The sequence below is a fragment of the Scatophagus argus genome, chromosome 3 (assembly GCF_020382885.2).
Source record: "Scatophagus argus isolate fScaArg1 chromosome 3, fScaArg1.pri, whole genome shotgun sequence".
Lineage (NCBI taxonomy): Eukaryota > Metazoa > Chordata > Actinopteri > Scatophagidae > Scatophagus > Scatophagus argus.
Window position 1 is genome coordinate 10734205 of NC_058495.1, and position 224430 is coordinate 10958634.

Below are 224430 nucleotides of genomic sequence, written 5' to 3' on the forward strand. Positions count from 1 at the left end.
CCAATACGTAAGCCATGCAATTATTCCACAGTCTTCTGATATGATGATTATTGATTCAGTTATTAGAAAGGAATCCCTAAATGCTCCTATGCCAAATTATTGTCAAGCTACTTTTGCATTGTTAACATACTGCCTCTCTGAAAAATAATATAGGCTTCACAAAATACTATAGGCTGCATTGTTGGTTTAATAAGATAACACTGAGTTTGGTGTGACATAATAGTTGGATTGTGAGTCAAAAGAATCTATGACAGGGAAAGGCAAATGTGGCTTGAGGTCTTTTCTCGCTATGAATAATAAAAATATGCATTCAGTTTGGTAACTGACCTCAGTCAGCCACCTAAATCAAGAATAAAACTCCTGTTCCAAAATGTGTTGTTAACAACCAAATATATCTCAAAATACCTCCGTGGTCTGTTCAATGAGACATCCACTTCTGTTAGAATACTACTCTGTGAGGCATTTGAACTTAAACTTGGATCACTACACATTCTCCTTGCGTAGATCTTCTTGACTGTTACATAATGAGCTGTCATTACATTTACTGCCATTTTCAGAGTTTTAGGGTACTGTGGGGTTTCCTTTATGGAAAACTTCTAGACACAATGAAATACTTAACAGCAGATCTTTCAGATTACAATTAGCTTTTAAGTTTAAACTAATGTGATGCTAAAGTCAACCCTGCTGGTTGTAAATATATAAAGCGGACCTACACATATGATGTATAAAAATATATGAATGAATAAGTGAATGTTGAATAGTTAAATTCTCAGTTTTATTGTTTTGATGTTCATTAAATTTATAAAAATAAATACTTAATGTTAATATTTATTAAATCAAGTGTTATGTAAATAAGGGTTCCCTTGTTAACTCAAAGAACAAACCAAATGGATTCACTGTTGATGCACTGGAGAACAAGTTCCAGTTGTTGCTGAATCTCTAACTTCAGTTGCAGCTGCTGAAGTCACGGAAGAACCAGTTCTAGAGAAACCTGCACAAGAAACTGAAAACCACAGTCATGTTATTGAGAATAAAAAGAAACTCATTCCAGATGTTGCAACTCAATCTCCTGGGGAATCACCTGCTGAAGAAGACATTCCGGTAATGGTGAAAGAACCGGATCCAGTTTTCATCAGAGATCAGGTCTCTGACAACAGCGATGAAGCTGCATTTCAGGAATTAGCTCCGCAGGAACCTTGTGCTCTCCAGAGGAGAACACTGCACCTGTAGATGGTGCCTTTGCAGAGGTGTCTCCAGATGAAACTACAGAAGAAATTGTTGCTGTTGCTGGGGAAAGTAAGTCTCCACAACAGTATTATGTGGAGAATCCAGCTGCAGAGGCACCAAACTCTGTCAACTATTTTGAAGCCGCAGAAGATGAAGCTCCAGAGGAAAATGCAGGAGAAGCTCCCCAAGAAGAACCTTTATTTACAGTGCCCAGTGATAGTACTGAAACAGAGGGCAAGCATCTTTCTTTAACACCAGAAGAAGAGAAACGTGTCATCTTCAACGCTGCAGAACTTGAGACTGAGGAGTCTGCTGCATGGGAAACAGCACCAGTGGAGTCAGCCCCAGAATAATCTGTTATTGTACCTGTGGAACATGCTGAACAGGAACTGGAAGAAGAGGAAACAGTCCCTGTCATTTTGTCAGAAACAAAAGAAGAGGAAGCCTCCCAAGGAACCTGCAATAGAAGAAGCAGTTGCCCCAGTAATAATAGTGGAAATTTCTGAAGAACCTCTTTCCATGATATTAGAGGAAAAATCTGTCACCCTCTTTCCTGTAGAGCTTAAAAGTCAAGTTGACACTGCTGCAACACCACATGAGTCATCCCAAAAAGGCCTAGGTGTTATTGCTCCTTTGGACCCCGCTGAAGAGAAGCAGGAGCTGGAGGAACAAGTTAAAGAATCAATCCCCACAGTTTCCCCAGAAGCCTCAGATGAAGAAAATCCAGAGGAATATACAGAAATAAAGGTTGCAGGGTTGCCTGTTCCAACACTCCCAGAAGAAAATGATGAACAGGATCGAGAACCTCTTCATAGTACACTAGTAAAAGAGGAATTTGATGTCCTTGTCCAAAAAGAACGTGATATAGAGGAGGAGAGTCCAGAGGAAATAGCCCCAGAAAAACCTGCTGCCATTGTGCTTTTGGAATCTACCAGTGAGGAACGAGAAGACCCAATCCTCATAATTCCCCCAGAAGATCTAGAAGAAGGTCTTCCAGAGGACAACACAGAAGAAGTTGTGGTCCAATCAGATCCTCTCCCAATGGAAACAGAACTGGAAGAGGAGACAGTAGGTGACAATGATGCAGAGATACATGTCACATCTGAGACTCAGATCATAGAGAAAATGCTGAATCCAGATGAGGAAATCCCTACAGTTGTAGCACAGGTTCATGTTGCAACACTTGAATATGTCACAGCTCTTGGCCCAGCTGTCACTGATGCAGAGGCAGAAAGTGTTTCCGCCCCTGCGGAAGGCACCAGCATGAAGACATACAGCGAAGATTTTTATACTGATAGAAGAAGTGCCTGAAGGTAAGAAAACAACACTGAGCTACTTCTAAACCCTTTGCTTCAATTAATACTACAATGTAAATGTGTTTCTTTGCCATGTTTCAATTATTGTCTGCGTATTGTATTCAAAAATTCCACTACACAGGTATTAGCAGATATGTTGAAATTCAAAGAAGTAAGTGGGAAAAAGTCTCCACTAATCTCTGAGGCACAAACAGTGCTGTGGGGACATGTTCCTGTCTGCTTAAGAGCTCACAGTGTGAAAACTTTTATGTCACTGCATGTAGCAATTATGTGTGTGTTGATTTCACTAATGACAGTTTTGGTCTCCCATCTCTGATGAACAGAGGGCCAGCACTTGGAGCAGCATTCTTCACACTGATGTCTTTTATCACTATTGGATTTGTTTGGATGTCTGTATCCAAGAAGCTGCGCTGAATACAAGTGAGTACAAGAGTTTCACAAAATGTGATTTCCTTGAATCTATAATTAACTATTAAATGGTTCTGTTGCTGTCCATGCATTTGCACTTATAATTACCTGTCCTGTTTTAGGACACGAAAGTAAAGATTAGTTGACAAATGGAATATCTGTTTGATGACGAATGGAAAAACTGAACCACTGAGCAGAATGAGTTTCTCTGCACAAAGTCCTATTTATATTTTACTTAAGTATTGTGTTAAAGGAGCATTATCAGTAAAATATACTTTAAGCATCAAAGGTAAAAATATTCATTCAGCAGTGTGGTTCCTGATTGATGCATGTGTTGTTCGGTGGATTAAAGGTGCCCTGTGGAGTTTTCTTGGTTTTGTTCGTATTTAGAATGTATTGTGTGTACCACTGAGCTCTAACAAACCTTTTTAGTGCATTTTATCCTCATACAACATTTGCAAAGTTGATTTTATAAATAACTTAATTCTTGCACACTTTCCGTGTTTTTTAATGTCAGCGGTCATCTTCTTCACTGCCTTTGCGGGTACATTTCTTTTCTTTTTTGAAACCAGTGGCAGGCGTTCTCCGTTACAAAGGCAATAGCAACAAAATGAAGAGCCCACGTATAAAAACATTGCTCCATGGTGCTAGTGGTGAAAAGCTTCACACGGTACCTTCAGTCTCTGCCACTGCATCATATTTTACAGGCTGATCGTAGGTTTTGTATGGAAAATCAATATGGTGCAGTATAAAATATAGTGTCATAGTCTTGACCTAATGCAAGTTGTTGATTGGCTGTTATAAGTAGATTATTATTTACTCGTGGTAATGCTCTAGTACAAATGGTATGGCAGTGGTTCATGATGAATGTGAGAATAGCACCAACTTTACTAAAGATGGTAGTAATTCTCTATGAAATGTGCGTTTGATAGTAAGTGTTTATGAATGTTGTGATTCAAATTTCTATACAATTAAATTTATGATGAACTTGTAACTTATTTTGTTGAGCTTTTTGATTGTGCATCATTAAAGTGATGTCAGTGCAGGAATGGTGAATATTTGTGGTTATTCAAACAAACTGTGTCCAGTGTTTAATCACAAAATGTTCTTCATGTACAATACGTACACGTCCATTGGCCACATGGCTCATACGTGCATGCAGTACAGTCGACCACATGCATGAAGAAGCACACGCCTCCTACATGCTGCGTAAGAGCCGAGTAGGATTATCAGTTTTCCTGCTGTGTCATGCTGCACACAGCCCTCCTATCAATCACACTTTGGCAGGTTGCAGTACCGGCTGTACTGCATGGTCATGATTCATCCTACACACAGCAAATATTTTAGGATAGTGAAGGGGGCATCCTGCTCCAAGTGAAAGCTTTGAACTTGTATACCGGAACTTCACCAAGTACAGCAAACATAACCCACTGTAACTGTTGCATGCTTCGAATTGCATTTGTTTTAAAAAGCCTGAGTGAAATGAATACAGATTTACACATGGGAGTAAAGATCGTAAAAGAATAATTCATTTTTAGAACAAATTTACAATGGGTGCAAAGGCCTTTGCATTGCTTAGAAGCCTCAGGCATTCACCCGTTAGTTAAGCTTTTAATTACTTAGGAGATGCCTGTGAGATCAAGAATCTATGAACAAATACAGTACTGCATATACATATAGAGTCTTGTGTCCAGCCTTTTCTTGCTCTGATTCCTCCTGTTCATAGGCCTATACGCCATCAAAAGATCCCCACCTAATGCATTTACTAAAAGTTTATCTGAAGCCATACAGGGCTTCTGCCATCAAAGTTAGACAAATCGATCTTCCAAAATTAATCTTTTCAGCACAAATGTCTCTTTTTTTTACTATTCCTCTACTCCAACTCTTCGTGAAAAGACTGGAAAAACAAAAAGGTTTGTAACAAAAAAAAATGTGCCAAAAAAATGTCTACTGTGGCAGATATCCACTTGTTCCCTCTGCTCATATTAGCTTCAGATTATATATTTTTGTACAAAATCAAGCTTTTGTGGATCTTTTAATGGCCAGGATGAACAGCAGGCAGATCAGATCAGGCAAAACTTGTTCATACGTTTATATAGGCAAATTAAAAAAAACTGAATTTACCATTTAAGGGAAACCAAGTATGATTCATCCAGTAACACAAGTTTAGTTTATGTAGATCCTCATGTGGGAGATGAGGAGTTACAGCTCTCATAAAAAAAAACAGCAGAACCTGTGACATCTGTCAGCCTGATGGACATAGGTCAGGAGACTGCAGAAAGGGTGGAGGAATTTGGTTTTGCTTGAGCAGTGAGGGTGAAAGCTTGTGAAAATGGGGGCAGGATTCAGCACATCTGGTTGAGATGCTTTGAACACTGAAGGTACAGACATTAAAGAAGCAGATGAGGTACATGACTCGTCCACAATGTGATTCTCTCTGTCTATCTCAGCGCATTACTGGGATATTATTGGAATGAATATAGATGAAAGTCTCAACAACATGAAGCTCATATAAGAACCCTGAATACTGTGAATTCAGGCTTTCATATTTTAATGTGGTTTGAGGTCACATTTTCAGACATAACACTGATCCTTTAATAATCATTAACTGGAGGTTACCTTCAATTCTTGTAGAAGTTATGCAAGAAAGCACAACTCAAGTCAATAAAGAGGCACTTTATTGCATTATTGCCACCATGCAAAGAGGGTTATGTGTTGTCACAGAAAGATGCAGTCAAACACATAGATCACATATCTCCTCACAGGTGTTGCAGCCACTATTTTCCTGGTAGCTGTAGTGCTGCTCTGACATTCATAGAGCCATGGCATCTATTATCAGTCCTGTGCTGCCTAGTTTCACAAATGATCATGACTGGAACAGGGCACGACCTGTTTATGGTAGCACAGCAGCCTCTAGTGGTCACACATGTTACCTGTAAGTGGTGATAACAGTCATGATTACCTGCCGTGCCCTTTGAGAGCCGGTATGACTAATGCATGTGGGAACTTATGCAACAACATATCCAAACATGAGCTGTATTCTGCTGAAGCTTGTTTAGATTTCAACACGAGGACAGAGGCCACATACACATCTGTACCCACGAGGACACCTGAGAAGAAGGCTTATGGCTTATTTTCTTGTTTTCTTGTTTTGTTGGGGCTCTTTTCATGTTCCATGTAATTATGGAAATTATCTTTAATTAAATTATAATTAATCTTGTTTCTCTCTGTTGTAGTTATGTTTGACCATAGGACAATAAATACTGTATAAAAGATAATAATTTATTGTTTGTATCATAGAAGCTACAGTGTGTGTCCCTTTAACATATCTGATTCTATGAGGCCATTGTGAACATTTTGTAGGACTGTTTTATGACATTACTAGACTTTCATATAAATGTGATAAAGCATTTTAATTTTTAATTTATTTTTTTTTAAATTACTAATAAAAATCCTGCAATAAATATATTCATGAAGCCTGTAATTTTCACAGAAGTGCTGACTCGACTGTATAATCTTTTTGGAGGATGTAAATAAGGTAGGCTAAATAACAGAATAACACTTCACAAAAACTGAATATGACTGCCTTCATAAAAGTAGACTGTTGTATTACTGCACTTAATAAACCGGCAACTGAATGACATTTGTAATAACTTAACTTACTTCACATTTTAAAGAAACAATTCATCCCAAAATCATTTTCCCCATCTCTCCTGTAGTGCTATACATCATCCATCAGCCATCAGGGTTCTGCAGCCACTGGCTGTAGAGATGTCTGCCTTCTCTCAGATATAAAGCAACTAAAGGGCAATCGCTTGTGGTGCTCAATGTGAAGAAAGAAAGAAAGAAAAATAAAAACATTTCTCTTTCCTCTGAGCTGTAGCTAGCTCAGTTAGCTCAGTTAGCTCGGCTCCATCCCGTGAGTAGTGTGCGGTTATATGGAAAGAAAATATTTCCTACCCCTAAAACTCAGAAACTCACACCAAAGGGAGAAGGAAGAAAAAATATGTATTTCGGATTTTTGATTTATGGATTAAATGTTCCTTTACAACCTTACTTTTATGAAAGCAATTTTTCATAGCTTTTTCTGTTGTCGCCACATGTCAGGGACTGAATGCACAGCAGGACGCTTGGTAAACAGAAAGTACCAACTGTTGGATGTGTTTAACTATCTTATGGTTTGTTTTTAATCATAGTATTTATGCTGCATTTTCCACATTATTATTCATTCTGTACTCACATAGCCAAAATTACTCACATTTAGTCAGCAGCTGGAAGATATTATATTAGAATAAGTATATTAAAGAATGTGAGACAAAAAGAAAACAATATCACAGCAACAGCTGCCACAGGTTGAGCCTTTAATCTAAAATTATTAAAGTTGAGAACGTTTCCCCACCAAGTAACACATTTCAGGCTGCATCTGCCTGCTTTTACTGAGTTCCTCTTAGCTATTCACGGATGCACAGATGGTACCAGCCTACAGGCCCATTGTGCTCACAGATAAATCTAAGCAAGGTACTTAATTGGCATGGTTTCATGTTAGGCTGCAATGTGGACAGGACTTGAGCCACTGCCTGCAGGAGAGGAGACCAGGGAGCCTTGGCGTCTACAAAAACCTCCTCTCTGAACATTGTTGTTCCCTCGCTGTGTGTGTGTGTGTGTGTGTGTGCACGGGTCTGACAGGCTGCCTCTCCCAACTACACTACACCACGATCCGAGTTACAGAAGAGGCTTTCGACTCAAGCCTCCATCCGCCATTTTCAGCAGATTGAAAGCAGGTAGAGCACTAAAATCACAAGTCCCCGGTCAAATAAAGCAGGTAAGTGCGCGTATGAGTAGCCTAAACCCATGAACAAACCTACGGTAGGCAACATTGAAGGAGAAAAAGGCTCCAGCCACCTTACGCCGGCCAACATCGGGAAGAATAAGGAGAGCGGACGGTTTGCCTGCAAGGGTAACAATAAACTGCATCCTTCAGGCGCTGCACGGTTTACATATCCGTTCATTATTTGTCTTTGTCAACTTTTTGGTGATGAACGGGGGCAAAACGCTTTAAAATCCGCTTTACGCACACACACACCCACACTGAAATCTCTCCATTTGTTGCTTGAACTTCAGCTAGAAGGGGTTTAAAGATGTCTGATCACAACTCCAGCACCAGCGGATTATAGTGAAGGGAAAACAAAAATCAATAACAAAAACAAATGAACCTAAATGAACTGTCCATTTAAAAACAAACAAACAAAAAAAAAAGTTGATGCATTTTATCCTATGTTTGAAGGGCACGTTAAAGCTTTAGCACCACACATCTGCAGACAATAAGGTTTATTGTCTTAGCGTTGTGAATTATCCGCCTCTCAGATGATGCAGCATCATCATTAAGTCAAGCAAGAGTCTTTAATGTCAGAGGATCTGCTGCTGAACTTTGTGGAATATTTTTTTAATAATGAATTCATCGTGATGAGTGAGTTCATCTTCACGAAACTCATGGGTCAGAACAACTGGCTTTTTCTGCCAACTGGGACAAAAAGCCTGTTACTAAAGCTTAGGCTGTGGTGGAAACAACTGAAGTTTTCATTGTTTCCATTAATGTGAGAAAGTCAATTAACTGATTAGTTGAAAAAGAGGAAATGTATTGACTTTTATGGTAATTCATTATCTACATCAACATCCACAGCTTCCAGGTTCTCAAATGGGAGGATTTGCTGCTTTTCTGTTTTGTGCTGTTGAGAATTAAAAGTATTATATAGGATATACATTTTAATAACTTGGCTTAAAAAATTCCGCCTTCGTGCGCTGTAGCAATTATGACAGACATTTTGTCCAGAATTTCAGATCTCTCACTGTAAATTACACAACATGCATTTACACAAAAAATATGAAAGAAACGCTTATTTTAGGATCTCTAGCTGCACCTGAAGCTTTGCTCATCTCAACTCACCGCAAATACTCGCCATGAATACATCACATTGGGCTGAGCGCTGTGTATTGTCTTATATTTTATAGGTAAATCTTTTTGTAATGACTGATCATGAAAATTATCTGCAAACTAATCTGCAATAAAGCGAATTACTAGTTGCAGGACAGACAGCCTGCATTGATTCATAGACTACACTACTGGCTTTTATCATAGGCTAATTAGGGAGATGAATATCTTGAATATTCTATGGTATGCCTACGGTTAAATTTGCATGTCACAACTTTCCTGAAGTCCATATTTTGGCATAGACATAGCTCTCTCTTGTCCTGAGCTTGGACAAGCCAGGACCACTATGGAAATAAGTCACTGAAAATTTGTTTTTATCTGGTGTCATGTTTCAACTTTGTGCGAATAACCTCAACACTAGACAGTTCCATTAGACAGTTTGTGTGTTGCCTTCACTAAGATGCGGTTTGTAATGAATTCACTTTGAGGGCATTCATTCAAGTGTGCGGCTGCTTTTCTGATCACTTGCTTTATATTTACAGTCCATGTGGTAACCCTCATTAAGACTCAGCACCCACTATCTTGTGGAAAACGACCTGAGCAGGTAAAATATCCACTTCTTAAAATCTGTATATATTTGACACTATCACAGAGCTTTTATGATAGAAAATGTGATTTTTCATGTATTGTAGATCATGGCCATTACTGGAGGGACAGTGGAAAGTCTAGAAGAAATTCCAGCTCATGTGTGGAAGGGTTTGCCTGACTGTTTGACTCTTGGACCTTCTGCTGTAAATGAAAGCCGTGTCGGTGAGTACAGAAGTGTAACGTCTTGATGTTCTATGTGCATTTCACTGATGTACCACTTTGAAAATGACTTCCAGCAGCCAGTGATGGCGGACCACAATGAAACCAGGCTGTGTTAGAACACAGAGAACATTAGAGCTTAAATTAACTTTGAACTCATTTAAGGATGACAGAAACAGAAACTATTTAGAATGTTAGTTATGTCAAAATACTGCAAGTATTTTTTCACCATGCCTCAGATTCAGATATTACATGTAAGCCTGGCAAGCCTGTCTTTATTCAACAATTGCCCCTGAGGAGGTTTATGGACATACACTTTTTTCCCAGCATCTTAAAACTCTAATATAAAAATAAATAAAGTGATACATATTTCAGCATATTTAACACTTAAAAATATAATCCCAAATGTAACAGGTATGAGATGTTTCTCCTTATTGTTATTTTCAGGTGTTTGGGCCACTCGGCTCATTCCTAAAGGCAAGAGGTTCGGCCCATTTGTCGGAGAAAAGAAGAAAAGGTCCCAGGTGACGAGTAATGTGTACATGTGGGAGGTATGTTACAGGCTTCTTTCCCTGAAATGCTCACCAAGACACTTTTGGTAGTCACTGCATACGTCAAAGTAAAACGAGCCTGGCTACATTCTGCATCGAGTGCAGCACTCACAGTTTCAGTGCTTATGTAACTATGACATTTAATAGTGACCTATAGAAGTATATGATAAATTAAGACTTTGAACATCTCTCGGCAAAGCTGCAGTTTAGGAGGAAAATTAACAAGCCTTTGTTATTACATTGCAATGATAAATAGTGCTGATTGTGTTTTAGCTTCCAGTTGGACAAAGGTGACCCCTATTGCATGGTCACGTCCAGGTGTTCTCGAGCTATATACATTTTTATAACATCTTCTTTGTACCTGTGCCCTAAAGGTTTATTTCCCAGCTCGGGGCTGGATGTGTGTTGACGCCACAGACCCCATGAAGGGAAACTGGCTGCGATATGTGAACTGGGCACACTCCAGCGAAGAGCAGAATCTTTTCCCTCTGGAGATTAACAGAACCATTTACTACAAAGTTTTAAGGGTAAGTCAAACACACATTCATGAACCCTGTGGGTCCTTCGAATAAGGGAACATGTTCCGAAATATAATAAGTGGATGAATGAAACTTATTCTTTTAGGATTAAGGCACTTAGGAATGTTATTCTGAGCAGAGAAATACAATTAGATGTGCACATATTAAAGTGTTTTCAAAAATAGGTATGCATGTAAAATGTTTCAGATCAACGCACCCCCCCCCCCCCCCCCCCCCCCCCCGCCCATGTTTGTAAATCAGTAGAAACACCTCAGTGTGATGTAGCCCAGTTCTACACCACTGCAAAGTAACAGCTTCAGTAATACTGAACTGAACTAAAGTGAACATGATTATCTTCATAAAGGTAGAATTCATGGCTGAGCTATTGTATTAGATTGCATTAAGTTGTGGAAGTGTACCTGTTAAAGTGGTGAGGCATTTTATATTAATGATGCATCATGACACATTTGTCTCCCCTACATGTTACATTAGCTGGTTTTATTTATTTAAAAGTATCAGCACCGCTGTGGGTGGCTTTGACCCTGATATGACTTCATCAGATCGTCATCAGATAGTGCAGCCCAGCCCCAATTCTGAATGAATGCCTTTAACTTGTAACAATGCATTTTCATAATGTTGTATTGTTACTTTCACCCTAACTGAAGGCTCTGTATACTTCCTCTGCCACTGGTTGAAAGTGTCAAACATGGAGCGTACATGCATCAGTTTGAAATGACTAGCTGTGATGTGTTGTGTGTAAGCTCACAGCCCATTTAAGATTCATGCAAATGTATGAAAGGGGTCAAACTGACAACAACAAATTATCACCACTTGAGAATATTCTCCAGACTATGGTGTGAAAACAATGTCGAATTCCATACACCCCCCCACCCCCAGACAGATAAGATGCACAGTGGCCCAAATATCCCCCCTTTGCCTGTCAGCAAGCCGTGCTGTGATTGGTGGCCGACCTCATCTCTCATTGTTGCAGCCTATCCGGCCGGGAGAGGAGCTGCTGGTGTGGTACACTGTGGAAGACAACCCTGAGATAACAGCTGCACTGGAGGAAGAAAGAGCCAGCAGTCTGAACAGGAAAAATTCACCCAGGGCGAAGCGAGGTGAGGCCTAACTTACAACGAAAGATGACACATCTGCTCTATTTTGATTAACGGTGTATGAGCTGCACTCATGTCACGCTAAATTAGCCACGAATCGATTTCTTTGCAGTTCAGTCGAAGTTGTAACTGGCGAGCTAGCTAGCTACAAATGAAGGAAGGCTAGTGGTAGCTAACGTTAACGGTTGCGATGTGTGGGGCTTTTCTCTACTTTCATACCCGACCTACAACTCGTTGCTGCGGGTAGATTTGGCTCAAAATTACAACCACTGATCTAACCAGTTGCAGGTAAACAGCCCATTCGGCTGTTAATCGGGCATCTTAGCAACTTTTTGCAGCTTTTCCTCCTCTGGGTCCTGACGTTGTCGAGGATGTGACCTTCCTTGAGTTCCTAAAGCATGAAAGCCATCCATCGGCCAGCCTCTCCACTTGATGATGGCCTAGCAGGTTAGCTCACTAGCCAGCTTCTTTATCCGATTGAAGGCTAACTAGAGCGCAAGTATTAATTAACAACCTAAAATATGGCTATATCTGGTGGAGAGCGTTTGAAATTGCCTTTTCACGTCCTTCTGGGTCCAGAATAACCAGTTCATCGAGTTGTCAGACTTGGTGTTACATGCTAGCATGAGGCTAAACGGCTAGGTCCGAACGCACGGACATCTCGGTGTACAGAAACAGATGGCAAAGTGCCTGGAGTAAATTCATACTTAAAAACTGATCATATCCATATGGTGGAAAGACTATTATCACGGGTGTAGTCATTATAGTAACCCGGCTGGTGTTGTAGCCTGCTTTGAAAGTATTAACACTCGTGACATCAGAACAAAACCTGTTAAACTAAAATGTCAGAGACGTCATTTAGTTAATTATTTCCCCAACAAACAAATGATAGCTGAAAGATCAAAAATATAGAGGCAAGGGACCAATCATTTATTTGTAAGAAACAGTCGTTTTGCTGCTTTATGTAATTACATTTGTGAGTGTGGACTTTGCATACAGTGTCTCCATATTTTGGATCATGTGGATAATTCATTGCGGGACCACGCAGAAGAAAGCAAATTGATAACAATGTTCAGTGTCTGCTATCTGATTTTATCTCTCGTCTTGTTTCACATATTTATCTTAAATCATCATGGGAATAAGCGAGATTGTGTACTGTGTTGTAATATAAGTTAAAAACAAAAAATCCTGTAAAAATATTAGAATGCAACACCACAAGAGTACAAGTAATAGCCCAGTGTAGATAGTAACATAATTTAGATGTTTGTAAATGTAATTTTGAGACTCTCACTGTCACTATTTATATGTAATCAAATCAACACATAAACATAGACAAAATACAGAAAGTCACATCTGTCCCCCTGACTTCTGTAATGCCTCTGAAATGAGGTAGAAAGGGTTGTGAGCCATGTGTCCTGAACATTTATCCTTTAAACATTTGTGATCCTTAATTGTGCAGCTCTGTTTTTAAGTGGGTTGTTTGTCATTTCTTGTGAGAAGAGACTGTTAAATTTTCTCTGTGACCCTATGGACAGTAGCCTCCATCACAACTTCTCTTTATATTGTTGTGTGGTGTCTTTTGGCAGCCCTGTATTTTACAGCAGTTCAACCTTGAAGAGGTCAGCTTACTTATCCTGCTAGCTTCATCTTAATATCAAACATTATGCATGTTACCTCACTGATTTATGACAGAGTTGGTGTCCTTGCACAGTGACCGCTGGATTTGAAAAAAGGAAATCCTAGGGCTATTAAATGCTAGTGCCCTTAAATTATACAAATGTTTTGGTAGCTGTGCTCCTGCTGTAGATTTAGTAGAATGACGCTGACCGTGCTGGTCAGATGACTGACCTGCAGCATGTGTTTCTCTGGTATGAATTAGGCTTTGTAGGCCAGGTCAGGTGACCTTGTTGACACACTCAAATGATGATGAGGAGGTGCCAGGGAAGCCTCTTGAGGCAGATAAGGCTTGGAAATTCAAAATAGTGTCATATGAAGCATTGCATCCTTATTTAAATAACTAATGCAAGACTGTCCATAACTATGAATGCAACGTGAAGCTGCTTTAGGATGGGCAGCAAGGTTGACTTTGCTGTGTTTTTAAGTAGTATCATATGGGGTACTGAATCAGATTTTGGTTTAGTAATTTGTGATTAAGAAAAACTATACCACTTTGCTTACCTCCAGAAGACTATTTGTTGACTTGAACTTATTTTCCAAATAATAACCAAAGACTGCTTTTTAGCCCAAAATGTATGTGATTCTTCTTCTTCTTAGTAATATTGTTATTGTTCTTATTATTGATGTTGTTTGGGGGAGAATAATAATACTAATTGTTATCCTAATATTGATTTTCTACACTTCTCACTTTTAAACCTGTGTTTGCTTTTGATTAAGCTTGGTAAAAAACGATGTGTATGTTTGTACTTGCAGCCAGAAGAAAGCTGCTGGAGAGAGCCAGACAGGCTGGTTCGGGTGGATTCAAGAAAACCAGTGTAACCAAACCTACTTTCAAGGAGATGTGGGATGGGGAAGAAGGTAAGTTGACTTATTGTTATGGATGATTAGCATATTTAGATTTCCACCTATTCTTTCACTGAACATTTAAGTATTTATCTGTTACATGCTTACTGTTAACTGAAATTCCTCAAATGGTTTGATGAAAAGCCTCTACTTAACACCCATGATAAACTGTTCACAGGTCTGAAGGAGGAGGATGAGAGGCCATCAACCTTAGGGCCCTCACAGGAACTCCAGAAAACCCATTCCCTGGGGAGCACTGGCCATATAAATGTGGAGGCCAAGTCATCAGTGATGACAGACACAGGAAATGGGCAGGAGGAGGAGGACGAAGAAGAAGAAGAGGAAGAGGAGGAGGAAGAAGAGGACGCTGGTGATTTGGGGGAACCAAGTGACGTGCAGCAACAAACTGCTCAGCATTCACCTCTGGCTGATTCTGTGCAGAAGAAGCAGCCTGTACCATCACTGACCTGTGATGACGAAAGCCATAAGGATTCACAGGGAAAGTTGGAGTCTTCCTCATTCGCAGGGCAAGAACCTGAGGTTGATCCTGATCTTGACCTTGACCCTGATCCCGATGGTGACCTTGAGGGTGATCCCCACGGAGAGTCATATCCCTGTCAGCACTGTGAGCGCCACTTCTCCACCAGACAAGGTCTGGAACGTCACAATCACATTCATGCAATCACTAACCAGCAAACACAACTGTTCAAGTGCCGGTACTGCAGTAAATCCTTTGGTTCACAGGTGGGGCGGCGGCGGCATGAAAGAAGGCATGAGAGTGGGCCTAAGAAAAGGCCTGGCTCCCTGGCTGGGAATGCCAGTCTGCTCAGTCCGATGGTGCAGACTGACAGTTCTAGTCCTGACTGCACCAGCCCAAGTGGTCACTATATAGCCATAGGGTCCCAGTTTACAGGAGGACCTCTGCACAGCTCTGAGATGCAGAGAAAGGAGATGGGGCCTCATACTGACCGTCCCTTTATTTTGGATGAAAATGGGGAATCCAAGGAACTCCATCCCTGTAAATACTGTAATAAGGCATTTGGTACACACACCAACATGCGCAGACACCAACGCAGGATACACGAGCGTCACTTGTTACCAAAGGGAGTTCGCAGGAAAGGCATGCTACTGCAAGAACCATCGGTGCAGCAGCAGCAGCCTGATGAGTCCCCCAGCACCAGCCCTCCTCCTGTCTATGTGCCCAGTGCGGACACAGAAGATGAGGCAGATAGGGACGATTATGCAGTTGACATTTCCAAAAACATCTCTGAAAATTTGAGCTTTTACATTGATGGCAAGATTGTGTCCACCAGTTCGGTGAGCACCTGTGAAGTGATAGAGGTGGACTCTAGATCTGCTGCTCTGTTTGGTCTGGACACAGTCATCATCAGCCCAAATCAGATCAGTCAGGCGCTAAAGGTGGAGAGTAGAATGAGCGCTGCAAAGCAAGCCTCCAACATTGGTCAGCCAGCAGCAAAAAGAAGAACATCTACACCCCCACTTGTTCCCAGCCTTAAAGTGGAGACGGACACAGCATCTTTCACAGCCTCTACATCATCTTCATCATCGTCTACATCATCCTCATCCAACTTGTTAGTGCGAGGGCTGTTCCAGCAAGCAGCAGATTCATCAGCATTTCAACGGGAGAAAACTGTTTATCTCTCACCAAAGCTCAAACAGCTCCTTCAGACTCAAGACATTCAGAAATCAACCATTGCTGTATTAACAGAAAGCCATAGACTCGCCTCACCGCTGTCAGTGACGTCGCTGCCAGGGGCCTCAGGCAGGTTTAAAAGAAGAACAGCCTCTCCCCCGTCATCTCCACAGCTCAGTCCTGCATGTAAAACAGAGAGCTGCAAAGTTGAAGCAGTGAGCTCATACACCCTTAAGGTGCCAAAGCTGGAAGGTCACAGCTTGTCACCTAGTGGAAGCCTACAGGACAAGGAAGACAACCTGAGCCTTTCTGGAAATAACATGCATGGCCAAACTTCTTCTAATAGTGGTGGACACTCCTGTAATCAACAACCCTTGGATCTGTCATACGCTGTCAGTAGGAAGAGTGAAACTCAGAACAAGGTGCTTGGGGATTCAGCCCTTGATTTAAGCTTGCATCGAAAGAGCAGTGCCGAGCCAGAATTAAAAGGAAGTCCAGCACCACAACCACTGATAAAAAAGAGGAAGCCTAACACCAGCATGCTTGAAAAGGTGCTGATGAATGAGTATGTAGGTTTGCCTTTGCCTGGAGAAGAAGGCCCTGCGACGTTGGCAAACCTAAATTGTTTTCATTCTCGGGCTCCAACTGCTGCATCAGAGTCTGCCCACCCTTCTCCGCCCTCTTTGACCCCTGTCACCATGAACCCCTCTTCTCCTGGCACCTCCAGTGTGACATCACCAACACCACCTCCTCCTGTACTACCTACCATACCCTCTCCTCCGATTATGCCTAACTCTCCTCTTTCGCAGCCTTCAGACTCCTCTGCACTGAGACCTCTTCCTGTTCTCTCGCCAAAAATGTCTCCTAGATCAGTTGACCACAAGTCCCTGTCAGACTCAGAGGAGATTTTGTCAGCTGAAGAACACAACGACGAAGAAGAGAACCATATCCCTACACCACTTGAATCCCCGAAGTCTCAACCTCAAGATTCACTTAATTTTTCAGTGTCATCAAGCCCTCCTGAGCCAGCATTAGTAGATCTTTCCACTACAGAAGACGTTCCTCTGACTACAACTTGTAACAGTTTGCAGAATGGCAAAGTGAACCAAAACCTTGACTTGGTCAAAGACAAAACCGTTGCTGCTCTCTCAGCCCAGCCAGAATCCTCCTCATCTCCTCCTCTTGCATCACATGATTCACCTTCTATGCTCGTTTCACAATCCCTCACTCAGACTAAGATAAAAGAAGAACCTCAGCACTGCGTCGATGAGCTGTCAGTCATGAATCTTACACCTCAGGATGGTGTTGAGCCTTCACCTCTCCCTGCTGCTCCTGATAAACCATCTGATAAAACCTCTGAGGTGGAGGAAGCCGACTCCATGTACTGCAAGACTTTTGTGTGTAATGTCTGTGAACAGCCGTTCAACTCCATCAAAGAGCTCAGTGGGCATATCACAGAACATGCCGCGGATTGGCCCTTCAAGTGCGAGTTCTGTGTGCAGCTGTTTGGTGATGCCCCAGCCCTACTGGCTCACCGAACAGCACTACACGGAGTGGGCAGGACCTTTCTGTGCTCTGTTTGTTCTAAGGAGTTTGCATTTCTCTGTAACCTCCAGCAGCACCAAAAGGATCTGCATCCAAACGAGACATGTTCACATACCACTGTGGAGAGTGGCAAGCTCAGACCACAAAACTACACAGATCCATCCAGAGCCGAAGAGGAAAGCTGTCCCTCATCACCAGCACCACAGAAAACTGATGAAACTGCTCCACACAGTGACTCTGACTTGGCCAAAGAAGAGCCTGATGTTAATGGTAATCATGCAGAGGACCCCAATGAGGAGCTGTACACTACAATTAAGATCATGGCCTCAGAGGGATCGAAGCCTAAAGGCCCAGATGTCCGCCTTGGCATTAATCAACACTACCCCAGTTATAAACCACCCCCTTTTCCTTATCATAGCCGCTCACATGCTGGCTCTGTGGCCTCAGCTACTAACTTCACCACCCACAACATACCACAAACGTTCAGCACTGCCATTCGCTGCACCAAGTGTGGCAACAGCTTTGACAACATGCCCGAGCTGCACCAGCACATTTTGGCCTGTGCCAATGCTAGTGATAAGAAGCGTTACACTCCCAAGAAAAACCCCATCCCCCTGAAGCAAATCGTGAAGACTCAGAATGGAGTGGTGTCACCTTCAGCAGCTGCTGCAGGCCAGAGTGCTTTCCGTAGAATGGGTCAGCCAAAGAGACTTAACTTTAGTCAAGATACTGGTAAAACAAAAATGAGTGCCCTCAGTAAGAAGAAAAACCAGCTGGTTCAGAGGGCAATTTCTCGGAAAAATAAAGCTGCCACTTTTGCAAAGAAGGCTACCATTAAAGTTGAGGAAGAGCAGCCCTCCAACGTCTGCCCCCACTGCAGTCGGGAGTTTACTTATCCCGCAAGTCTCAGTAAACACATGGCAGTCAGCTGTCCCATGAAGCCTGTTGTTAAAAAGGGCAAAAAAGGTCTTGCAGAGGTGAAAAAAGAGGCGGTGTTTGTTGTAGATAAAAACATGAGTCTTAGGAAAAAAGGTTCAGATTCTGAAATACCACGGACCGAGAGGGAGCGTAAACCCCTGGGAAAGACCAGAGCTCGTAGCTCTGGTGCAGCAGACCCTGAACCCTCCCAGCCAAGTAAAGGAAAAACTGCCATGTTGGGACGACTAAAGAGGCCTGCCTCATTCCCTGCGCCAGTTCCTGTTAGCAAAAAAACTAAGAAGGGCCAAGTTCAGTCTCTACCTCCCACCCCGTCATCCCTGGACACTCCCAGTGACACCGCACAACAGCGGCCAGCCATGAAAATGCAGCGTATGGGCAAAGAGGCAGTACCCAAGAGATTAGCAGAGGCCAAATCACCACCACAACAGCTGAAGAAAGAGGAGCGGTTCTCGCTTCGAACAAGAGATAGAGTGGGTGGTCCAGTCACCAGGAGCTTACAAATGGCTAACACAACCCCTTCAGCTGAGGTAAAAACTGAAGACCCACCGGTTCAAGAGCCAAAAGAGACTCAGGTGAGACATTGTCCTCTTTGTCCTTTATCGGGCCTAGATCAGTAACTTGGCCAGGTCTGTGTGTGCAACACAATCGTGTCACTGGTTGTACCAGCCAATGGGTGACAAGAATTCAGCACAAGACTGCCAAAGATATGTTTGACACAAGTATCACCATGACGCATGTGTGAGTTTTTTTATGAAGCTCTCAAATGATATCAGCCTCAAAAATGTAGTTTTGATCAGGCTGGAATCTTAACATCCTGCTTAGTAAAATTGCTGTTGGACATCTGCGATATTACTTCATCTCTTACAGCTCTAATAATAAGTAATTATAAGTCATTAACAAGTTATTTTCATTTGTTCATGGCCTTTTCTTTCAAGCATTGTGTCAATTAATAGTTTAAAAACAATGAGAAATGCCTGTTTCCTAGAGTTCGAGGTGGCGTCATTAAAATGTCTTGTTTAGTCCGATCTACTATTGAAAACCCAGAGATATTTAATTTACAATGTTAAGATGATAAAAATCAGCAGATTTTCTCATTTAAATATCTCTGTCAAATGTGTTATATTTTTTGTTGCACATTCATTATCTGATTCATTTTCTGTCTGGCCGTTAATCCATTAATTGACTAATCGTTGAAGGTCCATTTGTCTGATCTTTGTGTATGTTGTGTGTTGCAGGAGGTGCTGATGAAGTGAGCCATGTGGACATTGTTGAGCTCTTCTTCCTGTGAATACATGCTCACCTCTCAGGCAATGTTCTGGACTTAATAAGGCACTGATTACACTGAATTTGATCTTTTGTGGTGGCTCATTCACTCAACTCAAGTTTGATTATCTCAACTGCCTTTTGCTGGATTCAAGGAGGGAACTCTTTATCTTCCATCTATGTTATGAACTGAACTGAGCCTCGATTTTTAGCCAGCCTTGCAAAAAAAAAAAAGAAGAAAAAAAAAAAGAGGAAACTGTAAATGACAATGAGTTAATATATATACACAAAATGAGTCATTACTTGACCCAAAACAGTAACATTAGGGCTCTGTTATTTTGGGAAGCTGATATATTGCAAATGGCAATCATGTATCAGTTAGGGTTAGGGAAACTTGTTTATTCTTTTGTTCCGTTCCTTCCGCCCCCCCATTTGGTTGTTTAGATTTTTGGATGTTTCCAGATTCTCTTAATGCATGTGCTGAATAGAGTATAAACTAGATTATGCCAAGTTCCATGTCTCCCCCAATGGGCACCTACTTCAGTTTATACCTGATTTGAGAAAATATGTATGTTTGATTTAAATTTCTGTAGTCAGTATATTATAGAATATATCTTATTGGCATATTTTTGTTTGGGAAACAAAAATGAACATAGCAGTTGTTTACTGCAACAATTGGTCCTCAGGAACACTGTATATGTGTGTGGTAAGTATGAGTATGCTTATGATTGGATATGCAGCCTGACAGCTATTCCTTTGGTCTAAATCTCAAGTATGTCTCATGTTTTTACTTGCTTTTTCAGACTCTTTTTGTTTATCTGACATTAGCAGGTAATTCCAGTTGTAAACTAATGGGAATTATGTTGAAGTCTCCTTAAACTAATGTCTTGAAATATCTTTTTTAAATATCACTCATTCATCCCAGTGTTTTTACAGCACTTTAAAACAAACTGCCAAAATTTCTACCTGGATCAGATCAGTGGATTGGCTTAATTACTCAGTGAATAATTGAATGTATTCAGGTCTGTTGCACTTTGCAGACACTGGTAGATTAAAGCAAATCTTTGATTTGTAGCCTTTCTGCCAACAGATCTCTAAATTGGTTGTCTCCGTTAAGTATTTTGCAACCTAAATGATACACAAACCAACTTTTATATGCCAAAATACAATGTAGAAATTCACATATTGAATACAGCCTTGTTTTGCATTTTATTGTCCATTTCAAATGGACGTGTGAAAAGTTGGTCCACAGATTTTCCCATCAAGAGCCACAGTAACATAACCGAAAGAGCTTTCTTCTAAGGACAAAGTTGTCCTTTCTGTGAGTATATAGATGTAATAAGACTACCAATGAAAAGTCCCCCTACCTTTTCACTTTTGACCATATCCACGTGTATGACAGAGATAGCAGGCAGCACTTCAACATTTTGTAGCATGTTATGGGAAAGTAAATTGAACAATATGATTTGAAGCTAATTTATATTTCCACAAGAAATCTTCATGGTTTGCCTTTCAGCATCAAGATTATGTATTTAAGGATGAACAAAGACAAAAGTCCCAAATGACCTCAAGTAAAACATTGCTGTAATTGACAAAATAAAAAAAAAAACATTTTTCAGTTTGTGTCAAGCGCTTATTGTTTTTGCTGCGGTTCACAATTATTACTATATCTTACTCAGCAAGATGAATAAAGCTAGAAAGCATTACCTCACCTGAGAACATTCACATTGGGTAGATTTTTCTTGAAAGTAGAGGTTGTTCAACATTAAAGACATCAACTCCCATGATCCCACAATGCTTACCAGTTTTGTTTTTATTGGGAGACCCCTAGTGGCAGAAACTACGTAGTGTGTGTTTAATAGATAGTTAAATCAGGAACTCCTTCCTGATTTAATGTGTAATGTGCATTATTTTAGTCTGATGGTAATGTAAACGTCATTGGGGATGTAGTGAGTGAATATGTGGCTGCAGTGTGTCCGCCACTTTGCAGGCTGTTTTATTCACTGAGCTCTTTATGTTTCTTTTAACGGCTGTCCTGCCATTGCAGTTGTAATAAATAAGTTTCCCACACAGTATTTTCTGATTGAAATCTGCACTTAGAGCCTGTCAGGGAACTGGCTGATTGTGAAAAATGAAATTTTAATTTCCTTTTGACTTTGAATTTGTTAGAAGGCAATACTTGACATGAATCAGAATTTAAGTTGCTGCCTCCCCTCTGCAGGTCAGCAAGCTGCTACCAGGCAGCCATGGCCATTGCTGGCTTGCGAGTTACTGCGAGATCTGTATCTATTTTGGGAGCAGTTCACTTGTCGGTGAGGTTGATATGTGAGTCACACAGCACCTTAAATTCTTATCTCGGCCACGTAGCTTCACTTTGTGTAGTTCAGCATGGAAAAATGAGCAAAGTGTGTAAGACTAGTTTGTGATTCCAATTTTTGATATATCATCATGTCAAAAGGGACAGATTGTTTTTTTCTTTAGTTTCTTTAATTATCAAATGTAAGTCAAGTATCAAAAGTATAAATCAATTATACTTTGAACAACTTAATCATGTAATATCAGCTTAGCTATCTCCCACCTTTGTGTTCATCATGTATTTGTATCTATGAGCACCATATTGTAGTGCAAACTGCTTGTCTTTAGTTTGTTGTTTTCACTCTGCTGTGGATGAGGTCACTCTTATATTACAATCATAAATCACTGTAGGATGAATGCCACTGAGGCAGTTTTTTCTGTATTGTGTGCACATAATGATTCCTAATAGTTCAGTGTTCTATATTTTTGTGATACTTTGTGCCACCACATAAAATAATGTACAGAAAAGCACCATCAAAAAACACAGACAAAACATAAAAGCAAACCCATACGAACCCAACAAAAGCATCTAATTTATCACCAGAATGAACAAAATAAACAGACGTTTATAAATAAATGAGCAACAGAATACTGAATCCTAATTAGTATATGCAAAATGATGACATTATTATGCGGACAACTGGAAAGTTACTACTGTATCAGGAAAAGTATGAACAAATGTATTAATAAAATACAAACTCAGCTTTACTGAGCTTCCAAGTTTCAAGAACTATTTAGTATAATTTATGTTTGTTATAAATCCTTCCAAATAAAGTAATATTTGAGGAAACCTCTAATTAGATTAATATTATGGGAGCCTTAAAAGTTCAAGCTCACAAAATAGTAAGTTTAATAATAAAACTGTTTCTGGAACAGCAAGCAGTACTGAAGAGAGAAAAGTGGTTTATTAAGCTGAAATGTGTTTTTGTGTGTGTGTTTGTTTGTTGTCATTAATCAAGGTCTGATCTGGCCTGTGTTCATCTGCTCAGATTATTTTTGTCCAGACCCCATCCATCACACTCGCATACATTAATGAGCTATCAAGCCCTCTGGACAGACAGTGTGTAACAGAAACGAGCCCCTGGCAGTGGAAAAAAAGTCAAAGAACTGTGATGGACCCTCACCTGACACGTGGGGTTATCATGTTGATGGATGGGGTTATGAATTAAATGCAATCTGTATGTTGGATGTGATCCACAGGCCAGTTTTTTCTTTATTCAGTGAGGTGGGGAGATGTGTTTATTTGCTCCAGTGCCACGACGGTATAGTTTATGGCTGGATGTAGTTTATGGGTGCTTAGCTGTGTGTGTGTGTGTGTGTGTGTGTGTGTGTGTTTAAGGGTGGGCACTTGGAAGAGGAGTGCACCATACTCATGCTGTCAGTGTGAAATATCACTGCACTCTCTCTTGATTGCTGTGTACGGTGCTTCAGCCCTTTTCATAAAAATGCAATTCCATGCAGCTCTGTGCTGGGCTTCACAAAATAAACTACAGCACACCAGAGAGGCAGATTTAAGACGGAAAAGAGCACTGAGACAGCCTTGGTATATTGGCACTCAATTACCACATGCAGAAGTTTCAGGACAAGCGTTTGTGATAAGACTCAACTTGTGGCTGGTATGCACAAACAAAACAAAAATCATGGCAGCAATGTAACCGTATTTAGAGGATGACGTGTATCTAGTTTAGAAAGATGTCTCTGCTCAGCGAACACCTCAGTGTATCTCCAAAGAGTTCCTTCACTTCTTGAAGAGTGGCTTCAGAAGAGTCCTGTGTTGAGCCTGTAGCCAAGCTGATGTCCCCAGGTCTTACAGTACACATGTGCTTCAGTACAGCAAGATGAAGTTAAACCAGTGGAGTTGAGCAAAGGCAAGAATTTCAGGAGCTGTTACTTTAAGCTGTTAATTTAAGCACTAACTGAATTACCTGAAGAAGACAGTCTGCATGCAATCAGACAGTCTGCATGCAACCCAAACCAAAACTCCAACATGCAACGACAATAAGACAGAGAAATTATTTAAATGATGAACTGATTTATTGAAATTGTTGCCAGTTAATTTTCTTTCATTCAACAGATCAGGTTGATTGACCAGCTGCTTCAGCTCTCTTGTCTCTTGTCAGTTTTGTTCACACTTTATTGTGTGAACTAATGTTTTCCTTTGCTCACTGGCAAAAGATCTGGTTAAATGTAAGGAATCTGCTGCTGATTAAACTATGTGATTATTTTGTCTCCCAGGGAGCGACAGTGATGGAAGACACAGTGGGAAGAAACGTCAGCCGCTCGTACATGACAACATACAGCCTCCTAAAAAATACTCTGTCTTCCCCTACTTCCTGTTCAAAGAGAATCGCATTAAAGCTGATGAAGGCAGAGGAGATATTTATTCTGCTGGGCATTTGTCTCCCAAACATAAAAGTAAACTTGTTTCTTGTTCTCATTGTTTGTGAAATGCCAGCATTCAGCGTGACCTTAGCGTTTTGCAGATTTTAGTAGCATTTGCATGCAGCCACATGCTGTTTGATACTGCATCTGACTTTGTCATTTGAATCGAATAGCTACTTAACCTTCTCTTAGGCAAACATACTTAATGTCACAGTTATTTGCTTTTGAGCTTCCAGTGCAAGGCTTGGTTTTCACGTCTTGCCATTATCTTTTCACCTGCAGAACCACCTGCTTAAGTCAGCCCACTAGTCGATCCTTTCCCCTCAGCTCCCGCTGTGGCCCACTGAGCGTCCTGCCATTTCCTTTCAAAACAGGAGGATGTGATGCGAGGATGTGAGTGCTGTGGTCAGGTCCCCGGTGAGCTCGCCTTGCAAAGCAGTGGCGTGAGAGATGGCTTCATGACAATAGGCTTCCTGGCAAGTTTTTTTTTTTTTTTTTTTGCTGGGGAGGAAATCAGTTGTTTAAGGAAGGTCTACACACTGCAGGGAGTTAAGTGCAGAGACGGCCTGTGTGTGATAATATGTTGGGGTAACCGTGTCTAGTCTGTGTTGGAGGTCTCCATGCCAACGGCTGCACAGAGGGTACAATACAGCCAACTGTGCCTGCAAGGCCTAAGAGGGATATTTTAAGATCTTGTAACATGTACTCATTTGATCTCATTGTTAATTTTTTATTGCGACACCTTCGCACACCTTTGTGCCACAGTGTGCAATGGTGTCTTTCGACACATTCCAGTAAGTCTCACTTTTCGCAGTGCGCTGCTTCACCGCAGCTGTTGCAGTACATAGCAAGGCAAGAAGCAGTTTATAGTAGTTATTTTTTAGTACTCAGCAGCTTTCTACAATTCCTTTTCAAGATGAAGCCTCTGGAAACCACTAGCTGTACCAGCCCTACTTTTCACTTTTTATAGAGCCCTTCCACTTTCTCATCCTCTTTTCTTTTTTTTTTTTAACCCTCAGCACTGGGGGAAGATGAAGCGCTGGAGTTTGCTAGAATCTGCTTCCCGGCAGTGGCCCGAGCTTTAAGATGGATCGGGGGGATTTGCATGGGGTGGGGTGGAGAGAGTAAGAGATGTGAGGGAGAGCAGGAGAGAGAGCGGGGAAGAGAGATGTTACTGCTGCTACAGCAAATGAGGACTGTAGGGAGGGGATGAGGGAGAGGGAGGAGAGAAAAGGGGGTATAGTCACACAAATCAGAAAACAGCAGTCCTGTCCTGAGCCCAGAGGACAGTCACTAGTCACTGCTGTCTACTCACACTGAGAGTGAGACGGGAGGAGCAAGGACTGACTTTTACCTTCCTCAGAAGCCACAGCTCAACCCTCGCCTTCCCTCTTCTTTGCATCTTCCCTTCAACCCAGCCTGTCTGAAGGAGCCGCAGAGGACTGTCAGCCTGTACAGACGAAGCACAAGATCAGAGCGCTGGCAGAGCAACTGTGCCTACAGCTCTGCTACCTGCTCTACCACCCTGTATTACTCTCCCTCACACATGCACACCAAAATGCTCTCGCAGGCACACATTCAGAGAACTTTCTCTTGCGCAAACACACTTATATGCTGACGAGCTGGCAGTCAGGCAAGCACACCCCCCTCCCATTATCTGTGCAGGGAGCAGTTCTGCTCATATTGGTGTGAGCAGCAAGGGGTTGTGTTTTGCTCCTCAGCAGCAGCAGTAGCAGCAGCAGCAGGACGGGTCCAGAGGAGAGAGCAGTGATCACCAGAGATCACACATCAGCTTCTGCAGCTGAAGGCAAGCCCCCACCCCCCCACCCCTTCTCTCTCTTCTTTTTTCTCTCTTTTTTCCTCCCTCCTATTTTTCCATCTTGATATGACGCAGTGTGGCCGACCTTCCCTCATTCCCCTCCTCTCTCTTTTCTCCTCACCGTGTTCCAGTGGGACAGCCATGGAGGACACCCTCACCTGCAGCCATGCCACCTTCTCCCAGGTGTTTGGACGCCAGGGACAGCTCATGCAAGCCAGTGAGTTGCCACAATTACACCTCCCACCCCCTGACAAATCATTAGCCAGCTGCATGTCCCGCGTGTCAGCATAACTGATCTCCATCCTCAGCATTTCTTTCCGATCCCATCCTCAATCTTATTGCTATTTAAATTTAGATGATGCTAAGAGGTGCAACAAACCTGTTTTTAAGCTCTATAAAGATTACAATGTCACAGCTAAAATCTTCTTAGGCTGCTGCTGTTACAAAGCATGGAGTTTTTAGGCTGTTTTTTGGAGGGATGTCAGAGATGTGTGTGTGTACATGTAAATGGCAGGAAGATATAATCATTTCATGGGTTTTTGTTTCCCATCATAAAAACATATTGTGATTGTGATCATATATGATGTTTCTATTAGTGCAGCAAGTTCTTTAGGAGCAGGTGGGATGTTTTAACTTGAGTAGTGTTGTATTTTCAGCTACAAAAGCACATGTTTATTCGGGTCGAACTTGGGGCTGTGTCTCAGCTGTGCTGGAGGTCATATTCTGGCAAAAGGCATGCTTTAAGGGGACTTGAATACAGAAAGATAAATTGTCATCATCATTTAAACCATTGTGTTTTGTTCATGAAACAGTTATAGAGCTTTCTTAGCACTGAACGTTTCTGCATGTCTTCAGTAATTTGAATTCTGAAGTAGCAGCTCTAGATATTGTTTTGCAGTCAAATCTTGAAGCAATGACACAGATTCTAACTGAATTGTATGTATAATGCAGGTGCACAGTAATAGTGAGGTTGCGTCTGACCGGCATAGACACTATCATGGATGCTCTAAGACTGGTAGCTAAATTATTCAAAACTGAATCTATCAAGATTTTCAGGGGCGCAGAGACATTGAAGACAACCTTGGAGCGTTGCAAATGCAACATACTTCTGTGATATGTTATTATGTAATGCACATGGTCAGAATACATATTTCCCTTGGGAGGAAGAAAAAGGGGAGACTGACTTGCCTCCAGAATTAAAGTGTCTGTTGCATCCTCCCTCATCTGGCCTGTTAGTCAATGCCTTTGATGCCTCCACTCAGCCATAAATGCAAAGTGATTCTTCACACAGTGTTATGATGGATAATGAGGAGAACCCAGACCAGATATCAAAATAAAGCTGCCTTTAGAGTTGCATCCCACAAATTGATTTTGCCACATCAGTTTTAAAATCCTGTGTTTCCCCTTCATCACCACCTGGAGAGAGACAGAAGTATCTGAGTTTCAGAGCAACCGTCATTAACAACGAGCCTGCTAAGACAGCGCTATGTGTAGCTAATAATGGAAACGCATCAGTCATTTTCCTGAGCTGGAGAAGTCATGCCTCTGTACCCGTGTTTCTTAATAAGCTGCGTTACAGGATTTCACCTGTTGGGATTTACTTCTCTTGAGTGATATGTGGAGTTGTTTGAGTAGATAAACATGAAAATCCATTGTTGCTGTCTTTGCTGATGTTCTTTGCCCCCTCTTTGCACAAGAACACTCTTTTATAAATAATGCACTTTGAATGAATGTATCTGTGGACTCAGTACTGTGCTGATAAAAGCACATTACTGTCAAAGGGTTGCTTGGCTGTGATTAATATTCTGCTTCAGACAGGCAGAAAGCAGGAAACATCTTTAGTGAATGAGTGGTTTGGAGTGCTGCTGATCTGCTGTTTGTCTCTCTGGTTTTGTGTTTTTGTGGAGGTCCTCTCAGGGTTTATATGCAAATAATCCAAACAGAAAAACGGAAAAACATATAATCCAAGGTGTAAGTGCTCAAGTGGACAGAATTTTTCACATATGCTGGTCTTGTGTTAATCTGTGTTATTTTTCCACTATATGCGTGACTGGGTCAGCTTGTCTGGAGGACATCACCCCTTAAAAGGGAGGTAAAAGAAGAAGAAAAGGGTGAGACAGTTAGGAGCGTCGTTTTACATCATGGCTGACAAAAAGTGTGAAACCTTTAACATCTAAAAATGTATCAGTATACATAGAAGGATAGTTAGATTATCAACAGTGTGAGTAGAGACAACAGATGTTAAACACAACATGCACTCTGTTTATTTGGTGCACCTAGCTAAAACTAATGCAGTACAATGCAGCACTCCTCCCAAAAAAATCCTATCTTCATAGAGGTTATAACGTAATTTTCCTGTGGAAGCTAGAAATTGATTTAATATTATGATATCGCTGGATGCTGCAGTTTGTAGTACTGTTGAAATATATTGCATCTACAATGCAGTACAGTTTAATAGCACCATCAGTTACATCCTCCAGAATACATCAGTATTTAGTATTTCACAATAAATAAAAGCAAAGATTATTACCACTGGTGTATCGTACTTGTTGATGAATTAAAACTCAAATAATAAGTTTAAATGAAGTCCTGCACAGCCTCTCAGATTCTGCTATTTCTCTTAGCACATGTGACAAAGTATTTTCTAGAAATCTTTGTCTGAATCTGCTGTTTCTATTTGTTTTATTATGAATGTGCGGCGTGATGTGTGTACATCAAGTGCCTCATGGAAATTCAGTTTGACTGTTCCACAATGAGCAGGTTAGTTTGTCAGTGTGGATGCACAAGCAAGACGAGCAAATCTAACAGATATGCAAATCACAGTTCCAGTTAGGCTGCTCTTCTGTTTTGATGTATTTGGCAGAAATTGGGGTTTATGCTAAGTGACTGACATATTTTCACAGAAAAAAAGTAAAAAAAAAACAAAACCAGAACAAAAACACATCATTGTGAGTAAGTGAAGTAATGAGGAGAACAAGATCTGTCAGTACACAAGTGCAGCATCTTAAAATTATAGATGTTTTCCATAATTTGCAGCTCTTCAGCAACAGAGGTGTGAAGTACATATATGAACAACATACAGTATATTAGGCAGAACTGTAGCAACAGTGTCCTCTTGTCCTAACAGCATTTTCGTTATGCCTATGATTTTGCCTCAGGCAAAAAAGCAAGTGAAACCGCTGTTTCTGAGAACTACATGCATTATTCACTACATCTTTCTTTGTGTTGCCTCCTCATTGCTGCTCAAATTCCCTCCTCTTTATCTTTGCTTTTAACTTTACAAACATTTTGTCCTACTTTTGTCCTCACTCTTCTTGTGGCAACATAAAGTTCATAAGGGCTCACAGTTAGACAGAAATAAAGGCCTCCTGTGCTGCATTTGCACAGATTTACTGCAAGTTCAGGCTCTTGTCCTTCTCGCCCAGGTGACCATGATCCTGACAGTGCAGTCGTCTCAGTCACATTTCTGCTCCACTGGACCAAAGTGATGTGAGAATAGGCACTGTGTAAGGTTGTCTGCAGTGTAGTTCAGGATGTCCACAGAGGGCTGCATGTAACTCTGAGTATCTTCATTCTCCCACATGTGTGGAGCCATCCTCATGTCTCTGCTCAGGGAGGTCAAGGTGCTGGCTTATGGCCAATGTTTTCATCCCTATTAGACTCCTGGGCTGCTGGCCATCAAACCTAATAGTAATATAATTCAGAAAGAGAGAAAGGCTCTTAAAAGCGCTTCTTTAATTGAGTCATTTTCAGTGGAGGTGTGTACCAAAACGAATCCCATAAGAGCTGACAGAATTTATGATGAAAACCATCCTCCTCCCTGTTTTGGTAAAGGCCAAATCAGATATATTAAATATGCAAGAAATATCTGTGACCACTGCTGAACTGGCCTAAGATGTCCCTCACACTGTTTATATATACTCACTTTATTGATCCTAGTCCCTGGGTGTTCCCCAGCAGCCCTGAAGATCACTCTGCCGGAGTAGATACAGACCTAATTTAGATCCCCCTCTCTCTTCTAATTCCCATATTGGATTTAAGAACCACAGCTGAGGTGAGAGTGACGGACCTCGCCTGCCTGTTAGCCAGTACATCCTGACTCACAGAAACAGCCTCAGGCCAGTAAGACCAATCCCATTATTCTGCATAAACTGTGTAAATATCTGGTTTTGGTTTAAGGCAAATAATTTGCTGGTAAAATATGAATTGTGTTTAGCAGTGTGGTGACAGCTGCATACACTCCTCTAGTCCTTTGTGGCGATGGGCGTTCACTGACTGCCTCATTTCGGTGTTTTCTGTCAAACTCAACGTGTCTGCTCTTTGACAGGAGATCAACATCTTCTCCTTGACTGACATCAGTCTCACTGACAGGAGATGCTGTGTTGAGGAGGTGCTGAGCTTCACAATCTCCTAAGTAGTTAATGCACAGCATGACAAGACAAATACTTGACTAGAGTTCTATGATACAACCTGAGGTCCTCACAGTCTGTGGGTTTATGGTAGGACAAGAACACAGTGCACGGCGCAGAAGGCAGTGACTCCCAAGAATGGACTGCTACCCCATCAGTCCTTCATAGAACAATATTTCTTTATTTTACAATTAGTTTTTCAATTATCTTTCAGTCAGTCAGAGAAAGACGGGACAGCGGGGGAGAAAGCAAAAGGTTGGCCATGCTGCAGAAGCCTCTAGCTGGAATCAAATTGTTTCATGGTAGATGTCTTACACGGCTTGGTCATGGGGACGCTTTGATGTTCTGCGGTTAAAATGTTTAACAATGTTTGCCATATTTAATGTGTCATCACGCAATTGTTGGCTAATTAGCACTAAACACAGTAGTGTATCGCTGAGGCTGATGAGCGGTATTTTGTCATCAGCTTAAGTATTTGACCTGCTAGTGGTGCTAGAGGAAAAGTTACTACAATCCAGTAATTGTTGAGATGTTATCTGGGCCAAAGTGGTCAAAGTGGTCCTAATGTGACAACAATTCATCACACATCATGAAGTAAATGTAAATAAAATCATCATGCGTATTCATTATGTACACACCATGGCATGGCATACTAGCTGTTTCAAGTTTTATGAAACAGGTCATGTGTTCAGCTATTACAAGAGGGACTTTGAGAATTAAATTACAAAAAGATGATGTGAGAGAAATTGGAGACAACACCTTTATTTGACAAAACAATCTCACCTCGGGGTTCATTTAATGGCTGTGTTGGAACTTTATCACATGATCTTCCCCAGAAGATGGACTTGGCAGAACATAATCCTTCACTTAGTCTTAAAAACTAATTTTGACCTGACGGTTGCAGCATCCCTCCCTGTCCCACCAAAGATTTGTTGCCGTACCACCAAGCTAAAGTGTGTTTTATTGTATTTCCTGGATTTATTGTAGAAGTGATTTGCTGTTTCTTAGGCCTATATTGCTGTATTGTTTCAAGGGATTGCAGTAATTTCTCGCACTCCGAACTATTGTGCCTCCTCTCTTTCTTAATCTCCCCCTGCTCTATCCGTCTCTCTATGTGCAAACTCATGGAAAAGTAGAGTTATTGCAAAAATTTGAAGTGGATGCACATAAGTTGAAGACTGTGTGCTGGGCGAACACATCTCCAGGATTTAACAGTCGCTCATCACCACCACTTTAAAGCAGCTGAATTTGTCCCTGCTAGACTTGCTGTGCACACGCCGAGCTGCTGGGAGAGAGTTTAAGGTACGAACACGACAGCTTTCACAGAGAAGGCTAATCCTGCTCATCTTGGCATCTCAATGATTACGTGTGTGTATCTGTGGGTTTTTGTGTGACGGGGTGCGGATGTTCAGCTTCCTATCGGAGTAAAAACACACACATTCTTATCCCAATCGTGTGCACGACTAAAAGACAAAACACACTCAAAGCTGCTCAGAATGAAAATGTTCTTAGTGAATTCACACAACTCCAGGGCAGCTTGCAGTGCGCTGCTCACGTCCCCGCCGTGTTTTCTGCGTCATTGAACCCCTCTTGCCTGAGTGTTTGCTGACTCTGCATATCTGTCTCAGCATACCCAGTGCTGCTGGCCTCTTTTCCCCTCTCTGTCTGCCATAAACCCCTTAGTTACACTGTGCAGCCTTCTGCAGACACATGCTGTGAGCTGCTTCCCAAAACACCAGTGTTCATCTTACAATACACCACAAAGCAGACGGAGACAGGGGGAGAAGGACAGGGAACCTGGGACTAGATGACAGTCAACACACAAATCGAAAACTTGAATCCAACTTTGTCCTGGGGTTTCATTTATAAAACAGACTTAGGATCAGTTTTGATTTTAAGTGGGACTTAGGCAGAGAACCACATCAAAGTAGATATACAGAGTCAGCCAAAATAATGTATACACACATCAGGGAAAGAAAAACATGCATAAATATTTAATTTGTATAAGTTCTTCTGTACATATAGATACCTCTTTCAAAGTTTGATCAAATTACGATAACACTGTGTACTGTTGTATGATGTTTTCCCAACAGATGGCATTGCCCTTTTTTCCTGATGTGTGTGTACATTAGTTTGGCTGACTCTGTATAAAAAAACATATTTTGATGTGGAAGTGATCTTATCTGTAAGCAAAGTTTAGACTTGATGTTAAGTGATTTTCTTGCTGGTTCTGTAGAGGTGTAACAGTTTGGGACACACATGCATCCAACCCTGCGGTGGACTGTGCATGAGCTTTACAAGCAATTAATTGGCAGACATACAGTCCTAATTTTTGGACACACCGGATCACTGAATATCTTTATATGAAAAAAAAAAAAAAAACCTAAGCAAGACTATTTCTTTTTAATTTCAGTCACTGTTTAGCATTTCCGTCCCACCTTGTTCACTTCAGCAGCAACACACTGCCAAGCTGCCTGTTTGGACTGTTTGTCCGCTGAACAATACGTGTTGCCTGGTTTCAGTCTCCTTTAATATTTGACTGCAACTCGTCTTTCAAAAAGTTTATTTTCTCTTTTGACTAATCCTAATTAAACCTTGACTTGTGCTAGCATTATACTTGGAAGAATCGCAAGGTTTTTACAATCAGCATCTTTTATGAATCAAACATAGGCACACTATTAGGTGATCTTAAGACTAATTTCTAGTATAAATCCGACAGCATTTTTAGAAATGAGACCCCTGCTCTGCCAAACTTACAGCTCTCATCACGTCCCTGAGCTGAAAAAGTGTTTAAACCTTGTCATGCAGCTGTGCATGACTTTGAATACTATCCTATTCCATCAGAACTTCTTTTCGCTCTCTGCACTGTGATGCAAAAAGCAATCCTAAGGAGATGTGCTGGTGTGCTGTGAGTCTGTATAAATTTGCATCAGTAGTTAGAGCAGGCGCTCCTGTGGTGATGAAATATGGCAAATTCTCCTGGGTGTTTCTTCTTAACATGCAGGGCGCGCTGTGCACGGATGGGAGTGACATTACACACTGTGTGTACATCAGTGTTACAATGACAGAACAAGAGTTTCACTTGGGTTGACACCCTGCATGTGACCAGAAAATATTAACACTGTTAGTTCAAATGGTGTTCATGGAGTTCATTTGCTTCCATTACAAATGTCTCTGTTTATTTCAGTTTATCTTTGTAAATTATAGCAAAGAAAGAGCAAGACTCACTTTTTTTAGTGCATAAAATTCAGTGATGTAAAAGCTAATGAGCTCTAAATCAAATAAACTCGCAAGCTGAGAAGCTCGACTGTGTGAGTGCTGCTACCAGTTTATACCACAAAGGGAGGAATATATTTGAATGCCAAGAGTTTCTTAAGATGTGTACAGAGTGTGGATGTCGGAGAGGGATGAGCTGAGTTTAATTCAAGGTCCTGCGCCACACGAGCACTGGATTAACCAGAGCTAATGCATCATTCTTTATGAAAGAGTTTACAGAAAGTTGTGAAGCAAGTGTGTGTCACAACAGATGACTGATCACATGTAAACATGTGTGAAACAACCCGCCAGCCACCACCACGATGTCAGACTCAATGTCTGCTTTGTACTCATGCCCCCTAAGGTGTCTTTAAAAGGGTATGCAGTCACTAGTTTGTCACATTACGTTAGCTGTTAGTTTGTTTGAGGATTTGTTACTGACGGCAAACTCACCAGAGCAAACGGCTCGCTGAAGTCCCACATCTAATACTTAATGCTCTTATGAATTCTGCAAACGTCTGCAGCGCTGTGAGGATGCTTCTTTCAACACAGACTGAAGCAAAGCATTCAGAATGACAGACTGTACACGTTTTCACTGTGGTTCTCCTCCTAATGCACCGCAGCACCTGTCGGCCACAGCAGCACTGCTCCCCTTTGAGCCAGCAGAGTACAACCACAGGGAAAAACATCCTCCACTTATCAACATAAACAAACATTTTAGTACAGAAACAGATGCCTCCCTCATTACTGGGGATATGAACTGCACTAGACCTTAGGACTGGCTAATTTGACTTCATTTTTAAAATATTTACCAAATGAATCCAGCCTACATGGGCCACAGTGTAAACATAAAGCAAAGTACTGGCAGTGCATTAAGGCTTTACTTGGTGAGAAGATAAAATTGGGTAAACATTTCATGGAAAAGGACTTTAATGGTTAATTAATTAACATCAGGCCAGGCAATTTAGCATCTTGATTCAAGTGTTTTTAGAAGCCACATAAGTTTGCTAAAGCTTCATGTGTTCCTTAATTGCTGATGCATCAGTCATAAAGAAAACATGAAGATTAGAAAGTTCCTGCTTGCTCTTCTGATTAATTTACATTTTCTAGCAACTGTGAGCCATTCATCTAGTTGGCATGAAACTTTGAAAAATGTCATTTTGTCCTACTTTTTTTTTTTTTTTTATTAGTCAAACAGCAGAAAGACAGAAAATATGACAACATACACAAATATGAAACTCAAGTAACATGAAATTGTATGAATTGATCACAAAATATAAACTCACTGGCTTCAAAACCAGTCATAGAGGAGGCTAAATAAATGAATGAATAAATAATACAACAAACAAACAAATAAATGGAACAGCTCTGATCTTGGACGGCACAGTGGTGCAGTGGTTAGCACTATTGCCTCATAGCAAGAGGGCTCCAGGTTCGAATCCCGGTCTGGGCCCTTCTATGTGGAGTATGCATGTTCTCCCTGTGCCTGCGTGGGTTTTCTCCGGGTACTCCGGCTTCCTCCCACAATACCAAAAACATGCACATTAGGTTAATTGGCTACTCTACATTGCCCCTAGGTGTGAATGTGTGCGTGAGTGGCTGTCTGTCTTTGTGTGTCGGCCCTGCGATTGACTGGCGACCAGTCCAGGGTGAACCCCGCCTCTCGCCCGTAGTCAGCTGGGATAGGCTCCAGCTCCCCCGCGACCCTGACGGATAAGCGGTATAGAAAATGGATGGATGGGTGGAACTCCAATCTTTAATTAGACTCGTTCACTTCACCTGCCACTCAGTGACTGACTACGTCACACATCTCTTCAGCTTTCCCTGTTATTCACACACCATGTCAACTATACGACTGTAGCATTATTTCTCTTGATGAAAATGATCTCATGTGCCATAGGGGAAAATATTCAAAACAAGCTGCAGTCACAGACTCAAAATATCCAACAAGTATATCCACTGTGCTGTATATGACAATGATTGTAAGCTGCCATGACTGTGACCCCTGATCCCTATAGTACAGTTAGCTTCATTAATCTGAGAAGTCGTGAATTTTTTAATGTTGTTTTAAAGATGTGGACACAGCTGAAACCTTGAAGGCTACAGATGAGAGGCACAGGCTCAGTCCTGGTTCACGACCACATCGGGCCAGCAATCACGTTGAGTGGTTTTAGCATCACAGCTCTGATGTCATCTTGCTTGAAGCTGTCTTCTCCACAGACGTGTACCGTGGAGAGGAGACATGCTCAGCATCGTTAAACAGCGCTCAGCTCTCTCCTCTCCAGTGGTGGAGCGTTTGATGTGAGAGGGAAGTGGAAAAGCCCACGAAATACGGCTGCAACGCTTTTCTCCGCACAGGAATGTCTCATTTGTTAATGTGTTTATTCGATATGCCTTTGAACTTCACAGACGTGTTTACCTGCACAGAAACGTGTTAATGAATGATAGTGGTAATAGCTGCAGTCTGAACTCTGAAGAGTGGCTCATCTGCTCTTAGAAACCTGCTCCGAAATTGAATTTTTGAGCATCAAAGTGGCTGATAATGATAATGGATTCAGAAGCGTCACCCTGTATTAGAGCAAATTTGAAATCTCAGCTGTTTAATTCACATCTGTCTCATTTCAAGTTTGTGAGTTGTGTGCTAACTGCCGTTGTGCTCTGAGTGGTGCACAGATACGTTGACCCACTTTCATCCACCCTGAAAGACAGGCACAGACACTTGCTCACAAACAGTTCTAATTGGGCTGCGGTCTCGTCACCGGTGCCGCCCGTGGGCCCCAGCTCTCGAAATGCGCTCCAGCGTGCAGCCGCTGGATTTCCGAAATGTCATGTTTGAGCTCACAGGTCTGCTCTAACAAGCAGTGTTTACACCGACTCTGTGGAAATACGAGAGGATCTTTATTTCGCCCTCCTCATCACAGCTCATGCAGAGAGATTTCTTGCCTTTGTCTGACAGTTGTTTCATCAAAGTTTCTCCTTAGGCTCATTCGCATGCTTTGTGGTTGCTCTTGAAAACAACTATTAGCGAGGCATCTTGTCTTCCTGGGTCCATTTCGCTTTGGAATATATTTTGTGTTCCTGTATCTAATCAGCCAGATGTTCACACTGTGACATTGTGTTGAGATTTGTGCAGCAGTTTTTATAGCTAAAGCGGTGAACTTCAGGTTGAGCATTACTAAGTCAGAAGAAGGTGTATTGGTTTCTCCAGCAATGCTCTAAACAAGTGAATTTTCCCCGCTGTGGGATCAATAAAGTTCATCTTAAAAGAACACAAAGCAAACACAGAGTGATGTTTTGTTTGAAGTAAGCTTTTTGCTCTCTCTGCTGCTGTCGCTGTCACTAACGCTGTTTTTCTCCACCTAAACCCACAGCTCAGTGCGTCACGTTCAAAACCTGTTCTTATCAGAGTAATTTGGGGAAATATAAGAAGTTACTAACTGATTTACGTAGGAGTATATTTGCAGTAAGAGGTGTACACCAGTGTAATATATTAAAACACTGACTCCTACAGAGCACCGAACAACAGCAAAGGGTTGTTATGTAAGAAGACCCTAAGGTGAATTTCTTTTTCATTATATATGTCAGCTAAAGGATTTGATTGCTTTTTGTGCTTTTAACTGATTACTTTACCTGTAACTGAATTACAAGGAACATTAGTTAACCTTTAACACTTTGGTCATTGCAACAATCCATCCTGTGATCTCCGATGTTTCTGTAAAAGCAGACTGTCTACCTGCCCTTTCTGCTGTGACACACACCTTTGTGCACGATGAGAGCTACTCTTTAAGGTAAATTTATTACCAGCGTGAGTCTTGGCTAGTGGAGGAATTTTAGCAAGAGTCACAATCCTCTCCAAGTGGTTTCATTAGGTGTTAAAGAGGAGGCCTCAGGCGGATTATCAAAGGGCCACCGGAGGCAGTTATGTTCAGCTGATGGCTCAGCGTTCCCCCCCTGAGGTTTGTCTTGACTCAGAGGAAGAAAGAGAAATCTGGATGGCTCTGTGCTGATCGCTTGTACTTCTCACTAGGTGGCACACTGATCAAAGTAATGCAAAAAAATCTGTGAAAGCCACTTTACCCTGGCTTTCTCTGGACTTGTGAAGGACCATATTTTAATTATGCATGACTAACAGGTTTTGGAGAGATCAGAAATGAGGCCTTTTTTGTCATAAATCCTGTTATTCCCTAGAAATTACTACATTTTTAGAGTTCCATGTGTAATTTGTAGAGTTGTTACTTTGATGAAAGGTTAGTATGAATGAATCACAGTTTTTTCATGGACTATTACAAATTATTTAACACAATTTACCTTTAATATGTGTCACGTTCTGGATTTCTGTGAGTCATACAGAGGAGGCAGTGGCAGTTGTGAAGGGTCAAACACACGTGTGCACACGTGTTTGTCACGACTTCACTTGCAGCTGTTACAGGATGCTGTCAGTGAGGCGGTTAAGACAGATGCATATTCGTTGCATGCGGTTGCAGTACGTATCGAAGCTACCAGGCGGTGGCAATGTTGCTGTAGGCAGAAATGAAATGCCTCCTGCAGTTTCAGCCTCCACACTTGCACTTCATGCTCTAACGTAGAGCTGACTGACACTGTGAGATGCACCACCCAGTGGGTCTGAAAGTGTTTGACCTCAGTTGACTACCCATAACATGATCTTTTGAAGGCCAAAAGAGAAACATGAACTGTAAAGTGGACATTTGCATGTTGAGGATTGTGCAAGATGTTTTGAAAGATAATGTGCCAAGCTGATATAAGTTTTTGATCTGTTACCTGCTATTTTGTGATATGTGAATCAAAATCATAATTTAAGGATTTGAGATTTGTGTGAGATGTAGTCGTACTGATCTTCACTATATGAACAAACATATGTGTATAAGTAAGCGTAACTAAGAACAATGTGAGCATGCTTACATACTTTGAGTCTGGGGCTCTTTTGCATGGCTTGGCACAGACCTCTTAGTTCCAAGTGCAAAGTTATCATTTGTGATTATTTTTGTTAACTGCTCCTGCTGACCATCTTAAAAAGTTGTGACAGTGTACTGCATACTGTACGTGGTGTACTGCGTCACCTGAGTAAAGACATTTTGCACTGAAATGATAGGAGTTGGAATTCTCGTGTCTGTCTTGCTTGTAATTAGTATGCTCATTCATTATCATTACCAGGAGGAAGGTTTTACTCTTCCTGCTCTATTCTAAATTTTGATTTGTTGTTTCCTACTGAAACTGCAGACGAGAATCTGTGGGGAGAGCTGAAGAGTTTTTTTCTGCGATGGTCACCTCATTGTGGAGCTGTTTTCCTCCAGGCCGCCCTCGAGATCTTAAGTGTTTCACCTTCAACAGCTTTCGCTTGTTAAATAGACTGAATGGGAGACACGGAAAATGAAGGGCCAAATGAATGTCTGAGGCCAAATGAAATGATTTAGTTTGCATCTGAATTGAAGTCCACACACTCTTACAAAACAGTATGACAATACAGTGTTAACCATTTCATAGCTTGAAACTGTGTCACAAACTGTTCAGAGATGAATAATGTTTGGTTTTCGGCAGCTCACAAAACAGAATAATTTTCTAAGCAGTGGAGAGAGATGGAGACCAACATTTGTCTGTCTTAGCTCCGGCTCATCAGAGGGTTGTTTGATTAATGCTCACCGTCCTTGTGATTCATGTATCATATTAAATGATACTGAGAAATCTTCTACAGTTTGAAGTATTTCAGAATAATTGTGTTGTTGTCAACTGGATTTTTAAGTATATTTTTCTTGCAGCCGTGCCAGTAGCTTTACTCCAAAGATCATAATGTCTGTCTGTTGGCTGGTTGGTCTACCACTTTTGTTCAAACTGAAAAAAGGTCAACCAACCCATCCTTCTGAATCATTATGACTTTGATGATCCTTTGACTTCTCCTGTTGTGCCACAGTAAAGTTGACACGTGTGGTTTAGAGTGAAATTTCTCAACAACCGTTGAATAGACTGACAAGAAACTTTCGATTAACATACTAGTAACACAGATGCAATTGAAAGCCTATTGCACACAAAGCAGTTTGTCATAAATACTTCACATAAGTTTTCTTTGTCAACCACTAAGGTGATGCTTGCTTATAGGCAGCAAAGCAGGATGCAGATTATGCACAATAGAACTGGCTGAATTGAGTGTTTGGATGATCAAATGAGATACAGTTTAGTATCTAAACAAGCCAAAACATGCCCGTTGCGTCATGGGAACTGTGGAAATGAGAGTGAAATTCAGACTCGAGGGATCCTCTCACTCAGTGTGCACAGAGAAGAGACGTCTGGCAGTCTGTCCTCAGATCCTGTCTGCCGGATTGTTTCGGGGTAGATTCTCTGATTTTGGCTTGAGTTCTGTGAGAACGCAATGACACAAAGAAATGCAGAACTAATTTAGTATGTCTTCCACAGAGGTCAGACACACAAGTCCACTGTCACAATTATGCACTCCATGTTCACATATTCCCTGACAAAACTCATACTCACAAAAGCCTCCATCTGCTCCCAGTCAGACATTAGCGGACGCTAGCCGGAGGGAAAGGATGAAATGCTTATTGAGGAAGTGTGGAAGCGTGACATTGGGGTGAAATGTAAAGTATCTGCCATTTATGGAAAGTGTGCCAGCTATAAAGATAAAAGATTTGGAGAGCACGCTGTAACATGCTTGCAACACACAGCAGATGAATAAATCCATATGCTGCTACCCAATGCTGTTCTGATCTGTCTACGCTTCAGAGACGATTTAACCTCACGCAAGATGTTTTCAGAGTATTCCTTTGGGGAGAAGTGTCCAATTTCTCAGGGGAATTGCAACATGGCAGACTATCAGCAGGTGAACTGGACGAACCTGCAAATAGTAAAGCAGAACAATGAAGCAGACAACAAAATTACAGGCCTGTGTTGATACTGTCAAATACAGGAGGGGGGGGGGGGGGTTTCAGTTATTTCAATGCAAAGCAAACTTTGCGAAGCTGTAATTGATCTGTCCAAATCCCTGTATTTGAACAAACTTGTAGCTAGCTTTACAGTGGCATGTTTTCCCAAAGCCTCAAATTGAACATCGGCTAGCTTCCACCCTGACTGCGGGAGCCGGTGTTATACCCCTGGTTTACGCTCAATACACGCTTTCTTCCCCCAACAAGATTGTGTTGTGATCCGGCACTAGTGTAATTGAAATGTAGCCGAGCTCTCTCTTTTGGGATTGCCTCCGATTTTCACACACTTCCCCCATCATTTCATCCAACTCTGTGGGTCTTTTGGGGCCTCGAAGAGTGAAGTTCTTGGAACTTCTTCAAATTGCCTTGGCAGAGGCTGATTGGCTAGTGTGAATCTAAGTGTTGGCCCCAAAGTGAGCAGAAGCAAAGGAGTCGTTTTAATATTTTTCTCATCACACTTCCCGGTGGGACAGCTGACTGAAGTCATTTGAATATATTTTACTGTATTCCACACATCAGCATTAAAACCAGCCCTCAGTCGTTTTTTGTGCGATTTCACAGATTAACAACCATCGCGTACAGAAACTGGAACTGGTATTTTTTCCTGGAGGAGGAATTACATTTTACATCAATTCATATGCACATTATATCCTCCTTTCACAAGGACTGAGCACACTGACTAAACACCAGCATGCCTCATTAGAGTTCATTGTTGATGTTGTTTTGCTCCTGTGGGTGGCTACAAAGATTGTAATGAGCTGTCCACATCTCACAGTCACTGGCAGCGCTGGGGCACCTGTGTGTGGGAGGGTGCTTCACAAGAAAATACAATGCCCCTCTGATTTATATGATTGTACATATTCTATCAAAAATACAGACATAAAATACGGGGGGGTTACATTTAAGAAAAAGCTCCAGAATAATGAATTTAACCACAAAATGGGGATGATAAACAAATTAAGTAACATTTTCTACAGTTATACATTATTTTGAGTTTAGTTCTGTTCATTTCTTAGTTAAATGTAGTAACATCACTGTAACTAAGAGAAACCAAGGAAAGCAGTCGCATGTGCTGATGTGGGGCTTTCACACTGCGTCTCATTTATGTCTGTGGGCCATAAAATACATTTTTTGAAAAATAATTTCAAGTGAATTCTTATTTCAAATGACTTTTTCATACATACAGTGATTTACAGGCATACAAAGCCCTTGAAATGAGAAAGACACCAAAACAAGATGGGGTAAATACACTGTATTATAGTTTTATTTCTTATATGTTTCTGCTGTATTTATGTGTAGAGATAGTGAAATGCTATTTTTTTACAACCATAAACATTTCTAGAATAATATGTAGAACACTTATCACTAAAGATTTGTAAGTTTTTATAATTGCAGATATCATTTTTTTCTGTTCTATTTTGTTCTTTGTTTGTTTGTTTAAGGACAGTTTCAAAGGTGCTGAAGACGAGAAAAATTAATGCATAGAAGCCACCACTCCACAATAGCCCTGTCAATGTCCAGAAAGGACCCAAATACTAAGAAACGTCAACGAAGTGAGCTGAAAAAGCAGAAGGTGAGCTTAGCACACAGGAGAGCAGGGACCAATGAAACCAGCTGGGTCAATCGCTAAGGCGGGAAGAGATGGGAAGTGTAAGTTAAAACATGGCACATACTGTATGAGGAGGTGAACTACAAAATAAAACAGGAAACGACCGAACTAACCCCAAACCATGACAGGCTCTTCCTCATGAGTTTTTTCTCATTAAGATTCCTCTGACACCTTCTCTGTAGTATTAAAATGCTCGAGTTCACAGACGGTCAGCCTCCCCAGGCCGTCTTGAATCTTCACACTATTGTGTCTGATCAGTTGTGAAAACACGTTTTGACATTTCTCCACTTACATATTCTCAGCATAGGACTGGTGCTGTGTGATCGTCTCCATGCTGCTGCCTCATCTGATCGTCTCCATGCGGGGATACTAAGCTTGCAGGTGGTGGTGGAGGTCTGCACACCCTCACAGCCTTCAGATGTTTATCAGCGACGTCAGCAGCTGACAGTATCAGCATTTGTTGTCATTTTCATGAGCGAGAAATAAGCACTTATCACAACAAATTCAAAAATTCACCGTGTGTTGTCCTTCATATTTTTCTGATGCTTTATGGAACCCTGTGGCATTTAGATTGTGATATGGTATGTTGACATATTTGAGATGGTCAGTGCGATAGTGCTTTTTTAGAAAGCCACCTGTCCTCCCGTCATGTATCACAGGGTGTGACAGAACACGTTGAATGAAAACTGAAAGTGGAGCAGAGAGGAGAAGAGGGTGTGTCTGTTCTCGGGAAGCTGACAGCATGTCATTTTCTGCAGTAGCGTGCCATTACCCAGCCGTGTTTGGACATCTATGATGCAGAGAGATACACCTTGTAAATGTTGACTGTGAAATTAGAGCCCAATCGTCAGCCTCTGTCGTAAACATTTTATTTCTCTCCCTCCATCCACCCTGATTTGATTCAGGCAGGCCAGGCAGCTGTGTGCTCATAAACATGCCTTTTTTGCCCGTGCTTTTGCGGTTCAAGAAAAGGCGGCCATAAATCTTTGATTATTCTGCTGAAAAGCAGACCTTGGCTGCCATCAGTAAGTCACACGCTGCCTCACTCGCTCCAGACTGACCTCTTGGTCTGCTTTTAGGTGTGTAGGAAAGTGATGCTTGACTTGGAGCAAGTGTCCTGACCTCCATCAGACGTGGTTTCTCATGGTGACTAAAGATAACACATTTGATCCACTGACAAAAAATTAATCATTGCTGATTTTGATGACTGAATAATTAGGTTATTTATCAGGCAAAAATGGAAAACATTTGCTGGTTCGTTCTTCTCAAATGGGAGGACTTGCTATTTTTTTTTCTTTTTGTGTGGGTTTTGTGCATTGGCTGGAGAAAAGACATCATTTCAAGATGTGATCTGTCTCTGTGAAACTGACACTGACAGCTGAATAGCCTAAACAATTAAACGTTTTACTCTTCTTTGAGTAGCTTTAAAGTTGGAAAAAATCATTGTAGTCCAGACTGTCTGACTGGCAGCATCTTATATATTGTGTATCTGCTTGTTCCAAATCTTCATCATCTTTTTGCCTTTTTCATATTGTTTTGTTAAGTCTCAGAGAGTTTCCCCTGTATAAATAAAGGGTTCGATCAATCCATCAATCAAGTACAAACTTGAACCAAAATTTAAAATTCATCTCTGATTGGGTTGCTACTCGGCTTGTGTTTTGAACACATTGTCAACAGGTTGACCATGAAATAGCCCTATGAATAAAGGCTGTTATACTTTTCCCAGAAGAGTACCTTGGATTTCTCTTCTTCCCAGCTGACTTGGTGTGAAACTTATTGAGTGAAACGTTTCGGTATTGATGAGGTATTTTTACCACCCACAGGCTCTGACCAAAAAGCTTAATGGAAACCTCTGGGCAAACACAAGCTCACAAAACTAAGACGTTTCCAAACTCCTTATTGGGTTGATGGAGAGTCTGACTAAAATGAAAGCATTACAGACAGAACAGACATTGTTACTGCGACTGTCTCCATAAAAAATTGATTACATTATGGGTTAACTGTCAGTGTAATGGTAATGGATTTAGCCTAATGATTCCCCTCTTGTCCAAAAGAGGGATTATTCTGAAGAGGAGAACAATGGATTTGACTACGGCTGTGGATGAAGGAAATCACACGAGTCTGATCCAGAAAATCCCACTAGAGAGGGAGGAAACAAACTCCGAAGCTCCATGGATGCTTGTGTTTGTGTTTTTACACATTTTTTTCACTGACCCAACTCTGTTTTGCCTCCTTTGCAGCGGTTCAGTCTCTCAACAGCCTGAACGACCAGATTGCTCAGTTCATAGTGACCCGACCTTGTAGCCTGGCTGATGAGGACGAAGCCTTCATCCCGGGAGAGAGGGACACTTTGCGGAAGTCCATGACCCTGATGAGACATCTGCTCGTGGATGCTCAGGTATAGCCTCTGCTTTCTCAACAAGGTCACACTGGGAAGGCTTGCCCCTCCTCACTCAAGATCATTTTTAGAGAGAAAGCTACACTGTTCAGACCAGAGGAGAGATACTACTGGAACGCCACTGGTACTCACACACAGACAGCCCACTGATTGCTCAGTGTGGCCTGGTGATGCTTCAGGAAGCTTTGGGGTTTTGATTCAAGCCATTTAAAAGAACTTTCTTAGATCATCATAATTTGTACAGTCCAAAAGAAACTGGGTCCTCAGATGACTGATAAATTATCTCCTGCGCAAAACAAATGTGCCACTATCTTCACATTTTTAAAACACAAAAACAAAAAACATCAAATTTTATGTGCAATGTAAACAATCACCTGAAATCACTTTCTAAATCAATTTGATTTCCTATGTCAAAATAGCATATTTCTCCTTAGCTTTGACACGTGTACATAACAAATATATGACAAGAAATACTTTTTGTTTTAACAATGCATCACTTCTATCTTGTTATATCATAAAACCTTCCAGTTATTATACAAAATTAATATATTCCTTTAAAGCACAAAACAAATGTAATATAAAACGAAACCTTTCAGATTAAAACATGAAGAACGGATATATTGTATATATTGTTGAAATTCAAAAAAGCCATACACAAAATTGTGTGTGTTTTAGACTCAGTCTGATAAAATTCCAGCAATTTTACAGCAGGTTTTCATTATATATATACATTTCAAACTTTCCAGCGACGTGATAAGCAGATAAATACTGAACGTCTCTTTTCCCCTCGACGTATCAGTGTGACTTCTGCTCAACACTGTGAAAACTTTTAGAACTTCAGCACTATTATGAACACCTGACAGTTGAACTGAGGTTGTTTCCTGTTAATGCCCTGGATCCATGGAAGGGAAATACTTCTTTCTGCAGTCTGTTAGGGTAGAACAAAAGATGCGTTTTAACATGTTTTACTTTAAAAAAAAAAAAAAAAAAAGGACACATGCCAAAGTAACAAAAACTTTTCCTCTTCCTGCTCTGCCTCAGATGACATAATTCATCCTTTTCATGCTGCTGCTGTTTGTCCTCTTATTTATACTCCCTCTACATGTTGATGAATGTCTGATGAATCTTGACACAGTGATGCATTTGGGTCATCCATTAGCAGCATCATGATGGATACTGAGCCTACCCGCCATTCTCCTGGAGATATTTTCTCCGACACACTCTCATTGATTAAAGGGAAGGTAATTCAACAAAAGGCCATTTCTTTCACCTCAGATCAGTGGTATGCAAGCTGGAGTGAAAGATTGTTAGCCTGCAGTCAGTTTTTTTCTGTTACTCAGGAATATAGCATTGGGAGGTGATGGATGAGTAGGAGCCACAGCCACGGAAGGAGTGCCGATTATCTGCCCAAGAAATTGTACTTGAAAAAAAAAAGTTTTGCTGGTAGTTCAATGTTAAGTGAAGCACTCAGACAGCAGTCAGCATGACAGATTTCTCTGCCTGTCGGCACTGTCACACCCACAGCCTTTACATGCAGGTTTTTTCCTCAGAGGAATGTCAAATGGAGGCCTCTGTCAGCTGGGAGTTGTCAGAGGACAAAACAGATCAGCAGCGGATGCAGACATTTGACTGATAGCTGATATGGCGATATGTCTGTTTACTCTGAGGATACAACCAATTCTGAAATTGAGATGCTTTGTTCTACAATGCGAACCTCTTTCAGGGTTGGGTTCTCCTGGTGTTTTTCATATTGTTAAGTTAAGATGCTAACAAATCTTGAGAATGGAGAATGGTGGCGAATGAGCGTGATGTGCTGGGTAGGACAGCAGGAGATATTATATTTTGGAACAATTGTTGTGTGAGGTAAGGAAACAAAGAGATGCATTACTGGAAAATACACCCAAAAAATATCTCGACCAAACTGTGTTGTGAATGTGCAGCAACTGGCCTCGGCTGATGGCTGACAAACGTGAATTATAATCCCAGCAGGACCTCATTCAAAGATTGTTTATGAGGGAAAAAAAAACTTTGTAACACTGCTCCAATTATTTTTTCAACAAGCACATATGTCAATGTTTCAAGATGAACAGCTTAATAGTTCTGAATCAGGACTTGCATTGTGTGAAAGTAAGTAGGCTACACCTGTTATTTCGGTGTTGCAGACAATTTCAGGGATTCAAGTTTAATGAACATTTTAGTTCTGATTCTCATCTCATTTCCTGGTTGTAGCTACAGGTTATGATCATTAAGAAAGACTGTCACAAAAACCTGTTTGTGCAATGACTGTCCTTCCAAGAGGAATGGCAGTGCCCCAAAACAACAAATTCCTCAAACACCTCAAAACATCTGACTTTAACACGACGGGCCTCCGTTTGTTTTCTGCTGCAAGTCAAAATTGTTTTTCAGCCATGACCATGATTGTTCCCTGTCCTCCACCATATGGTTATTACTGATGATAAAAGAGGTCGCCCTCATCTTGATAAAGTAACAATTTTAACACAAACCATGATTTCCTGAAACCTTACCAAACCCTTGTTGTGCATAAACTTACCGATAACCGATAACACCATAAAACAGAAGAAACATGGACAAACAACACATTTAGGATTTTATGTTCCTGCCCTCTCACACAACAAAAGCTGATTAGCGGCCTCTGAGTTTTAGTTATAACTTTAGCAACGTGTAAATGTTGAATCTAATCAGATTCAGTAAGTGATTTGAAAAGATTCTAATTCAGTACCTGGATTTGATACTGGTGGGCGCCACTGCGGTCCGGTGGTTAGCACCATCGCCTCACAGCAAGAGGGCTCCAGGTTCAAGTTAGGGTCTGGGTCCTTCTGTGCGCAGTTTGCATGTTTGCATGCCCCTAGGTGTGAGTGTGTGTTTGTCTGTCTTCGTGCGTCAGCCCTGCGATTGACTGGCGACCAGTCCAGGGTGTACCCCGCCTCTCGCCCGTAGTCAGCTGGGACAGGCCCCAGACCCTGCATGGACAGAGCAGTATAGAAGATGGATGGAAGAATTTGATACTGGATTCAAATTTGATGTTCCAACCCTAGTTTCTGTACTTAATTCACCTTATCTGAGCAGCAGGATTGAGCTTTCAGGTTCCTTATCATCACTCAGGCTGCAACAGACGGGCAAAATAATTATGTCCAGATAATGTATCAGATTTCTTTGTTCTCCGTGTCTCAGAGGTCAAAGTCAAGTGTGAGCTCATCCCACATGGAGGAGCTCAGCTCATCCAGAGGGTTTTGCATTCATGGAGAGCACTATTTCCGCTGTCAGATGGAATATGAAATTAGTCCTTCTCTTCTGCTCTTTTAATGTCTGGTCTCCCATTTCAAAGTGCCTGCTATTCTCTGTGTGGTTCAGGCAAAGCAACCAAGACGCTCTGGTGTCCAGTATTTAGTGCTGCCAGTGGTTAGACTTTTACTGCTGATCTGAAAGAATAAACTCCTCAAAGCTTAGTGTCGATCAAAAATACTTGATGTTTTTTATATTATGTATGTCTTTTGAAAACATTTTCTGACATCAAATCTTTTAGTTTGTAAAAGTCAGAGTAAAAACATCATCTGATGAATTCAGCATTAAAATTTCAAGTCCAGGGCCACTAAAAGGCAGAAAATTAATTTAGAGGGAATTTGAATAGTTTCTCTTTGAATGCTGTCCCAGAATTGATTGCCTCATTTGTCACTTGCACAGATGAATTATTTATGTCCCCGTTGCCATGCTGGGGTGACTAATCAAATGCATTTCAGTGGGTGTGGAAGCTGTGAATTGATGTAGTGGAACGTTGCACTGCATTAGCTACTTTGGTTGAGCAGTCAGCGGGGCTACAATATGTAGCCTGATGATGGCGTGACAGAGGAGACTTTGCGCAATATAATTCTCCAAAAATGCACAGAAGCGACTGCTGTATTTATTAAATATCTTAGACCTCTTCGCTCCCAGGGAGAGTGGATCAGTTCAGGGCAAATACTCAGCAGTGCAGGTCAGTCACCACAAACAGAGCAGCACCTCAGTCTGCGTAAATCTGTACAAATGGAAGTACTTAATCAACAGCCTTAGTGGAGAAAAAACTAACTGACTGACTGACCATTTAGGACCAGATGTTATCTCCAGTTAGAGTTAAGTAAGTGATTATAGTATTTATTAAAAATGAAGCAATCTGCAGACCGTGTTCACCTCTCGTCTTCCACTTTATACCAGTGTTTGCTGTCCAAATCAAGTGAGAATCTAGTGTCCCAGCCTTGCTAGCAGCGTCGCTCTAGGAATGACAGTGACAGTGGGTCAACCTTTTGGATCTTGACCAAGTGCAAACATACCTTAATGTCACCCAGTGTATGGACTATTTTGAAGCCTCAAGTCTGGCATTGTAGCTGTTACTGTGTTGACTTTCTTGGAGCCAAACTTGGCCAGAAGTGACAAAAAGATGGGGCTGGGGAGGATATGCACTGCCACACTTCTATCCTGATAGAATCTGGCTGCGGACCTGAGGACACACTGTGGTATAGAACTTATCAGCATTGTCCTTTTAGAACATGTTAGCATGCTCATATTAGCATTTAGTTCAAAGCACTGCTGTGTTTAACTGCAGCTTCACAGAGCTGCTGCCACAGTCTGGTTATCATGTTTTCCTGGAAACTTTCTTTTCCATGGTCTAAAAGCAAGTGAAATTCTACCTTTGGTTATTTGTTTTTATAAGATTTATAATTTATACAGCATACTCCATGCTGAGCACTGCAATGAGCATTTCAGCTGACAGTTTATCTTTTTCTTCTTCTTTGCAGCCTCACAGTCTCAGAGAGGCATTAGCCTTATCTTTATGCTGAGTCACTGGGTTCAAAAGGAAATTTCAGAACCTATGAGGTAAAATGAAACTGAAAAAGTTTCATATTAGCCAGAAATCATAAGTGATTGTGGCACAGCAGTAAGGTGCCAGTTTAATCATTTCAATTACATTGTTGGCAGATCTGCCTTAATTCATTATTGACCACCGACGAATTAAAGGAGCAATACGAGCCTGAGCTCAACGTATAATAGATTGGGAGGCTAGATTAATGATCCAGTAAGGATCTGATTGTCATGCAGTAGTTGGTAAGAAAATAGATAAGTTCAGATCTTGCATATAATGAACTAATACACTATTTGACACAGAGATAGAGAAACAGAGAGTGAGCTATAATCAGGGAAAAATAAGACAAAGGTGGTCCGGGGATTGAGGCAAAAATGTAGCCCTACTGATGAAGGATGAAATCGATCCTTAATTTCTGTTATTTCTTTTGAGCCATTTTGAGTCTCAGTGCCTGCAGGAAAGGTTGGTTATCTTGTATAAGATCCTCTTTATGTGCAGCTGTCTTTGTTCTCTAAGTATCTTTGGGTGTTTGAACACGAAGGAACCGTTATTACCTGATCATGTAGGGGAAAAGCACAGCTTTCATCTCAGGCCTCATTTTGATTTTTTTTTGTTCTTACCCTATTGTATGGAAATCATTCCACCCCTAATCCTTTGCATCTATTCCAGTGTTACATCCTTTGTGTTACAGTGCGAGCTGAAGTGGGCTGGACTACAAAGAGCTGGAGTTGCTCTTTTTTAACAACTGCACTTTCAACCAGTAGTCGTCTCTCGCCAGTTTCCACATTTTTACCCACTCAGAAACACCAAGAGAACAAAAAAGATTAATGAACACATGTAAAAATGTCCATATCGCAACTGACTGCAGAGAAGATTTTAAAGCACATCTGTCACAGCTGATGATTAGGCAAACCTGAGTGCAGCAATAAAATGGCAGTGCAGATTTATATTTCCTGATATGGCATGAGAGATGAGATTGTTTTTCAGATGCCATGAGGGAGACACATTCATTTTTGTGTTTTCCTCAGACTCCATCACATTATTATACACACACAGTAATCTCATTCTCTCTCATTCAATCAAACAGTGCCATTTTTTGTTAATAAAAGAGGTATCACTCACTGTAGATATTTTTAACATGACAGTACGGCCTCCATCACATGAAATGATGCATGCCAGATTCTGAGACTTTATCATCCTTCAGCCTCTACCCTAACCATCTGTTGATGCAGTTCAGGATGTTTAAGTCTGGTGTTTGGGAGGTGGGGCGGGGGAGCAGGTTTCTATGGAAACCCCTGAGCACTGTCACAAAGCTGATCTGGTTCAGTACATGCATCTTCCTGCAGATCAAAGGTGTTCACCTCAATTTCAGTGGGAGTTTGGGTGATATGAAAGGGCCGCTCTCCCTGTCAATCTCCTCTTGAGTGACAGTGTTTGTACTCTTTGCAGCCTTTTTGTTGTGGGGTTGTTTGTGTCTGGCTGATGTGGATAACTGTCTAGGATTGGCTTGCTTACGCAGGAGTCTGGGAGTCAATGCAGTGTGGCTACATGTCCTCCAGTGACTTTCTGTCAACTGAAGACAGCTTAGTTCCTGGAACGATTTTCCACAGTGTATATGTGAGCCCACCTTCCACTTAAACCTGTTTTGACTCATTTGGAGAAAAGAAAGTGCGAACTGATCTATTAGTCTATTATTTAGTATTCAGCCATAGGTGAGATTCCTTGTGGTGTGACTGCTGGAGGCGTCTCCACAGGACTGAAACCTGAATAATTCATGAGAAAAAAAATAGCTTCTGTGTACATGGCAGACATGAGTGGCAACATTAATGTGACGTGGAGTGACATTGGTATGCCTTTTCTTTCCCTTATCTCAACTTTTGTCAGCTCAGCCTCCTAACCACACTTATTCACAGTCATCCACCCTATCTTGTTTACTTTAAAACCTTCTTGCACAACCCCTCATCAAAGGCAGAATTTCTGCAGAGGCGAGAAGAGTGTGGAATCAAAGATGGGATACTTGTTATCAAAGCCATTGAGTTCGCTGTTGACCTTAGACGAGATTTAAATGCTCCCTGCCTCCGCTGCTTGCGGGGTGGTGCTGGAAATATAAATGATTCTCCCATCTATCTGATTCCTTGCCAGAAGCAATTGCTCTGAGGGGTCGGACCAGACGGGCTTCTCGCCCAGAGCCTCTTCACACACTTTAACACACACACACACTTCCAGGTTTTTTGATCTGACCACGACCTTTAGTTGGCCACTGATAATTTGATTGTTTGGGAGGATTTCTCATGTTTCTTTAACAACACTTTTACTGTTGTGAAATGTTTCTAACTTCCATTTACCTCAAGTTACCTCCATGTTCTTATTCTATTGTATGAGATTTTCACATTATTTGTTTCTGAAAATGTATTTCATCATTCCAAAAATGTAGTGATGTGATGAAATGATCTTGTGACTGATGTGTTTATAGCTCTTAATTCTGTATTAATGGGTTTTCTGAGAATTTTAATAATAATATGATAATTATCTAACTAAATATCTTAATCTATAGTCTGCCTTCCTCTTGTCTTTGCTTTCACAATAAAATAAAATCAGAATCATTTTTACATGGATTAGCTATCTTTGTATTTTCTCACAATACATTTTGAACATAAACAAATCCAGAAACAGAAGAAGTAAAATGATCAGAATAAGAATTTTGGGGAAAGGGAAATTTAAAGAGGTAGTGTGAAGCAGTAATATGCAATCATAACAAATAATCAAAAATCATTTTAAGAGATGAGACTGTACAGTACTGTATGTACTTGGATCTGTTTGACATGTTAGCCTTAGTGGTACAGCAGTTAGTGTCTTACAACACTGGAAGACTGAATTACATTTTTTCTCTGTTTAAGAGTTTACTAAATTTTCTAATTTCTCTCTTTGAGATTTTTACTGTTTTATTGATGATTACAAAACAACACCCATTGCATCATATGGTTCATGAAGTTTGTTGCCTCTGATAGTAAATCAAGCAGTGTTCATGTTACCCGCCACGTACTCTTGTCATCGGGGGAGTCATGTGATGAGTTGAACAAAGAGGGCATCTTGTAAATCAAGCTCAGGAGGTTCATGGTGGGGTTGGTACAGACCACTAGACCTCAGCACTGGTCTGCAGAATTAGCCCTTTTATCCATCATTGTACATGTCTCGTGAGTCCACACACACGGATTCACTGTTCTCCTGCACTGTGAAGATTACGCCATCAGGTGGTCGATACAAAAAACAGCTCTTCTTCAGATTAGGGATGTCTGATGTTTTGCGTTGTAGAGGAAATGTGGGTAATGTTCTTCTTTAGCATGCAAGAAAAATAAGTCTCATCTGCTGTATATTCTCACTGCAGCAATATTATTAGTTCATATCACAAAGTCAACATGAGAGTGAGTGAGGATAATGAAGTGACCTCAGGTAAACAATGACATCAGTGCTGTAACAGCCAGCTAGCAAAGCCTGCACATAATTGTCTACAGTTCATTCTGCTTGGAGACTCAACAGTAACAAACCCAGCAGTTAAATCTTTTGGAATTCTCTTTCAGTCTCTCATATTTAGTTCATTTAAATTTGTTCACTTGCTCTGGATGCATGATACTGCATATGTCATGTTTCACTCTGCCCTAATCCATATGAGTCTCACTCAGTTGGCCATAATCATATATATTAACACTCCTCTGCATCATGTCATCACCTCCTGGGAACAATAGGGAGTGCTAAATGCATAAATATTAAAATGGAAAGATTTATTGTGTAAATGCAGGAAATTGGATCATAAATGCCAAACACAAATGCTCATAATGAAAACCCCATTTCAGTACATTCCTATAAGCCTCTCAAAAAGAGGCTGCATGTGCTGGGTACATCTTCTTGTATAATGAATCATGTTATTAATGTGCTACTATGTTCTATCCCAACCTTGTTAGTATTCATGGGTATGATTACTATTGCTGTAGTCGACTTCCACTCTGAATCCTCTTATGCTCTTCTGCGGTTCTCCACGTATGAATTTATTAGTGTGTGGCACTGGCTAGTTGCAGCACTTTGCTCTGCCTGGATGCTCCATTTATTGCAGTTTGGCTGCTTCAGTGTGAACATGTTTCCAGGGATCTCAACTGAAAGTCTATCAGCATGCGTAATCATGCATTGTCTAATACTGCTGTTGCCAGATCGCCAAATCTTAATTTTTTTTACAATTCTCTGGAGAGCAGTTCTGCTCTGACATGAATCTTTGTGATTTTTTTTGGTGAGCAGATGGTATTTTAATGAACTCTGCAGAAGATACTTTAATGTGATGCTTGTCCTCTTGCAACCCTGACATAAACTGCCAGACAGATGCTAGTGAGAAGAGCTATAATTGTTATACTTTGGAGGCAACTTGAGGCTTAATATATCTGTTATGTACTGTAAATCACACACTGAGTCACATTTTAGGTTTAAGTTTCCTTAATTTCATCATTTAAAGATGAATGAAAATGTCACAAACAACATTAGGATCTACACTGTGAGAAATGTTTCCTTGTCTGTGTAGCAGCAAACAAGGACAGTCATAAAAATTTTTTTTTTATTTTTGCTTATTGTTATTTAATGTACTGTACAAGTAATTTTTCAATGTCGACATTTACACTTTTATTACAGCATTTCATGTTTCAGAAACCTCTCCAGGTTTCTGCAAAATGAAGCTCTGCAGGTTTCCTGTTAGGCTGGGACCAGTCCAATTCTGTCTGCTTATTATGCAAGGTGACATGATAAAGAAATGTTTGAATTGCAGCGTAACTTTCAAAATGGTCCTCCAGATGAACAAAACTTGCTGCTTTTCTATTTCTTTAATAGTTGTGTTTCTTTTAGTTTAAGATCAAACTGTGTCAAACACAACACAAATGATGGAATAAGACAAGTGAAATGAATGCATGGGAGTACATTTTATAGCACAGATATGTAAACTTTACAGTATATAAGCAAAGAATTTGGGTCAATTTGTGTAATGCTTTTAGAATATTGTTTTAGTTTTTGATTTTGTAAGTTGAGAGATTAAAAAAATCAACTCATAAAAAAGCCTGTTATAATTTTCCACAGTCCAAAGCAATGTCTTTTCATGTTTCGTGTTTTTAATGCTAATTGGCAAATGTAAGCTTGCTAACATGCTAATCTATGAGGGATGATCAGTCAAAACATTATACCTGCTACCTGTTAGCATACTGACATTAGCATTTAGCTCATTGCACTGCTGTGTCTATGTAGCCTGTTGGCATGACTACACTCCTGTTATCAACATCCTCTCCTAACTATGTATGCACGGTTAACATTTTTATGGTTTTGTTTAGGCACTGAAAGCACTTTGTTGATGTTAGCATTAACATTATTACTCTGTTGCTCTTCATACACCCACCATTAATGCTGACAACATCCCTACGGTCTGTGCGATGAAAGAAAAAGAAAAGAAAAAGATAATATACAGTAGAAAATATTACAGTGGAGAATGGACCTCAACCTCAACAGCAGCTCAACAATTCTATAAATATAATTCTACAAATATACATTAAGTGACCTATTACAGTAAGAAATAGACTAATGCAGAACATTGTTTAGATGAAAAGCAACATTAGAATATGAGTTTACTCATTTTGGCACGGTAAGGGGTGGAGAACATTTTGTATATTTATTCAAAGTGCAGATGCAAACAGAGGGTAGCAAATGTGCGCCGTGCGTATTTAAATGTAAAACCTCTTCACTTTATTCTCCATCATCTCCAACTCATCTGTGTTTAAACATGGGATGACTCTTTGGGGAGAGGCAGGGTGACCATTAAGCTTTCAAAGGCTTGGGTAATGAAAAGCGAATTTTAGGTCTTGAAGAATTGCAATCCAACCTGATTGTTATCCTTGGTAAACAAACTGCCTTTTGATTGTGGCTTTAAGCTACATACTATTTTTGTCCTCCACCTTCACTCCCTATTTACTTTATCTAAATGTGTGTTTGTCTCCTGTCCCTGACAGAATCACACATACAAATAGCAGGACAACAGAAAGATTTACCGGTACTCAGATACATACAAAACGCTCAAACAAAGTCTTATTAGATGCACAAACAAATTACATCTAGAAACACTTTAAACCACTTTAAACACCAAGGACAATAAACACACAGGGGCATGTCTGCAAGGACATTGCTTGGGTACACACTCTGGAGCATATTTCATCTATTCAGCATGACTGTAGAATGATAATTAGTTTGCCCACATGGAGCATTTTTAGAAACAGGGAGGAACATTACATTGTTTTGCTTTCCATGGATCTTAGTATTAATACCCTGTTATAATCCCTTACAAGAGCTCAACTCCCTGAGCCAGACAAGTTTTGAATTCAGACAAACTAATTTAGCATGCAGATTAATGCAACTCCGAGCTCCTGCAGGAGCCAGCCTATTAAACTAATTTTAAACACATACATTTACAATTAGAATAAGTTAGAGCCATTAAATAAAAGACATAATACAAAAGTATCTCATCAGCACAGTTTGTCTCTCTAAACATATTTACATAAGTGCTTTGCCCTTTTCCACTAAAGCATATGTAAAGTAGTCGTACCCTCTAACAGTAGTCACAGTCTAAAACAGGTTTTCAGTCTGGAAAATGAACCTCCTTTTCCTTCAGTTACATTCGTGGATGAGTCAGACATATTGCTCTAATTAAAATAATCAAAGTCCTACTGTCAGGTTGGCACTTGCTCAGCACTGTTGTAGCTTGCATTTAATTGCTTTTGCATTTTAATGTTTGAGCTATCTGTGTGTGTGTGTGTGTGTGTGTGTGCGTGTGTGGTGCATACATGTGCATGAAAGGCTTTCCATGCAGAAAAGAATATGTTAAGCCTTGAATACTGAGAGAGTTTGTGTCGGTGTGGTCGTCAGTGTTCCTTTTAGTGGCTCTCTATTGCACGCTTGAATGTCTTTCAATTTAGTCCTTCTGATAACTCGTCTCTCTCTCTCTCTCTCTCTCTCTCTCTTTCTCTCTCTCTCTCTCTCTCTCGCAGAGATAAATGTTGAAATATAATAAATGACTTCACAACTTCACATGTGTATGGCTCCAACTTTGTTTCTGTTTCTCTCACACTGTCTCACTGCCCTTTCATTTTTCTGCCTTATTTATCTTTCTCTCCGCTTCCCTTGTTGCTCATTTCTCAACATGTTCCTACAAGTTATATATCTTGTAGTATTAGCTTTAGCAAACAAAGTAATTTCCAGAACATAGGGGCTTGTGGGTCTTGGGAACAATTTTAAATTCCCTTGGTGCCACAGGACTGCTATTGTATGTTTAACAATGGAACAGGAATTTCACTCTATTATGTTATCATTTTCATTTAACGTACTTTTATTCTTTATGTGATTCTTCTCTGGTTCAAAAGGTTAAAGCTTAAAGATATTACTGAGACAATAACAGGACAAATGCCAGTGCTTGCAATATGCATTTTTGATATTAAGTGGAGTGAGGCTGTCACTTGAACGTGAAGAAATTGGAAAAAGTGAACAGTATACTGGTTTGCATACAAAGTAGCTGCATGGCGACAGCGATAAAGTGGTGAGGGAGTGATTATTGTCTTCAGTTTTAACTATTCATTGGAACTGTCCTCTAGAGTGGGAACACATGATAGTCGGATGAGTCTCTTAATCAATAGCCTCTGTATATGTGCCTTACACACTCTGACAAGAGGATAAGCTCCTTATCAATACACTGTACCGAAACAGCTCTGTCAGATATGGATTAATCTGTTCTCAGTACAGCACAGCTTTTTTCCCCCACTAAACCTGTCAGTTATTTGCCCGCAGTGCTACAGTGTACCTGGGAGTGGTCTTCTCTGGTGCAGAAAATTCCTATTTGGTCTCAGCTGAAATGCGGAATTTTTCTCTGTAGACTTTAGTGCAGATGGTCTGTATGGCATATGTTACTGTATGCTCTTCAACAGCTTTGATCACTTGTACTTTGGTGTAATGTGGCATAAATACGCTTTGTTGACAACAATTTGATGTTACTGTAATGTTACTGTACTACAGAGGTGGAAGAAGTACTTTAATCTTTTATTTAAGTAAAGGTAGCAATAAAGCAGTGTAGAAATACTCAGTTACAAGTAAAAGTCAAAATCTCAGTCAAGCTGAAGCACAACAGTATGGATGTCAAAATATATTTAATGTCCCAAAGTAAAAGTACTCATAATGCAAAATGCCCAATTTAGAATAACACAATTGCAGCAAAATTATTGATGCGTTCACGTGTTTGTCATTTCATGTTTAATGACGTCTGGTAAAGGTGGCGCTAATTTCTGCTACTTTATATACTTTCTAGTGAGCTAGTATCCTCTGGGTCGCTAAATTTTATCTTAATGTATAATATTGTATAATCATTTATTTTTGATCATATTTTGTATTATTAATCAGAATCTGTAAGGTAACTAGTAACTAAAGTTTAAATAAACATTGAGAGTAAAAAGCACAGTATTTGACTCCCACTTGTAGTGGAACAGAAATACGAAAATAAAAAATGGAAATACTCCAGTAAAGTACCTAAAAATTGTGCTTAGTTACTTTCCTCCTTTGCTGTACTGTTAGTATGAACAGCGTTACTGGTAGTGTTAGACAGAGCCAGGCTAGATGGCATGTTTCTCTGTGCTAAGCTAAGCTCACAGGTTGCTGGCTGTAGCTTTATATTTGCCATCCAAACATGAGACTAGTATCAATCTCCTCCTTTAACTCTCAGCAAGACAGCAAATAAGCGTGTTTGCCAAGATGTCAGACTATGCTTTTAAACAATCTTTCATACTTTAGCTGTGAAACAAGCATCTCCCAGTCTCTGTTTTTCACAGAAAAAGCCAAACAACAGCCCAGGCCCTTCATCTCTTTTTCTGAGGCTTGCCTGGTTATCTTGGGAGGTGTACTCTAACCTGCTCTCAGAAGTCCACCGTAATTAGCCAATAAATAACTAAACGTATATCATAAATCAAGAGGGAGCGCTCTGTCAGGGTGATTTCCACTGCAGCTGCCCTGTGAAAATCACCCTGCTGCTCTGAGAAAAGAAAGAGAGAGAGATGGATTAAGGAAGGGTCGGCAATTAATGAGGTTCCCCGTATGTTGTTGAAAATGTTTTACCTTGAGAGATATCGTCTTGCAGCATTAGACAGCTCCTTTGCTCGACTGAACAGCTGGTCAATAGTTATAACCTGCAGTTTTTTACAGGATCAGGACTTTGATCAAGCTGCCACTGGCTGCTTCAATGATTCCATGTTACTTACTGATTCAAATGACACTTTAATTATGCTGATCATTATAAAAGTGTCACCTATCTTTCTCATCATAATCATGTGCTTCTTCTAGGCACATCTCATTGTCTCAACATCACCAAGTAATTGTGCCTTCTGTGGAAGAAGGAATGATGACAGGGGTGAGGAGCTCTATTAAACAGCAGCACAGGAGCTGAGTGTAAAATGTTACGTGCAAAACATACACCTTTTGTATCTATGCCTGCTCCATTTGTGATCTCAGCGTGATCTGTATGTCATTAGAGATAACTCAGCTCTGCATGTCTACATGTTTGAGCCTGAAGACAGAATTATAACTGGGACATAGTGGGATTGAGCATACATAATGGGCTGAGGCCTGGCAATAGATTCTGGGGACCATTGGGAGAAGAGGCGATGACAAAGACAGCCAGCAGGGAGCAGAAGTGAGGTCGAGGGGAAATGAGGCAAGAAGCAAAAATGGGTCTTGGTGGAAGGAAGACATGTGAAACCATGGAGGAATGTCATTTTTTGCAGTTTTATTCTCTATCATCAGACACATATTTCCCATCCTGCAGGTCTCAAAGTTCATCATAGCCAAACCCCCCTCCTCCTTCCTCATCCCTGCATCATTTCTGCCTTCAATTCCCCCAGAGTCTTGCAGACAAGCCTTTATCTTGATACTCATCAAGGCACCTAGTACCGTGTTTCATGCACAACCCTGTCGGCTGTTTTCTCCAAGTGGAGAGGCTGTCAAACTGTTTATTATTACCAGGCTATCAGAGATGAGAGAAGGACATGGCTGCAAGGCTTTGAGTGGAACTTGGGGAGGAATTGGGGGCGGTGACAGACGTGCTGAGTTTGACAACAGATAATAGATGCTACTTTCCAGTCTTATCTCAGCCTCTATAGGCCAGCTTATGGGATGGGAGATTAGTCCTTGGCCAGAGTTCAAGCTGCAGTGAAGCTGCTGCTTTCTGCTGTTCAGCAGCCTGTTGACTGCACAATGCTGAAGGTTTCAGTGAGCATTCAGTCATTAAAGACCACAGCGCATATAACAACTTCAGATAGCTTGGCTTCAGGATGACAAGTACTCCTTAGATGTTGTGTCTTGTTTCAGATGTTGTGACTCAATGCTTGTTAAAGTCAGTTTCTTCAACTTTGAGGCCCCACATGCAACTAAGTGAGAATGATTTAACTGCAAAGACAAAAGCTATTCGTATCATAAGTGATAATGGTTATAGTGGTGGACTGTGGCTTATACAGCTAGCGAACACACAATGGCATAGCACAGCATAGCAAAAGAAGGAAAAGAGGAAACACACAAAGAGAAAGAGTTGAGTTTCCGCTCCCTGCCATTCACTGTTTACTTCATCAATGACCCTCTGTCCCTGTGAGTCACCACCAAGGCTTTGTCTTGCCGTCACTTGGACTTGACATAAATACCAAACTTTTCCCTCCAACTGTGACATTTGCATTTTATAAATTTGCATTCTGTACAGACATTTAGAGCATCTAAAGCAGCTTTCCACACTTTTTAACTCTTTTTTTGCTTGTGCTTTCTGTTACATGAACACATGCTCGTTCCTTTAGTTAACAAAATCAACCATAAGCACATGTATGAATGTGTCAGGCAAGTTGTGCTATATTCATCACTAAGAAATTAAACTGGACAGTTCTGTAGTGTCTTGTTTTTTACAACTGTTGATGAAAGAAAGCAAGAGGTAGTGTTGTGCCGCAGAAAACACTTGTTCTAATTTGTAACTTTGATATGGAGTTTCAAACTTTTCCTGTCATCTTTTCCATGCACACACACACAAACTACTCTGATAGTGAGCAGACAAAAGTAAAATAGCAGGGCCAATTAACCTGCCTACAAGTAAAGAATCCAAACTCTTGCACTGTTTGATGTGGGCAGACAGTTTGCTGTATACCCAGACAGCCTTTATTTCCAGAATAAAACACCTTGGAACCTGCAGTTTCATTTCAGTCCCCAGCAGACTGAACATTTTGACTTACAGGGATTTAGAAATTCAGAACTGCTTGTGAAGGTTGAGACTGAGAACCCCAAGTATTTCAATTTCATATCAGGCTTGATCACAAACAAGGAGGTTTCATTTGGAAAACTAAAAACATTTAATTCACAAAACCAGTTACAGAAAAGAATATGTTTTTGCAAGATCTTTTTTGACATGCAAAGCTTCACGACCACATTGTGGCTTTGTAACGTGGTTATATAAGGTGGTGTTTACAGCTTGCTGGACTACCTCCAAGTGGCTAGAAAAAAAATCATTTCTGCAGGTGCATCTGCATAAACAGCATAAATCTAATCTGATGGTTTGACATATAGATATTGTCTGATTGCATGTTGATAAATGTCCAGCATTTGTCAATAATTATAACTTGTTCTATGAAGACATAAGATAAAGTGTTAATTTAAAGAGCTGATGTGATACTGTGTAATCATGATGAAGGGGACATGCAGATGGTAAATGTAAGGTTAATATTTACTGTACATCTTGTACATGTGTTGGAGTGCAGCTATGACATCCTGACTTCAGGAACATGTGGCTAAGTTTGTTATTATCCAGCAGCTCATGCTTCAAGGGACAGGTGCAGCCTGAGATGCCACTCTGCAGTATGCTCACTTCGCCTTGAGTCCACCTTCAAACTAGTTGCACCACGTGTCTCGGTTTCAACGATTCCTTCTCTTTTAAAGTATCGTATCTCACCAAATGTATCCCTGTGGATGTGAAAACCTTAAGACCTCGGCCAACACATTACTGAGGTCTGAGATCTTCCTGGCTGCTCCTGTTCACACATAAACACATCCCACACTCACACACCTGATGAGCATTACAGCTTCTTTCTCTCATGGCATTTGATGGACTTTAGTAAGTCTAGTAGAGTGGAGTGGATATTTTCCCCAGGCCCCTGATAAGACCTGTATAAATAGTTGAGCAGGGCATTATATCACTTTGCTATTGGGAAAAAATGGAAAGCATTCTGGTGTGCGGAGGATTAGTCGATATTCAATTAACCCAGGCAGACAGTCATGGTGACTGTTTATCAATACCTCTTTTTAACTGCACACCCCCGGCACACTTAATTAAACTTCCCATTAATAACATCAAACAAGTGAGCAAACTAACACCACAAACACTTGGCCAAGTTCGGAAAAGTGGACCAAATCCATAGCAGCACTGGTGGGAGAAGTGGTTATTTAAGGGGGTCAGCCAAGTTCTTGCACACGTCTAAGGTCTTTGCCATTGCCATACTGCACATTCTTACAGTCTAATTGTGGAGACAGAGGAGGACTTTGTGTGTTTTGGACACACACACATAATTATCAAAGTACTTGTCGGTTTATTGATGTGTATCTGGGACACATCTTGACCCTTGACCCTTAAAATCATTAATTTACTCACATTCCACAGATGAGAGTATGAAAGCCCTGCTTCACATAGCTCAAAGCAGACTGTGGTTCTGATTTCATATGAAGGAAGTTATCTCGTTGTTAAAGAAAACCAGTTGGAATAACAGGACCCCTCTGTGTCAAACAAGAAGTGGAGGTGGCCCTCATTCCCGGCCCTTGGCTACAGGCTGGGCAACATTTGTCTTCGGCTAAACAGCTACAAATCAGGGCCAGTGCACCAATCTGGGACAGTACGGTGACTGTCTAGACACTGATAACGATCTGCTAACATGTGATGTGATGAAACATGCCATTACTGCAGTAGAGGTCTTCTCAATAACTGTAATAATTGTCATGTTTGTGTATTACTGGTTGTTGACTGGAGTTGAACCTCAAAGATGATGATATACTGTACTGTATGTTACAGATAGATTATATAATAAAGAGAGGCTAGGAAGTTTATAGAGACAGAAAGAGGACAGTTTTTCAGAAAGCAGGAGAAGCAAACAGAAGTATGCAACAAAAGAAGCAGTGTTATGATACTGTGCTGCACAATAAGATAAACCTATCATCTGCAGCTGCAACTGTAACATGCCAACATGCAGCTCTGGGGACGGTGGGTCAGTCCACCACTTTTATCCTGACTGAAATATCTGGACAATATTTGGATGAAGCGCAAGTGCAAGAAATTTCATACAGACATTTACAGTCTCCAGAGGACGAATCCTACAGCACCACCGACAGGCTAAACATTTTGGCTTTTAGTGAAATATCTCAACAGTTAATGGAAGTATTGCTATTAAATTTGGTAAGGGTGATTCTTTGATGATCCTCGACTTTTCATTTGGCGCCATCATCACATGAATTATTAATTTGTCCAATACTTAAATTTATAAATGCCAAATCTGACTAATGCTAACATGCTAAACACGTGATCAACATGCAGTGAACGTGGCAATCATTACATATATAAGCATCACCATGTTAGCATTGTCATTGTTTGCATGTTAGCATAATGTTTTTAATGTGTTTTCCAACCAACATTGCAACCTCTACCTTCAGTACCACCACCACTACTCAGTCTCTACAGTAGTTTCTGTGTCCTAAAATACCTCAATGCTCTGCATTGCTAACTGCCACTCACATCTTGATCCCATTCCCTTTAAAATATCAGCAAGTTGTAAAAATTGCATAACAGTCACAATTTCCCAAAGAACAAGGTGACATCTTCAAAATTTATGTTTTGGCTGATGTATCGTCCAAAACCCGATCATGTTCAAGTTACAAGAACAACAACTATTGGATTAGTTTGTCGGACTAATTAATGGACTGAATGATAATTTTAGAATCACTTTGATCATAGTATAATGTTAATAAGTTTAGGAAAAGCTGAGGTAGTGCATACCTGTGCAAATTGTTGCAGAGGCATTCATTCATATACTGACTGTTTCAAAAAATCCATAAGTTTTCTTTTGTTTTCATTACTATTATCTCTCAGCTGACATTAAAGTAAAGATGCCGGTATTGTAATATTCTCCACAAGGCCTCCCTGATAATCATAAACATGATCTGATCTGTCACACATATTTGGACTTCCTTATAAAGCAGAGGGCAGTAAACTAACTACCAGGGTGACCAACAAGTGGTGTATCTCACTTGCCCGTCAGTCTTGCGCACTCGCAGTCCCCTCTTTGTTTGTCTCTCTCTGCCATTGTGTGAATACCAATGAGCCCTGAGCCGTTATCACCAGGGCCTCAGATGACAGCGTCTGAGTGATGTATCGCTCATCTGCCTCAGTTTCTTGCTAGAGACAGGATGTGTTCTCTTACTTGGGAAATGAAATGCCAAATGCAGATTCAAAGTTGTGATGGCTCAGCAATATCCAGGATTGTAATAAGTTAAGATGAACGGTCTACCTCTCGTCTCTAACCCTTTGTGTGTGTGATGGAATTTTACAGCTGTACAGATAAGAATTGATGGTGGTGGCATTTGTTTTCTCAGCCCACGGATAAGCAGAAATATAATCCTTCCGACTGTTTTTGATCAAAGAAGTAAAGCTCCACGATGTTCTCTCCACAGCTCGATTGTAATTCTCCGGGCCTCTCCTCTTTGTATTTAGCCTATTAGAGGTCTGTGCCTCTGTCCTCTGCTAAGTTTGCACTCAGAGTTGAAATGTTTTCCCCTTGGGTGCCTTGAGCCAGCCCCCCTTCTCCTTCCACCAATGTGGGGGTGAGCTTTCCCAGGACAAAGAGATGAATATATAATGGAAGGAAAAAAGAGGGGGTGGGAAAGACAAAGAGACAGCGGGTGTGTGAATAAGAGGGAGGAAGGGAATGTGGGAGCAGGAGGGAAAAGATATAGAGAGCTTGACAAGTGCTTGTCGAGGGGTTTAATACTGCTGCCAAGCTCTGAGTGCAGTGAGAGGAAGAAGCAAAGTGAAACAATCTGTACTTTCCCCATATTATAGACCCGATTGCTAGCTCATTACGGACTCCATAGGGTGCGAGATACACAACATACTCAGTAGTTAGAGAGTTGCAGGCGAGCAGCTCAGTCCAACTGCGTCACCCCCTCTCCCCTAGTCCTCCTGCACATGGTACAATCCATTTAAAAGGCTGCATGTCATCTCAGTGTGTGCTGGGTCCTCTCTGAGAGCAGCTGCTCACAGCACATTCTCCTCCTCGGCGGGAGCACTCACTCACTTTCCCCTCCGCCTGCTGAGCTGCATCTCTTTTTCTCCTCTGTCTTTTTTTCTCTCTCTCACCCTCTCTTTGCTCTCTTTGCATTCTCCCTTCCTCTCTCTCTCTCTCTCCTGCGCTCGCTCTCTTTCTCCTTTGCCCTGCGCTCACACACACACACACACACACACACTTTACTGGACTGTAGTGCTTGGCCACACAGACGTTATTCTAAGGCAGTAACAGGTAGACAACATCTCCGGGCTGTTCACCGGAGAACAGAAGAAGGACCAGCGTGTTTTTTTTTTTGTTTGTTTGTTTGTTTGTTTTTATGTGTGGACTAAACTGTGAGAGAAGAAGCACAGGTGGAAGAGGAGGAGAAGAGGAGGATAAGAGGAGAAAGAGGAAAGGGTCTTTGGTTCACCTCCTGTAATGCTCCACTTGACATCATGCTGCTCTGTGTGGATTTGGTCCTCAGGGGAAAATCCTTAAAATGATGGAAGACAACAAACAGCTGGCACATAGGATTGATGGGGCCATCCAGTCTGCCAGTCAAGAAGTGACCAACCTCCGCTCCGAGCTCTCTGCCACCAGCCGCAGACTGGCAGAGCTGGGTGCCAGCAGCCCCCCTGCCTTGGAGAACCACCACCAGCACAACCACCATGATGACAGCCTCCACTACCGGGGTGAGTGTCACAGCATGTGCGTGTGTGTGAGAATGTGTGTGCGCTCACGCCTAATCGTGTGAGAGTGAGAACATGAACATGTGTGATTGTTTTGAAATCGGCAGAGGGAAGTATTCAGGGAATGTGCAGACGGTTGACTAATGTCGTTCCACCATTACTCCACTGACTTATTTTTCCTCAAACTCAACACTACACTGACACCGGAAAAGAGAACAGATTGGGAAGAGAACAAGAGACACACTGATGGTTGTTATTTGATGGGATGTGTTGGGGTTAGGGAGCACGGGCCAGAGCCGGTGCGAGTTTAGTTTCCCAGGCAGCAGCTGGAATCCTGTGAGGCTGCGCTTCCTCCAACTCTCCCTCCTGAATCTGGCAAGGAGACTCAAACTGAGCTTTAGGCTCAAGAGCAGCATGCCAACATCTCTGACGGGGCCTGGCGACACCATGGCACCATCGCTTAGCTGGGAAAAAGATGTGATGAATGAGGAATGAGCTTTAAACTGAAGTTTTCATGGGGCTGCTCAAGCAGTCACATTCTGCATTCTGGCTTCATTAGCTAAAAATGCTGAAGTTTTGGCTTCATATCATGAAATCAAATGCTTACTAATATCACTTTTTTCTGTAAGTGATAAAGACTATAAATAATAATAACTGTTTTATATTTAGTTGTTGCATGGTTAAATACAATTGTTTGCAATTTCTTTTTTATAGCAAGTTTATGTGAGCTTCAGCTTGTGTAAGAGGATGGCCTGTGTCTAATTAAACCTTCTTACTACTTCTACATGGCAGACATCTTGGATTCATTAATGATGGGATTTATTTTGTAATGACTGGAACAACTGGGTAGAAGTCCCTGTGATCTTGTTTGCCTGTTGTTGTGATGTGCAAACTGAACAGCAAATACCACTGTTCATGATCAATTCAAGCAAATAATTAGCCATCGCAAACTTAAAGCTTACCACAGAATATATGATGACATGACAGATTAACCATTTCATCGCCTGCAAGTGCAGAAAGTTTCCTGAAATAGTGAAAACGCTGCTGAAAAAAAGAGACTTCATGTCCCGGGTCTTTGGCCGCGAGGGTCTCTGGGTTCTGTTTTTGACTTGTTTAGAAGCTTGAGGGTCACTGAGGTTATACCCTAACAAGCTGCTTGCTGTCAGTGTGCATTAGATGGCTTTCTGTGTTGCGCATATGTAGATCAGCAGCAGGTGATTCCTCACATCTGCTGCTGGCCTTAAAGGCTGATTTAAGTGAAATGTGATTTTTGAAAGCTGATGTTCTTGTTTTCAGCTGTGTGAATCACACCTTCCAGACTTACTCTGCTTTCCCTCAGAGCCTTGTGTGTTTTCAGGAATTAATGCATTACATTTAAAGGGGCACTGCACTGACTTCACTTGATGAATATATAAGGTCAAGTTTCTTATTATATAAGGTATAAGGTCTTCTAAAAATGTGGCACTGATGTTATAATGATCTCCAGTTACATTATGGGGTTCATGTCTTGCAAGTCCCTCAATTGTATGGATGTGAAATTACCACTTAAAGCACATGAATAGTGGGAGCAGTTAATAAGAATATAACGTAAGCTGAGAATCAGTGAACAAATCACAACAGCAATGCGTGAAAACTTGCTGAGTTATTGAGATTGTCATTTCCGCTGCTGCTGCCAGTGCTGCTTTTTCTCCCATGCTCTACAATAAAGTGACCTCCAGGAACATAATTTTTATGTTTTTTGTTTATTTGGTGCAAATTGGAAGTTCTCATGGAAAGTATTGAGCAGGGTGGCTCTGACTCTCAACTGCTGTTCAGTACATATACTTTTTAATCCTTCTGGTGCCCACGAAGTACATGGGAGAAGTTGGGGGGTTAGGTGCCTTGCACTGTTTATTCACTCCATCCCTCACCCAAGTTTTTTCCTGCCAGTTTTGAACCGACAACTCTCTGGTCACAAACCACTTTGACTCTCCAACCTCTAGGCCACAGCTGCCCCCGTAAATTCCAAGCTGCACTTGATCTGTGAGACTGATACTGTTAAGTAACCCCAGCATCTGAATGGGGACAGTATTGCAGATGAGTCAGGTTCTCCACTCCACAGAGCGTGTTCAGAACAAAAAACGGCCAAGTTTCCAAAAATGCAGTGGTTGTTGGGGGCGTGTTGTTTTTGGTAACAGCGAGACAACAAAATATGCTTCAGGAAGTTCAATTTGAGTTAGAGTTGCCCAGCTGTCTGTATGTGAAGGTTTTTCAGATCGGTTATAATAATCAGCCATCATTTAATCTTTTGTTGTTTGCAGACTGACCCTAAATCTGTGGCCTTCTTCTAATGGGTGGTAGTGTTTTTTGTTCCCCCCACTGGGCTGAAGTTGATTAGTGTTTTGTCTTTATTTGTGGAAAAACAGCTGCAGCGAGTTATGTGTTGTGTCCATCCTGCTTGGTCTGTTTCATTCCAGCAGTGTGAACAAGCAGCCTGACATTCCCACATTCCTGAATGTCAGAGCAGTGATGTCATACTTCCTGTTCCCAGAGGCCAGGCCAACAGTCAGGTGACCGATCAAATCAGGCACACGCAGACACACAGCCCTCTACCACACTATTTTCCCTCAAACTATCATACTAACACAGCAGAACCCTCACCTCGCCTGCATAAAGAGGGATCAGCCTGAGAATGGCTTAGCTCAAGGATGTTTTTTTAAGATCTTAAGTTTAAGATGATTTGTCTGAGAGATCTCTCGGGCAGGCAGTTTGGTGTGTGGTGAGCCCTCGTCCAGTGGGAGATTAAATGTACTTTAGGAGCGTATCCTGCTCAAGGCCAAGCTGTTTGTTAGTTCATTTGTTGGCTCTGCCCTGTGCAGGATCAAAGCAGCAACACAGATGAGGTTTTTAATATGCATGAACTGACTTCCTGTAAATATATTGCGTTGTGCCAAAATGTCAGAATTTGTGCCATTTCCCTGTGGAGCCTCAGTAGCATCTCAGACAGATGTCCAATAAGGCTATAAACACAACACTTCAGCCTGCCGTTCCTGTTGGCCTTGGACTCTGCCCTTCTTAGTGAACTAATCACGAGGAGCAAGCGATTGAATCACTCGAAAACTTGTGATCTCTGCATCATACATCAGGAGTAACTTCATTTTGCTTTTGCTTTCTATAGAAATTATTTTATTGTGTCTTATCTTTGTTTTAGAGTATGACAGACTGTTTACAAGCAACCTGCCACCATTTATTCAAGCCCCCGACAGTAGTAGATTCATTGCTGAGGTGATGACACTCCTCTATTAATGGCATTTACTCTTAATCCATCACAATAACGTCAAGGCCTTGTTTAACATTCCTAAATGAAGCTGACCCGCCGACTGCATTGCTGCCACACTTACCGTCTGACTTGGGAGAAAAAAAAAACCACATATCCAGCTTTCGCTCAATTTGTCTCAGGGAACAGAGTCTGTATGGAAATATTTTGACCTTTAAAATCAATGTTAGGCAACCACATGAGACATATTATTTATTTTCTTAGATTAGTGCCAGTGCCTAGGTGAGGCAGTGAACAATGTGCTGAACAAATAAAGAGAGAAAGCAGTGATGTGTGTATGAGTTTGCACTTATCTGAGATGTTAAGTAAAAGTCATTTTTTGCAATGGTCGGTGGCTTGCAATTGGAGCAGTTCCAGGTCGTGGATGCGGATGAAGTTTTCCAGGTTGAACAAAAGATGAGCAACTGTGTTTTAAAATTTCTGGTTCAATCATAGAGAGATTAAAGTACAAGACTTAAAAGCAAATAAGAGGTACAATGTAGCTTTCAAAGAGAAAGACAACTTGGAGCTTAAATTTCTTTTCTGTGCTCAGAAGCCAAAGATTACGCTTTGTGACCAGATGAAAAATTCAGCAGTTTAAGAAGAAGAACTACTTCATTTATCCCCTTAGGACTGTAATCATTCACTTGTGGATTAGTGGTCAATTCTGTATAAATTTGGCAACTATAGCTGCACGTTTGGTTCCCAATTAAATTGCTCCAAATTAGCTAAAGCTCTGATTCTCGCCTATATATAGGTTCTTCACCATAGTGACAGTGGCAGAGGCTCATTGGTATTCCACAGAAACAACATGATTTCTACTAAACAAATTTACACAGCTTTACACTAATGGGCATTATGGTATTGTCAGATTTTTTTCTTAGACTTTGGTATTTCAAGCATTGGTGCAAGCTATTAAATATTAAAGACTTAATGCTATGCTCAGGCCCAAGAGCAAGTTGAATGTTTCCTTTTTGTTTGCAATTGTGACTCCAAAGAAGAATTGTATTTAAGTGTGCCAAGAAAGCCAAAAGTATGCTGATGAACACTGAAAATATCTTAAAGTAAACTTTAAAATAGATTGGTTAAAAAACAAACAAACTTTAAGATTCAGCAACACTGGATTCATATTATAGGTGCTGGAGAGACATGGCAGTATAGTAGGGAACTGTATTCAGGGGTGGAGGAGGATATAACAGCTGCAGTATTTAAAGACATCCTCCAAACTGTACAGTGTGCCATTAAAGAGTGTTGATTAAGTATTCTCCTTCAAAACCCAGTGATTATCTTTTTTCTGTAGAGGAGAAGCTGCATTGGTTCAAATGCTCTGTGCTGCACAGTAATTGTGGGGAAGAATTTTCTCCCCATCTGGCCTGAGTTTGTCAGAGGCCCCGGGTCTCTTATTACTTCATCGTGCACATGAGCAGGACTGGGAACAGAGCGCCAAACTACAGGGGCAAAATCCCACCCACTCCAACCCCCTCTCTCTCTGGAGCGCTCTCCAGAGACCACCTGCCTTCCTGTATGCATGCAGAGAAAGTATGCAATGTCCTCTAACCTTCTCTCTGGATCCATCACCACCCAGAACCCCCCCCCCCCCCCCACACACACACACACACACACACATACACATTCCCTGCCTGGCCTCCCTCTGCCACGCCCTGTCTGTGGTCAATGCAGCGTGAGAGGAACTGTGTCCAAACAATAGCCACAGAGAGACAGCCCCTCACTCCCCTTACATTTCTCCCTCTCTCTTCCTCTTCCTCACTGGGCTTCCTCCAGTAAAAGAACTAATCATGGCATAGCAAGGACTCCTGGGGTTCCAGAACCAGATGAAAATACCAGTGCCTGGGGCTTGGGAGGATTTGCTCTTACATTTGGGGAAGATATAGACTACAGTGGTGTTTCCAAAGAGGCAGGCACTCTCACAGTTCCTTATTCTCCTCTTTAGTGATAATAAATAAATGGCCTGTAGTGCTCACTTTCAGGAATCAGGAATTCACAACATTTTCATTGCGTTGCTCTCTTGGAACACAGCTGACCTGTAATATAAAATATTATCTATAATATTTAATTATTAAATTGATTGTATACTGAGAAAACAAGTGCCACTAAATGGCTTGCAACCTAAAGCATCTTTAGTGCAGGTTTGCAGTTTAGTTACTTCACAGTTAAGCTTCTTTTTCAGTGTTTAATTTATTTTGTCTTCCATGTTTTGTCAGTATTAGTTAAGTGTATTTCCACTTAATAACTGAAAAAAGCTTAGAAGTGTTTACTGGCACATTGGTGGCCTTTGTTCTACAGTGGTTTATAATGGCCATAAATAAATGAAGGCTGTCTGGTTATTTGTTTTGCTTTGTAATCACATACAAGCTCCAGAACTGAGCTGCAAAGGCTGTCAGGGGGAGCAGAAACCTGATGGACTTTGACTTGTGAAAGAGTTTCCACTTCTGAATTTGGCTGCACAGAGAGGACTGCTGGGCGGCACGTATCCACTTTCATGTCCATACAGGGGCAGAGGAAGCTTCCCTGTATTGTTTAAATCACTCTGAAATCTTTCCAAGTTTGTGGTTCACCAGGAGGGCATTGTGGCGTGCTTCTGACTTCATGTTGCAGCATTCTTTAAGAGCCACAGTTGACAGATGAGAGCTGACCCCTGTGTGTCTTGAGTCTATTGGCAGAGGTGACAGAAGTGCTGCCCTGGATGCCAGCTGGTGATGGCACTCCTTCAGTTTGGGTGGCAGATGGCTGCAGTGCCATCACCATGCGGCCCCTGATGCAAATGGCCACCTAAGAGAGAACGAGCCCCACAAAAGGCGGGTAGGAGGGCAGCAGTCAGTCAGTGGAGCAGAACTGGGAAAGGGAGCTGCAACAACGATGCCAACTTGAAGACAGGATACATCTCAAACAGACATTCCTCTGCACTTAAATTTTCCAGGCGGGCTTTATCTGAATGAAACTTCACAGTGCAAGTCAGACAGTGAAAGACAATTCAAGGAGAACTGAGGAGTATTTTAACCGTGACACTAAGCACTGAATTGCTTCCTGGTATGACACTGTGTCTCTGTATGCTCATTAGATTCATGGAAACCAAAATGTTTGTTTAACCATTTCCTTCCCACTCCTTCAAAACGAGTCTTTGCTTCCCTGATTATTTTCGATGAAGATGGCATTTAAATATGGATTTCCTGTGTCTAGGTCATGGCTCGGGTTAAAGCACATTATGAGACTGGCTTTTATTGACTGAGAGTAGAGAGGAGAATTGACTAATGACGATGTTCCTCACTGTTATTGCTCCTTCTCAAAAGTCCTTTCTCCCCCATTTCCTTCACATGGGCCCCTCATCATAACTTTGCACGCAGCAAAGTACTCTATTGTTTTTTTCCCATCAGAAAAGGAAATGGACTGCAGGGAACTCTGCATTTCTTCGGTGGGTATCTTGTGTTTATCGTCACCATATGGAGGGTTAATGTTATGAATTGTGTGAAGGATTGCTTCCTGGTTGTGTTTTATGGACACATTGGAGGTTCTGTCTGCATCATTTGCATCTGGAGAGGATCAGACTGTTGGTCCAGGAGTGGGAAACCTACACCAAGCAGCACACTTTGGAGGATTTCCTTGTGGAGGTCTGATGATAGGGTGTCTGACTGAAGCCTGAAACAGCAGACTCGTGTGAGGAAGATATATGTCTCCATTAATGACACACTGGGCTCTTGTGTGAAAAAAAAAAAAAATCTCTGTAAGTCGGTGGTGAGACAAAAGAATGAGCTCTGACAGAGTGTATAATACAATTCTCCCAAGTGGAGTGTGCCTTGGCTGTTACCTGGGTGTTGTGGTGCCTGCTTCACAACAGGAGGTGCCGATAATGATCAGACTTTTAAAGGCCCAACTCCACCGCCTCCCCGGTGCCTACACTCTACACATCTAATCCTTCATTTTCACTTTAAATCATTCAAATCTCCATTGAGTCCAAACTTCAAACAATTGCGATGCTCAGAAAGCGAGTCAGAGAGACAGACAGTGAGGAAGAGGGAGCCTGGTTGCTTCCTCAACAGTCCTCAGCTCATCCTATTAAAATGCCTCATTGCTTTAGCAGCGGAGACTTTTTTATTGCTGCTGGTACATATTGTTGCCTTGGCTGCAGTTTAAATCCATTCCCAGAAGAGAATGGACTAGGCATGGAGGAAAATGAGTTTTGAGGAAGTGCAGACCCCCCCGAGCTCCGTATGCAGAGGACGCAAAGCATGACATTCCAGCAGAGCGGAGGATAAGCAGAACACTTTGCCTCTTCCACGAATCATCTGCTTCACGCAGGTCTCTTACAAGACTGACGAGCTGAAGACATCCCGAACATCCGGATATTCTTTCAGAAGTACTTTACTGTTTCATTTTTCAGGACATACTGGAGGACTTGGAGGTCAAACTTTCACACAAGTCCTCTGCAGACAACAATTTGTAATTGAATCCAAACACAGTAGATGCATACACAGTACAGTAAGTCAGGATGTTGTTTTATACGCCTGCTAATTCATTTGCCAGCCTTTGATTCGTCACACAAATCTAGGTCGGATTTAGAGTCAAAATGCTGAGCAAATGACAAATTAATGAGCAACTGACTGTTTAAGTTATGTTTCAAAACAAAAAAGGCCCAAATTAGAGTTTATAGCATCTGTGAATGTAAACCTTCAACTGGGTTTTGGGTTTGGACTGATGGTTGGACAAAACATGCAATTTAAATGTGTCACCTGGGATTTTGTAACATCATGATGGGTATTTTTACTGTTTTCTTAACCCACAAACGAGTTATTGAAAAAATAATGGGCAGATTAAAACGATTGTTAAATGCGGCATGTGTTGTTGCTTACAACTATTGAATAATGATGTGACTGCCAAACAACAATGTAAAACAAAGTTTTCAGCGTCCTTATCCTTCATTAGCCGTACTAAATAAGCAATTTCAAGGCACCACTTTGTGCTTTGGGAAAATGTTTTACTTTTTTTGGAAATTTTGGAGAGTAAACAATTACAGATTGCAACAGCAACAACAGCAAAATAGATTAATTAATAACAATAAGTTGCTACTCTTGTCAGAATATTTCGTCTGCGTGTTGCAGTGGTGGTTGACTTTCCGCCTCCACTCTGCCTCTCCCAGAGAACGACAGATGGCTTCACTGCAGCACACCTCGCTGTTTACCTTCCAGTAGCATTCCACTGAGCACCGCTGCTCGGGTTATTTCCAATTACTCTAAAATGAATCAATTCAGCGTTTGAATTCGTCATTAGGGAGAACATGAACTTCACAAATGAGATTACACACTCCTTACAAAGCATGGCATTAAGGTTGGACAGGATGTGACTAAACTTGAGCCGGTTCTGTCTGTCTGTTAAAGCTAGTTCAACCAAAAACCAAAGGCAGTAGCACCAACTTCTTTATTATTTGCATTCATTTGTTGTCATTTTTTTATGTTTTACTTTATCCTGTTCTTTTGTGGTACAAGCCCTTAATTAGTTTTTACAAAGCAGCAACACTATTTTTTAATGTTTCTGCTGATCGTCACTCTCCAGCCCCCATGAAATGTTGATGTTAGAGCATGTTAGTGGGCTCTTTCCCTGCATTATTTTTGGTCTGCAGGCTGAAGGCATTAGTGCTGAAAGCATGCCGCTCTGTTTTCTCCTGCTGAGGAGGTTCTTCACAAATATTTATCAGGTCACCAATTACTGTGCCCTGTGTGCTCAGGCATTTAGACGCACAGACACACTGTGGCTCTGTTTAGAAGGCTGAGTATATGCATTCCTGTAAATTTATTTGTTGTCAGGCAGTATGTGCGACATCAGTATCCCCAGAGATGGGGTGACTTTTTTCAAAGCTTATGTACGTGTATTGTTAGAAGCATGTTTGTGCATTTCTGTTGGAGAGGAGTCAGTTTAAAGACGCATCTTTATCACTGGGCCTCTTAAATTTGCTCGCAGCTTGCATGCTGTCAGATCAATGGTCAGAGAGATTGCTTTCTCTTTATATAAAAACAACTATTTTCAACCTCAGTTTTCCACGTAAAAGGATCTGATTATGTACCACATGTTAATCAGACAGTACGCACAGATTAATTACTCTCATTGTGTCTTTGTGTGAAATTAGGGTGCATCTGCTTCCTCAATAAAAACAAACGCACCAAAAATAAAGTCAATTTAAGCCAATGGAACTATAATTCTAAATTGACTATACATCTATGCATAGGCTATCAATGAATTACCATGGGTCATTTGATACAGAATTATGCAGATGGAAATGAGAATGCCTTTTATTCTATTCAGCATTTCTCTCTAGCTTTATGGTATTTGCTTCCAATTATGACTAATAGATTAAACCAACAATATAGAAAAACTGCGTTCACATTCCCAGCAGGCTTCTGCAGGGTTAGGCTCATCATTTGTATTTACATTATTTCAGTTTTCATGCATAGCAATAAGACAAATTAATCTGTGTGGCTCCACACTGCAGTGATTCACTTTATTGATTCTCATGTGATGGCTCACTCCTAATGTTTGATATTTTGAGTCTGAAGTTCTTTTCCTTTTCATTTCGTCTTTTATTCAAAAATATGTGTTTTGTCATCAGAGTAGCGAAAGTGTGCATTTGCAGTGCAGACAGATGATCATTTTTATAGTGTATGTTTTGGCCAGTTGGCTTTGTAAATTGATATGCTTTCTTCTCTCTGACACTGTTCTGTATTTCAGGCTGTGTTGCTACTTTTCACTGCTCACAATGTGAACATCATCAACACTTAAAAACAGATTTTTAAATAGTTCATGTTTGGACACAGCGATTGGTGCATGATACTTTGACTTGTTAGTATAGAAAAAGCTCTGGATGCCTGGTAAATATGTATGTAAAACTGGATTACTAACTGGGCAAAGCAGGCAACACACACTTCATGGGTGTTTTTTTGAAATAACTCATAACTCATTGTCAAAGCGATTGCTCATGCTTTGGTAATACTGACACAGTAAATGATGAAATGATGAATGTCTAATGTCAAGAAACACTTCTTGTTGACTACATCAAATCAGTTTTTAAGATTTCGTCTTCTTCTTAATTATATTTATTTATTATTTTCTGTCGATGTTATTTTACTTATTTCTCAATAAATTTGTGTTTAATAAAATTAGAGTGAAACAACTTAGGCTGGAATTTTAGCAGGTTAGTCCAGCCCTGCACATATGTCCTAAGCATGTGGTCCCAGTTTGTAACGAAGGTCTTTCATAAAAAAGTTAGTTAGTGAGACCAAGCTGAGATTACCTGAGTATTTGTTGTGCCTAGTTTGACATGTAAAACTGGTGGGTTTAACCTCTGTCATCCATGCACTTTTGTCTGGTATTATTACCTCTGGTACTGGCCCTCTCATAGTTAGGATGACAACTCAGACGACTGGATGTAAGTGATGGAATCTTCCGTTCTGGCCGCCAAACAATGAATTCCATTCAACATGGCCGCCATTACTTGAAGTGGTGTGGTTTTTTGGAGGGGGTTTCACATTCAGGGGTTTCCCACAGACTCCCTTAATTAACCTCAGCAAGAGACTTGGCTACTCTCGCTGTCCAGGAATGTGCTCCCAAACCCCCAAGTATTCCTCTGTTCCATCCCTGCAACAAACCATTTTTATTTCCAAATCATATGCACGAGACGCCAATCAGAGCAAAACCAAAGCAGCTTATTTCACAGTATTACATAGTTGAACCATCAAATGTATCTGCTGTGGGAGAGTAGAAGGCACCTGTCATACCTGTGAGTTTTACTGAGTCAAGTTTACCTATGGGTCTAGTGTAAGCGAGGCACTGAATATTTTGTGTCACCTGAGACAGGCTCTGTTGCTTTCTCTATATGAGGTTAATGTGTGCCACAGGGCTGCAGAACATCCACTGCTCTTTCAAAAGGCTGGTCTGATTAAGAAGAACTGGGTGTGTGTAATTTACTGTCCACGGTAAAGCAACAACTTGAAGAGGTGAAGCAAGGAGATAAACATTTGGGGTCATGAGGAGAGGAGAGGAGAGGAGAGGAGAGGAGAGGAGAGGAGAAGTTTCAGACCTAGCTCCATTAATAGACCCTGTGTGAATAGACCCTCTGCTGAATTGATTTTGAGGTCAGTCCATAAAGCAGCACTGTACCAACAGTGGCATCATTATGGTGTTATTAGTGCAGAGGGGGAGGAATGGCAGAAAGGGGAGGCTGACTGGGCTGCGGGTGTAATTTACAGGTGTGTTGAACACAAGTGCTGCTCTAGAGAGGGACAGAAAGGAGCCGAGGTGGTGGTCAGACCCCTGCTGTTATTAGTTTCAGAGAGTGCGGTCTCGGTGTTCATTTTCTACATGCATACACTGTCACATGAGCCCCAGTCAAGGGATTATACATGTAGAACTATACATACTATATACTATGCAGCTTCATGTACTTTTGGGTACTTTAATCCATAACATGATCTTAAGTTTTGTATGTAACATTTCAAACTAATTAGTAACTACTGGTGTTGAAACAATCACCATGGAGTAAAAGGTACAACATTTTCACTCTAGAATGTTGTGGAGTACAAGTATTACGTAGCAGAAAAAAAAGTACGTACCTCAATATTGTAATTTGTGACTTTCCACCACCATTCACTAGGTGAGAAATATTCACACAGTTGTCAAAAAGCAGACTTTTCACAGGGTGAATCCATCCCTGAGTAGGGAAAGGGAAAGGACCCTGACAAAATAGTTGTAACTGTATCTGCTGCAGGCTCACAGCTCATGGTTACACTATGATGTTAACAGTTGAGCAAGATAAATTAAATAAGTTAAAATTCAGGACCAGCAGGACCAGTGGGGCCCTCTACAGGCTCTCTCTCTCCCTGTTCTGCTGAACGGACTCACCGACTGGTCCATCTGGACTCAATTAGAGGTCCTGGTATGCACTGTTTAGCTCGAGTGACCATTAATTCCTGTTAATCGATGCAACTTTTCCTTATTAGTCGTGTTGTGACCTTTCAACAAGTTAACACGAGCCCAGTAGGGATTTCAATGGGTTCCACTTACAGCGCTGCGCTACCTTTATGAATAAATGAAAAGGTATGCGAGTACCTGGAGCTGGAGAGCTGTGCAATAATTATGAAGGCCAATTTCCCTTTATAGACTTACAGCAATATGTAGGTGATTATGACTTCTCCTGAATGGGAAATGTTCATAAGGTGCTCTTCTAAAAGTGAAACTGTTCTCCTTAAGCTGTTGCAGTGGAATAATTGCTCTTTTTTTGCTTTGCCCAGCACCACTACAGTCATGTGGGGAAATCCAACCATCCCTCTGCTGAGTCAAAATGTGCTCTGAAGTTACTGCTCATTTCTGAGAGGTTTATGGTTACACGGTTTTGTAGGGTGTTTTGCAAGAGTGAATGTGGGAATTTGAATCGTTCCAGATATGTCATCCATCTCACATGGATAAACTGTTTGAACAACAGGACCATATACACACTCTGCCTGTGACATGAGTTCAGCCCTTTGTACTTCAACATCAGACTGTTTGGTTTGATTGTTCTGTGTGCCAGCAGAGTGGGGAAATGTTGCGAAGCGAACCATTTGTCAGTGCTCGTGCGTTTATGGATATTTTGACGTCTCTGTGTTGTTTTCATTTGGCCCTGTAGGGCATTTTCATATTTCTAATTTTCATGGGCTCATGAACACGCTTGTCTTTAATTTCTCTCGTCTTTGCGCTCACTATAACTTAAACTCTAACATATGCCCACTCTGATTAATGATCATTCACAGGCACAGATGCTATTCTCTGTGGGTCTGCTGATGGGAGGATATTTTTGGTCATAATTCACTCTGTAGCTAAGAGAGAAAAAGAAGGGGACAAATAAAGAGAGGGAAGCGTAAGGCACCTGTAAATGGAGATGATACAGAACAGACAAGATGATATGAAAGTGTAAAACTGTGACTTTCAACAGGCCAATGAGCTGCAATGTGAATAGCACCAAAGCACTGTGAGAGACAGGTAATGAGTGTGTGGTAATACACCTCCAGACCCTAATTAGTTTGAATGAGAGGCTGGAGAGGCTCTTCCATCAGGCCGTGGATGAGCAGACTGTCAGGTGACAAGCCATTGAAAAGGAGAGAAAGAGAGAGAGAGAGGACTAATTGGTTCTCTCTTCCAGACGGGGCTCCTGTCCTTCCTCATGTAGCTGACAGGAACTGTGGTTACGTGGTTGTCTAAGTGGCTTGCTACAAACCTAGAGCCTCATTGTTTGGATCTCTGTCTGCTTGTTTCAAAAATGTGTTTACATTCGTAGATAACCAAGTTTTTTGCATGCTCAAGTGTCGCTTGTTTTTCTTATTTGAACCCACGTGTATAATAACTTCAAAAGGCTACATTTTACAAATGACACATTGTAAAAATACTGACAGAAGTTAAAGTTGAATTGACAATTCGAATAAAATTAGTGGAAGAAGTTGACATGGCACATGTTGCAGGTGAAAGAAGCTGGAGAGTTAATTTAAGTGTTAGTGCTGAGTGAAGCAACAAATTAAAACAATAAAGAAGGTCGTTTGTCCATACCCTCTAGAAAAAAGCAAAACTGTTTTCTGATCTGATGATGTCAGTCCATGACAAATCACTGCTGAAAACTGCTGTTTCGTAACAACATTTTGGTTTAGGCTTTACTAGGTTGAGGGAAAAATCATGATTAAGGGAATGGTCTTGGTTTAAAAAAACAATTCAACATTAACTGTCGTTTGAAACAGTGGAACAAACAACAGTCCCTTGTTTGATGGTTTGTTGACCATCCATTCATCTCATTCACACATAGACTCGCTGTAACATCCTCACCTGACATATTCCTTTGCTCTTATCATAATTAATACAGCCTCAGGAGGGCTTCAGCATTTCAATGCAAAGTGATGTCATTTTGGGGCACTTGCAGAAACAACTGATGCTGTCATGCTTGGGAGCACAGACTTGAAGTACCACTTGAAGCGAAATTGCTGCAAGGAGCTGAAACGTTAGTTGGAGCGAACCTGATAGAGCGAGTTGGAAGTGTCAGGTGAAGTAGAGTGCCATTCCAGGTGTATGAACTAAAAGAAGGTGTCGCTGAAGTGTCAACTGAACTGTAAGCCTCGAAAGCAGTTTGAGTAATTTGTGAACAAACAGTGGAAGTTGTGGGCTGAGAAATTTTTTGTTGTTGTTGCTGTTCAAAGGTGGAGGCAGTGAAAAGAGTAGACGCATGACATCAAAAGAAAGAGATGAATGCCGCTGAAATGCCAGTTAATGTGTAAGTGGTGAAAGCAGTTGAATTGTCATTTTAAAAGGAAAAAAAATATCCACCTAAGATATACAGAACAAAACAATAATTATTACAACTGCAAAGTGTGTCTGTGCTGTAAACACAGACAGTGTCTGCAGTGTTTCAGCACATCTTGTGTCAACTTATCTGATTTCTGCACTTGGTGCTGGTTAAGGACTCTCAAGGGAGACAGCATATTGACGTCATTTGATTTCTCTGACTGTAACTGCAAGAATGTCTCATTTTCATGCTCAGATGTTCTCATGGCATTAGAGACAGTGGAGACATTGTTGCTGCCATACTGTATGCATCCAAGTGGAGTGGATGCAATCCTTTAATACTGCTGATATCAAAGGATTACACCAAGATTGTCTCGGGTCTTACATATGTCTCTGTGTCACTGTAAGGTATTAGTTTTCTAATACAGTCTACTTTAACTGTCTGATTACACAGCTGGAGGGTGAAGGTCCCGGTTTAGGAATGACTGTAAGCCAGCAGTTATCAGTGTCTCTGGCATGTACAGGAATGTCCCATCTGTCCTACTGGCATTGCTGGTAGAGCAGGAAAGGGGTTGGGCATCACTGGGTAAGCTTTACAATAGTTGATAAAGAGGGTAGGTGGGGGATGGAAATAAAGTGAGGGTGCGGACTGATCCTGGTGGTAATCTGTGTTTGATCCCTCATCTGGGATTTTCAAAACAGTAAGTGGATGCTGCAGCAACAGTGGGAACGTACAGAAAGAGAGAATGCAAAGGACCAAAGACAAATATGGATTTTTCCTTCATGTTGAGGGCTGAGAAGATGCTGCGGCCCAGTTGTATTCCATGGGAACTGCACTGCCCAGAGAGGAATGAAGGTACGGCAGCAATGTATTACTCTTTATACCAGGATCAGAAATGCAGCAACGCCCAACATGCACCAGCTGCTGTCCACCTCTGACCTCTCTGAGTGTCAGCTGCAGTGCAGTAACTTTTGATTGATGAGGTTGTGTCTCTACAGCCTTGTAATGAGATATGCATTTATATAGACATACTATGTTAAAATTTAACCTTGTGATCAGCAATATATGGACATCTGATACCAAAGGCCTCTCTTCCATTCTAAGGGACAATGCCTTTGTGTGTGTGTGTGTGTGCGTGTGTGTGTGAATGGGCAAATGCACGTTATTGGACAATATGTTTTAAATTAATTAGGTTTGAGTCACAGGGCTCACACCCATCCTCATGTAGGAGGGTGGGTGTGAGTCCTTCTGTGGTTGTGCTCAGTGTACTAATACAACACTCTGACACAATGAATGAGGAGGCTTTTGAGGCTTTGGTTCCCTCGTTTTGCCTCGTACTTCTGTGGATCCATCAGCTTCTTGATAGTGAAAACCAGCAATTAGCTAAACTTACACTATCTATTGTTTGGATTCTGTCAGCACTGTTGCCCTGTTATAATTAGCTTGCTAAATCTGTTTAAATATTAGTCTTGTATGGATTTTCTGGCTTTTCCATTTCATGACATTCTTAAGCACTAAATTAGCCTTTTTAGCTCAAGTGTTGATCCAACAGCAGCCAGCCGCTCTGACATTTCTAGGCCAGGACCATGAAGATGAAGGATGGTTAATTTAAGAAAGGCCAACCGCCCACTGAGTTCGTTATTTCAGAGCACGTAGGTGTTGGAGAGACTCGCTTGAGGACCTTAAGCAGAATCGGTTTTACCTTTTTTAAATTAGTCCAGATCATCTGTAGAAGTGGTTGTATATGTATTAATGATGCCCTGTTTTATCTTGGTATTCTATTAAACAGTCTAGAGATCTATAAGATGTACCAGAGTTCCACTGAAAGATGAAGTTATTTACTTATATTGTTGTGCCTGCAACCCAAACAGACAGGCAAACCTCTCACTTGATACTTACGTTTTCAGTGTTCCACTCTGTCTTCAACAATGGTTTATATTTATGTTAATAGCTGTGTAAGCACATTTTACTTTTATTACAGGTAGGTACACTGCTTACTGCCAATACGATGAGCTGCCTTGATCCTGACAGGTATAGTGATCAGTGCAGTTAGTTATTAAGCGGTGCTTTGTTTGTACATGTGGAGGTCCTGCAACACAGAGAGGGCTCAGTCCTGGCAAGCTGAGGGGGGAGAAGTAGGCAGGGTGAGGCACAGTTTGTAGCTCTCTCTCTCTGTCTCTCTTTCTCGTTGATTGTCCTTTTGCTGTCATTTCCCTTCTGCTGGTGGATTGTCACCCTGGAGGGGTGAGGGAGCCGGGACGGGGTGTGGTGGTGGGGTGATCCCAATGCAAATTGCACACAAAACTCAGCATTCACTCAGTGGCCACTCTGTTGTTGACAGAAAGTTGAAACTGACAGAGAGACATGAAGAAACAAAATCAGAAAATTGACATTGACAAACATACAACACATAAATACACAAAAAATTAATATAAGGAAAATGAAATATTTTTTAAATGTCTTTGCCTTTTCAACGCCATATATTTTCAACAGTGCCAACACAACTCAAATACAAATGTTTCAATGCCAGTGATTCACTTCATTCATTTCATGTTTTCAATGCCAAAATTTACAGTTATAGTCCTTATCCCACATGGAGCCCAGACTGCTCTCTCTTTCTCTTTCTTAAAATCTAAAAAATTTGAATTTTAATGCGTCCAAAATCGGCACACAAGCTATTAAAATGTAACTTCATTGGGAGTTAAAAGAATGACATTACAAATGGCAGAAAATATTACACAAAACGTATTTAGGCCTAAAGATTTTGATGGTGACAAAAGTGTTGCCAGTTCCAATCTAAGGTCCTGGATCCTGTTTCGACACAAATTAAGCCCTGATATTAAGACTTAGGTCTGTTAAGGCCACGTCCACAGTGAAACACAACAGGAAACTCTGCGGTTGTCCATTTTTAAAAAATATTCTCAACAGTGTTATCTCTTGGCCAGCTTGTTATGAGTCTATTCCTTGCAAAAGGCGGAAAGCAAAGTAAATATTACAAAAGCTACGTGTGATCTGTGAAAGTTTCAGTTTAGCAACCAGGGCAGCAGTTGAGGGCTCCGGCTGGAGTGTGTTGAGAGCTGTGTTTGGCGACTGTGAGATATCTGGGAGACTTTTCATACCTCACATCAATCATTTGGTGAATTCCCTTACACACTGTTCATCAACTGCAATAATCACAATGTATTATTCAGAGCCTCTACTTCCTCTGATGTTCCTCAAAAATTTCTTTATAAAGAGAGGATTAAAGTTTAAGCCAGAGGTTGTCGGCACAACTGTTACTTAGCAACCCTGATGGGAAGGAATGCTAAGCAACAACAATGGATGTTATTTTCTCTCCAGTTGCTTGTTCTGAAGATTCCAGTTGCTGTCAGTCAAGAAACTGTTTTATGCAATTATTTTTGATGCTCTTCACATTAAATCGTGACCTGTTAAATGAGCATCAGTACAACTGTACCCGATGAAACTGACTCTACGTGGCATAAAAGAATTTCATCATCTTCCATAATTTGGGGTTACACATAGAAGAGCTGAAACTATTAATTAATTAACAGAAAATTAACATGCACATTAATTAATCACTTAAGTTTTGTAATGTAGCAAAAATGCCAAACATGAGGATTTGCTTATTTTGTCTCTTTTTTCTTTCCCTCTCAACAGTTTTTCAACTGTTGGCCAGACAAAACCGGATATTTATGTCAAATGTTAATTTCTTAAATAAAACAATCATTTGATAATAACATTTAATTAACAGAATCAATGAGAGTGAAAATATTTGTTAGTTGCAGCTTCAGTACATACTTAGCTTCTATAGATCTTGCCTTGTTTATTGACAAAGGTCTTCCATAGAAAACATTTTAATTATCTTTACGTTTCACAAGCACACTTGGAGCTTATAAAGCCATTCTGTTGACCAGTTTCAGCTACAGGTTCCCACAGTAAATAAGGGGTTTGCTTTCAGATATGCTGCTCCATCTCCCTCAATAATTTGCAGTCAGGGCCATAGCTATCATTGAGATCACAAAGGACATGTCCTTGGTGTTGTCTCTTAGGGGCTTTAATGACCTGAAGAGAAGGTTACATTCCGCAATTACACACAAGTTGGTGATTTGGTTGGTTAAACTCTGGTAGTTTGAAAGTCAATACTGAGGAATGTGGTGCCATTTAAGTCAAATGCCTGTTAAGATAAAGTCAATTCTTTTTCAATTTGTATTTTTTTGGCCATTTAATTTAGAGAAAATCAAATCTAACATTTAGATGAATGTAACATGTAAGAAGAATAGTAAGAACAATATACTGTTATGTATTTCTTGGTCTCATGACTGTGAGTTTTTCTAAAATCTTGGCTGTGACCCAGTTTGGAGCAGATGACTTGTCTTCAGGCAGTTTCATTGAAGTCATTGACAGCATGATGAGCTTTACTATAGTTGTATATGTTTTAGTGATGATGATTTTGGCTGACTCTTTTCTCACATTCTAATACTTTCATGCACTTTTTTTTTACTGTCTCTTTTTGTGTTTGTGTAAATGTGAGTTTTTCTGGTGATTTTATTTTTAAATTTTTTTTGGCATACTTGTAAAGGAGGGCTCTTGTTTTTGAATGTTTCTTTTTTGAGCATAAAGTAAAGGCTAAATCGAGCGGCTTCCAGTGTACAGAAACTTGTCGGTAAAATGTTATCATACCATAGCGAATTAATGGTTAAAAACTCCAAAATACAACCCAGACTGCAACAAAACCAGGACTGTCCTCAACCAGTGATACACTAACTTGTGCTGAGACAGAGGCAGCACTGACCCATAAAATTACATTTCATATTTTCAGTGAGATATAAGTTTCGCCATTGCCTTTAGGCAGTTCAGAAAACATTTTCCTGTCTGTAAATTCTAAAGTAATCTTCTGCTCCACACAAGAGTAAGCATACTTTGCCCCACACAAATCTCACACTGTAACTTTCATGGTAAATTGATCTTGGGTGTTGAAATAGCAACTTTCCTTGGCTCTTCAAAGTGAAATAATGGTTATTGTACAAGATTGGCCAGATGCTCAGGAGTGTCTTGGGAGGTCTGCCTGCAGAAATACGGTGCAAACAGGAAACAAAATGGTGCCTCAAGTATCTGAGCTGACTGTTCTTTAATTAACCAGACAACAGTGCAGAGAAAGAGGGAATTAGTGAAGGTCTCCAGTCAAACCAGCTCTGTCCATTGAGAGTGCAGTGTCTCAAGGAGACACAAGAGCAGAAAACCTTGTTTTTCAGTGATTCTGATTTGACAATCATGACTCTGCCATGCTGATACTCTGCAGTCTCAGTGAACAGTCACTGGTGTCTCCTGATCTAAAATGTTTCGTTTTTTTTTTTTTTTTTTTTTCTCTTATAGGTTTTCTTACTTTCTTTCTGCTCCCACTGTTTGACAATTTTTAAGTCTTCCTGACTTTATGGCTATCTGTTGTAAGCTGGCCTGCAGAATGCTCCACTCTTATTGCTGCAGTTACTCTCCTAGGACGAAGCCTCGGTGGATCGAACGAATGGTGATCAGTGACGCAGAACTGGTGGGGTGGGGGTTGGCGAAGGGGCATTTAAGACGGAGAGAGAAACAGTGGGAGACAGAGGAAGCAAGGGAGAATATCTATCACTGCAGGAGTTACAGTACAGGGACCGGAGAAGAATCTTAACAATCATGAGGAAAAAAAAATCATAAGAGAGTACGAAGTAGATGAGTTGAGGGATTTGGGGGTTTTAAACTTGGAGAAGTGGTTGATTGATGAAGGGTTATGCAAGAGAAGAGGACAGTGAGGGAAGAAGATTAGCTACTGGGCTCTCATCACAACTGCAGTGTTGGTGGCAGCATATGAAGAGGCAGGGCGGATAAAGAGTGTACACACTGACATATGGAGAAAAAGTGCACCTGTGTTGCTGTCAGCAGGTTCAGCTCCGACAGTTAATGAGACAACATCAATCACACAGTGGACCACGAAGCCAGGAGGCATCTGTATGTACTGTATATCCAGAATCAGACACAAGGTCAGCTTCCTGGACAGGTGGAGGAGCTTTTTGGACTGTTGCCTACTTCTCCTGCTTCCTACCAGCAAATACCATTGCAGCCGACAGCAGGAGTGCAGGGAAGCAAACAGTGTGAGTGAGGATGAAGAATTTGTTTGTAAACTCATCATACTAAGACATGAGGATGATACAACACCACAATGACTCTTACAGACCATATTCCTAATCTTACAAGTGTTAAAAAATGTACATTTTTCCTGCTGCCCCATTTGCCCTGCCAAAGAAAAAAACAAAAAGATTTATCTGGTTTTTGAGAAGAAATCTTCAACACCAGCTTACATCAGATCGTTGTCCTGACAGCTGCCAGGGAAACTATGTTGTCCTCCACTGAGACATAGTTTCATCAGACAAAAGTACTTTCAACTTGGACATAAAAGTTTCACATTAAGCTACTTCAGTTTATTTATTTATTTTTTTTTTCACATTTTATCTTTCATGAATGGCCTATGCTGAGTATGTATATTGCTTTTCTCCTCAAATTCTACTGCTGCTGGCGAAGGTCAGCTTAATTTTCCAAACTGGCTGCTCTCCCTAATGAGATTTCTGTTTCCACAATGTTATCAGCTAAATTATATGAGCTAACATGAAACACATGTTCCCTTGTAGATGCCATTTGATCCTACTGATGATGTGGTCAGTACTTTGTAAGAGACCCACAGTTTTCTGAATATTTACTGTGGGATGTGTAAGAAAGAAACCAGCTGCTGTATAATGTGTAGCTCATGGGTATCTCTTAAACTCTGAATCTAGGACAGTAAAACGTAATGATAAGGTGCTCAAGAATAAGACTGCTAGCATGCTAAGGACTCTATTCAGTACTTTGATAATAATAAATCTATATTGTTTTGGCCAGTACAGTTGGCTGAGGAAATACTGTGAGAATGCCAACAACAAACTTTGTACCATTCAGTTACAGTAAATAAAAGGATGACAGCAGATATAAAGGCCTTGCACATCCCCACAGATGTTTTCGCTTATTCTGGTTGATGAGACTTCTGTCCAGGCTAAATGTAGGCAGAGGTATTTTGGGAATTACTTGAAAGTGCAAGTTATCTGGCCCAACAGGTGTGATAAACATCCCAACATAAACACATGTGAAACCATAAAAAAAGAAAGCCGCTGAAGATGGAGGGACCGATGTTAGGATTATTTCAAATGTTGTCATCCCAGTGAGCTCTACATCCTTGTTTTTGTCATGGTGCTTTCTGTATAGAGAGAGATAAATAGGGAAGTAGGCCGATACAGCAAGACATTTTAGTAGGTTTTATTCCAAATTGTGTGTCACAATAAATAAATAGCAAAACACATGCAAATCCGGGCCAGCAAACAAACCCACCATATAAGCCGAACAGAAAATGTAGCATTAAAAAATCTACATTTAACAATGGTAAAAGAGGCTGAAGAGGGTGGGGGTATGAAGATGATGAAGAAGACATCCAGTGAAAATGTCAATACTCTCCTGTCCTGCAGCTGCCTTTTTTCATCTTGAATCCACATATCATTCCTCCATTTCTGCTAGACAACAAAGTTGGTAATACTGAAAAAACTAGCTGGATTAGGATTGATATGGGATGATGGTCACAGAGTAGAAAGCTGAGCCATTTACAGGTAATCAGTACACATAAAGTCTCTTATAAAGTGCTCATGAGGGTAGGTGAACTTCTTTGTGAGAATGTACATCAGCGGACAGGTGGACTGGGTTAACAGATGACGTGACAAAAGCTGATGTAGGAAGAATAAATTTCATCCTCCTTAGCTGTTCATTGATAAGTGCTATAAAAGCTTATAGTACACTGAAAAGAAGTAGGTTCAGGTTTAGATTCACTATGAAGTCTTCTCTAGTGAATCACTAATGTATGACATGGTTGCTTCAGCCTCAGCTGTAAAAGAGTGTTAATGTATGCGTGAGGATAGTCATTGTGTGATAACTGAGCTTTACAATTTAAAATTTTGTCCCACAGATTAGTCGCAGTCAGCATTTTGAATCAGGTACTTCAGTCTCAAAAGAAAGCAGAACATCTGACATACTACAGTTTTTCTAAAAATGAAGGGGGCAATGTTAGCAGAGGAAATAACTTAAACATTATTTATTTCAGCATAATCTATGACCCTGAATTGAGGCCACCGTTATAAATAGCGTTAATATTGCAGCTGCGTTTATGAAAATCTGAAGTAATTGGTAGATGCATGAAGTGCGCATTGTGAGAAGAGAGACCCAGTTTGTGGTATATGACGTGCATGAAGTGCTGTGGTTAAGTAATAACTTAACTGAGATGCTAATTGGCACTTCCACTGCTATTCCACTAATTACAGTCTCATGTAAGCTGAAGCATTGACAGAACACATCTCTTTACTGCTCTCCGGTGCGGTAGGAGAGCAGTAAGTGGTCAGCTCCCGTCTCCTGATTGGACTTGTGCTGAGACGTGAGACGTGGTGCACACTGCTGAGCAAAAAGCTGATTCAGGTGCTTATACAACTGCAAGGTATTGCAAGAGGAAGGCAATGACCTTAAAGACTTTAGAATATACTGTAACACTAGCTGTGAGTAGAAGTCATGGATAGCTTACTGGATCATTTTTCATTCGCTGAATTTCTCTCCATTACTGTAAAACTCGCCACCACAATGGGTAATTCATCACTTCAGCAGAGGGATGTAATTCTGTGTGATATTTCTTCCTCTGAGGATAACATAGTGACTTTACTATTTGTATTTTTCACACTCAAACGTACTTTCTCTATCAAAGCGTATTACATAATTCTAGTGAGGTCACATGAGTAACCACCGGTGGTGGCAAGGATTTCTGCTCTAATCTCAGTTTTTCTAAAAGTGACCTTGTTTCTGACCAGGTTCAATTCACTGCAGTGCTAAACTGAACTCTAACAAGAGACAAATCATTCCAAAGACACTATGACACTGGTGTAGTTTGCAAATACAAGTGATATATTTTCTCCATCCGTTGCTTATCATGGATATGCAGCATGTTGTCATCAATTAACTAACTAAGAAGCCTTTAAAGAGTTTTTTTTTTTAATGATCCTATGAAAGTCTAGAGCACATGTGTCAAACCGGTCCACAGGAGGGCCAGTGTGGCTGCAGGTTTTTGTGCCAACCAACCAAGAGCACACCGTTTGACCAATCAACTGTCTGAAGACGGAGATCAGTTGATTAAATGAGTCAAGTCTGGTGTGCTGCTACTTGGTTGGAAAGAAAACCTGCAGCCACACCTCCTGTGGACCGGTTTGACATGCCTGGTCTAGAGGCAGTTTGGGTCTCGCCCTGCAGATCAGCCTTCACACTCAGGATACTGTCCCTCCTCTTGCAAAAAGGAAGAGGTGGTGCACAGAATTAAGAGTAGAAAAGTGAATAACTAGGATGGTACAGTCTTCATCTGAATGTGAGTAATGTATTTGTTCTGACCTGCTGTACTCGTCCTTTCTGACTAAACCATCGGAGAGTAGAGCTACGTTTCACAGATGCACAAAATTAACCCTTGTTTTCTCCACAGTAAAACTGTGGTCTTGTTAACTTTCAGAACTTCATAATCTCTCTAGATGCACTTTGTGGAGGTCAGTGTATCTTAGGGTCAGCTGTTCAATTCAGTTGAATTCAGGCAAATATGTGGACAGCTATGGCTTGTGCAGTTATTTTATGCTTTCATTTTTGAAGGTATTTACTTGATTAATTCTTTTTTTCATAGGAAAATGTGCGTGTCTCAGAGATTGCAGATCGATTAGTAAATTTGTCTATTGCAAATTAATTTTTCCACATTTCTCGACTCCCAGGATCGTTGTGTGGCTGCCAGTCTGTGGAACATTAAAGCAGGAGAACAGATTTTGACTAAAAGCTGTATACTTTGTTTTTGGCTCCAAGAAAGCAGGAGAGCATTTGTTACTTTTTTCATATTATGCTGGATGCCAGGAGCACAGCATGGCTTTTGTGTTCTCTCTGCTTTTCTCCTGCAATTAGGAACCATAATGGACAGTAGTGGGAACTCCAACAGGCAAGCGCTATTTGTAACAAGAGCAAGATGTGTCCCACTGCAACATCACCTTTTTAAAATCAAACTACTTTTATACGAGATATATAGTTGCTAGGTTTGAGTTGTTGCTGTATTGAGTTGTTGTACATTGCAGATGATGTTCAAGTCTGTCTGAAGCCAGTGTGTTAGCTGGTAGAAGAGCTAACAGTGAGGGTTCCTGCATGGCTGATTCCCATCCTTCCATTGGTAGCTGGCTTGTCTGGGCCCAGTGAACATGATAGTCTTAGTTCTATTATTCACACATTGACCCAGCTTCTCTGTTGGTCAGCATTTCAAACTATGGCTCACATACTGCTATAGCTATTACACTGTAGCAGCCCCAATAGAAAATCTATGTACGCCCACCACTGACTCCAAGGGCTGCGGTACTGTGTTGTATTATTCGGCTTGATGAGTAGCGACAGTTTCCCCTGGAGAAGAGGTCCTGCTGTCCCTCTGGAACCCTTCAATCTTTCATTTAGGTGATGTTTTTGGAGCTATTATTCCTCTTCCCTCACAAGCTCTTGTTTACATCAGAAACAAACTCTTAATTCAGCTTTTGGTTGTGAAGACAGAAGAGGGTAATGATTGGCCAGTTTTAAATACCTAAGCAGAGCTATGTCTTCTCAACCATTTGCAGCCAGGACTCAGTTCTAACCCTGAGGACTCCCCCTCTAGCTGTCTTTTAGAGTCAGACAAATGATGTCCAGCCCATCCTCTGTCCCAGTCTTGCTGTCCAGAGAGAATAGGGTCCCTCTTGTATCTTGCAGAGGCAGCGATGGGTGAGGCAGGACTGGCATGTATGTCAAGAGCATAAACTGATTCCCAACCACATAAGGGGATTGAGGTCAGCAAAACATCTCAAATTTTCCAAATGTCCCTACACACTTGGACAATATTAAAGAGCCCAGCCTGGCATGCTTGTACAAAAGGTAGGAAAGGCACTGGCACAAGAAGCTGGAGGAATGTTTTGTTGTTGCTGTGTCAGTGCTGGATTTCTTCCAGGCAGATTTTTCTGCTTAATCTTCACTTTAAATCCGCCCTCATCTAGCTTTCCTGGTCCAGCAAAGCCCCTGGGTTATGACAGGGCAGATGATGGCCTGCAATGACCAACTGTGACCCACAGTATCAACCAGAGAGGGATTTTGTCTGTATCTCAGGGCACATGCAAATACAGTACTCGGAAATCTGTGTCCATTGGGCACAAATTACAATAGAATTTAAGACATTTTAGACATAGCATATAAAAACTTCATCTCCTTTAGATTCTTCCCTTTCATTTATTGTAATGTTAATCTAACTTTCCTGTGACCTCTCTGCTTATGCATTTGAAAATATCTTATTTAAGTGCTATATTATGAAAACATCTTGTATTATACTCAAACAGTTTGATGTCTCAGTTACATTGTGTCGGTCGACAAAACCAAATCTAGAGGCTTATATAATAACGTGAAGTTATGAATCTCCAGGACTGTGGCAGGACAGGCACATTTCAGACTCTGGCTGCTCCACTTTCACCTTGAGTCCACTATGGCGCTCTTCAAAGAGGCTGTGTTGGATTAACAAGTGAATCACTGTCAGTAGCTAATCCTCCAGGGTTACAGAAACATTTATTATCTAGGCCATAATGGAGTGCACATTTTTCACTGGTTGAGCTACAGTCATAATGATTATAAATGCTTGATCTGCTGTCCTACATCTGTCCAATGTCTACATCTATAAGGTAGCCAGCATAAAGGATGATGCGATGTTTTTATAGTTGTACACAGATTGCTTATCGCTAAGCTCTAGTCCCTCACTATTCCAGTTTGGCGAGTCAGCCCCAATGTGGTTATTCATCAGCCGGCATGGATCACTGTACCAGTCAAATGGGATGATGTGCAACTACATCAACCCATTGTGACTCCAAGGTTAGGCATCATCCCATAACCTTGTTTTCCTGATGGTATTGTTATGAATAATCAGCCAAGGTAGTTTCTGCCCTCCTGAGCCCTTCAGCTGTTTTGGTTGCAGCATAACAACATTGCTCAGTGTAATCACAGGGCTGAACACTGCAATGTTGATATTGTTTTGGGCAGGTGTGGCATGCAATACTGAATTAGTGATTCAAATGATATTCATTCAGTGTGTGTTCCTGTCTACTTACACTGAATACCGAGCAAAAATTATATGCCTTCGTAGCAGTGCTCTCTTTCAGTTCACATGTCAGAGTGAAGTTTTGTTCTATTCATCATTAAATTTTTTTTCTCAGTCAGAATTTAATTTCAATGGAACTTAATTAGGGTCTATGATGTGGATTAAAGCCTCTGTTATTGTATATGTAATCACTGTGGATAAAAGGCGGCTGATATCTGAACATCACACTGAGCTGAGCTCGTTGTCCACTCTAAACTCCCACTCCCTTCACACTTCACACTCCCTTCTGTTGCAGCAATAAAAAAGACACAAACTGATTTGTGGCAAAATTGGCATCCTATGACAGCACCACAAAGTCACTGCGATATTTAAGGTTCAATCCAAATTCTAAATGTGTGTCTGTGGAGAATTCATGGCTATGTGCTGGATTTTGTGCACCTGTTGGCAATGGAGGTGACTGAAACACCTAATCTAAATAACTAGTGGGGTGTCCACTGACTTTAGGCCATATAGTGTATATTGTGATATGTTTTTCAAACTCAACTGAGGGTCTGTTAAGGGACTTCATAAAAGAGCAGAAGGTAGTGTAGTCTGAGCAGTTGTTTAAATTGATGATTTATGTCAGGCATTATAATAGTTAATAGTTCCATAACACATAATAACACCAGAAAGACAACTTTTATTTGTTCCACTGTTTATAAAGGTGCACTTTGCCATATGTAGGTCTGTGTCTGTAGCAGGGTTTTATTAATATTTATTAATATTGGTGACTCACATTAGATGTTCCATTCAGATATTAAGGGGAGGCTGTTCAAGTTTTGGACTCAAAAAGAAAGTTAAAAAATAACCCTCAGAGAGGCCTTTCTTTATTTGGACAAGATCATCTGCAAAATGTTTAATTGTAAATAGAAATAAAGTTCAGTCCCTTATCACCTCAATCATTTTCTTACAGTTCCTTATAAATAAAGTAATCGGATGAAAAAGCTTAATTAAATAACCAACAAATCACTAAACCTCATCGAATTAATGAAAAAAATCCAGAATTGCCATCAAACTGTACTTTAAAAAAACTTTGCAACATTAACCATAAAACTGCAAATACATCCTGGGATAATAAGAGGATAGCAAACTCTTGTAAATGGCATGGAAAAATGTACATCATCACAGAATGTATTTTCCAACCATGAGCAGAACTTCCCCGGCTCTGTGAGTGCCTCTCAGCATAAACCACTATTTTGTTTTTAAAATCCTCCCTTCGTTTTGTCCTTTTCCCATCATTAGAGCAAGAGAGATTCAACAAAACTAAAGACTGCTCTGCTGAACAGCACCAAACACAACACTAGTAACCCTGGACACTCATCTTCTCCAAGCAATTCCTCCTCATCTATGTAATGGATGTGTCCCTGAAGAGACTTTTTTTGCTCATGTTTCCTCAGGGCAGGCTGCTGTTGTGCTCTTAAAGGGAGCCCACAGACAGCATCCAGAGGCAGTGGATCACAGCAGCCTTGAAGCAGCCTTTCAGGCCTAATGTTCTGTGAGCACTGGGAATATTGATTCACTGTGTCACATATGATTATAAACACAGATTAATAGATAGTAAATTTTCAGCCCCAGGCAAAGTAAAATATTAGAGGAATGACATTTTGCTGCAGTGTTTTGGCTCCATGTTTGGGTTGTATAATAGAGATGTGACAGCTCGACCTTCGATATATAGCATATAGTTTCATTTTGAGCCTGCGCCCGAGGACAAATTTATCTGCTGCTTTCCTTATGGTGTGAAGAGTGTGTTGAATACTAAGTCAACTTTCCCCCAAAGTATTTCACCTCTGTTGTTAAATTATTATTTGACACATTTACAGCCTGTGCTTATGGAGACTACAATTTGTCATTTTCTGGTTTCACACAACAACATGGAAAAACAGTTTTTTTTTCTGATTTCATATCTAGCTCCATCATGAAGGCGATTTTATTCCAAACTCTTTCCATATGTGTCATATCAGTGATAGCAGAAGAATGCAAAGTGCTGTGGCAGTGCCTCGTCAGCGTTCTGTATGCTTGGATTTGAATGAGCCCCATGTGTCTGTGCCTGATAATACCAGAAGCAACCTTTGAGCATTAGGGTCACAGATGAGCAGTTTCCCTTTGTGAAATATTCAAACTCCATCTCAACCAAACTCCAATTCCCATTGTCTTATGTAACCAGACGAGGCTCTCGGGCTTCGACTTGTGCTAAAGGTTAGAAACCCAAAAGGCATCGCATCCCTTTGCTTTGTTAATTCATTCACTGTTGGCACTGCTGTGAAATTCCAATTAGATAGCATCTCAGTTTTTCTCACATTAGGTTGTGTCGATTTAAATGCATGAGAGGAAATAATAGAAATTTGAACATTATAGTTATCATAATCCCTATGGGAATAATTATTGTGTACCCCAGAAAATTCTTCAGGGCCTTATATTTAGGATTATGACTTTTTATCTATCAAATATTCTCTTTTTTAACATCTCTCTCTGCTGAGTACACAAAATGAGCAATTGACTAAAAAAGAAAGAAATTAAAAAAGAAATAATAATAAAAAAAAACCCAGTAGTTCCCTTCCCCTTTTTTAGTAGTTGAGGATATGTGGATACAACACTACAGTGACCTTCTCTTCTGTAAGGACTTCTCTGAGAGGGCAATCACCTCTCGAAACTAGCCTGCTCTTTCATGCACAATTCATGGTCTGATAATAACAGCATGTTTTTAGCCACTGTAAATGAAATTAAATTTGGACCTATACAGACTGAATGATCAACAGGACTACGTGCTGTGACTCCACAGTAGCATGGTGAAGTTCCTGTCCGGTGTGATGACTGATACTGGAATGAATGTTCTGCCTGCATGATGGACTGAATGCCAGTGTAATTAAAGGTTGGCTGAGGGTGGGCACTGATGAGCTGTCTGCACACCAACGATAGTTGCCTCTTTTTTTCCTTGCATACCCTCTCTGACTCCCACTGAGTGTTTGCCTCCTCTGTCTATCATGCCCCATACATGTCATCCCTCAGCTGGGAGTTGATGAGGAAGGGAGGTTGTGTCAGATGTTTGAATAGCCTCTCAGACTTCCTACGACACCTGGGGCTGTTTTCCCGCTCAGCATATCCTCACTAATAACTGTTGGGTGCTTTCCCTTTTGATGCCCTCATGGCTGTGCTTTCCCACCATCTTTTGCAAAGAAGTCTCTAAAATGATTAATAACACTTCCAAGTCCAAACAAAATGAAGATTAATTGTTATTGCTAAAGTAATAGAGATCTGAAATATTTTGTTTTTTTGGAGGAAAATAATAACAAACAACAGCGAAAAATTTTCATTCATTTTCATCTTACAAAACATCCCCATATCCATAAGGTGTGCCTCTAGGAATCCATCTCTGTAGATGGAAATCTTTTTTGCATGTAGCCAATGAAAATGTTTTTTGTTTTTTTTTTTTCATCAAAGAACTAGTGGTGTGAAATGTGAGAAATGAGTGTTGTGTCTGAACTAAAAAGTTGCACTTGAACACACCAAAACTACCAAGCTACGTTCTTGGCCTGCATGAGAGGAGGTAATTCTCCCTGCCAGCAGGGGGCAGTAGTCTGTATTTATCATTATAAAATTGAATCCAGGAAGAGTTAGATTGCAAAGATACAGACTGCTGTTAACAACTGTTGCTGATAAAGCAGCATTTGATTACCATTTTTACACCATTCTCACTCACCACTCTGGCAATTTCAGTGAAAATATTCTTGTATTGGACTGATCAGTAAAAAGGCGAAAGAGAGAATTCTGTGTGTGCCCTCGTGATTTCTTTGAGTCGTTTGCCTGATTTCCTCGCTCCCACATCGCTTCTTGTGCACTGAGCTGAATAGTAATAGTAATAGTCAATGACAGTGATTTCTTTCTGCTTTCGATTCAGTACTCTCAACCAGTTGGAAAGCCACAAAGAAGTGCAGACTAGTGCAGGGCTACTAGTGCAGGAACGTTCACCGATGACCTGATGCTGTCCGACAGCCGAACATTGACGTAATATGTCAAGGTCCTTAGAACTGTGACCTTAGGCTGTGCTTGACTGACATCTGTCTGAATGCTAGTGTGTTACACCTTTATCATTCTTAACACTACCTTACTAATTAGCTAGACCTAATAAAAAAAAATGTGTGGGTGTACAGGGTGTTTAAATAGATCTTTTTCACAGCAGACATTTTTACTTACAGCAAGAAAAGCACAGGTGGAATTAATAAGGCACTTTATTAATCCCTCTGCGGGAAATTCAAATTTGTTAATTAATAACACTAATGATTTCATTAAGCCTTTTCAGTTAGCTGGAATGCACAATACCAGGACCTCCCCTAAGCAGTCATCATGCTGTTCAGTGTAGCTGCACTTTCTCTGTTATGTCGAAATGTCTGCAGTGAAGAAGCACCGGTTAAAGCTGGAGTTGGTGAAGCAAGCTAGATTTTGAAAGTATACAACTGAGAAATCCCCCTCCCTCCAAAGCCACTCCTCCAAACACGTGAACGTTCACTGCCTGACTTTGACTGGCCCACGATGCTTATTGGCCAGCTTTCCACAAGCTCTTTAAGGTTTTTTTTTTCAGTCAAACAAATACATGGGTTACCTCAAGGGTCAATTTCGCGAACATGAAAGGCAGTGCAATTTTATTCTCATTGTATATGTTCCTGTACGGTAAAATTACATGTAGACATGTTGTTTTCTTCCACTGTTATGCTTGCAACACACAGATTTCTGTCCCTGTAAAGCATACCAACCTCAGTGCATGGGTTCTTTGAAAGAGCATCTTGTAGATGTAAGAAGCTGCATGTCAAAAAAATTTCTTCAGTTGAACTCAAAGAAAACAAAGACAGAAATTCTTGTTATTTGCTCCAGCAACTAAATTGTTCAAATTCTGCCACCTACTGGATACCTGTCTGAATACAATACTTCTGTCACTAGAAATCTTGGCATCTTGTTTGACTGTAACTTAAGCTTTAAGCAGCACCTTACTTACCCAACTTGTACAAGCATGCTTTTTTCAACTGAGGACTATTGCCAGAATTCAACCCTCATTAAGTTTCAAAGATACAGAAATGATTTTACTATCTTTAATCTCATCATGCCTGGATTACTACGACAGCCTTTTTACATTCCTAAATAAAAATAAACTGTAGAACATTTACACACAGTACAGGATTCAGCTGCCAAGTTTTTATTCAGAGTAAACAGGTTTGAACACATCACCCTGGTTTTAGCGTCATTACACTGGCTTCCAGTATGTTTTAGAAGCGACCTAATTGCTTACAAAGCACCAAATGGTATGACTCCACACTATATTTCAGATCTTTTATCCCATTACAACCTCCTTGCGCTTTGAGATCCTCTGGCAGGAGTTTTGTTTCTGTTCCAGACTGTTGGCTGAAAACTAAGAGGGACAGAGCTTTTGAAATAATGGCCCTGAGGCTCAGGACCCCTCTGGCTGAGGAAACACTGAGTCAGTGACCTCTTTTAAATCTAAGCTTAAAACATACTTTTATCACCCCACCTTCCATGTTTTCATCTGATTTCAGTTTGATTCTGTTTAGGCTGTGGGTTTTACCATTTTACTGTATGCTTAGCACTTTAATTCTTTTATTGCTGTGTTTTAATGTGTTTTGTGTGATGTTTCATGTGTTTTGCTTGCTACATGAAGTAACTTTAGTTTCCTATATTTAGCTGGTTATTATCAAATTATAAAGATTATTATAAATTCACAACTCGGTTAAATGACATAGTCACAGACATATAAACATAAGCAAAATGGCTGTCACGAACATTGCTCACCTACCCAGGCTATCCGGCCCACCAATTCCTGCTCACTGCTATGAGTGTGTGCTTTGTGCCAACGTTGCGTCGTTAGCCACTGAAGGGCGTCTGTCACAGCAGCGACTCGTTCTTTGGGGTGCTGTGTACTGTGAGCGCATCGCTGTCATCGCTAACAGTATCCAGCTAGCCCATGTCACATTCACATCTAATAAAAGACCTAACACTGTCACTGAACAACAAGGAACATGCCTATTGTTAGTTACTAGCCTGCTAGTATTGGGAAATTTTGCCTGTGTTTTCCAGAGTGCACACGGGTAGGCACGTTTTTTGGAAAATATGAGATATCTGATTGTTTGTCACTGCTTGGGATCACAGTTAATAGCCTGTTGTTTTAGTGCTGCCTGGTTTGGAGAGTTAAGCTACAGAGAGACCTGCACAGCTTGGCCTCATCATTTCCATAAACTTTAACCTCTCACAGCGGTGATGCAGTTCAGTCATGCAGAAATGAGGAGGCAGATATACAGCCTGCTCCTCAGGATATGTCTCTCTAGAGCATATTCACAAATGTCACATACCTAACTGCTTTGACACACACACAGACACAGTGACAAGGTGTTTTCCCCTTGAAATACAATGGACCCTGGCTAATCAAACCCCCATGGGAATGGGAAGTCATTTAAACCAATGAAAAATTTAGATAGCTGCAGTAAGGTGAACTATGATTGTTTTATGAAGCATACATACAGAGAAGGTGCTCATATCCAAATACATTAAAATAATAAATGTACATTGTTCTTTTTTTCTCATTTGACAGGCTGCTCATTTGAAGAGGGACAACACTTTTTAAACAATGGCTCCTAAAGCTGTTCACAGACATAAATTTATGTGTTGAGATCTTTATTTTGTGTGTACAACGTGCAGACAGCATTCGACTAAGTGCTGGAGTAGATTGTCTTTGAATTTGTTTCACTGCCAGCAGCCTCATCCCTCGTGTGTCTCTCTCACTCTCATTATTGTTGGTGCTAAGTAAAGCAGCCTTAGAGCCCGCTGTCAAATCTCCATAGTAAAGACAGAAGAAAAGGTCAGCTTCACAACACCTAAACAGTTATCGACAGGCCAGGAGGACGGAGGAGGGGAGAAGGGTGGAGAAGGTCAGTGATCTAGATAAATACCATACGGTCATGAAATTAAAACCGTCAAAATATGCAGATTAAGAGGCAATCTGAGATCGTTGTTGAGGAAGAGTGGCTGTGCAGATGGTACCACTCAGAAGGCACCTGAGGGTAGATGCCATTTGTTGTACTCATGCATGAGGATAATGGCTAAACTAGAAAACACAGTCAGTCTAACCACTGCATTTGCACATACAGAGGAGGCATGGAATCCAACACTTATGGCCTCAGAAGGATGTATGAGATTAGCAGAATTACTTTCAGTCTGAAGATTTCAGATCAGCAGCAGGATCTGAAGCCCTCGTCAAGAGGAAATCCTTTCTGTTGTAATTCTGTGGTACGTCCCCTACGAAACCTCTCCCTGGCTCAGCAAGGATATTCCTGCCTCCAATGATCACTGTCATTTCTTACAGCATTTTCATGGAGGTGGAGGAGAGGCAGTGGACAGGGGAACCTTGATGATTGTAAGATAGATATATGCCCCCTCACTCCATTTTCTTCTTGAACTCTGCAAAGAAATTACTAAGTCAGAGCAGAGACAATGTTTAGTAGATGAGCCTCAGTCCCCATAGCTCACAGAAGTCCTTGATCAGTGTCATCAGATTAAGGGTACCAAGGGTCTGTGTATAGTTTAATGAATTCATAGAATTGGGCAGATTTTATTTGTGGAGAGAAGCAACAAAGAAAAAAAATGTCAAAGGTTTAAAAAACAAACAGCTGGCTTAAAAGGAGGGGAAAATGAAAAATTAGCCAAGCATTATAAAATATCGGAACAAGCACACATCATTAGTAATACAGCAGCAGCCAAGTAAAACTGCAGTGATTTGTAGGAGAGATTGGTGTTTGCATTGTGCCAGAAACTGAATTGATATCATGTCAGAAAGAATCAACCAATTTAATAGGGCTGCTACGCACACGTTAATATGAGCCCAACGTACCAGGGGCAGTCGTGGATCAGCGGTTAGGGTGTCGGACCCGTAACCGGTGGATCGCTGGTTCGATTCCCCGTCCCGGTGTCCATGGCTGAGGTACCCTTGAGCAAGGTACCTAACCCCCACTGCTCCCCGGGCGCTGCACGCGGTCGCCCACTGCCCCGGGTTTGCTGTGTGTGTGTGCACGTCACTTGGGTGGGTTAAATGCAGAGAACAAATTTCGTTGGAGTGAGTTCCCTCCAATGACAAAATATGTCACTTTCACTTTCACTTTCATCAGAAAAAACTGTGCAAATAGAAATAAGACGTTTTGATGAAAGAATAACATTTTATTCATTTGATGCTGTAAAGTGACATTTATTGTCATTTATTTCTTTCCCCTGCAGATCCATCGGTGCATCACAGACAGAAGACAGTGGTGACAGACATGTGCTACCCGACAGAGATATCCAGCCTGATGGACTTTGGCACTCCTGACTGCTCGCTAGGCAAAGGTACCTTTGCTCAGAAAATACAAAGCGTTGCCTTGGTGACAGCAGGAAGTGTGCACAGTGATTTATCCTGGCAGTTAAAAGACACAGGGCTGTCAGCTTGACTGGGAGGTTAACAGTGGAGCAAAGGCCTGGGCAGGCTAAGAGTGTGAGAAAAATCAGATAACAGCTCTTGGTACCTGGCCACAAGGGCCTTACAGTTCAGTGCAGGCTTTGATTTACCGCAACTAAATAACGTGTTTTGTCACCCAGTACTTAGTGCAGAGGGGATGGCATAAGACTGTGAGGACTGACTGACTTCTTGCCAGAGAAAAGCATTTTACTTTGTAAACTGCCTTAATCAGAATGAAGCTTTATTGAAGTTTATTGCACTAGAGTTGTATAGCAACGTGCAATTATTGCATCGCAGGAAGGCTTATTTTTCTCAAATCACTGTCATCAGTCTGCGAAATAAAATGTTTGATAGAGCCGCTTGTGTGGCTCAGGATAATAGTCTTTCCATCTCTGGTGTGTGGTAATCAGACTGACCAGTAATACACACCAAGAGAGGTAGATGGAAAAGTCTATTGATCGCATGGATATTGTTGCTTGATCTATAAACCTTCTGTCCATCTCTTTTTCTCACCATAATGACTGCTATTATTCTCTATTGTTCTCAGACTGATACCAAACCAAAGACTCTGCGGCGTAATTGTAATTCCAATCTTTTTACCCAATCTAGCTCATTGAAGCGGGCAGCACGAGCTCAGCAGCTATTAGACAAGCCTCATGCCATTTCCATCAACAATACGCCGCGACAGTGGTGACCTCAGTCACTCATTCTCCTTCTTCTTTGCCCATTACTGCTTTCAGTCTCCCTCCTCCTTCCCACCTCCTCTTCTCTCTCAAGGCTAGCTAATATTTTAATGCTGCTCCGTCCCGGCTCTCTATCAGCACTCCCCAGCACTGATAATGCAGACTGACAGGTCAAACCGTGTGCAGCTGAGAGAAGAGAGAGGAGGAGAGTAGAGGGTAGAAAGAGAAGACTTTTTAGGATTTCTTCTGGCTTTAAAGTGAGCAAAGCAAATGAATGACATAGTGACACAGGGAGTTAAGCTGAAGAATAAGGACACTGAGCAGTGGAAAATTTCAGACTGAAGGACTGTCAGGATAAAAGCAATAAGATTCAGTGTAGCTGAGAGGCAGGCTACAGTATGACCTTGGAATTAGATTATGAAGTTATACATTTGGTCAGAATTTTCCTAATCGCATAAAATGCTGTAAAATGTCAGACAATTAAAAAGCAGCTATATTCAGACAGGTTCAGATTTAAATCTATAATCTAATATAATGGTTAGAAATCACATGTGTAAAAGTTTGAATAATTTGAGATTTGAGAGCTGTAACATGACAGCAAAGGCCCATCCATCCATTTTCTACACCGCTTTTCCATCAGGGTCGCGGAGGGACTAGAGTCTATCCAAGCTGACTACGGGCAAGGGGTGGGGTTCACCCTGGACTGGCCACCAGTCAATCACAGGGCCAGCACAAAGACAGACAACCACACATACTCACATTCACACCTAGGAACAATGTCGAGTAGCCAATTAACCTAATGTGCATGTTTTTGGGATTGTGAGAGGAAACACAGTGACGCAGGCACAGGGAGAACATGCAAACTCCACACAGAAGGGCCCAGACCGGGATTCAAACTAGGAACCCTCTTGCTGTGAGGTGACAGTGCTAACCACTGCACCACCGTGCCGCCCACAGTGAAGGCCAGTGCAGAAAAACAGTTATGCATTACCTCTTAATGGTGTGTTAATTCTACGCTCTATAGAAGACTTATCATTGGAATCTTTTTTTCTCATCTCCTATCAGTGCGGGAGGAATGAGTCTGGCAGTAATCCTTGAGGTGTCAGAGTGACTGACAGATCCATTGCCTCATGTGACAAGTATCTGGTTAGACCACATCTGCTCTTTTAAAAGAGCTAAAACACTGAGCGTCAGTCTCTGACAGGCAGGACAAATGCCATGCTTTCTCTAAACTGCTGTCATGTCTTCAATATCCAAGAGGTTTTAACTCGTCTTTCTCTTGCACACAAACCCACACACACATTATGCTTACACTTGCGCTTTAATATGCTAGTTATGTTACAATGCCAGTGCTCATAAACCAACAATTCCATAATAAGTTTATATCCATCCAGGCTCTGCAGGTTTAATTAATAGAGCCCTGTCTGTTCTCCTCATACCACCTGCACTTGCCTCAGGGTTTCAGTCCTAAAGACAAAGTGGACCAGCTTTACCCTTATTTACACCGCAAATGATCTGATTTCCCATCTCATTGAGACACAGCTTGCCCTTACTCAGCACCACGCAGAAGAGAAGTCTATTTTTAAAAAAATCCCTGAAGGGTCAAAGATAACATGGGAGAGCTCTTATTAATAAGTCAATCTCACAGTGCAGAGCAGTTTGGTTCAAAGCATGAACTTCATATCACTTCACTGCACCATCATGAGCCATTTTTTGAGGCGTTTAAAGTGAAGTTTACATTCGTAGCCTTTTTATTCAGAGTTTACATTCCTATCTCCTCTGGCCAGAAACACACTTTCACATTCAGGAGGTGAGTAATATAAACTCAAGTAGGCTACAAAGGCATTGTAGGCTCAGAGGGTGTGCGTAGCTCCCATACACAAGGGTGTATTGTTCTCTATTCAGTCAGTGAACAAAATTGCGTACGCTGTCCTCTGCTAGCTCTCAGCCGTCAGGTGGAGCGAGAGTTCCACTGACTCACCTGATTCATTACCTGAGGCCGGAGGTGCAGTTTGTACTCCCCTCCCCCTCCAACTTGTCTGTACACGGGGGGGCAGGGGGGTGGGGGGGGTGTTAGCATGAAAAGCAGGAGTGGGTGTGGGGTGAAAGTTCTCTGAACTGCCCACAGGGTGTGTCACTGAACAGGTACATAGAAAGTGGGATAGAAAGAGAAGCACACACAGAAGAAAGGACGAAAGACAAGGAGCAGGAAATGTGGTTGAGTGGCTCTCAGGGGACGACTTTCTAACAACCTGTGTGGGTGGAGCCTCAGCGAGCAGGGCTGGGAGCGGCCAGCTGTGGTGCTGCACAGTGTGTGTTGGTTTGAATGGCTTGACTGTCTGTGTACAGGTCCATAACGCCTGGGCTACGTATCTGTGTGCGTTTTCTTTTTTTTTTTCACCTGCTATGAGAGCTCACACCACAGTTGACAGTGGAGCCGAGCGGAGCCTGTGCCGAGGAGGACATGAAGTCCGAGAAGGAGGAGGAGGAGGGGAAGGCCGGTGAGTGACAGTCAGAAAGGGAGACAGCGGAGGTGGAAAGACGTTGCTTGTGTGTGCTGGAAGAGCAGTGTAGGCCATAAATGTGGCCTGAGTCAGTGTGTGCGTGTGTGTGTGTGTGTGTGTGAGGAGGATCAAGTGCATGCGTGTGTATGTGTGTTTATACCTGCACTGATTGTATGAGAGGAATTTTAATGTCATAACCAAACTCCTTCATCACTGAAACTCCTCATGTTTGTCATGGAAATAATTTGTGATGCATATAATATTATTACAACTGCGTTTACTATGCACAAAATTTTAGTGCGTTCATATTTACTGCACGCTACTTTCAGAGAAGAGTTTATGAAGTATAATTTGTTGTTATATAGGTTGAAATAACCAACAGTATGTGAACTGGGGTTACAACATTATTTATTAATATAACTGTTATTTTCTCAAACAATAATGAATTGTGTATAATAATCAGAATGGTATTTGTATGGTCTATACTAAGTCAGCAAACAATGAAAATGTTCAGTTCACAGAGTCCGTGCTAATGCTATTAAACTGTTTTTTTCTTGGACAGTCAGACCACAACCCAGGTATTCAGTTAAATTATTCATAGACTAAGAAACCAGGAACTTTTGAGGAGCTGGGAACCAGATGATTTTGCCATTTTGCTTAAAAAGTAAAAAAAAACTAAAACAAAAAAAGGCTAAGTATCAAAACAACTTACTATACGTGTCTGGTGATCAAAAAGTGCGTTAATGGCTGATTAATTCAGACAATCAACTAATTGTTTTGGCCTTAATATGAAGTAGTCAAAAGCCAGCCTCAATAATAATGTAAATATCTTTCATGAATACTGTTTGAGTATCGAGTATGAAGGACCTTTATTACTTTTGTTTAATATGGTGATATTCTCACTTTTCATCAGATACAAACTTGTTTACAACAACATAGTGTGATTTTACTGAGAGATTTTCACACATTTTATTTTTTATAAATCAATTCTTTGACACATCCCTTCTCTGTAAGCTGCTGATTTATTTAAATTTATCCCAATATTATTATTGTCTTGCTAAAAACCAAAACTAAATGCTGACCCAGATATGACATGTTCCTATGCATAACATGTTAATCTGTTCCTTGTCTAGGAGCCCTGTAAATGAATGGAGTGATATTTGGTCAGACGCTGTTTAGTATTACAGACTTTAGAAGCTCAGCAGAAATACAAAAGCTCGAATAATCTGAAAGAAACTATCACTGAGGGAAAACAACATCCACTTCGGCTCTTCTGTTTGGATTAATGTGGGAAGCAGACATATTATCCAGATTGTGAGGATGCTTTATGGTTCACTGAAGATGTTATGAAAAGCTATTGCTATTTGAAGTTTATTGAATCCCACGGGAGAGATAACAGTCTTTGAGAAGTTGTCTTTATTTTCTGCTTGGATGTCATGAACAGGTTTTTTGACGATTTATTTCTGTGTGTGTATCTACACATTCATGTACACTCATGTGTGTCGCAGTGGTTTTTGAATGAACAGAGATGAGTTTGATCTGCAGCTGATGGACCCCCAGGTCACTAACCAGAATTTCAGAAGATAATGAGTTTGACAGATTGCACTGCAATAGACACATGTTCCCATCACTATACGCTTCACACTCTGAATTTAGTTGTCAGGTGATGACCGTAAGAGACAACATGTGGCACATCTCCATCATTTTGTTTTGCTTGTAGTATAATTTCTCTTTAGTCTTTTACGAGAGTTGTAGCTACTCTGAGCTAATCAAAGGCTGTTATTACCTTTATCACCTCAGCAAGTGGGAGACTAAGAATATTAATGAAGCCATTTCATTATCTGTATTTATCACCATGTTTCACAAGATTTAAACTCCTCAGTGAGGCTTTTAAAGTTTCCTACACAAGCTTCAGTAGCAGCTATCAGGCAGCTCATGCAGCTTTTGGGATTATTCTGCCTTTGCTCTGGACTGAGGGAGGTCATGTGTTAAATCATGTAGATTTCCAGCTCTCCACTGACCAGATCCTGCTGACAGATGTTTATTACCCTCTACAGATTCAAAACAGGGACAAAAGGTCCTGTGGCTTTTTTGTAAGTGGCTTATACAAGTTGATTGACATCATGGACTGTGTACCCTTTGCTGATTGCTCTGATCAGTGAGTGTTATGTAGACCCTCAGGCCCAGTTCCAGTGTTCAGCCTTCTGGACTTACAGACTTTGGACAGACAGATGGACTGTCCCACTGTGAAATCAGTGAGAGTTTGAGGGCACTGATTAGCTTTTAGAGCCATTTATCCACACTTAAATGACAAGCAAGATGATGGCTTCCAAATATGCTGATTTAGTCAAACTTCTACTGTGGTTATTTAAAGAGTAGTTTGAAATCCTGGGAATATGTGCTCTCTTTCCAGAGTTAGATGAGATGATTGATAGGATTCTCATGTATGTACAGTAGCTACAGGCAGCAGCCAGTCAGCTTATAGCATAAAGTCTGGAAACAAGGGGAACAGCTTGCCTGGCTCTGTCCAAAAAAAGAAGAAAAAAATCTGCCTATGAGCACCTTTAAATATCACTAAATGACACATTATATCTCTTTTGTTTAACTGAATTCGTAAGCAGAGACTTTAGAAAGTTACTGCTCCTCACCAAGAAATACTCCAGTAACCACAACTACCTACCAAGCTAAGCTTACTTGGCTCTAGCTACATATTTACCATACAGATGACAGTCATATTGGTCTTCTCATCTGATTTTTGGCAAGACAGCACATTTTTCAAAATGTTGAACTATTCCGTTAAACTCCATACAGTATGAAATATCAGCCTCATATCTTAATGCCATCAAGGTAACATAAAGTCCGTCATATATAAATTGGTCTCAAAGAGTGTGGATTCCTCATACACCCAGACCCTGTGTGAGGGTTCAGTGCTTAGAGCTCGGGGGGGGGGGGGGGGGATGCTGGAACTGAGCCAGTGTTTGAGTCAAAACAGCTTGAGAATATTGACTTGCTGCTCAGACTTGTCACTGAAATGAGAGGGTGGAGCTTTGGAGACAAGGCTCATCATGACTGACTGAACTGAAAACTAGGATATCCAATGCTCTTAAATACAACAATTACTGTACAAAATCACCTCATTATCATGGATTTGCTGACATGAGTCAAAGGGCTCTCTGTTTTCTGTTCAGAGCCACCATGTCAGTCAGGTTAATTTGCTTAATCACTGCCTAATTCACTTCATGTAAACCAAACCCAGTGAATGATACCAGTGTCATGTGACAGTGAGGGTATGTTTTTATATTTGTGAAATGCAACTCTTGACAGCAGTTTTTAGAAATCTAAATGGCCATGTCCAAGTTCTCAGTGTTTTGCCAGTGGCACATCCTTGGCAGCTTGCCTAATCTGCACATAATAAACGTGTGAATCAATTACAGCTATCTGCACTTAGCATCCTTGCACTGACCTCAGCTGTAATGTAAACTCGTTGGCAATTAATTTATGGAAGCTGCTCACAACTGATACTGTATACAGATGAACTGTACACTGAGCACAAGCACACACAGATGAAGCATAGAGATGCATCAACAAAAGTGTACATACTTAACAAAAAATATTTAGGAACGCATGGACTTCATCCATATGCATATTGTGCAGGAGAAAAATTATGAGATGATCAACATATATAGTTAAATTTTGTAGATGTATTAAATAAAAAAGTGAGGTTTCATCTGCAGACCATGTTGAATTACCATTAAGACTCTTGTCAGGTATGTTTTGAGAGTCAGCAAGATGCATTATTTATGCTTGTATGTATTATAGAGAGGTAGTGTAATACCATGGGTAGGGTAGGAAATCGACCTGACCTCTACACACAGGACCTCTCAGAGTGCTCAGAGTCTCAGTGTGTCGAGGCTTTAAGAATTAGGTGTTTGCTCTAGATGTTCTTTTCAGGCTCTTGATGTGTGAGACGGGAGCTTGTCCCTGCTTTTAGCCACTTTTAAGCCTGTCAAATCTGAATCCATACAGCCCACATAGGCCTATACAACCTCTGTATCATTACCGCACAAGTTCCCTGTCTCACTAGAGTACAAACTAACAATATGGATGCTAAATATATTCGTGCCGATGATTAAAAAAAAGCCCCTTATCACCGCAGCACCACCTCTGCCACCCACCCACCCAACCTCCCTGTGAATTGAAACGCAGCAGGGAACCACTGACAGAATGAATGTGTTTATTTGTGAAGGCTCTGAGTCTTCTCTTCTCTCTTTCCCTCCTTTCTGTCTTTCTGTCAGCTTGGTGCTGATTTTATGCTATTCTTTCATAAATCCTTAAAGAGTATTTGGGCTGTCCTTTTGTCTTGAGTTATATACAGAGTGCTCCAGCATCACAGCATGATGTTTCTTTTAGGAGTTGCTCCAACCAGACAATTTTTTTTTTAAATGGGGTCTTGCAGGGAAAAAAACCATCAGTTTCATAATTGTTGTATATTTTTACTTCCTCCCATTGTAGAAAAAATTAAGTCAAACTATTCGAGATATGAACGCTGCCATCTTGCACTGGAGTGTGGCTGCAGTATTGACTTCTCGCCCATACACCTACCTGACTCAATCACGGGCATGACTCAGCTGTCAATGATGACATTTCATCACTTTTTTATAGCAAAAAAGATCTAATCAAAACCAATCTTATCAGAAAAATTAACAAATAATATGCTCATATCAAAATGCCTTGAGCTAATTTCTTATGCTAATAAATTCTCACAATTTTTGCACTAAACATCAAGTAAAGCTGAGGTACTTCAGTGACACTGAAAATGAACCGTTCAGACTGAACTGTTTCATCCTGAATGGGACCATGATCGTGTAAGGCTCATGATAGGATCATCAAAGTCATTCTCTGAGTGCCATGAACATCTGTACAAAGTTTATTGCCAGTCCTACAATGTTAAGATGTTTTAGATTGGTGGACCGCACATTCAACATTGCATCTCCATCAGCCGCATCACTAGCATGGCTGAAAACAAAAGCTGACGTGTGGAACATAAGTTTGTATCTTGAAATAGGTGGTTTGTGTTGAGAAGTGCCATCGGTGCTATAATAAACATATTCTCTCCTGTGCAGCCTATCTCTCTTGAGACAGACAAAGTGTCATATGAGGAGGCACTCATCGACTTGTCGTCTATAGATAACTTCCAGGGTTTATTTCAGTCCATCCACAAGGCTGCCTGTCAAGGCTACATTGTTACCTACGTGATGAGTTTAATCAAGAGAAGCAGACTGCCGTCTTCTCCCAGAGCAATCTCAACTGGTCTTTATACTGTAATTAGTGGAGGCCAGAGCTCAGCAGACATATGCTCCACTCATAATGCAGAGCAAAGTATATATATATAGCCAGGTGTGAGCAAACACACACTCACAAAATAAAACAAACACACACATACCCATGCACACCCACGCAAACACAAATCAAGTGGCGACAGGGGAAGGCATTTTGCTGTACTCACTAATATAATGATATGTTCCTAACTGATGAGATAATAGTACATATATGGTGCTAAAGCGCCTTGTTGCTTCTGGTGTTCATTTTCCAAACTGCACAGTAATACAATGTAGTGTAGCTTTTCACCTCTGCATCATCCACAAAATGTAAAAGTGTGTTTATGATGAAGTATAAAATATTTGATCTTGTTTAGTTTTATCACTTGATTAGTTGATAGACATTTAACCCACTGGATAAAAATGTGATATACCTGCAGATGTGATTGCAGAGCAATCTAACATGAAATGTATAATTTATGTTAACCTTCTAGATAAAAGATGTACGTTTTCTTGGTCTATGGATCCTCCGGTGCTTACAATCATTCAACCAATATGCTATTCTATTAGCAATAAGTGTGTGTTATTTGTAAAGCTTATAAAGGAATTTAGAGCATATCATGCAGCTTGCTTTTCTTGTAGTAGCTGGCATATTTTTATTAGTGTTGTTCTGTTTTGCCAACTTCTAAAGTTATATATATATAAAAAACATATGGTTTTGATAGCAAGAAAGATTCTGGTTATGACTTGATACTTCATCTTACTGTAGAAGAGGAATGTCAGGAACAATCATGCTCAAGAAGAAACTAATCACTGAGGTAGAAAGTTAGGCAGTTGTGACTTAACGGGTCATTGAGGCACACATGAGCAGCCGCTAAGTTGGTCCAGCGGTCATCATATCATTTAGCTTACAAAGACACGGTGCTGGCCCCCTCCCCCCTCAGGGAGGCTCCCAGTCTGAGTCAACATAATCAGCTGCATTGCAGGTACGCACTAATTTAATGTTTTCCCTTTCACAGGCCACCTCTGAGCAGGACACACGTTTTTGATGTTTTTATTGGTTCATTCTAGGTAAAGTTTATCAGAATACAGAGCCTATGAAATAATAGCTTAATAGCAGTCTTTGACAAAGTATTTTGTTGTTTTACAGCTCTGCTCATATCAGCAAGTTACAGAAAAGCTTTTGTTGTTTTGCTGCTTTTTCCCCAGTGAGCATTTGTCATAATGCTCATAATTTTCTTTCAAGAAATGTTTACTGATCTAATTATTTGCCGAGTAATTTGTTGGAGAAATGTGCCAGTAAATGGCATTGCTTTGATGTTCTACTGTATTAGCAGCACAGCACAGCAAACCCCCCCATAATGCTACAGCAGAAAATCTCTCAGCCTTTTCTGTAGAGAGCCATCACTGTTTTCATCCTTTAGCTCCAACTCCCCTGAACAGCCCCCTCACATACACACAACTCCTCTCAACCTTAGAGCGTAACATATTATAGCTCTGCGCCAAACACAAGTCTCAACAGGGAAGAAGGAAACAACAAAAAGTCAGCTGCAGTGTATGCAAAGGGTTATGTTTTATAGTTATTTACAAGGTCAGCAGTGATGCAAGAGGAAACAGCACTGTACATGAGCATACAGAAAGAAGTAGAAGCTTTCTGTATGTGGCCATCCAGCTATCACTTACTTTACCTGAGAGATTAGAGGAGAGGCAAAGCACCATCATCGCCTCTGGCTTTGTCTCGAACAGAACTACTGCATCATAACTAAAACTGTGAAGATTTGACTTGTCAGGAAGACTGAGGTGGAAAAGTGACAGTCATGCACATCCTAACTCCTCCGGGCAGAACAGTCAGTTGCTGTCACTGCAGAGATTTTTGAAACCCTTGCCAATCATCCTATATTATTGTCATGGTTTTTACTTTCAAATGGTCCACTATCCAGAGTAACCAGGACATTGTTAGTGAAATTCTTTAGAGGAACCATATAGGGCTTATACAATAATCAGTTAGTTAGTCAACAGAAAATCTATTGAAAACAGTTCATCTTCTAAGTTATTTTCGAGCAAATATTCCGAAATGTTCATAGGTCATAGCTTCTTAATTGTAAACATGTTACTGCTTTACTTACTTATATCTCATTGCAAACTGAGTATCTTTTGGTTTTAAACAGTGCCAGATATTTAGACTTTGGAAAAAAGTGGAAAAATCTAATAAACATTTGTGACATTTTATGGACTAAGCAAATAATTCATTAAAAGAGACAAACACTCAGCAATAAATATAATCACTGGGTGTAGCCTTGTGCATACACCTAAAACCATCTCTATGAATGACTAGATGATAGCAGTTTATTTGGCTGAATTGAGCCTTTGAGCCCTTCAGTGCTGAATTAATACAAGACTGAAGGCATCTGTGCTGTCAGGTTCAGATGAGGCAAGCCTACTGATTGAAGCTGTGCATGGGTTAGTCAGTTCACTTGCAGTTAAGTTCAAAAGTGATTCTTTAATGGTAAGAGTCAATCAGGACTCCAAATTGTATACACTGAGAATATTCTGAAACTGCTTTTAAAACAAAATCGGTTTTGGCAACAAGAGCAATAACGTTAACCTCTTAGTATTCCAATGCAGCTCACTTTAAGCATCTTTGATCATTCATGTATATAAATGGGGTCCACTCTAATCCTGTATGTGGTTCATAGGAGACTAGTTAAAGTCTTTGATCACCAATCCACACATTTCCAGCCTCCACTTCACCTTTCTAAGCAGAGAACGATGCCTCTGCTTTCTTTCAAGCCTAATCATGAGGCAACAGCCACTGCACACACATCCCTCGCTCTGTGTGTGTGTGTGTGTGTGTGTGTGTGTGTGTGACAGCTCTGCTATGCAAGGGAAAAGGAACCAGGAGTGATGGCCTGGTCCTGGCTGGCTTTGATGGACACTCTAATGGGAGACTTGGATGAGAAGTTAATTGAATGGGCCACAGCTGAATACGAAGAAGAAGAGTGGGCTTCTCTGCTTCTAATAGCTTGGCCAGGCTCACTGCACAACCACTCAAGAGCTGAGAGAGCCCACATGGTAACAGCACATAGAGTGCAATGTATATGGTCTATATGACCCCTGTCAATTTTAAATTGCTTTTTAGGTTGCATGAAAAAGTATGTGTGGATGTAAATTACCCACAGGTAGATGGTATGTGTCTATCAGTGTCACAGATGCAGCTGTAACTGCAGTCAGTGTGCAGTAAAGCAGCCTTGTTCCTTCACACATTTCTCAGACATATTCAGAAAAGACTGGAAGATCTCAGGAAGTTTTCTTTGCCTTGATTTCACTCCCATTTTTGAAACCTTAAAGAAACCTGATAATGGAAAAAGTGTGAAAGTGCATTTGTGTATACTTCAGCCAGTGTGTTTGCATGTGTGTGTGTGTGTGTGTGTGTGGGTCTGTGTGAGGGGATAATAGCTAAATTGGATTTGTGAGAATTATGTTACTTCTCTGTGAATTATAGACGTCTCACTAAATCTGCTGTAAATACGGGACAAGACACAATTCTCACACCATTTTTAAATGTCTTATTTGTAGAGAAGACAAATATAGCTCTGTGTTGAATGTGTGATCCTACAACATACTAAACTGCTAAAATATTTATAGATTCCCGTGAAAAAGAAAAAGGTTCAAACTGGCTCACTTGACATGTGCTGTACATACCAAATTCTCCGCTAAGTTGACCACTAGCAGCAAGAGAAGATGAACCTCAACATCCCAGGAAGAGCAGCTGATAAATTAAACAGCCTGTTCAGAGTTGGAGATTAAGCTGAGCTTAAGAAAGCACCTCAAAAATGCACAAGTCTGTGCAGTGGCATTAAGCACTGCAGCTGGGCTCCCCGTGACAAATATAGGAGAGCCTGTAGGTAAACAGATGAATAAGCAGATTTAGGCTGCAAGAGGGCTGTGAAAGATTGCTCTCTCAGGGAAACAAACTGTTTTTGTCACATGCAGCACAGAGCTGCCCAGTTTGTTTCCATAGTCCTGAGTCGACAGAGACCGATGGACTGTTCCTCCGTCTCTTATCGGGGCTGCTGCAGCCCCGCAACATCTGGCTGCAGGCCTGCAGAGACCTCCTCTCTTTTTCTCTCTGAGTCACGCACATGCACACAACACACACAGACTTCATATTTGGTTGCATTGGTAGCTTTTGAATTTTTTACTTTTTATATTTTTCATCCATGCTAGCAGCCTGGTTTAGGGATGGTAATGTTTGTTTGTTGGTTTATCAGTCCACCAATTTGGTCCCGACTGAAATATCGCAGTAGCTGTTGGGCAGATTGCCATGAAATCTTGTGTAGACTTTAAATGGTCCCCAGAGGAGGAACCTTAATCATTCCAGTGATCCCATTTTCATTTTCAAAATTAAATGTCTAAACAACAACTGGATTGATTTTGTAATGTAGTGCAAACATTCATTATATTTGTGAACTTTAGTGATCCCACAAGAGTTTTCTATAGCACCATCATTAGGTCAGTTTGTCCAGGGGTTTGATTGCAAAACTAACGACGTTCCCATCGGCCGCTTTGTCTTTGGTGCCACTTTGCTTGTTTGCAAATGCTTACATGTTACAATGCTAAACTTAATACTTAATACTAAATTGAATAATGATGAATTGAATAATACAGTAACTATATTATATTTCTCAAGTAATACCTTTAAGTATATAAGGATTCTCTGTCTTTAAAGACTAAAAAAGCAATGTCTGAGTGATGTCTGCGGGCAGCAAAGCATTTGCTGTCATTTACTAATTATTTATACTGTATGTGACTTTAAAAATATTATTAATTTACCACAACTTCTAAAGATAACACAAAATATTGGACCTCAACTTTTATCTGTGTAAAACTTAATTCCTCTTTAAAATGAGAATTACAGCCAGCCAAGCTGTAGCCTTCTAATTTTGTTCCTTTTTTGTGTGTTTTTATAGATTCATTTTATAGATTGTTTTCATTATTGATTCATTTGTTGACTATTTTTTAAATTGACTCATTACTTGGTTCATCTATAAAATACTAGAATGCAGACAAAATCCTAATGAGAAGTTCCCAGATGTCAAATTGCTTATTTTGTCAAAAAAGAATTCAAAACACAAAGACAAAATCATAAAGTGAATCATATCTGCATATTTGAGAAGCCGATAAATGACTTAAATAATTGTTTGTTGATTAATTTTCTGTTGATCCACTTCTTGATTAGTTACCTGATCTTTCTCGCATTACCCATGTTGACGCTTTGTTTTGCTCTTCCATCATAAATAGTACTGTGGTATCATAAAGCTTTTTGCTGTCGAATTGCAAATTTCTTGTCACGGGCATCAGATTTTCTAGTACAGCTGAATGCTTTGGCTGCTTCTATGTGACCTGTCTCTGTTCAGGTCTTCTACCCTTATGTGTGCAATGTAAATCATTATGACATATTGTTCCTCTGTTGCTTGTTTGGATTCCTCTTGCTGGACAACTTCAAAGCATGAAGGACCTCTTGTAGTCTGTTTCTTATATTATGTTCTCTTCGTGTCCGTTTGTTCACTGCTCAGTTCACTGTGTCCTCTCCTGTGTTTCCTGCTCCTGTTTGCTTGCCTGTTTTCCCTGAGGGTTGGGAGGCGTTTCACAGCAGATGGAAAACACGACACTGAGGAGCAAAGCTCAAGCTCGTTTCGCTGATATTTTATTAAGTGTTATCAGTGTGCTGTCTCTCACTTAGCCACTACCCTCACAAGAGTCTGTCACTCAGCATTTATCTGAATTCCTTTAACACCTGCGACCACGGCTGAGGGGAGTAATGAGTCTTGATGGTTGTTTGATGTGTTGATTTCAGGCAATATTTTGCCATGTGCTGCATAATCACGCTTCATTTCCTGCGTCATATTTTTTACACTATTTTGGTTTATCATATGGGGTTTTTTTTCGTGTTTACTTCAATTTTCTCTTTTTTCCTGTTTCTGACTCTGTCTCCCCTAATTTCATATTCTCCCTCAGGTTCCTCATTCCTCTTCTGCATACTCTAAATTCCACAATATTTCTCTTCCTCTCTCTGTCCCCCACAGTGTTGTTGCGTGAGGAGGTGGCTCAGCTTCAAGAGGAGGTCCACCTGCTCAGGCAAATGAAGGACATGTTGACTAAGGACCTGGAGGAGACCCAGGGAGGCTGCTCTGCCAATCTGCTCTCGGCCACTGAGCTCCGTGTGCAGTTGGGTGACAAGGAGCAGGAGCTGGACCGTGCCAAGGAGGCCTTACAAGGTCAGGAGTCAACACAGGGGGTTTGTCATCTCACCTAATCCTCCAGAGCTCCTTATTTCCAACAGCTACACACAATATACAGCAAATACAGCAGTCTGAGATTTTAGTGAGAAGTTTCACCCTCTCGCTTTCATTTTATCTCACCAAAGAAAATATCAGTCAGCTAGTTTGTAATTCTGTGTTGTCATGCTAAACATTTCCCACTTCAGACTGAGCACTTCTCGAAACATAAAGTCTCCAGTATATAATCAGATGGGAAACATCAGTTATGACCTTATATGTACTTCTATATGAATTTTCAAACAATTTAAAAGCAGAATAGTTAAAGAAATAAAAGAAATGCGACAAGCCTAAAGTTTGTCCTGACATTCTGGCTCCATACAAGTAAATAGTTTATGTAAATGTTTCATACTGACTTCTATACTTTCTCAAAATTATGTAAGCATTTAGTACCCTTCATATCAACAGTTAGATCCAAATTCATTCATTCAAATTCAATATTTAGTTGAGTTGTGCAGTTACATTACGTCAAATATTTCCAACAATATTCAGGCTAAAGGAGTTTGTTATCTTACTCACAGGAATGATGTGTTTTATTCAGTTGCCTTTCGCTCTAACGAGGAAGCGTCAGATGGTATGTCAGAGAGTGTGGAAAGAAGTTTACTTCTGCACTTTTAAAGAGGTTAAAAATGTATGTACTTAAAACAAGCCCATGACTGAGGCTGGTTCAAACACTGCAGTGCACAACATCCACACAGTAACTACAGAAAATGATTTAATAGTGACAAGGACTGAGCTACACTGTTCATTTTTCACAACTATATACCTGCTATGCCTTCCTGTCACAGCAGAGGGAGAGGAGCCCGTATGTAGGCTGTCACTGATGAAGATCTATGAGCATAGCTACCCTACAACAACCCAGTAGATGAATGGCTCTGAAGTTAAGTCTACAATCAAAGTTATGCAGTGACCATTTAAATCCGTGAGCCTGTGATCCTACCAGAAACCCTCAGTCAACATGTGTGACATTTCATATACCAGATAATTTATTATCTTCATTACGACTGAAAGAGAGAGAGAGTTAAATGTGTGCACACAAACTGTAACTTTCAGAGAGAAGATATGCGCACATGTTACAACATTATTCGGCTCAGAAATGGGTGTTGGCCCTGATGAGCGGCCAAGTAGACTCCAGGTTCATCTCATGTTAATTAACATCCATCAGTCATGGCATACAAGCTTAACTGTGCAAGATTAATATGATATGGATATAGACTGGAATGCATTGCTGATTATGTATTGCACTGCTAACATTTCTTGTATGAAAGCAAATCCAGCATTATGCAGCCAAACAGGTCCCATCTTTGGCAAAGAAGTAAAACCACGAAAAGTCTGTCCCGCATAACTGCTTACAACAAAAACAAGATGGAAAGCCAAAAAGGCAATTCTGCATTTAGTATAATTAAACACGACTGTTTTGCATGGTTCTCTGCTCTGCCCCGAGAGTTGCAGGTGACAAACTGCAAGCTCAGAGACTGTGTTGAGTAACTGCTGAAAAACAGGTTTGAGTGCCGAGTGTAAAATGTGAAGAGGCTGAACGTTAACAGAAAGAATGCTGATATATGTGTGCAGTTATGAAAAGTATAGGTTCCAGTCTGGCCTCTGTGTTGAGTACAGTCTCTCAGGAAAAGCACTGCTGTTGTTTATGCTTGCAAAGAGCCGAGAATGAGATTGAAAGGAATCACATCCAAATGGTCTTCTCAGGGATGAGCCAACAGATTTTCCACATGCCAGTCAAAACAGTCTCATGTATGAATGCGTAAGTGTCACTGTGCCACTTATCTTTTGAGTTGATTACATCATTTTCTTTGAAAATCCCCCCCGCCCAAAAAAAACCCCTCCAGCTGCAGCGCCTCTTCAACAGAAGACACAGTGTCACCTAGTGGCTCCCTGCTGCAATGGCAAAGCTTTGGTTCTAAATTGGAGGCAGCCAGATCTTGTTTTACACATGTATGTGCTGCACCGAGTGTGAATGTGTCTGTCTGTGTGTTGCAGCTATGAAAGCAGACCGTAAGCGTCTAAAGGTGGAGAAGGCAGACTTGGTGAGTCAGATGCAGCAGCTGTACACGACACTGGACAGCAGAGAAGATCAGCTCAGAGAATTCATACGCAACTACGACCAGCACCGAAAGGTAACAACAGCCCAGCCGATTGGTCAGTATTACCTTTACTGCAGATATCTTAACTGGTCTATATCTTGGCCTATAAGCACAGAGAAGGCAAAGACATGTTTTAAAAATTTAGAATCTGTAAATTTTGTTGTTGTAAGATGATAATATTAAGTATTTGCCAACAACTATAGCTGATCCTGCAGGCACTCATATGTGGACACTGTTGTATAATAGTGTGTTAGAAACATTTTATCAAATGTTTATACTTATACTACTGAAATGCTGAATAGAAAGACAACAGAGGGAAACCATGCGGCCATGTACAGTACCTTGGTTACAAATCTTGAAAAAAAAAAAAAAAAAAATCAGGTTTTGGTCAGGTTATACGCTCAAATTTAGGTCCGGTACTGATGCAAGAGTTTCTTACTGCCCTTAGTAAGATCACTTGTCTTATAAGTGGCATCCAGCCATTTAAAACAACAACTTTTGAAAAAGATTAGAACAGAATGCAACTGTGAAATGTTCCTCGACTCAAATGCGGAGCCTCTCAATTCATTATTCAATATGACATTAGGTGGGGATTAAGTATGTCTTTGTGCACGTGTTCTTCAGGAGAGCGAGGATGCAGTGAAAGCCCTGGCAAAGGAGAAGGACATGTTGGAGAGGGAGAAGTGGGACTTGAGGAGGCAGACCAAAGAAGCCACAGAACAGGCCAACATCCTGCGATCTCAGATGGACATGAAGGAGAACAGGGTCAAAGAACTGGAGGCGGAGCTCACCATGGTGAGACACCCTACACACAGACACAGTTGCAACTTGGCTGAATTAACAGCTCGAGTACACTGGTGTCACCGTAGCATCATTATCTGGTGTGTAAGATGTAAATTCAAACCAGGTGTGGGTTTGCAATCCTGTTGCTGCATTCATATCAGTTCAAACACATGCAGTAAGCCGCTCTGCCATATATCCTCTTCCCTTCCCTCTCGCAAAGCATTAATTCTTTCTTCAGGCTGAGGAAGAAATTCATGCCTTTTTCCTGTGTTGCTGTATCGGTCCCTCGGAGGTACAGTTGTCAGTCTGTGTGTCATTAATCTTGCTCCCTCGGCAAGTCGCAACCACCCACGGATCCTCACATCAAGCTGCATCACAGATCAGATTTGTTGGTACATCAGTGCCAGAGCTGCATCGCTGTCAGGCAACCGAGCCACAAAATATATTTCAGCCTTCTCTTCTCTTCTCTTCTCTTCTCTTCTCTTCTCTTCTCTTCTCTGCTTTAAAATTTTGCTGTTTCCAATTGTTTCCTTTACCACTAAATGTATGTCTGTTGAATGCCCTCTCAAAGGCTTCCAATAATAAAATCCTGTGGAAAACATCAAATATGTATAATTTTGGCACTGAAATGGACAGGTCTTTTGATGCTGAATAAAAATATTGGCTTCAAAGGGTAGAGCTGTTTCCATTCAATATATTTTTTTTGTTTGTTTTTCTCAGCAGTCTCATGAAAAGACCAATACGAATAATGCGTTATTATTTCTCTTACTCTGTGGCGGAGTGAAATAAAGTATACGGTTTCATAAATACTATATACTAATACTATACTATTTTTGGTGCTCTGGTGGTGCTCTTCTTGACAACAACAAAAAAAATAGAATAGTCCTATCTTATCCTTCAGATATAAAGATCCTGTATTTAGTTATGTAGTGTGCATTTGTGTGTGTGCAAATGCACACATATTCATGCATGCATAGAGTGTTTATATGAGTTTATGTGAGGCACATTTTGTTATATGGCACTTTTCATGCACACATGAAATGAAAAATGTTTTTTTCGATAATGCATGACAGACACTAAGACACCGAGAAGAAAACACAAATTAAAAGCTTGGAAAAAATTACAAAGATGAAAAGGTATATGTTGGTGTGTACTTTCAGCTCACAGTCATCCTCTGTTTCTTTTGTTTTCCCAGGCAAAGCAGTCCCTGGCCACCTTGACAAAAGACGTACCCAAGCGCCACTCTTTGGCCATGCCTACAGAGCCTGTGGTGAACGGCAGTCAGGAGTGGGTGATGCAGGCTGACCTGCCGCTCACTGCTGCCATCCGTCAGAGCCAACAGACGCTGTACCACGGACACACCACGGACAGACAGGGTAAGCTCTCTTATATGCTCGGCTTCTCAGTCCCTGTGTGCCGCTTGGTGCTGCTTTGACAGACTCAACATACTAATACAGGGTTTCCTGGAGGTTTCTTTTGCTAACAGTGGGAATATTTCAATGTCTGTGTGTGTGTGTGCGTGCGTGTATGTGCGTGGTACATCCAGCTGTGGTCAGGATCAGTCCCTGCCACTCTCGCCAGCCCTCTGTCATCTCTGACGCCTCTGCGGCCGATGGAGACCGCTCCTCCACGCCCAGCGATATCAACTCACCTCGTCACCGGACCCACTCCCTCTGCAATGTAAGAGCTGCCTGGCCCCCCCGACCAAGTAATCACACCTCTACACTTTTTTATAAGTACCTCCCTCCTCTTCGTCTTCTGCTGTTTGTGTCTGTGCCTCCGTTCTGTCGGTCTGCTGGGTGTCAGCCTGCCTGCTTGGTGGTGGCAGTGATGATGTTGTTTTGCTTTTAATTCACTTTAAAATAATAGTTTAACATTGTTGGGAATACACTTATTTGCTTTGTTGCTGCAAGGTAGATAAAAACACCACTCCAGATTTGCAGCCCCCCCCCCCACCATTCAAAAGTTTCTAAGCTTCCCAGGGTGCATCACTAGCAGCAAGTGGATTTTGTCACGTTTTGACAGAGCCGACGTGGCTGTTTCCCTCTGTATCCACTCTTGATGTTAAGATAGGCCTACTGGCTGATGTCATTAGGTTTTTATTAACTGTACAGACATTAGAGTATCAGTCTTTTCACCTAACTTACTGTCTCCCCTGTCCTGCTCAGTCCATGGAGGACCTGGAGGACCAGAAGCGTAAGAAGAAGAAGGAGAAGATGACTCTGGGATCCCTGTCACGGGTGTTCGCTCGGGGCAAACAGCGCAAGTCACTGGACCCAGGCCTGTTTGATGGTACAGCAACTCCTGATTATTACATAGAGGAGGATGCCGACTGGTGATGCTGAGAGCGTGCATGCGTGTGCGTGTGTGTGTGTGTGTGCGTTAAATTTGTGTGGATACCCACCTGGCTTTAACTATGTGTAAAGAGTGTTTTGAGTGTGTGTTTGCGGGGAGGGGGGCACATTTTAAAAGAAAAGCCTAAAAGAGACTGCTATCCTCATAAATGTAAAGAATATTACCCTTAAACTGTATGTTTGTAAATTAGATATATATTTATAGATGTACATGTATGCATATGTATATATGTTTACATGCTTATAAATATATACATGGGGTTATCATTATGTGTAGACATGTTTATGCTGTATTATCTTCCAAATGTCAAAATGTTTTATGTGTTTTTTATAACTGGAGACTTGAAGGACTGCTGTTCATATGTAAATAGAAGTTATTGTGAAACTAGTGTTTTTACTGTAAATGTCATTCAACTTTTGTTACTTCAAAGTTGCTTTTCATGCTTTGCAAAATTGATTTTAAGTTTCTTCTTATTCCCAATTTTACTTGGCAAATTTTTCTTATTATGAAAGAGGAGATTTTACTTGATGGGATTCAAAAAGTAGATCCATTGAAGTTTAATTGGCCAAATTCTGTTGTATGAAAAATAGTACTTTACCATCATGTTCATTTTAGAATGCTGGGTCACGGTGTTTGCTGATAAAACACATCATGACGTGGACAGCAGGGAGTTTTTCATGAAGACCTCAGAAAGTGATATTCTCAGTGACGACAATTAATAACTAGAGACAGTCTTCCTTCAAAAATGTAATTGCATGACAGACCTGAATACACAAACAAAAAATTAACAACGATGCATATTCAGGCACAAGTCTCATGTGCTGTCGAAACTATGTGCAAGTGCCAAAGGTTAAACACTCATCTTTAGAAAATCTGCGCATCATTCTGTCGCTGTCAGCGGGCCAGGCTTGTAACATTGTTTCTGTCTGACTCATTCTTACTGAGAGCTATCTTAACATGTGCCAACATGTGACAAAGGAATGCGCATCAAACACGTGCATGATCCCTCTGTGTTGCTTTGATTAGACGTCCATTCATTACCAATCAAATTAATAATCTCCACAATCCTGTGTTGCTCCTGTGTTGCCTTTTCCCTTTACCGAGTTATCTCTCCTTGCATTATGAATGCACGGCTCCTCTTATTTTCTTTTTTCCCCTTTTCTTCTTTTTGTTGTGTTTGTTTTGCTTTCTGTGGAATCCCTCCTCTAATAATTCTGTGTCAAACGGTTTGTAATTTAGGAGATGTTGCGTAAAAGATGAAATCTATTAAAGTATTTTATTTAAAAAGAAAAAGACACACAATAGTTGACTTCAAATATTTATCTGCTGCAGCTGTTGCAGCCAGATGTTGAGGAGGTTTTAGCATTTTCAAAATGAATTATAACTGAAATGAAATCTTATTTTAAAAATAAAACTAGTAACTGAATACATCCTATGTGGCAGTTTTCTGTTCCATGAGTAATCCTGTTCTTGTGTCCCAGTCTAACATGTTTCTCCCTCTCCTCCTGCCATTTCTAATGGCAACTCTCTCCTGCCAGTGAGTAACTCCTCATCTGTGATTACCAGCTGTCTGTTTCTGCACTCTGGGGATTATTCATATCACTCAGGTCCATTGGAAAAATTCAAGTTTGTGTCATTTTGTTTTGGGAAACTTTTCCGAAAGAGATGGTGGACTTGCATGCAGCGTTTTTGTAAGCATGACACGACGAATCAGGTAAACACACGCAGTTCATCCTGGATTCGTCGGTTCAGTATGAATCCGTGTTTCCCTGTTGTCGAGATGGGCTGTTAATGGGCAGGAGCATGATGTTTTATGAATAATCCCTGTGTCTCTAATACATTATCCTAATGGTCTTAAGTCCCTTCATAATCATCGGATAATGACTGAAGTATTTTAACAACTTTACTAAACACGGTACTGTAGTTTTAAAGCTGATCAGGCTGCTACACTCTAAAGAGAAGAACTAAATGGTTTGTCTGTCTTATGAATGTCACCACCATTTCAGGTGTGGCTGCACTCAACCATGTAGTCTTGTTTATTTTATTTTTTGAATTAAACTTGTTAGCTACTTCCATCCACAGTACAGTACATTCACAGACATAGATTATTCTGGCTCCATCTAATGGCCACATAGTGCAAGTTCAAAGCATTTCAAGTCTGAATACTGGAAAAACAAAGAGCTGAAAGCATTTTTCTCCCAGTGGGCTGATGACTTTGACTTGACTGATATTAGTAAAAACAAGGAGAACCCAGAAAATTTCTGTTGTTGATATAAGATATTTTGATATTCATCTAGTTTGTTGCTATGGTTACATGCTGATATTGAAGTGTATTTTAGTGCAAACCCCCTCTGGTTTTCATGTAAATCTGTCTCCAGATTAGTCATTTTTTGATTTCCATATCCCTCTGATCCTGAATCCCCTCCTGTATGCCACACCATAACGTCTCCTGATCAATCCAGACTCTGACAGCCTCACACAGCAGAGCCTGTCTGATGGAGAAGATCAGCTGGACCGCCTCCAGCAAGCAGAGCTCACAAGAAACACATGCATGTCGCTGTGGAGGGCAGGTGCAGTCCAGGCCTGGCTGGAGGTTGTCATGGGAATGCCCATGTACAGCCAAGCCTGCTCTGAAAACGTCAAAAGTGGCAAGGTACACCTTTATTAGTTAGTGGGTTTTTTTTATTGTTTGTTTAGTTTGTGCTTGGCAGTGAGGAATAATTTTAGCAGATGGCTGTATTTGTATGCTTTTCTTGTTGGATAAAGAACTGGACTTCTGTTCTTTAGGTGCTACTCGGCCTGACAGATGAGGATTTAGAGCTGGGTCTGGGTATCAGGAATCCCATTCATCGCAGAAAACTAAGACTGGCCATTGAGGATTACAGGAGAGCTGAAGGGGACCAAGGGTGAGTAGCAGCCAATAAAATACTGAAGATACTGTTTAAAAAAAAAAAAAAAAAAAAACTTACTTAAAGTAAGTTTAATATTACCCATCAACAGTGGAAGGAAACAGAGTACATTATCTCAAGTACTGTAATTAAATATAAATTCAATCCATATTTCCGCTTCTTGCTACATTCTACTCCACTGCAGTCCTGATGGAAATATTGTACTTTTTAATCCACTACATCTTTTTGATAATCAATATAATAATATACCACTCATAAGGGTGTTTTTTTAATGCATTATGAGTACTTTAACTTAACTAACTAACAACTTTAAATACAGTTTGCTGATAATACTGAAAACACAATTTTAAGTAATATTTTTATGCAAGACCTATCTTTTTTTTACTGTGTACACTAAAAATACATGCAGGAATTAAGTGTAATCAACCAACTGTATTCAACTTTTCAACAAGTTTTACTTATTTCAAGTCGATTAAACTTCAAATTTAAAGTTTTTACTTTGACACCACTTCAGAACAGTGCTGCTTTTACTTTTGTAAAGGACGTAAGCACTTTTTCTACCACTGCTGATCTGTTGTGTCTAATCTTTCAGACTATCAAAAGCGTCCGAGATGGACCACCACTGGGTTGCAACATCATGGCTGAGTGATGTGGGATTGCCTCAATACTCCCAGACATTCCAGACTAATTTGGTGGACGGACGAGTGCTAAACTCTCTGAGCCGCCGAGACCTGGAGAGGTTCCTCAACATCAGCGATCAGTACCACCAGACCAGTCTGCTCCTGGCAATCCAGCTCCTACAGATTGTCAGTTTTGATAAAGAGGTCAGATTTTAGATGAAAATGCCTCAATAGTGAGTAAAGTTTTTTCAGCAGTTGTTCCCCAATCCGTGGATAAAGTTTACTTGACCGCTATGGGTAGAGACACTCAGAAGGCCCTGTTGCTGCATGAGCTTCTGAGCTGACCCTCACACTTCCCTGACTTCTCTCTGTGACACATAAATACTCCCACAGCTATCTGCATATTGTGTTTTCACAGGCTCTGCAAGCACGGCGGGCAAAATGTGAGCACCAAGACCGGGACCCCATTGTTTGGACATGTCACCGAGTAATGAAGTGGATCAGAGACATAGACCTCAAGGTGGGTGGGAGATCAGTGATGGTACTCACCTTTGCTCTGGCGCTTTTTAGGGCCGATTGCAACCAGATACTAGCTTGCAACCACCACTAGTTTCTAAGACTCCCTCTAAAAAAAATGATGAATGCTGAAAGACTGCAGTAGAAAAAGACTGGCGTGAGCAAAGAGATGTAAGAAAATACCATACAGGTGTGTTCCTGGATCCACAATAACTGGTACATTTCCAGTCTTCAGCTTTCAGTATCCTGTAATTTTCGCACTTCCCCCTCAGCTGCCCATGTGTTTTGCTCTTCAGGAATTTGCAGACAATCTTCAGGGTAAAGGGATCCATGGAGCTGTGATAGCTCTGGATCCGTCCTTTGACACAGAGGCCATGGCCAAAGCCCTGGGGATCCCCAGCAACAAACACATGCTGCATCGGCACCTGTATGAAGAGATGAAATCACTCGCTGTCCCTCACAGGTAGATCGTTCGACTGTTGCTACACACTTTCCTTTTGCTTCCTACTCTTAAAGCAACAACTGATTTTGTTCTATGAGATTAAAAATATATCCCCTCCACTGATCTAATTATTTAAACTTTAATGTTGGGTAGGTAAATGAATGTGTCTTGTTACGTCTTGTATTCACAGCAGTGCAGAGCAGGGCGGTGAGGTTATCAGCTCCTCTTCACCTGTGGCTGTTAACCGCTTTGCTGAAGAGAGGGGGTCAATGAGAAGATCAGCCAAGGTATCGTTTCACACTCCTAACATATCACTGAAACATCATGTCGTAATACAACATTTGCACAAAACGTATTTATACAAAGTTTTAGTAACTGGTGGACTGGCGGATTTATTTATTACCCTTATCAGCACCAGGTTGTCATAATGGTGCATTGGTGAGCACTGTCTTCTCATAGCTAGAGGGTTCTGCATTCAAACCCTTTGTATGTCAGGCTAAGCACTTAAAGATAATGAATGGTGTCCTTATGGTCTGGTGGACTAAGACATGCATCATAACTTGGATTTAAAATAAGTCTTGTGCGTACATCGAAAAGCTATTTCATACATTTCAGAGATGTGTCCATGAAAATGTTGTCACTCAGAAATGGTATTTATTATTGAGAGGAAAACGCAATTGAAACGGTGTTGGGTCATAGTTTTTAATGGTTTCACTTTATTGTCAGCTGATTGTATTTGAGTGTGTGTGTGTGTGTTTATGTGTGTGTGCATTTGTGTGTGAGAGAGAGTTAGGGAGATCTATTGGCGAATTTGAAAGTCAGAAACGCTGTGTTCTTGTTACCTTAGAATGAGCCCTTTATATCTAAAGAAGGCAGCTTCTCTTCTATAAAGCTGCACTGCCACTCAAACACATTTTTTGCAGCCTCAGTAGGTGCTCCTACACGCTCGGAAGGGGAGGTTGAGTGGTAGGGCGTTCAGTCGGTTGCAGTCTGAAACCTTACCACTTGATACCACTAAATCCTACACACAGTTCCTTTCAAACTCAGCGTCTATTGTGGATTCAAAGTCTTAAAAAAATGCACACTCTGTTTTATGCCTTATCATTTTCCCAGAGTCCACTGAGGTTACGTGCAAACAGCCACTCTGTGGAGAGAGGCCTGGGCTTCCACGGCAGCTGCGGCTCTCTGCCCAGAGAGGCCAGAGTTCAGGCCATTCCTCGTGCCAAAGGCAGCCCGATGCACACCTACAAGAGTGTTGAAATCACCAACGTCTGAACGAGCCTCGCCATCGACATCACTCGCGTTGTTACTATTGTTTACATTGTTATTGTATTACGGCTGTTTACTACTGAGAGCGACCTACACTCAGCATCGCTGGACTTTTAAGAGGAAGTTGTTTTAAAGGGTTGTTTCATTTAATTGAAAAAGTCAAACTGGTAAATACAAGAACAACAGAGGGTCAATTCTGTTTCTCGGAAAGCAGTTTTATATTAGAAGCTTATGGAAGGCTTAAGAATAACCTACACGTGATAAAAGATCAGTGTTGTTCTCCATTGATGCCTTACAGGAAACAGGTCTCACAGCACTGTTGCTTATTTCCCTTTCACCAGTTTCTAACAAGTCAGTTAAATGTACTTTTTATTGTTGCTCATGTAAGTAAATGATTATTTCCACTTGAGATGAAGGAAAATGTCACAATAACTTTCACTGTGTAGACACATATCAGCTGTTAATCCTCTGAATTGTGACATGTCAGCAGCTGAGTGAGTGAGATTTTGTTCGTGGCTCAAATCAGGTCTTCCGCCTCTTCTGATCTTCCACTGGCCGACGCAAATTATTATTAATACCATTAATGTGATACACAGCAGGCCTTATCTTAAGACAGCATTAAAATATATGGAATTTGGGATAAATTTTGAGCTAAACTTGTCATCAAAATAGCCAAGAGATACAACTTTTATGACACTGCTTATTCTAGCACACGAGACAATCTTTAACATTAATTCTGTACTTTGGGAAACTGATAAAATCTTCTCCTTCATGTTACATCATATAATCTTAAGTATCTGTTGTTTTTCATGTGACATTGTTGCTAAAAAATCACCCTGTGTAAGTGATATGTAGATAAAGCATACAAGTGAATATTGGGTTTTGAAAGTGATAATGTGATGTGCAAATTTAGGCATATGGCCACCACATGTTTATACTGTATAAGCACTGAAAAAGGCAAAGTTGTTGCTTCTATTATGAACTTCATAGAGAGAATGTAATGATATATTTTGTACAGTTGTAAACATGTTTTATAACACAGTTGTGTACAGTTTGCTGTTCCTGAGCATGAAAACACACATTTGAAGTGTCACACTGTGTGCAGCTGAAAGCCTGAGGTTAATTCAAATAGTAGAAAACAGGTTTTTCTGCCACTTTCAGGGCGTCTCCTCCAGTTGCCAAAAGCAAAGTTGTTTAAGCTGGAAGACTGGACCAGTTCAACCCTGCAGTGTACCAGAAGGGAAGGTGTTTGTGTTAATATGTTTACCCTCTGTCTTCACGCAGCTGTCGTGTATGCCAACTTTAAAGGTGAAATTTTTGTCAACTATCAATAAAGGAGAGGAGGGATGTTCAGTTGGTTGCAACCTGCAACTATACCACTAGATGGCACAAAATCCTACACACTATATCTTTGAGTTTTTATCCTATGGAGATTCTGCACAGATATAGAGTATACTGTGCAGCTATTGTGATGTGCAGCTTTACGGTGTTTCAAAAAAATATGCTCAGGATTTTTTTTTTTTTTTTTTTTTTGAGTTGAATAATGATTAAAAAATAATTGTTGGCAGTTTGTCCCCCTTAGTTTAAATGAGTGTGCTTTTCTTTTGAAAACGACTTTATTTAGAATTAATATATTCAAGATGAGCCTGACACACATTTAGACCTTAAAGTTTCGCAGTACAATCACACTGAGAATAACTGCAAATAAGATTACATTTAGAATGAAAAAGTGAAAGTGAAAATGGCAAATAAACCATTTTTATATTGTATTACTTAGGATAATCAGATCATAATCAAGCACAGCCTCATCCTTTGAGCAGATCATGTGGGGTTTAATGGTCTTGTTGGCCCCTTCAAGGATGATAATGGGAAACTGTGTGGCTGTTTCACCACATTTATTGTGCACGTCTGGGGGTCGAACCAGTAACCTTTTGGTTTTGGCTTTTTTTTATTGACTGTATAAGTGATTGTTATGAAGCAAAACTATGACCTATAGCCTCAGTGTATCAAGTGTCAGGATTTGTTGCATTTCTTTGTCTTATATGAAAATAAACTAAATTGAGATTTTGACTGATAGTCAAACAAAATGACCAATTTGAAGATGTCCTCTTGTGCTCTGCTGTATCTTGTCTCTGTTTTCCAATCGCGTATCTCATAGACCAAACTGGTCAATCAAGAAAATAATTTTCACAACAGTTACAACAACAACAACAACAACAACAACAATAATAATAATAATAATAATAATAGTAATGAAGAGCAAGAAGATTTTTTTCCTTTTAAAGAGAGTCTAAATAAATTAAGATAAAAGTAAAATAAGCTGAGTTAAATTTTTTTGTTCATCCATTCCTGCACTTTTACTGTTTTATAACCATTTAAATCGCCTGAACTACAACATTAACCAAGTTACACTGTAATTTATTATTCTATTTCAAGTCACTTTACAGATCTGTTTCCGGGTGTGCGCTTGTGCCACTGATTTGTCCTCAGAGGAAGCTCAGCTGAGCAGCACTAGGACCAAGCGGAAAACAGGTCACAGGCACACTTCACAAGCAGGACGAGGTTTCAGCACGGCTGGGGTCTGAACAAAGTTCCTCTAAACTATATTGTTATCTGTAGCAGTAAATATTTTTTTGGGGGGATCCAGTTTTGTGGTTCTAGAAATAGAAAGCCTAATTGAAGCGGGTGTCAGATTGTCGCGTCTATGTCTTCTTCCTCATTTTCCCTGAAAACACCTGCGTATTTCAGGTAACTCACCGATGAAGAGGGAAGTCCTTGGGGACTGAGCGGTGAAAAGGTAAGGCCTCCTGCAGTTCTCTTTCTCCAAGAGAGACAACCCCAGCATCCGTTCAGCCAGACCCGGGTCAGAAATTTGTCTCTATGAAGTATTAAATCGGAGCTGTGTGCGTCTAAGTTGAGTTGAAAGCTCCTGCGAAGGGACAGGTCCACCCTCCGAGGTCCCTTCCTACTTTACAAACAATGAAAGCACCGGTTGCACTCTGACTGAAGGACGGACAGTGTCGCACACCTTTTAGCCGTTTTCCTGTGCCAATAATATTTTACTGGCTTAGTGGTTATACATGCCCATGCGGCAGTGTGATAGAAGAAGCATTTCGGTCTGTGATTAAAACTGGAGAGGGAGACTTTTTGTGCATATATACAAGACTGGAAGTGTACTGATGTTAAGCAGGACACACCCATGCAAACTGCTCAGCAGGCCTGCATGCAGAAAAGCTCAAGTTTTGTGTCTTATTGCACAAGAAGCAAAGCAGCCATTACACATGACTCCACAAACTGCCCTGTGATACCATACTGTCACCCTGTTTTACATGTGCTGCACATGAGGGCCATAAATTGCAAATCAATCACCTACAGTACATATGTGTACTGTAGGTACAGTGTACACCTACATATATATGTGTGTGTGTGTTTATCCATGCTACTGAGAAGGAAAGCTGAAAAATTATATTGTAATAGTCAGCCATATACCATATTATATCTGAGATCCTGTGTATAAGAGTAGGTACAGGGTGGTATTTTGTTATCACGCTCTCCTCTCCCCATGCTGGTTCCAGTAATTCATCGAGGGGAATCTACCAGCTCCAACGTCACAGCAGCGCTGACGTTTTCATATATATAAATCAGTGCCACTGGAATTATTTTTATGTAAGTTAATCTGAGGCCAGGGATTGTTGTAGCTCTAAAAACTGAGTCATGGTCCACCATGACTTTACAGAGTGTTTTTAAAGGGGATCAGTCATGTCAGTCCTGATGTTTGATCCGTTTTTTTTTAACGGACAACGCTGTGTCAGCTCATGCTTTTTAACACTCTCAGAATGTGTGTGTCAGGGCTGAAATCAACATCACAATATCAATCAGAATATTTTCCCAGTATGTGTAATGTGTTACATTATGACACATAAAATAAACAGTAAAGTCAATTTGAATTTGGGTTTCTGTATGTCATGTATTCACGTGTATTCCACATTATGTAAGACTATTTTCTTGATGGGGTGGTGTTCTCCAGTCACTCTTGGGTGTGGATAAAAAGCAGGTTGGTTTCTCTTGGACAAAATTTTCTTTCATCAATATCAACAGGACAGCAAAACACACAGCTTCATTTTGTCAGGTTTCGCATCACACTTTTTGGTTTCGCTTTTCCACTTGTTAATCTGAGGCAATCAGACATGAATAAACAGCTTTTGTAATTGGTGAACTTAAGTGCTGTAAATGATAATGAAATTGTTTGGATTGGAGAAATAATAGTGAACACAATTACTGAAATAGTTTACAAAAGTGGAATTATTCCCATTCAGACTATATAATTTGCTAGTTGTGCAGCTCAAATTCACAACATGCACTTTGTAAAGTTACAATTAAATCAAACAGATGTCTTCGCACACGTAAAACAAAATCCTTAATAGACAGTTTCAGCTCCAAATCCACTTACCGGCTTCTGCTTCTGGAGCTTTTGACCAAATACGCTGTCTTCATCAGCAGGTTGAGTTGACTCAACTGAACTGCTGATGTTAAAACATTCCACGATTCTGAGATTGTTTGTTTTGGTAGGTTTAAAGTTTGCTTGAAATCATCATGATAAAACAACAACATGATGTGATTGTATCCTCACAATAGGCTTCCACTGAAAGTTTTTTTTATACTATTTGGTGAAATACTTTAAGTCCTTTAATACTTATGATCACATCAGTTCATGTGCCGTCATTGGTCACACGTGTCCATACTGACCTGAAAATTATTTTTATAATAAAAATCAATATACTGTAGCAAGATGAAAGTGGCTGACAAACTCGTGTGGCCGATGTATATACACAACCTTCAGCTTATTACGTATTTGGAGCTTTGTCACGTTTTATGAGCACACTGGAGTAGCTCTGAGCCCAGTGACATACTTTATAAAGCCCTTAAATTGTTTGTACTGACACTTGTGCTGTATTTGTGAACTTTTAATATGAGCGACACAAACTTATGACAAATTTATAACCTCTTTACACCAGATGTGCAGAATGACTCCACTAACGGGTTCATATTTCATTTGGACAGCATATGTCCTGTATTTTAACACTTTATATCAGGTCATTTATCATCTCTGTCACTGCAGAAATTCACATATTCTGTCCTGCCATGAAGAGGTGACTGAAAGCAGTGTCAGACAAGCCTGCAGTAATGACTTTGCCAACTTTATCTGCTTTTGTGCATAGAACTGCTTTTTAATATGTAGTTTGCAATGTGAACCAAGAATGGACAGCGAAAAACGACAAATAAAAGAAACCATTAGATCTTCTTCAGATGTACGATAATAACTGCTTGTGTTGGAAAATCACCATTTAAGTGGTCTGTCTGGTGTCCGTCTCTGTGGACTGCATAGTAATGAGGTGTCACTTATTTGCCACTGACACTGTGAAATTGTTTAGATCCAGTGTTATCTAAAGCACATCTGGTAGACAGATGTTGAAATATTGTGTGCACTGTGTTTGTTGAAAATGCTACATTTAGTCAGATTTAGTTGAAATTTGATAGAAAGTATGTACCATTTACCACTTTACTAAATATCATAATGAGCAATAGATATTTATTAGCATTTTAATGTACGCAAATTTAAAATATCTGCAAAACTGAAACCTACAGTATAGTGATTACAGCAGCAATACTGATGTTTCATTGTTGCTTGACAGCAGGTTGTTCTTATGACAGCAAACAGTGGATAGAGATGAAAATCTCTATTGTTAAGCTAGAACTGATCGAGATAAAGTGACTGGTCTGCAGTGTAGAGGTATGAAGGCTGTTTACTTGGTGCACAGCAGCACATTTAGTACCAGTGTTGCATTTTGTGATCAGGGCAGCACAAGGTGAACATTGTTGCTGACCAAGTGCTGACCAGATGCTGGGCTTTTACAGCCGCAGCCAACTTTCTTTCTTTTTCTTCTTTTTTTCAGCGGATATCATTAAAAGAATGATTAAAAGGATGTCACTGTTTGCACGCTTCCAACCACTTGTCAGTTTAGTTAATCCAGCAGTGTACACTCAACTCCTTTCAGCAATCTGAAATGAACCAGAGGTGGTTTCCAAACTGATCTGCCACCAAAATCCTATTGATGTCACACAAAATTATGTGTGTACCTCTCAGACTGTTCAGTCATTTCATTTTTTTTAATAGAAATACTAGGTAGTTTACTCTTTAGTCCTCTAAAGATTATTCAGATGAACTAGTTTGATTGGTTGAAGTCAAACATCTTGTATACATGTGAGACCTTTGCTGTAAGTGTTCTGAGAACATACTGCTTTGTTTTGAAAGGTGAGGACAACATAAACAAAGAAAGGGCCTCACCCCAGCTGGATGTACTCAATAAAGTGGGTGTACGTACTTCATACAGACACAGTAATATGAACACGTACAGTACAAGTACAGCAGCCAGCGCTGAATCACCACCTCTCTAAGCTTCATAAAAGGTAGCCATTCTGCAGGGTTGCTGTAATGAACTGTTGTATATATTCTAGTTTTACACGTATTCTCGTATGTTCCGTTGTGTTTTACTGTATATTACACAGTGAATTCTGAGTAATTTATTTGCATGTTCAACTTGTTGCAGTTGTGTTTCCAAACATCATACTATCGGCGTGACCACTTTTCTGTAGCTTCATTCCCGGGGTGTGACTCACTCCTGTCAGAGACACTGTCTCTCCCAGGTTCATGTTTGTCATGTTAAGACATGTGTGGACCCATCACTGCACTTGTTCTTTTCTTATCACACTCTACTCTCTCACTCTTGCGGCACGTTTAACAGACTCAGCGTTGTTGTTTTTTCTGTTTGAAGAGGAAGCAGAGCATTAAAATAACCAAATTATTCCGAAATAAAACCATTTGTTGCAGCAATAAAATGCTCCTTAGTTTGATGACAAGGCTCTGCTCTGATCTGAGCTTGAGGGATGTTAACTCGACTTGTACACAGATGATCAAAGGTGTCAGAGTTGGGTCAAGGGTCCAGGCAGCAATGTAGCGTAGAGTTGAAATAATTAGGCAACTGTTTTGATAATTGATTAATGGTTTGGGTCAGTTTTCAACAACAAACAATTTGCTTGTTCCCACTTTGACGTGAGGGTTACCCTGCTTTTCTCATTGCGACTGAATATCTTTGGATTTTGGACTGTTGATTGTACAAAACAAGATGTTTGAAGATGTCACCTTGGTTCTTGCCATTTTCTGATATTTTATAGACAAAACAACTAATTGATTAACTATCTCTTAATTCTCTTAATCTCAGAAGCACCAGTCACTGTTTTCCCAGGTTTCATTGTCATTGTTCAGTATTTACCAGTGCTGCATCATATGGAGGTTTTCCTTTCCTTTGATGCACCTTGTGTAGCTGATTGGCACCAACCACTTTAACAGTTGTAAGTTATTGTGGTTCCATAAAATCCTTTTGTGAAATAAGGCACGATGTGAGAAAACAAACTCCCTGTTTACCAAAAGAATGTCGACCAGTATGGTGAGACCAGGTGTGCGTTGGATAGTTAAAGTATGACAGCTTTTCAATTAGAGTTTATGTCTCCTTGTCTCTAGTCTCTTCTGACTCTGGTGGCGGTCCTCTCTGTTGCAGTTTGTCCTGCAGGGATGTGTTCCAGTCGGGGTATATGTGGTGGCAACGACCGTGCCAGAGGGGGCTCAGAGGGCAGCGGTTCAGGCGCTCACTATGCCCTGTGTGCCCTTGGCGTGGGACTCATCGCCCTGGGTATTGTCATGATTGTGTGGACTGTGGTACCGATGGACAAGGAGGCTACTGCAACAGGCAACTCCACCACAAAGCCTGATGGCAGTGATGATGGTGAGGAAGATGGCAGAGAAAGCACAAAGTCCTCGACAGTGGCTATGGTGCTGGTTGGAGTTGGGGCAGCCTTGTTGCTTTTATCTATTTGCCTCGGTGTGAGGAGCAAGAGGAGAGCACGCAACAGCAGTAACCAGCCGCCAGCAAGAGGAGTCTTCATCGCAGCAGGGCAGCAGGAAGAACCGTGAGTAATGACTCTGTCATCTCTGTTTTTTTGTCAGTTGTTGCATCTGTGGTGTGATGAAGTTGGCTCAGCCTTGCAAAGTGAAGAGGTGTGGCTCCTTGACAAAAAAACCAAAACTATTTTCCAGATTGTTTTCCTTGGAAATTTATGACTATAATGTCCAGCATTTTTCTTGTAAATGTATCACTTTGATCTCTGGGTACTACTTTAACCTCAATCATATTATAATTAAAAGTCAAAACAAAATAGAGAACACACTACAAGAATTTAGAATCAATTTAGCTTGTCGGCAAAGCGCTGCCAAGCATTTCTTTTGAACTACTCATATCCTGACGTCCATTCTTCTGAGGAAAAATGTGGAACTCGAACCACTGTGAAAGACCTCTGCCTGCACTGCTGAGTATGCCCTTTTAAGCACACAGACACAAGATAAGAGCTGATTTCACTCACTACAGTCACTCCAGCTAAATTAGCAATCCTGCTCAATGAGGCAGCTCGATTTTGAAGCAAAATCAACACAAAGCAAAATCCTGAAGTCCAACTAAGAAACTGAGATCCTCAGATAATATGAGAGGCTTTACGGAGGACAAAATAATTCTAACTGTGCAATTCAGCTCAGCTTTGTGAAGCTTTTTAGCTTCTCTCAGTTCATTTTTTTTGTTTTAAATTTCAGAACTTTTTCCCCCAGTGCCATCACTTTTAAAGCATTGTTTTTGGTCACAACTGTTGCAATCAGTCACATTTTGCGACTATCTGGTGAACATATATGGAACATTTAGCAGCTAAAGAGCCACATATTTCCCTCAGGACTTTGTGGAAACCAAAACAGAGCTAAAAGAGAGTAAATCTTGCACTTGTATTCATCAGTTGGCCAGAAACACAACCCCAAACGAAGGATCATGTTCCTCTGTATCTGCTGAATGTGTACCCATGCTACTGTTTGTGAAAACTGTATTCGAATGTCTTGTTTTATACTGTACTCTTTCACTGGGGTTCACCTTTTGCATCCTTTTGCAGAGCTGCAGACCCAACCACATTCAACGTGCCGAGCTACGAGGAGGTCGTTGGCACTGACACCTATCCTGTCCGCCAGAGCAACCTTCGCCAAAGCACCTCCCAGCTGCCGTCCTATGAGGACATCATAGCTGCTGTGGAAAATGAGGGAACAGAGCCCACAAACAATTCCACCGAGGAAACCCCTCTTAATGATCCGCCGCCAGCTACAGCTCAACCCGGTGCGGAGCCCCAGGCTGGCCCACCTGGCCTTACATCAAACCCAAGCTTGCCCACCCGCAGCAGCAGCCGGGCCAGCCGCTTACTGAGGCCCCTCAGGGTGAGGAGGATCAAGTCAGACAAACTGCACCTTAAGGACTTTCGCCTCCAAATCCGCAGCCCCACACAGAATCCAGTGACCATTGAACCCATCACTCCGCCACCACAGTATGACAATAAGATGCCTGAATTAGGGTAGTGTCTCTCACTTATTGCCTGTTACAGATGAATAAAAATAGCTCTGTGTTAAATGGACTAATGATAACACTTTTGAGAACCCACTTTCAAGGTTGGTATTAAGTAGGTTAAATGAGGCTGCGAGCAGCGTGCTGGAGTCGGTGCAGACACACTCCTGAAATGAGAATATTTAAAGTGAATCTCTAGCTCTTTATCACTGAAGCTTGTGAATGGCATATTTATCCTGTTATGAGGCGTAATTAAGTCTGTGTGAAAGGATCAGCTGTCTGAGTTGTTTTAAACATCATGTTATAACTTAAATCAAACATAGGACAACCTTTCGCTGTTTAATTTAAAAGCAGTTGTGTGCTCTAATGGACATTATTTTACAATCCTTTATATGTTTTTCACTTTACTGGGAATTGTCATTGTTTCTGCATGTTGATTCTGATTAGCTGTTTATGTGACTGTGGGAAGATTTAAAATGTGTGTTGTGTTTCAAAGGAGGGAAAAGGAATATGTATTACCTGTGAGATTTTAAAGTGCTATTAAGTATCATAAGCAATAGATGTACAACAACATTTTTGTGATTTGAAGAAAATGCACTGAGGCCAAAAATTTATGATGTATTAGCTGTCTGTTTGCTTTTTTGTGAAGTGGTTTTTAAGCCTGTTATCTTAAACAAACTGGTTCTTAAAAATGTTATCTGCATGATGTTCAGTGTGAACTGTCAAATACTGTAATATTCTGGTATGATAGAAACAGTTAAACCTGCATTGCTTCATAGGACTTTAAAAGGTGTTCAGACGTTTAAGTTATAATGTGATATTTGTTTATACAAAGGGTTAATAAATGTTTGGTTTTTTTTACTTCATTTAGGATTGAAATTTTATTTTTGTTTCAAAAATGGCGCTGATGATTAAATGTTGATTTTCATAAACATCATCTTAGATGCTTAGATCAGTAAAAGCAAGAAAATTTCCTGAATATATAAAACAAACACGCAAAATAAAACAGACTCAAAAACACACTCTGAACTCTTGTTTTGATTGTATGCTGAGTTTGAGAGTTGAATTTATTTTGAAAGAGTTTTGTATATTTACAGTTAATAAAATCTAACTGTAGACGTTTGCTTTGTGCGTTTCTTTCTTACTTTTATATATTTTTTTATTTTTTTGTCAACATGACAAATTCTCCCGATTGACTTTTTCCATCTATTTCCACGTGTCTTAACGTTTATTGGTTAATATTTAGCGCCCCCTTGTGGTTAATAAGTACCAAAGAAGATTAATTCAAAACTGTGCAGTTGCTCCCGTGTATTTTACACCTCTGAACAGGTGTAAAGTAATTGTTAAAGTGTGAGTGATGTAAACTGATTAGTCTTTTGATGAATATCAGATGACTTCTCTCTGTCTTACTTGTTATTATGTGAACTTCATATTGAAGTTTTTGAGACTGACATTTCATTATAGGATCCCTCAGTGAGTGATATATTACACATTTAATTATAAAATTATCAATGCTGATGCGTACAATGTGCAGGCAGTATTGTCCTCTTGTAGCTGATTGAGGGTGGAGCTAATTTTAACTGATTTATATACTGCTGTGTGATTTATATCACTACAGCATATTTCATAGTGACCAAGTCCATGTGGAGTCTCAATTTGTAAAGTAACTAAATCTAGTTAATGTAGTGTGAGGACAAAGTACAATATTTCCTTCTGAAATGAAGTGGAATTGAAGTAGGCCTATAAAGTAGCACAAATTAGAAATAGTCATAAAGTAGCCTGTAGGCTCACATGTGTATTGACAGCACTTTACTATGGCTCAATTCATTTTCATATGCTTAACTGCCATCTTCACTGCGCGTTTCCGCTGTTTCAGGATGTCCTTCAGTGCTAAATGCACAAATATTCAATATACTCTGCATCATTTCATTCCAAATTTACATGTTCGAAAAGTTCCTAAAGAAAGCAGCAACATGCAGCTCGGCAAGGCTGAAACCTTTGAAGTACTACAGTTTATTTTTATACTTCCAGTATTAACTGTGTTTTCCTACGGTCCACCCTCCCCTGGGTTCAGAGGATTTTTTTTTCTTTTTTTAATGTGCAGCTGCCATGTAGCAGAGGGAGGAACGGCTGACTGAGGGAAGAGCCAGCCCGGGGAGTCAGTCACATTCCTGGCTGGGATTCAATGACTGAACCAGACACAAACAAACAGAGAGGGCGAGAGAGAGACAGAGAGAGACAGACAGACAGAGAGAGAGAGAGAGAGAGAGGGAGAGAGAGAGAGAGAGAGAGAGAGAGAGGGAGAGAGAGACTCACACACACTGAGTGAGTGGGGAGACAGACTGAGGATACGCCAGACAGAGCAGACGAGGCATATTTCGAGCGCACATTAGGAGTGCGTAAAACCGCAGGAGCGCAAAGAAACACAGTAGCCTACCCGGTGATTGTGAGTTGGATAAAACGAGTTTTCAGTCAAGGAGTTTTCGAATTTAATTGCGTCTGCTTACAGGAACACCCCCTGTGAATTCAGCAGTCTTCAGTTTTCTGAATGGACGCTCTGGGAAGCTTCTCCGGTGACATGGAAATGCGCGTTATTGAGCGTGTAGCCGGATGCTGAGGACGTCCGATCCAATAAGTCAATTTCAGCTTTCATTTTGAGTTTTGAAATCTCTTTTCTAACCGGCAACAACATGGAGGGCACGAGCTTTCAGCCCCATCCTGGACTTCAGCAAACTCTGAAGCAGTTTCATTTGAGTTCCATGCGCTCTCTCGGCGGACCGGCGGCGTTCTCCGCTCGGTGGCACCAGGACTCCCTCTTTGCTAAAGATGGAAAATCCGCGGACATAATGCTCACCCTGCCGGCACAGACGCCTCCGGTGATGTCCGGTCCACTTTTCATCCCGTCCGATCGCTCCACGGAGAGGTGCGAGACGGTCCTGGAGCGGGAGCCCATCTCTTGCTTCGTAGTCGGCGGCGAGAAGCGTCTCTGCCTGCCGCAGATCCTCAACAGCGTCCTGAGAGATTTTTCCCTCCAGCAGATCAACTCGGTGTGCGACGACCTGCACATTTACTGCTCCAGGTGCACGGCGGACCAGTTGGAGATCCTCAAAGTGGTCGGCATCTTGCCCTTCTCGGCTCCGTCCTGCGGGCTGATCACCCAGACGGATGCTGAGCGCCTCTGCAACGCTCTCATCTACGGCGGTACTTACCCACCTCACTGCAACAAGGAGTTAGGCTCCCTTGAGTTGGAGCGAACCGAAAAGAGCTTCAAAGTCTACCATGAGTGTTTCGGTCGGTGTAAAGGCGTGTTTGTCCCGGAACTGTACGCCGGCCCGAGTGCCGCCTGCATCCAGTGCATGGACTGCAGGCTCATGTTCCCACCTCACAAGTTTGTGGTCCACAGTCACAAGAGACTCGAGAACCGGACAGTCCACTGGGGATTCGACTCCGCCAACTGGCGGGCTTATGTGCTCTTGGACCCGGACTACAACGACAAAGAGGAGAAAAGTCACCTGGAACAACTGCTTAAAGAGTTAAAAGGAAAATACGACCTGACGGGCAAGCGGTCCAGTATACCGTGCAGAGTAAGTCTGTTCTGTTTCACCCTGTTATTAACCACCACTTATTGTCTTTGACACTTCTGTGGATATTTCAGCAGCTTCAGGCCTACCACAGCATCTGCACTGATTAACATCAATTTTGAGGAAGCTTCTCTCTCATTAGGCCTGTCGCTGTCTCCTTTGATTGATTGTTTGTATCTTTTCCAGATGTTGTCTTATTAGACAACCCACACAGAGTTATAATGCAAACCACATCTTTCTGTCACCTCTACTCCTATACCGTGAAACACCTCATGTAAAACTTCACTCACCTCCTATATGTCTGACAGAGGTGACAGCGAAGCCTCTATCCTTCAGCTGACACCCCTGAGCATCCACCACCCCCTCAGGGTTACCCAAGGGCATCTGCATTATGATAAATGGAGTCCCGATGATATATTTTATTAGTGCGATAGGGGAGTGGGGGGGCAGGGGAGCCTATTATGGTGGCACAAGGTGGAGAAGGGGATAGGACTCTAATGAGGTTAGGGATATGGAAATGTGTGTGTGTGTGTGTGTGTGTGTGTGTGTGTGTGTGTGTGTGTGAGTGTCAGGCTCCATGCGTGGGTCAGAGATGTTTAGTATGGACAAAGGGCCAGGAGACGAGGTGGCTGTTCCTTCGTCACAGAGCAGCTGCTGTGTGGGACTCTGCTAATGAGTGGACATGTCTGTGTGCATCACTATGGTGCTGCTCCAGTCTGAGCAAGAGCCAGGAGATGTCTCACAGGGAAACCTCAGTACTCGCTTTAAAAAACACTCAGGAAAACATTGCTTGCTTACAGAAACATGTCTGGGGAAAGAAAATGACAGGATTAGGGAGGTTATTGGTGATTAAAAGAAAATGAGATTATGACAATGACATGTTTTGTGTTTTATTCGTTCTCTGGAAATAATCACTTGATCCTGAATGGAGCAAGTGGGATCCCAAAGCTGAATTATGTCATGTTTCCCCACAAATTGGACACAGACTCCTGACACAATCTTTGTACAGTGAGGAAATATATGTATATATCCTACATAAAGAGTCTTGCACCTGTGGCTAATTTCCTCCTAACCAAAGTCAGCAGGTCTTCATGTGAGTTATATATTTTCTCGAAATGGTGAGTCCTGCACTGACAGTCTTTCAGTGTGTGTGATATACTCAGGGGCTGAGCATCATGGAGGCAGCGTGGTGGAAGGGGCAGCGCGTGTTTGCTGTGGTTCACTGTCAGTCGTGTCCCAGTTAGCAGACAGGCCTGGTCCTCGGGGAGCTGCACACCAGCACTCCCCCATACATCAGCCTGACGGGCCAAGCTGCTGAAAGGCTGGACGTGAGCTCGCAGCCCGTGCTCAGCTCGACTTACCCACGAAACAAAAACCCGATGTTATCAGTCTGCCTCAGCCTCCCTCTGATGTCAGTGTTTTATTAATAAGAGAGAGCCTCGAAGGTTACCCCGTCTGCCTGTATCATCTGTCTAGACTCCCACCTCATCCGCTGTGGTACGGCACTGCTGGAAGACACTGCTGCAGAAGATAATTGCTGATGTAGCATGTGTTTTTTCGGGAAACAGTTTGAAGTGCAGTTTGCTGGAGAGATTTAAGATTTCCAGTTATTCCACATTGTTCTTCGTAGGATGTGAGTGTAGAACACAAAACATAAGCAGTCATTTGCAGCCTCCTCACAAAAGCAGAAGCCGGATCAGAGGAGGGAATGATGCCAGTGCCATGGTGTCTGTTCTGCATCAAATCCAGCATTTGGTCATTTAGCACTTTGCCTAATGTGCAGATGAGGGCAGATTGCTGAGATGAGGCTGCAGACTCTCATTCAGAGGATGCAGGGTGTGTGTGAGCCAGGCCTTGACATGTGTTGTCAAAGGGCCGTAACCCCTGACCTTTCCCCAAAGACACTGACCCAGCCTTCCCCCATTCTTTTCACACCATCCAATCACATGTCCTTGTGTCCAGTCCACTGGCCAGATGGCTGTCTGATAAAGGACGGAGGGATATACAGTGGACAGATAGCAAACATTACTCTTGACTGTAGCTTCCAATTAAATGTCACCATTTTCTGATGCTTATGGTGCACTTTATTTCACAATCCTGGGTGATTATTTTGCTTACAAAAAAATGTAAATTTCATGGATATTTGAATTTTGAGTCCCATTCAAATGACTCATTTCATTGTGTTGAACCTTGCGTGTAATAATTCACGTTAACTTTACTGATTAGCATGAAAATCTTCAAGAAAGAGGATGGAAATTGCAAAAACTTTTTTTTCTCTTCAAAGTCAAATACTCCTGAGCATTAACTGTAAAAAAAAAAAAATCCCTAAGAAGTGAGGGCAATACGATCAGTCATCTGACTGAGTGGGGTTTTGGAGAGCTGTGTGGATGCTCCTTAATGGAATGGATATTAAAGCCATTCAGCTGAGGCCAATGTATGCCATTTCTCATGCTATTGTTCTCCTCATTCGATGAAATTAGCCGCAAACCTGGAACAAACCCATCAAGTGTGTGTCGAAGGACGAAGGCTTGTGTGTTTTTAGTTATTAGCTGTTCTTAAAAGTGAGTGAATGAATGAATGAATGAATGAAAAATACAGCTGTCTCCGCCGTGTAGCTGTGCGTTTATCTGCACTTGCATGAGGGTGTATTTATGTGTGCGAGTGTGTTTGCATGTAAACAGGCGAGTGTAATGACTGCATCAGCTGTGCAGGGCCAGATTAAAATGAGCTCTCTGCCCGCTCATTTCCATTCCCATCTGTCTGCTGACCTCTGGGAAGCCCTGAAAGCTGACATGGTGCATCTCTTAGGTCCTTGATGGACCTGTCTGCCCAGCATTGACCCAGTCAGCTAAGACCCAACCCACCCACATCATACAGATACACAACGACTCAGTCGCATTTGGTTAAGGCTAAAGACTTAGCTTATTTTTTAAATCTCTCTCCTGGTGCAGCTTCTTTCTGTGGTTTGTTGTTTATGTTCGATTTGGCTTCTTCTCCATCTCTTTCTTTTGGTAACATCAATCTTTAGAGAGCATTTGCTTGCCTCCCCCTCCTTGTCTCAGCACCCAACTCCCCAAGGACAGCCCCGTGACCCCCAACCCACCTTGTCTTTGCAGTGACTGCTGGGTGGGGTGTTTGGGCCAAAGCAGCGACGGCGTGTCAAGGCAAAGGGGTGGCAGGAGCTCCCAGGGGTTGTGGCCTTCATTCTTGCAGGGGTGACCCCATGTTAAAAGGGTGTCAGCTGGGGTTCTGTCATGGGTGATGTGTGCTAAAGACCTGCCGCCTTCTTTGTTTGAGGGCCGGGCTTTCAGAGGCTGTGAAGTGCAGCCATTTCTCTTTGTTAGTGCCATGTTTCTTGAGGTGCCTTGCAGATAGGTCTGTAACCTCCAGCCTCTTCCAGGGTGGGAAATCCACACTTCTGAGTTTGCCATGTCACTGGTTTCCTGGTTATGTGCTCAAAGTCAGAATGGAGCCTGTAGTGGTGTCTGCATGTCTGGTAGAGATAAGACTGGGCTAGCTCACTATTAGTGTTATCAACTTGCAGCAGAATCATTTTGCAGTCAAATGGTCTTATTTGGATGTTCTCTTGCAAGCATCTGGTGTTAAAAGTGTTATTTTTGTTTAGTCAAATTGATTATTTTATATATATATATGCATTTGCAAATATATTTTTTTATGCTAGACTATATATCTTTATTGGAAATATTTATTTATTATATATTAGAAAGCAAAAATGATTTTAACCATACTGCTTTTTTTGTTTTGTTATTAGGGGTGTAAAAAAATACTGCTGTACGTGAGAAATGCAATATCATGTTTTGTGATTCCATATGAGTTCTCAAAAAATAGTATGGGTTTTTTAAATATTTGAGTTTTATTTTTCATTCAGTTTTAAGGAATTTATTTTGCTGGTATAGGCAAATGTTCATTTCTTGGCTTAGTTTGCACAGAAAGTAGAGCTATGATATTGGAAGGTGCAGAAACTGTGGCAAATACAAAGGCAGATCCCACTGTGCTGATTGTACTGATGCAAAAGGAGGAGTGTTCTTTATACTGTGACAGTTAGATTTAGAAAAATATATCATAATATATTGCTTTGCCTTGCTTACGGTATCACAACATATTGCAATATTGGCCATCGTAACCCCTGTACTGTTGCATGTATTGTATCACCACATTTTTGCCAATACACAACCATATTCAGTACGTTTAAAAGCATCTGGCCATCATTGACAACATCAGTATATCACAATACTTCCTCCATAAAGACAATGTGATATCTTTACAATTATGGACAAAGTAATGAGATTCCTTGCTTAAATCGAATTAGCAATACAACAATCTAAAAATCCCACAATCTTAGTTCATTAAAAGTCCAAAGGACAAAATATGTTGAGCATATCACAAGTAAAAAGCAAAGTACTCAGAAAAACGTAATTAGAGAAAACTAACTAATCATGTATACAAGGTATTTGCAGAGCTCCTCCAGTTAAATATGTCCAAAAGATAATCAGAATACTGAAAAACAAAGTTTGTTTATACAGCACTTATGGAAATCAATATGCATGTCCATGTAGATGATTTTTACATGCAGATGCCCACACATATAACATCTTTCCATAAAAGGGGGTTTTTAGACAATTCATGGACCATGTTTAACTCTGTTCCTCTCGAAAGCTCGATGACGCAGCACTGTGCTTATGTGTGAAAGACTTGTATAACCCATGGAGTGAGGGAAGAAGATGATTAGTGCTGATCAGTGATGATGAGACGAAGGAGGAGATGAGCACTGTCTGTGACTGCAGTCAACCAGCCAGCCAGCCAGCCAGTCAGTCAGTCCGCTTGTGGCAGAACAGATGCCCGTATCGAGTTAGTGTTATTCCACAATCATCATCAATTCCTCCTCGATCACCTCCTGATTTCCAGCTCTGTGATTAAGAGTCAGACCCATCTGGTGCAGACACAGGAAATCCTGGACTCTGCATCTGCTGCTGGCTGAGCTACTAAGCTGCTGCAGTCTGCGGGGAGTGGGGTGGGGGGTAAAACTCTGATAATCCTACATAACCCCTGGAATGCAGAGACCACAGCACACATCAAAACCGTCATCTTCTCTGGACAGCGTCTTCAGGAACACAGATCTCAAAACAGACTGAACGTCAGCCATGGACTGTCTCCTCCTTTTCTGGCCCACTCAAAACATCCTCTCAATTTATAACCAGTCCCTCTGGAATTTTGTAATTAGAGCATGAATTAGATATACTGCAGACAGTATGCTACATGGGGAAACCAACAGTGCAGATGCACATTCCAACTCAAGTGCTTTTTTGTTGAGATTTTAGAAGCAAGAGATATGATGAGCAGAATTGCAATATTTATCCCCTTAGAAAATTCTCTCACCTCAGTGACATGCAGCTCTAAGCTACATAACTGTTAGACCACATTGGAGATGCGCTAATGGAGCTCCAGCCAGAGCAGAAGTAGGCCCTGCTGGTGCCATATGACAAATCGGCATGCTGCTCTCGCCTACAATCCGCCCACCGACCACCTCCAAAGCTATCATAAGGATTAGCTCACGCAGCTAAACCAAACAGACTGCTCAGTGTTCAGACAGCATTTGGTCCAAATCTTGTTCCTCCCTCTTGTTTTGATGGCTAGCAGATCACAATCAGGGCCGCTATCGTTTCACTTGCAACTGGTGCATTGCCAAGTTGCTGCACAGTGCTGTGTGTGGCTGTGGGAAGAGGAGAATGAATGTTTTAGGGATTTACACAACCGCCTTGCTCTTTGGGATATGCATAATTAATATTTTGGATTAGGATGGTTTAGATTAACTTTGAATTCTATGCTGAGTCCACAAGATGACGAAGCGGAGGAGACACAGGGAATGTAATTTTGTCTTTGTCTGTTGGCAACATAAAAGCTCAGTTATGTCGAAATAGTTTGCATTAAAGGCTGGTTTTGAGTGTGTTTGTGCGTGTGGAAAGGCATGTTCCTCAACATTTAGAGGCCCCTGTCAGACTCCACACACTGTCAGGAAGGACTCGTCCTCAGTTGGAGTCTGCTCAGTACGCTTGTGATTGGAGGGCGGCTGTGGTTGCTAAGCAGAGCTGCTCTTCCTGTGCTAAATAAGAGCTTCATGCTCTCTGGCTGGTGGGCTCAAAGAAGCGTGCCAGAACACACACACACACACACACACACACACACACAGACCTCACAGTGCATAGACCTCTCACAGTACAGAGACCTCACCCTCCTCCATTCACTGCTCATCCTCTTTCATTGTGACCTCCGTGCTGTGACTCGATGAGTCTCTTCTCCTCCTCCTCCTCCTCCTCCTTCTCCTGCTGCTGCTTTCCTTTCTCCAACTCCTCCTCCACTCTGCATCACACGCACTTCTCACACAGGTCAGCACTGTGTGAAGCTGCCCTCTCCATCACTGAGACCTCCTTGTCTGACACCTCCTCTGCCCCGCCACCATCACTCATCTCCTCCATTTGACACCTCCTCAACCCTGTAGGACACACACGCACGCACGCACACACACACACACACACACACAGGCTCTCCTCCACTGAGATCTCCTACTGCACTCCCCCTCACACTGCATTATACTTAGATCTCCACCTCCACTGTAGTGAGCACATGCTGTATCAGTCTGTATTCAGACTGGCCTACATACGCCGCACATGTATCACTGTACTGTTCCAGGGGTGTGAGGGCTGTTTGTCTCATTTTAAAGAGATGAAAACTTGCCATCCATCTGTGCTTCTTAAATAGATAGATAGATAGATAGATAGATAGATAGATAGATAGATAGATAGATAGATAGATGGAAATTGAGAGGTAGCACTACTTTGTCAGGATGACCTCATAATCATCTCGTAAATGAACAAATGAGTGGGATCCACATTTTCTGCTCTCTCCTGTTTTGCTGTGTACCATTACAGGTGCCTGTGATCTCATTTATCTGCTTTGCCGACAGGACATTGCATCTCAAAATCTGATCTAAGAGCACTGTGTCTTCTCTGTGACGCATGCACATCTGCACGCACTGAAGAGCTTTGAGGCGATCCTCCAAACCTGGTTTATTTCTCTTAGCTTAGTTTTCACAGGGGTCAGAGCTTTGGGTTGTATAGCAGAACAATCATTCAGTGTTGGCAAAAAGCTGCAAGCCCCTGTGTGCTCTTCAGACCAGCTCGACATGCTTTCTTGCAGAGACGGAGCAATGCAGCATTGTCAGCAGGCACCCGTATCAAATGAATTCAGCACAGCTGTCCTCTATTGCAATGAGTGGGGGTAAGTTATTTATTCAGTATTACAGTCACCCCAGGGTCCGTCATGGTCACTCTTTGCCACAGCATCATCTGGTCAGGTGGACCTTTTCGCCTCTTTGACTTTATTAGTTTTGTTTTTGACTTCACTGAAAAGCAGAATGTATCTCTGAAATGCATCTCTAAGTGTTAACCACCTGCCCCACCTTGCTCTTACTTACTCTCTTTCTGTCTGCATTAGTGTATTGGAGCCTACATTTAAAAAGACAAGCATACAGATGGGCCACAGTTGCTCACATGCTGAGGACACGTCTTTCTCCAAGAACCCCCCCCCCCCCCCTTTTTTTGCAGGTGTCTAATAGTTGCAGGGTTGGCCAGCACTGTGCTCGCTGTGCCGGCTGCCCAGCAGGGCTGCCTGCCTCCCTTGTGCTTGTGGCGTTGACAAGCGTCTGGCTTTATTTGCAGCCCGTCAACGAGTGCAGACACAGATGGCCATGGCCTGAAATAGAGCAGTCCCACACTTTATCCTATAATGAGGGGACTATTATAAGCCTTGTGTCTTAAGCAGTGTATGGCCGGTGTCAAGACAAGTGCTAGTACACACATCATCTTAAAAAACGTCAAGCTGCTTTTCAGATTATCAACAAAAACTAAGTAATCACCTCTCCTTTGGGCTCCAACAGCCTTAATCTGTGTGGTGTGTGTTTTAGTGCAAGGTTATGTGATCTTTTATGATCTGATAAGGACTCAAGAGAGCAAAAGTGTGAAGATCACATGACAGTTCTGAACTAGAATGTGTGGCTATAATACAAAACAAACAAGATATTTTGGAGATAATCAATTCACTTGTGACCTTGTATCAACTGAACATGTTAAATCAAATGCAGAGTCTGGTTGGGGCATCTGGCCCATATGGAATGTATGAATTATTCCAGAGGTAATAGCAGGGCATTGTTCGTGCGCTCAGCTTCACAAAGACGCCCATCTCTGCATGTCCATATTTAATTCACCCCTTTCAACTGCTTAACTGTACAGGCTGCTGATATAATGAATCCCTCCAAAGAGATTAGTCGCCCTATCATCAACACAGCTCCCTAATTTCTCTGCCTTTGTTGTGGTGCAGGCTGTGCTAAATGGGATAAAGGGGCTTGGCCGGACACAGTGGGAGGAAGTGGCTTTTGTGTTGCTAGCAGGTGCAGTGGAATGACAGTTCTGCGTGTGCGTACACATACATGCATGACCGCATGTATGTGTGTGCGTGTGCAGCTCCGTGTCTGGCCAGGCCAGAAGGGTACGTGCTCCCTGAGTGCCGCTGAGATACACCAGGAACTTCTGGAGCTCGACTTGAACCCTCAATCACAGGGTTCCTCAGGGGTTTGCAGTAAATTCTTCAGGCGAATGGTTTTCTCTCCCCTTCTTCCTCCTTGTCCTCCTCCTCCTCTTTCTCCCTCTCTTCTTCTGCTCACATCTGGTGAACAGCACTAGCACCCCTGTCATCTTTTACTGCGCTGAGGTCATTTCCACCCTATCGGTAAAGTGGAAACACATGATGTGCAGGGTTCGGCCTTAATGGGGTGGGGCTGGCATGGAACAGCACTGACACAGCTTTATAGCCAAGAGCTGCCAAAACAGCCTCTCTGTGGAATGTCTTCGACTTCAAAATTAAAGACATTTGGGGCAAATAATCTTAGAATGCATACATTTACCCACTAGTTATGTGCCTACTGTAATTATTTGCTTTTTTATTTTTTAAACATGTAGGATGTTTACATGTTTTTCTGTAATGCATGGTTGTAGATGTCTTCTGTTGCCAAAGTGAGCAGCAAAGCAGAGCTGAACATGCCATGCATGATCCTTCAAAAGCGCAACAAAACGACCAAGCATTGTTTGGTGCGACCGAAGAAAATTAAGAATATAATGAATACCAACTATGGTGAAAGACACATTTCTTTTTGCGGGGTTTCTCTAGCTCTGCTTCAAGTTTTATTTTTGCTGTAAAATTCCTCCCTTCACATGCTTTTCCCTCTTAATCACATTATTGATTCAAACTGGTAAGCTGGAGAGTTGGGTGTAGAATTTGGCAGGCGCTTGAATAAAGGGTGTGTCCTGAAGTTTAATTGGGATTCTCCTTAAGCAATAATGTGGATTTCCTCAATTCTGCGTCCCCCGATGTGCCATTTGCCTTTGAATGCTTCACACCACAGCTCACAGTGTTTGTCATTCTCAGGAAACTGAGCTTGTGTCATTTGTGAAAACTCAGCTCTGCCATCTGACACATTTTAGATGATTCCTTGACAGTGCATTATTAATATCCACTTTGCATGAATTAATTGTTCTGTCACATTGGCTACTTTTTATGGTAACATTTTTCTCTGCGTCGTACTGAAACTCATTTCTTTCGAGTCATCTACCAGGCTTTTCTTCTGTGATGTAATAAAACCAGTCTTATGTTTGCAATGATTGAAACGTTTAAACGGATTTTGCCACTCTTAGCTAATTTACTGCTAAAGAATCTCAGTGGAATAAACAGTTTTTAATGGAGTTTTACTGTCTCACTACACGGATCTCAGTGTTTCTCCAAGCAAATTCCAGTCACACTGTGGTTTCCATTTTGTGGTAGACAGAGCTGCAGTGTAAAAAGGGGTGGGCTGCAGTCAGTCAGTTACAGTCTGTGGGTAGGCTACAGGCAGAGTGGCTGCTAGCAGCAGCTGCATGGATTTTTATTCCTGCCGTCCAACAGGACTCCATCATAGACTGCAGCAGTACTCGTTATTGAGGGCACACACTCCTGTGCTGCATGCCTCTGTCCTCATTACCTCTGCAGCAGCTTAGCTCTCTGCCTTTGTTCTCTCTCTTGGCTTGAAACAGGAGAATATGGAGAGAAGTGCTGAGGCTGCAGTTAGCTCTGCTGCCCACAACTTCTCTTGCACAGGAAAAAACACAGCACAGACAACCACCACCCCCCTAAGCCCTCTTGTCTACATATTTCCACAAAGCCAACGCACAAGGGATGTTCTACTTTGATTCATCATCCTGACTTGGACACAGGCTGGTTTCTTATATTCCGTTTGTTGTCCTTTATTCCCCTGGCTGTTTGTGTCACTTGCCAGACCTGAAGGTTTCACTCTTCAGTGTATGTTTTGTTGTGTACTGGTGTGCTGACCAAATGCCCTCATTGCCAGTCTGCTGTGTGAAAGGTCCCATAGACTTGCTCCTCAGAGGCGTTAAACAGCAGCCGTGCAGAGTGGCTGGAGGGACAGTAAACTTTTATCACACTAATAACCCACGTCACAGCTACCTTAATGGCTTAGACAGCCATGCAAGGGGTTGCCTGGAGGTCAGGTTGAATTACAGGACATAAATGGTAGATTCCAACTGGTAGAACAAATAAAGGAAGAAGAAAAATGGAGCGGCATTTGAGGTGAGCAGAGGGGGAAGAAAGTTGTTATTGGAAGAGGAGATAATCACTTAAATTGATTTGCAGTAAAAGGAAGCCATTGATTGGACGGCTCTTTTATAACAAGGCAATCTTTGGCCTTTTAACCCTCTTTCCCACCCAACTCTGCACGCTCACAAACCTTGGACTCAGTCCGAGCATGCCGTCAAAAGGCACAACTCCTACACAAGTGAGTGAAAAGATTTGAGTGTGGCCAGCACTTTGTGAAAACCTCGGTCAGAGAAGTAGTAGAAGAAGGAGTGTGAGAGAGGGGATTTGTTAATGGAGTTCAAATCTAAACTTTTTCTCAGATTCCTCTCCCTCTGGCTGAGGTGGACGTGTCTTGAGAGTGTTTGTTTTAGGTGAAGTCAGTGCTGGAACAGTATGTTGTGAACCACAGGCCAGACTGTGGTTCTGCGGTTCAGCTTCGACCTGAATGCAGACTGCTCTGTTTGTTTTGCTTCTCCGTTTCTCAGGGAGAAATTTAGACGCTGCCAAAGTCCTGTGCTCACACCCAAGGCACGCAAATAAAACCCCTTCACACAGAAGAAAAAAAAAATGTACCTGGGTGTAGTCGCTACATCTGGACCAGTGCAGAGGTACACATCTACTGGTGTCTCTGCTGTCCCACTCTCATCTTGTAAAAGGGCTCTTTGGGAGATTAGATAGCATTTGATTCTTTCAGTGGCAGGATGTTTGTGTGTTTTGTTCTAAGCCTTTTCATAAATAGCAGTTTTTATGTTGCTGAGGTCAACTGGTTTTACTAGACTGGAGAGGCAAGTCCAGAGGCAAGGAGGCCTCCCCACCATCTGGCAGCCATAAAACGTGGAGCAGGAGGTTTTGAGTGGGGGTTTATGGGATGGCAGGGTGAGACATTGAGGGGAGGAGAGACAGAGTGGATGGTGGACTCTGGTTGCCCCCAAGCTGCAAAGCTTCCTCTGCAGTGTGAATGACAGGTCAGAAGTTCATTGCCTTCTTTTTCATCCTGCATCTGCCTTGTAAGGTGAAGGAGGTGACGGCTGGTTCAGAGTTCGAGGGCAAAGGAGAGGACATCACCGTGACGCTGTTATCACTGCTGTGAATAAAGATATATTCAGGACAAGAGAGCATTGTTTTGTTTTAACGAGCTCACTTTATTTTAAAAGTGTTTTAAAAGATGGTAGGTCAGTGAGTGTGTATCCCCTTGTTGTTGCATTGCTGTCAGCTTGTTATGCTGTGCAGAAGATCAGACCTGAGTCCTACAGATGGTGCAGAATTATGTGGCTGGTGATTCAATGGCTTGGTGTTGTTTGGGTATGCGTCACCCTCTCAAAGCGCCCTGCACACCACAGAATAACGAACAGTGAGTTGTTTTGTGCGACTACAGATTTGGGCTCTCTTTTTTGTGCAGAAACAGCCTTAGAGTCAGGTGGTGACTTTATTTGTTTGCACATCTGACTTAGGTGGGGGTGACAGCATTGCTAAACTTTAAAAAAAAAAGTGGAGTGGAGTTTGAGGCCAGTGAGATTCTCGTGGAGATTTCAGTCATGAAGACACTCCTAAGAGTCTCAGTTATGTCCTCCTGGAAGATTTCTTTCCCAGTGTTTTTAGAGCCTGGGCTGGAGCTGTTTGGTCCATCTGAAGCTTGATGCTCAGCCTTATAGTTTTTCCAGAATGGGGTTATCATTGCAGAGGACTGGGCTGCTCTGCTGACTCTGGCACTGATACCTCCCATAGAGATTTCATCTTTTGTTATGCTGCAGCTGAGATGTGTTAACCCTTCAGCCCCTTCAAGATATTTAGGTAATAGAAGGTTATGGAGCTCTGTTTTACGTGCCTTACTCTTGTGAAACATTCCCATGTAGCTGTATGTACATATATTTGTTGCACAGCATTAAAAATAACAGTAAAAGTCAACGTGTTTCTTATATAAATTAGTTATATTGACATTGTTCTCCCGACAGTCATGGGTTCGGTTTTAAGACCCTCTGCCGCTTTGCACAGTTTGTATATGAAGAGAGGAAAAGTGCTGACAGCAAAAGAATGAGAGCGTGTTTGGCAGGCACGCCCTTGTAGGTTTCTGTGTCACTCAACTCTAATAAATTTTTAATCGTTTCCTTACTGTGGTATAGAGCTCAACATGGCTCTGCTCAGTCACACGCTATTTAGGGCTCTCTTGCTCTGTTCAACTCATAAAGCAGGAGGAATAGAAAGTGTAAGGCATTTTCACTCATTAAAAAAGATCAAGATTGAAAAAATCTGTAACGTAGTGAAGGTCTGATTCTCACTTCCTTATGCGGAAAATTTTTCATCAACATTGCGCACATGGAGGAGAAGCTCTTACTTCTCATTGCTGGATAAAGCCAGCAGAAGTGCACGCTGGATTAAAGCTGACGCTGTGTTTCCATTAGAGCTGTACAAATTATTCGATTAATAAATGAGTAGCTCGGTAGACAATCCATTGATGATTCCAGGTTCTAAACTGAACTCTCGTTGTCCAACATTACAGTAAACTGAGTATTTTCAGGTTTTGGACAAAACAAGATATTTGATCACTTTGTTGCAAGTTGTGGTGGATTTTTTTTTCAGTTTTCTGATATTTTTAAGACCAAATATAATCTGCAGACTAATCAATGATACAAAATAATGTTAGTTGAAGTCCTAATTTCTGATAGCCTTGAGGCAGATACCAGTGGCAAGTTAGATAGCAATGATGTCACCGGTGGCAGTGTCATTTCAAAATCTTGATTTATTGGAATGTCACCAAAAATTATCATGACAATGGAATTAAACGTACTTCCACTGCCAAGAACACTGATTGGACTTGACAAACTTTAAAGAAAGCATCAAAGGCACCTTCAAAGACAAGCACTGAAAGAGCCCAGCCAGAGATTCAGTGAGAGCCTCTCAACATACTTTGGCCTGTTTATTCGCTCACATTTTGCATCATGTCAGAGTCTCGAGCTTGAAGAAAAGGAGTGAAATGAAGCACAGGCCCTTGACTGAGAGGCTGGAAACGAAGGACTCTCTGCTCTTGCTTTAGTGGTTCCGTCCACTGCAGTGATTCAGGGGATAAAAATGTGGCCTGTGTCTCTTTAAGAGTGCTGGCCTGTCTGCAGAATGCATCAGTCCTGTGGAGCAGACACAGGCCAGCAGGAGGAGGGGGTGAAGGGAGGAGCGTGGGGCTGTGCGGAGGGAGGAACGAGGACAAGAGGGAACAGCCGCAGTCTGGGCTTCCAGCCTCCTGGCTAGACTGCTGAAAGTTATTATTGAGTTCCTGTGTAGGGCCTCCCCTCCCTGCGGCATACTCCTCTGTGCTCACTACGAGGTGGACGGGGAGTGCGGGAGAGGCAAAGAGAAAAGTTGGCAGCCTCCCATGCCCCTTTGCAATGACCTTAAATGCAACAAATAAAGGATAATTTTGTTTGATTTTGTGTTTGCAAGGGTGAAGCCTCTGAAAGCCTTGTAAGACTAAGAGCAGCCACACACCCTAACAGCCTCACAGCTGCTCGACAGCAGCTGAAACTGCAGCCTGGCTCACTGTTGTCTTAAGTTACAGTTTAGCAGACATGTCCTGTTGTCTTAGGAATGGCTTTAACTAGTCAAGACAAGAAGGTTGATAGTTCACCAATAAGAAAGCAGAAACTAAATCCTCTCCTGGCATGCAAAGTGATGAGTATGATTCAAGGACAAGCGGAGGGAGGACGGCCTTCAGCCTCCTTCTAATGACTTTGTCTTTGCAATAAATTATTTTTGAAGGGACTTCTTAAAATATGAATAGCAGTATTAATACAGAGATTATGAACAGCTTCACCAGAGTTTTACTCGCATTTGCAATTCAGGCTAGTCTGCTTTTTTTCTCTGTGTAATTAGTTTCTTGTAGGTTATCTTGTCAGCATCCAACGTGCAGGTTTCAGAGATTTGCTTGGAAAGACCATGGAGATTATGGTCACACACATCATGCCATCCTCTCAGGCCTGTGCCTGCCTGCTTGCAGCACTAATCCCTGGCCTGCCTTCCCCTTTAGCAGCTACATTAGGGCTACAAAGCACCTACGTCCTCCCAGCTCAGCCCACCAAGAGAGAGACAGACTTTTATGTAATGCTCTGTCCAGTGTATTTGCTCTGAACCTGCTGTTGCTTCAAGCGAGACTCCCTCAGGTTAACAGTACCCAGCTGCTGCCTGTCCTACTGTACTCAACTTGTCATGGCTCTGGCTCGCAGAAAGGTTTGAACCTATACAGCACCTGAGGCTCATCAGGTTTTCCTGCACATATCTTCTGTAGCATGTCACATATGTTCCCTGATTAAACCCAGCACGTGTCTTCATTTATGGTCAGTTTGATCATTTGGCCGCTGTTTTGAAGCCGTCTCGGGCAGGGTTTTGCAGAAAAACTGGGCGAAGGGGGGGAGGGGGAACCCTGGCGCAGAAATGGGTATTTTGTGGAGTTCTGTTTGTTGAGTCAGAGCTTAGTTGGGCTCTACTGTTATGTGGTTGCCATGGAGAAAAACACAGGCTCTTGTGCAGTAAAATCATCCAGGAAAAGACATTTCCAAGAATTTTTCAGAGTCAAAAAACAGACGGCAAATTGCAGAATTCATGAGGTGCTGTGGTCCACCAACCACCCCTCTCAGCCCTCCATTTTAGAGAGCTCGTATTCATTTTATGGAAGCTGCCAGGCTTGAGCCCTCTCACCTAATTACTTCTGTAAGAAGATATGTTTTCCTATGAATGGAGGAGGGAAACAAAACCAGTGTTTAAGGATGGAATGTGTGATCTTAGGAACGGATGTTGTGGGTGTTTTATCCCCTATTTCCCTTACAGACAATTCCTTGAACAAGTGGAAACAAGTGAAATGCTATTTGATCTCTGTCAAATATTACTGTATACACATACTCACACTGTGAGGCCCTCGTACATTTGAGTCAGACTGTTGCTCTGCCCGAGAGGAACATTTTTGAGAGGCAATAACTCCTGGTGCAGTTTTGAAAGTGTGTTGACAGTTAATTGGTTGAAACCAGTGCTTTCTTGTATTTCTCCTGAAGCTGTAATTCTCTTCAGTTACGTCAAGGCTCCTTAATGAGCTCTGATATAAGGTCTTTCATTCTTACTGTTTCCTGTGTTTCTGAATGGAGTCGTTAGCACTTTTCAAATAGTGCCACTCTCTGGTTGCGCTTTCTAGCATAAGAGAAACATTCCATACAGTATTTAGTGGTGCAGCATAAGAAGCTGTGATCCGTGACTTTCACGCTTACAAGCTAAATTTGAAGTTCAAACCTAATTACACAAAAGAAGTGTCTTTAAAAGTCCATGTGTCTGTAGTATTAACTTAAGTGGTTATTCATTGTTTGTGGTGAGACAACGGCAGTGGAGCACAGATCAGGTTTTTCAACCTGGTGACCGGAAAGGCAGCATTTCCACAGAATGACCAGATTGCTATCTATAAATTTCAGCAGAATTTATTGCCTCGGTTCAACCAATTAGCTCCAGAACAGTTTTCAGACGTATACTGTGTTGGTGAAATGGCATCACACGGGACCCTGAGTGAGCAGTGACCCTGACTTCACCTCACCCTGTCACAGCTTTTATGACCTCCTCTCTCTCTCTCTCTCTGCCCCCGTCCTGTCCCCTCACACCTCTTAACCTCTGGTATTCATCCCATTTTCATCTTTCCAAATAAACCTGCCACCTGCCCTCCTCACTGGCTACTTGGGGCTGCATGTGGCACGGCGGCACAAACCGCAGCTCAGCTGACTGACATTTTAAAAAGCATCTGGCCCTCGATGGCTCATTGGTTATACGGTTGTTGCTCATTGCTTTATGGCTGAAATTAGCTGTGTGTTACTGAGCTGATGCTTATTGTTACTCAAATTAAATTATTTAAAGGACTAAGTCTGCTGAAATTGTTTCATATATATATATATATATATATATATATATATATATAAAGTCAGAAACATATGTTCATGAACTGGAAACAGAAATAGAGACCTCTTAGGATTAGAAAATGATTAACTACTGCTGTGATAATCAATTACTCTTTTTTTTCAAGCAAAACATCCTCCAGTTCCAGCTTCTAAATTGCTGCTTTTCTCTGTCTTATGTGATTATAAATGGAATATATGGTGATTTGGACAGTTAATCGGACAAAACAAGTAATTTGATGACTTCTAAGGAAACTGTTTTTGGTATTTTCTGTCATTTTAAAACAAAACAATGGTTTGACCAAACAAGAAAATAGTTACTCGAAACTCTAGCTTAGTTCATAAGATCCTCATTACCTAACAGGAATTTTAATTATCTACATATTTAAAAAAAATAAATTCAAAGACCAGTAGCAATGAGTCGGGTATAACAAGTTATTTGACTCACTGTGATTTTTACTGAATTAAAACATTATCTCAGTTCCTGGGTCAAATGTCATTAGGGTCATTATGGTGGTCTGTTTTATCCCCTGTACTTAGTTGTTAATATGGAGATCTGACTGTCCATCTGGCCTGTCAGTCTCTCAGACACTGGAGGTCTAGACCCTGACTGAGTTCAGACCGCTGTAGCTAGCAGTTCCCAAGCAGTTGCTCACCCTTCCCTCTCACAGTCTCAAAAGCCTCCTCCTGTCTTGGCTTCTCCGCCATCTCGGCCTTGTAAGGGAGGTGCAGAAGAGTCATCCAGTACCAGGTACTGCGAGCGATATAATGATCTGGGTATTTGGAGCTGTTAGTGTTTGGGTTGTGGAGAGGTTATCCAGTGACATTTTAATCATCTTTCTGCCTTCTTTGCCATGGCATTAGCATTAATCTGCAGGATTAAAACCCAGCCAGTCAGACACTGGACTTGCTGTGTCGTTGTAGAGCAGAGAGGGTGTGTGCTAACAACACGAATGGCCATGCACACTTCCCCCCGTGCACAGGTAGGGATGTGCTTATCAGTGACAAACCAGAGTTTTCAGTTTAATGCACACTGCTGTCTCAGAGGGAACAGAGTCAGTTTATGGAACCACAGATTTTCTCTCATCTCTTTCATTACTCTGCCATGAAAAACCCACAAACTCCAACTCACTTAATTATCTTGTATTCAGACATAAAATCCTATTTTACTCTTTTGTTTCTTAAAGAGATTGTAGGTCAGCTTACTAGTGGAGTACTTTTCAGCCTGTTAAAACAGTTGTATAATGTCTTCTGTGGCTTTGGAGGAGCTTTCTAAAGTCTGAGAAAATAATCCTGATTATGAGACTAATGGACAGAAAACATTACATGCATTGTATACCAGGGGCATAGAGTCTGAAAGATGAGGGCATTTTATAGACACAGAGGATTCAGTTGCATCATGGGAAGTTAAATATTTAGCATTTTCCTCATGCTTTAATTATCTCACCCTCCCTAATTGCTTGAATGCCTATTTAAAATAAATCCTATAGTTACTTTATTGCGTAACTCAATTTGTTCCATTATTGCATGAGAAAATTAAAAAAAAATAATACATGATACAAGTGAAGCTAATTGCAGTGCACTTGAAACAACTAATTCTTTCTAATAATAACCAATAATTGTCGAGCCTTCCTTTACATTCCAGTAATTATTATTCAAATCATGTCAAAATTATGTATCTCTTTGTGAGATATGCCTATTAATCTTATCAAAACAAACTCATTGTTCATTTCATTTTATTTCCTCTGACACTAAATAAATTGTCAGTAATGTTCAAAACATGAGGCACTGAACCATAGCTTTATTGTTTACATTGTAGTTTTGAGGTGTAAACGTTGACATCGCTCATCTTAGTGCAGCCGACGCCAACTTTGAATGATAAAATCATTTGAAATTATATGAACTATAAACATGTCCCAAATTCTGAATTGAAGTGGTGGGTTATAGACTGTATCTTTTGAAATACAGAGATGCATCACTGGCAGAGAATCAGATGAGTGTCAGTGTAATGCCAAGGGATTAAGCTTGCAAAGCAAAGATGGCGTTGGCACTGCTGCACAACAGAGATCAAGTTCTGTGAAGGCACGCACACATGTATGGAAGTCGGGATACAGCCACACAAATGCTGACAAGTTTTCTGAAAAACTGAACAGAACTGCTGCACGATACTTTATGAAATTAAAACAGTCTTGTTTGGTTTTGAAACAACAGGGGGACAAAAGCTGGAATGCACTGAGAATTTTCTCCATTTTAGGTGTGGGAAGTGTTCTTGCTCATTCCTATCTGGAAACCATTTCAGCCACCCTGACAAAGGCTTTCTCACAGTTTTCCTTTAATTCAATTCAAGAGCACACAGACAAGCTGAATTACTACTGTGAATTCCAGTGTCGCTGCAGCTCAAACTGCCCGGTCAGAGCTCTTTCTCCAATTAATGGATTCTTTTGAAAAAAGAAGAAAAACAGTCACATTTATAATACTAAATATTTAATTTGTTGGCTTTAAGCCTGGAGAAATCACCCTGCTTCCTTACAGTGGGATTTTTTTGTATGCAGAATCAACCAAAACCAAAGCAGTTATTTGTGTATAAATCTAATTTCCTTGCAAATTCACAGATACTCTTTATTCTTTTATTCAAGACGTTCCTGAAAGTTTCATGAATACGTTTTAAGTAAGAATTCATGTTATCCTTCAAGAGTACTAAATTAAATTTCATAAACGTGGGTCAGCAAGAGTCTGTCTTTGCTCTTTCTCTCTTTCTTTTTCTCTGTAACCTTCATCCCCTCCGGCCTTCTGGTTAGCACTGCAGCTGCTCCTACATTATAAGTGTGCTAAATGTGAATAGAAGCATAAGGGCATTGTGTGTGTGTGTGTGTGTGTGTGTGCAGAGAGTGCACGAAAGTGCGTATGTTTCTGCCTTTATTAGTTTGCAGCCTGTGTCTTCCTTCAGATCATGCAGCCTGATGTTTAATTCTCTTACTCTAACATTGCAGCAGGGGGGCTCAGACAACTATCTGCTGAATTTGGCGCTATGTGCATCTATAAATACACCAGTCACACAGCACATTTCACTTCCTAAGATAACTTTGCCTCACAACCATACCAAACATGCTCCCGCTAATAATGTGTAATCTGCAGTGATGTCTATTTCGTGTGTTTTAGTCTAGGGTTTCCTTGTCTGTTGAACTTGGTACTGTGAGATCATCCTCTGAGAGAGAGTGATTTGGAGTCCACTGCCAACATGCTGTAAGAAAGGAAGGCGGGCATGTCCGTGTTGTTACAGTCACCATGTTTGGACGTGATTTGGAATTCATTTCTCGCCACGCAATAGTACAGTAGGCTGATCTTTCTTTTTGTTTGCTCTCAGCAAGCAAGTTGAATTTGATTCATCCAGGAACAGGTTTTTTCATGACGGAGAAGCTAGAAATGAAACATGTCATCAAAAGATTAGAGAGTTTAATGCATTTTAATATCTTTAATTCACATTTGGACATGTTGTATTATTGCACTGAGTGGAGTGAATTAACCAGTATAATATATGTACATTATGTCTTCTCTGGATAAATTATTCATCTTATCAAATCAGTGTGTCTATATTAAACAAATCACTCAGGGATATAAGTGATATAAATATATTTTTTTTATATAATTTCCTTGAAATCAGGATGCAATGTGCACGAAAAACAACAAAAACTTTTTTAGAGAATATTTGAAACAGCCTGATTTGCATGGGAAAATGGTAAAGCACTCAGCAGATTTGTTCGCTCATTTTAAGAGTTAAGACCTATTAAAGCCAGTGGTGGAATGTAAATAAGCACATTTAATTAACAGTTTGAGGTGGCACTTTGCTCTTATATTTCTCATTCTATGAACAAGTCAATGAATATCTTATGAATTACTACAGCAGATTTTACTCCATTACGTTTATTTGACAGGTACAGTCATTTGTTAAAACACAAATTAAGATTTTACATGCAGAACATATGATGAGTTTGGGAACAATAAAATGCTAATTATTCATAAATGCAATCATAATATAATGATACCAAAGTGTAATCACAGACCATCGTTATGAATATATGTACTTTGTACAGGCGATTAACGATTTATAAGAAGACGAAGATGAGGAAAGACCACAGGAAGAGCAACAGAGGAGGAACCCCTCTTCCAGGACAGACATGCATGCAGTGGATATAAAAGAGTAAACGGAAATACCAGAAGTAGAGTATCAAAAATGAAGAAAGTGAATGACAATAATAGCTGAATAAAGTGCAAACGTATATGAAGAGTGCTCTGTAGGAATTACTCCAACTGGTTCCATTGGGATCACTAGATCTTGTGTAGCATTGATTTTCCACACATATAGCTCACTTTATGAATGGCTGACAAATGCAGAACACTGCTTTAACACTCTGTTCCTTAGCCTTGAAGCTATATGTGTCAATCTGTGCAAACCTGATGAGATATTTTCCACCTTTAGGGACAGCAGCTCGTCCGCCTCAGACCTCATCAAGTCTCAATCCCAAAGACAATTAGGACAATCCAATAAGCTTTACTGTAATGCCGGCCTTATGCCAAGTCCTGCGGCGCTCTGTGTGTGTCCATACTGCTGTGGCTCAGTACATGAACAATAGGCCTATGTGACCTGGACACAACAGAGCGAGAGAATGAATTGATAAATTAAGCTAAGATTTAGCAAGGGGATATGGGCGCTTGTGCTGTTTCTGTGTGGCGAAGGGATGAAGTTTCAGGGATATTCTGGGCAGACACCAATAATTTTCCCCCAGCTGTTAGGAGGTGACCACAGGGCTTTATATAAATCAAGGGACTGTCGTACAATTTATGCAGTGAGAGTTGAACAGAAAGCTGAAGGCATCCCTGTGAATATCCACACCAAACTACAGGGATCATATTACTGAAACTAGTATTCTCTCACTTCCAACTAAGGCCGTTACCCAAGTGAGCCGTGCCAGTTGGTGTGCCCTTGAGTGAGACAGCGCCCCACTAAGCACATGTCGATCTGGGGATTACATTCAGGGCTTTAGGAGGGGAAAGGAGGCCGTAATCTGAAACTGTTGTGTCTTGTTGCTGTGCACTTTTCTTAATGCCATGCTATCATGCAACATGTGTTGGTATTGTATGACTGTTGCCCGAGGAACTTCAACTGATGGAACTATTTATGTCTCTGCAGATGAACGCTGTCCCGTGTTTTATTTCTTGATCATTTCATTAACGTCTTCTTAGCACCAGAAAAGAAGCTAGAGGTTTGGATTTAGCCCGCTGTTATCAGTTTCTCCTTGTGGAAAACTTGAAAAATGTAAAGATTTGTTAACATATCAAGAAAACACAAAGGTAGGTCAAGTTATTAGAGGAATAGTTCAACATTTTGGGAATTACATAACAAGATGATGACACTCACTATTCCGTATGATAAGAATAAAGCTTCAGCCAGTAGCTGGTTAGCTTATCTTAGCATAAAGACTGGAAACAGGGAGAAACAGCTAGTCTGGCTCTGCGCAGAGGTATCACAGTATGACTTATGGCACCTCTAAAGCTTACTAATTTACATATCTTGTGTGTTTAGGTGGTCCTGTGTAGGCTAGCTGTTTCTGCTTGTTTCCAGTTTTGGGTTGTGGCATCAGTCTTCTGATCTAACTCTCAGCAAGCGAGCGAATAAGCATATTTCTCAAAATCTGAAATTATTCCTTTAAGTTAAAGGATCATTTTGGTTTACTGTATTACAAACTGAGCCTTATTTTCTGAGATCTGAGAACATAGCGGGATTATGGACAAAAATTGTGCTGGGAAAAGAAACAGCAGCCAGAAGTTCACTTTCAGTCATGATCCATCCATCCATCCATTTTCTATGCCTACTTTATCCATCGGGGTCTTGGGGTGCTGGAGCTTATCCCAGCTGACAATGGGCGAGAGGTACCCTCTTGCTGAAATACAACAGTGCTAACCACTGCACCACCGTGCCGCCCCGTACCAACAAGTAGCATTTCTGATTCAGTCACAGACCTCCTCCATCAGGGCTCAATAAACATATATTGTTGATTAGCTCCATGTTCAAATGAAATAACAGCTCAATCCCCATCACGCTCCAGTTAGCATTATATTGACAAATTATTCTTCAAGCAGGTCAAACGCTCTGCTCTTAGAATAGATATGTTTGTGATGTGTTGTGTTTCCCTGTGATTATCTGCCATGCCAGCATGAAAATAGCTGGGGCTTTTGGTATACTGGTATTACTATGTCATTATATGGCACTAATTAAAAAATAAAGCATTTCTTCTCTTGCCCAGCTGCTATTAGACCCTGTTTAGCCTACAGGTTTGCTTTGAAACGCTCCCTCATTACAGCGCCTGAAAGAAATATCATACAATAGCGAGTTGAAAAGGGCAATGCTTGAATGGAGTCTTAAAGGAGAGGCTGTACTTGGCCTTCAAGTATACATTCCTTCAGCTCAGTGCTTCCTCTGTGGTCCCGCTCCCCTGGCCCACCCCCCCCTCCCACTCAAGACTCAGTTCCCACAGGGGACTCAGCCAAAGCAAACTCCTCAGAGGAAGTCTCCCTCTCTCATGAGTGAGAGAGAGAAGGAGAAAGAGAGGGATGTCCTGTCATCTGGCTCAGTGGGACCTGCCAGGCAGTAGGATGTGCGAGGGGTGTTATGACTCCGTGGCCATGCTATGTCTATGATGTGGTGGTGAGTTAAGCCCATGTGGCTGCTCTCCTGTGAGGTCAGTGTCAGATTTAGCCAGCAGGTCCCTTGTGGTGTCTGGGAGTGTCTGTTTTCTGACTCTATTATGTCTAGCGCTCATAGCTTTCCTGGAGCTACAAACCTCAGGGTAGAAATAGTACCAGACAGGCAGACATCCTTTGTCAGGAAAACAACAGTCATGTCGGTAATTACAGAGTCTGATTACAGCACTGCAGCGGTTCTTAGAAAACCACCGACCTTGAGTCAGACAGGTGAGGGGTCGAATCACCATTGCTGAGCAGGACACAGTCAGCAGGAGGTCTGGGATAAAAGAATTACCAGTAACCTACAGAAGCAAAACCAAAGAGCATGATGAGTGTGTGTTTGTGTGTGTGTCTGTGTGTGTCTGTGTGTGTGTGTGTGTTTGTCTACATGTATGAATGGGTGTGTGAGTTCTGTGGTTACAGGTTAGACAGGTAGGGACATTTATGAGTCAGGTAGACGTGAGGGGAGTGTCCTGTACAGACAAACATGTGACGTACATCTCACGAACCAAAAAAGCCCTCAGTATGAAAAGTAGAAATGAGAAGGTGGTATTTTTAACTTATGTTTTAGTTATGGGTTAGTTGCTGAAACTTGAATTTAAAGGAGTGATTTGGCCACAATTTTAGATTAAAATATTCAGAAAAGTAGATTACTAAGTAGAACTAAGTAGACTAACTGTAGATTTTTTGAGCAATCATTTAGTCAAATGAAATAAACTTCCTAGTACACATGTAGAAATGGTGTTCAGAAGGAACACAGTACAGTAACTTAAACTAAAATAACATTGAAAATCAACGCATAAATGCATAAAAATCTATTATAGATAAAAATTCAAATACATATTTTTCAGAGAACTAAAAATTATAAAAAACAGTTATATCCTCAAAAAGATTACTAAAAAACTAAAGAGAAGACATCTTCTGACATGTTTCTATTGTATCAATTAATGAAAAAGATGTATAATAATCAGGTTCAGTGTTTAAATAATTTGTGGAATTAAGAGCAGTGATTGGTCAACAGATCTGAGGGGTCTGAAGGGAGCCATTTTACACTTTAGAAAAAGCCAGAAAATTGTGAAAAATTGTCCTTTCAATCATCCAAAGCCCAAAGAAATTTGATTTACAATAATATAAAACAGAACAAAAAAGAATCCTCACATTTGCAAAGCTTGAACCCAAGAGTAAATCTGATAGTTGATTAAAAACTAGATTTGGCAATTCATCTTGTTTTGGCACTTTTGTCTCATAGTTTAGGTACACGGTATCAGACTTGACCAGCACCTCCACCCTTGAGCACACAGTACCAGACACACACTCACTCCTACACACGCACACACATCCTCCCACACACACATATGCATGTCTACACCCACCCACCTCCCCAGTCGTCCCAACACCCACTTCAAGTTGCGTGTTCACATACACACATGAACACATACAGGCAGCGTCTGGCTTCCTGTAGGAAAGCTGTGAGACGTGATTCATTACCAGCCGGGCTTCTCACTTAATGCTAAATGAGGTTTGTCATTAATTTCCATCTTGAGGTGATTACGATGAACAGCGATTAAGGTTTCACAACTACACGCAACCCCGGTGGAGTGTTTTCCATTGAGGATTTTGAAGGTAGACAAAGTAATCGCTTCTCAGATGATAAGATGGGAGTGTTTGCCATTCCTGCAGGCAGAATGTCATAGTAGTGAGTAAGAGAGTAGCAGGCAGGCCCGTGCTGGCCTCTGTGCCTGCCCAGGTAAACATATCCTCTGTCTGACAAGTGCAGACCTGAGGGCTGAGAAGGTTAGCTATCTCAACACATGGTCCCGCAGCGTGCCAAACACACACAGACATACAGTGTGTACAATAAGGCACGCTTGAGATTCACTATGTCATGGCATTTTATGACAAGGCAGATGCTTCCCTGCTCATGTTTTCAAAGCACAGTCTCCTTCAAGCATGTCATGATGCGGTAGCTTTGTGTTAACATGCGACTCCCTCTGAACACTTCAACTCAATCGTCTGTCAGAGCAGAGTGCAATTACTTTAATTCGTCTCCCTCTCTGTCTCCTTCTGTCTCAGTATTGCAATATTTCTGTGGTTCGTGGAGTCGATTTGCTCCACCTGATGGCGCCTCTTCTGCCTGGCAGGGAGCAATGTAGCTTTACTGGCTGCCAGCCAGACCAGCTTGAGTGTCTACTCAGCTCAAAGCCCTGCTCACACACACACAAACATGCAAACATGCCAAGCTCGGAGACTGAACGCATCTAATATCCTCCTAGTCTCTCCGTGGCCCCTTTTCTGTTTGTCTAATTTTCTTCCTTTCTGTGACTTTGCCTTGAAAAGGTCATCATGTTCTGACATATCTGTATGTTACTTATGAATAATTCCATTTACAGTTATACGATAGCATTTTTAGAAGTTGTGGGCTCTTGAAATATCCACTGTACTTTATGATATAATATCTGCACTTTAGCTATGCAAAGATCACGATGATTAACAATCTGTTCGCTCCTCTCCTCAGTCTCCCAGTCCAGTCCCAGCCAAGAGGTCCAAATTTGACAAATTGCAATCTCCTCCAGCTGACAAAGACAGGAAACCTGACTGGTTACAATCGCTGTCAAAGTCTGCAAACAAGGTTTGTGTGTTGTGTGTGTTGCCACTGTCAAACTGGATTTGTAGTTAAGCGCAAAGGTCAAATGGGTGAGATAAAAGCCATTGTTCTTTTGGATCATCACATTATCATCCATGTTCGTCTTCTCATCATTCTGCCTTGTTAAATGAAGAGGGGCATTAGAATGTGTTTGTCACGGCTAATTTAATGTTCACTGGTAGTTTACTGTGAGTTTATCCAAGCTTGTTGTTTTGTTTGTTTTTGTTCCAGGATCTGAAACAGGTCCAACTGAAACAGAGGCCCTCTGCTTTCCGCCCCTGGTCTCCTAAGGCAGTAGAAAAAGAGAAACCAGCTGCTCAGAATGAGGTGGAGAGGTGAGTCATCTGAGGAAGTCTGTGGTAGTTTCAGTTTAAAGAAATGATATATGTTAAATCGATCAGGGAAAGCCTTAAATGTACCCGTACTGTCTCCACAGGTCCTACATAAAGAGTCAAGAGACTTTGGTGACTCCCAATCTGACACTAGCTCCCCTGGTCCCTCCAGTCCATCCCAGGGACAGCCATGCTCCTGGCAGGGGACACACAGCCATTTCCAGACCGCTACAGGAGCTGCATAATGGAGAAATACAACCTGCAGTAAAACCGGCCCCCTCTGGTACAACCAACCAGCCCGACGACATGGACACAGATGGAGAGATTGATGTGGATGACAGTGATGATCGTGAGTATCACCCATCAGCTGGAGTTTACAACAATCCAGAGAAACAAATTGAACAGAACTACAAGAGTCAGTTGATATAAGACACAGATTTTACATTTACAACTTGTACTTCACTGTAAGTTCCACTGAAAATAAGCCATAGCAGAGCCTTGGTGTGATTCCTGTGCAACTCTGCCACCTGGTGTTTAATGGAAGAAATGCAGGAGCAATAAAGGTTGTCTGCAAATGTTGCCACAAAAAAAAAAAAAAAAAAAAAAGAACATACAACAATTTGTGTATTTAATTGTAATATATATTATTGTTGTAATGTTTTGGATCAGGGACTGTAGGAAGCTTAGTTTTGGTTTCACTTACTGCTACTGCCAGTACATGAAGCTATTCAAAACGTTCTGTTTGAATTTTGTATCACAGCAGTTGTATGTAGTACGATTGAGGAGTAGCTCAGGCAATTTGAAAAAGTAGAGATAAAGATATAAAAATATATTCCATTAAAATAAAAATATCAATTTTTATCATTTTTAAAAATCATAAAGAAATCTATGCAATAGTAAAAATTGTTTAAATTAGCTAGTTAAAAATAATGGACAAACAGTGAAAATATCTGAAAGTAATGGATATGTGTGGGTTCTGCCTATCCTAGTGTAACAGAACAAATACAAACACAAAGCTAACCTAAGCAGTGAGGGTTAAATTGCATTGAAAAAAATATATGAAGGGGTACTTGAGTTCATTTGACAGGGCTGTGGGGGCACATCAGACAATGCTGGGAAAATGAGGCGAATGTATTATAATCCCCCCCTCACCCCCAGGTCCAGTGCCGGCTTCCCCGCTGGCTTCTCCTCGGTCGGCCTGCAGCAGCGTGTCTCAGACTCTGGCCCCGCAGAGTGTTGCTCGACCTCAGGAGGGACTCACCTGGCTGTCAGGGACCATTTGCCCGGAGATGGACAACCTGAGACAGATGCTGTATGGGACCATGGACACCAAAGAGGCTCGAGAGAAAGTCCTGCAGGAGATTGTCAGGATGAGAGTGAAGCAGGAGGAAAAGCTGGCAGCTGCTGTGCAAGCTAAACATGGTCTTCAGCAGGTATTACATCCTGCTCTCGTTAAAAACGTTATGAGCATGAAATGACAGCTTCCTAATTAATATTAGTGTTTTAAACAAGAAACCATTGTGATGTTTTTACAGGAATTGGAGTTTGTGAGGGTGGCAAAGAAAGGTCGTCTTCGTGAGGCCATCGAAGCCAAGCGCAATCTGCGAAAGGAGATTGAACGCCTTCGCGTGGACTGGGAGAGGAAGATGAGGGACGCGGAGGAGTCTTGTGGGCGGCTGAAGAGAGAGTTAGAGAGGGAACGGCAGCTGCGAGTTTGTGACAAAGGCTGTGAGGCTGAACGTCTCCGGGTCAAATACTCCACTCAGGTAAGATGTACGCAAACGACGCTCATGTCACCAAACACACCAATACAGCTTTTAGGACCTGTCCCTCATGTGTGTTTCACTTATACTGACTGCTGTCTGTGTTGGGTTTTCTTGTGCAGATTGAAGAGTTACATGTGCAGCTACAGCAGGCAGAAGCTGACCGTGAGCAGCTGAGACAAGAGCTTCAGCAGGAGAGAGAAGCTCGGCAGAGCCTGGAGAGTGTTGTCAAAGACCTGCAAACCCAGCTGGCCCTGCAAGCCGACAGCAGCCATCCTGGAGACTCCAAGGATGCAAAAACAGATGCACACAGACAGACCACAGAGCACATCAATGGATCCTAAAGTTGCACATTGAAACTGGAGAAAAAGACTCAACAAAAAGGACCTCGTGCACAGTCCTTTTAGGGAAAAGACAGTCAGCAAAATGCAAAATCAGTTTTGTAGAGGAAAAAATCTGTCATATATGATATGATATAAATCAATATTATTATGACAACATAAGAATTTTACTAAATGAACTGGAAAGTAGCATGACGTCTGAGCATGTTGTAGAGCGTGACTTTAAGAAAGACTTCTTCAGTGATGAACACATCTCTCCAGTGACATCAGAGCCCTTGGTTAGACACCTGACGCTGTCCAAGGATTTTATTTTGGTATAAGCTATTCTAAGATGTGCAACTATAGCCACATAACATTACTTGAATATGAAGGGAAGAAACATGTTGCGCCTGGTGAAACATGAGCAGATGATGAAACTCTTGGTGCCACAAAATACTGGTACACTCAAAGGTGTCATTGCAGACCACTGGAAACAAGAGACACCAGTTTACCACTATTTACTTTTAATATCAGCTTGCTTTTTATAACTGTGTAGTGGATGTACTTTTTAAGAAATATTGCTTGCGCAGCACTGTTATTCCACAGGCAAGAAAAAAAAAACATCCATATACAAACATGTACGCATGTATACCAGCTTGTCTACCCTTTGTATTTTATTAACCCGAAGTATTGGAGGTTACATGTGGGCTGTCTTCAGGTCCACCACTGTTTCATGCTTAGATATTTTATGGAAGTGTTACTTTTTGAATTTATGATTTATGATGCATTTGTTGTTTGAACATTGTTTCCCAATGATGTTTTTGCAACCAGGCCATGTGATAAAAAGCAAATATTCTTGCCCACATTAGTGCAGATAAGTCTACAAACTCCTCCTAAACTCCTAAAAGAAAAAAAAAAACTTTCAATAGCTGTCTGTTTTTGTTGAAATGCGGTACTTCTGATTTTCTATTGAGTATTGTAAAATAATTTATATTCTATAATAATTTGCTGCCTATCACAATAAGCATTCATTTTTAGTCACTGGTGTTAGGGCTCTTAAATCAACAAATGCTGTTTATATGAACAACATTTCTACATAGATACAAAATATGGATATATATTTTTTTACTTTAAGAAAAGGAATTGCACTTTTTAAAGAAAAGAACATTGCATTGTGCATTGTACTCCCTGTTACATTTTTCAAAACACAAGTTAACATGAATTTGAACACACTTTCCCTCAGTACTCTCTGATGTAAATACAATGTTATTGTAAATAAGATATTTGTTGGTATGTTTGCTTGCTCCAGACTTAAATTGATTATGAATATTATTTTTTGCTCTTACTTGAAACCAAAAAGAGACTATATTTTGATTTCATCCCTGAGTATAATTGCAATCACAGGGCATTTAGCAGAATGGGTGGATGTCAGTTTAAACAAGGAGAATGAAACCATCAGCGGTCATGAACTTGACCTGTCAGTAGCTTTTTATGTATGACACACCAACAGAATATTATAATTTGTCCCTTGATTTTGTTTATTTGAGAAGATCTTTATTATTTGATGAACTATAGAGTATATATTACACCACAGACCAAAAACTGAAAAATGGATTTGAAATCTCTGCACCTCCAGTTCCCTCGTCAGATAGAAGCAAAACTTTGTTGTGGTTTCAACCTTAGGTGCTCTCATATATTTTAGACAAGAAACACTTTTATGTCTTATCATTATGATACCCTCACTCAGTATTTGTTGGGTACAGTGTAATAGCAATATCCATTTTGTTAGCTGATACTGTTGTAGTTTTGGTTTGGAAGTGGGGGTTCACTTGCCTCTTGTTTCAATGTTTAATTTTCCTTTGAAAAACATGTATAGTACCGATTAAAATCTAAGTCAATCCTACGGTGTTCTGAGAAGTCGTTTTTTCAACCACAATGGAATCTGTGTGTGTGTGTGTGTGCGTGTGGTATGAGAAACAATGTATTTTATATCTTTAAATATAAATCATCATCAAAACATATAGGCCTAGTAAATGATTTCATAAGGGATATGATATAAGGGAACAGTTACTTCAAAGACAGCAGTTAATAAACATTAGGAGCTTGATTATTCAGTTTTATCCATTAGGCAGATGATTGCACAGGACTAAATTGTCTGTACCTCAAGCATATGCAGTTGATAAAGGATTGAAGTTGCTAATGTGATGCTGAGAGCAAACCTGTTCACTTGTTGTAGTCAGAAAAGCACAATTGTCGCTAATATCAAAAGTATATATACAAGGGTCCCAGTGGCTTACACGACAGTGTGACAGAGCCTGACACTGGCACTGATGCAATGAAATGGATCCAAGCATCATTAACTTTATCCTTTACATATGCATTTCATATTATAACGTAAAGTCTTGCGCGAAACAGGCCTGTCTTACATTCAGCTGACACACTTCTTATTGATTAGTTGTTATATGGCAACACTGCTACCTTTTACAAATGAGAGCTTTATAGGCCCCACACAGGAGTTTTCACTTCTGCTGACTTCTTCTTCTGCTCATGCAGGTAGAAATTAGAAGGAGCCATGCTGGGAATTACCGTATGTCCTATCGCCACATAGACTGTTGTCCCTCCCTGACAGGCAGGACTAATCTTACAAATAAGTGAGAAAGTCTTCTCTGTGCTGGCAAAAATAAGGAATTCATCTGTGTGGGGCCTCTAAAGTAAAATCAAAATTTTTGCATGTATTTCAAATATTGGTGGTTCTCCTTGTACGTGTATAATGTATAATGTACATACTGTGTGATATACAGTAAATACTTACTGTATATCACAGAGTTGCCTCTAGAGGGAAATCATTGCACACAGTTGAAGAGGGGACACTTCAAGCTTGTTAATAGCCAAATGCACCAAAGTGACGATAACATTAAATCATGATAACGTCTGTCCTACAGGCAGTCAATTAAATCCATTACAAGTTCTACATTCTTTAATTATTAAGACTATCATAAGTGTATTTAAATAAATATTTGCATCCTATGCCACTGTATTCCTTCAGAGGCTTACTGCTTGCGTGAAAATCCCTCCATGAAAGCAAGGCTGAAGCCTCACTCCAGGATTACAGCTTGAGGGAGATTTAGTGGCCGGTACTTGTTGCACACTCTTTCTCTGCGAGTCTTCTCTCAGTGCAAAAAAAAAAAAAAAAGATCAATACAGAAGAAACTATGGCTGTTATGCTGGATCACTGGACACAGGATGATGAGGAATGAACCTTCAGCATGCGAATTTTGTTCCCTAATCCCACGTGGGCAGACTAACTGAAAGAGGAGAATATGCTGACACTTGAAAATCTGCGTGAGAGGAGCTGTGCTATAAACAAACTTTGCTGAAGAGGCCAAGCAGAGAGAGGTGGGTTCATGTGGTGTGAATGGGACAGGATAGCTGGACTCAAATGTACTCCTCAGGGATGAGCAGCACCCCAGCCATGGCACCTCTGTCTCCAGGGCTGAGTGGCAGCCCACCGCTGTCCTCTATGTCACCCAAGAAGACCACCTTTCAATCTTTAGGATCTCTGTCAGCAGGAATGTTTTCCCCCACGCTTGCTAAGAGCTCCCTCCATCAGGCAAAACAGGCCTCGAGTTCCTTGAATTCTCCCACCACATCCATTATGAGCTCTCCAAAACTCTGGCAGAAAGCATCCATCTCCAGACTTGCAGAGGAGTTTTTCTGGATTGGTGGCAGTGTGGTCGCACAGCCAAAATGGAGACTGGGTCAGATAGGTAAGAATCACTAACGGCTCATTAAAAAATATAGCTTTCAATCACTCATATTACTGTAGTATGTCAACAGACTGTTAATCAGAGGACCACAAGCACCGGTAAACTAAAGAAATCTTTCTTACTGGACACCTCTGAAATATGAAACCAGGATGTGTGAATTCGAAACATTAACCATGAGATTTTCATTTCTCTAAACTGTAAATTTTAAGCGCAACAGAATAGAGTTGCAGGGAAGCCTGTGAGTAGATAATGGGCATATGGACAGTAGACAATCCTTTAGGATTAGCCTGAATGATGTGCCAGGCTGCGTCACATGTATCTGAGCTTCAGATTACAAACAAAGGTTACCTGCACACAGCACATAAAACAATCACACCACTTCAACATGACTTAAATGTTACAGTGTTAGATCAACTATTTTAGTACAAGCACTATGCACATGACATTTAAAAGCTGCGAGACATCTCACCAAAGAAATAATTCAAATGAGGGTGAGGCAGCTGACAAGCGGTGGATTTGTCTGTTGGACAAAGACGGTTTCAGGGTCGTGCATGCTTGTTGTCTCTTTGTTTGCCTCTCGACATTGACGCCTATACAGCTACTTAAATCCCTGAGTGACGCAGCCTATAATCTCATAAAGAAGTGCTTGATGGTAAACCTGTACTTGCCTCAGCTGCTTTGGGGATACCTTTGGTGTTGTCATGATGTCTTCATGTACATCATAACAACACATGTACTGCTATATTTCAGGTATTACAAATTATCTGGGCAAAACTTGCAATAATAAGTATAGCTGCTGCGCAGAAGTGAGTCTGTACAGAGTATTTTGAGGAGGAAGAGGAGGAACACATATGAGAAAAACATGAGGGTCTGTCAGCAGAACAACCCAGGCTATAATAAAAAATTTCTTTGAAACCTTGTGTCTCTAATCCAGTATTTCTCAACTCTGCTCATGGTGACCCCCTGGCCTGCATGTTTCAATTGTTTTTGCTGCTCATCTAAAACATATGGGACATGGAGTCTCCAAAACAATATCTAGTTAGGCAAAGGCTGTTCTGTATAACACAGGGCTTAAACTCATAACCTCAGACACCAAGATCAAGTCATGGTCTTGTTGAGGCACCTGCTGGGCGAGATACCACAGATGGCTTCACACTGACTCAGACAGTCGCCAGGGTTGCATGTAAAGGCACATTTCAAATTAATGTCAAAAGAAGACTAAATTCTGAGAATTTATGTACTTCATCTGAAAAAAATGAAAATGTCTGTAATTTAGTTTTACAGAGATTGAGTGCTCCATACATGAGAAGCAGATATCTAAAGATGCTCTATTTCCCACTGACAACAGTAGTTTATATGAGGGTAGAATTCAAAATATTGTCAAAAATGTATTTTTTTAGATGCAAATCTTAAGTTTACCACACCTCGTCTGCCATGATGACAAAAATGTGATTGGAGATATATTTAGTGATAATTTGCAGTGTTATGTGTTTACAGTACTGTGTGGAGTAAAACATTTGCATGGATTGCGGCCACAGTTCATGATAATTCAAAAATCTGGTTGGATAGTTGGTGGAGGACAGACTGAAGATGCGGTGTGGCAAGCTTGGTATCAATTGATACCTGGATACAGCTGCCCAGTCTCCAATAAGATAATCTTTGACAAGTCAGTTGGAAAAATGAACAAGTTAAGCCACCAAGATGCTACATTTTACATTCAGTGCGCTGAAAATTTGCACGAGCACCTTCTGAGGTTGGCAGTAAATAAATGACTCTTGGCAAATAATGTGTCTTCTTGAACTGTTCTGCAGTGGAGAGGTGTATGTGTACCATGCAGGCCGGCAGTCAGATGACCAAACTGAAGGGGAAGAAGAAAGGACTAGTCCGTTTTTTTTACCTGGATGAGCACAAGTCCTGCATTCGGTGGCGGCCCTCTAGGAAACATGACAAGGCCAAAAGTGAGCCATCACTCTCAACATTCTCAACATTCATTTTTCAGCTCTCATGAGAAACGACATGGTTATGGAGTAACTACTGCAAAATCAATCAACATCATTAATAATAAATTAAATTAGGACTACACATAAATCTATAGCTGCAGCTTGCTATCTCTTATAGCTCTGACACTTGTGATAAAACTTATCAATCATTCTTGGTTTTAAGGCCTCTTTGTGTGTCTCTTTGTGTGTGATTACCTGTTTCAGTAACTATTGATTCCATCCATGAAGTCTGTGAGGGGAAAAGGTCAGAGATCTTCAGGCGATATGCAGACAACCGCTTCGACCCAAACTGCTGCTTCAGTATTTACTATGGGGAGCGTGTGAAGTCCCTGGACCTGGTCTCCACCAATGCAGAGGAGGCCCGCACCTGGATCACTGGGCTGAAATACCTCATGGCTGGGATCAGTGATGAGGACAGTTTGGCCCGGAGGCAGCGCACCCGTGATCAATATCCTTTATCCAGTCTCTCTTACATATGTTTAATCTCTAGATGACAAATTACATTTATAGAACAATATATACATGTAAGTGTGCTCCATCTCACTACTAATTCTCTTGAGCCTCTCTCATCCTGATCCTTCAAACAACAAGCTAGTATAGGTAATGGATATGGTTGATGCATCCTCATGTACAGGAAGTTTAGAATGACAAAACAATACACATGAAGTTACCTGATTATGATCCTTGTATTCATCCTTAACTGCATCCTCACATGGTTACAGCAGACGTTCTCTGAGGCAGACAAAAATGGAGATGGCACACTGAGCATTGGAGAGGTTCACCAATTGCTCCACAAACTCAATGTGAATTTACCCAAGCAGAAAGTCAGGCAGATGTTTCAAGTAAGACTTAAGTCCATGAGGGTTAATTGTGCAAGTTGCCATGTATTTAATTTAATTCAGTTTGACCTACCTTTGCACTATGAAACTATGAATAAAATTTGTCTTCAAAAGACAACAACTTCTTGTAACAGAGTGTTGGATTCGCCTTACTCTTTTTGTCTTGGAAGATTATTGTATATGCAGTATTTTGGTAGGAAAGTACAGGACAGTGCCACAGGAATGCCATATGGCCACAGCTGAACAGATGGCTTTAGCTGCACTGCAATGTTGCTTTGCCCCTCCTGATGATAGCACTCTCTGTGAACAGGCTTCATCATGTTTGATTGCGATAGGGATAGGTCCTTCAGATGGATGTATGCTGCGACATATTTTTAACTGGGTGGTTATCTCAAATCTCACACACAGAGAGATTTAAGCCTATTTCTTTCACATAAAAATACTTTTTTGTTATTTGTAGGATGCAGACACAGATGAAAACCAGGGTTCTCTTGGCTTTGAGGAATTTTGTTCTTTCTACAAGATGATTTCCACACGCAGAGACCTATACCTGATAATGATCTCCTACAGCAATCAAAAGGAAGTCATGGATCTTCATGACCTTGCACGCTTTCTGGAAAATGAACAGAAGGTATAATAATAAGATTCAAGGCCATAATTCTTGTTGAGTTACCATAATTCTCACTCACTGTATTATTGGTAGTGTAGTCTGCCATTGCAAAATAGCATTTAAATTGCACGTGACATTACGCTTAATAAGACGAGGACCTCATAGTGGGTCATCGTGGAGGTTAAAATAATGTTAATTTGCGAGGCAGCTGGATTCGCAAAATGAGAAGATCACAGAGAATCCATCTTGCCAGGGTTCAGGTTATGCTCTTCTACAATGTCATATTGTTCATCGATCAGATTGCCTGAAATTAGCTCTGACTGACGGTGATAGAAAAATGGTTCATCCAATCACCTGCCATGTATTTTTTGCAACTGCGGCCCTTTTCCAGTTTCCAAGGGCAACTTGGTGTGTCAGGTTAAAAATAATGTCTGGACTTAATTTAGAGTTGTTTCCCTGTGGTGAAAATGCATAGAGTTCCTCAAAAGGTTCCTAGACCAAGGGGAAATGTCCTACAATGAAAACAGGGCTTAAAACAGTAGAATAAAAAAGTACAGTGCAGTGACTATTTTACACAAGCATATGTTTCATTTACAGATGCGAGGTCTGGCCAGAGAACATCTAGTTGATATAGTGGCTAAGTTTGAGCCTTGTCCTGACAACCTGCAGCGTATGGTATTGGGTATCGACGGTACGGTTGACCACTGACTATGCACTGAACAATGCATATCACCATCATATATACATTATAAATGTCACTTGGACCAGACACGACATCAACACAGAAATACAAACACATCCGTTCTGACACTTTCTCCTTTCAGGATTTACCAACTTCATGAGAAGTCCTGCAGGTGATATCTTCAACCCTGAGCACAATCAGGTGAACCAGGACATGACACAGCCCCTGAATAACTACTTCATTGCCACCTCACACAACACCTACCTGACAGGAGACCAGCTGCTCTCTCAGTCTAGGGTGGAAATGTACGCCTATGTTCTCCAGGCAGGCTGTCGCTGTGTTGAGGGTGAGAGCCTGCAAAACCAGAACTTCAGTTCTCTGCAGTGTAATTTTATGACAATAAAGAAGGTGACTCACTGAGCCTTAATGATGTTGTTTCCTTTCTCCTCCCTCAGTGGACTGCTGGGATGGGCCTGACGGGGAGCCCATAATTCATCACGGCTACACCTTGACATCTAAAATTCTGTTCAAAGATGTCATTGAAACAATTAACAAATATGCCTTCACAAAATCACAGTAAGTGTTCCTGGGTCCTGATGCTGGTTTGTTTTGTCAAGCTTTCACAATCAAAAGCATTGCACATATGTGCCCCCCAACCTCCACCTCCACCCCCACCCCCACACTCCCATCCACCCACCCACCTCCTGCAGGTACCCAGTGATCTTGTCCATAGAGAACCACTGCACTGTGCCTCAGCAAAAGAAGATGGCTGAGTATCTGAGAGAGGTGCTGCAGGACAAACTGGATCTGTCCAGTGTCAGCATACATGAATGCAAGAAGCTGCCTTCCCCTGAGATCCTCAAAGGAAAAGTTTTAGTCAAGGTAAAATTGTTTTTAGAAGCATGTGCAGCCCGAATGTTAAGTGATATGCAGCACACATGAATGATTCAAAAAATAATTCTCTTTTTCCAGGGAAAAAAACTGCCAGCAAACCTTGATCCTGATGCAGAGGAAGGTGATGTGTCTGATGAAGACACTGGTGATGAGGAAGAGGAGGAAGATGATGATGATGACAATGCACAGGCGAGTGAAAAGATGATAGATAGATAGATAGATAGATAGATAGATAGATAGATAGATAGATAGATAGATAGATAGATAGATAGATAGATAGATAGATAAACATAATTATTTTTTATTACATTTGTAATTATTACCTTTTGTTTGACTGTTTAGGATGGGAAAAGTGTAACTTTTTCCAATCCATCCAAAAAGAAGAGGCGAATTGGGAGATCGATCATGAGGAGCTTCAAACGAAAGGTCAGACCTTGGCTTATTTTGCCAACCTATTTTTATATGGCCCCTGTACTTCTTGTACACTTTCCCTGCCATCAGAACAGCTGCAAATAATACATTTGACAGGATTAGACACATAATGTAGAGGAAAGAATTGAAAAAACTGTGAAAACATTCTGGTGACTGGTTCTTTTTTTTTTTCAGAGGAAAAAGAGAATCAGAGTGAAAAATAAGGCGGCTTCTGATGGCGAGTCAGACCACAGCAGCAGCAGGGAGAGGACACAAATTGTTTACCATCCCAAGTAAGGCTGGTAACTGAGTTTAGTTTTGAGTAGTTTTGCCATGTAATACTCTCTCTCTCTTAGTATCAACAGTTACACTTGTGCTGTATGTCTTTATCTCTGCCTTCAGGAAAAGGAAAACAATGAGGTTGTCCCGAGCTCTGTCTGACTTGGTCAAGTACACAAAGTCTGTTCGTGTGCATGACATAGAAACACAAGGTAAAGAGTCTGCAAAGTTAACATCAAACCTGAAATCTTTGTATATTTTCACATGTATAATCTTGAAATTTGAAAGGATGTTTGATGCTGTTTTTTTTGTTTTTGTTTTGCTTCTCTGGTAGCATTTACAAACAATTGGCAGGTATCATCCCTCAACGAGACTGTGGTGAACCAGATCTTACAGCTGAAGCCGGGTGAGTTGGTCCGTTTCAACCAACGGCAACTTCTAAGGGTTTACCCATCTAACTACAGAGTGGACTCAAGCAACTTCAACCCACAGCCATACTGGAATGCAGGGTGTCATATGGGTAAGGCTGTCACAGAGACTGCAAAACTTCCAACATTAAAATAATTCATGTTTAGTACTGTAAACGCTTTTCATTTATGTATATATGTTGATGTTTCATTCTAGTTGCAATGAATTATCAAACAGAGGGGCGTATGCTTGAACTGAACCAAGCCAAGTTCTCAACCAACGGAAACTGTGGATATATTCTGAAGCCTAAGTGCATGCGTAAAGGTATGCGCATATGCGGATTCTGCAGGATTAATGGCAACTGTCACTGAGCTGTCAGTCAGTTATTTTGGCTCTTCTCAGGTGCCTTTAACCCCATGTTGGAGGATCCTTTACCAGGACACAGAAAGACCCAGCTAGTGCTGAAGATCATCAGTGGACAGCAGCTTCCCAAACCCAAAGACTCCATGTTTGGGGACAGAGGAGAGGTAAGGTCAACATATTTCAGATGTAATCTATTACTGACCTGACAAACCTATTTAAAAGATTTATCACTAAAATGCTTTGATCTCTCATGTTTCGGTACTTCCAGATTATTGATCCCTTTGTTGAAGTTGAGATAATTGGTCTACCTGTTGATTGTTCCAAGCAGCAAACCAGGGTGGTGGATGATAACGGTATGTGCACAAAATGTAAATTGCAACAGAAATCTCACAATAAACAGGTGACTGCCTATAACTTCCCTTTTCCTGTCATGCAGGTTTTAACCCAATGTGGGAGGAGACCCTTGTTTTCAACATTCAAATGCCACAGATTGCCCTGGTGTGCTTTCAGGTGTGGGATCATGATCCTATTGGACGAGATTTCATTGGACAGAGGACTGTTGCTTTCAACAGTATGATGCCAGGTAAACTGTATAATGTGCAAAGCCTGTTTGCGCAGATTTTTTTTAAAGTATCATCTCTCATTAGGAAACTGTAAATTCTAGTAAGCTTAGCCTTGCATAAATACCGGAAATAGCTAGTCTGGATGTGATGACAAGTCTCCAGGAAGTTGTTGCAACCAACAAGACCTGGTCCCACACACAACTCCTTGTAAAGCCACAACTTGCCATTTCTACACTTTGGTTTTTGTACAGATCAAGCAACTGAGACATAAAGCCTTAAAGTCTTGCAAGAATTTTATCAACAATTTCCCAAAATGTTAAAATATTCCTGTAATATAAATTAAATTTAGGTTAACATGATTTTTTTATATACAAAATCCTAGGTTATCGGCATGTGTACCTGGAGGGAATGGCGGAGTCATCCATCTTTGTACATGTTGCCATCAATGATATAACAGGAAAGGTAAGCTACTCCTAATAAACTAATAAATCTAATTTGAGATTCAACTCTACCCTAAAATGTCTGGTGTCCTTTGTAAAACAGATCAAACCTACAAATGCGGTGCAAGCAGCCAGAAAACACATCCAAAAAGCAGCCCAGAAGCATATGAAGGGTCATCAAAGACAGCCTTCTCTAGACTTCTCTGTTCTATCCTCAGAAGATGGACGTGCTCTGTACTTCCGCAAGGATCTGGATGCCATCTCTCAGGACAGCAGGAATGGGGAAATTTATCCTCTGGTACAAGGGCCCGCAGCCAAAGCTGCCATCCACAAAGGGGCCATGAGTGAGCCAGTGAGGCGAGCTCACAGAGTTAAAATTCATGAACCACCAGAAACAAGGAGAGGGATCTTCAGCCGGATGTCCTCCACTGACTCCCACCACACAGAGGCTGCTCCCTATGCGAGACCAGATAGCTTTGACCTTGAGACCTCTCCCCAGGCTTCTTGTCTTGAAGTTCCTTACAGACAAAATTCAATTCAAGAAGAGTTGGAGAATGAGCCTGATGAATCACCAGAGTCAATCCATGCTGAGCAAGAAACAGTTCAGACATGTGAACCAGAGCAGCCTGAACAACGTGAGGAATTATCAGAAGAAACAAAGCTAGACAAGGACATTGCTACTGATCCTGAGGAACCACCAGAAACTCAGATTCAGACCAATTCACTTCCTCATCCTCAGCTTGCGCCACATCCTCTGCTCCAACCTGACGCCAAATCCTCTCCACTTATCCCTCCATCATCCCCTGCCAGGGTGAGACGGACCCTAGAGGCTCCAGCTTACCCCCGACCGTCCACACCAATGCGAACAAAAGCCCGCTCACGCAGTTGCCCTAGAAAACAGACTACTTCTCCTCAGACCCCGATGATGAACCACAAGCCTGTTTTCCATTGGCAGACACAGCAAGCACAAAACTGCAGCAGCTACAGCAACCAGGTGAAGCCCATACCCAACGGCCTCTGCCTGTCTGACAGCACATCCAGCGGCAGTGACATCAGCACTGACAGCTTGGAGTTTGTGCCCTACTGTGCGCCAGCCGGGACAGAGCAATGTGAGGGCACCCTGCAGAGAGAGATGAAGGCCCTTTTTGACCAGAGGATGAGAGAAATACGCTGCAAATCTCCGCTTTTTCTGAATGGTGAGCCACAGATGATGCATGATTCGCATTTGTAAATGAAAAAGAACTGCAGGTACAGAAGTTAAGTGGCTCAATTAAACCATGCCTTTTCTTTTCCTTTTTCTTTTAGATTAGATCACAGTTTAGATTTGGGGTTCCAAAGATGACAGTATCCTTCAGAAGACAAGAAACAACGCAATCAGAAAAAACAGTGGGAGTGGAAGTTCAATGGGAGGACTGGAGGACAATGAGGGGGACTGGGTCACAAAACAGTTCCAATTTCCTTTAACTAGATAAACAGGAAGACGCCACACAGAATTACACTGTTAGACCGTTTTTATTATTTTAGACCTGCTGTAATGTTTACAGTCAACATGCATTTATGCATGAAAGTTTTTGAAAAGAACTTCTGAAATCATGTGATACCGTTGCCAACTGTACAAAACAGCATGATACAGAGTCATAAAAAAGTAACAGCAAACTTAGAAAAGACTGAGTACATGACCACTGACAGTTACATTTTCAGTTAAGTCTAAACACTGAACTTTTTATTAATTATTATTTTGTATAATAAACTATAGTGTTTGTTTTTTCATTGAAACTGTCACATTCATACTTGAAAAATGTGATTTTTTTTCATTTTTAATTCCAATGTTTTCTTCTGTTTTCTTGTTTATTTGATGTATTTTTGCAAGTAAGAAAGTTCAAAGATTAAATTAAGTTAATTTGTCAAATATTAGAACAAATTCTTGAACAGCTATCAAACCAATCTAAAAAATAACATGTTTCAAATTTCCAAAATGTTTCTAAGCTTTTTCTTTATCTTTGTCTACATTTTCCTGGGCTTTGTTTGCATTGCTGGTCCTCAAACGCAGACTCAGTTCATCTGTCAGCACAGTGCAGCACGATTTCTGTGGGAAGAACATATCGATACAAAGCAACTCCGTTAGTGAATATGGTGGTTGGTTGGTGAATTTAATGTTAACATGGGAGTGTGGATGAGTGAGTATGTCTCTACGTCTTGTCTGTTTAGGTGCCCTACAGCTGATGTGAAAACTGCTTCAGGCTTATGAAACAGTTCAAAATCTCATTTAAAACACAAATGCAAATTGTGGAGCAGGTTTAGAATTTAGTTTTGAGTCTCAAATGTTAACACTTAGGAGATTTTTCACTTTTGGAGATGTTACTTGTAAATGCACTTGCACATACCCTCTGTTCAGCTGCACTTCTGCGACTCTTGGAGATGAGCTCCAAGACAGCCAGCAGTGCTCCCAGCCCCAAGCCAAGACAAAGAACCAGAAACATCCCCTTGAGGCTGTGCGGCTGCACAGCTGAAGACTTGGCTTTGTCTGCAATGCAGCTGCTGGCCCACCACTTACCCCTCAGGTAAGCCAGCTCCCCTGCCTCACTCAGTTGTAATATTGCCACACTGAGGTTCTTTATCATGGGTGAGCCTTGAAGAATGTGATAGTTCAATGTTAATAACATCATTTTTGCGAAGTGTAATTGTTAATGAGTTTTCAAAATGAGTAGCCTTACCAAGGGCGGCGGCAATGCTGTATCCTCTCATGCCAACGACTTCATGTGCTCTGACAAGTTCACAATGGCGTGCGGCTGCCAAGTCCAAAGAAACAGACTCTCCAATAAAAGCAAAGTTTCCCTCTTTTGCACGTCGGACCCCTTCATCCATAGATGACACAAAACTCTTTGTTCTCTCCATGTGTTCATATATTCTGCGGTACAATGGATTGTTTGAATTCTGGAGGAAGAAAAAAAACAGAATTAGAGATACAGCAGTGATACAGGGGATCCATAAATGATGTAGTGTTTCTACCTTGAAAAAAGCCAAGGTGGAAGAGCCAGCCAAACAGCCGTACTGAATCACATCCTGATTGGCCAAGTCATCAAACCCTTTCACCATCAGGTGAGTGGAGTCAGAGGCCTTGGAGGAGCTGAGGTTGGAGAAATAATAAGCCAGGAGGACGATGGTGAATAACCACCAACTGCAGCAGATGACACGGCCTGAGAGAGCTTTGGGATGAGGACCAGCACCTGACAACATAAGAAGAGATAAGTGAAAAGGAAAAAAAAACACATGTAAAAAAACACATACAACTGAGAATTTCCAAAAATTAGCAAATTAATTAAGCCTGGAGATTCTCCTCTGTGTTTGGTGATATGTAAAGTATATGGTTTTGCTTTTTACCTTGTAGAGTCAGAGCTGCAGCTGTGTACCAAAGACTGTGGAGAAAACTGAATCTGTTCTGCTCGCTTTGAGGCTGACTCCACTCACATGGGCTGAGTCTGGATTTGCATTAAAAATATTAATTATCAATATGACCACCCTGAAATGGATTCCACTGCCAGCAGAAATGTTCAAATAACCACCAACAATAAGTATACATTCATATTTAAATCCACAGCACATCAATATAGAATTAATTTTCACAGAAGAGAATTTTAAACTACTAGCATCACTAACCTGGTAACTACGAAGATGCAAGCAGCAGTGCCCAGGTAGGCGATGAGTATGCCCACCCAAGTCTCAGCCGTGAAAGGAGTCAGGAAATCAAAGAAACCAGTTCTCTCTGAGATGTCCTTCCTCATCAGGATGCCGACGCCTGTCTGCATGAAGGGTTTGGTCATTGCCACCACTTTCTCCCGAGCTGCAGTGAGAGTCAGTGGAGCAACTGCAAGCTCTGCCTCCTGTAGTAGGGAACAAATAAATACTTACTTTAAGGGAATTTAAGACATTTTAATTGCACCAACAACCATGTTGATATCGTTCACCCTGCACAGTCACTTATTCTGTGCATCAATTCTGCGTCACTGATGCCAGCTGGGTAACTGAAGCTTCTGCAGAGTAGTTTGCTGTCCTTTCATGCCCTCCAAATGTCAGTTTGCATGTACTCACGCCTCTCACGACCTCTCCAATCATCCCATTCCAGTTCCCGCTCTCATCCTGTCTGCCGTAAGAACCATCTTTCACCAGCTGCACTTTATACTTAAAGCCCACTTTCTTGGCTACTTCAGACAGCAGGTCCATGCAAAAGCCCTCCAGTTGTGTGCCTTTGGACATTGTATATGGCTCTTGCTGAAAGAAAATATGTCAAAAGTTAATCAGACACATTTTATTTAAAATTTTGTGTTAACCTTCTCTATAGGGACAAAAAAATTGGCTACCTTTATTGTTGTGATTCTCAGCTCTGATTGCACTGATGTTGAGAAGAAAAAATAAGGAATATGTTAGTCTGATAACTTTTAGATAAATTCACCAAGTTAATAAGACATGAGAAAGCATAAATCTGAGGGGTCAATAGATAATTAACAGGACAGAGAGAAAAATTTGTTACAGAATATTTTTATTTTTTGTGTTTGTGTGCCCCTCAAAATAGTATGAATAAAAAAAACAATTAAAAAAAAAACAAAATAATAATAATTTGTTTAATGTCATGATTAAAACCAGAGCCTGTGATGGGAGGGTCACAAGTCCACACTGGTTCAGGTTAAGGAGTCACTCACTATTTTCTTGTTGGCCGCATGGTTCTACAGATGGCACGTTGGTCTGTCAGTTAATTCACCACTTTGGTCGAGACTGACAAATCTCAACAATTACCATACAGAATAAAATTAAATTTGTAAGGACAATCAAGGTCTCTAAAGGATTAATCTTAATGACTTTGGTGATCCTGTGACTTTTCCTGTAGTGCCATCGGCAGGTTTTCGGTTTTTTTTTGGTTTTTTTTTAAATCCAGCAAAATATTGGACGGCACATAAATTTGTATTGACATTCATGTTTCCAATGAATTAACAAGCGATTTTGGTGATCCCTTTTCCAATATTTTTGTCCACAGCTCCACTGTACTAAAGTACGGTACAGCCTCAAAATGCACACAGCATAGCTATGGACATGTTATTCTATTGCTTCATTCTTCTGTTTTTATAAGTTCAAATATGTAATGTAATATGTAGACGATGTAAATGTTACCTTATTCTTTATCATGTGGAGGAATGTTACTGAAAATTTCCAACAAAAATTAAAATAACAAATAGTACCCTTAATCAGACCCTTAAAGTACCCCAGGCTGCCTGGGTACCCACCAAAAAGGTTAGGAGCGTAAAAGTGAGAAATCTATAATGAAGACAAATTAAGTGAGATAACAACTGAATACTGGTTTATTTTGACTCACAAATGTTTTTCACAATTGATGTCCAGCCTAAATTTATCAGAATCAAAGACCTCTTTGTGCACTGGCCATCTTCAGACTTTACTCTGGCAGGCAGAGATGTTTGAGGTGAATTAGGGAGCACATGTATTGACCTTTCAGTCACAGCTGGTTTCCGGTACCCTAGAGATCTGGAACGATTTTCATACCAGTCTATTTAATGCATGGCATTGATATCAATGCCATGGCACTGTGAGATGGGAGGGCAGTCAAAGAGTATCAAAAGCCTCAATTCAGGCCAAGGCCCTGGGGATCCATCACCACAGGGTGATCCTGACAACCATCAGATCCTCCTTTTCAAAGGATGACACGTATACAAGCTCTTCAAGCCTCTGTCACTTTTTGGCCACTCTGAAACACAGCGCTTTTGTTCATTCCATACAGTTGATTTATTCCTTTTTTTGAGAGTGTCAGCTGGCTTGTTTCCCTTTCTGTGCTTTCTGTGTCTGCTTTGGACAGGATGTGGCGCTACACTTTGATATTGACCCGAGCTAAATGTGTATGTATTTGTGTCCCGTCAAGAGTGAGAAATTTTTACCAAATCCAGCAGCGAAAACACAAGACATTTGGCAGACATAAAAAAGCAAGTTGCCACCACACTGACTTACAAATGCAGTGACCAGGTCACATATTGAAATATGAGAGTAAAGAGACAAAACAAAATTTTCTTACGTTGTAGGTCTAACTAACCAACTTTTACATCAATGGTCTGAGGTTAAACTATGGTCAGTTAGTTAACAAATCTGGTTGAATATGTTATGATAATTTGATGTGCTTGGGTTATTTTTGCAGCAAGCACAAAACTGTTATAAAAGAAAAAAAATTGCTCCTACCTGCAGTGCACATTCCCATGTTCAGGAAAAAGCCAACAGCCAGCACAAAGAAGCCAAACAACATTGTGATTCTCCTGATTTGCATCCTACAATTTATTAAAAGACAATTAGTGGTTCATTTTGCTTCAGAAATGCATAAATATATATAAATATCTTTATAATATCAATATCATACCTTTCTCGATTCAAAAATGAGAATCAAGTTGGCGAATTAAATTGTGAGAGGGATCAGTCAAGAGTATATATATGATGGATGTTCTTACCACCTGAGAGTCCGAGATGTGACCGTTGGTTGGTGTCAGACGTCAGACAGACCCCAGTGAGTTCAACGGTAATGCAGAGTGATGCAAAGTTTTTCAGACTCAAATGTGTTAAGGCAGCCAACAAAGTTTCTGTGGGTGGAGAAAGTCAATGAATTTTGAAGGGGTGGGGAGAAGCAGCATGAAGTACAACAATACAGCTTCCAAGTCAAGTGAAGTGGAAGTGAGTCTGGAGAATATGTCAGTAATAAAAATGAAGAAACATGTGAGTCCCAACATCTTGTTACAGAACAGTAACATTATACTTATACGGCAGTCAAGCTGAGTATCACAGCTTTCATGATATTTACATAAAATCACATACGATTACATACATATTTACATATGAACAAAGCTGAATATCTTAAGCTCCTGAATCTGCTGTCATGCACTGTATCTAGAGGGTGATACATAAAGTTTACTTTGAAAAAATAAGTAGAATGAGTACAAGTGTTGAAGCTTCTGTAGTGCAATGAATTACATACACATGAATAACTATAATTATGGAAATACTGATGTAAATATGAAAGTTATGAGAGCGTTAGATCTCTCTGGAGGCAGTTGTGTTCAGTATAAGACATTTTAACAAGGTGGAACAGCTTTTTGCGAACTTACAGTTCTCTGTGCTCTCTTCTTCATACAGAAAACCAAATGTAAAACACGTGATCTTTGTGAGAATGTGGCTCAAAGATGATACATCACAGATTAAAACTACTTATCTGTTTAATGCTAGTGGGATGCCAAGAGCTGTGTCCTCTGTGTTCCTTCAAACTCAGTATTTGATGCAGTCCTTTTCTGTCAGAGTGGCAGGATGTGTCTTATCCACATGACATGGTAGGCTTCATTGATTAAGCACACTGACAGGAGCTCTAACAAACTCATTAAATGCAATGAATTATTTTTTTGTTTTTGCTTGTATTTAAGTATAATAGAGCAATTAACAAACAGCAATTAATAAACAATACATGTGAATGGCACTCATTTATTTCTAAACTATTGTATATTACCCTCACTTAACTGTATGCAGACCTAAACTGTATTGTAACTAATGTGTATATGAGCATTTTTATTTTTTTTTATTCTTTGTAGTATGTGGTTATTAAATTTAGATGCTGGATCGTTCAATTTAACAAACAAATTAAATTTACTTTATGTTTAGCTTTAGAAAAGCATGGTTTCCTGGAAAAGAGCAGGTGTATTAACATATACAATATGGGGTCTATGGGAAATGAAGACAAGGCCATAAGGCGCGCAATATATGCCTCGTTGTTTTTCTCACCGCTTCTTTCTGTTGTGGGCTCCAGATTGAGTTCGATGAGTTCGCTTTATCACATTGACTAATCACAAATCTGTGCGCGTTGCGTGCGAGGTGAAGCGGCGACCTACAATTGGCTGAGGTGGTTTTTTTCCAAAGGGGCGTATTTTTCAAGCCATCTTGACTGAATATTTAGCTTCATCCAAGGAACATTAATTTGATATCTTCGAAATTCTGCTGCCACTAAGTTGCGAACTAGCATCGTTTGAAAGGTTTAAACCAACACTATGAAACTGGGTCGTGTTTGTGTGTTTGACTGAAGTCACGGCGGAGAACTTAAGTGCTGAAGATGACGCTGTCGCTCCTGAAATTACCGGCTAGCTAAGCTAACGGCTAGCATGTCCGCCTTGATTGTAGTCTGTCACTAGCTGACATTTAGCTAGGTGCAGTTATTCTGTTTGGCACTCGCGCAGCAGAGGACGATTTTTCAAGGTAAACCATTCTGATATGTTCAGTATGTTTAGCGTTGCTTAGGGAACCTGTCGTATTGTTACACGACTTCTGTTTGTCCTGTCCGACCGAGCAACGTTATCAAATCAGCAAGAGACAATCTTTTTGCAGGGGTCTGGACTACAATGCACTACCCGGAACGTTGCGAATTTGCAGTGTCGTGAGCTAATATATACATGCAGCTAATTTATGCATTTAGGCACGGTGCATACAGTGCGCCTTCTTTTTGGTTGCTGTTGGCATGTATAATTGGGCTGCTAATCAACTTGCAGTCCAAATGTTGTCGCTGCTGTTGTGCGCTTAAAATGGCTGACAGATGTTAGATACTCGGGCTGGTATTTATTGCCCTTCAACCTAACTACGCACAGCAACAAGGAAAAAAATATGGGATACTAGCATTTGATTGGGCGGAAAGGAATCTTGCAACCTTACAGACTCCTGATTGGACCAATGGATAGACAGCTGAGGTGCATGCATGCAAGCAGTTCAACTTAACAATACTTGTGTATGTGCTGAAAGAGTACTTGAGGTAACGTGTGTTTATTACAACCCCACCAGAGTTGACCCCTTTTACCCAGTAACTGTGTCCAGGATTTGATTAAAATAATACAAAAACTAAGAAATAAGGTGACACAAGAAATTCATTATAAACATATGTCGCAATATGATACTTAACTGTTTATAATATTTTAACCATTGGATTTTGGCTTCTTTTTCTCACATCTGCTGTAGTATTTTTTTTTTTTAATCAATCATCTTAGTCTGATAAGAAGGGTGCCCGATTATACACACGCAAACACACATTTGAGGTCACAGCTCTATAGCATAGTCATTTTGGACAGTGAGATATCAAAACAATTCAGCTATACTTTATAATTTTATATTTACCGTTCAGTTGGTGAGTAAATAGGGATAACACAGATTTTTAATTTAGTAGCACATTAATACTCACAAGATTGCTGATTAATGCCTATTTAAAATTAATTCATTTTACTGTGGCTTTCACCTAAGGTGTGATAGCCTTTCTAGGAAATAACTATTATTTTTCTTTAAAATCCAGGAAATACTGGGACTACTGGAATTACTGGGAAATAACTATTATTTCTCAGTATAATGTGATTCAGATCTTGGGATTCAGAATCTTTGTTGACTCCAGTTGATGGTTACACGGTACAAACAGCATAATCAAGAAACCTGAATCATTACATTTAACCTTTTTTCTTCTGTTGTATCTGTCAGGGAGCTGGTGTACACTCCCATGCGGAAGGTGAGGAGGTGGGAATGTGACACAACTGTTAGAAGACTCAACATGGGTAGGGGTCGAGGCAGAGGGAGAGGAAGGGGCAGGGGATCATCTGGCCAGTTGCGGCCTCCCTCGCCCTACAGACTGCAGCTCTCTCCATCCAGGGAGACTTTGACATATGCTCAGGCACAGAAAATAGTTGAAGTGGACCTAGATGGAAGGCTCCATCGGATTAACATCACAGATTCTCTTCCGGTTATTACAGAGGATGAGATGATGGCCCAGGACATTGCAGAGTGCAACAGCAACAAGGAAAACAGTGAACAAACTCAGAGTAAAACCAGATTGTGGAGAAAACCTTCAGTCAGCAAAAGCAGGAGGAGTGGTAAAAATACGTCTCACCAGAACCAACGGTCTAGCTCAGAGCAGCACACAGGATCTACCAATTCTTTTCTGAACCCGTCCCACCAGAGTCCTCTGCCTGAGCCTACCTTTCGTGTCCTGAGTTCAGTTTGCCCCCCAGAGGCTCCTCCTCTGCCAGCAGCCTACTACTGTTACAAAGAAAAGTCACTGGAGGAACAGGACAGTGTTGCTGAGTACGACATGGACGAGGAGGACCTGGCATGGCTGGAGATGGTGAACCAAAAGAGAGTGTCTGATGGCCATGCCTCCGTTTCTCCAGACACTTTTGAACTGCTGATTGACCGCCTAGAGAGGGAATCAATCCTGGAGTCTCGTAGCCAGGCACTGTCCCACAGTGCCGTAGACGAGGACGCTTTCTGCTGTGTCTGTCTAGATGACGAATGTCTCAACAGTAATGTCATCCTGTTCTGTGACATCTGCAATCTAGCTGTCCACCAGGAGTGCTATGGTGTGCCCTACGTACCTGAGGGTCAGTGGCTGTGCCGCTGCTGCCTGCAGTCCCCCTCCCGTCCTGTAGACTGTGTGCTCTGTCCAAACCGAGGAGGTGCCTTTAAACAGACAAGTGATGGACGTTGGGCCCATGTTGTCTGTGCCATATGGATCCCGGAGGTGTGCTTTGCAAACACAGTGTTTTTGGAGCCTGTTGAGGGGGTCAAGAACATCCCTACTGCTCGCTGGAAGCTCACCTGTTACTTGTGTAAGCAGAAGGGTAGGGGAGCATCCATTCAGTGCCACAAAGCCAACTGCTACAGGGCCTTTCATGTCACCTGTGCCCAGAAGGCTGGCCTATTTATGAAGATAGATCCGGTCCGGGAGACAGGTGTCAACGGTACCACCTTCTCTGTAAAGAAGACTGCTTTCTGTGAGCATCATTCTCCAGTGGGGTCTCGGAAGGACGGGTCTGGAGACGAGTCAGTTGAAGGAAGACTGGTGGGAGGCAGGGGTAACCGGGGTCAAAGGTCCTACACTCAAAGCCCTCCCTCACCACCAAACAAGAAGGCTACCAAGGGCCAGAAGAAGAAGAATACAAAGGGGTCTGGTGGGTCTACGCGTCGCTCGACTGTGCCTGTGCTGCTTGTGCCTCAGATCCCCTCTCACAGGTGTGATATTTGCATACTGTCAGAATTTACATAACGCAGAATACCTCATTAATGGCTTACTTGAAGGTGATAAATTAGCTGTGTTTTTGTGACCGCCAACATTGCCACATAGGATTTAATGTATAACTGCTGCCTCTCCACAGGCTGAACAAGATCTGCACAGGAGTTGAAGTCCAGAGGAAGAATCAGTTCATGCAGAGGCTTCATAACTACTGGTTACTGAAACGCCAGTCACGAAATGGGATGCCTTTAATACGCCGACTTCATTCCCATCTACAAGCCCATAAGACAGCAGAGCAGGTGTGGAAAGACATGATGCACAGAATGTCAGCTAAAATGAAAATTAGAGACTAACACAAATATGGTTTTTTAAAAAAAGCAGTCAGCATAATGATTAATATTATTAAAAGAAACACATTTACATTTTCCTTCTTTGGAGTATCAGGCCTTCACAGAGTCAGCCAGGTCATCGAAACAAACTATTTCACGCCATGTTTGTATTCTCGCACACTAAAATCAAAACATAAGCTAGACATCACACTTTACAATGGCTGATTCACACAGCCTTCACAGCTCTGTCATCTTTGCTGTAGTCTTCTTACAACTGCAGAGGGCGACAGTGTGTAAAAAGTTGTGGATATTAGGTTTTAATCTCATTTATAACAAGCTGTTTTATGGTGTTTAAACCATAAAATGTAGATTAAAAAAGATTTACTTATCTGTCACTTATTTAAGTTATTAAGTAACTTATTATGTCAAAAACATATTTATGACTGGATTTTCTAACGTGAGTTTTTTATATAAAGAGATTGTTTCATTTTAGTAAAAATGTTTATTGTATTCAAATTGAATCAACATTGTGATCCCTCTAACTCTAACAAAAATTGTAATTTTATGGCTTTGCTCTGTTTGGACCTGATCAGTATGATGTTCTTTCTTGCTGACAGAAAGAAAATCACTGCTACCTGGGGACTAATAGATAGACTTTCCAGTATGACCCTTAAACCTGCCCTGCAGTGGGTCCAGAAATATACTTTGATGTCAGAACCAGAAATCACTTCATTCACCCCGCTTCTCCAAAAAAGAGTCTGATCTCTTTCGTGCTTGTTCCCCTGTATGCAGAATGAACCTGATGAGAAGCTGTGTGCTGCAAGAGAGGAGCTACGATACTGGCAGAAGTTGAGGCAAGACCTGGAAAGAGCCAGACTTTTGGTGGAACTCATCCGCAAGAGGGAGAGGCTAAAGAGAGAACAGGTTCCGTTACAGAGGAAGCTCTAATTATTTCGTGTACTTAGATATGCTTCTACCAGCACTGTCATTCATTTCTTCGCCATATATTAGCCATCTGAACCTTGTGTTTCCTCTGCTCTCTCCTGTGTGTTTACGTCATCATTCTTCAGGTGAAAATTCAGCAGGCTGCTCTTGAACTGAAGTTGACCCCTGCGTTGGTGCTTCTGCGATCCACCTTGGAGCAACTGCAAGAGAAGGACACAGCAAAAATCTTCTCTCAGCCGGTTAATCTAGCAGAGGTTGGTGCAGTTAGGAAACAGTCTACGTAAATATACAGTTTTCATCCAGCAGCATATTTCTTTTGACTTTACTTTACACTCAACTGACAATCTCATTTTCATTATTCACTGAGGTCCCAGATTACCTGGAGTTTATAACCCAACCCATGGACTTCTCCACCATGCGTACCAAACTAGAGGGACATGCTTACTGCTCAATTGCAGACCTGGAGAAGGACTTTGATCTTGTGATCTCCAACTGCCTCAAGTACAACTCCAAGGACACCATGTTTCACAAGGCAGCCTTACAACTGCGGGAGGTGGGTGGAGCCATTCTCCGTCATGCTCACAGGCAGTTTCAGAGCATTGGCCTGGACCCCAGCACTGGGATGCATCTCTCAGATGCTCTGAACAAACATGGCTTCTACCACTGTACGTGGGATGACGGTGAGTTGAGGGTAGGAACCAGCTATTTCATGGTGAACATAGACCTCAAGTCTCATCTGTTCATGTGCCTTTTCGTCTCCTTTCTGTTTTTCTTCTAATACACTCTACAGTCGACTCTCTCTTGGACCCAGACAACAGACTCCACTTAACCACTGACGAACAGCTGAAGGCCTTACTGGACAAACTGGACATGGTTACATCCATGCGTACCAGTGGTGGTCGAACCAAACGTATTAGACTGCTACGCCGAGAAATCAACTCTCTCAGACAGAAGATGAACCAGCAGCAGCGAAACACTCAGTCTGTGAATGGGAATGACAGGGAGGATGAAGGAAAAGAGGACGAAGAAGAGGAGGTGGTGGAAGAGGAGGAGGAGGAGGAGGAGGAGGAGAGGGAACAGAAAAAGGAGAAGACTGATGTTGACAATGGACCTTTGACTGTAGTGTCTAGTACTGGAACAGGTAAATAATTTTTACACTGTATTATTTTTTTGAATCGCATTTGGCAGAAAAAAAACTTAATGCATAATAAGGACTTCAGACAATTATTACTCTAAAACTTTCTAAAACTATCAATTATGATATATCTGTAGCATGTCAAATTGTGAAAAATTCTGGTCATAATTTCGTCATGTGACGATTTCAGGTGTCTTGTTCTGTCAAATCCACGGTCACAAAAAGACAAAACACAAAGAGTTTACATTTATCTAAAACAGATAAAAGTGGCAAATACTCACTCAATTATGGTTGCCGTTTTTGATTTATAAATGATATTTAAAGATCAATTAATTGTTTCAGCTGTATTTATGATCCTGACATAAATTTCCCTTTGATTCAGATGACTCTCCACCTGTGCTAGAGCTTAGCTGCCCAGTGTCATCACCACTGCCAGGAGACGCTCCTCTGGAACCCCCTGTCCTCGGCATTGTAACCGGAGGACGAAGGTCACCCGGACGCTCCTACAAGCGTCAGAGGTCCTCCCGGAGTGGAAGCAAAAGCCAAGGTGAAGATGAGGCCGAAGTTGGTGAAACGCCATCTTCACAACCAGAGGCTGTTCATGAGGTTACTCCACTGGGAACACCCCCGAATCAGCCTTTGGTTGGAGTTGGTCGTCGTACATCTGTTCTGTTTAAGAAAGCTAAAAATGGGGCACGAATGGCAATTAACAAGTCCCCACCACAACAAAATGGGAAAACAGCTGATGATAAAACTAATGGGTTGGACAGCACTCCTGCCAGCCCAAATTCACCCAGTATGACCAACATCACCGCCTTACCTCCTACTCCCAACGCTTCCCCTACACCTCCCTCTCCTTCCTCACACCATCTGAGGTCCACAGGCCACAACTCAGAAAGTGAAGCAGACAAACTCTGTCGAACACCCAGAGAAGGTGAGGATAAAATAGATCACTAGATCAGAGAGAGATTCTTGAGATTCTAGAAAGTCACTACTTGTGTTTTTATTAGGTCTGACAAACGGAAAGCACTCAGCGGATGATGACCAAAAACTAAAGTGAGTGTGGAGTCACAGAGGAAATCGGCCTCATGCAAGAACCATGCATTTGTCCATCAGTGGTACATAGAAGCAATTTAAGAGAATTTTTGGCCTTAACCAATTTTCTCGTGATTTTTTTTTTTTTAAATGAAATTCAGGGGTAGTCCAGGCCATCATATGAGGCATTTGTGGATAGTCTGCCTTTCCTCACAGGGGGCAAAACACGTCCGTTTGACGAAAGAATTAATGGCTTACTCAGAATGAATTTGGAGTTTAAATTGGCAGTACGTGGTATAAGGCCATGATCAAGCTTCTAAGATAAAGCTTAGGGTGAGAATGCAAAAGTGATCTTGCATGAAGTCTGTTGTCTTCAAAATTCTTCAAATTCTGACAATAAAACATTAAAAATCAGTTAAATCAGTCTTGCTTTTCTCCCTGTTTGTTTACAGCTGCAGTGTCTCCCCACCCAAACGCAGCCGTGGTAAACCTGCATTGGCTAAAGTTCCCAACAGTGACAATGGAGACATTTCTGGTGCGTGTGATGAAAAGGCAGTGAGAAAAGAAGTGAAATGCCTCAGGTTTTGTGTACTTATTAGATGCGTAATTTAAGATCCTGCACACAGCAACCAACCGTTTTAATAAGCAACATAATTCCAGTTAATTCTCAATTTGGCCTCAAGAGCTTTCACGAACACAATTTAATGGGGTAAATTGGAATATCCTGTTCACAGGAAAGTCTACACTTCTGTCTTCAGATAGTGAGACTGAGCTTGCACCTCTGGACCTAGTTTGGGCCAAATGCAGAGGATATCCATCATACCCAGCAATGGTGAGCATGCATTCGATCTATGGAGTACACACTAGCATTTCTTTGACTCATAGTGCAACATTTTAGAGCTGGCGTGAAGAAAAAGGCCTCATTTTGTGCCATAGAAGGGAATGATAATTCCGTCAGCTGTAACTGACATCCTTTATCGTTACAGATTGTTGACCCAGACATGCCCCAGGAGGGGCTTCTTCACAATGGCATTCCCATTCCAGTGCCTCCTGTGGAGGTGCTCAAACTGGGCAAGTGGAGGGAAACGGAAGAAGGCGAAAAGCTCTTCTTAGTGCTCTTCTTTGACACCAAAAGAACTTGGTAAGATTCAGACAGACCTCATGCTGAATTTGAAAATACTCAGGAGAAGTCTTGGTGACTTGGTCCCTCTTGGTTTTCAGGCAATGGCTCCCTCGGAACAAACTGCTGCCGCTGGGGATGGATGACACTGTGGACAAACTGCGCTTAATGGAAGGCAAGAAACCCAGTGTCCGCAAGTCTGTACACACGGCATATGACCGGGCTATGGTACATTTAAACCACGTGAGAGGGAATCTAAACTTCACTCCCTCCAATTTTATATAAATTTTAGATTTTATCATCTTAAACAGGCTGCCTGGTTCTATGTATAGAAGCTTCATCAATGCTCTTGAAAAGGTGGGAATTGGTGGTATTTGAAGGTTTTGTTTAGAAAAAGTGCTTGAAGACATTTTCCTAGATGAATCTGTTCATTTATTCATGTAATTTTTAAAAACGATTTTACACAACCACTGTACTATGTGTTCATGTAAAGTTTTTGTTTTAGGCCAAAGTGAGTCAAGACTTGAGAAAAGTGTAAATATTTAATCATCTAAGGGATTGTCTTGATTCAAACCATTTAGATTGTATTTGCCATTGAAATATCACTGTGTTTAATGAAGTGTGAAAGTCCCACATAATATTCATGTCATATCTGGACTCCACAGAAGTTTGGCTTTGACAGCTAGTGATGAAAATGAAAATTGTTGCCACTGAAAGTCCTTCTCTAATCCTATCTGGTGTTGGTTATACATCAGTGTTTCTTAAAGGTACCAAACTTTTTCCTTTTTTCTTGAGATTCTGATTCACTGAATCTTGTATCCTACAAGATTCAGTGAATCAGACTTTTAGTTACCATTGATATCAAATGGAGCATTATTCAAAAAGACATATATATTTAAAAGATTTATGTATGTTGCTAAACCCGAAGTGGAGCATAACTGATGATATGTTTGACTCCTAGAATGTTTTCAGTTGAACAGTTCCGAGAATTGTTTTGCAGATACAACAAGATAGACAAGAAAAACTGCTTAGTTTGGGTCAGTGGGCTGCCAATGCAAACATTTCTCTGTTAGTTCAGCGATGACGTGTTGTAGGTGGGACTTAAAAGGTCTTTACTTATTTTTCCATATTGTGAAACTGTATTATACTAGAATGTTGGAGTACCCCATGCAGCTACTTGATTAGTAAGATGTGAAGCCACTATGGAAGTGAAGCTACGTGTTATTTTTGTGGTTCTGACAAAGTCTACTGCGGTTATTCACTGAGGAAATTGCAATTGTTGGCAAATCTGGCTGACAAGACTTGAAAAGCACAATCGAAGTGAGAAGGAAAAAAAACTTGTAGGACTGGGGACTCCTGGAGCCACACGTGGCAAAACTTGTGTGTATAGCATATACATATATGAATACAACCTCAGTGTAGTAAAGGTGCATGTGTATAGTTTTGTAAATATGTAAATGTATGTTTATATTGGCTTACATGAAATAATTTAAGGAATGCAAAAATCAAATTTAGATTTTAATTTATAATTTGTGGCAGTCGAGAGTGTTATTTAAAAAGTAAAATATTGAAAAGATTTATGTATGTTGCTAAGTAGCTCTTTGTAATAGTGATGGTATTTACCAACTTGTCAGAACATACTATCTAGAAGTAAGGTGGCACAAGACCTGAGTTCTGTATGCTGCAGTGAGCGCACTAATCTATGATAGGTTTTTTTTTTTCTGTTGTTTTTCTTGGGTGGCACAGGAGATTTCTGATCTTGAGATTTGAATTGTACTGCAAGATCTATCATCTGCCTGAGACAATATTTTCTCACACAAGAATAAATGCTGTTTGAAACAACTGCATGTGTATGTCATTGGTTAACCATCCATTGAATATCACAAAGACCCTGAAGCTCAAAACACAGCATCATAGCATTTTTGTTTGCTGCATTTATCCAAATGAGTACATGCACATTTTGACCATATACAACAGAGCAGCCTGACCCAGACCTGTTACCTTATCAAGACTCTGAGTTAGTTGAATCAACTCTGAGTAGCCTGACTGAGTGAAGCGCGTGCACCACAACTATAAAAAGCCATCATTAATGGAGCCCTGATACTACAATTCACCATGGCAACGGCCAGTGAGAAAAAGAGGTCCCCCCCCATTTTTCCTCCATAGAACTAGTAGTTGTCATGCAGGCATATGCTGAGTATGAGCACATCTTTCACAGCATGGGGAAAATTTGCTGCTTGAGTCAAAGTGCAAGTTTAGCATTTAATCACTCTTAAAAAATCACATGAGAAAACTGTTGAAATGGCATTGAACCTAAACTGCTTTATGGTTGGACTTTACTGTAACATCTGACATATTAAACAAAGTAAACATAAGATTATTATTTATCATCTTTCAGTGGTTATTTTAGTGTGCAGCAGCTTTATCCTTAACATAATGTCATCATCCTGCTTCATTAATTGATTGGGGCTGAGGAAAATGACATTTGACATCTACTATTACCCAGAGTTTCCCTCATTTCAGGCTTAACTTACTCTGTGTTCATTAAACCTGGGCCCCTGGTGGTGGCTTATCCCATAAGCCAGTATGTGATCATCAGTTTGAGTGTTTATGTGATAATATTTAACTTGCAATGTCAGGAAATACCAAGTGACTATATTGTGTATTGTGTTGACATTATCAGCCATTGTTACCTTGTGTGATATCACATTAATTGGAGCAATTAAAAAAAAAATAACCTAGAAAGCCAAATATAAAGTTCATTTCAAGCTCTTGTCAGATCCTGAATATGCCAAGATACAGGAAAATACATTTATATATTTAACTTAACCAAACACCATTATTTTCCAGGTTCCCACTTTGTACTTGCCACATGCCACAGCTTGTACTCGTGTCCCAGCTTACCACTGGTAAAGTTTGTTTACTGCACAAACACAACATTCGTTTTGACTTCTGTGAGGGTCAGTTGTTTAACTTGAGGACTGGCCTTCAGGTCACATTCAGCTGAATCACACCTGAAGTTTTACAACAAAAATGACACTGATCAAAGACATCAGGACCATAAGAGTCTCAATTAAATGTCAGTAATGTTTGATTTTATGGATCCCTTAATTCCTAATCTTCTCAGATACCCCCCCTCCCCCCCCCCCCAAAAAAAACCCCAATCTAATATTGTACTAATCAATAGTATAATTCCTTGAACAGCTCAATTTAAACCCAAGTAAACATTTATTTATTACTGGAAATGTTATTCTTCATATTTGCTAAATTGAATGCTCACTTGTGGACAAATGTTCCATAACTGTATGTTCAGCTTACCAACCAAAAGATTCAAGGTGACACAAATAATTAACGGGAAATCGACCAACTCTCAGTATTTTAGCTGTAATTAGCACCAAATGACATAGTTATTTCCAAGAAAAACAGAAATTACTAATTGCAAAATCAAGCATTAATGGTAATTTGTCATTACCTCGTAGACAAAAAATGAAGCTTATTCACAACATCTCTACTTCATTAAGACAAGTGTAGATTTGTGCAACCTGGGATTTATTTAAGTACTACTGACACACTCTTTAAGACTTGAATTGACAGAAAATTACCCAAAGGATGAGGCTACTCTTTGTAGATCATCTTTACAAAACTATTAATCCAAAAAGATAAGTCGCCTGAAGTGACTACATGTCAGTGTCAGCTGATAATCGTACTAGAGGTTTCTGGAGGAAAAAAAACACTCAGCAGCTCATCTTCTTAGCTTAACAGCTGATGTTCAAACAAACAAGGTTTTACTCCTAGCAGTGACAACAATGACAGTGATGATTATGTTGAGTGATCAGGTGTAACAGGCTGGAATTTCCTACTTGTTTTCTGCAAAAAATGTAACATGAATCATCTTAATAAGAGTTTAAATGTTTGGGGGATATGAAACAACACATTTGTTTTGAAGTTCTATCACAAGGATTTGGAACCAAATACACAGAGGACACATTGTTCAGTCATACTGTATGACACATGGGGGTCCGTCCCTGTTCTGGCATATCTAGCTGTTATTCCAGTTTATGTTGAGACCAAAACATAAAATACTTTCTTTTCCTGCATACCCTGTTTGTAACATTGGGAAGTTCTTTTGTCACGAAAGATATCTACTAGTGAGAACTGGTCTGAGTGAATTTTACCCCTCGTCTTAGCTTATGAAGAGTTATCACATACATTATGAATGAACTGTTACCTGTGTGATACATTCACTGTCCGTGAGGAAATGTTTTTCTCTTGTTGCAGTAATAAAACAATATAAAAACATTTAAATATCTTTGCAATTATTTTCTCCCACAGTTTAAAACGTACTACTGCTGTTTTGCCCTGACTCTTTCAAATCGAAAGCAGTGATGCAATGAAATCCTTTCTTGTTAAAGAAATAATACTAGTTTTAAAGAGGTCGTTCTTTCTTAAATAGTGTAAAACGTAGTGTTTGATTCCAGTACTCAAAGTCTGTCAGTTCCAACAAGTGTCAAAAGAGGGTTCAAAAATACCTTGGAACCAGTGTACAAACTATTACTGAATGAGGCAGAGCAACTATAGCAACACTAAGAGAGTCCTATAGCAGAGATAAGAAGCCATTATCTGTGGAGTCCTGCTGGTCAGATTTACCACCTCGGGAGCTCTTGCTGGGGTTTGGGGTGGTTGAATACTTTGGGGGGTATCTGATAAAGAGACGGTCCTCCTCCTTTTTAATCCACCGAAGAAGCTTAGTGATAGCAGTTATGGCGCATGCCTTTGTCACCAGAGGGCTGAAACAGGTGTACAGCTCAAATTTACTCGTTACCTACAGTGGAGAGAAAAATGGGTATTTTAGTTGGGGACATCAAAGGTGATCCTAAAAGACACTGAAACAAATCGCTCGCTGTCCGCACGAGTTCACTGAATAAGACGTTACAGCCAGAAGACTGCTAACTTCGCTCAGCATAAAGACTGAAAATGAGTAACAGCAGCTAGCTTGACACTGTCAAAGGTGAACAACTGAGTCTACCAGCACCTTTAAAACTCACAAATTAACAGGTTATGTTTTACAGTTACGGTGTCCACACATGAAGTAGTCCAGCAGAGTCCAGAGTAAAAAAAAAAATTAAAAATTAAAAATCCTTAAAAGACACTCAGCCAGGTCATGGTAACAGCGACAATGTATCCATAAACACAGATACATACCCATGCCAGCAGAGTTTCCCTCTCAGCGACATGGTAGATGAGCTTGAGGGGTCGTGAGGTGCTGTGGATCCGACTGTGCATGTAACGATAAAGATCCAGCAGTCTCATTTTCTCCTCTTCACTGCTGTAAGGTGCTTCCATCTCCGGGCTACACATAGCCACAAAGCATAAAATAAATGTTACAGATAGAAAAGGCATACTTTGTTTTTACATAAACAAAGATTCTGTAATATAGATAATTATCACTAGTGCTCTGTTTATTTGTATAATTTTGAGAAAGATTTCCATTGGCTGCTGGCTTATGCAATAGGACACCTAATGCTTTCAGTTCAGCTCATTAAGAGATAAGTAAGTTACATTGGCAGGATTAGTGAAAGACAATTTGAATTCCCTACAATTTCTCTGTTCCATCTATCTAGCTCAATTTCAGAAACCCTGTGTATTCTCATGTACCCAACATAAAAAAGGACACTGTAATTTGTAAATACTAACCACAGTAAGCTTCACAGTAAATACTTACCACAGTAAGAGTAAATGAGTGTTCACATTAATTCCTAAAAAAGGGTATTTATTATGTCCACAAACTATGGCTTTCATGAGCGTATTTATTTTTTCTTTAGACTAAGAACACATAATATCACAAATAGATTTCTAAAAACAAATTATCTAAAGTCTAATTTGCAGTGCGATTTATGTTCTAATATTTTCCAAAACAAAAATTGACTTTTTTTGTTAAATACTATTTTTCATATGTATGTATGCATATATATATATATATATATATATATACATATATATGTTCCTGCTTTAGTCACAGCAGTAATGTAAGATACACACATACCTGGTGAACTGAGTGAGCTGGCGGTAGTTATCTGGCACATCAAAGGGCTTGTACATGAAGTGTCTGAGGTCTGAGACGCCCACCTGGTTCACACTGTACGACTGGACTTTGGCGATGAGGCTCAGGGAGTTCTGAGCCACCATAGCCTCCTCTATCTTCCTCTTGCACTCAGCTACAGCATAGAAAGCTTCCTTGTCTGTTGAGAGCAGCAACAGACAAACAGTGCATTCTGGAGGGTCCAGGTATGAAATGTATGCATAAAAGTAACAGTCAGGATTAAACAGAGGGAGGCAGATGGGAGTCCAGATCTCCCCAGCCTGAAAGGCAGAGGAGGCTCCGATGAGGTTGAGCAGGAGGTGGACGTCAGCAGGCTCCAGCCTCGTATCCTCTATGACTGTCTTTTCTTGGACAATGGTGAGCAGCTGGTTCTTGGCGATGAGGATGGAGAAAACCAGATTGGGGGTAATTGCTTTCTGCAGGATCTGGCTGAGTGAGTCCCTGAGAGAGGAAGCTAGAGGCAAGCAGTGTACTGCTGCGAGCAGGAAGCTGGGGTCAGAATCCACCAGATTGAGAAGACCATCCAGGATCTTCTCTGAGCCTGCCAGGAGTCTCCTCAGGTCATAGTTTTTCTTGTGTTCAAAGATGCGGGATATGCTGGCTTGGGTGAGCATGCTGATGATCTGATAGTACACATAGAGGAGCTCACCACGCAGCTGCCGCTCAGACTGACGACTGCTGGAAACACACACCAGCACTAGAGGCCCTTTCTGCAAGAACACCACAGTGTGCTCCTCTGATGGAAGGAAGAAAAGACACCAAACATTAAGGATGATAGGAAGTAACACTGAAGGTCTATTAATAATCAACAACAGTTCTGCACTCAACAATACTGAACATGCTGTGGACTGGGTATAAATAAATAGTATAAATAAAAGTAAGTATAAATAAAACAGGCATTTCCAGAATAAAATATTGAGCTTCAAATGAATACAAAGCAAATGTAAAACAATACTGAAATTGCATGAACTTCTTGCTCATTGCACTTCAACCATGGCTCTCTATGGTGCATAACTTTTTGTCACATTCTAATTATTAACTTCCCCACTATAACAAGCCAGAGCTACCATGGACACATTTAATTGCCACTCCTAACCATTGTACTCTGTGAAATCTCTACATTTGCTCTCATTTTTAAAAAGAAAATGACATTTACAATAATGTCACAATATTTATGCAGGAAAAAAATAATACTCTAATGCTCTCACCTGAATAGACTGAGCGGATTGTATTATCTCCACTTTGAACAAATGAAACCAGGGCCATCATGACTCCCATTGTAGATGAAAGAGCTTCTTCACTGCCATATCGGGAATAGATGGGTTTGCCTGCTTCACTTAGCACAAAAACATGCTTCCTGTGCTGTCGCCAGCTATCTGCTGTCACGTCTTCATCACGATGGGACATAAACGCAGGTGACTCCTGGGTGCCCGCGTCCAACAACGGGGATGACCTTCCTTTCACACCTATACCTTGCTCCTCCAGCTTGGCCTTCGCCAGCATTGCAACAACAAACTCCCCAGAGTCGCACTGGTCATTGTCAGTGGCAGCATCCTCAGGTCCTTTGTTAGAGGGCTGCTTGGACGCATTGTTCAGACACTCAGAGTTTTCTGTCTCCTCAGTCTCTAGCTTTGTTACCTGGTTAGAATGGGGCTCTGCATCCAGGCTCTGTTCTTCTGCTACAATAACTGATGAGAGCGACTCCGCAGGCTCCTCTGTGTCAACAGTGGTACTGCCATTTCTCTCCACTGGATCAGGAAACATGTGATTCCCCAAGAGGGACAGAGAAGTCGCCAAGGTGTCAGCTAAGATTAAAACAAAACAAAAGCATGAAATGAATGACAGAAATAAAGACATGTGAGCTAAGATATAGAATAGTTTTAATGAAAGATTAAATAATTTACCAGGTGGATTGCTCTCCGAGGGTGGATTACCAATATTCACTCCCTCTGCTTCTCCTTCTTGATGATTGTCTCTCTCCATGATACCATCCCAGTTACTGAAGACAAAAAAGCACAGTGTAACCAAAAAAAAATCTGCATAAACTGCTTTATAACTAGTGTATTTCAGTGATTGCAGCTGAACCTTGAGGCAGCGTGCATCTCAGTCACTAATGAATAGGAGCACTCAAACTGGACCAGTGGTCAGGTCACATGATAAGAGGATAACTGGTTACAGAGGAGAATTACAACACCAAGATACCGGACACACTCTGGAATTTAAAACTTATTACGACTTCCAGCAGCCTGACTAACGTTACACTGCAGACAAACGTCTGTTCGTTGGATGGGCAGACGTTTAATAACTGTTATTAGACCATCAGAGCTAGGGAGCTAACGTTTAATCAATAAAAGCTTAAGTTACTTATACAGGTGATGTTAGCTTGTCTGCTAACTTGCTCGTCGTGAAAAAGCTCACATTTCCGCTCTGATATATGACTGACTGTGAATTCCAATGCAACTCAGCAAACACTGACTGTAGTTACATGGCTAACACTGCGTCTGCTAGCAACACAGACACAGATCAATTTCATGGCCTCGACTTAGCATGCAAGCAATGGTGGTCGACTAACATTAGACAGATAAAAACAAAGAATAATACTTGCGATTTTGTAATGTGAAAACGTTGGGTTGGATTTCCAATTCACGACATCAACTTTCATCAGCTGTCCGGCTGCAAACAGGCTGTCAAGAATGAGAAGCAGAAAACAAATTTTCCTCTTACCACAGCAGACATCCGGAATCTCTGATGACAAGTTAAACTGACCAATCAGACTGCTCGGAGGCTACGGCTAGTCCCACCCCCAGGCTGCGTTCCAGGCAGAAATGCTTGTGATCTTACGTATATTTTTAGCCGGTTAAGCTGAAGTGTTTTGTTTAAGTGATTTCTTTTCATGTTTTTGAACTTTGTCACTAATAAACATGTACAAATTGTGTCGCTTAAAAAAATAAAGCCGTACAACAGAAATGGCCAGTTGTCTTTTCAGCGAAGATATTTTGACATATAATATAGCTAACGTAGCTAGGTGCTTTTTTTTTGGAGAAAAAGATTTACGTAATTTTCCTTACCTGTTATAGAGCAGCAGATTGGTGCTTCGGTGGTGTTTTCATCATCTTATAAATGTCGACCTCATGTCTGGAACGATAAAATATTTTCCCAGCTCACACTAACGTTTAAATGTAGGTTAATGTGTCCAAAATTTTCCTCCAAGGTTTGTGTAGGGAGCGCTATGGGAGTGCTGAACTCATAAAATAAATGCCCCATAGGTGAACTATGGATGCTGGTAACTATTAGTAGTACTCATTTTCTCTTGCAAAGCATTTTAAATATTGGTTGTGTTTCAAGCACTTCAGTAACGCTACGTTAAAAGGACGTGTACGACAACCACCAGATTATTTCTTTTAAGGATTTTATTGTGCAGTTGCAAACTCGCCGGCTGCGCTACGCAATCTGCGTCATCTCCGATTCTTCATTCCTCACTACTGACACAAACATCGTAACGGTAGAGATGGCGACCAGGATGTCATATGTTACCTAGCCTAAGAGCGATGTTTTGAGATTATCCGTCGGACAAAGAGTTCGTTTTATCCCTTTCGCATCCTTGAGTAGACAGACATTATGGAGGAATCGTGGGATTTTGAGTTTTTGTCCCGCATCGCTGACAGCTGCTTGTCGTTCCTCTCGGAATTTGTTGACGACTGGCTCGCCAACGATATGAGAGTCTCCATATTTAAAATCTTACTCAGCTGGCTAATTTTTAGTCTTATTGCAATTCACTTTGCATGGAAAGTCTACGGGAACACAGTGAACGATATGTATTACCGACAGGGTGAGTGTTCGTCGACCTTGTATCTGTTTCAGTTGCTATCTGTTGCTAGCCACGTCGAGTTCATTTCTGTTTGTCTGATGCTGATGTTTAGGGACTGGACAGAACGGAGGCACACCTGATACAGCACATCACCTGAGTGGATGGTAGGTGTCACTTCAAATAGGTAGATTACCTTCCTCACGCAGTCTGGTGTCTAAAGCTTCAGTTCGGACGGGTCACCATTAGCGCAAAAGCTAGATTTAGGATCTCTGTCCAGAAACTTTCCCATGGTGCTTACCGTCCGACTGGCTGAGCATATTTTGCATAAGTTGAATGGATACAATGTAATTGTGTCTCATATGGAGCTGTAAAATATAAAGTTGATATATCACTAGTTACAATGGGTAACAAGTGTTTAACAGCTTTATATAATCGTTGTACGATTTTATCGTGTATTAGAAACGACATTTTGTTCTTGCAGGGAAAGTAGAGCATCAGATACCATGAAGACTCATCGAGATTAGCAGGACTATGATGTTGGACTTCATCCAAGTGACAACTGGACGATTTACATCTCTCAGACACACTGAGTGCATCTTCCCTCTGCTGACAGCTAGGAGAAACATCAGTCATCTTTTTCATCCATACCAACAGTGACAAACTGACACTCTCAAAATGAACCATACAGTGCTGTGCTGTTAATTTATTTTGCCCTGCCAGCATTTGACACCGAAGAGAGAGAGAGACTTTTTTTAACGAAGAGGCCTTGATACACATGTGAAAAATACTGATGGGTTTGTGTGTAAATGAATGGTGTTGTAAGAACACTGTTAAAAGGAGAAGTGAAATATTACATTCTCACCACGACCAAAAATAAATACAGTATCTTTCAAAACAGGACATGCAGGATTATGTGGATGAATTTTTTAAATCATCAACAAGAGCAAGTGAATGATGTGCATGTGCCTTGTTATGATTAGGAAGATTATCTGCAGTGGACATGTTTTTTTTTTCTATCACTACTACTTTCATGCAGTAAATAATGCACATGGTCTTTTGGAATACAGATCCATAAAAAATGGTTCATGTAGTAAATATTACATTATTTTTGCACAAAATTGGAACTGTATTTAAGAGGGGATACAGCTTGCCTTTGTGATAATATTCACCTGCTCCCATTCATTTTTTTCAACACTGACTCACAACTCCTGTGTCATGTGAAGTCCCTACAAATTGATGAAAATTAGGTAGGGATATAAAATATAAAATGATTGATACACGAGCACATTCACCCTGTTCATGATACACTTGAAGGGCACAATTTGAATGAAAGTCACCTGTGTGTAATCAAGATGTCACAAATGATTTTACAATATGTATCCATAGGACCAAGAAGTAGTTCATTTCTTGGCAAAAATGCAAAGATAAAGGAATCTTCTTAAATATTTAACAAAGAAAAAAAAACAAGGAAAAGGACCCAAAAAATTTCCAAGGCACCCGATATTACTGAGGTTGATGCAGTTTACACCATGGCTATCACTATGGTGGTTGATAAACAAGACACTACAGAATATGTCTGGATCTGGACTGTAACACAAATTTACCAGTAACCCACCATGAAGCGCACTAGTGCATTGTGGGATGTTTCTGTAAAGCAGAAGTTAATGCTGCAAAATACATGGAAACGTGCTGCATTTTGCAAGAGAGCCAGAAACACCTTAAGAACAATGTTAATGTTCTGAAACAGCTAATTCAGTGTCCACACTTGAATCCAAGTCATAATTTGAAGCAAGACATGGAAAACCGGTGCTCATGCTATCCCCTTGTCACTCAAAGGTGATCAGTCAGTCCACTGTTTATAAGCTTTTTGTATCCTGCTGAAACATTAATGCTGATAATAAAGCTAGTGATACTTTTTTAAAAAATAATTTCATTCCCTATCTTATACCCTGTAGTCATATAAGGGATTCACAGTTAAAGGCCAAAAAGAGAGTTGAAAGAAAAAAAAGAGTTACTACAATTCCAGGTCAGATGGAGTACTTTACTTATCCAGATCCACTGGACTTTGTTTATTTTATTTCATGTGGTCTGGAATTATCTTATTTTTATTGGAACTGGTGGTATGAGTAGCATATGTACATCCATCACATTAGTGCAGGTTAAACCAGGCACAAGTAAGTGCTGCCCAGCAGAAAGACGTGTAAAAAAAGTGTAGGAATCATTGTTGGTAAGGAAGTTTTCAATGTCCAGCCCCTGTGCTTGGGCCTCTTCATACAACCCTGCATCAGTGATGGCTCCTGCTGCCTCAGTGGGTCCATCCTGACCATCAGTTCCACCACTCAGGAAGACAGGACCATTAGGCAGGTGCTCCAGGCCCCTCAGCTCCATTCCCACTCGCAGAGCCAGCTCCTGGTTTCGACCACCTTGGCCCATGCCTGTCAGCTCCACAGTGGGCTCACCTCCAGCTAACAGGCACGTGGCACCCCATCCTTCTGTACGCCCTTCATCCAAGACCTGCATAGTACGGCAGAGGTCCCAGCTCTCCACACCTACTTCAGGCCCCAGCTTTAGCAACTCAGCAGCAATCTCTGGAGGAGGTTCATCTTGAGAACAAGCAAAGCGAGCCAGGAGGCCATAAAGTCTGGAGACTGACCTTACGTCACCACAAACCCCTGGTGACAGCACAACAGGGCGGAAACCTAGCTCTCGAGCCCGGCGACCTGCACAACTGAGAGCAAGGCTGTTGGAGCCAATCACAGTGTTGAGAACGTGCCCTGATGAATTAGATTTATCCTTACTCTCCCGTGGACTAGGTCTCCCAAGGACTTCCTTTACTGAGGCTGGAAGACAGTTCAACAGCTTGTAACGTTCAAGAATTGACAAAACTTCTTCAGGCCATACCTCACTCCACACTGTGGGACCACTGGCAATCAAGTCCAAAGGGTCCCCAATTACATCAGATAATATCAGTGCAATCACCTGCAAAGAAGTGATTGTTAAATAACAATGCTAGAACGAATTCTCTACTTCAATGAAAAGTTGATTAAAAAAAACTATCTTACCTGGGCAGGGTGAGCACAATGTGCAAGTCCTCCACCCTTTAAGAAAGACAAGGCGCGTCGCACAGTGTTCAGCTCTTGAATGGTGGCACCAGCAGCTGCAAGTTTGCGGGTAACATCAAGTTTCTCCTGCAGTGAGATTGGTGGGATGGGCGCAGGTAATAGTGCAGAGCCTCCACCTAGACAGAGTTTCACCACCGTGTATTAGAGATTCACATTTGAAGGTATGATTTTGTAGCGAAAAAGCAACAAGAGAAGACATATTTTCACCTGAAATCAATACAAGTAGCAGGTCTTTCTCCGTCAGCTCACTGGCTAACTGCCTGATCCCTTCAGCTGCCTTCTGGGCATCAGCATCGGGCAAGTTGTGTTTTGCTCCTTCCATTACTTTGATGCGACTGTTTTCTTTCAACAACAGATGGCTGTGATGGGAGTAAGAAATTTTATTATGCTATTATAAAGCTTAGTTTTTGTGTAAACACTTTTAGTTGCTTACACCACAAGGCTTTTGCTTACTCTTTCCCATGCTGCTGTAATGTCTGCTGAATCCCATATGGCACGCTTATTATTCCTTTCACCAAGTGATCTCCCACAATCCTCTCTGCCTCAGCAGCCATACCCAGTACAGCTTTTCCAAAGCCCACCAAGTGCAGGTTGTGCTTGAGTGTGAATTTCTGACCACTGATAATAACTGAGTCCTCCTTGCGCTCTATACTCTGTCGGATCACAGTATCAGGCTGCACAGCTTCCACTGCAGCTGCAAACATCCCGCGTGCCCGTGAGTCCATTGACATTTTGCACAATGTGGGTTTTCTTCTGCAAACGAGGGCTAGAAAAGGCCAAGGCCGACAAAGGGTGAGAACACGGGCCATGGACTGTTCAGTGGGTCTAAGCAGAGATCACCTGAAAGATTAAAAATTCAAGTCATTTTTCAGAATGACAAGACATATGTAATATGACAATGTGCAGAGAGGAAAATGTTAGATATTCTAGCTGTTCATAAATATTTTTCTTAGCTGAAGGTCAATTTTACCTCTCAAGTAAATGTAAATGTAAATGTCTCAAGGTTCAAATGTAAATTAAATTATTATATTATATATTATTATAATTAAACTATTAGCTCAATTAGTCACATAAATGAATACTTTATTCATGTGTTATCTGTTAGTTCACATTTACAGATAGAAGAAACAGAAGAAGAAACAACCACAATCTTACATAAATGACAGCTGTTAGCATCCTACACAACTTGCGCAGTTCCCAGTAAAACTGTGCTTTGTGAAAGCTAATGAGACTGCCTACCTGTGAAGTTCTAAATGAGATATAAAGCCTGTAGATTCCTGCAGAAGCCTGTTTTGTGCACGGCAGCTCACCAGTCAGGGAGTGTTGCAAAAATCTGACCAAATACTGACTTGTGTTGTGTAACCTGTGGGTAATGATTGACTTGAATGGACCACAGGACACATCAAATGACCGGGCGCACGGCTCTGTATTCGTTTCAATAGTTATTTGATTTTTTTTTTTTCTTTAATCCCTCATGCTGGGTGAACACAAATGAGGTGTCAGTGACACTAGAAGTTAGTTTAGTGTTGGTGTAACACTGAAGACAGTGGTGAAATTCATGTGCACAGTGTGCAACGGGCTTTGACTCCAAAGAAATATGACACTACCCACTGAGGGTAGATCATATGAATAAATGACCTATTTTGTCTTTTTTTGTGTTTATACTGTGGTGTCTTTGGTCCCTCATCTCTGGTTGAGGCCACTGAGGGCAATGTTGCAAATCAATAAGCACGACAGTTTTACAGCAATATTCCATTTTAATGATTTTAAACTTTTGCATTTTGCACCACTATGAAGTACTTTGATTTACCGGGCATTAGATGAGCCAAAAATATCTCCATCTGATTATTTAAACTATTAACCATTTTAAATTAATTTCTTCACAAAATGTAATAATCACGGTATGGTGACGCCATATTTTGTGATAGAGGATTTAATCCAATATCACCTGCCCATGTAATCAAATTGAACACGTTTACATAAATGACAACGGATAACACTCTGACATTACATGTCTTCAAATTTTGAATACAAAATATCAGACAAAAAACGACGATCAAGCAGCAGAAAACACACACACAAGTTAGCCGTTTGCCCTCTCGTTGAATTAGTTTAATAAGCCTTTTAGAGAACATCTTAACATCAGAGATTCGATTTTAAACCGACACAAATTTGAACCGCTGTGACGTTTCGTTTGCTCGACTTAATACGTCACTGTATATGTTGTCCGTGTCTGAGCAAATTTTCGCACTATTTATATTTCATACCTCACACCTTCCTATCTGCGAGGGCAAAACTCCCGCTGTTATTTTCTTCTTCACTTCCCCAGCGTCCATTTTGATTCCTGGTAAAAATACCACAGGCTGACACAACTCAGAACAGGGCTTTTACAACCTGCAGCTAAACGTGACAGATAGTGCTGGAGCAGAGGGTCAGCTGCTCGCACTGTATCAGACAGATAAAATGAGAAAGAACTTTCCAGATGAGTGCGTGTGACAGTCATGAATAAGATATTGTTTTGCCCTCTTCTGTGAGTTCTGTTTATGTCTCTAATTCACTTGTCTGATTTTAGACAAAATTCTCAACTCTTTACACACGTTTTCATGAAGTGGGATTCAAAGCTCCTGACTAAGACAATTAGTCTGCAAGAATTAACTTAGACGTTATTCCTTTGGTTTTTATTACCTTAGAGTTCATTGTACATGTCTTATGACCAAGATGAAACTATCGCGATAAGTAACATATCACGTGATTTTTCAACCAATGCGCGTGTGAAGTGATGAATATGCGCGTCACCGACGTGGCGAAGGCGGTGCTTTTTCCCTCCCTCTTTACTCCTGTGAATTTTAAGTAGAACAGGCGGGCTTTCTTTCCTGTTTTTAAACTTTACTTCTTAAAAAAGATTAGTTAGCCCCACTACAGTTCATATATAGATATATATATATATAAGAACTACAGTAAGGGACATCTGTAAGCCGATTCAAAGTAAAAAGAGGGCCTGCTTCCCCTCAAAGACAGAGGCCATCATGAAGCTGACGGACAATGTGCTGCGGAGCTTCAGAGTAGCGAAGGTGTTTCGAGAAAACTCTGACAAAATTAATTGCTTCGATTTCAGTTCAAACGGAGAAACAATTATTTCCAGTAGCGACGACGATTCATTAGTCTTGTACGACTGTCAAGAGGGAAAGTAAGAGCGGTTTTTGTCATTTTTACTTCATTGTTTTTTAAGTTAGCTACATGCTATGCTAGCTAGCGAGGCCTGCTGCGGGGTGATAATACAGCAGCGATTCTATGAGACGTGTAAATTTGTGCATACAGTTTTAAAACATCTTCAGTATTAATCCTGTCACTTTTTGGGGCTAAGCTTATACGGTTGTAAATGATATGCCATGTGACCTTTATATTGTCAAAGTAAATTAAAATCTGTTAAAATTACGTTACGGTTAACTAGGCTAGCAGCTGTATGCTTGAAGTGGTTTAAAAACCTTTTGCTGGTGGAACAGTGCTGCTAACAGCTTGCGAATAATGGCACTATCAGTATTTAACGATTAATAAGTTGAGATTTCACATGGTGCTGAAAGAACTAGTTGATCCATAGAAGATATTGTCACCAACCATGTTAGTATTATGATTATTTGTTTTATTCATTTTTATAACTGTGCAGATCATTTCTTTCAGAAGAGATGTGATCAAGAACAGCGCTACCTTTACAACTAAATAATACATTGTTTAAATTTTTTTTATTATATAGTAAAACTATCAAACATTTGTTGTTTCCAGTTGCTTATTCTCTTTTATGTCAACTGAGTATCATAGGTTTTTAGAGGATTATATGGACAACACAAGCATTTGAAGAGGACAGTTTAGGTCTGTGACAAGCACTGACCAGATAATTAAGTGATAAATAAACTGCGTTGTATTTGTGTTTGATGTTTTTTGTTCAATGTGATGGCATGTAAAAATGAGCTTTAAAAAATAACGTGATTATTTGTAACTATGGGTTGATGTCGTTTTTTTAAATCTGTCCCCCTCCCCTGTGTAATCTGATTTATGACAGGCCTAAGAGGACCCTCTACAGTAAAAAGTATGGAGTGGATCTGATCAGGTATACACATGCTGCAAACACTGTGGTCTACAGTTCCAACAAAATCGATGGTACGTTGATTCTCAAATACATGTTGGTAGTTACTGTTTGGTAACGTAACATGATGTTTCAGGTCGTGATCAAGTTGATAATGTTGCTATATAACATAATGACTAATTCATTAAGAAATCAAATACTTTGGACTACAGCACAGCTCCTCGGGCTGTGAGACCCCTCAATTTATCCTCCATGCTGCCATGAAAATTGTTTTGTTTTTTACTTATTATTTATTAATTGATTTCTAAGTTTTGTGATTAGTGTAAAGGGACTACAACTGACTAGTATTTTGTTATACACCTCTGTGTTGTAGAATGATAAAAAAAAATCAACCTTTTAACTTAAAATGATAATGAGCTACTGTATGTGTAGTTATTAACAGTGAAAATACAGTGCTAAGCGAATAGACATATTTTTGTGCATGTCACTCAGATAGAGTTGTCGTAAATTTAGACAATGGAATAACTTTACTGCGGTGCAGAAAAAGTCGTCTTGTCTTTACGTATCAATTCCAAGAGCATTATGATGTCTTTCACTGGTTGTACTGTTTAGGTGTTTGCCAGTGGTTGATGTTTACAGGATGCCATACCCAAGTGGATCACTGCTGGATCGTGGGGGAATCACTACTCACTTTGGTCTGAGGTAGTTGTTTGTACAGTTTGAGGGTCTGTGATTCTGCCCCATACAGGAGCTAACTGTACAAGTGACTGCCTTGCCCACAGTTGAGGCAACTCATCGGAACTGTTTGTAATCAGCTTCATGTTTGGATGCTAGCTTGTTTGTTGAGGTTGGTGGTCATGTTTGATGTATGACGTTATAATTTTGTTAATATGTTACTATTCCTGAAGATACCATCCGGTACCTGTCCCTTCATGACAACAAATACATCCGATACTTTCCTGGGCATAACAAAAGGTGAGGGCTGGATTTATGCTGTCCTGTCTGTATTTGATGTGTTCAGTTGGAAGTACCCTTGTTCTCATGTTCTTCTTGTTTGCTTTTTTGTTTTTGGCCAGGGTGACATCTCTCTCCATGTCACCTGTGGATGACACATTTATTTCTGGCTCATTAGATAAAACTATCAGACTGTGGGATTTGCGTTCACCTAACTGCCAGGTGAGTACGTTTTATGAGCATCCTTTTATGTTGCACTAACGTGTAAAGTGAGAAAGAGGAATCAAACTAATACTGACCCCCCTCTTGTCATCTGTAAACGTTAGGGTCTGATGCACCTGCAGGGGAAGCCTGTATGCTCCTTTGATCCAGAGGGCCTGATTTTTGCTGCTGGAATAAATTCAGAGATGGTTAAACTTTATGATCTGCGGTCATTTGACAAGGTAAGACATGTTTGTGTGTGAGATACCGTTTGTGATGTACATTTGTCTAATATTTGAAGTAAATAGATGTAATTTAATTGTCAACAGGGTCCCTTTGCAACCTTCAAGCTTCAGTATGATCGGACATGCGAGTGGACAGGACTCAAGTTTAGCAATGACGGCAAACTCATTCTTCTTTCTACTAATGGCGGAGCTCTCCGAATCCTGGATGCTTTTAAGGGTGCTGTGCTACATTCCTTTGGGGTAAGGAACAACTCATTGCCATGCACGTGTGTGGAAACATTTATTGAGTGAAAAGAGAACACAACATTGGGAAATTGTCACATAGTTAGATGACGTCTGTTCATTCACTAAATTCAGCAAAATAGTGATGGTGTGCTTATTTTTTTTTATCCTGCATTCATGTATGTAGGAGTTGTTGAAGATCTCAGAAGTTCCTGGCAAACCGTTCACTGTTTTGATACTAATGTGCACAAAATAATTGCTTGTGGATGCTGTTTTTGTGTATTATTCCGCAGGGCTACAACAACAGTAAAGGTGTAACGCTGGAGGCATCATTCACTCCAGATTCTCAGTTTGTTATGATTGGTAAGTTACGATCACTCTTTTTTTCATGTTGTTGCCTTGGCTGTGGAAATCAATACTTTTATCAAAGTGTTGGAGAATTATTTCAGTCCTCTGTAAATGTGTATCTTGTTGAGGCGTCATCAGTCCTGGTGTGTAGTCTGAGTATATGCTACGACGTTACCATGTATCGTAGTGGAGAGACAGAGGTATGCAATGATCTTTAACCCTTATCTAAGATTCATAAGATTCATTTCCGTCGACTGGGAGACTCCTGAATTGGCATGGCAGTGCACTGAGAAACATTGGTTCACTGTAAATGCTGTTTCCCCTGGGCCGAATCTCATTAAATACTTTGTCATAAGACACCAAGGTCTCAAGAGTCTCCTTCTCTTGTCTGAGTTCAAGGTTTTCCTCTACACTAAGAAGGTGCACTGTTTGATCACAACAACAAGTCCCAAGTCAACTGATTTTGAATTATGCTGCATAGCAAACATTAAGCATATTTAAACATAATGATACCATGCTCTGTGCTATAACAGAAGGCCATTCAATCTGTGAAATGTTGAAATATACCATTCTTTTATAAATAAAAGCATTTTTCTAATGCGGGATTTACGCTGTATGTAACAGTGCCATTTAGGATTTCATCAGATGTTTTTGTTTATCCTTATATTTCAGGCTCTGAGGACGGAAAGATCCATGTGTGGAATGCAGAGAGCGGCATGAAGGTGGCATTATTAGATGGGAAGCACACGGGACCAATTACCTGCCTGCAGTTTAACCCCAAATTCATGACATTTGCAAGTGCCTGCTCCAACATGGTGAGTGAGGGTGACAAAGCAGACTTAAAGGGTTACTGAAGGGGATTCCTTGAATACTTTTAACAGTTTTTCATTTATTTACTTGTCGGCTTGGGAAAATGGGTCAGTAATCTGCTTGGTCAAAGCCATGTTTACTTACCCCTGTACAGATTGTTTCACTTATTAGTAGTCATCAAATAACAACAAACTAAAGTTAATTGTCACGTTCAGTCTTTTCGGCCTCTCAAACTTTAAAACAAAATAAATTGACATGCACCCTGTAACTACACTGTACCCCATAAATGGCTTTACCTGCTGCCATTTTCTCACAAATCCCCATGCTGTACTGCACATAGCTGTGTAGCTATCCAAAGAGCTGAGAAGGAAGCAAGATGGCTCACTCCTTACATACTTCCATCACCATCTCCAGAAAAAACAATATATTTAAATCTTTTTTACCGCTTGCCTGATCTGGCAAAAGAGTATTCAGCTGTACTAGCCTTTACTTGTTCCAGACAAGCAGGAAATCCTTGCTGTTGAGCCCTGCCTAATAATCTTGTTTGTAGTCACATTATTACACGGTTTTGTTATTGAGTTTTTCATAACACATTTGTCTTGATTCAAATCTACTTGTTTTTTTGTTGTTGTTTCTTGTTCAAGTAAGAACGGGAAAGAAAAAAACACCAGGAGACCTCACCTTCATTGGCTACACGCACATGCACACACACACACACACACACACACACCTACACCTGCAAACACAAAATGGTTCTGATGTGACTGAGCATTTTTGTGCTGCTTTCTCATCCTACAGGCGTTCTGGCTCCCCACCATCGACGACTGATGGCAAAGTGAAGGCTTCTGTTGAAGGCCAAAGTTGAAGTGACCAGCAGGGGTCAGCACAGCCAGCTCAGTGGCAATATCACAGGAAGTGTGGCCTGTTCGGTTCAAATTGTAAATAAGTAGAAGCAGAAGTAGATCATTGTCTATTCTTTTTTATATTTCTATTTAACATTAAATTTTTTCTTTGTAAGATGTTGGTTTTGTCAACTTTATTATTGTGTTGTGGTGTTTGTACATACATATTACACATTCCAGTTCAGTGTGTTTTTTTTTTTTTTTGAATGAATGAATCCATCCAAATCTACTGAAATGCACTTTTCATTTTTGTCTCAATTCATTTTGGTATCAGTTGAGAAAATGAGTTCAGATTTCCTGAAAAGCAAAGATTATTGAACTTTATTAGTCTGGAAAATATGAACAGTGTTTAAATATTTACCTTTCATTCATTTGACTTATTTTTACTTGTCATTGTAATATTCATTTTCAGGTTTAATGCTCAGTTAAAATTAAGCAGGAGTTATCAAAAACTCAAAATAACAGTTTTAAATTTGTGGGTTTGAGATTGGGGAAACGGTGTCATTGTGGCCAGATGACATCAAAAAAACATACAATCTGTTGACCGTCATAGTTGACGTGTGTGTAAGTTGTGTAAACCTTCCAAATAAGCTCTGTTCATTTTGATCACGTTTGGCTGCTTTTTTGCTGTTTTCTCCTACCTCAGGAGGAGGTACAGCAAAATATTGGGGTTTTTGCTCGAGAAATACATGGTAAAATTCAAATGGGAACATTAGCATTTCGACAACAACAAGAACAACAGTGCTGAGGTCTTGCCACCATCTTGATTTTGTCAATGCATCTGACTTGTATTGTTCTTGGCTCAGAAGTTGGTTATTAGGTTTGCAGGTCACAAGCCCTTCCTCCACTGTAGGCCCTGTGTGGGGGTTTCACTGGCCAGTGCCCATGGCTGAACAGTCAAACCAGAGGGAGCTAAATTTGGGAGAGAGGTGATCAGGTTCCCTCACTGTGTGCACATGATACTGTCCTAGTTACTTGAGCGATGTCCCCTCTCACACTGTCACACTCTCTCAACAAGTCTGGACACACTCAGCAATCCTCTTCTTCAGGAGGTAGAACAGTTCTTAGTCACAGAATCTGAAGTACAGGACGTTTACGACAGTCTTGTTCGGTTGAACTGAAGTGTCTCTTGACTGGACTGAATATTTTGGCTTGGTGCTGTAGCAGTCTTCCCTGTTGTTTCTCCTCTGAAAACGCGCCCCCACCCGGCACAGCGTTTGGCGGGAGAAAGAGGCCGCTGACCCGCCATGTTCCTCGCACTAGTTGTGACGCCAGAGCTCAGGGAGTTCCTGGCCAAGGCAAGATGTGGGGCTGTGCGCCTCATCAAGGTGTGCATCCAAGAAGGTGAGTGACTCAGGAGAGTGTGCGGCAGAGCAGTCAGAAATGGGGATGAGCTGGCCTTCAGTGGGATTGGATGCAAGATTTTATAATATTATCCATATGATGCTATGTGAATATGTATCACTGCCTTTTTGAAGTACTTATTGTCTGGTCATTTATAGCCTGTGGTGGTGGGTTATTTTAAATCTGAGTAAAAACATCTTAGTCTGTTGGGAAAGTGTTGACATTCAACAATTCATCATTTGAAGAAAAAATAAGTTCTCTATGAAGAATGCGTCCTCTCTGACAGTTGTTCTCGGTGTCTCTGGGCTTTGACCCCATAAAATGAAACTATGTCTTCCTGCGGCAGTCACATGTTGTGCTCTTTGTGTCGGTATGAATGGTGAACAGTTCAACCAGTGAGAGGTTTTTCCCTTCTGAACTGGTGAAAGTAAAGATAAACATAATGTGGTGTACAAGAAATACTGTTTTCCTTTCTTACTCCTTGAATCGTTCAATGACCCATACGATTTTTTGGCCTCCAATCATTGTTTTAGTACACAATTTATACCTCAAACATGCATGCAGTGACTTTTTCTGGCTCAAAAATTCAACTACTGACCAGTGGTACTAAACTCCAATTTAGGTTGACTATTTTAACTCTCTAAAACTTATTCAAATAAAACTTAAGAAAAGCACTTTAGTTTATCCCCAGAACGTGGCTCCCATGTGTTGCCAATTCATTTGGGTCACTGAGTACAGTCGGCGACTGCTCTACAAGACTCACTCACAGCTTGAGAAGTGGATTTAACATATTGTGTGTGGTTCAGCAAACAAAATATAGGAAGAAAATGTACAGTTTTTGATTGTTTGTTCTGCCAGAAATGATACATCTCCTTGCTCATTTTGTATTTTGTACAAAAGAACATGTTTTTGCAGGAATACATAAAATGTAAATGAGTACAGACAAATATAACAGATTGTACCATTCAGACTGTACAATAAAACAGGACATGCATTATTTCACACTACCATTGTTTGCTTGGATGAGGAAACAGCTTGAAAAACAGGCTAAAACAATTAATTATGGCAACACAAACAGAATATTTTTCTATCAGATGGAGTTTGGAGTCTCTGAATACTCTGTAAATACCTTTAGAACAGCAGTGAGTGTTGCTAAACGTTGCTTAACTATTTTTTTTTTCAAGGCTGGGTAGTAGAAATGACTTCATATCAAAGGGACACAAACAAAAACAAAAGTTGATTAACCACTGCTGCATTTGTCTAACTTCTAGGAAAAGAAGATTGCATCAGCTGTGTGAAAACATGCCTTCAGTGTGTCTCTGAGTGAGGAAATAGATCATGGAGATGAACTGATACGTTCGTGAGGTGTTTACATCTTGTTTGGGTATCTGACCGGCTGTAATCAGTCATGACAGATGCATTCTGGGACTCTTTGCAGACTGTGACTATCACAATAAATATCTGGTGTCATATTTGCGGTGTTGATGTCAACAGAGAGGAGCTTGGTGCAACAGAGACAGAAGAGTGTCAGCTCTGAGCACTGTGATCTTCCCCAGCGTCACTTGGCTATTTTGAGTCACATGTGACTTGACATGGTTGCATGCTGTTGCCCAGTGACACTCAATCATCATCCCAATGTCAAAAGAGAAACAAGATCATTCGGTCGGGTTTCATCATTGCTGGCTTGGCGTGCCGCTTGGCTCCCTGTCACTCATCTGTCCCCTGATAACGTTTGTCTGTTGTTTTTATCTCTTTGATTTAAACTTTGAAAGAAAAAAGACAACACCTAAAGGGAATTCAATTACATGCAGTTTAATACTATCACAGACCTGTAAAGACTATGGGAGAATGGCTAATGGAAAGTATGTGTGTGCTGAGCTGGAATGTGTTGTGCCTCAGAATAGCATCGTGCTGCAAGAGACGGTCAGGAAATCCCCCTGCACCCCACAAGGACATCAGACTTTAGGTGTATGTGTGTGTTTTGTGTTATTTCATGAGCCCTAGCAGCTATTAGTGTTTTGATTGTTAGGTCTCATCAGCTGAGAAATAAATCTGGTGATGTTTTAAGCCAGAGGTTGCTCACCACAGAACGTAAAGGGTAAACAGCGAGGCCTCGTGGGCTCTCACACGAAGTTTTCAGACTGCCTTTAGCTGAGTGAGTTTACACACAGAGGGTTGGGCATTGGGTATTTGAAATGTAGAGATAGTTCGTAGAGATTGTGCACAGGGTCAAAGAGAAATTATGACCCGAAAGTATCCAAAAGTTGTCTGAAATTGTCAGTATGACATGAGAGGAATGTGCATGTTCAAGAAACTAAGGGCCAGGACTAATGTAATTTATAGCATATTCATTGCTGTCTATTGTTTTGTTCTTTACTGATTCGGTTGGAAGCAACGGCCATTTTGTTCGCTTTTTTTTTTTCATGCCAAACGCTTTCATTTCACTTAACTACCGAGTGATTTCAACATTACAGAACTGTTTTTTGTAATAATAGTGTAATAATCCTTCTACATTTAAATCATTACTGTAAATCATTACTGCCCATGACTGCAAACTATGGTATCATCTAACTCCTACTGTATGTGTCAAAGTGCTCTGCAAAGGGCAATGCCACATATAGGGAATTAAGGTATGTGATGAGCACTGGTCTGATTTTCAGAGCAGCTGGTCCTGGGGGCCCACAGAGAGCCGGAAAAAAGCTGGGACCAGGATTATGATCACTTCTTGCTTCCTCTCCTGGACGGCCACGAGCCCTGTTACATCCTATACCGCCTCGACTCCCAGAATGCACAGGGCTACGAGTGGATCTTCATATCATGGTCTCCTGACCAGTCTCCGGTATGCCATACCACATATTCTTAATTCCACACCATATACTGATCTACACACCTCAGATATTTATCAGGAAAAATGTAAGCAATAATAATTCCACAGAATAATCCAAGAAAAATAGAAAAATACTGATAGAAGGTACCAAACTATAACTAAATAGGTACATAGCATACAACAGGAAATATAAATGCTAAAGTATTGATATGTCCTACAGTAGGAAATTATGAGAACATTGTCTTAGGAATTGTTTAATGGTTAAAATTTACCAAAAGTATGAGTTTAAAAAAAAAGAAGAAAAAAGTATTGAATAAAAATCTGTTTGTGGAAACAAGAATATTCCTAGTACATTGTGATCACAATAAAGCACATCAATGTAATCAATCATAAAAATGTCTTAGCATTTGTGTCTTGAATTTAGCAACATATTTACAAACAGTTTGTATATTCCCCCTTCGGATGGCCACAGGTGAAACAAAAGATGTTGTATGCTGCCACCCGAGCCACAGTGAAGAAAGAGTTTGGTGGTGGCCATGTGAAGTATGAGATGTTTGGCACAGCTGAGGTGAGCAATAATCAAATTCATTTTCATTTACTGTCAGGTTGCCTGTTTTGGTGTGATGGCATGTTTTTAGAGGAGTTTTTTTCTGTGCTTTCTGTAAAGGGACTCTTGTTTTGCTTGCAACACTAGGAGGACATCTGTTTGCAGGGCTACCAGCGCCATGTGTCATCCTGCTCAGGTCCTGCCCCTCTCACATTAGCTGAGCAGGAGCTCCAGAGGATCAAAATCACAGAGGTGAGAGGTCAGCGTGCCCTCAGCTGCTTTGTCATCACTGCATGTGCTCAGGTCTGCTTGTGTCTTTAATAAAACTTCTTCTATTGGAAATTTAACCTCTTGTTGTTATTGCTTTTCAGGGCCGCGTTAAACAGGTATGTTTGCCCATCATGTACTGTATGTCTACTGTGTATGAAATGTGAATTTAATACAAATTTAGATTTGAGGTGAATGGTCACACACACACAGAGAATCACTGTTTGTAAAGTGATTTTTGAAAATACATTTTTTTTTCTAAAGAATATAAAATGTAAAGCTATATTATCCCATTGAACATTTTCTTTCTCTTTTTTGAATCTTGAATTTCTCCTGTGGGGATCAATAAAGGATTATCTTATCTCTTTGGCTCTGCCTTTGGACTCTTGAAAATGTTTGTGTGCTTGCTTGCTGCCCCCTGCAGGTGAAGACAGACATCAGCGTGGAGAGTAAGCACCAGACGCTTCAGGGCCTTGCTTTCCCTCTGCAGGAGACGGCCAAAAGAGCCCTACGGCAACTTGCCCAAAAACGCATCAACTACATACAACTGGTGAGCCTGTGGAGTTCATATAAGAGTGAGGTGACAGCACTGTTCCAGTCTCAAGCTGTCAGGTTTATCTAAAACCCATCAGAAATAGCGTGGTGTCAGGAGTGTTGGATTTCTGATGTTTGACTTTGAGAGATCTGAACATTCTTTATATTGTGCCTGACTACTGTGTGTTTCAGAAGTTGGATGTAGAGAAGGAAACAATTGAGCTGGTCCACTCCAACCCAACAGAAACTCGTGACTTGCCCCGCAGTGTTCCCAAAGACACTCCCAGATACCACTTCTTCCTTTACAAACACTCCCACGAAGGAGATTACCTGGATTCTGTCGGTGCGTCTGTTAATCCTCCTCTTTGTACATCTGTAGGACGTAAACAAGCATGCACAACGAGACATAACTCTGTGGTTCACAACCGTTTTGTCTAGTGACTCCTTAATGCAAGAATGATTTTCCTTCTCTCATTGTTTCCAGCATTTCACATGAAATAAAAAAGCTAAATTTAGTTAAAAATCAGAGGGGAAAAAATATAATTTTCTACCTCTATTATCTTCAGGCCTGTTGAGGTTTTTTTTGTTCTAAGGTGTCAAACCGCTGATCCCTATAAGCATAAAACATTTATTTACAATTCTTCAAGTCTTCTTCCTGTCTTTGCCTGTCTGCAGTTTTCATATACTCCATGCCAGGATACAGCTGTAGTATTAAGGAGCGGATGTTGTATTCTAGCTGCAAGAGTCGACTACTGGAGGAGGTCGAGAAAGATTACCATTTGGAAATTGCTAAAAAGGTAATGGATGGGTAGATAGAGACAGAAGGAAAGAAAATTACACAACACAGTTTTAGACAGGGTTGTAGCTGCCACTGAGGTTAATGTTCACTGTGCTTTATCACGCTGTGAGGCTGATTTCTGTGTCTTTAGACTCACTATATTTACATTTCACTACTTTTAGACATTTAAAAGTCAATAAATAAAGAATAATCAGTGTTTCTCTGTGAGCATTTTTTTCTCATCACTATTTAGAGGCTTTGACACAGCATTCAGACCATCATGTTGGAAGACAGAATCACAAACAGAAATTATAACTTATCTATTACGTACGTTTAATGTGTGTCTAATGGAATGCATGCTTATTTGCACTTGTGGCATCTATGTGCAGCTGGAGATTGAAAATGGAGACGAACTGACGGAGGAGTTCCTTTATGACGAGGTCCATCCGAAGCAGCATGCCCACAAACAGGCCTTCGCTAAGCCCCGTGGCCCGGCAGGAAAAAGGGGACACAAGCGCCTCATTAAAGGGCCAGGAGAGACCATACAGGACAGTTAGAGGCGGACACATTTTCAACCATAGTTAAATCTGCAGTTCCAGCCCTTCTCAAATTCCTGACCCACAAACACCTTGTCGGCCCAGAGTAATGGGCACAGTGACGGATTTCTGCTACCGTTTGTGTGCTGAAACAATTGTGCTGTATAACAAATGTGTTTTGGATGAAAATATGCTGATAAAGTATCTTAAATATCTGCCGTCCCCACAGACAAATTAAAACCCCACAGATGAATATACCTATACACCGGCTGTTAACAGTGTAATAGACCTTAATTATTAATGCATTGTGAGATGTTTCAGTCCTCATGTCTAGCCTCCAGAGCAGGTTTTTTATCAACAATGTTTGTAAGAAATAAACAATATGAAAGGAAATTCTAAATAAAATCTTGTTTATACTGTGGTATTAGTCCTTCGTACAGATTTGTGTATTTATATTCAGCATGCAGTTTTAAATGCATGGAAACTCTTTCTGTCTGTAAATCTTAGGACGGCTGTGAGATAATTAAATCTCTGATTAAAGAGGTTTTAAATTAGAACAGCAGCCGTACATTCAGTCATCTACTCCAGTAAACAACACCCTCCAGTCACAGCAGTGAAGTGCAGTGAGGCTGCAATGTTTGAAAGACTGCTTTGTGTTGGTTTACCTGCATGAAAATCAATTCAGCACGAGTTGTGACCACTGTATTGTGAGTATACAGTACAAATAGTTAACCATAGCTGTGTCATAAAACAGAGCAAGAGTCTTAGTTACAAGATCACATTTCATGACTGGTAACAGCACTTTTGATGCAGAACCATTATTTTTCTAGCTGCTTCAAAGGTTCTCTCAGCTGTGAGAGGCCAGTCTGTGTTGATACTGTACACTTTTCCTCTTCCTAATCCTCGTCTTCTGTGTCCACAAAGTCAAGGTCGCTTTTTAGACTAGCGCTAATGATATGCACACACAATAGAAGGACTTCTCTCTCTTGGTTGATTTGTCAACTAATTAGTCATAGTTAAATGTCTTGGCTGACCAAAAAAAAATGGTAGCTGTGCTAGCAACTGGACTGTAAAGGGTAATTTTCACATGCTAATGTGCCCACAATGACAGTGTTAAAAGGGTCTGATATTTACTATGTTAATTGCTGGCATCATCATCAACATTCCTTAATTGGCACTTAAACTGATGGGAACAACCAGGTTTTGCAGGTATTTTAATCATAAACCAGTGAAATTCTGACCTAATGGGGGCATAGGATGAAAAGTCAGTGGAATACATCCTTTGACAACCATCCATGAATGCTTGTGCAAAATTGTGTATTTGTGCCAAACAAACCAAATTTATGTTCACATATTTTACTGAGATAGCGAAAACCTTG

General features: G+C 41.0%; 12 protein-coding genes across 31 annotated transcripts; 9 read left to right on the forward strand and 3 right to left on the reverse strand.

The window, feature by feature from the left end:
- The first annotated feature begins 7488 nt into the window (after positions 1-7488).
- Positions 7489-21412, forward strand: prdm2b (PR domain containing 2, with ZNF domain b). 3 transcript variants are annotated; one of them, XM_046383388.1, is made up of 9 exons: positions 7489-7773; positions 9423-9484; positions 9573-9690; positions 10135-10238; positions 10613-10765; positions 11748-11874; positions 14302-14406; positions 14570-19101; positions 19765-21412. In XM_046383388.1, exons 3-9 carry the CDS (start codon positions 9576-9578, stop codon positions 19780-19782), a joined length of 5154 nt encoding a protein of 1717 aa, XP_046239344.1. In that variant the 5' UTR covers positions 7489-7773; positions 9423-9484; positions 9573-9575; the 3' UTR covers positions 19783-21412. The 3 variants fall into 3 exon arrangements, with proteins under 3 accessions (XP_046239344.1, XP_046239343.1, XP_046239345.1); XM_046383387.1 differs by having other exon boundaries at positions 7489-7732; XM_046383389.1 differs by lacking the exons at positions 7489-7773; positions 9423-9484; positions 9573-9690; ... (1 more) ...; positions 10613-10765; positions 11748-11874 and adding an exon at positions 11933-12318.
- A 23426-nt stretch (positions 21413-44838) lies between these two features.
- Positions 44839-128559, forward strand: kaznb (kazrin, periplakin interacting protein b). Of its 8 annotated transcripts, XM_046383393.1 has the most exons (16): positions 44839-44969; positions 65692-65899; positions 101015-101122; positions 115823-116014; positions 118070-118206; positions 118798-118968; positions 120152-120332; positions 120503-120636; positions 121125-121248; positions 123774-123964; positions 124099-124217; positions 124813-125044; positions 125259-125360; positions 125653-125819; positions 125989-126085; positions 126912-128559. In XM_046383393.1, exons 1-16 carry the CDS (start codon positions 44934-44936, stop codon positions 127071-127073), a joined length of 2361 nt encoding a protein of 786 aa, XP_046239349.1. In that variant the 5' UTR covers positions 44839-44933; the 3' UTR covers positions 127074-128559. The 8 variants fall into 8 exon arrangements, 7 of the variants coding, with proteins under 7 accessions (XP_046239349.1, XP_046239351.1, XP_046239350.1 ...); XM_046383391.1 differs by lacking the exons at positions 44839-44969; positions 65692-65899; positions 101015-101122 and adding exons at positions 103986-104224; positions 104326-104415; XM_046383392.1 differs by lacking the exons at positions 44839-44969; positions 65692-65899; positions 101015-101122 and adding an exon at positions 103986-104224.
- Positions 128560-129538: 979 nt separating this feature from the next.
- Positions 129539-137672, forward strand: tmem51b (transmembrane protein 51b). 3 transcript variants are annotated; one of them, XM_046383399.1, is made up of 4 exons: positions 129539-129646; positions 129816-129864; positions 134684-135092; positions 136110-137672. In XM_046383399.1, the coding sequence occupies exons 3-4, from the start codon at positions 134698-134700 to the stop codon at positions 136561-136563; spliced, it is 849 nt and encodes a 282-aa protein (XP_046239355.1). In that variant the 5' UTR covers positions 129539-129646; positions 129816-129864; positions 134684-134697; the 3' UTR covers positions 136564-137672. The 3 variants fall into 3 exon arrangements, with proteins under 3 accessions (XP_046239355.1, XP_046239358.1, XP_046239357.1); XM_046383402.1 differs by having other exon boundaries at positions 129546-129599; XM_046383401.1 differs by having other exon boundaries at positions 129606-129864; positions 134647-135092.
- A 1126-nt stretch (positions 137673-138798) lies between these two features.
- Positions 138799-170443, forward strand: skib (v-ski avian sarcoma viral oncogene homolog b). Its single transcript, XM_046383398.1, has 7 exons — positions 138799-140133; positions 165997-166110; positions 166357-166460; positions 166562-166806; positions 167616-167890; positions 167993-168223; positions 168343-170443. The coding sequence occupies exons 1-7, from the start codon at positions 139240-139242 to the stop codon at positions 168562-168564; spliced, it is 2085 nt and encodes a 694-aa protein (XP_046239354.1). The 5' UTR covers positions 138799-139239; the 3' UTR covers positions 168565-170443.
- Positions 170444-171994: 1551 nt separating this feature from the next.
- On the forward strand, positions 171995-181106 carry plch2b (phospholipase C, eta 2b). The gene is made up of 21 exons (XM_046385260.1): positions 171995-172037; positions 172110-172307; positions 174119-174265; positions 174512-174755; positions 175020-175149; positions 175607-175777; positions 176354-176447; positions 176581-176784; positions 176894-177014; positions 177149-177320; positions 177411-177521; positions 177939-178036; positions 178146-178234; positions 178357-178542; positions 178647-178754; positions 178833-178957; positions 179062-179146; positions 179230-179376; positions 179739-179818; positions 179900-180992; positions 181102-181106. The coding sequence occupies exons 1-21, from the start codon at positions 171995-171997 to the stop codon at positions 181104-181106; spliced, it is 3651 nt and encodes a 1216-aa protein (XP_046241216.1).
- Positions 181107-181637: 531 nt separating this feature from the next.
- Positions 181638-187731, reverse strand: si:dkey-183j2.10 (probable glutamate receptor). 2 transcript variants are annotated; one of them, XM_046383415.1, is made up of 11 exons: positions 187609-187731; positions 186294-186422; positions 186031-186116; positions 184155-184186; positions 183886-184065; positions 183454-183677; positions 183178-183275; positions 182806-183023; positions 182511-182730; positions 182181-182425; positions 181638-181882 (listed from the first exon to the last, which is right to left on the reverse strand). In XM_046383415.1, exons 3-11 carry the CDS (start codon positions 186113-186115, stop codon positions 181778-181780), a joined length of 1407 nt encoding a protein of 468 aa, XP_046239371.1. In that variant the 5' UTR covers position 186116; positions 186294-186422; positions 187609-187731; the 3' UTR covers positions 181638-181777. The 2 variants fall into 2 exon arrangements, with proteins under 2 accessions (XP_046239371.1, XP_046239369.1); XM_046383413.1 differs by lacking the exon at positions 187609-187731 and having other exon boundaries at positions 186294-187332.
- A 207-nt stretch (positions 187732-187938) lies between these two features.
- Positions 187939-196214, forward strand: brpf3a (bromodomain and PHD finger containing, 3a). 2 transcript variants are annotated; one of them, XM_046383403.1, is made up of 13 exons: positions 187939-188076; positions 189334-190860; positions 191004-191160; positions 191983-192114; positions 192261-192389; positions 192503-192815; positions 192926-193276; positions 193653-194204; positions 194281-194326; positions 194758-194840; positions 195040-195137; positions 195292-195446; positions 195527-196214. In XM_046383403.1, the coding sequence occupies exons 2-13, from the start codon at positions 189353-189355 to the stop codon at positions 195708-195710; spliced, it is 3708 nt and encodes a 1235-aa protein (XP_046239359.1). In that variant the 5' UTR covers positions 187939-188076; positions 189334-189352; the 3' UTR covers positions 195711-196214. The 2 variants fall into 2 exon arrangements, with proteins under 2 accessions (XP_046239359.1, XP_046239360.1); XM_046383404.1 differs by having other exon boundaries at positions 195064-195137.
- Positions 196215-197015: 801 nt separating this feature from the next.
- mon1bb (MON1 secretory trafficking family member Bb) lies at positions 197016-205487 on the reverse strand. 5 transcript variants are annotated; one of them, XM_046383407.1, is made up of 8 exons: positions 205348-205441; positions 204594-204660; positions 204127-204209; positions 203430-203524; positions 202734-203330; positions 201469-202261; positions 200628-200775; positions 197016-200247 (listed from the first exon to the last, which is right to left on the reverse strand). In XM_046383407.1, the coding sequence occupies exons 4-8, from the start codon at positions 203506-203508 to the stop codon at positions 200020-200022; spliced, it is 1845 nt and encodes a 614-aa protein (XP_046239363.1). In that variant the 5' UTR covers positions 203509-203524; positions 204127-204209; positions 204594-204660; positions 205348-205441; the 3' UTR covers positions 197016-200019. The 5 variants fall into 5 exon arrangements, with proteins under 5 accessions (XP_046239363.1, XP_046239361.1, XP_046239362.1 ...); XM_046383405.1 differs by having other exon boundaries at positions 204131-204209; positions 205348-205440; XM_046383406.1 differs by lacking the exon at positions 204594-204660 and having other exon boundaries at positions 204131-204209; positions 205348-205487.
- On the forward strand, positions 204685-207251 carry tcta (T cell leukemia translocation altered). The gene is made up of 3 exons (XM_046383418.1): positions 204685-205354; positions 205446-205497; positions 205815-207251. The coding sequence occupies exons 1-3, from the start codon at positions 205144-205146 to the stop codon at positions 205855-205857; spliced, it is 306 nt and encodes a 101-aa protein (XP_046239374.1). The 5' UTR covers positions 204685-205143; the 3' UTR covers positions 205858-207251.
- A 105-nt stretch (positions 207252-207356) lies between these two features.
- On the reverse strand, positions 207357-211196 carry glyctk (glycerate kinase). 3 transcript variants are annotated; one of them, XM_046383412.1, is made up of 5 exons: positions 211141-211196; positions 208909-209295; positions 208663-208814; positions 208396-208571; positions 207357-208312 (listed from the first exon to the last, which is right to left on the reverse strand). In XM_046383412.1, the coding sequence occupies exons 2-5, from the start codon at positions 209262-209264 to the stop codon at positions 207428-207430; spliced, it is 1569 nt and encodes a 522-aa protein (XP_046239368.1). In that variant the 5' UTR covers positions 209265-209295; positions 211141-211196; the 3' UTR covers positions 207357-207427. The 3 variants fall into 3 exon arrangements, with proteins under 3 accessions (XP_046239368.1, XP_046239366.1, XP_046239367.1); XM_046383410.1 differs by lacking the exon at positions 211141-211196 and adding an exon at positions 210723-211005; XM_046383411.1 differs by lacking the exon at positions 211141-211196 and adding an exon at positions 209695-210709.
- A 45-nt stretch (positions 211197-211241) lies between these two features.
- On the forward strand, positions 211242-216333 carry wdr82 (WD repeat domain 82). The gene is made up of 9 exons (XM_046383417.1): positions 211242-211642; positions 212513-212610; positions 213445-213511; positions 213613-213712; positions 213817-213933; positions 214021-214176; positions 214452-214521; positions 215179-215321; positions 216115-216333. The coding sequence occupies exons 1-9, from the start codon at positions 211482-211484 to the stop codon at positions 216142-216144; spliced, it is 942 nt and encodes a 313-aa protein (XP_046239373.1). The 5' UTR covers positions 211242-211481; the 3' UTR covers positions 216145-216333.
- Positions 216334-216898: 565 nt separating this feature from the next.
- On the forward strand, positions 216899-223472 carry LOC124056210 (twinfilin-2). Its single transcript, XM_046383416.1, has 9 exons — positions 216899-217562; positions 220223-220401; positions 220862-220957; positions 221084-221188; positions 221308-221322; positions 221628-221753; positions 221930-222080; positions 222413-222534; positions 222905-223472. Exons 1-9 carry the CDS (start codon positions 217466-217468, stop codon positions 223070-223072), a joined length of 1059 nt encoding a protein of 352 aa, XP_046239372.1. The 5' UTR covers positions 216899-217465; the 3' UTR covers positions 223073-223472.
- The last annotated feature ends 958 nt before the right edge of the window (positions 223473-224430 follow it).

Coding starts and splice junctions, on each gene's coding strand:
- kaznb (XM_046383393.1), top strand. CDS start 44,934: ATGACCCTGATGAGACATCTGCTCGTGGATGCTCAG. Junction 118,207..118,797: donor ACTACGACCAGCACCGAAAG/GTAACAACAGCC, acceptor CGTGTTCTTCAG/GAGAGCGAGGATGCAGTGAA. Junction 125,045..125,258: donor TTGTCAGTTTTGATAAAGAG/GTCAGATTTTAG, acceptor GTGTTTTCACAG/GCTCTGCAAGCACGGCGGGC.
- tcta (XM_046383418.1), top strand. CDS start 205,144: ATGGAGGAATCGTGGGATTTTGAGTTTTTGTCCCGCATCGCTGACAGC. Junction 205,355..205,445: donor CGATATGTATTACCGACAGG/GTGAGTGTTCGT, acceptor GCTGATGTTTAG/GGACTGGACAGAACGGAGGC. Junction 205,498..205,814: donor GCACATCACCTGAGTGGATG/GTAGGTGTCACT, acceptor TTGTTCTTGCAG/GGAAAGTAGAGCATCAGATA.
- mon1bb (XM_046383406.1), bottom strand. CDS start 203,508: ATGGAGAGAGACAATCATCAAGAAGGAGAAGCAGAGGGAGTGAATATT. Junction 202,262..202,733: donor AATCCGCTCAGTCTATTCAG/GTGAGAGCATTA, acceptor TCCTTCCATCAG/AGGAGCACACTGTGGTGTTC. Junction 200,776..201,468: donor CAGCTCACTCAGTTCACCAG/GTATGTGTGTAT, acceptor GGCTATGTGTAG/CCCGGAGATGGAAGCACCTT.
- brpf3a (XM_046383403.1), top strand. CDS start 189,353: ATGCGGAAGGTGAGGAGGTGGGAATGTGACACAACTGTTAGAAGACTC. Junction 191,161..191,982: donor CCCATAAGACAGCAGAGCAG/GTGTGGAAAGAC, acceptor CCCTGTATGCAG/AATGAACCTGATGAGAAGCT. Junction 194,205..194,280: donor CTGTCGAACACCCAGAGAAG/GTGAGGATAAAA, acceptor TGTTTTTATTAG/GTCTGACAAACGGAAAGCAC.
- wdr82 (XM_046383417.1), top strand. CDS start 211,482: ATGAAGCTGACGGACAATGTGCTGCGGAGCTTCAGAGTAGCGAAGGTG. Junction 213,512..213,612: donor TTTCCTGGGCATAACAAAAG/GTGAGGGCTGGA, acceptor GTTTTTGGCCAG/GGTGACATCTCTCTCCATGT. Junction 214,522..215,178: donor TTCTCAGTTTGTTATGATTG/GTAAGTTACGAT, acceptor CTTATATTTCAG/GCTCTGAGGACGGAAAGATC.
- prdm2b (XM_046383388.1), top strand. CDS start 9,576: ATGGCCATTACTGGAGGGACAGTGGAAAGTCTAGAAGAAATTCCAGCT. Junction 9,691..10,134: donor TGTAAATGAAAGCCGTGTCG/GTGAGTACAGAA, acceptor TGTTATTTTCAG/GTGTTTGGGCCACTCGGCTC. Junction 11,875..14,301: donor TTCACCCAGGGCGAAGCGAG/GTGAGGCCTAAC, acceptor TTGTACTTGCAG/CCAGAAGAAAGCTGCTGGAG.
- tmem51b (XM_046383399.1), top strand. CDS start 134,698: ATGTGTTCCAGTCGGGGTATATGTGGTGGCAACGACCGTGCCAGAGGG. Junction 135,093..136,109: donor GCAGGGCAGCAGGAAGAACC/GTGAGTAATGAC, acceptor ATCCTTTTGCAG/AGCTGCAGACCCAACCACAT.
- LOC124056210 (XM_046383416.1), top strand. CDS start 217,466: ATGTTCCTCGCACTAGTTGTGACGCCAGAGCTCAGGGAGTTCCTGGCC. Junction 220,958..221,083: donor AGATGTTTGGCACAGCTGAG/GTGAGCAATAAT, acceptor TTGCAACACTAG/GAGGACATCTGTTTGCAGGG. Junction 221,754..221,929: donor GCATCAACTACATACAACTG/GTGAGCCTGTGG, acceptor TGTGTGTTTCAG/AAGTTGGATGTAGAGAAGGA.
- skib (XM_046383398.1), top strand. CDS start 139,240: ATGGAGGGCACGAGCTTTCAGCCCCATCCTGGACTTCAGCAAACTCTG. Junction 140,134..165,996: donor GGTCCAGTATACCGTGCAGA/GTAAGTCTGTTC, acceptor TCCTCTCCTCAG/TCTCCCAGTCCAGTCCCAGC. Junction 166,111..166,356: donor TGTCAAAGTCTGCAAACAAG/GTTTGTGTGTTG, acceptor TTTTTGTTCCAG/GATCTGAAACAGGTCCAACT.
- plch2b (XM_046385260.1), top strand. CDS start 171,995: ATGAGCAGCACCCCAGCCATGGCACCTCTGTCTCCAGGGCTGA. Junction 174,266..174,511: donor GAAACATGACAAGGCCAAAA/GTGAGCCATCAC, acceptor TACCTGTTTCAG/TAACTATTGATTCCATCCAT. Junction 178,543..178,646: donor GAATGCAGGGTGTCATATGG/GTAAGGCTGTCA, acceptor GTTTCATTCTAG/TTGCAATGAATTATCAAACA.
- glyctk (XM_046383412.1), bottom strand. CDS start 209,264: ATGGCCCGTGTTCTCACCCTTTGTCGGCCTTGGCCTTTTCTAGCCCTC. Junction 208,815..208,908: donor TTACAGCAGCATGGGAAAGA/GTAAGCAAAAGC, acceptor CTCCCATCACAG/CCATCTGTTGTTGAAAGAAA. Junction 208,313..208,395: donor ATTGTGCTCACCCTGCCCAG/GTAAGATAGTTT, acceptor ACTTCTTTGCAG/GTGATTGCACTGATATTATC.
- si:dkey-183j2.10 (XM_046383415.1), bottom strand. CDS start 186,115: ATGCAAATCAGGAGAATCACAATGTTGTTTGGCTTCTTTGTGCTGGCT. Junction 184,187..186,030: donor CATGGGAATGTGCACTGCAG/GTAGGAGCAATT, acceptor TCTCAACATCAG/TGCAATCAGAGCTGAGAATC. Junction 181,883..182,180: donor GAAGTGCAGCTGAACAGAGG/GTATGTGCAAGT, acceptor TTCTTCCCACAG/AAATCGTGCTGCACTGTGCT.